Raw genomic sequence first — 288,358 nt, forward strand, 5'->3', positions numbered from 1 at the left:
ATAAACATAGAGGAAGGAGAAGAAACCCAGGGAGAAAGGCACAGAAGAGATTTTTAATGGAATCATAGAAGACAGTTTCCCCAATCTAAAAAGGAGGCACCTATCAAGGTACAGGAAGTATACAAGATACTAAATCAACAGGACTAGAAAAAACACTCCTTATGATATATAGTAATCAAAACACTTAATGGACAAAACAAAGAATGGATATTAAAAGCTACAATGGAAAAAGACCAATTGATAAAGGCAGACCCATTAGACTAATGTCTGACTTCTCAGAAGAATCTGAAAAAAAACAGAAGGAACTGGCCAGGTGTTCTACATACTCTGACAGACCTCAGATGCTAGATTACTATACCCAGCAAAACATTCAGTCACAATAGATAAAGACAGAAAGACATTCCACAATAAAACCAATTTAAGCACTATATCTATAAATCCCTAACTTCAGAAGCCACTAGCAGGAAAACTCCAGTCTGAAGAGGTGAACCACACCCGAGATAACTCAAAGACTAAGTAATCTCACAGTAGCGCATCAAAGGAGAGGAGAAAAACAATCGGCACCACCACAACAAACTATCCATAGTCAACACTGCTCATAACTCTCAATATCAATGGTCTCCATTCCCCAGTAAAAAGACACAGAGTAACAGAATGGAAAAGAAATCAGGATCCATCCTTCTGCTGCATTCAAGAAACACAACTTAACATCAAGGGTAGACATCACCTGATGAGGAAAAAAAAAACCATATATTCCAAACAGATGGACCCAAGAAGCAAGCCAGTGTACCTGTTTTTAATATCTGATAATGTAGACTTCAAACCAAAACTAACCAGAAGAGACAGAGAAGGACACTCGATACTATCAAAGGACAAATTCACCAAGAGGATATTGCAATTTTAAATATCTATGCACCCTACATAAGGATACTCAAGTTCATAAAAGAAACACCACTACAGCTTAATTCACATATTGACTTCAATACCCAACTCTTACCATAGACAGGTCATCCAGACAAAAACCAAACAGAAAAGTGCTGAAATTAAATCATATCACAAGCCAAGTGGACCTAGCAGATATCTACAGAACATTCTGCCCAAAACATCGGAGAATATACTTTCTTCTGAGAAGTTCATGGAACTTTCTCCAAAACTGGACACAAAGCAAGTCTGAACAGACACAAGGAAACTAAAAATAACCTTTATAACCTGCATCCAACTGATCACTAGAGATTAAAGCTGAACAACAATAGAAACAACAGAAAGTATACAAACTCATGGAACTTGAACAACACACTGCTGAATGAAAAATCGAACAAGACAGAAATGAAGAATTAAAAACTGTTTAGGATTGAATGATAATGAAAACACAACATACCCAAACCTGTGGGACACAAGGAAAGCAGTTCTGAGAGGCAAGTTGACAGCACTAAGTGCTTACATTAAAGACTTGGAGAGATTCCATAGCTTTATCAACATACCTGAAAGCTTTAGAACAACAACAACATAGCACATGCCCAGAGAGAGATGGCAAGAGAGAATCAAACTCAGGGCTGAAATCAATGAAATAGAAACATCAACAGCAAAAGCAATACAAAGACTCGATGAAACAAAGAGTTGGTCCTTTGGAAAAAAAAATCAGTAAGATTAATAAAGCCCTAGCCAAATTAACTAAAAGAAGGAAAGAGAAGGACACAATTAATAAGACTAGAGATGAAAACGGGGACACTACAAGAGGCACCAAGGAAATCCAGAGAACCATGAGGACGTAACTTTAAAAATCTGCATTCCACCAAACTGGAACACCAAAAGGAAGTAGATGGATTTCTTCATATAGATGATCTATCAAAGTTAATCAAGGTAAAAAGCAATTTAAACAGACCTGTAACCTCTAGTTAAATATAAATAGTAATTAAAAGTCTACAACCAACAAAACCCAGGGCCAGATTGAGTCAGTGAAGAACTCTACCAGATCTTCAAAGAAGAATTAATGCTGATATACCTCAAATTATTCTGCAAAATAGAAGCTGAACGAAAGTGTCCTATTCTTTTTATAAAACCATTCTTGCCCTAATCCCAAAACCACACAAAGACCCAGCAAAAAAGGAAATTACAGACCAATATCTTTCATGGTTATAGGTGCAAAAAAAAATCTTAACAAAAATACTTATAAGTTGAATACAAAAACATATCAAAAAGATCATCCACCATGGTCAAGTAAGCTTCATCCCAGAGGCACAAAAGTTGTTTAACATACTAAGTCAGTAAATATAGCCCACCACACAGAGAGGCTGAGAGACAAAGCCACGTGATCGGCTCCTTAAGATGCAGAACACATCAGGGCTGGTGATACCTCCAGAAGTTCTTTTACTGTCCAGGATTGTTTTGGCTACCCTGGTGTACTGGCTGGTTTTGTGTGTCAACTTGACACAAGCTGGAGTTATCACAGAGAAAGGAGCCTCCCTTGAGGAAATACCTCCATGAGATTCAGCTGTAAGGCATTTTCTCAATTAGTGATCAAGGGTGGGGGGAGGGCCTACCCCATGGTGGGTGGTGCCATCCTAGGCTGGTTGTCCTGGGTTCTATAAGAAAGTAATCTGAGCAAACCAGGAGGAGCAAGCCAGTAAGCAGCATCCCTCCATGGCCTTCTGCATCAGCTCCTGCCTCCAAGTTCTGCCTCCAAGGACAATTTTTAGCCCTGTGTGAGTTCCTGTTCTGACTTCTTTGGTGATGAACAGCAATGTGGAAATGTAAGCTGAATAAGCCCTTTCCTCCCTAACTTGCTTCTTGGTCATGTTTGTGCAGGAATAGAAATCCTGACTAATACACCTGTCTTTTTCCATATAAAGTTGAGAATTGTTTTTTTCAAGATCTGTGAAGAATTGTGTTGGAATTTAGATGGGGATTGCGTTGAATCAGTAGATTTCTTTTGGTAAGATGGACATTTTCACTATGTTAATCCTACCGATCCATGAGCAAGGGGAATCTTTCCATTTTTTGATAATCTTTTTCAATTTCTTTCTTCAGGGACTTGAAGTCCTTGCCATACAGATCTTTCACTTGCTTGCTTAGAGGTACACCAAAGTATTTTATATTATTGTGGCTATTGTGAAGGATACGGTTTCTCTAACTTCTTTCTCAGCCCATTCATTGCTTGTGTAGAGGAGGGCTACAGTAGGTTTTGTTTTTGTTTTGTTTTGTTTTTTTGAGTTAATTTTGTATACAGCCACTTTGCTAAAGGCAGAGACTAAGCTACCAACCCAAGAGCACACACAAGCCCTTGGCACATATGCAGCAGAGGGCTGCCTTGTTTGGCCTCAGTGGGAGAGGGTGTGCCTAATCCTGCAGAGACTTGATGTATCAGGGTTGGGGGATACCCCTGGTGGTTCTGCTTTTTCAGAGGAGAAGGGGTTAATGGGGGAGGAACTCTCTGAGGGAGGACTGAGAGGGGGACAGCATTTGGGATGTAAATAAAGAATGCAGAAAAGACCTTTGACACAACCTGACACCTCTTCATAATAACGTCCTAGAGAGACTAGAGACACAAGAGACATACTTTAATATATTGAAGACAATTTACGGTAACCCCACAGCCAACATCAGCTTAGATGGAGAGATACTCAAAGCGTTTCCACTAAATTCAGGAACATAATAAGGTTGTCTTCTCTATGTATACCTGTTCAATATAATACTAAGAGTCATAGCTACAGCAGTAAGACAACTGAAGGAGATTAAGGGATACAGGCAGAAAAGAAAGAAGTCAAAGTATTTGTATTTAGATAAGATTTGTTACATAAAAGACCTTAAAAACTCTACCAGGAAACTTCTACATTTGGTAAACACTTTCACCAAAGTAACAGGATACAAAAATAACACACAAAAAGCAGTCATTTTTCTATCTATAGATGAGATATATAGATTGAGAAAGAAAGCAGAGAAACAACACCTTTCACAAGAGCTTCAAAAATTAAGATGTTTTGAGGTAACTTTAACCAAGACAGTGAAAGATTTGCATGATTAAAAACATTTAGACACTGAAGAAAGAAATTGAAGAAAATATCAGAAGATGGAAAATTTTCCCATGCTCATAGATCAGAGGATTAAAATAGTAAAAATGGCCATCCTATCAAAATCAATGTACAGATTCAATACAAGCTCCGTCAAAATTCCAAGTCAATTCTTTATAGATCTTTAAAGGACGATTTTTAGCTTTATATGGAAACATTAAAAACAAAAAAAAAAACCAAAAAAACCCAAAAACCCAAGCAACAAGATAGCTCAAACAACCCTGAATAATAAAAGAGCTGCTGGAGGCATCACCACCAGCTCTCCATTGTAGCACAGAGCTATAGTAGTACAGACAGACAGCCTGGCATGGGTGTAAGAACAGACGCACTGATCAATGGAATGAACCTGAAGGCCCAGAATCCACATACGTATGACCACCTGATTTTTGATGGTGAATCCCAAAAATAAACACTGGAGAAAAAGACAGCATCTTCAGCAAATGGTGCTGGTCACCCTGGATGGCTGGATGCAGAAGAATCCAAGTAGATCCACATTTATCATCCTGCACGGAACTCAACCATAGATTGATCAAGAACCTCAACAGAAGACCAGACACCCCGAATCTGATTGAAGAAAAAGTGGAGGGGAGATAAACTTGAACTTACTGGCACAGGAAATGACTTTCTGAACAGGGCACAGGCACTGATAGTTCATGCACTCGGGGACCTCGTGAAGCTGAAAAGCTTCTGCATGGCCAAGGACACCACCGTTCAGGCACAGTGATCACCTACAGCATGGGAAAAGATCCTTATCCAACTGATAGAGGGCTAGTCTATACTGTAACCTCCCCCAAGCCTGAAGCAGGCTGAGCCAGACCTCCACTTTGCTGCCACTAAGGAGATTACCTAGGGTGGAGCCTGCCTTCCTAGATCACTCTATTGTTCAGCCTCTGTGCTGTTCCTCTTCAAGATACTGCTACCTGCTGGGAGGCCGCTGAGCTATGCCTGAGACTACACCCTATCCTGCACGTGGTCACCTGCAGCTGGACTCCAAGAATGAGTTGGCGGGAATGGGCCTCCCCCCTCCTTTATAAGTGCATTCGCCATTAAACATTTGAGCCTTGATCAGAACCTTGTCTTGGCTCCATTTCTCTCTTGTCCGCCTAGTTCCCCTCTCTTTTCAGCCCCGGTTTGCCTCCCAGGTGAAACCCAGTTCATGTGAGTTGCAGGTTGGTTTCCAACAATATATAGTATGTGATGAACTAAAAAGCTAAGCTTCAAACCAATTAAAAATGGGATATAGATCTAAACAGAGAGTTTTCAAAAGATGTAACACAAGTGGCTGAGAAACAAAGAAATGTTTCCATTAAATTAATGCTACTCTAAGATTTAATCTTACACCACACAGAATAACCAAGATCAGTCACACAAATGACAGTACATCTTGTGAGGATGTGGAAAAAGGGAACACTTATTCGTTATTAGGGGAGCGCAAACTTGCACAACCACTATGGAAGTTGGAAATCGATGACCCTCAAGATCCAGCTATAGCACTCATGGGCATGTACCCACAGGACTCTATCTCTCACTACAGAGACACTTGCTTAACCATGGTCATTGCATTTCTAGTCACGATAGCCAGAAACTGGAAACAACCTACATTCCCCTCAACGGCTGAATGAATAGGGAAAATGTGTGGCATACTTCCTCAACTGAATATTGTTCAGCTCTCAGGGCAAATGAAATCAGGAAATTTATGTCACATGGATAGAGTTAGAAAAAAAGCATCCCAAATGAGTTAAGCCAGACCCCCAAAGACAAATATTGTTTGTTTTCTCTTATATGTGGATGTTAGTTCTCAGGCCTTCAATATGTGTGCTACAGTCTGAATAAGCTCAGAGGTTAGGTGCTTAGTAAGGGAGTAGGGGAGGGATGTATGCATAAGAGGAGGTGGGGAGATTATGAGAGTCAGAGGTGATGGACACTTTTAAGGAAGCAACATGATGCTCACAGAGACTGTGGCAGCACAACTCACAGAGACGGTGGCAGCATAGGCTCCAGCCAGATGGGGTCTTAACACTGAAAGGGGTAAGTTTCTATGGGGTAACACTCCTCTGCCCAAAGAGCTCTTTACAGTTGATACCCACTAGCAGAGGAAAAACTAGTTTTCTCCAGTGGAGTCCCACTGGGTAAATCAACCATACCTCAGAGCAGGCCCGGATACCCAGGAGTACTTGGTTAATACAAAATGAACTCAATAATATTTTTGTAGATTTTTTGGGTCTCATTTTGCTTTGTTTAGTCATTTTGTCGTTGATGTTTTGCTTATTTATTTTATTTTATTTTTGGTGTGTCTCCTGTTTTTGTTTTTGTTGTTGTTGTTGTGTGAAGTATCTAGGCCAAAGTGCAGAGAGAACAGCGAGCGGACCGAGTAAGGTGCTGCTCTGCCCTGATGGACTCTCCCCGCTCGTGATAACGAGAAGACCTGTCTTGATAGACATGACAAGAGAGATGAAGCAGAAACTAGGAGATAGGTAAAGGGGGGCAGTCAGACACAAGACCATCACATGATGCTGGGAGCCAAACCTCTCAGTATTTATTGGCCTATTTAAATTGTCTACCACTGAGTCTCAAGCCTTAAACTCAGATGAAAGTATTCTGGCTCTCAGTGTCCGGCAGAAGCAGACACTCTCTGAAGTGAGATACTGTCCTGGGCCTAAAATCACTGTAGAAATGAAGTTCCCCTACAAAGTTGATAACATAAACAAGGAAACCAACTCCATCAAACAAACAATGACCCCAAAAGACAGGAGAGACAGAGCCATGAGGACTCCAGCTATTGTGCACAACAGCTTAAGAATAAGATAATAAAATAGGAAACAAGGTTGCTCAGCTGCAGAAGGAAGGGGCCATTCAAGCCTGGTCATCAGAATTCTGTCCTGGAACCCATGGAAAGTAAAGATGGAGGGAGGGAGCGACCAGAATCTACAAAGTTGTCTTCTTTCTTCCACACACATGCTGTGGTGTGTGTGCCTCCTTCTCTCTCTGTCTCTCCGTCTCTCTCTGTCTCTGTCTCTCTCTCACACACACAAAGAAATAGATAATAAAGTTTTAAAAATTTAAAAGATAAGGAAATAATAATGAGCATTATGTTACCTTTCTATTTTTAGGCAGTACTGGGGATTGAACCAAGGTTTCATGCATCCAAGGCATGTGCTCACCACTGAACTCCAGCTCCAGCATGAGTTTGTTAAAAAACCAGGGCCAGTGCAAAGACTCAGGGTAAAAATACGTGCTGCCAAACCTGAAGGGCTGAGTTCCGTTCCCAGAACCCACCTGATAGGCGAGAACTGACTCCCCAAGTTGTCCTCTGACCCCTTCATGTCTACTGTGGCATAGATGATGCATGTGTGAATACACATGTGCGCGCGCGCACACACACACACACACACACGTGCGTAATCATAAAATGAAAAATAGAAAATACATGAAAGACCAGCTTTGGTTACACCTACATAAACATGAAGCTTTGAAAAGAAAGCAAGAAAGGAAGAAAAGCAACTGCCGGTTCAGACAGACATCACACAAGCCAACAGCAAGGCCCAGCATCTCTTGGCTCGCCATCGAATGCTCCTCCCCACCCCGGTGACTGTCTTGAAGAAAGCCTGTGCTATTTGTCCTGTCTTACCGAATGCTGAACTGAACCACATGTGACTGCAAGTGGCTGGATGAGCAAGCAGAATCACACTGTGCAAACAGTTAATAAAAACACTCTGGATAATTCATAGCACCAAACTGTGGGGCTCTTGGTTGTTATGAGTCAGGATCTTGTGTTTCCCAAGCTGGCCTCAAAGTTGATTTGTAGACAGGGGTGACCTCTACCTGCTAAGTGCCAGGGTGTGTGTCAATATGCCTAGCTTTAAACTATGCAGTCTTTAGAGAACCTGTTGTGATTGCTAAAACTGTCACTCTAAGATTTATTTTAAGACTGATATTGTCAAATTAAGATTTAAGAAGTGCTTCAACATGTACTAATGGTGATTTGAAGTGCTGTAAGATTCATTATCTGATCTAAAATGAGAGGGATTATTTAACAGTCAGATTTAAACCTGTCTGTGTCAATGTACCAAGTGGGATTTTTTTTTTTTTTTGCGTGATTTCTATGGACTCAAATGTCAACACCTATTATTTGGTTAAATAGCACATCTTACAACAGCATAATTCAGCTCTTGCTCACACAGTGTGTCAGCCATTAACTGCATGCAGTGCTGGTTCACCCCAGGCAGATGCCGGGGGCGCCTCGTGATTGGAGCCTAGTCTTGGAGATCAGTCCCTTGCGCATCTGTTGTATGCTTACAGCAAGGCTTATCATTGTGATCGTTCCATGTCACCCACGTGACATCTTACAAAGGTAGATAGAACAGAAGGGAGTGGGCAGCAAAGCAGTGAACAAGGGCCTGCCACAGTGGGCTCTGACTGCAGCGTGTGTGGTGCTACACAGGGCTGACTGTGGGCACTGGTACTGCTGCTGCTGCTGCGGAGTAACTTGGTGAAGCCAAGGAGGAAAGGGTTGTGACAAAAAGTGCGAATCGGTCCCCAAAGATGGAAAACTCCACATTAAAGGATAAGTCATGAATACAGAAATATTTTACAACACTGATAAAAGAGGAAAAAAAAACCCATCAAACAATCGGAGCGGATCTAAATTTAAAAGGAGTGGAACGGGTCACGTTGACACAGGAAAGATGCGTTGGGGCAAATGCTACTTCGAGGGCAAAGCACTGCTCACACACACCACTGTTTTCATTTTCAGTGTATTCGTGGTTTGCGTGTGTGTGTGTGTGTGTGTGTGTGTGTGTGTGTGAGTGTGCGCGTGTGCGCGCGCGTGCGTGAGCGCGTGCATGTTCTTCTGCAGACCTGAGGTAGATATCACGAATCACCCTGGATCACTCATTGAATCCGGTTCTCTCTGTCAAACCCAGAACTTGCTCTGTGGATTATGGGCTGGAATTACAGGCAGGCCATGAAGGCCAGCAGGCATGCAGCTAGGTTCTGGGGATCTGAGCTCCAGTCGAACACTTAAGCCATGGAGCTACCTACTCAGCCGCTCAAGCTGCTCTTGACAGTAAAATAAAAATCACAGTTTTTAGTGTTTGCACTTCCATCCTCCTGTGTGCTTACAACGGACAGTTGGAATTCCACTTAGAGTATTTTAACAGGATTTTAAAGGTCACAGAAGAAACCTGATTTCCCTCACAACCCAATATTAAAAACAGCTAGGATAAAGGCATATTACTTTCAGAAGAGCAGTAGCTACCACGCTTGCCTTTTCTCTGAAATAAGCAGTGCAGTGCTAGTATCATATGCTAAAGAAAACACCCAGAAGACACGCTCAGTGGGTAAGCGCACATGCTGCTATTGTAGAGGCCCCATTTTTATTTCCAGCACCCAGGAACTGCCTGTAACTCTAGCTCCAAGGGATCAAAAATCCTCTTCTAGCCTCTGTGGGTCTGCACTCCCATGTACATACCTCAGACAACACACCTACATGTAATTAAAAACAAAATAAACCTTAAGCTAGATAATCACAGCCAACCACTGAGCCCAGGGACCCCCGATGAAAGAGTTAGGGGAAGGACTGAGAATTGAAGGACTGAAGGATTGAAGGACTGAAGGATTGAAGGACTGAAGGATTGAAGGACTGAAGGAGAGTGCAACCCCATGGGAACAGCAGCAGTAGCAGCTAACTAGATCCTTAGAGCTTCCAGAGACTAAACCACCAACCAAAGAGTACACATGGGCCAGTCCCTGGCTCCTGCTACATATGTAGCAGAGGACAGCCTTATCTGACTCGAGTGGGAGGTGGGGTGGGGGGTGGGGGGAGGCATTTGGTCCTGTGGAGACTTGATGCCCCAGAGAAGGGGGATGCTAGAGGGGTGAGGCGGGAGTGGGTAGATGGGTGGGTGGAGGAGCACCCTCTTAGAGGCAAAGGGGAGGGGCATGGGGTGGGGGACTTGTGGAGGGGAGACCTGGAAGGGGGTAACATTTGAAATTTAAAAAAATAAAATGATTAATAAATAAAAACAAAACAAAATTTATAATAGATAAGACATTTCATGGCCAGTGAGTTGGCTCCGTGGGTCAGCTTGATCCTGGGGAGCTACATGGCGGAGGGAGAGAACAGACTCTCACAAATTGTCTTCTGGCCGCCACACATACACAAATCAAGCAAATAATGTAAAAGCTGGTTGTTAAAAATAAAAATAAAATCAAATTTACTACAGTTGATGTACACATGTAAATATATATAAATAAATTAAACCTGTTTTGCTTTGTCAATAGTCCAAAGCTGGCCTTGAACCTGATGTACAGCTGAGGGGGGCCTTGTGCTTTTTTGTTTTAAAGATTTATTTTTTGTAAATGTAATTCTGGGGGCTTTTCTCTGTCCTCTTTGTTACCCAATAAAGACATGGAGACCTGGTATTTTTATGAATAAGCTGCTAGCACTAAGAGCTAGGCAGACCCTGTGCTAGGCTGACTGTGCTGGCTCGGCCTACTCTCCCAGCCACTTCCTAGCCCCACGGCATTGCCGCCATCTTGGTCTTGCCCTGGCTGTTCCTGCTCCACCTGTCGTCTCCTTACAGAGACCTCACGGTGAATCCCTCTCTCTCTGGTCTCCACCAGAACCCCTCACTGGGATCAGAAGTCCTGTCTTATTCTCTCCTACCCAGTTACTGGTTGATCAGCATTTTATTAACCAATCAGAGGCGATGGAAAACAATCTTTATACATCATTGAGACAGGAGATGCCTGACAATGCCTATGTCCCGTCTGCAACCAGATGTCTGGGCACTGCAGTCAGCATCTGAATACACAGTGCACAAAGCCATCCCCCAACAATTTTTTATTATTTTTAATTATGTGTCTGTGTGAACATGAGTGCAGGTGCCCATGGGAAGCCAGAGGTTATTGGCTGTCCTGGAGTTGGCTCTAGGCAATGAGCTACCTGATGTGGGTGCTGGGAACTGAAGCCAGGCCTTCTGCAAGAACAGCCAGCTCGTATCCACTGAACCATGTCCTAAGCTCATGTAGTAGACTTTTAAAAATACAATATTAAAGCATACAGCTTCAGGAGCATGAGTCAAGAAAGAGTGAGTAGAATTCAGGTGTCTGATGTCCTTTTATTATTAAAGAAGAATTTTGCTTGATTAAAATGTTACATAGTTCTAAGAACAAGAAAGTCACATAAGTGTAGGGCTAAACTTGTTAAGAGGCACTGATATATTAGAACCAGACACCACTCTTAACAAGGAACAAAAGAGGAGAGAAAAGAGATGTAATTGATCAAATGCAAAGGCTTTAAGAGAGATGGCAGATTTCATTTCAAATATAATAGCAATTAGACACAGGAAAGGGGCTGACCATTCAGTTACGCTAAAACCATCATTAGCTAATAAATAGAGACTGCTATTAGTAGGACTCATTGAAGACATAATCAAAAGTGTGAAAAATGAAGATATATACCTTGGAGACAACAACCAAAAAAATGGTGATGTGGCTCCCAAATGAACCAACCAACCAACCAACCAACCAGCCAGCCAACCAGCCAACCAGCCAGCCAACCAGCCAACCAACCAACCAATGCACTTTATGGCAGAAATCCTTCTTGCAGCTAATGGGACTTGATGGTTGGGGAAGGTTCAGTTAGCTAAAAAGATGTGGCTTTAATTGATGTGAATCTTGAAATTGTGAGTCTCAAGCTTATATACAGTAGAAGTTGAGAGAACAAACAGAAAAATCTATAACTTGCCATGTGGAGGGAGCATACAGATACATATATCTAGTCTTAGCATGTTCAGTTGCAAAATGCATATTCTTTTTAAGCACTTGTATTGGATATTAAGTCTAATATACATATGTAAGTAAAGACTGGCTATTCTTCCAGCCAGGCAGTGCTTTCATAGGGGTCCAAGAAACTTGTTTGGAGCAAGTGCACACACATAAAGAGTGGGCTGGATCGTCTCCACCCAGGTGAACTTATGGATGGAGACAAGTGTGAGTATAAGGGCCAACACTGCAGAGGATTCTAGTTATCTTATCGAATTCACATTCATATTCAACATATTGCTACACTTAATTGAGAGCCAAGGGAAAACACACTTTTAAGTTTTCCAGTAAATGACAGTGAAGGATTCAAACCTGCATTTGTATTTTTTCTTCTGTGCTGTGAATCCATTTCAGAAAGTACTTATTCCTTTGAGACTGGAAGGAAGGAGGGAAGTGTGCTTACAGGATGCTCTGAAATGATATTTGGGAGCTGTCTTTCTACAACGCTGACAAAGGCTTAAGTATCTGTGATGTAGGAGTGCTACACACTGGGCTCAGTAAGCGTGTGAGCTGTCTTGGGAGGGAGGACTGTGCTCTGGAGTGTGAGGATGGCCGAGGAGTTGACCCAGCATGGACCCTGCCCACTGGCAACTAAAATCCCTCTCCTACATGGCATGCCACTGGAAACCCTTTCCTTTGAGTCCAGGCTCACTGTTCTCATGATATGTAGCTCTCTAAATGAATCCCAGTTTCAAAAGCAGTCAGCTGTTCATGGCCAAGGTAGTACATTTTCTCTAATCTCCAGTTTTTAGAATGTGTGCATCTATTTTACTACTTAACACAGGGAGAACACTCAGATAAATATAATTACATAGTTGCCAATCAATTATTTAAACATCATCTAGCATTTCAATGATTAAACTCACATTACCTTTTATCATGTACTGTAATATTTTCTGGCTTGGGCTACCTGCCTCACAGTTCTTCTTCCTTTCCATGTGTCCACATCATTTCCTCAGGCCACAGCTTTGCTCTGACACAACCACCAGACTTACCTTCTCAAATGAAGATTTGTGGAATGGAAGCGAGGCAGCAAGAGGAGTTAGGGGGATGAGGAGGGTGTGACAGGATAAAAATGAAGTGTCATGATATATCTGCGTGAAAACATTGCTATAAAACCCATTCTCCGTATACTAAGTTAAAAGAGTAGCTCCTGGGGGCTTGGGAGATTGCTCAGAGCACCACAGAGTTGGAATCACCAGCACCTACATAAAAGCTGGGTGGCTGGGTGGCTGGGTGGCTGGGTGGCTGGGTGGCTGGGTGGCTGGGTGGCTGGCTGGTGGGTGGCTGGCTGGCTGGCTGGGTGGGTGGCTGGGTGGGTGGGTGGGTGGCTGACTGGCTGGGTGGCTGGCTGGGTGGCTGGTGGTTGGGTGGCTGGCTGGCTGGGTGGCTGGGTGGCTGGGTGGCTGGGTGGCTGGGTGGCTGCGTGGCTGGGTGGGTAGCTGGCTGGCTGGGTGGCTGGCTGGCTGGGTGGCTGGCTGCCTGGCTGGCTGGGTGGGTGGCTGGGTGGGTGACTTGCCTGTAATCCCAGCTCTCTAGAAGCAGAGACAGGATCTCAGGAGCAAGATGGCTCGCCAGACTAGACAAGCTGGGAAGCTCTGTACCGAGTCAGAGCCTGCTTCAGGAATAAGGTGAAAAGCAACTTAGGAAGACAACCTCTGACCTCCATACGCATGTACAGCCCCCCGTACGCATGCACACACATGCATACCATCTCTCCAAGCTCAGAGAATCACCAGTTTAGCTAGGGCTGTCAGGAAAGGTATGAGGTGGCATTCTTTGAGTATAGACCATTGCTTTGATAAATACCATGGCCAAATGAAACCCAGGGAGGAAGTGGTGTGTTTAGTCTTACAGGCTATAGAGTATCATGGAGGGAAGTGGGGCCTGGGTGCAGAAACTAAAGCAGAGGACATAGACGAATGCTTGGTGGCTTGGTCCCTTCAGCTTCGTCAGTTTGCTTTCTTGTACAGCTCAGGCCCTTCCTGGGAAGGGCACTACCCATAGAGCCTGGGTGCCTCTACATCCATCATTAATCAAGAAATGCCCCCGAAGAGATGTCCATAGGCCTATGTGAAAAAAGTTTCCTCTTTCCCAGATGTGGTGGTTTGAATAGGCATGGCCCCTATAGAGTTACGTGTTTGAATGCTTGGCTTATGGGAGTGGCACTATTAGGAGATGTGGCCTTGCTGGAGAAGGTGTGGTCTTGTTGGAGGAAGCATGCCACTCTGGGGGCGGGCTTTGAGGTCTCCTATGCTCAAGTTCTATCCTGTGTAGGAGACAGTCCCCTTCTGCTGCCTGCAGATCAAGATGTAGGGCTCCCAGCTCCATCTCCAGCACCATGTCTGCCTGGACACTGCCATGCTTCCTGCCATGATGATAATAGACCGACCCTCTGAACCTGTAAGCCAGCCCCAATTAAATGTTGTCCTTCATAAGAGTTGCCTTGGTCATGGTGTCTCTTCATAAACAACAGAACCTTACCTAAGACGCCAGGTGACTTTAGTTTGTGTCAAACTGATGAAAACTACCCAGTACAGAGAGTGGATATTTGGTTTATACCCTCTCTTGTTCCTCCCGTTATCCCCAGTAGCCTCCTTTCTATTGTCATGGCCCCCTTTTCCTTCAAATTATCTAAATTTAAATCAATTTCATCCCACAACAAGAAAATTAAATCTTGAGAGATGATTCAGCATTCATGAATTTTTGCCGAAGTGTAACAGCAGAGAGGGAACATGTCCCCACTGTCAAGAGAAAGGGGGTGGGTGACACCAAGATCTCACATACTCTCTAGGCCTCATTTCTATCGAGTGTCTTTTTTTTTTTTTAAAGATTTATTTATTTATTACATGTAAGCACACCAGACACACCAGAAGAGGGCATCAGATCCCATTACAGATGGTTGTGAGCCACCATGTGGTTGCTGGGATTTGAACTCAGGACCTTTGGAAGAGCAGTCAGTGCTCTTAACTGCTGAGCCATCTCTCCAGCCCTATTGTGTGTCTTAGTGAGAGAACAGAAAGGATTGCTGGCACTCTGAAGAATCTTTTAGGATAGCCCATGGAAGGTTCGCACCGAGTCCTATGTTACCAGAATTTTAAAGTCTTTATTTTTTAACTGAAGGAGTGACTTTCAGCTGGCAGGGTCAGGTCTCCTTGGCAAGGATCTGGGGAATGTCCACAACCGCACAAGTCTATCCTAGGGAAAGCTGCCACATTTAACCTTAGCCTTGTGTGTGTGTGTGTGATATTCTTTTTATTTTTATTTCTAATCACCAGAGTCATGTATACTTTTTGCAGGGCACTTAAAAGATCTAAACACTGAAGTCAGTAAAAACTATTAAAATTCTTACTAAGTGGATGAGCATCACGTTTCCATCCCATGTGCTTCCGGTGTCGCATGCATTTCATTCCTTCCTCACTGAGCTCTGCAGTGCACATGCACCTTCACATCCCGGTGCCTAGTGTCATGATGTACTCGTCTGAGTTACGTCTGATGCTGATGGCTAACTCATCATCTGCAGTAGAGGTGCGTTCCTCGACGGAATCTCAGCGTATTTACAATCAATCACCAATAATACCGTGACAAAGAGTTTTCTTTATCCATATTTTCTAGAAAGTTGTTAATTAAGAATGAAAAAAAATCCAGATGTACTCTGTGGTATCGTTTTCCAGGAAAGTTGTCATTGAAGAGGGTGGGGGAGCAGCACTGGAGCTGGTGGAAAACACGAGCCAATATGCTTTGCTTCAGGGAAAAAGCCTCGTGGGCAAGGGGTAGGATGAGATGAATTTGAGTGAGAAGTCAGCCCCGAGGTCACTGACATGTTGGAAACGACCAGCTCGGGAAACCAAGCTTATCAACCTACTTAGCACTTATCCTATTCGGGATAGGAATTTTGATTGTAAAATCTCACACTTAATGCACGCCGCTCGCTCCACACTGTTTAATGGAAAGCATCATAACTGCTGGGCTTAATCCAGTCCCTAAAGTACAGCAGGACAGAACAGAAAACCAGAGGATCCAGCGTATTTGGTTAAGTATTATATTGTGAAACTTTGTGTGTGTGCACGTGCGCATGCCTGCTTAAGCATAACCTGATGGATAGCCAGAGATAAATAGACCTTCATGTCTCTTTCCTTAAATACTGTCCTCCATGTAAAATTACTTCACTGATGATGGGACTCAGCCTGCATCCCACTTTAACTGGGTCTGCTTTCAGTTCTGTTTATCGAGGAGCTCCGAGCACGGTTCTTTCCCTTTCCTCTTCTTACATTGCGTGGGTTTTGTTATAAAGGCTGATATGGTACCTCTGTCGAATAGGGCTAATTATTTCACCGTTCAGTCAGTACTACAAACCTACAAATCTCTTCAGGTTCTTAACTACAACAACGAAGTGCCCGGCTGGTGGCAAGGGGCCCAGAGGACAATCTGTTGAGTTGGTGTACTGCACATCTTTTGCAGAGTGTCTCTTGTCATGTAGAGGGAAGCAGGTGTAATGCCGATTCCACCAGCATTTCTCACTCAATCTCCTCCATGCTAAACAGGCCAGTTAGGCATTAAGTCATGTCTCTGGGTAGCTTAAGTGGAAAGTGTGAACAGAGAAACCACTTTATGTGAGGACAGTCGAAAATTAGATCCCTTCCCCTCCCTACTCCTCTTCCCCAAGGGAGGGGACACTTATCAGCCAAGAGCTCGGCGCCCGAACCGTGCAGCGTCCTGAGCTCCAGAGGTTTGCCAGCACGCACGATCTGCGGCGCCGAGAGCTCTTCTCCCCAGATGAATTCTCATAGTATCACAGAAGCGCGCAGTCCCGATCGATACTGGATGGCAGACGTGCTCCCGCCGTCAAGTGTAGGCACAGGGTGGTGGATTTAGCCTGCAGTTCGCTCGCAGCTTCTCATCAGCTCAGTACTGGCGGAGGGACGTTAACCCGTTCCCCCGCGGATTCCCGCCCTATCGCGGCGGCCGTCCCTCCTCTGTCCTCCCGAGGCGGCCGAGCCTTTCAGAGCGACGCCCAGGCGCGGGCCTGGTCAGTTCTCGGCGCGTGGCGGGCTGGTGGCTCCTGGCTCCCCAGCGCGAGGTCCCCGGAGGCTGCACTGGGCGCCCCAAGCCCCTTCGTGCCCGCTCGTCTTCCCGCGTCTCTGTCGGGGCGCCCGGCCGGGTGGAAGCCCCGCCCCGGGACCCGCTCCCACTCCTGATTGGCCGGCACAGCCCGAGGCCCGGCCCGACCCGGCCCGGCGTCTCAGCTATAAAGCGGGCGGCCGCATGCCCGGCTCGGTCCAGCCCTCCTAGCTCCGGGGCTCGCCCGGGCACCCGACCCATCATGCCGAGGGGCTTCCTGGTGAAGCGAACCAAGCGCTCGGGCTGCTCCTACCGCGCGCGCCCGGTGGAGCCGCTTTTCCCTCCTCCGGATCCCCTCGCAGCGCAACCCTCACCGAAGGAGCCCGGTCGGGGGCTTTTGGGGTCCCCCTGCCTCGCACCCCCGCAGGACGGCGCCGAGTGGGGCGCGGGTGGCGGCGACGGCCCCGGCCCCAGCCCCGCGAGGCCGGCGGGCCCCGAGCTGCGTCGCGCGTTCCTGGAGCGCTGCCTGCGCTCGCCGGTCTCTGCGGAGTCCTTCCCCAGCGCCACCGCCTTCTGCTCCGCGGCGCCCGCGGCCGTGACCTCGGGGGAGCAGTTGGTACCGCCGCGGGTCCCTGTATCCGTCCCAATCCCAATCCCCGTGTCCGCCCCGCATGGCCTCCAGCGCCGCGGTAAGGGTGCCCCAGGCTGCGCCTCAGCGCCCGCAGCCGTCAGGAAACCTAAGGCGGTGAGGAGGCTGAGCTTCGCAGATGAGGTGACCACGTCCCCGGTGCTGGGTCTGAAGATCAAAGAGGAGGAGCCCGGGGCTCCGGCACGGGCTCTGGGCGGCGTCCGCACCCCGCTGGGGGAGTTCATCTGCCAGCTGTGCAAGCACCAGTACGCGGACCCCTTCGCTCTGGCTCAGCACCGCTGCTCCCGCATCGTGCGCGTCGAGTACCGCTGTCCCGAGTGCGACAAGGTCTTCAGCTGCCCCGCGAACCTCGCCTCCCACCGCCGCTGGCACAAGCCACGTCCCACGCCTGCCTGCGCCGCGAGTAAACCTCCCCACGCGCCTCTGACCCCTCCGGACCCTTCCCTGGCGGCGGGCAAGGAGAACGGCCGCGTGCCGCGGACCGACGATCAGCACCCGCAGGCTCCGGACAGCTCCGGGGACGGTCAGCACCGGGACAGCGCCGCGCGCCCGGGCCTACAGGCTCTAGTGTACCCGGAGGCCGCACGACCCCAGGCTCCCTACCCCGAGGTGATTCTAGGGCGCCACGGGCCGGGGTCGAGCGGTGCCAGCGCAGGAGCGACATCCGAGGTCTTCGTGTGCCCGTACTGTCACAAAAAGTTCCGTCGCCAAGCCTATCTGCGTAAGCACCTGGGCACCCATGAGACGGGCTCCGCCCGTGCACCAACTCCGGGTTTTGGCTCGGAGCGCACGGCCCCACTCACCTTTGCGTGCCCGCTTTGCGGGGCGCACTTCCCATCCGCGGACATTCGAGAGAAGCACCGGCTATGGCACGCTGTCCGCGAGGAGCTGCTACTGCCCGCCTTGGTCGGGGCACCTTCGGAAGCAGGCCCCGGAGGGGCATCCGATGGAAGCGCTCAGCAGATTTTCTCCTGCAAGTACTGCCCGTCCACTTTTTTTAGCTCCCCCGGCTTGACCCGGCACATCAATAAGTGCCACCCCTCCGAAAGCCGGCAAGTGCTGCTGCTGCAGATGCCACTGAGGCCTGGCTGTTGAGGACCTAGGCCTGTCGAGATTTCGAGAATGGCTTGGAGAAAATAATACGGGAACTCCTGTGGGGCTCTCTTCATCTTGCAATTTCCAGTTTCCTTCCCATACCTTCCCTCTTAAAACTCTTTCAGTCATGATCTGCCTGAGGAGAGGGCAACAAGATGTAAAACCCCCTCTCTAGAGCAGGTATGTATTTGGCATAAAAATTCACAGTCAACGCTGACAGCTTCAAGTCCTCATTCCCACTATCATGGGATTTCCCCTTCCTTAAAACGCTGGAGACCCCAATGGATTCCCTTGGGTTTGTAGTTCCTATGGAAAATCACAGTGAACGCCTGCAAGTCTGTCTACACAAGATTCTACCTAATTTGGTAGTCACCAACGTTTTTTTTTTTTTCCTTTTGCCACCACAGGCACTTAAGTCGTTTCTGTCTCAATAGGGTCAGATTTTTTTTTTTTTTTTTTTTTTTTTTTTTTTTTTGTCTTGTATATTCTGTGACTCAAGCTTTGTGACTGATGTCAAACCTGAAGGGAGGGAAGACTCAGACCGGCGTAAATGGACAGGGAATCTGAGGCTGTTGCTGTCTGGTGTGATAATGTCCCTGGGACTTTATTTCCTTAATTGAATGTATTAGTCCCTTCTTTTAAGTTAGGCTTTGGAGGCCGGGAAGGTGTTGCTTACTGAGAAGGAGTTGTTGTGCCCTCCAAGTTTACTATTTCACGTGCTGTGTTAGGAGGAGCTAAACATTTTCTCTACATAACTTTAAAAAAACACAATACTCGTTCCTCAAGTGTGAATGTTTTTATAGCAAGATTTCACTTAAGTTATGTAATGATTATGCTGTAAATCTGCTGCATATTACATCATAAACTGTTCAACCTAAGGGGGATGTTAACACCTGCAATCCACCATGAACTGAATGGCAATTCACTCAATATTTTATATTTTCTTTTCAGGAGCAACTTTTGAATTTCTTTTTGTAAATCATATCCAGTGTGTATTCTGTAACTATTCCATCAATGGCCAGAGTCTGGGACACTGGCAGAGTGCTCTTTGACAAATGGATTTGTAAGAATGGTTCTGCCAAATAAATGTATGTAGACTGTGCCTGTTTTATTCTGTCTTAGGAAATGGTTGAATACAGGGTATTTTTAAGGACACATTTCTTACCTCCCCAGTATTTTCCTTTAGATTCCGAGGGACCTATTCTGACAGAATACAAAGGCAGGAGACACTATATCTTGCAAATGAATATATTGGTGCTGAAATGCAGCAGGCATTCCTCCTTTGAAGTCTAGCTGCAGACTGCAGCAGTGCCGTGCACGAGAGCAGCGACTACTTTAAAACTCTGCAGAGCGCCCGCCCCACCGTGGATGCAGCAGACAACAGAACAAGCTTTGTTTGTTTTTGTTTGTTTTTTGTTACCTGGAGATGACAGGAATTAAATAAGTGGTGCTAATTAGTTTCACTGTTTCTAGTCAGCATTTTCTCCCCATCTTGTTACCAGTTATCAATCCAACAGAAATATGGAAGGAGTTAAATTTGATTTTTCCTTTGAAAACTTCTTTCTGTTGGCTGCAGGGAAACTCTCTACAGTGCTTAATCACATTCCTACAGGCTGTCTTTTCTCATTTGATTGTTTTTATTTATAAGATTAATTTCCATAAAAAAGTACACAGGAACTCTAAATATTTGCTTAGAAAAAATTGGCAGAAAATTCTATTCCTGAAAATATATTTAAAACCACTGAAAATGTAAAAAGTCAAATTCCAAGAGACGGCCACATTGATTTCGGTCCTTAGTGAGTGCTCGCATGGACGGGGGGCGGGAGGGGCTGAGAACCACGGTCCTGCTGCTGAGAATGGACTCACTCCTTGACTTTTCATGCTTAGCTAAGATACCACAGGGGGATGGCTCAGCTCCCAGTGTCTGAAAACATACACAATAGAATACGATCACGGACAGGAAGTGTGAAGAATATTTTTTTATTTTGTTTTATTAAATACCATGTCATCTTTTTGTCCCATTACAAATCTGTAGACACTACATGAATGATACATAATTTATACTCTGTGGTTTGTCAGAATGATATATTTACACATGCAGTTGGTATCAGTCATGCTACATTTCCTTAGGAGATGCCCATGTTAAACAAAAGGAGACTGCTTATTTACTACAGGAAATACTTCTGGAGGTGGGGTGCATACCAACCTGCACCTGCAGCCAAGTTTAGTACTAAAATATTATATTTAACTTAGACTTGTGGGCCATGTTCCATTGCTTTTTAACAATACACATAATTTGAGCAAAAACAAGTTTTTCCCCCTTTTCTCCATCACCTTTTTTGGTACTTAAGACAGTACACAGAGACACACCAGGATAAACTGGTCAATAATAAAAGACCACAGCCTCAAAACACAAACAGCATTTAGCAGTGATGCCATCTAAAAAGGCAGAACAAAGTTGTCTGGAAGCTAAACGGAAATCAAAGGTCAGTGGTGGGTTTCCTGGGTACTGAGTATGTTGTGCTATCCCCTGCACTGCCCAGAAATGAGACACCGACTTGGGAAGAAAATGTTACCACATGTAAGTAATTTCAGTTGGAATCTGAGCTGCTGCACTGCCATTACGAGTGTTTCTCTCTGTAACACAGACACTCTGTGTGCAGCCTGTGTGACAAACACATGTGCAGCTTTGCTCTAGCTCTCTAAATGCTTCCATTAATTTAAATGTGTAGCACTGGGCTGTGAAGGACAGTGCGCTTGCCTAGCATGCTTGGGATACTGGCTTCTATTCCCAGCACCGCCAAAAAAATTAGTAAAAACTATGTAGTTATTGAATCATAAAGTTGTAATGAGGCACAATAAACAACCACAAGACTATCTGTCCAATTATATCTTGTCTCAACATTCATCATGAACTTGAAGGTAACACCACTTAGACATGATTATCTAGGAACGTGAAGTATGGAATAAAACTCAACCCTCAAAATATGGCAGCTTGGAGTGTGGAAAAACCCTGAATTAAATAAATAGTCCAAATTTAAAATAGTAAGTTGAAAACTACTTGAAGTCCAGTGTTTTTTCAAATAAACGCACAGGAAGGAGCATGAGTGTTACGGCAAACACGTGAGGCCTGAAAGAGTTAACACTACTGCTGATCAGTGCGGCTACTGCTGCTCACTGCCAGGCTGGTTGTCTCCTTAGGATTTATTGGCTGAGCCAGAGGACCGACGCAGCTTCATGGACATGCGGCTTTTGCTAGTTCGAGGAGACATGGGAGAGGCCAGGTCAGCCCCGTCTACCTGTGCTGCTGGGGGAGCGTCACTGGGTGGAATCTCTGGGTAGGATCCTGCAGGAAAGAGGGAGCACATTAGGATTCTTCCGCTTCTCACACCAGAACAACCTTTCTGCTGCTAATCTGAAGCAGGATTCCAACCCTTTGTAAGGACTTTAGAGGTAAAAAAAAATTAAGTCCTAGCCTTGCTGTTCCCCAAAGCTTACTAAAACCCTGTGATCTGGTGACTCATGCCATCATATTAAAGAAAGCACCAGTCATCGGGCCTGGAAAAGGCAACTGGAAATACAATCTCTGGGCCTGGAAGAACAGGAATCCAAAGCAGCACTGGCATGCAGGGAAGGCAAAGGGAAGTGAGAAGAAGAGCAGCCTCATCACTGACAGCCGGCGAGCATCTGACACTAGCACACGCAGGCGCAAACAGGACGGCCCTTAGGAGACCATGCTCTGCACTTAAGTAGGCTACAGAAGGAGGCAAATTCTTGGGAGAGGGAAAAATATAGGAATTTTCATTTGAAAGCTAAAAGGAAAAGACAAACTGACTTCAGAAAATGTCTTTAGGCATCTGTTTTTGTGTTCATTAGCTTAGACGTTTATAGCTAGCAGTAGAACTAGTAGATATAGAATTTTAAAATAGGCAAAACACATTCAAGGAAAATCCTGTTTCACTTAGAGGGCAGTTCTTCCAGAGCATCACTGATACTTTGGGCTTAGGAATAACTATGCTAGTATTTCTATGTAATGAAATACTTATGCTTAAACTGAAGGTATACGTATTTGTAAAAGAAAAAATGTACTCCTTATCAGATCCTACTGAGGTATCTTAAGAATGTATACCACCCAAGGGATTCTCCAAAGTACTTTAAAGACTAAATGGGACAATTATACTTAGGGACAAATACACATATTTAGTGGAAACTAACTTGTCACTCTGGCCCGCCCAAAGTATCTTCTCTAACACCTTTCTAACTGAGACAAAGCTGGACTATTAAATAAATAAAGCAGCAAGTATTTTGTTTATGTTTACTCTTGCCAATGATCTGAGTTGGGTCCCAGCAATGCAGACTAGACTATTCAGAGACTATATGTCCACAATTCACCTAGGGAAACCTGGCACAAGGGTTGAAAAAGCCAACAAGGAGAGGTAGCTGGGCTTCCTGGTGCAGAATAGGTGCTGCTCTGTGGAGAGGTCTTCCCTCCCAGGGCTGTTACCTTGAGGGCAGCGTCTCTAGCAGAGGTTTGGAGGAACAGAACTAGCAGTGCATGCCTTTCTGCTGTGAAGGAAGAAATGGCCTAGCGAGCAGAGTGGAGAACAAAAGAGCAAACGGAGGCAGATGTGAGGGAAACTGCAGGCACGAGTTACCCGAGCAACCGAACATCCAGGTTTCTATTATGAACACAACTGGCATGCAATGGGTTAAGGTGCTGATGCTCCACAATGGCCAGTGCCCCAAGGTCAGATGCCATACTTACCAACTAACAAGACAAGTTCAAATAGGAAAGAGAACAGGAAAAGAGTCCGTGAGAGAGCCGAGAAACATCCACTGCCTAATGTGTTCACTGCACTGAGACTGGCTTACAACTCAGTCATGAGATCTTTAGATAGACAGTGTAATAGGATAATAGCCATATTAAAATGTTTAAATTTCATGTAATTAAAATTAAGAATTTAAATTCCTTGCCACACTCGATATTCAAGTGCTGAGTTTGTTGCTCTCATCTTGGATAGAGCAGAGACCTGACAGGCATCACCACAGGGGTTGTACTGAGAACACTGCTTTCAAGCCGCCCAATAAGGAATCTTTACTCCTGTAATTCTTACTCCTCAAACGGAGTATAAAGAACCTCTGGAGCTGCTCCCACCGGCTGAAACTCTTTCCGTCTTGCAGGCAGTTTGACAGTGAGAAGCACTGTTCTTTCGCTACTTTTAAACAACAGAAAAGAAAGGATCTTTGGCTGGTGCTTGCACACCCTGCTTCTCTAGGTAGAAAATACTTCCTTCAAAACCAGCAGCTTTGCTATGTCTTTATTATTGTCTCACAATTTGGTCATAAGACCTCAAGATAGGCACTGTGTAATGAGAGAGCTATAGCCACATTAAAATGACTAAATTTCATGTAATTAAGATGAAATGAACGGAGGCACAGCCGGGTAGGTCTCATGCTTACACTCTTACAAATGAAACATGGACTATATTCAGCACACAGTCCGTCGCAGCTCCCAGGAGGCAGGCCTCAGTTTTGGATTTGTAAAGGATACACTCACCCTTGCCATCTCCTACTATACCCTACTTTTTCTAATTATTGATTCACATCATGTGAGTCATAAAGATATTACTGAGTTATTTCTATCATTCTGCATCTTCCAGGGTAGCTTAAAAAGTACCCAGGGCTCCTATTTCTATGCACTAACCCTCTCACTCCACGGTACTTCACAGGTTGTGTCTACATTTGACTGTACAAGGTGGTATATACTGCATGCTGATTACAATAAACTATCATAGATGATATAATGGATATGACTTTGGGAGGCACCACAGACATTTCAAATGGAAACATAAATGTTTTCTTAAAATTTAATTTGGTTTGGTCTGTATTATCTGCTGACAAACATGACCGCTTTAAAAGTTCCTAAAGTTATTGGCTAATAAAGTCTTTAAAATATTGTAAATTTGAAAGTACCTTCAATTAGACAAACCACAATGGGAATGTGTTAGAGTGGGGTCCTAGGCTTCTGGTCTCTTGCTTTATTACAATAATAATTATATATTTACATCTATTATCTGTCTCCTTCCCTCCCTCCCTCCTACCTACCTATCCTCTCTCTCTGCACAGGTAGATGTCATGATGCATGTGTGGAAGTCAGAAGGTAGCTTGTGAGCGTCAGTTCTTTACCTCTACCATGTGGTCCCTGGGGAATCCAACTCGGGCTTGTCTGGCTTGGTGGCAAGCACCTTATCTGCTGGTCCATGTCTTGCTTTATTAGTTATTTACTTGGGCAAGCTGACTGGAGTAATTTTCTTGTTTGTGAAATGGAGACAACAATAACTGCCTTGTTAAGGTGTGCAGATTAATGAGGTGCAGCAGAGTCTGGTGTGTAACAGGGACAAAGTAAGGATGGCCACATAAAAGCTCACAGAGTAAATGGGAGACTTTGAATCAGAACAGATGAGGATTTGGAAGGAAGGGTAGAAACTAGAAATATTTTTTGGAGAAAATGATCACCTATGAAATATATTCATTCCAACGTGGAGAATATCTGTAATATACATTTAGGTTTAACTTCTAGAAATCAAAGGGGTTATCTTCTCTTATGTTGACAGTGCTATAAAATACAGCCTTAAGGTCAGATTACCCCAATAAGCCTACTGTTTTCTAATGTTGTTTACAGATTCAATGATTAAGATTACATAGACTCAGCCCCAAACTGTCATAAAGGAAGCAACACATTATTCAAAACAAACTGAACAGAAATACAGACAAACAAGTGGTTTCATTTTAAGCCATTCAAAGACTATTACTGTAGATCTGAATAAACCAGGCCAGGCGTCTTGCATTTCACCTCTTGACAAATGAGAAAACTGGTAGAGCACAGCCTGATTTGACTTCATGTGGTATAAATGTCAGGACTACAATTTAAATCCAGATCAATTTGATTTCAAAACATACGTTTTCCTTGGCAACCCTAGAACTCTTTTTAAAAGGACTTTTCAAGAGAAAAAGTAGAGCCCCACAAACAGTTTCTGAGCTGTAAACATGGTGGGTATTGAATAATCTCCCTCCACCCTCCCTCTCCCTCCCTCTGTCCCTTGCTCCCCTTCTCCCCATAGCAACAGCAAGGGGCGGGGGTGGGGGGGCTGAAAGCAGCCTCCCTTGCTGGCCAGCTTGGTGCTGAGAGCATGAGCTCTGAAGGCAGGCAGGGTCAGGACGGTGCTGACCTCACCACCTGTGTGTGGGGTGGTGGTGGTGGGGGGGAGTGGGGTGTGTGTGGGGGAACGGGCCATTTCTTTCTTCTTGCAAAATTGCACAGACATGCTGTTAGGACTGAATGAAAGGGTCCACAGACTGCAGTAGGCAGTGTCCCACACTCAATCATTCCTTTATTATTTTTACTACAAAAGCTTTACATCCAAATGAATGTTCTATATGAAAGGTGAGCCCAGCAATTATCCCACAAACTATGTTACTTAAGTCAGTTCTATCTACTGGTCAATAACGTAAAAGCCAAACTTCCAAGGTCAAGATACGGACCAGAAGATATTCAGACTAATAACTACTGAATAGATTTGAGCAGGAATCTGACCTTTACAAGTATCACATTTATAGATTGTGATAATATCCTCAAGAAAACTCATTTTCATATTGACACTTATAAGTAATGTTTAGGTTTTTTATAATAAGTATCTTCTGAAGGAGCGGAAACATTTTAGTTTAGATTATTTCAATGTCTTGGAGGAAAGTTTAAAATAGCATTAAAAAGACATTGAGCTTAATGTACCTAAGCCATTGTCTAATTCTGCTGGCGTGTCCTCCTCAAAGATTCAGAAAGGCTGACGGAGAGCCACACAGCCTAGCCTATTTACACATGTGTCTCCTAGCATGGGATTAACAGCAAGACTGAAGTTAGAATGAGGGGAGCTGGGTGCCACTCTATGTCTTCACAGATACCCTAAGTATTTTTTTTCTGATTTTGATGACATAATTTATTTGAATAATTATATTTTAACATTTATTATTTTTATAATGAAATAATTTTTATAATTTTTCTCTAGATAAAAATCTGAATCATAGATTTTTCTAAAAGTAATTATAAAAAGTGGTATATGTGAATAGATGTATCTATATCTACATATTATACATGTAGGTAATAAAGTTATCAGTCAACTCTTTAACTGTTAAAGAATTCAATAGCTAAGATGTTGAAAAACAACCTAAAAGAAGGTAGTAATAGAGGCTTACAAATAATTTAAGATATACTACCCAATCTTTATGGTTGATATAATAAAAATACATAGTACTAGAATAATTATGGGTATATTTTTAATGGAGAAATTGAGAAATACAAACTAAGTATTTATTGTGTACACAGCAAAAGTAGAATTATGTTCCTTAATAGCACTTTATAATTTCTATTATAAAAAAACCCCAGGACAGTATTGAAAAAAGAAGGTAACATTAGGGAAAATATGAATATTTTAAAATTATCACTGTAATCTGGCCAGGGTCAAGAATGATTTTTGTTTTCAAGTTTACAGCTAGAAGAAATGTATGATATATCTATATCTATATGTATGTGTGTATATATATGTGTATATATATACATATATATTTGATATTTTTTACAATATCGTTGATATTTTTCACATTCATGCCTGACAAAGATAAAACAATTTTTTCCTGTAACTTTTTTTAAAAAAATGAAAGGTCAAGAAAAATGTAATAACATTTTAATGTCGTTATGGAAGAGCAACACAGAGTGACATCACAGTATTTCCCTCAATGACCTTAGGGATGAAAATAAGTTCCCTTAAGTTATCAGTCTAGTGCACAGACAGTACATTTTGAGAAAATAGAGTTAAAAAATTTATGGATCAATTATGGTGCACTGAAATCTTTCATATCTATTTAAATAAAGTTACAAGAAAAATCTTTTTAGATTTAAATGTCATCACTATTAGCAGATACTGTTAACCAGGAAGTTTTACATGAACAGAATTATGTAAACACACACACACACACACACACACACACACACACACACACAGTTCTTCCCCATTTAGGGCATGAGCTCAGCCAAGGCTCTGGGTCTGGTAAACATACATTCTACCACTGGGCTACTCTTGCAGTCCCTGATGAATACAGTTTTCAGTACTACTCTACTGAGTCTAGATAAAGTATATTACTGGGTTGGCGACAGGACTATAATCTGTGGACTACCATTTTTTAAAAACTTAATTTCAAGGTTATTACTATTGACTAGCATTGTTTATATACAAAGGATATCTAAAGTTGACTTTCAACTGCAACAATCCACTTCCTGAACGGAACAAACTTCATTATGATTAAAAATGAATTTGCTCATGGGTGCTGGCTGGTGCAAGTCTATAATCCTAGTGCTCAGAGGAGTTCAAAGCTAACCTGGGCTACACAGTAAGACTGTCTAAAATGACAACAACAACAACAACAACAACAAAAACAACAACAACACTCTATTTCGGTTCTGCAAAGTAGCAGTCAGGTTCAAATTGCTATGTGGCTTGTTTCACAGTTTCTCATTTTGACTAAAAGTTTAAAAGATAGTTTTCTATGTAAGAGGTGAAATATGACAGGAAAATGAAGAGAAATAAATGGAAGAAAAAATTATTCTTCAGATATTATGTTTTGTGGCTATAGTTTTTAATTGTGTTAAACTGAACACTATTCTGATAAAAATTTGTCGTAACTATTAAAGTCTGCAAAAATATACTCAGCAATACGGCTATATGTCATTCAGAGGTAGAACACCTTTTATAAAAACAGAGTGCATGTTTCTGATGGTCCTAAAGGCAGAGACAATTTTAAAAGTTAACTAAAAAAATTGTAACACATTATTAGGTCCATGTTGAAATTCACATTTTTATTTCTGTTTAGATAATAGTCACATCAAGTATCTTGTTGAGTAAATTCATAATAAGATTGATACATTAAAAATGAGGTCAACAGAGCTTTGAATGGCTGTGGTAACAACATCCTGTGCTAATGTCTCCGAAGCTCACAATACTTCTTATTTCCTATGTGTGTATCTGCTACATGTGCAGGAAAGTACATAGAATGAGAAGAAGACTTTAAGATGATAAGCACTAAGGATTTTTGCTGGTGAATAACAACAGAAATGGAATAAGATTTGTACACAGAAGCAGAGAGCCAGCCCAGTGTGGTCTACCAGTATTTTCTGGTCATGAAACATGTGGCTACAAATGTATCATCCCTATCTCTTTAATAAGGTGTTCTCTGTGACTGACAATGACAGAGCCCAGTAGACAGAAGTATTTTCATCTTGCTGCTCACTAATCTACCTTGGATAACCTTCCTTCCCCTTTTTATCCTACTGCAAAATTGATTTAATAGTTGTATATAGTGTTTTGTCTGTGAAAGCGAATCTTACACTTTTTTCTTATTTTCAAAGGATTTAACCCAGCATGACATGTTTTCTCTTTGCTAGGGCTTTTATATTATTTGGAAGGTTTCTAAGTTCTTTGGTAAAATTATTTTTCTGATGGAAAATTAATTATTACTGGAAGGAAAGTTTTAATTTAATTAATGAAACCTCAAATGAGAATTATATTTCATTTAAAAATAGACTAGGTTAAAATGTGCTATGAATTTAAATTTATTGGATATAAAACTGTGTTTGATGTAAGAAGAGTCAGAAGTAGTTTACTGTGGCCAAGTCCCTGGTGTGCTCTTTATGCTGCCCTTGTGTACCACATCTCAGCGCTTAGTGCAGTGCAAGGCACACAGACAAAACCCAAAGGATGAGTTCAGCTATCGGTAACAATAGAATGCATTGCAAAAGTACAAAGACACATGATGTCAGTTCCATAGAGCTACTTTTTCATGCTGAGAAACAAACAAACAGAAAGTCAATACAACCAGGGGGACTCACTCTACTCAAGGAGCCTATCATGAGTTACTTTATCCCCAAACCGGGTTAGTGTTTCATGCAGACCTGGGTTAGTTAGCAGAGTTCTCGGGAACAATTTAGTGATAAATTTTGAAATGTTTAGTATGAACCAGGCCAGTGTTAAGTTTTCTTACTGCTGAGTTACAAGCACAGCGCTTGCTAACTCTGGAATAGGAGATGGAGAAGGACAGAAGTTTTGGTTGACACTTTGTCTTACCTTCAGATAAACAGAACTGACACTTAATGATCTAAAGAGGGAAAATAAAATAAATAAAACAATCATAAGAAGTGCACGATATTACAGAAAGGAAGGCCATGAGTCATTTTTATTGCTGATTTCTTTAAAATTAGTTAAATGTATTAATGCAGTACCCTCTTAAAATCTTCAAATATTATAACATAATTTGCTGTACTAAGTGCTTTTAATCTAGACTGGTTTAGCTTTACTTGTAAAGTTACTAGAGATGGTACACTGTATTCTTGGCCATAAAATTTGATCCTCTGCAGTTGAGAGTTCCCTCTACAGATACTTCAGATTCTCAGGAAAAGCAAGAGCCAGTGGCTATGGTAAGATATGGATCATGTACTTTGATGAAGATTACTGGATATTTAAGGAACCACATTTAGATGAAAGAAAACAAATTAAATTTACAGGCCAAACTCAAACAGTCATGGATAATATATTTCTATGATCAGAATTTTATTCAACCAAGATTGAGAAGAAAAGGGTATTGCATTTTGGGTTTGTGACGAGTGACCAGCACTTTCTTTTACTCTTACCTGCGTCAGCAGGGAAATGATGGTAGGGAGCTGGAGAGAAAACCTGTGCTGCAAAGTCTTCAAATGTTGTTGGCTCTAAATGGTGCTGGACAATTGTTTGCAGGTAGCGTGCTCTCTCCTCATAGCTGATTCCCTCTGTTAAGGATGGACTGAGATGCTCTGGACATTATCAACAAGCACATTTTGAGAGGACCACAATAGTGCATCATTAGTGTACTGTTCTCTGTGCTTATACATGACCACAAGTGCCACCTTTTAAAGTATAAAGATGTATTTCTAAATGGAAGTTTATTTCTCTTGACTCCATGACAAATGGTAGTTTAACAGAAAGTTTACTAGAGAATAATTATAATACCGATTTATTATTAGAATAGTTTGAGAAAAGATTCAACTGTTAGCTGGTCAGGCTGGCCCATCTTATCTTGTTAATCAACTTTTATCTGCAGGTTTACTCACAAAAGCCATTCAATAAAATTACACTCCTGCCTAAAATACCATGTCCCAAATTTCCCTTTTATTATTTGTAAAGGCTTACTGTGAAATTCCTGCATATCTTCCTCAGTTAAAAAAAAAATCCCTGTATTTTCTCAACAATTGTTCTCATTTTGAATGGAAGACTACTGTTGCTATAATCCTCAAATAACTCCATGCAGTTAAGATAAATGCATAGCTGAATCTGTGTGTCAGGAAAAAAAATACCCCATCAATTACAACACTGAAACGAGCTCGAATATTTGCAAAGAGTCCACGGGACTCCTCAGTACTGTCCAACAAAGCATCTACAGGATCCTGACACTGACAGAGAGAGACTGGACTTCTCTCTCAGCACACATTATTCCCTGATACTATTGACAAGCAACCAGTACCTGGAAGTGTTGTTGCTTTTGAACAACCCACTCCAGGCTTCCTGTTTCTGCAGGTCTGATTGTGCTGTTAGCATAGAAAGGGCAAGAAAGGGAGAGAATATTTCTGTTGTTCATGAAAGCAACTATGGAAATGGCTGTCAAAATGCAGAGCAGCAGGTAGCAGCAGACAATTATCAGGAGAAAGCACATGCCGACTTCGTGTCGTATAGTTCCTGAACTGAGAAATCACCTAACGTTTCTTCTCGAGGCTTTAAGTTTTCCTGCTGTCCTTGGTGTGCAATGTTGACATTTAAACAAAGACAATGGAAAGACATTTAAATAGGACAGTAAAAATTCACCCATTGTTTTTGCTTTTTCCATTGATTCCCCCCCCCCCCGCCAAGAGCCATTTTCCAGTCTTTCCATCTTAAAATTTGTTGTTTTCTTTTAAAAATTACAATTCAGTATTTCAGTTCTATAATTCTAGGAATTACAACTCCAACTAGGAAAAAATCATTTGGGAGATAATTTAAACTGATAATTCAGTGGACGATATCATGGACAGGTACATTCACAAAAGTTTACTAAGAGGTGGCAAAAAGCTTGCTAGTCAAGAGGCAAGATGGAGTACCCCTGCGACTTGACTTTGAAGGATCGTTGCCCTTTTAATGGCTTGTATACTATTTTCTTGGATTACAATTTATGTTTTTGCATCACATATTGAAATAACCTGGGTTCTACTTCTTTATAATTTATTATTCTCAATTCTGCACATTGTGGTTGAACTCCAAAAGAATTTTCTTTCTGAAATACACAGCAACAGGATAAGATGTTGTATTAAAATGACTGATGGTGAAGAAGGATTTTATGGAAGGGTAGCAGACATTTCTGAGGCAAATTTAACATAAAGACCTAACATTGCACATTTAAAGAGAAGATCTATGGTTCCAAGGGGAAGAGGATGAAGCTGACGGCTCAATCTAAATAATACCACATATCTCACAACTTGTTGGAAAGTACTTTTTTCATTGGGGGAGATTCACAGCTGCCGAATTTTCTGCAGTTAATAGAGTCCTTTGATTCACAGCAGTGCCCCTTGTACAAAAAATACTGGCCTTTGTGTATTACCAGAAACTAATTTTCTATTTGGCTGAAAAGGGAAAAATGGGGTTATTGCTTCTCCCTCCTACAGAGCTTTTCATTATGCCTGATGCACTCAACTTCTAAGCTCTTCTGAGAAAAAAAATAACTGAAGAGGCAAGAGGTAGAAAAGTGAGCTTGTTAGCACATTAGAAGTGAAGTATCTTGGTGGGCCCTAGAAATTCCCAGTGGTGTGTTAACTTATCACTCTATGCATGCTGGCACTGATAGTCTCCCAATTGATCACTCTCTTTTCGCACCAAAGGTGCTGCCAGGAAGCAAAGGCTGAAGGCCCACAGGAGAACAGTCTGCTATCAAAACAAGCTGTTTTTAAAAGTCTGCTTGAATGGGTAAAATGCTTCATGAAAAGTAGGGTGGAGACACCTACCTGCTTTGAAAATGCTCTACTTTCAGAGGGCCTATAAATGAAATATTTTACTTTATCTTATTATATTTAGAGTTTACATTTAAAAACTAGGCAGAAAAAAGCAGTTGTTAATATTTTTAAAACAAGGAGGATAGTTCCAATGTGCCAAATTCATCAAGGTAAAAAAAAAAAATTAGGTGACTAATGTTGAAGGGTGCCCTACTGTGCTATATAAAAGGTTTGTAAACTGAAGAAACACTAATCCATAGCACACAGTCTTGTAAAAGGAAGGTTTTCCAGATATGCAACATTTCAGTTTTATATAAAATATACAATGCAGCTAATAAAATGCCAATAACTCTTCATTAATGAAACCAGTCATCTTAATTTTGAGATGTGTAAACCTACGTGAAAGAGTGAGTTCTTAAACGGGCAGCTGTGGCTACATTAGCACAGGCTAGCCCCTCAAATTTCTTTTTTGTGGGTTAGCTTCAGAAAGTACTGTTAGCTTGGTGAGTTCTTACAGCCTAGAGTAACCCATCCTCTAAAAGTAAATGTTCTTTATAGTTTCAGGTTGACTGTAGCCAAATTAAATAATATAAAGATGAACCAACTCAATCTACAGTACATACCACACACCTTCACAATTTTTGGTTCAGAAAACATAATTACGAGATGTGATAAACTTCACCAGTCCTGGATTCATAGCAAAGGCACTTTCACAACTGTAATGATTTTTAGAGCTCTAGAGAGTAGCCTCAGCATCTGCAGTTATAGCTAAAGCCTGTGCCTCTTCCTAGAAGGTCAGACTCTTAGAGAGGCAGCTCTCTAGGGAAGAGTTACTGGTACCTTAAAATTGGGCAGCACACATGAACTCAATGGGTAGCAAAAAGAGAACAACTCAAGCTATATTCCTACTATGAGTGAGTGCTGTCAATAGCATTAAAATTAAAATGCTGAACTGGGTAAGATGATAAACTTACACAGAACTAACACAAATATTCAGAACTAAAATTTAAAGTGCAGATCTCAGTTGAATTCATAGAAGTGTTTGTTGTAAATTTTAAAACATTTCAAGGTAAAATTAGCTTAAAAATTTTAGCTGGTAGGAATTATAGAAATGGCTTGTCAAACACACATTTACTTCCACCCCTCCCCCATTCACACATCCCCACACCCCCTCACAAAGACACACATACACACACACACACACACACACACACACACACACACACACATCTACCCTCCCCACCCACACAGGTGCTGTAATCATAGCAATATAATTATCCACTAATCCTCTGTCCTTGTATTTTCTGCAAAGCAGGAAAGGGGAAGGGATATTACAATTCTGAAAATAATGAAGGGCACTACACATGCTCTGTCACAAAGAAATAGTTTAAAGCTAAGCTGAACTTCATTAGGCTTACATTAGTAGACCTTTGAGTAATTGCTTTTAATTTTAAATTTCAAGACAGGCTGTTAAGAAAATGAGCCCAGTTTTACCTTGGCCCTAGAAAGATAAGTTTGAATTCTCCTTTCTACAGTTTTTAGAGATATCACCATCTGCTTCTCTTCACTTTATTAGGGCGTTAAAGACTACAAACACACGGTTAACTCAAAGGTCCCCTATACATGTGCTGAGAATTATCTATTTTCATTGCTACAGAGATACAAATGCTGTTACACATTTCTTGAACTAAAACTTTATTTAAAAGTACGCCCGATACTTTTATGAAGGAGAATGGCCTTTGCAATGTACCCAAATGTAAGGACTGTAACTGCACAAATGGCTTTAGTGAGGTTACTCTTCACCTACTCTGCTGGACAAATCCGCTCCCCTGCAGCAATGCGACCAATACAGCCAATGTATTATTTTTGTCTAGTTTAAGGTTTGGTGCACGTCTTTGTAAATAGTAGGTGCTATTTTTATATTTCCCCCTCCTTTCTTTCCCTCTCTGTTTTTATCCTGCCCAAGCTGACACTGAGCACAGGGATTGATCTGGAACTACAGGTATTCTCCACCATGCTCTGGTCTGAGGCAAGTTTTCAGTGCTGAGGTAGGAAATATAACTTTGTTGCCAGACATGCTTGCACATACCTGCAATCTCAGCACTTAGGAAGTTGAGGTAAGAGGTCTTAAAGTCTAGGCTAGTTTAGGCTACAAAGTGAGCATCCACCCACCAAAAATATACCAATATTCATGTGTCAGGACTCTGTAATAATGCTTCTTAGTGTGCTCGATACAGAGGGCTTTTTGATTTAGTCTGACATAAGAAAATTCAACATGAAAAATGGTTAAGCAGTAAATCTTTGCATTTTATTAAACTGCAAGGAGACTAGACAAAAAGGGAGACTGGTCTTAAAGAAGTTACAACCTTAGGTCTCGACAAATTTTCTTAAAACTATAATTTTAAACTGCCTGTACCATGAGAAACAAACATCCTTTCCCTTTTTTTTTTTTTTTTTCTGAGACAGGGTTTCTCTATTACATATCTCTGGCTGTCCTAGAACTTGCTGTGTAGGTCAGGCTGGCCCCCAACCCCGAGAGATCCACCTATTTCGACCTCTCAAGTGTCTGGATTAAAGGTGTGCACCACCCTGCCCAGCCTCATTTTTAGTTTTGTAATCACTGATCCCAAGGCATGATTCAGTCGGTTGTACATTTATGATTGGACTAAAAGAAATGGAAAGTTTCCATGCATATACACTTTAAGTATATAATAAAGTGTAATTAATAAGTGTTGTGAACATTGTAATTGTAAACAAGTATTAAAGATTTTTACAATTACTTATTTTTCTCTTAAGTTTAATGTATTTAGGAGATAAGCTTATTGACTTATCTCCTAAAAACAGGGGGGAAAAGCCCTCACCCTAAAGATAGTTTCTTTTAAAGTATTCCTGAAGCTTTGAAATTTGTTGTCAATGGCAGTTTTAGGGAGGGCAGAAAGCCTACTCAGGAAATGCCCGCTCCCTTATGAAGCATATGTTCTCCACTCAGCCTGTGACTTTCTATAGCTTTGGGGATTAGAAGTTTCTTGTCTCTGCTTTGTATTCAAGATTCCAAGAATACTATCACAGGGAGAATTCTGACAGAAACCATTAGTTTTAAATTTTGACTATTGAATGAACATTTGTATTGGAGAGTGTTAAATTGTACTCTGAGTTGTAATTTAAGTGGTTGTAAATTGAGTACTACTTAAATTATTAGAACTAACTGGCCACTGCTATTTGTAGTTAGCTTTGCAAGTTGTGCTAGGTACTGAAACTACAACGATAACAATGCATGGCCTCTGCCTCTGCTCCTATGACATCAGTCTCTCCACCTGTTTAATCAGCAAATGAACAAGTGGAACAGAGCATAAACATCCACAGAGCCTCTAGTCTACCGAGTGCCGCAGCGACACTGCCGTGCCATCGGGGTCGGGGACAGGGCTTTAAGTAGTCCAGAGGGGCCTAAAACTCACTGTGCAGCCAAAGATGATCATGAACTCCCCATTTCCCCATTTACCAACCCTGCTAGAGACTATTTAAGAGAGCACAGTTTCAAAGAATTAGCACCAGCAAAGAGATTCTATAGGCACAGGGATGGGAAAAGTACCAACACCATTTTAATACTCTCCTCTCTCTCTCCTTCCCTCTCCCCTTCTCCTCTGTCTCTCTCTGAGGGGGAAAAAAACCATGAAAACCGTTTAGATAAAGATGATCTTCAACCTCCCAATAACATGACTGCATGTAAAAATAAGTTTAAAATATTATTTAGTACAGCAGACGTATTGACTATCCCAGTTAGAATATGGTTGTCTGCCTCTGTTCTCACGTGGATGGGTGGAAGGAGCAAACTGGAGCACTAATAGATGATCAGAAACGCAAATGCAGCTTTCATCAGATCTGCTGGTTCCCACACAAGGAAACCAGAGGAAGTTGAACCAAAGTAAACTCAGGAGCTACCTATTTTTGTTGTTGCTTTGGTTTTTTGTTTTGTTTAATGTTTTTGGAGACAGAATCTTGGTTCGGAGCCCAGGCTAACCTGAAACTCACCATCACCCTGCCTCAGCCTGCAAGTGCTTGGGATTCAGGTGAGTCTCACGCACATGCCTGCCTATGTCCCCTCGCCAACCCCAGCCAGAAAAACATTTATTCAGCAATAAGTCTCACCTGGAGGAGGAGTATTGCAATTTGTACAAAATCAAAGTTGCTGCTGAGTCAATCTGGGACTAGAAACTTGGTCTTTTAGTTAATACCCCAGTATCTTATATATCTAACTTTATTGATCTGAGTGCTTTGTGGAGAATTTAAAAAAAAAAAGGCTATGAGGAGGCATGTTATTCCAGAGCTGGTCAAGACAACCAACATTAGAGCCGGGTGTGGTGGCGCATGCCTTTAATCCCAGCTCTTGGGAGGCAGAGGCAGGCGAATTTCTGAGTTTGAGGCCAGCCTGGTCTATAGAGTGAGTTCCAGGCCAGCCACAGCCAGGGCTATACAGAGAAACCCTGTCTCAACCCCCTCGCCCCCCCAAAAAAGACAACCAACATTAGTCCAAATTCTAAGGCTGGAAAGTTTTGAAAAATACGTTTATATCACTACACCATAGTTATTGTATTTTTAATATATATGCCATCGTTTTTAAAAGTCCTTGTTTATCATAAAAATGAGAAAAGAATTCAAATGATATTTAACATTTTAGTTTTAGAAATCCAGGAAATACCTTTATATATTGCAAGGCAAAAATCATTGAGTAGCATTGATAAATTTTATTGGGATATGCATAGATAGATATACTTTACAAATACATGTCAAGGATCTCATGCTACTCTTAGTAGTAAAGTATCATGTAAGACTGAAATATACAGGGGAACGAAAGTATCCTATGAACTTTATGAAATGAATGTAAACTCTTGTTTACATTACAAAGCAGTGTCTGGTAAACGAATGCTTTTCAGGGGAAGGTCTATTCTATTTCTTTTCTACTGTAGCTAAATCCTTCAAGAAGCTTGCAGGCTAGTTCACTTGCAGCAAAGACAAAGTCTCCTAAAGATCATTTTGTTTAACTGTATCTGACCAGCAGAAGGCCTTCTCAAAAAGTCTGCAACAGGTTATCATCAACTGTCTGTTTTTATGATGTCTTAAATTAATGAAATTCTTTAGTAGCTGACACTATCTACACCATTTAGGAAAAGCTGCGATTTGTCAGAGCAGACAAAGCTGGGCTTTAATCCATCCTTTTAACCATATTGCCAAGTCTGTATTGTTTTCACTGCATCTCAATTAGAGATAGGCAGGACACCTGGTACTTCTTTATCGGAGTCCCATGGCTGCCAGATGACTCAAAATCCATAGCAGGTGCTAAGGCAGTGTGAGGATAGCTCTATTACTGAAAGCTGAAGTGGAACAAATTTTTACCATATATAATTGCTCATAAATCAGTCAACTATTAAATGAAAACATCAGAAGAGTTGATAAGCCCATTTTTTTTAACCAATGTTCATGTAAATACATTAAGAAAAATTAGCTTCAAATAAACAGGCTTAAAAATTCAAACTCATCCAAAGTCTCTGAAAATACCCTCTGATTTAATAATCCAATCATCATTGGTGATTTCCAAAGTCACTAGCATGACTATCAAATACATATATATATATATATATATATATATATATATATATATATATATATATATCTCCTACCTTCACAAAAGATGTATGAAACAAAATATTTAAAAGAAAAACTAAGCTATCTGAACTTCAATTTTAATGAAATAAAAACTTTGTACCTATTCTTGTTAACATCTACTTAAGAGTATTATCATTAATCTTTAATAATGAAATCTTCCTATTGAGTAAAGAACTGTTCCAAAATTACTAGTACTGGAGTGAGCCTAAAGCTACTGGGAGGTACTAGAAACATGGTCTCTTTGTGTTGTTTCTTTTGGGAACAAAATTTCCAGTACACCAAAATAGAGGAAATTGATGTAGGAGTTTCAGTTAAATACTAAGCTCATATCTTGTCAGATCATTGCAAAAAGGAAAAAATAACTAACACACAAACACAGACACATATACACAGACACACAAAGAAAACAAAAGTGAAAAACACCCCCAAACCAAAAATCTCCCCAAACTCTAAAACGAGATTTTACAGTATACAATTACTTAAGTTTTATCTCTACTTAAATGTGTACTAATATAATTAAGATTTTAAATGCTGTAATTATTGGGCATACACTAAAGTGATTTTATTATCATAGCAAGTATTAACAAAGCACAGCAAATTGCCATTTCAAATATGGTCATAGAATCTATGATAAGCAGTATATTGGCTTAAACTAATGCACTATGTGCCCCCAGGGAATGACAGCCTGGGACACTGGGCTTTAACATCCAAATCTGCCCATTAATCTTGACTTTAAATATAATCTATTCTGCAGTAGAAGGAAGAATGGGTATTCAATGACTTACTGTTTTTGAAATACTGCACTAATGCCATTTACTAAATCACTTAAGGGGATACAAGGAGAGGGAATTCTAGTAAATTTTACAGATTTACTAATTTTATAAAACATGCACTCGACTTTCTCCAACTTTAGCAGGAACATCTCAATTACATAAGAAATTACAGTAAAAAGTTGTCCTAAAATATCTCTTCCTGCTCTTATACAAGGACAGCTACATAAATTGTAACATCAACTATAACTTGGTCAATTTAATTTCAGTTGAAAAAATAATCATCTGTGGAAATATACCATGGGGCCAGAATCCCTGGAGCTTAAAATAAGCTTAAACTTAAAAAAGAAAAAAAAAGTAGATCATTGTTTGTTTGTTTCATAATGATCAATGGCTTGTGGAAAGAATTGCAGAAGAAAACAGAAAAGCTCAAGGAGTGCTTATACAAACAACAGGATATAGACTTCATAAAAAGGACACAACTTCCCATTATTAAAGACAATCACACTGGACAGAGCTCACAGAGGCAAGGGCATGTGATTAAAACACTCATTAGCTATTTATTAAATTGTAAATTAGGAATTAACCTTAAGGTGTGCTGTATCACTTATTTTAGCAACTGTGACTGTAACGCAGTTGATTTACAATTCTATAATAATATATCATATATATGCTACGTTATACACTCAGATATCTGGAAATTCCAAAAAAGGCAAAGTGAAAAGTAAACAAAGCCAGATTTATTATTTTATCTGATAGGTGAATTGTGGTGGTTTAAAGCCATTTCTCATTAAAATTTTATGGATATAAGACTGCATTATTTTCATCTAAACATAGAAATATAATGAAATTAAAGTGTCATTGCTATAGTGTAAGCTGGTGGGCTGAAAACAGATATGGCATGTTAACAAGGGAGTACTACAGGTGGCGGCTTAAATATATTCATTTGCTTTCTCTTTGCTAGCAGCTATGTGCTACAGGAAAGTCAACACTCCTATCAAGAGCGTAAGTAAATGTGGAACATCAGTTCTGCAACAGCTATTTTTGTTCCTTCTCTTTTCTGAGCAGCAATTAGTAAAGCAACCCCTTCCCCTCCTCCCTGGCTGTCAAGCTGTTCAGAGCAGTTTGCAACTTGACAATAGTACCATTGTGAATGCTCTCTGGGCTTCCTTCCCACAGAGAGTTAAATGGGCAGTTCCTGCTGCCCATGATTGGTGTCCAGTGAAATAATACTCAAGAGCCAGGTTTTATCAGCTTCACGCCAAAGAAGTGAAGCCAGGGAACCCAAGCCTTCATATCATACTGGACCATATGCCAACCCTGATGGCCTCAAAGGTTTATCACTAAGAATCAGGATCCATCATGTCCCTTGTGAAATTTCACTTCACATACCTTATGTGAAATGCAAAGCTTCACTAAAAGCTGGACCTTCTTTACTCTGGCATGGACAGATGGATGGCAACAGTGGTTTGGCAAGCAAAAGTTATGGTCTAAATAGGCTAGAGTGTAGTGTTTGAGAGCACGGATTTAGCAGAAAATGGGGAGAGTTCTGACCCATGCTTTCAATTTTTATTTCATTGTAGTTATTAAAAGTTCACTATTAAAAGCTCTTTAGTAAAGGATTAAAAGCACTTTAGTTTCTATGTCAAACAGGCTAACGAGTTAGGCTGATTTCTGCTTTATAGCCTATTTGCTCTCTGAATCTAAGGTTGTTTTTATATTTAGATGAAGACTAGAGTGCAGTTTGAGCGTAAGTGTGATAAATAATAATATGACTATATCAGTTTATCCTTATCACCTGCAGGCACGGCCAGCACTGGTGAGAAGGGCAGGGTAAAGGCAGAACCATGAGGCCAACATCAGCTTGGGTGTCCCAGGAACAGTTTGTCCAGGTCCTATTGCAGCTTCCTGTCTCCCCTGTGCACAGCACCCTGGAATATGACCCAACTGTCTAGATTGGCATTTGTGGACCATACTGTCACACTAGATTTGACAAAAACATGTGTTTTTTTTTTGTCATGAAGCCAACATATAATAAGAATAGGAACCCCTCCCCCCACCAAAAATAGGCTATAAACTCTTAACTTGCCAGTAATGTATAAATGCATAATATATAAAAACAGCAAGATTGTTGTGTAAGAATGTAGTGTAAACCAGGTGTTGGGGCACAAACTGTAATCCCAAAAATATGGGAGACAGAAGCAGACTTTGAGTTCAAGACCAGCCTACAGTACACAGTAAACCATTGATAAAACCCTGTCTCACACACAAAAGTGCTGAGGGACAGCTTGCTCAGCTCAGAAGTGGAGCGTGTGTATAGCAAGCATACAGAGTCTGATTCTCAGCCCTACAAAGTCTACCATAGGAAATATAAAATCTGAAATGCTCTTTAAAAATGACCAACATATATAAATGTTGCCAAACATTTACAGATACTTTTTCAGTCTCACGAAGAAAATACACAAGCTATGACTGTTACTAGTCTGACAATAACTGCTTGATAAATTATACAAAAATTGAAATTTATGAAAATGATAGTTAATAAAACACGCATTGGAAAGGCTTTTCCAAGATATGATAAATGATTAATTTAAAGTATAATTCCTCAATTAATCACTGGACAAAAGGCATACAACAGTGGAAGGGATTGTCACTGGCTGCCACAATGGCAAAACAAACAAACAAAACAAAAAACCAAAAATCAAGTTCACTTTGCTTTTCTTTCTTTTCAGCTGCACTGTCTTGTTTAGATACATTCCTCCATCCTCACCTGCTCCCGTTCTCCCCTTTGCACTGTATCACCCAACAGTGTGAACTGCTTGCACTGAAACTCGGACTTCTGTCCTTAGAGGGCAGAGGGAGAATGGACACCTTGTAAGTCAGTACTCCAGGAAGTCAGAGAACAGCTTTGGGGGAGTTGATTCTTCCACTTTGTTCTGAGGTAGAGTCTTTCATTTCAGGAACTCAACTGCTGAAGCCAGCTTCTGGGCAGTGTTCTAGTCTCCACCTTTTATCAGGAGAAGGGCTGGGAATACAGACGCACGCACTGCGTCTGGCTTCTTCTGTGGGTTCAGAGGGATGGATTCAGGTTGCTTTTACCCACTGATCCCTGGTCCTAACTTGCACTGTTTGAAAACATTACACTTCATATGTTAACCATGTCCCTTTCCTACCCTGAACCACTTTAGTCTTCTCTGTCTCATGAAGTCCTGGGTATCTGATGTAACCTGTAGAACAGAGTTCTTTGGGAAAGCCAATCCTAATGCCCTCCACCCCAACACTATCTTTTCTCATTCACAATCGCCATTACTATCTTACTTTGTGCATATCCTTTCTGCTGGGTTCTCAGTGTGCAGTTTACTAATCTAGTTCATAGGATCTCCTCTTCCACATCACTGTTTGCCCTCAAACGTGTGTGTGACAAAGTCTTACTATAGCTCTGGCTGTACTAGAATTCCATATGTAGATCAGACTGGCCTTGAACTCAGAGAATTTGCCTCTCCCTTCTTAGTGCTGGAATTAAAGATGTACACCACCATAGCCACACCTGGAGAAAGGAGTGACTTTTAAAATTCTAGCTTTGCTTGGACAGTGTCTCCTAGATTGAATGGAGTCAACAAATATGTGAGTAAGCGAATGACCTGAAATTCCTTACTAATATGGTTAATGTCAGATCTTGGTAGAGGAGAAAACCAGATTAAAACAACAAAGTTGATCATGTAACTAAAGCCATTTTTGTGAGTTCCTACAGTGTAAATATAGTAAAATTATTAACATCAAGTGAAACCCTAGTAAAAGATTACCTCAAGAAAACATTAAGAGACAGTGTTACCACCAGATGTAGTGATCCACACCTTTAACTCCAGCACACGGGTGGCTGAGGCTGAGAGGAGAGACAGGAGGATCTCTGAGAGTTCAAGCTCAGTGTGGTTTATATAGTGAGTCTCAGCCTAGCCAGAGCTAAATCCTTGCCTCGACTGATCGACAGGCAGACAGGCAGGCAGACAGATAGACAGAAGCACGCATGCGTGCACGCAAACACACACACACACACACACACACACACACACACACACACGGACAGAGAGACAGAGTGAGTCAGAGAAAGAGACAGAGAGAAGCCGAGGCAGGGAGGAGGGGAGAGAGAAAGTATTTGAGAGTGAGAATTTGGCACTTTTAGATTATTGGTTCAATTCCACAGAACTTTCTCTATTTTCATCACATATTTATTATATACCATAGAGTTTCACATTTATTTCCTTACTTTGTATTTTTGGGCTCCCCTTTCCTCTTCTTTCTCCCTCAACCTCTTTTCATTATCAGAGAATTATATATGCTAGGCAAGTGTTCTTCCATCAAGTTACAGACCCCTTAAAGAAAAGTTCTGGTTTTTAAACTTGGATACATAGTGAACTTATTATGTATTCTAGTCTGATCTAAAACTTGGAATTGTCCTGCCTCAGCTCTTCAAGTAGTTGCTTCTATAGGTGTTTGCCACCATATTATTATTTTTTTTGTTGTTGAAAGCATAAGTCGAATATGTTATTTCCAAACCAACAATAATAATGAAAAAGTGTGCTAAAAGATTACTACAATGACTGGAAGGAATCTACTAGATAATTAACCATATCACTGACAAGGTTTCCACCCAATGAAAGAAAGAGCTAAAAAAGTAAAAGAAAAAACCAACCAAACAAATAAACCACCCACACAGTAGAGTAGGGAATATATTAGCATCACTATAAAAGTACAATGCACATCCAGTGGCCCTATTTAAAGAACTGTTTTGTTTGCAGAGACACTATTAGGGTTGTCAACAAAATCCAGGTCAATGGGATACACACGAATACAGGAAAATATCCAAGTCTTTAACACAGAAGAAGATGTAAATACTCCAATTAGCTACAGGCAGGCCAGTAAGGTATTTTAACTCTTGGAGAAATCCTAACACAACAATTATTATCAAACAGTAGCTGCAAGGACACAGCAGACGTTCTTTTCATACTTGTGAATATTTTCCGTTAACCAACTCTCCATTAGGTTCCAAACAGTGATTTAGAAAGTGGGAAGTGTGCCACTAGATAGGAGACTCCCTGTGGAATTGTTAGTGGCATGAACATACGGGTGCAAATGCTGCAGCACTCAGCTGAAGGTCTGGCTCCCTCCGCTGCTCACCTGTGGCTCTGACCTTTCCTGCCTTTAGTGAGGACCTGTGAGCACGTGGAACTAACTGTACAAAATCATCTTGGAGGGGATACCAACATCTGCCACCAAGTCAGACATGTCTTGGCTCACTTTTCTCTCTAAAAAATACTCTTTGCCCCTTATCTTTTATCATTCATCTGTGAAAATATATGATCCTCACTAACTATAATGTTCATTAATAAAAAATACACTAACAATCAAAATTAACTCCTGGGACATGGTGGTGTGCGACTTTAACCCTAGTACTCAGGAGGCAGAGGCAAGCAGATCTCTGTAAATGCAAGGCCTGCCTGGTCAACACAGTAAATACTAGGCCAGTCAGGGCTACATAGCAAGTTTCTTTCTCAAAAAACAAAAACCAAACAAACAAAATTGACCTTCTCCAAGTGTATACTGTTGTTTTATCTGTGTGCCAAAGCAATTTCTTCTGGTTCTAGAATGCCTCATTTCACCCATCCAGTACACTCTACAAAGTGGCAGCCAAGTTATAACATTTTTAAAGATTTATTTTCTTTTGTATGTGTGAGTATTCTTCTTGCATGAATGTATACAGACCATGCATGCGCCTTGTGTCAGTGGAGTTCAGAAGAAGGTCCTGGGTCCTGTGAAACTGGCCTTACAGATAGTTATGATCTCCTCATGGGTGCTGGAGACTGAACTCAGCTGCTTTTCAAGGGCTTGACTTCTGAGCCATGTTTCCTAGCCCCATGTGGCCTAGTTTAATATAAATTTAAAACTATAAGCAAGTTATAAATAAAAAAGTTTTTAAAAACTTTTCAAAAAATAAGCTGTTAATAAACTCAAAATATAGATAATAGGCCGGAGAGATGGTTTAATAGTTAAGAACAGTGACCCTCTTGTAGAGGATCTTCCCAGCATCTATGGTGGAAGCTCACGTGAACTTTTAAAGTATAATGAGTAAAATTTTTCTGCTGAAACAAAAAGTTAGGAATCCACCCACTATTGCTATCCTTGTTCTAGTATGGTGTGTTCCTGCCCATTTACCATAGGCTAGACATTGTGCTAAGTCAGTTGAAATCAGGAGGAAAGTAAGACTCACACATATGTGCACAAATATGTAAGTACTATAGCAAAATGTTTTCAGGCAGTGTGAGAAATAAGTTTGCTTAATGGAGAAATTATTTTAATTTTAATTTTTTGCCTCCTGAAGATGTATCATTTAAGTCATAATGAAAGAGTATATTAGGTAGAAAATAGCAGAGGTTCATATTCTAGGAGCTTTAAAAAATGAGCATTTATAGAAGATGAATTTGGCTTAGCTGAAGAAATATGGGGTTGAAGTATGAGGCATGTTTGACAAAGCTACAGTAAGGCCTATGCGGCTGGGAGGGCAAGATAAAAAGAACAGTTTACAGGTAATCAACCAAATGTCCATCTGCTGCAGTGGGCAGAGACGCGCTGGGAGCCTTCTCCATGCCCAAGGTCTGCGCTTCAGACAGTAATAACGTCATTAGCTCCCACACAGCTACAGTTTCCTGAGCTGCTGCTAGAGATGACAGGCAGGGTGCCTAGTGGGTCACTGGACAGTTTTATTTAATCCTTACACTAATCTTGGGTTTGGTACTATAATTATCTCCTTCTTAGAGATTAAATTAAGGATAGTCCATATTTATTGATGTTATCTTCTAAGAAAATGCCTTACAAAGGACAGTAAATACATAAAATTAGGTAGCTTTTCAAGAAACTCATTTTCTTTTAACAGGAAATGGCAGCAATATTGATGGGACCCCCCTAAGGAGCTTTACAATGTCCTATCATAATGAAGAGACCTGCATTAGTGGAGCCAATCAATTACCATTCATTTAGCTTTGGCTCTCACACTTGTGCAACAGGTCCTTTACATCTGAACAGTAGAACTGCAGGGCTAACAAACTGCGACTAATTGAAGAATTATCATTGAATTTAGTAATCTGTCTGATAAAGATAAACAAAGCCAATTCTGGCATTTAAGAAAAGTCAATTTAAACAGATTGAGAAAAACCAAATAATATTGGTTGTGATAGGAAAGTGTATTAAGCCTAGGTGAAAAGTATTCTTTAAATATGCCATTTAACTATATAGTATTCTTTATACTGTGTATCTTAGAATATCACATATATTATATACAGACACATACAAAGCCCTGGCTATAAATCACAAGAACTGTAGTACAGGCTGGGCCTGGTGGCACATGCCTTTAATCTTAGCACTTGAGAGACAGAGGCAGATGAATTTCTGTGCGTTCAAGACTAGGCCTTGTCTACCCAGCGAGTTCCAGGGAAGTCAGGGCTACACAGAGAGACCCTGTCTCAAAAACCAAAACCAACAATAACAAAAAAGAATTACAGCATACATGTCACATTCCATCTACTTAAATCCTATCCATTGAGACCCAGATTTTCTACATATTCTTTCCTGATTTTATTCCACGGAACGTCCATATGAATTTGTTTGTAACCCCACTTGCATTATAATTATTACTATCTGTGTATTCTTTCTTATTACCTTTATAAGGGTAAGTACCACCTGAATGTTTGCATCAGTTCAAAATCTTTGCTAATATTGTGTAAATGATGTGTGTATATACACATATGGGCACAGCTTGATGTGTGTATATACATATATACACAAACATACACATACTCACATATATCATTTTTCTTTTGAGATAGAGTCTTGCTATTATTGCCCAGGTGGCTTCACACTCACACTCCTCCTGTCTCAGTTACCATCATGTTGGAACTTATAGGTATGTGCTACTAGCCCTGGCTTTCAATAAATATACTTGAGTCTGGTACAAAGACTTAGCCATCTTGACATCCTAGTAAATGTATCTTAAAGAAGAAAAGAAAAACTACAGATATATTTTTTAACATCTTAATAAGTATAGTACTTCATCATATATCAACATTTATGGTTTATGTACTTTTATCAAAATTATATAAGAGAAATAATTAAGATGTAAAGCAAGTTAGAATAAGTCTATGAATATTATATGTCAACTTAGCTGGGTCAAGGACACACTGTTTGGTCGAACACCAGTCTACATGTTCTTATTTTTGTCTAGATGTGATTACTACTTAAATTAGTATACCTGAGTAAAGTCCATTATCCACATTATGCAGGGAGGACTCATCCAGTCAAAACCTGAAGGTCACTTGAGAAAGAAAGGATTTTACTGTAGTTGCCTTAAGACTGACAGCAACAGCAACTCTTCTTAGGTCTACAGATTTGGTATTTACCAATCACGACAGCTGGGGAAGCCAATCCCTACATCTTCCTTGTTATTTACTTAACATTGACATTGTATTAGATATCATAAGCAACCTAAGGATGATTAACATCTGAAGGAATTTGTGGGAGTTAGCAGAAAGGACTACTTTAACCACTTGTAGATGTTGTATCCTCAGTAACTAATCCCCCACGGATACAGAGGATGACTTACATAATTTTACACATTGTGTTTCTCTGGATTTATTAATATGATTATATACTATAAATTCTTAAAATCCCTGCATGTAAATCTCACACTAAAACAGAAAGATCACAAGCAATGACAGATTATACTTAAACATATGTGCCTTTCAAGGCATAGTGAAACTTTCTTAAGGATCAAACAAATTTTTACTTAAAGAATAGAGTTAAAACTGGCAAGATGGTGAAATAAAAGCTTTTACTACCATTGTAAAACCCCAAACTAAGCAAGCCAACAGACTGGAACTCTTTCTCAGTATCTCGGCATAAAACGATGGCCTAAGATCAAACCCGAAACACTGCTCGGGCTCAATGGCTAACCAGAGTCTGCCTGGTCTGCCTCCCGAGTGTGGCAATTCAATTCTAATTGCATGATCAAACCAACAAATTGAGCTTAAGAGACAAAAGTACCTAGCGACAAAATCAGAGGTTGCATGAAAATGCTTTTCAAGTACAAGTAATGTCAGAAACAACAAGTGAAGTGAGGGAGAGGTTTCAAAGCTTGAAAGACAGTCATCAATACTGACAGATTACTGTAATTCTGGTTGCTAGCATGATCGATTTGGGCAGCATATGACAATCAATACTGTCCTCATTTTCTGAACAACATTAGATTCATAGTTACAGAAGATGCTCCTAGGATAAAATTTAAACTCCATTTAATGATCATAAATAGCACAATTTATGCTGTGGAATCTTAGTAGGCACTATTATGGTGCATAAGATAACTGACCCAGCAGTATAATTATATAAATACAATTGAGTTTATCATATTTCACCTTTTCATTTCTTTGATGAGGATTAAAGTATTAACTCAGGAGGTTTTCAAAACCAACTTCTATTTCAATTTCTACTATTATTCATGTTAAGCATATTGATTTATTTTAGAATACACAATTTTTCTCCTCTCTGAAAATCTGATGTCAAAAACATACATTTTAAAATTTGACACATTTCTGAAATCAGTATGTTATTTAAAATTAAAACATATATTCTTATACTTTAATACCTCTAAATACAAGTATCCAGCTGTAATTTATTATATAAACTTTCATGATAAAAATCAAGTAAAGCAGTCATTCCCCATAGCATTCCTTCCTACCTCTACTCACTCATTAGTACTTCTGAGATAGGGTCTGCTGCTGCAGCTTGTCTTGACTTCTTGATCTGAGTGACCCACTCTCTTTGCCTTTACAGCTCTGGATGTAGGAGCACCTACTGCACGTGGCTCCTCTTCAACAATAGAATATAGAATAGTCTATAGAATACAGATTGTCTTCTGCAGTTTGCAAAACATATATATTCTTCAGATTAACGAGGGATAGGAATATCTACTATTGCTTCTCTTACCATAGACGGAGATTTCTCGGGAACCCCAGGGATCTGAGCACCCTTTGTATAATGGTGAAGTATTTTCATACAGTCAACCTCAACATTGCTGCTTGAGTTTTTCAAATGTGGAACCCTGGATATGGAGGGCTGAGTGAGTACTCTTAAATGGTATGAAAAACAATTTCCTACAGTGTGGAGAGGTTTGTTTGGTCTATGTAATAGTTTCACTCTATTTTTTTTATTTTAAAATGTTAAGTGGGTCTGTGTACACATGGGCTCAGCCCAGGCACATGAGTACAGGCTCCTGAAGAGGCAGCAGCATCATGGAGCTCAAGTATGACGCAGAACCCAGCTCAGGTCCTCTGCAAGAGCAGGACATGATCGTAACTGCTGAGCCATCTCTCCAGCTCCTTAGTCTATGTGTTCTACAAGAAATTCTGTTGGTAAGAACTGTTCAGATTTGCTGTTTTAAAAACAGTGTTCATTTCTACTATTTTCATTGAAATTATTTCTTTTCATCCTACAATATTCTCTAATGTGGCAACCATTATCTCAATATGATTAAATATTAAAAATATCATAAAGTAGGCCTGAGAATTCACCTCAAACAGCTAATCAGCCCAATATAAAAACTCAATTAAGCAATTCCTTAGTCTTGGGTGGAGATGTTTTATATCAATTGTAACAATTCTAAGTAATTATATAAAATCTCATTTAGTACTCACATTAATGCCTAGGCAATATTAGAATGTTTTTACAGATTAAAAAAAATGAGATTCAAATATTCTATGACTTGGGCTAAGATTATGCTTGGTGGTAGAGTGATTGTGTAGCATGATCAAGGTCTGGGTTTAATTCTAGAAACTGAAGGGAAGGAAAGAGCTAGTTATCATGACTAAGTTCAGTTCTTAGGGAAGCACAATGAGCTCATGAAGTTCAGGGCTATGCAGAGGGCAGCGCAGCTCCAGAGGAGCAGCTCCAGCCAGAGAGGCTCACTCCAGAAGCCATGTTCCTAAACATCCCACACCAGCCAGAGAGACTCACTCCGGAAGCCATGTTCCTAAGCATCCCACACCAGCCAGAGAGGCTCACTCCAGAAGCCATGTTCCTAAGCATCCCACACCTTCACATACTTTCATGACTCTCGTTACACTGCTCCACGTTTACAAGGTTTTTAATCTCATCCATCTCATTATTTACCAATTAAGACTGGTTCAAATTCCTTTTTCTCACGAATGTTTCTGGACACCAACTTCCAGCTGACTGGTTGACTCCTTATTAGTAGACACCCTGCACACCCCTCTTTTAAAACAATGTAGTAAAAACAGTATGTTTTTCCATGGAGACTGAATTATTTTCAGTGATTGTTTGGATTAGTTCTACACTGCCAGAGTAGCACAGAGTTCGGCATATAATGGCATCCTAATTAACTAAGGCAAAGACTAATATCTATTAAAAGTGTCTAAGGAAACACACCACTGAAGTACCACAAGTGTCAATCATGAGGGAGGAACTCTGCCATCTGCTTACCAACAGAAACTCTAGTCTTAATACATAAGAAACATTTACCCTTTTGTAAAGTAGATGTAACTAGTATACTAACCACACAGTAAAAAAGGATACAAATTTTGATACAATGGAATCAGTGATTTCAGAGCACGGCTAGCATTTATTGCTGTGGATCGAACCATAATGGGCAGAACTTTTCCATTCACAATAGCACCATCAAAAAGTGGACCAAAGAAGGGAACCTGATAGAGAGATCAGAACATAATTTTAAAGTCAAACTGTAGAAAGACTATAATAAAAACAATCAAGATCCTCTATACACAAATGTGTTCTTGCTTCCTCTTTGGTTTATTTCCAGTAAAAATATTCAAATTCAATTTTTTACATGATGAAGCACTCATACTAGAACAACAAACAGAAACGCCCAAGGTCAACAGGGTGTCCATTCAAAGGACTATGTGCTTTGTATAACTAAGTAATTTATATCCTCTGCCAATTCCCAAAGTTTTGTAGTTTCAACTGTATACAAACACAAAATCAATTCTTCTATTAAGTAAACAGGAAAAGATAAGCATTTTATAGGTAGGCAGTCAGATGGTCATTTTTGTGAATTACCAGTTTTATTCTTATAGTTTGGACATGAAACTCATGTTGAATGCTCAACTCCCCGGACCATGTTTGGAAGGGTGGCTCTAGAGAAGGTACTGGGTGACAAGATCTTTGATCCACAGGCCCTGAATCATGGAGGTCAAATGACCATGGACTGAAATCATGAGACAAAGACATCTTTCCTCTTAAGATATTTTTCCTAGGACTTTGTCACAGTGACAAAAAGCAAACAACACAAACACAGAACCTAAAATGTATTTGGCTAGCTAATTATAAAACAAAATCTATGCTTTGATAATTAACTGTCACCCTATCAGTTGACATTAGAGCTGTGAATATATAGGTCAGTGGTAGAGTGTTAACCCAGCTATGTACAAGAACCAATACTGGAAAAACAAAACAAAGCCAAAACAAAACAAAACAAAACCAACCAACCAAACAAAAAGTCACCAACAAAACAGACCTGTTTAAAAATCGTAGACACAAATGGTGCTTCAAGGCAAGAAAACTACTCAAGGATGATAGTATTTTAGGTTTTGTGGTCAGATTATACTTCAATTCTGTTTTTTAATCAAAAGCTTTAAAAATATAAAAATATAAGAAAGCACTCAGTTTGTAGGCTGCACACAAAACTATGCTGCACCCTGTTATATGTGGACTTCTGGTTTACTAAACAAACCAAAAAACCCAACACAGTTTTGAAATAGTTGTTGAAATCCTGTGGTACATCTAAGCTATCCAACCATAGGAGAGGTAACATCTTAACAGCTAAAAATTATTTGTAGGCATTTCATTTAAAAAATGAAAAAAATTTAAATTATTTAAAAAATAGTTTTAGTGTTCTAAGACAGGATCTCATTAAGTAGCACTGGCTGGCCTGGGATTTGCTAAATCGAGCAGGTTGGTCTTGTACCTGTGGAAGAAATCATCTTTCTTCAGCCCTGCTGAGAATACAACTGTTTTGCTAATACCTGCCTGCTTCTTACTGGGTCTTTTAGAAAACTGTAATTGTTTTCTACTTTAATAAAAGCGGAGCTAAGTACAAGGAACTTTCACTCAGGCACTGCCTAGCTGTCTCCCTAGGTGGTGGGTTAGTTTCTTCCACACGATGTTTAAGACAATCTACACAGCTACAGTTGGTTGCATTTACCCCATTGCATTTCCCACAACTGCAAATCTATTACAAAGATAGAAGCTAAGAAGTTCTCACCTCTGGTTTTTTCATGATCTGGATACTGAACATGTGGTTTTTCATTGGATATATTACAATGAGGACATCACCAAACTCAGTAGGAATAATTCCTCTCCTGTAGTCTCTAGTATGTTCTGACCAAACAATGTGCACTTCATCATTTCCTAGATGTCTCAACTGGAAAATCAAGGAAATAGATTATAGCATTTTATAAAAGCCATGTGAGCATAGCTATACGACTAGTGACATCAACCTAGAAGGGAAGTGGCTGATCATTTTGGTGACAACAGAAGATAAAATAACAACACTCAAAGTCATCAAGGGACAACAGAAGACCAGGCATTTTTTAACTCCCACAGTCAGAGACAGGAAGAACTTAGACGAGTCACGGCACAACTCTTAAACTGGCAACGGTAGCAGCGCAATTCCATTCTCAAAGGTTACTTTAAAAGGGACTGCTTTCTGAGTCTTCTCCTCTTAGTTTATTTACTTTCTGCAGTGCTAATGAGTAGTAAGGTGGCCTGGAGAAGGCAGCAAGAAACAGACAGACAGACAAACAAACAGGACACTCGTACATTTTATAACCACTTATTGAGCAAGGGAGAGTTGGTCATTTTTGGTCTAACAAGTTAATTTTTAGGTACCTCCCACAATGAAACCTAAAATCCTCCAAATAGATGTTTTGATATTTATTGGGCCCTAAAAAAATGTTACTTAGATATTTGTGCTGTTTACAAAGGTGCTTCTGGCAATCTTGAGAGAGTTCTGTTATGATAATTAAAACTGTAAGAAAGGATTTAAAAGTTGTTTCTAATAACTTGCTTAAAATGAATTTACTGTATGCTATTGAGTTTTCTTCATGTGGAGTATGGTATAAACCTCAATTTTATTACACAATTTCCTCATCTAGTTTATCTATAGACTCTGCTACTTGGAACATGTGGGTGCATGCCTGGCAGATGCTTTACACTGGCTCTCCATCCCTCCCAGGTAACTGGGCGTTCACCCTGGCTGTGAAAGTTTAGACACGAGAGAAGGATAACGTAGTTCTGAGCGAGGTATGGGAAATTTCTATTTATTACATATGTAATTTCTGGGTTAAATATATAAGGTAGATAAAAAACCGTAATGTCTGCCTAAAACAAAAAGAGAAGCTAAGTTCCATTTTTTCAAAGGATCTTAGTACTCACTCCTTAGCCCTGGAATTGACTCCTTACACCTGTGTATAACACAGGAATGACATAAATGCAGACTTGAACTTCATGCCATTTTTAAAAAGCAAAAAAGGGTTACACAACCTAGAAAAGCCATGGCCCTATAATTTCATTTTTTAATCAAAATACTTTAAAAATATCCTTCCTATACAGCCATCCCCATGTGTCAGCTTCCCTAATAGGTTTATGTTAACTGAATACAAAAGAAATGTGAAATAAATTTAACCAGGAGGGATGATCCAATCTAATTTTGATACATTAATGTCATATGCTGTACATGTTACAATAGCAGCCAGATCTAATACTAAGCTCCAGGCTATACTGAGATTTCCAAATGGCAGATTGTTCTAAGTGATATCAAGTATAATTGAAGTAATAAATGATAGTAAAAGCTGAGCACACTGTCAGGAAGAATTTAAGTATTTACTTTTTAAAATTAAATGAGTTAGGTTAGGAAAGACAAGACAACTGAAATAATGCAGGTCTCAATTTACAGAAAATTCCTTTTATTTATCTGCTACATTAACCCTTGAACTCTTGCCAAAATTATCTATAATTTCTAGTGCCACTTATCTAAAGAAACGAGAACAAGACAACTATATTATTATCTTTTATCCAAAGTTGTCTTCAAATATCTTCCATATAATATTTAAGGTCTGTTAGAAGTTTAAAAGAACACATTTTTTGGGTCAAGATATTATAATATATTTTGTATAGAAATGTGAATCAGCAAATCATTCTATATGTGTTTGATATTTAAAGGAAAAATTTTCATGAAAATCCTTTATTATTTAGATTCAATGCTAAAAATATAGTTGTTTAGGCTATCATATGACATTTTTATAATTTTAAAACCTGAAGTATAATGATTAAATAGAAATTGAGATGTTGTTAATCATTGCTGTGTATTTTGAAACAATTTGAAAGACCAGTGGAAGATGATTTTCTAGTGATCAAAAGGTAACAAAAGTCATAATGCCAGCAATAAAAGCAAGTCAGTAAACAGATTTGCTATCTCTAAATTTGGTACAGATACTTTATGTACTATTTTATATTTATTTCTTACCTCTTAAGGGCTTAAAAGATCAGTCTTATGCATATTCAGCTAAGTTTTTCTGTACTCTAAATTTCTCAAAGGAGTGCCTTTCTTTTCTCTTCTTTTCTTGTCCGTCTTCCTCCCTCCTTTTGTTTCTTTTCTTTTTCCTTTCCTTTTTTCTTTTTTCTTTTTTCCTTGTTCCTTTTTTTCCTTTTTCCTTTCCTTTCCTTTTTTTCCTTTTTCCTTTCCTTTCCTTTCCTTTCCTTTCCTTTCCTTTCCTTTCCTTTCCTTTCCTTTCCTTTCCTTTCCTTTCCTTTCCTTTTCATTCGTTTGTTTTGAGACAGGGTTTCTCTGTATAGCTTTGACTGTCCTGAAACTTAATGTAGACTAGAGTGGCCTCAAACACAGAGATTCTGCCTTTGCTGCCTAAGTGCTTGTACTAAAGCATGCATGCTTTTGAACCCATGTGCAAGCCAGCTTTTGAGAGTACTTGAGACTGCTGTGACTGGTAACCAAAGTACTCTTCTAAAGTCACTTCTCAACTGCTACTGATGTCACTCTGGAATCTAAACTGTATAATATAGGATACAGATGACCAGTATTAGTTTGTGAAGAAAATAAAATGAAATTCAGCATGCGAAAACTCTAATTCTTCTTTTTTATTGTTTTGGTTTTTTCGAGACAGGGTTTCTCTGTGTAGCCCTGGCTGTCCTGGAACTCACTCTGTAGACCAGGCTGGCCTTGAACTCAGAAATCTGCCTGCCTCTGCCTCCTGAGTGCGAGTGCTGGGATTAAAGGCGTGTGCCACCACACCTGGCACAAACTCTAGTTCTTTATCCATTAAAGAATGTTAATATTGAAAGATATTCTAAAGGAGGAATTTCACACCCAATATAGTAGCTCCACTGTGATATCCTGAGGGATAGATAACTGGTCTCCGCTCAAAATTTTTAAAAGTTATGGAGTGTAAGTGCTCACAATTTGACTATTCTATCTTTAATGAACCCAAATCATCATAACATTCTTTACATGAAGCAAAACCTGCCTTCCTGACACTAGTTCTTGCAAATTAGCCTTACCAAAAGAATCGAACATGTACCTAGAAGAAAGAATGGACCATGTACCTAGAAGTTATCTTCTGAAGAATTTGAAGATAGTTTAATAGCTTCTTCACTTTTCTTTTTCAGGTTAAAGTGCCATTTTCCTGGATTATTTTCTCAGTTTACTGATATTTCTATTAAACCACAATGTCTGGAAATAGAACATCAATATATGCTCTAATACAGCAAACTCATTAATGGGACTATTTCTTCTTTTGTTACTAAATTATTTTCTGAAACTTTATGGTAACATAAATAGCTAGTCAACTCAAACTTTTCCTTGCTAAGTTCTTTTTAACAATCTTTAAAATTTCCAGATTAAAAAAATTATTTAGTTTGTGTTGTGTTTATGTGTATGTTTGTGGTGTGTGCGTGTACGTGCACTCGCACATGTAGATTTCTAGGAGATTGAATTTACGTTGCCAGGCTTGGCAGCAAGTTCCTCTAGCCACTCAGCCACTTGCAAAGTTCTTCTAATCAGGTAAAATCAATTGCTCAATTTAAAGAGAGGATTTCTTACTTATTAAGTTTTATATTGCCAAGTCTAGGATATCTTAGGTTTATTGTTAGCTGAATTCTGCTATTCAGTTTGCTGCCTCATTCTTTTCAAAATTAGGGTTATCATTACATTAAAATTCTTACAACTTCATTTAAGTTCTGAACAAAAATGTCAAATGGTTTAAGCTTACATAAACCATGTAATTACTCTCTTAAGAGTAATTACAAATTTTCATTCTGCTTAAAAAGATACCTTTCATTTATTAAGGTTATTTATTATATACTATTTATTAAGGGCATACTATTCTATATGTTCTGTGAGAATTCACTTAATAGTCATAATATTTATAAGGCAAGTGCAATCAGTATTACTATTTTTCTCAATAAACAATTGAAACTTAAAACAAAACAAACCTTTAAGTGACAGAAACAATATTCAAATCCAGGCAATCAGGTCCCAGAACCCAAAGTTAAACCACTTTGCAATACTGCCTTTCCTATATGTGTTTGTGTTCTGAATATGATTATGCAATTATTCATCATCATACATACCTGACTAATAAGACCACATTGCTTCAAGTTACACACACACACACACACACACACACACACACACACACACACACACACTCACAGTCTATGGTTGGTTCTCATCTGGTATTCCTATCAACACAAATTCATTCTGATGTATTTGTTGTGCTGAACTTACTGCAGTGGCTTCTAGTGATCACTGCCTCATTAACTAAGTGCTCACAGCCATTTGCTTAACAATCCTATTTTGCTGGAGTTCATGAATATTGGTATTTTCAGAGGGATGGCCTGCTCTCCACCCCTCTGCCACTGTTACAGACCAGATGCATCCTCCTAAAGCTTACATGCTGAGAGCCTAGCCCCGGCTGTGACGGTATTGAGAATGTAAGTCCTACTGAGTAGGGACTTTGGGAGGTGATTAGATAATTTTTTAAGGGGGCAATATCTATCTATCTATCTATCTATCTATCTATCTATCTATCTATCTATCTATCTATCTATAAAAGAGACCCCAGAGTGCTTGCTTGTCATTTTTATCAAATGGGTTATTGTGAGAAGCTCAGTCCTCTATGAACAGGTTAGTGGCTTTCCAACAGACACTGGATCTGCTAGTCTCTTGATCTCACCAGCCCCTATACATTTCTAGTCTCTGGCATTCGTTACAGGAGTTTAAAAGAATGAAGACACCCACTTTATAGTATCACAACACATTCATCTTATCAATAAGGAATCTAGAATTAATGTTTTACTTCCTTAGTGTCATAAAATATAAATCATCTAAAGTATTTTTGTCTCATAAGTTAGCTTGAGTGGAGCAGAGACAGGAAGGAAAGGCCATCCAGAGACTGTCCTACCTGGGGATCCATCCCATAAACAACCACCAAACCCAGACATCATTGCTGATGTCAAGAAGTGCTTGCTGACAGGAGCCTGATATAGCTGTCTCCTGAGAGGCTCTGCCAGAACCTAACCAATACAGATGTGGATGCTTGCAGCCAACCATTGGACTGAGCATGGGATTCCCAATGAAGGAGTTACAGAAAGGACTGAAGGAGCTGATGGGGGTTGCAACCCCACAGGAAGAACCAACCAGACCCCCTCAGATCTCCCAGGGACTAAACCACCAACCAAAGAGTACACATGGAGGGACCCATGATTCCAGTTGCATATGTAGCAGAGAATGGCCTTGTCTGGCATCAATGGGAGGCTCAATGCCCCAGTGTAGAGGATTGCTAGGGTGGTGAGGTGGGAGTGGGTGGGTGGGGGAACACCCTCATAGAATCAGGGGGAGGGGAGTGGGGTAGGGAGTTTACGGAAGAGAAACAGGGAAAGGAGGTAACTAAAAAAAAGGAAAAAAAAAAGCTTGTCTCTGACTTAAAAAGCAGGTATCAACTGATTATACTCTCTTGATCAAAGTTAGAGTACTCTCTGATTCTACTACTGGCTTCCTCACTGCACCTCTAACAGACACTTCATTTTAAAAAGGTGTTATTTTTGTTTGTACTTTTCATCTCTACAGCTGCACTAGGTTAGATATTACATTGAGTATTTAAACTAGTTCATGAATTCTATTTTAATCCCCCCTTCCGTTCCATCTACCGGCTTTCTTTATTACACACTGAGAGCTGTCTGGATGCACTGCACTAGCTTTAGCAGATGCGCCTAGGAGATTGATAGATATGACCTCTGACCTCAAAGCTTTGGGTTCTGTGAAAAAGACACAGTAAAATAACCAAGCAGACTGTAAATAAGATACATACAAGGTTCCAAACACTTCTCTGAATCCAAATAGCAAAGGATACAACCTATAACGGCACTTGCACTAAAAGCTGAAGTCACATACAAGTTAATATCTAAACTAAAAGTGGAAGCAGAAACAGTACCTATGAAGAAATTCCAACAGGATTCTGACTGTTGCAAGTCTGAGTGTTGCATTTCACTTGCCTATAGAGATCCGGTTTCACTATAGCCCATGCTGGCCTCAAAATGAACACATTGCAGGCAATCTTCCTCGCTCAGTATCCTGAGTATGATATATAATTTTATAGTCCACATTTTCATACCCTCATTTGCAACTTGGGTCATTATTATTAATTAAGAAAAGTTTCTTCTACCCCAGTGTGATGGCACATGTCTTTAATCCCAGCACTTGGGAGGCAGAGTTTAAGGTCAGCCTGGTCTACAGAGTGAGTTCCAGGACAGCAAGGGCTACACAGAGAAACCCTGTCTCAACCAAACCAAAACAACAAAACAACCAACGGCCAAAGAAGGTTTCTTTTTCTTAAGATTAACTTTTTATTATTTTAAATCACATGTATGAGTTCATGAAGCCAGGGGCACTAGAGCTGGAACAGTAGTGGGCCACCTGACATGGGTACTTGGAACCAAATTCCAGTCCTTTGGAAGAGCATCAAGTGCTCTTATCCACAGAGCCATCTTTCTGGCCCCAAGAAGAAAAAAAATTCTTAAAAGCAATGGGAACAGAGTACATAGTTCTATGCTTTAGTATAAGTAATATAGTAATATTGTAATATAGTAATATTGCTGGCTATTATAAAATTGACAGAATGAATATAATGGAAATTATATTCTAACATTACACAAATACATACTATAGAAGCATAAGTAATTATGACATTTATCTAAATATGCTATACCAATCATTATAATAATATATATTGGTAGTTCTTTCAGTTTGAGGCTATGATAGCTTTAGTAACTTTTTCATTCATTAAATGCAAATAGGCTTAGTTCTAGGTTCTAGAAATACAATAGCAAACACAGTCTTTGTCCTCGTGACCTTGATATTCTAATGTGTGTATGTGGGGAGCTGGCACAGTCATATCCACTGGTAGGGAGTCAAATAAATATATAAAGAACAAGCAAATTGTGGCATTGATCCTTCTGAGAAAAGGAAAGCCAGTTTTCTCCAATGGAGTGATACTGGGTATATCAACCACACTTCAGGATACACTCCACTGCCATGAATAGTTGGCTACATAGAATGAACTCCATGGCTCTTCTGTTTATGTGTGTGTGTTTATTTTGTTTTGTTTGTTTTTGTTTTATTGTTCTTTAATTTTTGGTTGGTTTTTTTTTTTGACATTGAAAGAACATGAAGCTGGGTAGATAGGGAGGTGGGAAGGATCTGAGGAGTTAGAGAAGGAAGAACAGTATTAACATATATGAAGAAATTTACATAATAAAAATAAGCAGACATAACTTTGCACAGTGATAAGTGCTATAAAGAAAAGACTACTGGGGTAAGGAGATGACTTGGTGAGTAGTGTTTGACATATGAGCAAGAGGTCATGAGTCTAGATCCCCAGAACCTAGGAATGGCAGGTGCTGGCCAGCCAGCTAGCCAGGTATACACGGCAGCAAACTGAGAGACCCTGTCTTTTCTTTTTTTTAATTAATTAATAAATTAATTAATTCTCCAGATTTTATTCCCCTCCTGGTCCACCCTCCTACTGTTCCACATCCCATACCTCCTCCCTGCCCCACTGTCTCCATGAGGATGTGCCCACTCGCCACCCCACCCCCAGACCTCTAAACTCCCTGGGGCCTCCAGTCTCTTGAGGGTTAGGTGCATCTTCTCTGACTGAACACAGACCCTGCAGTCCTCTGCTGTATGAGGAAGGAGGTGAGGACTGATAGTCTGAGGTTGTTTTCTGATGTCTATGTGCATGTGCTAGGCACTGCCAGTGTGCACACACATATGTGTGCATACACCACACAGATTTAAAAAGGCAGTTTAGGGCAAAGTGATAGTGTCCTTGAGTATAGGGGGTTCTTTAGCTACAATGATTTGGAAAGATCTTACTGTGAAAATGTCACAGAAGTGTGAGAATAAAGAAGCTTGAAGAAAAAAATGCAGCCTAATTAAACACTTCAGTATCCAGAGTCTCGGATATGTGATTAACCTTAATTTGGTAAGGTTAAGATAGTGGAGGCAGGTTAGTAAGTCAGTAAGAAATGACAGCGGCAGTGATCTAGGATAAGTAGAAAGGGGAGCAAAGCACACAGGAACACTGGGGTTACATCTTACTCTGTGTACAAAGAGAAGCTACAGCTATCCCGTCCACATCAACTTGTGCATGGTGGTGAGACAAGCTGGCATGCAACCACTGACAGTATTTCCATCCTCTATCTTTGCCACCAGGAATACACTTTAAAAAGTTGGGGCTGTGGGTAGATTGTGACATTAAATAGAATTTGTAACATTAGTTATTATATTTTGATCTGAAACTACAAGTAGAATTTTTGTGTTTGTTAGTTTTTGACAATGTGACATAAGCTTGGGTCATCTGAAAGAGGGAACAGCAGCTGAGAAAATGCGGCCATCTGACTGCTTGTAGGCATGCATGCCTGTGGGGCACTGTCTTGAGTAATAATTGATATGGGAGAGCCCAGCCCACTATGGATACTGTCACCCTTGGGCAGGCTGGTCTTGAGTTGTGTGTGTGTGTGTAAAAGCAAGCCAAGGAAGCCATGAGGAGCAAGTCACTAAGTAGAATTCCAACATGGTTCCTGCCTCTGCTTCTGCTTGAGTTCTTGGCCTGGCTTCTCTCAATGATGGGCTGTAATTGGGTCATATAAGCCAAATAAACCCTACCCTCCATATTGCTTTTAATAATGGACAGTGACAGAAAGCAAACTATGACAATTCCATAAAATCCATTAATTAATTATATTATAAAACCCACTTTTAATAAAATAATAAAACCTTTTTGTTATTATCCCATATAGTTTTAAAATTAATTTTTCAGATTATATTTAGCTTATAGTTCTTTGGGAAGTCTCTCACATGCTAATTTTGTTTTAAAATTAAGATAAAAATAGATTTGATGTAAAAATTGGACCAAGTAGAGTCTTTACAACCCATTTATTTCAGAAACTATTGTGATCAAGTTTTAAGACATGACCTGCTGTCCATTACACTAATAGTATTTCAAAGGAAAAGGACTTAAACAGCAGAGTACTTCTTCTTCCTCTTTTGGGGGTTCAGGAAATGAAAGATAGCCTAGAGAGTCCAACTAAGTCTTTTACAATTATCTCAACTTGATCTTCATCAAACTCCTAAAAGGATGATTCAGCTACCTTGGAAGCAGAGTATCCGCAAGTGGCCGCAACAAGGAGACGGAGAAGATGAGAGAGGCTGCTCTCAACACTTTACACCAATGCTTGCAGCACTTTTGATTTTTAGGGGTGAATACAGTCAGTTAAGTGGAAATTATTTTTAACCATTTTCCATCAATCTTTCTCAGGGAGAAATAATTTATAGAATAGAAGGCTTCGACAGGGTTATATCATAATTTTTGATACAGTGGCATAATATTTCTAAGAGAGACTTTACTAGAATGAATAGCTAATTTGTTCAAAATATATAGTCCATGTTACAAAAATTCTGCTGCTATTATCTGGAGCTTTGAGAAACTTTCACTTCATGAAACAATGCTACACTTCAATAGACCCAGAAATATTAACTTCTCATTCTGAGGAAATAAAAGGAAAAGAATTTTAAAAACCACCACATATTTAAAATAAAAAGCCAGAATGTTTTAGTTTTTATAAAATATATATAAGTGACTTTTCCCCTACCAAGTTTAAAACATAGAACCAGGATCATAAATAATTCTAGCTTGCCAGAGGCATGGCTATTTCTTTATACTGACTGCCACTATCTAATTTAATTAGAGGGATTAAACTCCATGTTGAGGTCAACGAGCTTTACTTTCTCCAATATTACACTGCAGCCAGTGCTCATTAATGTGTCTACTGAATGGATTAACACACCTGAAGATATATGTACAAAGGACAGGGGGGACAACCTAATGAAATCCGATTGTTCATTTGTAATAGGACATGTTCGAGGCCTCAACTTATTACCACTAATGTGGAATTTATTAAATTCAGGAGAAAAAATACCAATACAGAAAGTGATTTTTTATTACGAAGAACTGGTGTAAGACAACTGGCTTCTATGATTAAGTTTAAACATTTAACCTGCTAGAAAGAAAGAGATATTACAATAAAACTAACATGTCTGGCTACACGAGGGAATACAATAAAACTAACATGAGGGAAAATGAGTCTATGGCAAGGTGAGGAAGTTTTGTTTTTGATTTCTATGAAAAGGAGGTTTAAAGTAGCAATACTGATTCATGAGATCATATACCTTCTTTCTGTTGGATTTTATGACAGACAAACTAAAATTGCTTTAACTAAAAAAGCTAATTTAGGCTGGGCATTTCTCTAACAATATTTATTTTAACAGCAAGGCAAATGCATGTATTATAAAAGTTTTAAAACTATAACCATATACCTGTTGCTAAGACTGGCCACTTGACAACCTGAGTTCAACATCAAGAATCCATATGGTGGAAGGAAAAAACTGACTCCAAGTTGTCCACCAACCTGCATATGTACCGCGACATACATGCAAGCATGTGCACATTTCCCACTCCCACCAACCAACCAAACAAACATAAAACATCACTTTAATAAAAACCAAAACAGGCTAGAAAGACAGCTCAGTGGGTAAGAGCCCTGTTGCTGAGCCTGACAGCCTGAGCCGCACCCCTGGAAGCATATGATGGAAAGGTAAGAGCTGGTTCTCAATGACCCCACATGTGTGCCATGACAAGTGCACAGCCCACACACATACAAAATACATTCTGAAATGCAATAAAACCCCCAAAGGCACAATGTTAATTCTACCTGACACTATCTACAGATTCAATATATTCCCATCAAAATCCTAGCAATGTAACAGAGGGAGTGAAGATGACCAAAATACATTTTATAAGTATAAAAACATCATAAGTAAGCTCTTTGTATTTGATAATTTAAAAAGATAGAAGAACAATGCCGCCGGGCGTGGTGGCACACGCCTTTAATCCCAGCACTTGGGAGGCAGAGGCAGGAGGATTTCTGAGTTCGAGGCCAGCCTGGTCTACAGAGTGAGTTCCAGGACAGCCAGGGCTACACAGAGAAACCCTGTCTCGAAAAACGAAAAAAAAAAAAAAAAAAAAAAAAAAGAAGAAGAACAATGCCAGTAGATTTGGCAAAAATAGAAAACCCATTCTAAAGCTTTTATATGGAGTCTTTAAGAGATGTTCAAAGCCAAAGCAATTTTAAACAAAAGCTGGAGAATTTATATTTCCTGAGTCAAAATGTAATACAATAGCCATCAAAACAGTATGCAACTGGTATAAGGACAGACTTAGACTAGTGAACTAGAAGATAGCAGTGTCTCTAGAAAGAGTGATGAAAAGACTGGGCACTTATGTGCAATTCTGTATCACACTCCATACACTACAAGTAGCTCAGTGTGAAGAGAAAACGTAAATGCTATAGGTAAAGCTCTCACAACAAAATAGAGACATGTATCTTCATGACAGTGAATTTGGCAATGGGTTCTTGGATTGATATTAAAAGCAGAGGTAGCAAAAACAATTAAATTTGAGTCAATATTGATTAATCATATACTAGACAAGGGATTAATATCTACAATGTATAAATTCTATAACAACACAAGAAAAATAACAAACAAAGGAGTAAAGGACTTGGATAGACATTTCTCCAAAGTGGATAAACAAGTGGTCAGTGTATGCATGAGAAGAAGATGTTCACTATTACCTGCTATTAGAGAAAAAGCCACTTTGGGACAGGCATGGTGGTGAGAAGGGAGAGGCAGGGGGACTATGAGTGTGTGCTGCACAGTAAATTCAAGAAAAAGTCTGGAATAGACAGCTAAATTATGCCTCAAAAAATCCAAGCAAAATAACCACTTTGTACCTATTAGAATGTCTGTAGGTTTTTTTTCCCCCTAACAAGTGTTGATGGTGGTGTGGAAAGGCTGAGACCACTGTGCGTGCTTGACATGGATGGAAAGTGGTACAACTGATACCGCACATCTTCAGACAGTTCTACATACAGTGTGTACAGAACCCAACAATATATGTATATAGCCAAATGAATTAAAAACCAGCATCTAAACAGAATGCCAATGTTCACTGCAGTATTATTCAAATAACAAGAGGTGGAAGCAATCCAAATGTCTACTAACAGATATGCAGATTAAATGTCGTACATACAATTAGATATCTGGTCATATAAAAGAATGAAATTCTAATACGTGCTATGACATGACATGCATAAAACCTTAAAATATCTGGCTAAACAAGACAGTACAAAACGATAAATATTATATGCCTCTACTTATTCTAGAATTGGTAAATTTTAGAGGCAGAAAGTAACTTGGGAGGAGAGGGGAGGACATGTGTGAGAGAAAATGAACTGAGGAATAAGTTCATCTGCTCACTGGACAAAGCTGTGTGTTCAGGAACAGCCAGCACATATGAAGAAACCAAGGGATGAACAAATAGAAAGATACATTGTGTTCATTGATTCACAGAACTGATATGGTTAAAATAGCAATATTACTCAAAACAATACTGATTTTGCTAATCCTTACCAAAATTACTATAGCTTTCTTGAGAAATGTCAAAATGAATCCTGTAATTCATACAGAACTACAAACAACCTTAATGTCCAAAGCAGAGAATGAAAAACAGTTGTGTCACACTCTCTGACCTGAAATTATATTACAAAACTACAAGTATGTCTGAAAACATAATCCTGAATGAGGTCTTCCTATCCTCTCACTCAGTAACGGGTTCTGACACGAGGGGTGAGTGGTGCCTATGCAAGCAATTCTCAATCACCAGAGAACAGCTGGGTGTCCTCCAGTCAGTTCTATCTGGAGATAGTATTAAATAACCAAGTTCCAAGCCTGCTAGTCTTCAAAAGCCAACCACAAGCCTGTTGTCTTATTTGTGCTTCTGACACTAACTATAAATTGAAGTTCTCAAAACCTTATTCTTTGGGGGTCAACAAATGTGCTTAACTGATCACAAAATCCAGAATATAGTCACTGGTTTATCATAGAGAATACAGAATAAGAGATATTATGTTACAGTGTTCTCAACCTGTGGGTATTGATTCCTTTGGGGTTATATATCAGATATCCTGTATATCAGATATTTATATTATGATTCATAATAATAGAAAAATTACAGTTGTGAAGTAGCAATATAATAATTGTATGTTTGGGTGTCACCACATGAGGAACTGTATGAAAGGGTAGCAGCATTAGGAAGGTAGAGAACCACTGCTGTACTAGTTACTTTCATTTGACCAAATACTTGAGAGAGAGCAGCTTATGGGAAGGTTCCATTTGGTTTCTAGTTCAGAAAAATACAGTCTATTACAACAGGAAAGAAACAGTGGTGGGAGAGATTTGATCCTCAGCGCTGATCAGAAAGCAGAGAGAAAGAAACACCAGCACTTAATTGGCTTCCTGTTTTGTTTTGTTTTTTTTTTCCAGTCAGAAACTGCAGCTTAGAGAATGATCCACATCTGGGGAGGGGTCAAGTCTTCCTTCCATAGTTAAATGCCTCTCTAAATCAAATGAAGCTGACCATCGAGATTAGACACTACAAATGTACGGGGTAAGAGATGAAGAAGGGGTGTGGAGCTTCCATGCTGTTTCTGGCACTGCCATTCTCTGGGAACCCCTGTGTGTCTGGCTAATCAGACACTCTCTGAACATAGTCCTTTGGGTTCATATGGAGACATCATGGAACAGCCATAAAGCACTGCAGAAATGTCACTGGACTAAGAATAAGACTAATGTTAATGGGTGAAGTGGGGGGAACTCAGCAAAACCTGAAGCTTGTCTGCTGATTCTTCTTGTTCTCTGTGTGACACATTCCTTTCCCATGGGCACGGGGTGAGAGCTCTTCTGAAATGGGGGTCTTATGATTTACTTGCAGTCTAGACTATTGACTGACTGCTAGTTCCAAGACAGAAGGCGAGAGCTGATTAGTATCTATGGCCTGCCGTGGGTAAAAATGAGGCAGTCACCCCAAAACCACCTGCCTAGGAGAGTGCTGCCCAGACTGGGCTGGGCCCTCCTGAATCAGTTAATAATAAGGACTGTCTCTTCCAAGGACATGTTCACAGGGTAATCTGATCTAGCCAATTCCTCAATAGATGCTTTCTTTTCAAATGACTGTACGGTATGTGACAAAGTGAACTAGGCTAAGATATCATAAAGGAATATTCATAACTAGTAAATGGAAACATTCTATAATCTGTGATAGCTAGTTTTAATTATCAACTTGACACAATCTATAATTATCTGGGAAAAGAGTCTCAGTAAAGGATTTTCTGCATTGGGTTGACCTGTGGGCATGTCTGTGTGAAATTTTTCTTAATTAAATAAATTCATGTGGGAAGGTCTAGCCTACTTTGGGAGGCTTCATTCCCTAAGAATGAAGAACCCTTGTCTAAGTCTGGAGAAATTAAGCTAAGCAGAAACTAGCCAGTGGGTGAGCAAGTGTGTATTCACTGATCTCTGTTCTTTATTGTGGATAATATTTGAAGTTCCTGCCTTGCCTTCCCACAATGATGGACTGTAACTTGGAATTGTGAACTAAAATAGACTCTTCCCTAAGTCTTATCACAACAGAAATGAAACCAGGACAATATCCATTCATGACAATGGATAAAGGAAATGTGATATATGTGTATGTGATGAAATATTGATTAGTTTTAAAAACGAAAGTTCTAACCTTTGCTACAACATGGAAGAACCGGAAGGAAATTATACTAAGTAAAACAATCCAAACAGTGAAAACACGAATTCACTTATATGCAGACTTTTAAAAAATCCAATACATAAACTATAATAAAAGCCAGGTTTGTTTTGATATACACCTATAATCCCACTACTCAAGAGACGGGGCAATAGGAACATGAATTCAGGGACAGTTTGAGCTGCACAGCAAAACTATGCCTACAAATAAACAAACAGAAAACAAGTGACATGTAACAAATGAACAACAACAACAACAACAAACTATACCAAAAATAATAATTCAGTTGATGAAGTCAGGGAGAAAGGCCTAAAGATACAAAATAGCAGGTTTATAGGTTAACAAATCTAGGAATTTAATGTTAAAAAGGGTTGGTTCAATAGTGAGACTGTAACCTACAATATCGTATCATTGTTGTTTATTAAAGAAAAACCCAACTTACTACACAACAATCCTGGTTTTGAAGATGGCATTGGTTAAAGCAACAAACTCTTCACCTACCAGCAGGGCTCCACCAACTGGATGCTAGTATTTTACACACTGATTTCCTTAACTAATAGGCTTTAATTAAACATTTTTCCCCTCAGCACTTACTTTTTTGGTCAGAGAGTCATCAGAGTCAGAAGGCATTCTTGTAGATACATGAAATATTACTTCTACTGTCGAGGTAGCAAAATACGGAGTGGTCAGTCCAGTGCTTCTGTTCTTCTGAAGTCCTCCCATGAAGCCACAATGGTTTGTAAGGTTTACCTACAATCAGTGAAGAACTACATAAACATCATCACCACCATCATCAACACCACCACCTTAGAAACACTGTTGAAAGAGAACAAGATTCACTTTAGAAAACCATGAGGAGTAAAGTTTTCATTCTGTTATATTCTAAGATCAGTGCCTTGCTCAGGTACCATTAGAGAAGCTTCCTCCTGCAGCACATGGGAACAAATAGAGATCCACTGTCGGACTACGTGCAGAGAGTGAGAGACATCCGAACACTCAGACCTAAGTAGGTTGTCTCCATCACATCTCTCCCCTCAAGCCTCAGTGAACCCCACAGAAGAGAAGGGAGAAAGAGTGTAAGAGCCAGTGGACACCAAGAAAACAAGGTCTTCTAAATCAGTAAGACTGACCCACATATCAACTCACAGAGACCGAGGCAGCATGCACAGGGCCTGAACTAGATGGGGTCCTAGAGCTAAAAGAAATGGACACGTACCCCCATCCCTAACTCAGAATCAATCTCCAATTGATAACCACTTACAAATTAAAATGTAGTTTTCTCCAAGAAAAGTCTCACTGGGAAACAAGCTACTCTTAAGGATAGATTGCATGCCCAGAAGTAGATGGCTACGGGAAAACAAACTCAAAGACATCTGTGGTCATTCCTTGCCTCAGGATGTCACATCAGGACATTTTCATTTTTTCCATTTAAAAAAAAATTAAAAATGTTATTGCATTTATATTATATTATATTCCTGTTTTACCCTACAGGTCCTTTGCATATATATATTATAGCTTCTAGTTTTGTATTTTTATGGTATTCCTGAGTGTGTGAATGAGTAGGTCTGTTCTGTTTCTTGTGCCCTCTCTTAGGCTCTTTTCCTTCTGTTTAGTCTTATTCTGAGGTGATAGTTTTGTTTTATTGTATTTCATTGTGTTATTATCCTCTAGACACCAGTTTTTTAGTGAAAGATGGAAAGGGGTGATCCGAATGGGCGGGGATGTGGGAAAGAAGTCGAGAGAAGGGAAACCATAAGCAGAGTATATTATGTGAAAACAAAATAAATTTTCAATAAAGCGGAGAAAAGGAGTGAGTCTTTTATATACTATCAGCCAATATTAAATCTAGCATTACAGCTGGCTCTCTGTATCTATGGAACCCACACGCACAGATTCTACCAACTTTAAATTGAAAGGATTCACAAAAAAATATAAGCTTTTACTAAACAGGTATAAACTTTTATGTCTTGCTATTAATATTTTCTAAGTAATAGAGCATGACAACTGTTTCATTTTGTTTGATACTGGGTCTCACCTAGCCTAGGGTGGACTCTAATCCCTGATCTCCTGTCTCCACTTCCCACGTGCTGGGATCAGAGGCATGTGCCACTATCCATGGCCTGAGAGAAAACTATTTACATTTTATTGGGTATTATAAAGAGATAACTTTATTAGGGTGATTTGCTCACCCCAATATGTTTTTAAAATAGTATTTAAGGGTCTCTAATTAGTAGGAGCTAATTAATTAAGAAAGAAATCAACTACTGTTTGCTGTGAACCTTGTGTTAGGTAACTAGGTATTAACAGTAAACTATAAAGGCTTGGGACACTAAGGTCAGAGGAAAAAAATCAAATCTGAAAGGACTTGGGGTAAAGTTAAAACAACATCAACTCACAGAACAATCAAGTAGATACTTCGTATTTATTCACAAAACTGTCTTCCTGCAAGCACCTGCACTTACTCACCAGGCCAAGGTCACCTGATATGGCCCACTGCAGAACTAACCAGGCTGCAGGCAGAGAGGGGCCATAGCAAGACCGAGGCTGTGGCAATTCTTACTGAAAGCAATCAGACTTTTTATACCCTTATCAGGAACAATATATTGGCAATTGCCAGGATCAATACAATTGCAGTTGCCAGGATACAATGATGCTTGCAAATTATGCAGGGCACACAAAACTAATGTTTGAGACCAATTGTCTTGTGAAGCTTCCACGGTCCCTTGACTTCTAAGGAAACACACAGAGAATACACTGCAGCCTCAACCCTTCACTGCCTGGGGGAGTGCCTAGGTTTCTAGGGAAGTGAAGGCATACTGTGTCCCACGAGCCATGGACTCTAACCTGAGAAACCTATGATGCATGCCTCTCAAGGCAGCTAGGCCAGGTCCACTTCACGGCTCTGCAGCTTCCTAGTCAAGTACCCATTACAGCCTAGAATAAAAAATGTGGGGAAAAAAAAAATCACAAAATTTAACTGCACTTAAGTACATTTAAAAAAAAATATCAATTGATCTGTATGAAGATCTGGAAACATTTTAGGCCATGATACAATACACAATATACATTAGTCTCAGGGTTGTGGGACGAGAAGATTCCCTGGACCTATCCGATGCACAGAAGCTAAGGTGTTGTTCTAGTAAGAGCTGAAAAGCATTGGCTTTCTTGGCCTTCTCTCACACTGTCTGATATTACCTCAGTGTGGAGAGCTTCGCACTGCTGCCTTGGGAGTGCTGATGAAAGGCTAGGTTTCCTATTTGACCTCTGACAGAGAGATGCAGTTTTTTAGGGGCTCGTCTCCTGGTTCTTTGGGTTTATAAGAACTGTTGTTTACCTATATAGTTTTAGGTTACTGGCTTCCTCGGTTGAGGCACATCTGCATCTGCAGTCAGGAAGACTGCAATCTTCTGCAGACAGCAATGAATGCTGCACTCAGTTGTTTTCTCTTCTTACTCAGTCTGAGATCCCCAACCCTTAGAATGACACCACCCAAATTTAGGGTGGAGTTTTCCACCTCAATTAATCTAATTGAAAAGGTTCCAAATGGCCGGGGATTTTTTTTCCCCATGGTGATTCTAATTCCCTCAGGTTGACAAACAAAATTAAGCACTACAGTATTTTTTATGGCTAATATTTGCTTGTATGGCCATATTACACTTATTTATCCATTCGTTCACATATGGACATACATATGGGTTGTTTTGCCTTTTGTTATTATGCAGCAATGAACACAGCTGTGTAAGATTTTATAAGAACTTAAGTTTTTATTTCTCCTTGGCAATCGTACAGCAGAACTATTTTGTTACATGGTGTCTAGTTTTATGTCAACCCAACACCAGCTAAAGTAATCTGAAAGGAAGAAACTTTAATTGAGAAAATGCCACCATAAGATCTGGCTGCAGGGTATTTTCTTAATTAGTGATTAATGGGGGAGAGCTCAGCCCATTTTGGGTGGTGCCATCCTTGGACTGATAGTCCTTGGTTCTATAAGAAAGCAGGCAGAGCAAACCAGTAAGGAACATATCCCCTATCCCCGGCCATGGCCTCTGCATCAGCTCGTGCCTCCATGTTCATGCCCTGTTTGAGTTTCTGTCCTGATTTTCTTCATTGATGAACAGTGACATGGCAGTGTAAACCAAATAAACTCTTTCTTTCCCAAGTTGCGTTGGTCACCGTGTTTCATCATAGCAGTAGTAATCCAAACTTGGATATATAATATCTCTCTCGATGTTTAACTGTCCAAACTTTGTCTCCTCTAGGAGAATATGAGCATTCAGATTCCTCTAAATCCTAGCCAAATTCACCATCTGACTTTTTTTTTTTTTAAAAAAAACCTTGCTGGGTGTGAAGAGATACTCACTGCGGTTTTCTTTAGTTCCCTGATGCTAATGATGTCAAGAGTCTTTTCATGTGTCCACTAGGCATTTGCCTATCTTTAGGCTAATATATTATGGTCCTGCGGCCATTTTTTTTATTTGAAGGATTTCACGCATGAGTACATTTCCATTATTTCATACAGTGGTATCCGTATGATTTTTACCTCCCTCCCCCTCCAATTCTTCATATCCCCTCAATAATGTCCTCTCAAATCCATCCCTGCTTCTTCTGTGTTTATTTTTGTTATACTGAGTCCAATTGGTGTTGTCCTTGTTTGCATGTGTTTAGGAATGGGACCACTTAAGATTGTGGTTATGTTCTTGAAAAAAACCAAAACCAAAACCAAAACCGTTTCTTTTTTTTCTTTTATCAATAGCCACTGACTGCCTAGAGAAACACACACTCACTCACTCACTCTCTCTCTCTCAGTATGTAGACTGTTCATCTAGAGAAATTTTGTGAAATTCCATGTATGTCTACACATGCTTTAAAGTAGGCTTTAAAAAAATGAATCGTATTCTACTTTTTACTTTGTATAAGTTCTTCAAATATTCTAAGTACAAATTTCTTCTCAAATATATGATTTGCAAGTATTCTCCCCGATCTGTGGAGCTTTTTACTTTGCTGATGGTGTTCTTTAAAGTATAACAGGCTGGGCGTGGTGGTGTAAGCCTTTAATCCCAGCACTCGGGAGGCAGAGGCAGAGGCAGGTAGATTTCTGAGTTCGAGGCTAGCCTGGTTGGTCTACAAAGTGAGTTCCAGGACAGCCAGGGCTACACAGAGAAACCCTGTCTCAAAAAAAGAAAAGAAAAGAAAAGAAAGAAAAGAAAAGAAAAGGAAAGAAAAGGAAAAAGAAAAGAAAAAAGAAAAGAAAAAGAACATTAAAGCACAACAGGGTTAATTTTGATGAGTACTATTTTCCTTCTTGCTCATGCTTTTTGTGCCAAATCTATAAAAAATCTTTGCCAAATCCAAGGTCATTAATATCTGCACCTATATTATCTAAGTGTTTTATAATTTTAAGGTTTTGAGTCATTTGGAGTTAAGTTTTTTATACAATATAGTCTGATTTCATTTAAAAATTACTTTTGATTATGTGTGTATGCCTGTGTTGTCAGAGGTGGGGAGAGAGGGAGGGAGAGGGAGAGGGAGGAAGGGAGGGAGGGAGGGAAGGAGAGGGGGGAGAGAGAGAGAGAGAGAGAGTGAGTGTGTGTGTGTGTCTCTCTGGGGGTGGGGGATGGTATGTGTATATCAAAGTAGAAGAGGATTGTTGGATACTCTGGAACTTGAGTTACAGGCAGTTGTGAGACTCTCAGCATGGGTGCTGGGAACTCTCAACCTCTGAATCATCTCTCCAGGCCCTGACTGCTACTCTCCTCTCCTTCCTCTTCCTCTCACTCCTCCTATTTCTCCTCTTCTTGCTCCTCCTCCTACTCTTCCTCTTCTTCTTTCTTCCTTCTCCTCCTCTTCTTCCTCTTCCTCCTTCCACCTCCTTCATCTTCCTTCTTCTCTGGCAGGCATATGGCTATTTGGTTATGTCAGCAATATTTGTTGAAAAGATTCTCCCTTCTGTAGTGTATGGTATAGGCCAAAATTCAGTTAACTATAGACTTGTGGGCTTATTTCTGTACTCTATTGTATTCCACTGATCTATGTAGGTCGATTAGTATTGTTTAGTAGTAAAATTTGAAATTAGAAGGTATATATGGGTCCTTCCAACTTGCTCTTCTTTTCATGTAGCCCTTACTTTTAGTAAACTGTCTCTATGGTTCTTCTATACAGAAAAATCCATGTTTTGTTTTAAAAATATTTTCAAGGCATTTTTAAATACATGCTTGTAACTGAAAGTTTTGTCATCTTTGCTGCATAACGAAGTATAGTATCTGTGATAAATAAACATAGAGGCCAAGAAAGTTTGCACAGTTCACACAAGGTAACCTAGCTAGTAACCCACGGAATACATACCAGGTGGGAAAAGCTTATGTTAGACACTGGAAAACGCGGGCATTAAACACGTAAGTAGGTAAGAAGTGCCAGCCCTCTGTAAGTTTATAGTCTAGTGCAATGGTCTTCAACAACTTTACCAGATACCCTCAGTACAAATTCTGTGCAATAACTGTCAACTATAAGAAAAAAAATCATTGTAACTTTAAATGGCTACCAAGGATATTATTTCAACTATGCTACATTAAATATATACTCATCAAAATCAAAATCACTTGTTGAATCTAGAGTTTGTGGAGTTGGCAAGCAGATAGTCAGTAAGCACTCAGAATTTGTTTGTCTCTACTCCCCCAGTGCTGGGGAGTTTCTGCCACTGTGCCTGGCTCTTACACGGATGTTAGGGATCCAAACTCAGGTCTTCAGGCTCACAAGGTAAGCAATGAACTAGCAGATCCATCTTCCCAGTCCTTCTTGTGACTGGTTCTTAAACAGTATAGCTCAGCAGTGCAATATAGAGTATTTAGACTACTAGGATAAGTAACTTTAAATTACTTTAAATTATACGGGCAGATATACATTGTTTTATATAAGTATTCCAATATTTTATATGAGGGATTGATTGGTTTCTGATATTTACAGATTGATATTGTGATTGAGGGCTAAATATAAAACAATGACTGGTATAACAATACCTCCCAACCAAGGCCAGCTACAAAATCTTCATATGCTTGGCTTCCTCCTGTATTGGTGAGAATGGAGTATTTATCTTCTTGTCCTTCTGCAACGTAAAATACTGCAATCTTGTGTGTCTCTCGGCTACAAAACAAAAAAATTATACCATTCATTTTTGTTTGCTCATTAAATTTTATGTACAGAGTCTATAGGAGTAAGAATATGAAAAAGCCTCAGATGCTACAATCTACAAAAGGAGACACATAATTGCAATAGAAATAAAAAAGTCATAAAAATGACAAAATTGCATGGCTACTGCTGATGGGAGAATTAAAGAGCACCTAAAGCAATACTGAATTAGGTAAAGGTCTGAGTATGGGCGGGATAGATAAACGAGAAGGACAAATCACTAAGGAGTTACCACTGTGCAGTGTGGCTGAATCTCAGGGCTAAAGCAACTGTTTTAGAACTAAGTAACCATCAGTAAAGAGTGTATTTCCCCAAACTGCATCCAACAACAGAAGAAACACACAGAACTGCATGGGTTAGTTCCCAAATTCTTGGACAATCAACTTTTAGTTCTTTCTAAATTAAAAAGTGTTTATAATAGCAAACTTACAAGAAGTCTGGCAACCCAAGCTGACTAGTCCATTTGTCTTTGGTGAATATAGGCAAACTTTAGGACCAAAAAAACAAAAAGGAAGGATTCATACATATTTCCTCATTTCAGAATTGGACCAGATGTAAAGTTTTTGTTGTTGTTGTTATTGTTGTCAAATTATTGAAGTAGCAGCAACAACAGCATTAGAAAAACAAGAAGAAGAAGAAGAAGAAGAAGAACAACAACAACAACAACAACAACAACAACAACAACAACAAGGTTCATAGCTAACAACAAACAGATATAAACTAGGATTTCAAGCTGGTGTCTGGTAGCCAGATTTTTAAAGTATTTTGAAGTTAAGTCATGACTACAGATTTCCATGTCAGCAACGAAGCTTCAGCAAGTTTCTGTCACTTGCTGAAGAAGGAGGATTTCCAGAATTATAGAGTATGAATCGGATGGCCTCAAAAAAGTAAAGTAAAACCCAATTTAACTGGTGAAAACAATTATTTTTAAAAAACCTAGCACTTTAAAAGTGCTATGTCCTAAAGGCATATAGAAACAGAAAATCTTCATTCACGAGAATCTACTAAATTTTGGTAAAAACAGTCACTGTTGTTGGCTGCTTTCCCCTACACTACAGCTCACAGCTCCGTTCTATGGCTCCTACATTTTGCCTTGAGCATTCTCCTCAGGCTGAGCAGAGAGGTTCCTTTCTCCCAAGCTTTCAGTCTGGAGTAAAGGTTACTGGTAGGAGTTACTATTGTTGCATAACTTCATGTTACAGAGGCACTGGGCTAGACCTTCTTCTGTGTCTAAGCTCCCCATCTTTAGCACAGAAGCTCTAGATGAGTATCTACACCTAAAGCTTGAAATGGGACTTGGAGTGCAAGTTCTGCTAGGAGTAGTAAGTTAGGAAGACCAGGGATTTCCAACTCTTCAGCAACTGCAAAGTATGATTATCATTCTAGGTAAAGCTAGGCCTAACCCTAGCTTAGGTATAGGGGTACACAAGTGATGTCCAGGATAAAAGCAGGTTTCAAGGACAATGAACTTAGCTTAGTTCTGGACAGGAATTTGGAGTAAAGCACGAAGGAGAAGCTGGCAGCTCTATGACACATGTGAACAGCAAAGCAGCCAGAAGTTAACAAGAACCAGAAAAAAATAGACTGCTAAGAATTTCCTAGGATCAAAAATTTTGAGATCAGTGGGTATTGTGGATAGCCCTGGGGCTAATTATATTTGACATTAATTCAGTTCTCTTGTGAGTGGATGCAAACAAGGAATGACTCAGCACTCAGGTGATTTCCAGTAAACCTGCTTCCCACCTTAATTTGTAAAATAAAGGAGACCTGAGGATTGGGCAGATAAAAGGGAAGGTGGAGGAAGGTGGAGAGAGAATGCAGAGGGAGAGGAGGAGGAAGAGGAGAAGGAGGAGGAGGAGAAGAAGAGGAGAAGAGGAGGAGGAGGAGGAGGAGGAGGAGGAGGAGGAGGAGGAGGAGAAGGAGAAGGAGAAGGAGAAGGAGAAGGAGAAGGAGAAGGAGAAGGAGAAGGAGAAGGAGAAGGAGAAGGAGAAGAAGAAGAAGAAGAAGAAGAAGAAGAAGAAGAAGAAGAAGAAGAAGAAGAAGAAGAAGAAGAAGAAGAAGAAGAAGAAGAGCAGAACAGAAGCACATGGCCTGGAGAAACCACACGTTCTAAGGGGTCTCATAGATGTGGAAGATGGTAGTGTAGCGGTAGATCTGCCCAATCTAGGCACACAGCATGTATTCATATTAACTGTGTTGTGTTTTCATTGCTGGGGCATACTTGGGATGGAGTTTTACTGCAACAGGTGGGTGGCCCCATCCCTCAATGTAGGGACCACTGGATATGGTCTCTACAGATTCTATCTCCCCTCTGTTGGGTATTTTGGCTAATGTCCTCTTTGCTGGGTCCTGGGAACCTCTTGCTTCCCTGGCATCTGGGACTTTCTGGTGGCTATCCCCAGTTCTCCATTCCCTACTTCTATATAACTCTGTTCAATTTCCTGACCCTCTGTGCACCTCCCCCGTCTTCTCCCACACCCGATCCTGCACCCCCCACCCCAACCCAGAATTGTTCCTGTGTAAAGGAAATGCATGGACAAAGAGTGGAGCAGAAGCTGAAGGAAAGGCCATCTAGAGACTGCCCCACCTAGGAATCCATCCCATCTGCAGACACCAAATCCAGACACTATTGCTGATGCCAAGAAGCGCTTGCTGACAGGAGCCTGGTATAGCTGTCCCCTGAGAGGCTCTTCCAGTGTCTGACTAATACAGATGCGGATGCTCACAGTCGACCATCTGATTGAGCAGAGGGACCCCAATGGAAGAATTAGGGGAAGGACTGAAGGAGCTGAAGGGGTTTGCAACCCCATAGGAAGAACAATATCAATTAATCAGACACCCTCAGAGTTCCCAAGGACTAAACCACCAATCAAAGAGTACACATGGAGGGACCTATGGCACCAGCTGCATATGTAGCAGAGGACTGCCTTAGTTAGCAACAATGGGAAGGGAGGCCCTTGGGTCTGTGGAGGCTCAATGACCCAATGTAGGGAGATGCTAGGGCCATGAGGCTGGAGTGGGTGGTTGGGTAGGGAGCACCATCATAGAAGCAGGGGAGGGAGGATGGAATAGGGGGTTTGTAGAGGGGAAACCAGGAAGGGGGACAATATTTGAAATGTAAATAAATAAGATAACCAATAAAATAATAATAATAATAGTAATAATAACAATAATAATAAAAGCCACAGAAGAGCAACTAGAGCACTGGATCTTACCTATGAGTCACAACCTTTTGAGGTTGACCAACTCTTTTACAGGGTTGCCTAAGATCATCAGAAAACACAGGTATTTACATTATGGTTCATATAACTGTAGCAAAACTATAGTTATGAAGTAGTAACAAAATAATCTTATGATTGGGGGCTCACCACAACATGAGAAACTATTATTTAAAGGATTGTTGTAGCCATTAGGAAGGATGACAACTACTGAACTAGAATACAATGACCAGAGAGTCTCACAGGCACTGCATAATATTCATAACTCTGGGCCAACTCCAAAGAATCTAAGAGTTAAAAATAACATCCAACCAATGCTTGCATATCTGGATATCTGTGTTGTACCCTGAAGGCTCTACACATTTGGAATGGTCAGAGAGTAAACCTTTAAGCTACTGGTCTCTGGATGAAGGAGAAACAAAAAATAGAAAAATTTGAGTCTTAAGTGATGTAAACCCAGGAAAGATACCCAACCCCAGTGAATAAGGTTTAGCTAGACAAGAAAAAAAAAACTTTAAACAATCTGAATAAAAGATTAAAGAGGCTCACATTGTTTCAAAATAAAGCTGCTAAGGATTAAATGACCAAGGTCTACCACTTACATACTTTAAACATCTATTTTTATTTGTGTGGCTATTTTTGCATGCATGTTTGCGTGTACACTACATGCATACAGTGACTGAGAATGCCAGAAGAGGGTGCTGAATCCCTGGAACGAGAGTTTCAGATGCTGTGTGAATGATGGTAACAAACCTGGCCTTTCTGCAAGAGCAACAAGTGTTTTTAACTACTAAATCATCTCTCCAGCTTCCACTAATGTACTTTTGATTCAAATCACAGAAAAAAACTGAGAACAAAATGGGAAGGCACCATGTAAACTGTGATCAAGAGAGCTGAAATGATTCTACCAATGGCATCACTACCATAGTAACTTCAAACAATTAAAAAAAAAATCTGCGAAAGGCTGTTTCTTTAAGCTAGCTAAGCAACTTGATCACTGTTACCTAGATCAAGAAAAAAAGAATATAAACAAGCAGGATGGCTTGGTGGGTAAGGTACCAGTCATGCAAGTCACATCTCCTGAATATAATCCCTGGAAACCACATAAAGGAGGGGAGAAGTGGTGACTTCCACAAAGTTGTCCTTCTATTTCATGCCCCCATCTCTATCTCTCCCTCTTCCTTACACAATAAAAAACTAAAACAAGAAAAAGTAATACTGCTACTAAAATCATACGTTACACAAAAAGGTGAGAATACTATACTGGCTGGTTTTGTGTGTCAACCTGACACAAGCTGAAGTTATCACAGAGAACAAAGCCTCCCTTGAGGAAATGCCTCCATGAGATCCAGCTATAAGGCATTTTCTCAATTAGTGGTCAAGGATGAGAGGGCCCATTGTGGGTGGTGCCATCCTTGGGCTGGTAGTCCTGCGCTCTATAAGAGAGCAAGCTGAGCAAGCCAGTAAGCACCATCCCTGCATGGCCTCTGCATCAGCTCCTGCTTCCTGACCTGCTTGAGTTCCAGTCCTGACTTCCTTTGATGATGAACAACAGTATGGAAGTATAAGCCGAATAAACCCTTTCCTCCCCAACTTGCTACTTGGTCAAGATGTTTTGTGCAAGAATAGAAACCCTGACTAATACAAGTTAGAAACCCTGACTAATACAAGTACTATTAACAAATGCATGTCAACAAATAGGTAAATTAGACTAAAAGTACAGTTCAAAATATAAACTGCTAAAACTAAACTGAATATCTGAAAAAATTTTAACTGTACAGAAATCTTACCAGAAAGGAGACTGTCACATCACTTCTACTTCTACTCACAGATGACATGAGTTTATACAGAGAAGGTATGGAGCCAGTGAGAGCACTCAGTGAGTAAAACTGTTTGCTGAACACACGTGCGCGCGCGCTATTGCATCGACTACCTGAGCACACAAGGGTGAAGCCACATAACTTCATACATGGACTTCAGTGTGTTCCTAAACATGTTAGCAAGGAAGAGTCAAAACAAAGAAAATCTACCCTGATACTGGAAGAATAAAATACTTAGGTATAAATCCAGTAAGTATAGATATATACTTTGAAAGCTATAAAACCTTGTGAAGGAAACTAAAACCCTACACAAAAGACCCCTTTTAGTTCACAGGCTGAAAGACTTCACATTGTTAAGATGACAGTTCTCTCCCCACACCTACAATGCACAATGCAATCACCATCAGAATCTAAGCTTTCCATCATATGCTTGTCAGACTGACCCTAAAATTCATAGGAAAATGCAACAGGCTCAAGAGACAAAACAGCCCGAGAAACAGTAGAGCTGGAGGACTCATACTTGTGGGTTTTTTTTTGTTTGTTTGTTTGTTTGTTTTGTTTTTTTGAGACAGGGTTTCTCTGTGTAGCCCTGGCTGTTCTGGAACTCACTCTGTAGACAAGACTGGCCTTAACCTCAAGAATTTTCCTGCCTCTGCCTCCTAAGTGCTGGGATTAAAGATGTGCGCACCACACCCCACTGAAGGACTCACACTTTATAGTCTTAAGACTTGTGGCAAAATAAATCAAGGCATATGACAACAATCAAATGCCTAGAAATATGGTAATTGCTTTTTTTCTGTCTGTTCTTGAGACAAGTTCTCACTATGTAGCTGAGTCTTGCCTAGAACTTACTGTATAGCACAGGCAAGCCTTAAACTTATGATTCTCCTGCCTCAATTTCCCCAGTGCTTGCATTATACATGTGCCAAGTCTAGTTGCTCAGTTTCTTTTTTTATAATAGTAACATGGAAATTCAGTGAGAAAAAAACCATTAAGAAGTGGTATGGGGGAGCTCTTGTCTCTAGCTGCATATGTATCGAAAGATGACCTAGTCGGCCATCAATGGAAAGAGAGGCCCATTGGACTTGCAAACTTTATATGCCCCAATATAGGGGAATGCCAGGGCCAAAAGAATGGGAATGGGTGGGTAGGGAAGTGGGGGGCGCTATGGGGGACTTTTGGGATAGCATTGGAAATGTAATTGAGGAAAATATGTAATAAAAATATTAAAAATTAAAATAATAATAATAATAAAAAAAGTGGTATGGGAACACTTAGATAGACATATGCAACATATGTAGGCTTGGTGCCTGCAGGAGGATGTTAGATGCCCTGGAACTGGACTTAGAAGTGGCTATAAGCCTCCATGTAGGTGCTGGAATAGCTTGGGTCTTCTGCAAGAGAAACAGGTTCCTTTAACTGCTGAGCCAGCTCTCCAGCCCCATCTTTGCTAGCCTTTTGTGTTATCTTTTTAGTATTGAGTTATAAGTTTTCTATACATTTCTAGATCTGCAATAGGAAAGTTTGTTTATTCCAAAAAACTAAGCTGAGAAAGGGAATAGCATAGAGAATTATGGCATGTTGAAAGTTCCTGTCAGTGTAATACATGTGAAATAGGCAAAGACTCTATTCTTATCCTTTTGATAATAAATATCTCAATAAATCGCAACAAAATAAATTTTTATAAAACAAGCTAATAAAATTGACCCAAAACCTGAAAAACTCTGAAAAAGACAATCAAATGAATCTGAAATTTCAAGTAACAGATATTTTTATGAGGCTCACTTATAACCTTCATTCTAAAAACCTACAGTGAACACAACAAAAAAGTCTATAGAACCTGATAATAAATGGACTGATAGCTTGAATTTACAAAATGAAATTTTAGTAAACTGAACAACTAAGCAGAGATTTTTTAGATTTATTTATAATTATCTTATGTGTGAGGGTATTTCGCCTGCATCCTACATGTGTATATGTGTACCAAGTGTGTGTCTGGTGCTCACAACGGTCAGAAAAGGGCTTTGGCTTCCCCAGGACAGGAGTTATAGACAGTTGTAAGCCAGCATGTGAATGCTGGGAATCAGACACAGGTCCTCTACAAGAGCAACAACTGTTCTTGAAACTGCTGAGCCAACTCTCCAGGTCTATACACAGTTTTTATACTAAAATACACCAATCAGTTAAGAAATTGAAACTTCAGGAGCACCTGAATAGGTGCTAAAAAGAATTCTGAACAGAAAAGGGGAGAAATGTTGCAATTATGATATTCAAAAATAATGATTTTGATAACATACATAACCACTTATGCTTGCTATGCAAAATCATCTCTTTTAAATGATCAATACCTTTGCAATGAATGAGGAAAAAGAAGAGTTACTCTCATTACAATCAGGAAAGGCAAGGATACCCATCTATTTACACTGCATTCCTTACCACCCACCTGAAAGTGTAAAATAAAAAGAGATTGTTTGAAGATAATGGTTTTATACCTAAACAAATCTTAAGAGAAAGAAACAACTATGAGATGCTTAAAAGCAGTATAAAAGTTCACTAAGGTATTGGGTCCAAGATAAATATTAATAATGGAAAAAACCAAAAAATATAATATCAGGGTCTGGAGAGATGACTTATCAATTATAGGCTAGGCTCAAAACCAAATTGTCAAAAATATTAACATTGAGTATCCTCTTTCTAAATAACAATAAAATAAAATAACAAAATATCCAAGAAGTACCCATATAAGTAAGGTTTGGGTCTAAGAATAAGTAAAATAAGCATAGTTATTCATGGAAAATATATTATGTACCTTTAAAATATTGAACATACATACAAAACAACAGAAATACATATAGCTTTGACGCACAAAGCTTAATGTTTGATAAAGGCAATACTAAATCAATAGGAAAGACTGGAGTTAATTTAACAAATTATAAAAACAGATCATTTTCCAACATCTAACCTAGTTCTAATTCTCTTTATAAAATTTTGTTTTTTAAACATTTATGTATTTATTTTTATCATTGTTGTTTATGTGCATGTGAATGTCTGTATAGAGGTATGTGCATAGCAGTGTGCCAGGCCTGCTGGAGTCTGAGTTACAAGGCAACAGTGAACCGCCTGACGGGGTGCTTGGAACTGACCTCAGTTCCTCTGCAAGCATAGTGCATACTTTAACCACCGAGTCATCTCTTATTTATCACTATTACTATTATTGTTGTTATTATTATTTTTATTATTGTATGTATGCACGCACACATACATGTGGGTTGGTCAGAGGACATATTTTGGGGGTTAGTTCTCTTCTTCTATCATGTGGGTCACAGGGATAGAACAGTGAATGAGTTATAATTAAGTATGGCACAACCTAAGGATATTTTACACATTCAATTGGCTTTCTCCAATTCAAACGAGGATTGTGAAATACACACAAAGAATACAAATATTTCAATATATTGACCATCTTTTTTTTTTTTTGGTTTTTCAAGACAGGGTTTCTCTGTATAGCTCTGGCTGTGTCGGAACTCACTTTGTAGACCAGGCTGGCCTCAAATATATTGACCATCTTAATGCAGTTCTAAATTTTTCTTAAAAAATAACTTATTCTGAGTTTTGCAGGCAAATGGATGGGACTAGAAAATATCCTGAGTGAGGTAACTCAGACCCAAAAGGACATGCATGGTATGTACTCGCTAATAAGTAGGTATTAGCCAAAAACAAAAGAAAAGTACCGAATACCCAAGATACAGTCCATAGAACTCAAAAAGGTCAACAAGCTGAAGGGCCCAAGTGAGGACACTGCAGTCCCACTTTGGAGGGAGAAGAAAGCAATCATGACTGCCCTCCAAAAGATCCAACAAGCAACTGAAAGAGTCATCCAACCAATGGACAGAAGTTGCTGACCCCTGTGGCTGAATTAGGGAAAAGCTGGAAGAAGCTGAGGAGAAGGACGATCCTGTAGAAGGACCAGCAGTCTCAATCAACCTAGACCCCTGAGATCTCTCAGATACTGGACCACCAACCAGGCAGCATACACCAGCTGATACGAGGTCCCCAACACATGTACAGCAGAGGACTGCTGGGTATAGGTTCAGTCAGAGATGATGCACCTAACCCTCAAGAGACTGGAGGCCCCAGGGAGTTTAGAGGTCAGGTGGGGTGAGGGGTGGGGACATCCACGTGGAGACCAGGGCTGGGATTGGGGGCGAGGTGTGGGGTAGGAGGGCAGGGAGGAGTCATGGAATGTGGATCAGTCCGAGGGTGGACTGGGATGGGGGGAACAAATTCTGGAGTGTAAAACAAACAAACAAACAAACAAACAATTGAAAAATAATTTATCTACAGTATAATGACAGTTTTTACTCAAAAGCTGTAACCTAACAGTACAGTATACAGTTTACACTGCTATTAACAGTATTACTATCAACAGAAATAGCTAAGACTTTCCAGTTGTAAATATGAAGATTTCCCAACAACTCACCATTGCCTTGAATCCAAGTTCCTAAGTTCCCTGAGCAGCTTTTCATTTTTCTTCAGGAGATGAAAGCTCCTCCTAAACAGAGAGATCGATAAACATTTCATCACCTTTGCACGGAAGGACTCGACAGTCTAGAGACACTTCCCACTCTACTCATGCAACTCCTTACACTTGAAACACAGAGGAGAACCAGGCCCTCAAACAGGGAAGAATATGTGTCAGTATTTCTTTCTTCCAGGCCTTCATTCATTTCTGATAGCATACCTTATCAAGGCCAGATTAATCTTTCTTTGCAGATGTTGTGAGCACCCAAACTTATATCCAAAGAAATGGGTTCAAGGACTTGTAAAAAAAATCAGCTTTTTTCCTGTTTTATATTACATGTATTAAAATACATTTTGCTGCTAGTGTGTATGTCTGTATATGTATGTATTTATGTATTATATATGTACATATATACACATGCACCCTCAGTCCTATTATTACATATATATGTGTGTATACATATATAACGTCAGTCCTATATTTTAAAAATATTAATAAACATAAATTTTATTTTATATGTGCTAAACATGTACAGAAAATCAATACAAAGTACAAAATGTACTTAAGACAGAAGTACAAAAACTTACTGTCATGAATACAACTTTCCATCTTTAACTTTTCTTAGGAGACAGTATATACACCATTCCATAACAAGAAACTAGAATGTATTTCTATAATAACTAAGTGACAATTATATGTGGTCAGACACAAACATAAGGCAACCAATGCTCTATACAGAATGGCTTAGGGGACTGAGAGGTGGCTCAGCAGGTAATACTGCCTTTTGTTGAATAAGCCTGACAATCTGAGTATACTCCCTTGCACTCTCATGGTAGAAAGACAGAAACAATTCCTGTGAATTGATCTTTGACTTCCACATATGTGCTACAACATGTATGTACCCTCATAACTCAGATATAAATGAAAAAGTAATGTAAAATGGCTTAGGCAAGAAAATTGATTAATAAATGGAAGGTTTTAAATCAGAGAAAATATACATACTAAGCAAGAAAGAGAAAAGGCTCTTCTTAATGCTTCACATGCACCTGGAGTATTGCAGATTTATTAATCCAGTAATTTCTGAGCTTTCCCCTCTTTCCTACTATAAGCTAAATGAAAATGACATATTTCTATTATTTAATGATAAAATAAATAACGCGTCATCTTCTACTCTCCTACATCTTTTCATGGTACAAAAATTAAAAACCATGTAATGTGTTCGATTCCTGTTAAAAACAACAACAAAATCTAAATGTAGCCAGGTATGTTGGCATATACCTATAGTCTCAACACTTGAAAGGTGGAGGCAGAAGCATCAAAAGGTTCAAGGGTCTGAACCAGCCTGGATTACATGTGACCCTGTCTGAAAGACCAGAACAAATAAAAGACCTAAATATCTGAGTAATGCTTTATATAAAGTAAATCTTACATATTTTTGTAATTATTTCTTTCTATGGAGGTAAAAATTATTCTTAGACGCTATAGGCCAAAGTTCAAAGACAAAGGATCTCTAACCAGTTCTGATTTAAGTTCTTTTCATTTAATTTCTAAGTTGATTATTGTAAGATGTTTGGTTCTAGTATCTTCTGTACTGGAGGTTAAAGACAAAGCCTGGCAAATGATAACTGTACCCTATTACTGTACTACACTCCTAGCATATCTTAAGGTTATTATTATTTTTATTTTAGAGATAAGGTCTCTTGTAGCCCAGGCTGGCCTTCCCTCCATCTTCAAAATGCTTAATTACAGGAATACCATTATGCCCTGTACTCTAAGCTTTTAAGAAGATTTTATAATACATATATAAAAACAAAATAGGAGAAAAAAAATCCATCTATTTTTTTCTTCTTTCTTTCTTTCCTTCCTTCCTTCCTTTCCTTTTTTGTTTTTGTTTTTTCAAGACAGGGTTTCTCTGTATAGCCCTGGCTGTCTGGAACTCACTCTGTAGACCAGGCTGGCCTCGAACTCAGAAATCCACCTGCCTCTGCATCCCAAGTGCTGGGATTAAAGGCGTGCGCCACCACTGCCTGCATTATTTTCTTGATTTGATCCTGAATTTTGAGTTACTTCCTTAAGTCAAAGTTGACAAAAAAAATATTGTGACTGATCTAAAAAAACGAACAGGCTTAAATGAAGGTTTAAAAGTTTGATTTTCTTTCAATTATATGATTATAATTTCTAAGTTAAGAAACTATAATCATGAAATTTATAACTATAAAAATGTTAGTAATGTACTGAATTAAATTATCTTTTTATTCGCCTGAATTTTAATATAAATCAATGGTTAAAAAAAAAAATCAACCAACCAACCAACCAAACACTAACAATTTGTCTATTGGCCAAAAAACTAATTGGTAGAATTTATAGGTTTTATTTTCTTTTCAGAGTTTTTTTTTAAGATTTATTTTATGTGTAAGAGTGTTTTGCTGCACGTATTATATATACATGCGGCACCTGATTGCCCAGAGTAGAGGTTAAGAGAGGATGTTGGATCCTCTAGAACTGGAGTTACAGTTAGTTGCTAGCTACCACGTAGGGGCTAGGACTAGAACTCGGATCCTCTGAAAGCACAAATACTCTAAACCACGCAGTCAACTTTTTAGCTCCTATCTTTGTGAATTCTTAATTGTGTTTGTTTATGTGTGTAGGTGTGTACAGGTGAGTACAATGCCCAAGGAGGCCATAACATTCACTAGAGCTGGGGTTACAGTTAGGAGGTCCTCACGAGGGATGCTAGGACCTAAACTTGGATCCTCTGAAAGACCAGCATACACTCTTACCTGTTGAGCCATCTCTCCAGCGTGGTGGATGGAATTTAATAATAAAAAGAATAGACACTACAATTCCTGATCAGAAGGACTAAAATTTAAAAACCAAAAGAAAAGGAAAACCTTTCTTTCCTTCTTACCGTTTGTCCCAGGAATTCATTCCCAATATACTAAGAAGCAATCTGCAGTAATAAAAAGCTGACTGAGGTTTCTGAGGTGTCGGCTCATCTTGTTCCGAGGCTTTCATGTTTAAGTCATTAAAGTGCTTCTCTACGAACTCCTTTTCTTCTGTGTATTGCTTAAGGATAGCATTGATGACGTCATTCTCCTGTTTTTCAGAGATGCACAGAGGTTGTGGAGCAGGAACGTTGAGGGAGATTCCAGTTCTCTGTAAACACTCAGGACTCGTCGTGCCTAAATACTGCAGGAGCTCATCAAGGACATCTTCTTCCTCTCTTATTGTAGACCAAGTAGGTACAGTTTCTCTAAATCTTCTAAGCTGCAGAGAAAGCCCATCTTTTACAGCTATGTCTTCTAAGCATTCGTTAGAGGTAGGAGGCTCTTCCGGTTTCTCTTGGTAAGACATTGAAAGTATGAAAGATGTAGGTTCAGGCAAACCACTTACAATGGGTGGTCCATACAGTATGGCAGAATCCCAGGAGTACTTTCCAGAGAGATCACGGACTATGATTCTAACATTTGAGTTGGCTGACACAAGGCCAGCGGCTAACCCTCCTCCAGGCAGACTCTCTTCCGATCTTATCTGGATACAAGACACTAAGGTTGTATTGTTCAGCACAAAGAACTGAATGTTTGGACTTTCAAAGAGCTCAGGAGACAGTTCAGTACTTTCACTGTAATGATTGTCATGATTTTCACACACCTGACTTGTTAGCATAGCAGGACCACCACTCATTGGATAATGGCCCAAGTGATTCACCAGATGGGTAATAACAGTACGGGCTGCTATAGAGATTAATCCTTGTTGCATCTGAGTTTTCACTAAAAAAAAACCCAAAAAACAAAAATCACAAATGAGCAGGAATAACACTGTTTCCTAGGAGTCATAAAAGCTATTAGTAAGGAGAGGAGAACTTCATTGCACTGCTAATGCCACAGTCAAATACTTGGATAAATATTATTAACACACGCAATTTATCTTCTGCTTTATTTATTTATTTATTTTTGAGACAGGGTTTCTCTGTGTAGCCCTGGCTATTCTAGAACTCCCTCTGTAGACCAGGCTGCCTTGAACTTAGAGATCTGCTTGTCTGTCTCCTGAGTGTTGGAATCAAAGGCTGGCACCAATGCCCAGCTAGTTTTCTTATTATACTGGCAAATAGTAGGGAAAACTTTTTTAATGAAATAGCTTTGTTTATTTAATAAGAAAGCCCTTTTGAAACTGTTGCTACTGATCTACAATTTAAATGAAAGCTTTTAAATGTAGATCACCTTTGAAGATCAAGTATCAGAAATCAATTTCCTGAAATACACTAAATACACAGATTAAAAAGCCAATAAAATCTATCCAATTGATATGTTTATCTCATGAAGATACTCCAGATTTAGAGGCATAGTATACAGCATCTTTAAATGCCATTTCATTCTTGCTTTTATTACTGATAAAATATGTCTGAAAAAATGATATCTGAATTAAATTTCAATTATGAGAATAAATTTAAATAGTAAGTCAGCATACCCTTATATGACAAGGAAACTTTAAAGGCCAAGCTCCAAATATGAACTGTGTAGGCTGGAGAGATGACTCAGTGGTTAAAAGCACTTGCTGCTCTTCCAGAGGACCCAGGTTTGGTTCCCAGCACCCACACCAGGAAGCTCACAACTGCTGCACTCCATCTCAAAGGGACAGAAATGCCTCCTGCTTCCTTGGGCACTGTATGCATGTGCATATACACCCACTGACAGACAGACACATACACACAAATTTAAAAATAATAAAAATGAAACTAAGAATATAGGCTGAGGATATAGTTTGGTTGTAGAACATTTGCCTAGCAAATGCAAGTCCCTAAGATTGATCGCCAGTGCTTCACAAAAAAATTAAACAAAAACAAAATAAAACATTGAAAGTTGCTGTTGGGCCTATTCATTTAGGCATTATATTTTTCTAAGTAAATTTTGTGGATCAATATGGTTTAGTCTGAAATTATGTGGAAAGCGTTTTTCCCTTCCCTATCCATCATATTAAGGAAACTAGGTAAGCATATTCACATAAGTATGAATATGAAAGAATATATAAAAGAGTAAAATAAGAAAACTGAGACAATACTGTAGTTTGAGAGGTCTACAAAGGCAAGCTAGCTTATATTAGGATCTAAGAAAGGGAGATGCAGTGGTTTGAATGAGATGTTCCCGGCAAGACTTGGACATTTGAATATCTGGTACCCAGCTGGAAGCTGTTTAGGGAGGATTAGGAGGTGTGGCCCTGCTAGAGACAATATGTCACTGGAGATGGCTTCCAAATGCCATTTGAAGTGAGCTCTTAGCTCTAGAATTCTGCTGTCTGCCTCCAGGTTCCCTGCCATGACAGTCATGGAGTCCAATCCTGAAACCTTTTGTACATTCATTGGTCATGACATTTTATCACAGCAATAGAAAAGTAACTAAGAGAGGAGAGGAAGAGAAAAGCAACAGGAAGAGGGAAGGAGAAAAGCTAGACGATCACTTGGCAAAGTCAGCTGCTAAAATGTTGGGCTGTGGGGTGCACAGGCGTGCGCTTTACCATTTTCAGAGGGAAACATGGAGATGTGTCTAAGTAAATGCATTCATAGATTTATTTGGGTCCACGCTCACGTGAAGCTCCCCAGATGGGGAGTGAGTGGGGTGGGTAGCTCCTAGAAGGCAGGTGGCCTTGTGTAGTCACCACTTTCCAGCTGTGCCAATGGAGTAATTAACATGATACTGGGGTAACTATATAAAAACAATCCAAAACAATCAATCAAACAACAATGAAAGCCTAATAACTGCTGCTGTAATTCTAAGGAGGGCTACTGTAGAGGTCAGTTTTGGATGGAATGGTGTTAGGAAGATAACTTAATTGTTTTCTTGATATTTTCAATTTAAAGAGTAGAAGGAGAGCTGTCGCTGGTAAGAATGTATTTATTACTGTCACTGGTAAGGATGTAATTCATGCCAGAAGAGGATGCTTTGTTATAAGAAGGGTGAGGAGGAGTCAGTGTTCTTGCCTTTACTCAGATTTAGACATAGTTACAGAATGACCATATTTCCCTATTATTCTACTATTGTCAGGAAATAATCTTGTCTTTGTGAGATATATATATATTATATGTGTGTGTGTACATATATATGTTCATATATATACAAACATAAATACACATATATACATTATATACAATGTATATGAAATACAATATATAACATATATTATACATTATACATTGTTCATTATTATACATATTATATACTATATACGATATATACATTATGCATATATATGTGTGTGTGTGTATAACATATGTAACAAAATTATATATGTATTACATTATATAATTTTTTTTCTGAAAGCTAACCAGTTGGGAAAACTAGGACCTACCTATCAAAACAAATGTAAAATGTTCAGAACAGAGATTTTTAAAAGTTCTGATTTACATACTATTAAACTTTCTTTTTGGGCATAGGGGATAGTACTGGGATTGAACTCAGGGCTTCATAGCAGAAGGCCTCACCACACTAGACAAGTATTTCACTACTGACGTATAGCCTCACCAAAGTCTCCAATTTTAAGTGTTTAGCCTGTTGACTTTTGGTAGATGTATATAATTTTGTTACTACCTAAACACTGAATATATAGGAAACTCCCTTATTTTGTGTAAAAAAGCATTTATTTTCATGTAAATTGTATTTCAACAAATTTAAAAAGACTGGCTTGTGCACTGCTGGCATAATTTATTAAAGAGGAAAGAGTCTAGTGTGTTACGATTTTAAGGTTCCAGCCCTGGATATTGAGAACTACGCCATGGGTATGGATAGAAAGATGAGCTAGCAAGCAGGGTCTCTGCTCACTGTATGATCGCTAAATCTCAACATGGGACAGCTGTCATTAGTATTCTTTTGATTTTTAAAATGTTAATGTATAAAGCTAATCTTCCGTAGTTGGTCAGTTTATGTGTGCATATATACATAAACAGGAAGATGGTTTGGCATATTGAGCTGTGCCTATGCTAGTTCTGAAAACCAGACATAATACCAAATTATAACATCAAATAGCTCATTTTAATTTACTCTTTTATTTGTAAAACTGTGTAACTAGATGATGAGAAATGGAACTGGCCCCAGTTGCTGTCCATTCCCGAATGGTTACTGAGTAGGTATGGAAGTTCATCTTATCCATGAGGATAAATGGTTCAGAAAGCTAAGTGATTTACCAGCTGGCTTTTGCCTTATACATCAGTATTTAATTTCTACAATTTACTTTTTCTTAAGGTGCCCTTTTCTTTGTGACAAATGAAAACAATGAATTTAAAACTTAAAATTTCTGTGCACAGGATCTTCAAAATGGGCATTACTTTGGGTAGCTTACTGATCAACCAGCTGGAGCACGCAGGAAAGTTCACCTAAATATGAGTAAGTTATGTTTTAAGTGGCAATGAAAAAACTAAAAAACACCTTTGTTTGTTTGAGACAAGGTTTCTTTGTGTAGTCTTGGTAGCCCTGGAACTCACTCTGTAGACCAGGCTAGCCTTTAACTTATAATAGATCCATTTGCCTCTGTCTCCTGAGTTCTGGGATTAAACCATGTGCCATCATGCCCAGTGAAACTGACTTTTTTTTTTTTTATGCAGTAAAAACTTTCTATTCTTTTCCTGGTAAGTGATATGTTTAAAGAGGTGACTTATTTCTAAACAATAAATCTTCTATACAGAACATAAAAATTTACAATATGAGGAAAGAAGAGAGCATAGTTTAACAGATGTAATCACAAAAAGAGATTCACAGAAACACTTAGGTTTGGCTTGCTCAAACAAACAAACAAACAAAACAAAAGAAAACAAACAAACAAAAAAAACCCCTCTCCTTAAATCCAGTTATTCTGTAAGAACAGCCTAGACTTACATGTAGAAATGAATTAAAAGCTCTTTTGTATAATGCTCAGAATAATAAATATAAACTATTCAATTTTAATAGCATTACAAGGAATACATCTTTTAGAAATTCCCCCTGTGAGCTTTCTTATAAAGAACCCAAGAATGCCATAGCTCATTCTGTACAACATAACCCCCAAGCCCAGGCTTTAGTCTTCCCTCATGTCCTCTTCCCAAAGGATGGGACAGGGGGATTCAGTTTTAAAGAGTGCGTGGAGATACACTTATGTAATTCTGTACTTGGGTAGGTTGAGGCAGGAGCAACAGGAGCTCAAGGCTGGCCTGAATATACAGTAAGGCCCAGCTCAACACCACAACGTCCAAAGAGTCTTCCCCACTTAAACACCTGCCACCTGCCTTAGACAGCGTACAAAAATAGCAAGCCGTAAAAAGCTGCTGCAATCTGATATAATTATTAACACTGAAAAAAACTTATACAATAAATTACAAATTTAGATATGAGCAAAATCATTTTTTTCTAAGTTGCTTCTCTAAAATCAGGATATATGAATATATACGAAAGGATCAAAATTTCTTAACCTGTTAATTGGATGATTAGATTTATCTAGATTTTTGAGCAGTAGACTAAAGAAAATATTTCTTTCATACTTACCTCCTAAGATAGAAAAAAGACAAAGATTCTCTAATTTAAAAATTAAAATGAAATTCTAAAATAATGAGTCTGGTGACGAAATGCAAAGTGAAGCCTTTGGCCAATGCTTCTAAGGCATTTATAACTAGCATTCATTAAACAGATCTAGCTAGCCAGGTTAGCTCCTCAGATTGTCACACTAAACAAATCCTACATCATTTGTTGAAAACCCATAATTACAGATTATTACAGCATACAAAAGCTGCAGGCCATAAAAAGCCCACAATTCACTGTGCTGTAAAAGACACCCAGAGGAAGTTAATTTTGGCAAATACTTTAAATATTAGCTTTGCATAATATGTATAGGTGAAACTATAATTACTACAGAATGAATCTTTGATGCCTCTTTTCACTCTTGCCCAGAAAATGAAGATTTTTTTGCTAATAAAACTACTGCTGTTTGACAAAAAGCCAACTTCACTACCTTCCCTTGTTCTGCAGTAAATTTAATAATTATAGCCATTCCTGCCAATAGTTTTCAATTCACTTTTCAATCCAATACTGAGCTGATTATGGGCACTCTATGTTTAGAATTCATTGGAAAAAGAAGTACTTGAAAACAATGAAGCATGACTTAGACAAGGACACAATGATCAGTCATTTCTGCCTTATTAAAAAAAAAAAACCAATGAAAAAGACCTCAACAAACTCCTCTATGAAACACCCCTCCCCAAGTCCAGGCAAAGCCCACAGCACGTAGTCACTACAGACCAGAGTAAAGTAATATCACCTGTGGAACATCATCTGCTCCTAACCAATTCTGAGTTTATGTGGTCCTCACTATCTTAGAGGAAGCCCAAAAGGAACAACGTGACACAGGCAACAGACAGAGTACAGAGTATTTGGTATTTAAAAGCTTATCTTTTTATATCTTTTCTTTTACTTACTGTACTCTATAATAAAGTTTATGTAACAGACAGTGAAACTTGAGGAGGGGTAGGTTCAGCAGGGAAAGACTATTGCTACCAAGTCTGGTGACTTGAGTGCTACACTCAGAACCTCACAGTGAAAGCACCGAGCTGGTTCCGGTGACTTGTTCTGTAACTTCCAAACACAGGTTGTGCCCATACACAGTCTACATATTTTAAACAGTAGTAAAAAATTTTATATATAAGTAAACCTTACTATTCTGTTTTAAAAAATATACTGTCTTAGAATGTTACCTTTGAATGAAAGGAACACCATCTTTTTATATAACACAGTAAAATAAACACCCTGACCTCTGTAGCCAATCAATTTCCTTGACTTTTAATTTCATAACTTCAGTTTTGCATATGTTATCAATCCATTATTAGTGTAAAGTCTTAATTCTTTTAATCATTTGTAACTATACTTTCTATGTTGGAAAATCAAGCTTTCTTCATAGCCTACTCTTTAACCACAACCTCCTAAGCTGATGGTTCTCCAATTGTGTTTTTAAGGGGTCCTTGGAGAAGCCTCTGGAAAGGGTAGATCTCTAGGATCAACTCTACTGCAGCTTTATTTTAAAGTTTTACATATTGGACTTCATGTAAAACGTATCTGAAGAAATCCTACTCCTTAAACACCACTGTAAGAGCCGCTGGCACAAGTACCAACGCTCAGTTCTCAACGATGGCTGCTGACTGTTCACATACAGAGCCTTGGAAATGCCAGCAATCTTAGAAGACAGTCCAACAAAATCTTCTGATAAAACTCCAGTATTCATATTCTTATTTTATTGGTTATTTTTATTTATTTATACTTCAAACTTCCAGGTTTCCCCTCTGCAAACCCCCTCTCCCACCCCCTCCGTCTGCTTTTGTGTGGGTGCTCTCCCACCCTACTTCTGCCTCACTGCCCTAGCAAACCTTTACAGGACCAAGGGCCTCCCCTCCCATTAATGCCAGATAAGGCCATCCTCTGCTACATATGCAGCTGGAGCCATGGGTTGCTCAATGTGTACTCTTTTGTTGGTGGTTTACTCCCTGGGAGTTCTGGGGGTCTGGTTGGTTGAGGAAATACAGGGACAAAGAGTGGAGCAGAGATTGAAGGAAAGGCCATCCAAAGACTGCTCTAACTGGGGATCCATCCCGTCTGCAGTCACCAAACCTAGTCACAATTGCTGATACCAAGAAGTGCTTGCTGACAGGCGCCTGATAGTTGTTTTCTGCCAGAGCCTGACCAAGACAGATGTGGTTGCAGCCAACCACTGGACTGAGCACAGGGACTCCAATGGAGGAGTTAGGGGAAGGACTTAAGGAGCTGAAGGGGTTTGCAATCCCACAGGAGTATCCATATTCTACTGTGAGCTAAATTGTGAACTAGTGCCCTACTTTCTTATTTCTACCAACATCTACTCCCTACCTCTTAAGAGCACTCTATTTTCTCCCTAGGTATTAGTCACTCCTGGGAGCAGTTCTTTATCAAAGTTGGGTTCCACAACTTTGTGTAAACCACAAACCAATATTCAGATATTCATAGTTCCTTTGAATTTCTGTCACACTCACCCTACTAAATAATGATTGGTATAACCAAAAGTTTTTGATAGTTTACTTTTCACTTTCATTTTCATTCCCCTCCTCATTCCAAATGAAGGGCGATTGCTAGTACCTATGAGTTCAGTATATTCCTTCAGGGTCTTAAATTCTTTAAATAATACCTAACTCCCTTCCTTCCTTCTCAGTTTTTAAGTAAATTCAGTTCAGTTCACACTTGAAATCCCCTTAAACCCGAATGAGCCTTTAGTTTACCTACTTTAAGAAACATAATGGCTCAGTGGTTAAGAGCACTGACTGCTCTTCCAGAGGTCCTGAGTTCAATTCCCAGCAACCACATGGTGACTTACAACCATCTGTAATGGGATCTGAGCCCTCTTCTGGTGTGTCTGAAGAGAGCAACAGTGAACTCACCTAAATAAAATAAATAAATATTTTTTAAAAAAGAAAGAAACATTACATTTTCTTTTTCCTTCCTTTCTTTTTTTCTTTCTTTAAATACTCAAGCTTCTTTAAGAGTACTTTCAGAAGGAAACAGTGAGATGGCTCAGATGGGAAAGGCACTTGCTGCAAGCCTGATAACTTGAGTTTTACCTGGACACACGACGAAAGGAGAGTGTTGACTCCTATCGTCTTCTGTGCATACACACCACATACACAAATCAAATACAAAACTTTTTACAAAATATTGAAGGCTGAACTCACTATGCACTAAGAGTTGTGCAAAGGGTTTACATATGTAATCTTAGTCAGTACTCAAAATAATCCATGCTGAAACTAATCTGTATTTTATAAAAGGGGAAGTAGAAAGTCACTACCAAGTCTGTCAGACTTCAAAATTCTCTTAATCTACAAAAAGACTATGAAATATACAATAAAATGATTTTAAAGGTAATTCAGCCATAGTATAAAGGGAATAGTGAAATATAAAAAATTAGTAATTGTACATATGAAGTTATTTCTTAAGCTGAAAACTTATGATAGGTAAATACATGGTTAGGTAAACTACTATAGCCAGAGCCTGTTTTCATGCATGGCCTTAGATCACACTTTGGCAAAAGCATTGTCTTGAGGAAACTCACATTACCTTCTGTCACAGGCTGTAGTTTAGAAGACCGCTCTGAATCTGGAGAGTGTAAGGGTTCAGGTTCTTTCAGACTTTCCAAATGCATAAAAGGATCATAATCTACAGATGCCAAATCAGAAAGGCTTATTGGAAAGTACTTGGGATTGCTAAAACTTTGCGCTCCATAGACACACCCATGTAATACCTAGGGGGGAAAAGGAAATATGCAAATAATACAAAGTCACTGGTAACATCAAAGCTTGATAGAAACTTAAATACTTTAAAACTTAGCTCTTCAATGAAGGTAATATTTATTATCTCACAAAAAGATGAGTGAAATGTAACCAATAGTTTTCATATTCCCCAAAATCTAACCTCTCTCAAACTTCTGTAATGGAACAAAAAGTTTGTCTTGTAAGAAGTACTTATAAATTACTTCTAGGTCCTTTAAACAAAGTCTATGTATTTTAGAAAATATCTTGTTCTAAACAATGAAAATGTTGTACTCAGAAATGTTATCAGATACTGAACCTTACTTCAGTAGTTTTAAAAACACTTGGTGGGTTACAAAATAAACAATAAATTAAGCAAGAAGATATACCTTATAAATGCAGTTGAGAACAGATTTTTCGGTCTTATCATTTTCTGCTCCTGTAGCATGGACTGGTTGGAGCAGTGTCTTTAAAGGTAAGGCCATGATCCAGTCCAGAAGGCAAAGAAGTAATGAGACAACCAACTATAACAAATAGCAATAAAGCGATTATGAATGTGCACTTATAAAAGAAGGGTTTCCCCCACCCACTGAAAGGTTCTCAAGTAGCCAAGGATGTAGCAGCTATGATGGTCTAATATTATCAACGTGATAGGACCTTGAATCACCTAGGAGACAAGGTGCTCTATGTCTGTGAGAGTTTCTAAACTGGATTGGGAGATTCTGTCTCAAAATACTAAGGTGGAAAGCAATGGAGAAAGACACGAAACATGAACCCCTGGCCTCTATATAAACATGCACATATGTGTGCATGCATGTACACACCCATACGTACATATATGCAGAAAAATTGAGGAGATGAGATAGATGGCACTACCTTAAATGTGAGTAGTACTTTTACATGCACTGGGATGCAAAACTGAATTAACAAAATGAAAGCAAGCAGGGATTCAGCATTCCTTACTCTTGGCTCCCTAACTATGCACACAGTGTGACTAGCTGTCTCACACTTTCTTTAAATTACATTTATGAAGTATTTTATTAAAAACAAAAGAAAAATATCTAATACATTAGCCATATATAACCTCCACTTCCTGATCTTCCTGCTTTCACTTCCCAAGTACTGAGACGACAAACCTGTAGCAACATGCCAGGTTTAGTCAGTGCTGGGGATTGAGTCCAGGGCTTTGTCAATGATAAGCAAGCATGTTATCCATTGATGCATCTTCAGACCTCCAATAAGGGATTATTAATAGTCAATAAATCAATTTCTTATTCTTGGGTTCTAGATTTATTATAGAAACCATAAATCCTAACTTCAACTATAAACACCGATATAGGTACACAATTCATTAATTATAAAAGTAATATACATTGAGGTTGAAAGTACAGCCCAGAGGAAGAGAATACAAAGCCTGGTACCCTAAGCATTAGACAAAAAAAGAAAAAGGTAACATAGCTACACTCAAGTAATGGTACAAAGCTATAACATAAGATTTTAGCTCACATAGTAGCATCATACCTGCTTTCCATTTTTCTATTCATTTATTATTTTGTGTATATATGTGGGGAATGGATGTACCATGAAGCTTGTGGAGGTCTGAGGACAACTTGTGGGAGTCTGTTTTCTCCTTCCACCATGTAGATTCCAGAGATTCAGCTTAGGTTGTTAGCCTTGGTAACAAATACTTATACCTATGGATCCATCTCATATCTCCAACTCTCCTGCGTGTGTGTCTGTGTGTGCATGTTTAGTGTCTTTCTTAGTTGCTCTCCATCTTACTATGAGACAGAATCTCTCACTGCACCTAGTGTTCACTGATTCAGCTAGCCTGGCTAGACAGCAAGCCCAAGCATCCTCCTGCTTCTGTTTCTCCAGCCCTGGGATTACTGGTGTGTACACTCAGTCTGGCTTCTTATGTTGTGTTGGGTCTTCAAGCTTGCACATAAAGCACTTTACAGTCTGAGCCATCTCCTTGGCTACCTCCATTTTCCTCTTCTAATCTGTAACACCTCACTGAGTATGCTGTCAGAAAACATTTATTCATTTTATTAAATAAAAGCTTTCATTAAATTTTAAGATATCACAGATACAATACTTTACCCTAAGATAAAATTATCTTATGTATTAGATTTAAAAATCATAATTAATGTTACGTAATAATTAGTGACATGAAAGTGGCAATCAGGCAGCAATCTTTAAAGATAATCTTTAAAGATAATCTGCTAATCTTTAAAGATAAAATTCTCCAAGTCAAAGTTTAATCTTATTCTAACCAATGGACCCTCACAAAACCAAAACTCTCCAAGTAAGAGAGAAAGTATCTGTGGTGGTTTGAATGAAAATGCCCTCCAAAGGCTTTTATGAATACCAACAATGATTAGAAAAAACAGCCCTGAAAAAGCTTAAAATGTAACACTATGTTTATACACGGGACACAAGGTTTGGGTCATTCTTTTGCTATAGAGCATTACTGAGTTAGCTGGTGAAATCTAACTAAGATTTATACATTACATTACAATGAACAGATCAATGTTATCACCCAAATGTTGACAGCTGCACTATGGTTACAAAGAAGAACTGCTCTGAGTTCCATCTGCAGCATCATAATAAACAAACCCCAATAAACCCCTGAGATTAAATGTTCCAACTTATAACTGAAATCAAAATTCTGAATTGATGTCAATAGAAAGAATAAAATCTATCTGCCAATGGTAGGTTCCTTTCTTCAGTTTCACATGTAGTAACAATTATACGAATGGGGGTGATTTAACCTAAATCTTTTCTCTGTCAGTTGGGGATAAAAGTTTAGTTTTTTGTTGTTGTTGTTGTTTTGTTTTTGTTTTTTTTAAAGTTGCAATAATTCCTCTGAAGTGTACAGTGACAGGGTTGTTTCTTCCTTTTCTTTTTAAATAACCACTATTTAAATGATCTTTGCTCCTTTTTCTTTTTCTGGCAGTGATGAGGATCAAACACAAGACTTCTTGCTAGGCAATTGCTCTGGAAGTCAGCTCTAGCTCCAGCTCCTTTTAACCTCTACCTGTATGTTTAAAATTACGTTATAGTCACCAATAACAATAAATTCTTTCAGAAATCTAAAATTCCTTGCTCATACAGAGCTTACTCATATTCTTACAAGCCCATGGCTAAGTAAGGTATATAGACCCCCTGTAAGCAATTTGACTGTCATCCGTAAGAAATGTGTTTTTATACTGTGCCTTGCTTAATAGTATTTATGGTTCCTAGATAAAATAAGACAATTCAGTAGGTGCTTATGTAAGTGTAATATGTAAGCTTCACACAAAATTTTGATGGAAGAAAAATCAAAGGTATAAGGATGTAAAACAGTGGAGAAAAAGCAGTCGATTTGGGTAATACTCTGATGCTAATTCTCCCGAGAGGCAAGCCAGACGTTCTAAAGATGCCTAGGACAACAACAACAACAAGCGGAACTTGAAAACTACAGAGGAAGATGAAGTAAGCCGAGTGCTCACTCCCTGTTGATAAGTGCATCCAGGTAAAAAGGGGAATCTGGATAAACTTTGGAAAAACATTTTTTCCCCGCAGGCAAGTGCCTGGGTTATGACAGTGCCCATACAAGCTTAAACCTGCTCTTCTTATTGCTGGTTAGTGGAAGAGTGAATGATAAAATTTAAAACCTGAAAAGCTTTCAGGGGATTAATTCTGTATCTTCTGATTCTGTCTTCCTGTCTCTTCCATTAGCTCCTCTCGTCACTCTTACTTGACCTCCCCTCTGCCTGTTCATTATTCTCTGTACTCAATCTTAATTGTCTCTCTGTAAGTGAACACATACATTCCTACAATTTTAATACTACTCTTGTGTTGACAATGGCAATAGTTTTATTCTCAGCCTTGAGTTCTCTAAACAGGCAAATCAGAGTAGCTTTGCTGGTGGTGTCTGCCTGCCCTTACTCTTGGTTCCCCGTATTTCTCCTTGGCTGCAGATTCCACTTTCTCAATACCTATTTACATTCCTTTAGATCAGCATTGTACAGACCTTTTTTTTTTTTTTGGTTTTAACAACTTTTGTTCCATTTAAGTAACTCATTTTTGTTTCTAAAGTGACTTTTCACTATATATTAAATATTTCATTATACATTAAACCTTTCAAGAAAAGTGATTTCAAAGAAAGACTTTTCCACAAAAGTCCAAGGTTCTTCTTACTATATTCAAAGGCCTTTAAAACCCAGCCATTTCTCATTTCTGCAATTCCATGTTTCTTACTTATCGACACATTATTATACAACACATTATATGATATGGAACTGCTTCATATTTCACCAAAACGCATTATTCTGTTTTCCATCTCCATGACTACATGTTATCTCTTCTATTTAGAATCATTCCAGGTCTTGTCTTATATAGGAAGTCCTGTTCATCATTGAGAAAATCCCTCCTCCTTAATAATTACTTCTTCCTATAAGCTATGATATCTTGTATTGAAGAAACCTTTATTTATATTTTATTTAGAGGTGTGTGTGTGTGTCTGGATGTGAGTATTAGTAGGTCAAGGGACAATTTGCAGGAATCAGTCCTTTCCTTTCTGAACACAGGTCCTAGGGATTGAATGCATCAAGACAAATAGCAGCACCTTTAATTGGTGACCCATTTTGTTGGCTCTCTTCTACTTTTTATAGTAGACATTTAACTCACTTGTGCCTCTAATATTTAAATTCCACTAGAGTAGAAAATATCATTTTTAACTTTGTTTAATGTGTCAACAGAACACTATTCATATATTTTGTGAAAAAGGATTAAGTAAGCAGAGGAAAATTTAGAATAGAATTTTCATAATATCTATGACTCCATAAAAAAAGATGACATAAAAGGAAAATAAGTTATTCACAAATTATTTACAAACTGGACTTGGAATTTATACTACTGCTATACATATGAAAATGAAAGACTCTTGACTAAAAGTAGATTTTAAGTTAAACATCCTTAATACAAAATTTCTAATCTAAAATCCTCAAAAATTCAAAACTTTGTGAGTACTAACACACTGCTATAAGTAGAAAAGTCAGACCTCATATCATATGACAGGATGTAGGCCAAATTTAGGTGTACTAAATTATTGCACAAATTATCCTCAGATAGAAAATGTACAGAAAATATAATGGATTTTTTGTTTAGACTTTAGTTCCAACCCCAATGCAAGATAAATAAATATTAAATGTCAAAATTTTAAAATTTACCCTCTTGTCCAATTCATATGATGAAGCTTCTGTACTTGGCAAAAGGTGGGTGATAGTTGCTATAAGGATCTGCAGGCAAAAGATGAATGAACAAGTAAATGAGTTTAAAATACATTCAATTCACTGTATTCCTTAAACTGTAATTACTAATGCTTAAGTAACACAAAATCTTTTGCTGCAAGCTTAACATCAATATAATATCTAAACATAGCATCTAACCCATATACTGTTACTTTAATTTGTACCATGTAAGCTTTTAAAGTACATTTAACTATTATTCATTTATAATCCTTATGCAGAGAACCACAGTTACATACATATGTCTTGCCAATGATAAATCATTTTATACTATTTCGATTCATAATGGTCAACTGATGTTTATAAACACAGATATTTATTTCCATTAGAGGAAATCTAAAGACAGAGGTAAAGGATTTATAGAAATCATTATAACCCTACCACCTCAAGAACCACAGTCCACTGCCTTTCCAGATCCCACTATCTGTGTGGACTGAGAAGCCTGGATCCAAATGCTTCAAAATTGAAAAATCTGATAGTGTATTCCAAAAGTTTTTGTGATCGGGGATATTCCTCAATTGGTATAGTTCTTGCCTAGGATGCAGGACTCCCCAAGTCACATTCATAGAATCACATAAAATGAGCTTAATGGAGTAGGCCAGTAATCCCAGCAACTGGGAGAGACAAGCAGGAGGGTCAGGAAGACCAGAAGTTTAAGGTATCCTCAGATATACAGGAAGTTACAGTCCAGCCTGGGCAATATGAGACTCTGTCTCTAAACTTAGAAGATTTGGGTTTTAGAGAATTACCTGACAGAGTCTATGGAAAGTATTCCAAGACAGGAAAAACAAAAAACAAAAAACAAAAACCCCACTAGTTCTTGCCAGGCGGTGGTGGCACACGCCTTTAATCCCAACACTTGGGAGGCAGAGGCAGGCGGATTTCTGAGTTCAAGGCCAGCCTGGTCTACAAAGTGAGTTCCAGGACAGCCAGGGCTACACAGAGAAACCCTGTCTTGAAAAACAAAAACAAAAACAAAAACACCCCTGAACTTTTACAATACTTCTGGTAAACAAGAATTTTAGAAAACGAATATTCAAGATCTGTATCTGTAACATACTTAAATATACTCTTTCATAAAAGAGTGCTTTAAATTAATATATATTAAAAGCACCAAAAGTTACATAAACACATGCAATAAAGAACATGACAAACACTCCTGTGTACAAGTTGCCTGCCTATCTAGGCCTCCTGAGGGGACAGGGTTGCAAGTATGTGCATCATTCGCAGGTCCTTTTGTTTTAAAGGGGTATTTAGTCCACATGAGTATTTTGTCTGCATGTTTGATTGTGCACCATGTTCACTACTGCCCGGGGTGTCAGAAGGGGCAGATGGCTGTGAGCTATAATGTGAAATCAAACTTAGGGCTTCTGGAAGAGCAAGAAACATTGTTAGCCACTGAGTCATCTCTCCACCCTATCCCTTAATTTCTTCTCCTCCTTCTCTTCTTGCTCTTCTTCTTCCTTTTTACTTATATGTCCATTTAAATATTTGTAGGTTTACATGCTGTCTGTGTGTATGAGTGCCCAAGGAAACCAGAGAGTGGTACCCATTCCACGGAGCTGGGGCTACGGAAGTTGGGGGCTGGCTGCCTGACGTGAGTCCTGGGATTGAGCTCAGGGTCTCCAGAAGGCTAGTGTAATTGCCAAGCCACCTCACCAGCCCCAGTCCCAGCTTTTTTAAAAAAGAATTTATGTGCATATATGTTTGTCTGTGTGTGGGTATGTACACGTAAGTGCAGGCTGTGTGGAGGTCAGAGCCATTGGATCTTCCTTTAGCTGCAGACTTAGGCAGCTGTAAACCACTTAATGTGGGTCTGGGAACTGACATCTAGTCCTATGTAAGAACAATAGATGCTCTTAACTGCTGAGGCAGATCTTTAGTGCCTCCCCCTCTCATTCTTATCTTTTATTCAATTTCTTTTGTAGAAATTGGGTTTGAACCTAAGCCTTTGTGTATGTTAAGCAAGTATTCTACCATCATGCTACATCTCCAACTCATTAAAAATCATTATTTTGAAACAGGGCCTCACTAAGTAGTTTAGGGTGTCTCAGAATGTTATTCTCCACCTTAGCATTCCGAGTAGCTGGTATGATAGATAGCAATCTCTACAATGCAGCCTCTTCAGCTTTGTTTGCATGGTACAAATGTAGTAGAGAGACTGGAACAAATGTGTGTGTGCCTGTGAGGGTGCATGTGTGCATGTGTGGAGGCACAGATATACTATGGCAATATATAAATGTTACAATACATATAGTGTAGGGTATATAAATCCTACACTACAAAGTGAGCTCTGATTTAAGATACAATGGACACATACACCAAAGACTCAAACTGTTTCAGCCCAAACCTAAAATTTACATAAATAAATAATATATGCAGAAAATGGATTTATTTAGTTCTTTTCTCTTAAATAAGGTAAATGAATGAAGGGACTAATTTCTAATATTAAAATATGCTTAAGATTAGATAGTGGGGAACTGCAGAAAGGGCTCTGCAGTGAAGAGAATGGCTGCTTTTCTAGAGGACATTCAATTTTTAGCACTAGGTAGCTCAGAACCTTCTGAAACTCCAATTCCAAGGATCTGTTACACTCTTTATCCTCTGTATGCCCAAGCACACAAGTGGTGCACACACATACATGCAGGCAAAAAAACACTTTCACACATAACATAAATGTGTCTTAAAAACCAACCAGGAACATACATACATGGGCCAGTCTGAGGCCCCTGGCACAAATATAGCAGAGGTTTGCCTGGTCAGGCCTTATAAGAGAAGATGTGCTTAATCCTTGAGAGACTTGAGGCCCCAGGGAAGGGAAGGCCTGGTGGGAGCTGAGTACTCTCTCGGAGGCAAGAGGGAGGAGGAAAGGGATGAGGAACTGGGGGTGGGGGTGGGGGCAACGACTGGAATGTTAATAAATAAAATTAAAAATATACAAAGAAATTATCAGGTAAAATAAACAACAAGTATTTACCTATGGGAAAATTAGTACCTATTAAAGTAACCTCATATTTCAAGGTATCCATATTTAAGGAAAAATTTTACAAGCTTACAATAAAAATAATGAAAATGTATTTACCTGAATAATTTTCAGGGGAGACTCCGGCTGGTAAGTCTGAAGTCTAGGGACATAGTGAACCAGCATGTGAAGCATGTTACAGGCAACGTGGGCAACTGTTTTATTAGTAAACTGCAACAACAAAAATCATTGTTATCAAAATGTATTCATGCATAGTCATCAATATTAGCTTCTGATAATTTAAATTTTGTTTCCCCAAAGCTTGTATGTGCAGTTTTTATTCTGTTCTTCACTTTGCTTAACAAAGTGACTTAAACATAGCATACAATCCAAAATATCTGTCAATTAACTGGTGTTATTCAAAAGTGCTTACTATGTAAATTATATATTTAGTCTTAAACAGATGGTATTAAAAGTTTGAAGACAAAAATAATAAACATTCTTTCATAACCAAAAATAAGCAGGACATGATGGGGCATATTTGAAATTCTAGCACTCATAATAAAGTAGAAAAATAGTAAGTTTACTGACAGTCTGAGTGTTCTACTGAATTGGGTTTAGCCTAGGCTAAATAGTGAGACTTTGTCTCAAACAATAACAGAAAAACAAACAAACAAATCCAAAACCAATCAACCAGCCAACCAACCAGCCAAAAACCCCAAAATAATACCAAAACAGAATAAAAAATTTAAAATTAAATTCAGACTTTCCAAATGACTATATTATTACTATTTTTTTTAATGAGTAGATGTGTTCTGACTGCATATTCACCATGTGTGTGCCTGGTGCCCTAGGAGACCAGAAGACAACACTGGGCACCTTGGAACTAGAGTTACAGAGAGTCCTGAGTTGCCATGTGCATGCAGTGGAATTGAACTCAGGGTCCTCTGAAATAGTAGTAAGTACAAAAAACCATTGCGCCACAGTTTCAGCCCCCAGATTACTACTTCTGAACTAACTCTATTCTTACTCTAAAGAGGATTTATATTATTAATCGTAAAACCAAAAGCCAAAAAATCTCAATAATTTAGGAAGACCAGAGAGTAAGTTAGAAAAATTTAGTTAAAAAACCAAGAGGTAGCCCCTGAACCACCCCTGCTGCTGCCTGGGCAGGGGAAAGGGGGTGGGGCACGGTGCCTGTAATTATAAAACATGAATTCAATTTAAAAAACAAAACAAAACAAAACCAAGAAGGCTGGGAAGGTGGTTCTGCTTGTGCCTACAGCCCGTGACTGTGACTCTGCCCCCAACATACAAATAGACCCATACACCCTCTCCCTCCCTACTTCTCCATTCTCCTTCTCTACCCTACTACTTTCTCCTTCTCTCCTTCCCTTCCTCTCCCTCTCCTCCACTCTCTCTTTCTCTCTCTCTCTCACACACACACACACACAAACACACACACAATCTCTCTCACTTCCCTCCTATATATGTTGTTTTCTTTCTTTTTTAAAAGGCTGGTTTCTTTTTAAAATGACACTCACATGTTTTTGGGGGAAGAAATCAAATACAGAAAAGTTCAGAACAATGAACTCATTACACAAATATCTTAGACTTGTAAATGAAGAAAATATCAAATAAAAAAACCCCACTTACTACTTTGAAAAAAAAAAAGTGAGACCATTCTTAAGGTGAGTCAGAATCACGACGTTAATGTACTAGTAGATGATGAAAATGATCATTCAATCTCTGGGAAAAATCATGAGTTCTAAACAATTTTAATATATTCCATTATAGTTTTCTTACCTTTAATGAAACACAAATTACATTCAGTGCTTCTTTAATTTGAGGATGATGAGATTCGTGGACTAATTCTTCACAAATCCAAATGCCTAAACTGCAAAGTGCTACACATCTGGAGGAGGGGGGGAAAAGGCAGCAGTGACACAGGGGACAAACATTTAAATAAAACACAATAGTACATTCACTGTTTAAGAGAATAAAAGACTTTGTAACTCTATGAGTTGGTTGATGGTGAACTTACTCTATAAGCTAGCTTAAGAAAAGAAAGCGTATTCATAGAAGGAATTAGGTAGTGTCCCATCCTTTTTTATTTAATGGAATAGTTGGAAGAATACTGGTATTAGGTCTTCTTTGAAGGTCGGGTAGATTTCTATTTCTGCATTGAAGCCATCTGACCCTGGGCTATTTTGGTTAGGATGTTCTTAATGACTTCTATTTCCTTAGGAAATATGGGCCTGTTTAGATAGTTTATCTGCTCTTGATTTAACTTTGGTACATGGTATGTGTCTAGAAAAATCATCCATTTCATCTAGATTTTCCAGTTTTGTTGAGTATAGACTTTGCGGTAGGATCTGATGATTTTTTTTTTTAATTTCCTCAGTTTCTGTTATGTCTTCCTTTTCATTTCTGATCTTGTTAATTTGGATACTGTCTCTGTGCCCTTTAGTTAGTTTGGCTAAGAGACCAGTGAGAGACCCTATGTATTAATGAAATAAAGTGGAGAGAACCAGAGGACACTTGACGTTGTCCTTTGGCCTATGCATATGCATGCAGGAGACATGTGAACACATTCATGCACACATACACACAGGAAAAGAAAGGGAAAGCATGAATCTTCTGATAGTCTACTAAAAATCAAGATCAAATAGGTGGCTATTAAAATATACTGTTTCCTTAGATGTATACAATTTCCATAATATAAATATTATAATGACCACTGATGTCAACTGCTGTAATTCAAAGTACTCCATAAGGAATAAAATATGATGATTAAGTAAACATACTTAAATAAGATTAAAACAAGTTATTTTAGTTATGGAGGATAAAGACTTTTAGAAGTCTGGAATAATTTGAAATGTGGTAATCAATTTTTACAAAATGCCAAGAACAGTAGTTATATTAATTGTCAGATTTAAGAATAACTAACTTGAGCTAAACAAAGAATTTTCAACTGAGGAATACCGAATGGCTGGGAAACACCTAAAAAACTGTTCAATATCCTTAATCATCAGGGAAATGTAAATCAAAACAACCCTGAGATTCCACCTCACACCAATCAGATTGGCTAAGATCAAAAACTCAGGTGACTGCAGATGCTGGCAAAGATGTGGAGAAAGAGGAACACTCCTCCATTGCTGGTGGGATTGCAAGCTGGTACAACCACTCTGGAAATCAGTTTGGCGATTCCTCAGAAAATTGGACATAGTACTACCAGAAGATCCAGCAATACCACTCCTGGGCATGTACCCAGAAGCTGCTCCAACTTGTAATAAGGACACATGTTCATAGCAGCTTTATTTATAATAGCCAGAAGCTGGAAAGAACCCAGATGCCCCTCAACAGAGGAATGGATACAGAAAGAAAATGTGGTACATTTACACAATGGAGTACTACTCAGCTATAAAAAACAATGAATTCGCTGGGTAGTGGTGGCACATGCCTTTAATCCCAGCACTTGGGAAGCAGTGGATTTCTGAATTCAAGGTAGGCTGGTCTACAAAATGAGTTCCAGGACAGCCAGAGCTATACAGAGAAACCCTGTCTTGAAAAACCAAAAAAAAAAAAAAAAAAAAAAAAACCAAAAAAACCAAAAAAAAAAAAACCCCAAAAAACTCAACAAACAAACAAACAAAAACCCAACCCCCCAAAACAAACAAACAAACAAACAAACAAAAAATCCCAAACAAAAACAACCCCCCCAAAAAAAACCCCAATGAATTCATGAAATTCTTAGACAAATGGATGGATCTGGAGGATATCATCCTGAGTGAAGAAGCCCAATCACAAAAGAACACACATGATATGCACTCACTGATAAGTGGATATTAGCCCAGAAGCTCAGAATACCCAAGATACAATTTGCAGAACACATGAAACTCAAGAAGAAGGAAGACCAAAGTGTGGATACTTGGATCTTTTTAGAAGGGGGAACAAAATACCCATGGAAGGAGCTACAGAGACAAAGTTTGGAGCAGAGACTGAAGGAATGATCATCCAGAAACTGGCCCACCTGGGAATCCATCCCATAAACAACCATCAAACCCAGACACTATTGCAGATGCCAACAAGAGCTTTCTGACAGGAGACTGATATAGCTGTCTCCTAAGAGGCTCTGCCAGAGCCTGACTAATACAGAAGTGGATTCTCACAGTTATCCATTAGACAGAGCACAGAATCCCCAATGGAGGAGCTAGAGAAAGTACTCAAGGAGCTGAAGGGGTCTGCAGCCCCATAGGAGGAACAACAATATAACTAACCAGTACCCCCAGGGCTCCCTGGGACTATACCAACAATCAAAGAAAACACACTGAGGGACTTGTGGCTCTAGCTGCATATGCAGCAGAAGATGGCCTAGTTGGTCATCAATGGGAGGAGAGGTCCTTGGTCCTGTGAAGGTTCTATGCTCCAGTATAGGGGAATGCCTGTGCCAGGAAGTGGGAGTGGGGACAGGATAGGGGATTTTCGGAGTGGAAACCAGGAAAGGGGATAACATTTGAAATATAAATAAAGAAAATATGTAAAAAAAATAAAGAAAGAATAAACTGACTTACCGTGCAGGACCAGAGGGCTCATCTCTTGCCGAGCTTAATACAGTTTTAATTATAAGTTCCTAGAACAAGAAACAAAAGAATTAATGGAAGGGGAAAGAAAAAAAAAGGGAAAGAGAAAAGAAACATAAGAAATGACAAGATCTAATGTCCTAATTCAACAATTATTAGTTTGCCATTCTGGGTCAGATAATGCTCTGGGCAGTAGAAATAGAGTCGGTAAGTAAACAGTTTGTTCTTTAATAAAATCTTAGCATTATTCTAAAAAGTAACCAACACATCATGAATTTGTAACTGTGACGTAGTCACAGAGTTTGTCACCATGGCTCACACTAACTGGGCCCAGAGCCTTGACAACAGCACTTTTCATGGCACTCCCTTCTACCTTGCTCCATGAGGTATTGAGTGTGTAGGACTAAACGTGATCATGTCCTATTTCATCTTTAAACAGAGGCTGACTTCTGCAGAGGCTCCAAACAACATGTTACTTGTTTTCTAAGCAGGGTTCGCTGCCATGCCTGCTCCTAATGACTGTGCAGGCCCTTTAATGCTGTAGGTATAGGAGACTGCCAATCCTAAGAGCAGAAAACTTCTATCATTTTGATAGAATTTATCAAGAAACACAAAGTGGAAGTCAAAACCTTTAGCTCTAGCTTGGCATCTCAATCTTAGAAGTCTGTATTAGCAGCACAGGTGTTGGGCACAGGCTATTTGAATACATGTTCAGTGAGTGACAGAATGACTCTTAAGGGACAGACATGTGAGTAGGCTCCATAGTGTGAAAGGGTTCAAAGCTTTTAAACTTGAAAAGGCTTTGCTCATAGTAGACATTCTAGTTTGATGCCTGGAACATTAACATTCTTTAATAACTAGATATCAAAAAGAAAAGGAAGAAGACAAATTACATCTTATTATACTGTGTCTTATTTCTTACCTTAACATCTGTAAATTGAGACACAGCAACGTCAGGGATGTTGGGATGGAGAGCAGGCAATTCACAATATAAGTTGGGAAAACAAACTAAAGATCCCAGAAGAACTTGTGCTTCCACTCTTGGTGCCTATATATCAGATTTAAACAATCTTTAAAATGCTATTTAATTTTGTCCTTAAACCACCATTAAAATATTCTGTCATATGATTATATTCCTCATGGCAGTGAGATCATGAAAAGACTCAAAAAGGAAGGAGCAGCCACAGTCAGGTTCCATCCAGAATTTCTAAAGAAAGTATGACTAGTCTCCATAAGCAGAAATCATCTGCAGGAAATGAATTTTAGCTAGGAATATAAGCCGGTATATGTTCAAGCTAATGAAAGGAAAAATGAATATGTTATTTACTTATTGAGAGACAGTGTATTGCTATATAGGCCATGCTGGTCCCAAACTAACTTTGTAGCCCAGCCTCCCAAGTGCTGGGCTTAATAGGCATGTGCAACCATGCCCAGCTAAATTATTTTAAATGTAATTCATGCTTCATTATCTATTGTTCAAACAAGTTTATGGCTTAGTGTCACTACTTTCAGATAAATAAAAAGGGATTAAAATGTTAATTCTATCTTCAAGAAACAGGTACCAGGCTAGCTGGCTTTTAACTTTTTATGGATATGAAAAAAAAAAAACCACTGTCCTTAGTATTTACTAACATTATAATTTTTGTTAATATATTAGTCACTATAGTAAAAAGTGACTTCATGTTGTCTTTCATTTTATTAAGTCAATTCTTTCAACACTAAACATTTCCTCTTCTGTCCTCTTAGATGCCCATTAAACAGAAACCAATGCATTATTTTGTTTACTTACAATACTTAAAATTGGCTTACAGGTTTAAGAATATGTAATAAAAATATGAAATGCCGGTATATTAACAATACAATACTTCCATTCACATAAATCAAGACTCAATCTCGAAACAGACTAGCAGTTTATTAAGATTTAAGCTTACTCTACTCTCAGCAGAACAGAAGAGATAATTTTCATTGGACCTGTTAGAGTATACCTAAAATCCTCACCCTAAAGAGGCTGAGGAAGGACATTTGTAACTTAAAGGTCTGCCAGTACTACCAGCAATACATTGTTTCAAACAAAGCAACAAAAGATAAAATACATATCCACATTTAAAAACCTAGATTTACACAGATATGAAAGGGCAGGGTAAACTCACATCAACCGTCCTGGTTTAAAACTATCATATACAAATAGAGTCGATTTTTAAAAATATCAATATTTGGTTGAAGAGCTTAGTTGAGTTTTTCTGCTAAGTTGGGTCAGGTAGCTGATAATATCTGAATGTGAGGCTATAAGAGGAACAGACTTTCAAGTGTCTATAATAGTTCTGTAATAGTTAAGGACAAAATTCTATCAATTATTATGTAATCTGCAAAAGGAGAGAGGGAACCATTAACAATGAAAGGTAATACAGATGGGATTGAACATGAGAACCAGAAGACCAACACTTGGAATTGGTGTTTTGAACGCCATTCAGAGGAAGATTAAGGGGACATGCCTGTGTCTAGCTTGTATCCTACAATGATTGGTTTCTATGTACTTTCTCAGTAATAGGTATTATATGAATTAGAGAGCACAGAAAGAGACTATATGTTCTGCAATATTCAAAGGAAGTGATTACATAACCCATATCCAGATGTAGGGGAGGAAAGTTGGTCACAGCAAAAGCATAGAGGCTTAATTCAGCAGAACTTTGAGAAGAGTTACAGAATACACAAGTAGTCATCTGGTATAAGTGGCCCACTGATGAGCAAAAGTTTTTACAGTAAATTAATAAGAAGTGACAGTTTAAATATTAATCTCCTTTGAGTTCTATCAACTTTTGCTAGTCTCTAAGAAGCTGATTATCTGGGTACCCTGAAAATACCATCATGAACTTGTATCTTGTGTATCAAGAGTTTGTCTTTCATGTAATTTAATCTAAGAGTAATATAGTCATTTAATATTCTCAAGGCACAGGTTTAACTATCTCTTACCATATTTTAAAGTATTTGTTTAAGCCAGTATTACACCATAACTTGGTCCACAGTATTCAAAACCTTCTAAGATATATCCCAAAACAATGCTTCTTGATTTTTAACCAATAGAGTCATTCATCATTTATGATCTAATCACAAAGTTGTGACTCAGTACTTAGGATAAGATCTGAGAGTCCAAACTGCTAATGAGCAACCAGATCACAGTATGTTGTGCAGATCATGCTTCAGCTGATAAGGAACATTTTTTGTTCTTCTGTTGACTATACTCCTGCACATTAAACTCCAAACAAAATGGATTGTCATTCTTTGAGCATACTTCAATTGAGTCTATTTACTATAACCTGAATACTTTCCTTTCATCTCCTCTATACAATATTACTAACCTTTTTTTTTTTTAATTTTAAGACCTATTTTATATTATTCATTGTATGTCTGCAGGCCAGAAGAGGGCACCAGATCTCATTATGGATGGTTGTGAGCCACCACGTGGTTGCTGGGAATTGAACTCAGGACCTCAGGAAGAGCAGCCAGTGCAACCAAAGGGTTAAGTGCAATGTTGAGCATATACTAGGAACTGTTTAGTAGGTGTTCAGTCAATAAGTATCTATTAAGTACTGCCCTATGCTGGAGTCTGGAGATAGCACGGTGCAAGCCACAGCTGCTCTCCAGGAGCTGTAGAGACAAAACTGGCTAGAAGTAGTCTTTTCTTCTTCATCTGCACATCTCCTGCAGGCGTTCAACTGTATCTAATTCAGATCTTTAAAAATACTACTAAAACAGCCGGGTGTGGTGGCGCACGCCTTTGATCCCAGCACTTGGGAGGCAGAGGCAGGTAAATCTCTTGAGTTCGAGGCCAGCCTGGTCTACAGAGTGAGTTCCAGGACAGCCAGGGATATACAGAGAAACCCTGTCTCGAAAAACAAAACAAAAACAAACAAAAATACTACTAAAACATCTCTCTTGACCTCCTGACTTATACATTTAATTACTTGATTGCCCTCTCATCAGTATCCTATACACACCTTATGCAATGCCACAAACAGTTCTTTTCTCCTTCCCTGTTGGTCTTTTGCAACATAGAAATAAAATAGTCTGTTCAAAGGTATACGTGTTTTAATGGTACGTAAGTCCTTTTCTCTTCCTTAGGCTCTAAATCTTTTTCTAACAGGACATTTAGAAAGCGATCTGTCTAAAATACACATTGGTCATGTTCCCAACTTGTTTCCTTAAATGATTAGTCTTTCTTTTAGCACTCTAGAGCTACTACCTTCCTAGTTAGTTCAACTCTGCTACTTACAGAAAAATTATATCTACCCTGGTTTCTGTGACATTATAGACTTTTTATTCCTTCTTTTTAACATGTAAGATTTATTCTGAGGGCATATTTTTGGGTTATGTCATAAATGTTGGTTCTTTATCCCACTCAAATATTTAACTGTCAAGTAAGAATTCTCGGTGAATACTACACTTCATGCACACACAGAGTGAAGACTGGTTCTTGTCCACTGTTTCATGCACACACAGAGTGAAGACTGGTTCTTGTCCACTGTTTCTTACTTTAGCAGTAACTTGAAACTCTTTCTTCACTTCCTTCCCTATTTTATTACATTCCCAAATTTGAAGTCTTTTTTGCCATTTTTGACAACATTGAGCCAGCTCATCAACTGATTTTATTGATTTCTTACACATCAGAATGTCTGTCTTTTTACTGTGGGGAAGCCATGAGGTCCAATTACGTGGTAGACTTTCTGGACATGAGTTTTGTTATAATTTAGAGCAATAGCTCTCTCCTTCTCTTTGGAGGCTGGATAAATTGTTTATTAATATATAAGAACTAGAAATAAAGACTTACATTAAGAAAAGCTGAAGAAGCCACTCTCCCAGCTGCTATAATAAAATCCATAATAAGCATCGTGGCCCCAGGCAAACCAAGTGAAAAAAACTGAGGTGAGCAGTGCTTGATGATCGTATTGACAATGTCCTGAGAGGAAGGAAAGGGGGGAGAAAGAAGACACATATGTAATTGTGGGTACCAGCTAACTAATATCATTAACATAGCTAAGCTACAGTTCTGCTGCACCAAGGAATGAATTATAGGCATGATTTTTGGATACAGATTTCCTGCCATGGTCAAAGCTAATTGACTCGAGTGATTGTCTTCATTCTCAGCCCACCAGGATCAGGTTACACTCGTTTAATGTGTGTGAGTATTGAGACCAGTCTATCCATGAAGTCATTCATCAACTGTTTCAATGAACAATGGTTCTGCTTGGAGGGTGCACAGACGTTAGATGAGGGTAAGATTCTGGTTCCTTGGCTGTGATGATTTTGAGAAGCATTCATCTCAGAATAAGAGTAACTTATAAAGTCCTCTTCTTCAAAATTGATACAGTAATTATAAATATCAAGCAAAGCTTTCAGTCTCACTCTTTGCTGTTCTCTTACAAGCTACCTCACAAATTAATTGTCTACATTTCTTTTGGCTGTGTAAATAATTTTGAAATAAGTAAGTGTTGTATGCCGGCCTGCAGCTTACAAGGACCGGGTACACCAGGGAGGCAGGCTGGGGCTGAAAGAGACTTAGATGGCGAGAGATTAATGGAGCCAAGACATGATTCTGTTCAAGGCCCTCCGTTTACTAAGAGAGTGCTTATAAAAGGGGGGAAGGCCCATCCCCTGCCAGTCCATTCTTGGTGTCTGGAGGCAGCCTGTAGGTGATGTGCAGAATAGGATGTTCCTCTGGAATGTATAAGGTGCTTCTCACCAGGTAGCAGTGTCTTGGAGAGAGCAGTGTCAGGTGGCAGAACAAAACAGTCATCTAGGTCAGAAGGCTCCACCTTAGGTAATTTCCTTCTCAGTGGCCACAAGGTCAAAGACTGGATCAGCCTACTTCAGGGCTGAGGGAGGCTACAAGTAAGCTGTTCTGAAAACCACAGTATAGTGTAAAAACATCAAATAAACAATCCTACTAATAGAGAGGCTAAGATAGGAGAAGCATGATTTCAAGACCAGTATGTGGCACACAGCAAGACCCTGTCATGTGCAAACAAACCGAAAGTGTATTTGGATTGTACAATATTGGACCTATTTCTCCAATTACCAAATTAGAGAGACTACTGGATGGCAGTCAACAAATATCTAATTCCTTACATTTTTGAATTTCAATCGATTAGGATATAATGGGTATTATTAATTTTCATATTAAGAGATTGAGGAAAAGTGATTGATACTTCCTGTTATTTTTGTTGTTAGAGGCAGAATTATGTTTGTGTGGGTTTGTTGAAAGATTACTTTCTTGCTTCTTCTAGGGTGTAGATTCACTCCTTGTGTTGGTGTTTTCCATCTATTATCCTTTGTAGGGCTGGATTTGTGGAATCATACTGTGTAAATTTGGTTTTGTCATGGAATATCTTGTTTTCTCCATTAATGGTAAGAGTTTTGCTGGGTATAGTAGCCTGGGCTGGGTTTTCTCTTAGGGTCTGAATGACACCTGCCCAGGATCTTCTAGCTTTCATAATCTCTGGTGAGAAGTCTGGTGTAATTCTGATAGGTCTGCCTTTGTATGTTACTTGACCTTTTTCCTTTACTGCTTTTAAAATTCTTTCTTTGTTTAGTGCATTTGGTATTTTGACTATTATGTGACAGGAGGAATTTCTTTTCTGGTCCAGTCTATTTGGAGTTCTGTAGACTTCTTGTATGTTCATGGGCATCTGATTCTTTAGCTTAGGGAAGTTTTCTTCTATAATTTTGGTGAAGAAATTTACTGTCCCTTTAAGGTGAGAATCTTCGCTCTCTTCTATACCTATTATCCTTAGGTTTGGTCTTCTCATTGTATCCTGGATTTCCTGGATGTTTTGGGTTAGGAGCTTCTAGCTTTTTGCATTTTCTTTCACTGTTGTGCCAGTGTTTTCTATGGTATCTTTTGCACCTGAGATTCTCTCTTCTATTTCTTGGGTTCTGTTGGTGATGCTTGCATCTATGACTCCTCACCTCTTTCCTAGGTTTTCTAACTCCAGGGTTGTCTCCCTTTCTGATTTCTTTATTGTTTCTAGTTCCAATTTTAGATCCCAGATGGTTTTGTTCCTTTCCTTTGCCTGTTTGATTGTGTTTTCCTGTAATTCTTTAAGGGATTTTTATGTTTCCTCTTTAAGGGCTTCTAGCTGTTTACTTGTGTTCTCCTGTATATCTTTAAGGGAGTTATTTATATCCTTCTTAAAGTCCTCTATCATTATTATGAGAAGTGATTTTAGATCTGACTCTTGCTTTTCCAGTGTGTTGTGGTATCCAGGACTTGCTATGTTGGGAGAATTGGGTTCTGATGATGCCAAGTAACCTTGGTTTCTATTGCTTATGTTCTTATGCTTGCCTCCTGCCATCTGGTTATCTCTAGTGCTACCTGCCCTGGCTATGTCTGACTGGAGCCTGTCCTTCCTGTGATCTTGGTTGTGTCAGAACTCCTCAGAGTCAGGCTGTCTCTGTGATCCTGTGATTTTGTGATCCTATGATCCTGGGCGTGTTAAACCACCTGGGAGTGGAGCTGCCTCTGGGTATTGTGGAACTGGCTGCAGAGTTTTCGCCCAAGGTCTGCTCAGGGCACTGGCCCAGACAGCTCGGAAGGAACCCAAGCCACTGGTCTTGCAGAGTTCCTGAGTGCCTGGGTCCCACTAATCCCAGTTACTCTCAGAGTTGGGACAGGGTTCCGGAAGGAACCTGAGCCCTTAAATGAATATTCTTATATGGCATTATGGTTTGAAATTTACTAGGAAAGATGCAGTGCATTTGGCTGTATTATTCAGTGACTATTTAAAAGCGTTTTTACTATCCTGTATTAATTATAAGTAATGATAGGTTTAATTATGACATTTAATATGTGCATATAAGACACTTTGACCATATTTCCCCTTGTGATTCTCTCTTGTCATTGCCTACTCCATGGCAGCTCTTCTCCTTGCCCACCAGTCTTCCTACCACTGAATGTGACTCATCTTAGGAAGAAACTCGAGTTTTGTAGTAATAAGGATGTAATTGTATCTGAGATATGCTTATAGGGTTAGGACATTATAATTATTTTTAAATTAATGAAGTTTTCTCATTGCTCAGAAAGAAATATGACTATTAACTTTGAATATTAGTGCTTTCCAACTAACTCATTAGTGACACTTAACCAAATTATAATGAGACTGAAATCTTCCACTTTTTAGTTTTCTAACTAAGATCAAACCCCTGAAATATGTGTCCTAGACTCATTTTTGTGATTACTCATTATATATGATACAGCTGCCAAATTAATGGAATTATGATTATGGCAATGTAACTTAGTACTAAGAAAATATGAGATAAACTTTAGAGCAGAATAAACCTAACCATGGCGGCATGAAAAGGTGAGCAAATTCATATGCCTCAAGTAAGAGTCCATTATAAAATAGACACATTGGAATATTAAGAGAAAACCAACCTAAGCAAAGGATGGTTTAATTCCTTCAAAAAGTAAAAAGTAAAGTGGTTAGTATAATGTGGAAGCTGAGAGTCTATGTCTTTTTATTGGGGAATTGAGTCCATTGACATTAAGAGGTATTAAGGAACAATGACTGTTGCTTCCTGTTATTTTTGTTGTTGGAGGTGGAATTATGTTTGTGTGGCTATCTTCTTTTGGGTTTGTTGCAAGATTAATTTCTTGCTTTTTCTTGGGTGCAGTTTCTCTCCTTGTGTTGGAGTTTTCCATCTATTATCCTTTGTAGAGCTGGATTTGTGGAAATATATTGTGTAAATTTGGTTTTGTCATGGAATTTCTTGGTTTCTCCATCTATGGTGATTGAGAGTTTGGCTGGGTATAGTAGCCTGGGCTGGCATTTGTGTTCTCTTAGGGTCTGTATGGCATCTGCCCAGGGTCTTCTGGCTTTTAGAGTCTCTGGTGAGAAGTCTGGTGTAATTCTGATAGATCTGTCTTTATGTTTTTGAGCTTTTTCCCTTACTGCTTTTAATATTCTTGTTCTGTGCATTTAAAAGAACACTGCAATCAGTCCCTTAAGTAGTGTGTTTTCAATTACCTTTCAAGAATAAAAAAGATCATAAAGTGAAAGTGAACGATATATATAACTCACTACATATGAAGAACAGTTTTAATTCTAAATCTTAAAAAGTATAAATTAAACAGAATTGAAAACTGATATCTTAGATTCCTTTCATGTTGTTATGATAAAATACGTTATCCAAAACAACTTTAACTCATGGCTTCAGGCTATAGTCTATCACTGCAGGGGATCAGCTCCAGGTTATAGTCTATCACTGAAGGGAAGTCATAAAGAGAAGAACTTGAAGAAGTTGGTCACATTATATGCACAGACAGAAGAGAGCAATGAATGTATTCAGGGAGTTCTCATCTTGCTGTCTCTACTCTTACACAGTCCAGGACCTTCTGCATAGGAAATGGAGCCCACTTACACTGTGCAGGTCTTCCTACCTCAATCAAGACAATTCTTCAGACATGCTCAAAGGCCAATCTCCTAGGTGATTCTAATTTTTGTAAAGTTGAAAACTGACACTGTCACAACTGATAAAACAACATTTTTAGAAGGCATATATATTTACCTGGTCAATATGAAGCAATCCACAATGCATTATATTGTAGAAATGTGTTAAAAAATCTCTATTTGGAGATACATCTTGTCTTCTCTTCATTGTATTACAAATAAGTTTATATGCATGTAATTTACCTTGTTTATACTTATCAGTCAACATGGTTGCCTAAAATTAAGAAATCAATTTTAATACTAAAGCCAAATAATGTAAATATTTAAACAATTGAATAAGTAAGCAATAGCTGTTTTCATATATTTCTGTGTTGGTCCAATTTCACTAATGAACTAGAAGTCAGTACTAGGGAAGCTACTATTATCTGAAATGATTGAATATACATATGATTAATCACGAATGTTTCACTTTAAAAAATAGACCAAACATCAAATAATAGTTAAAAAGAAATCTCTAAAAGTATAGTTCTCACTTTATTTTTTATTTAAAATAATATATATATACATACTATGAATATTACATATGAATATATAATATGAATATATTTATGAATGAAGATAGACTATTCTAGAAAGGTGGGTATGGCTCAGTGCTATAGCACTTGTTCAGCATAGGCAGTCCATGGGTTAGCTCTCTAGTAGGGGGAAAATGAATAAAAATAAGTAAATATATTTAAAAACATTTAAGACATACTTTTTACATTTATTTTTGCTTAATTAAATAAATAATTCTGCTATGCCTAACTCTCCTCTTTATGTAATACCTAACCATTTCTTAAAGATACTAGTTAGAAACTAAGTGTGCTTGAAGACCAAATAATTGTTAAGTTATTGTTAAATTTCTTTTTTCTTTTCTTTTTTTTTTTTTTTGAGACAGGGTTTGTCGGTGTAGCCCTGGCTGTCCTGGAACTCACTCTGTAGACCAGGCTGGCCTCAAACTCAGAAATCTGCCTGCCTCTGCCTCCCAAGTGCTGGGATAAAGGCATGCGTCACCACTGCCTAGTTTATTGTTAAATTTCTATCAATGTTGAAAACTAACTTATTAAAGAAAAATATATTACTGTTTTATATATCAAGCTTACCTTAAAAAGCCAAGGTGTAAGAATTCTTAGTGGAGGAATCAGGACGGGTGGAGAAGGGGAAGTCAGGTTGTCAGCTGAAATGCCAAGGTTATCTCTGATCTATAATTTTCAAATAAAAGGTAACACACATGGAATGAAACTATTTTCTCTTCCAGTTGTTTTACCTTAAACAGAAGTTGAATCCTGTCTCCACCATAATGACATATTTCATTATGGCTAATTATAGCCAAATGCTGAACACTCTTTTAATTCAAAGCATGATCAAACTGTAACAGTGTTCTCAAAGGCCTGTTCTTCCTTTGTGTGGTGGGGTGAGGAGCAGGGGAAGTGCTTACTGTTGTTTCTTCAGACAGGATAGACCAGGCTGGCCTGGAACCTGCTATGTAACTCAATATGGCATCTACCTCCCGATTCCCCTGCCTCAGTGTTCCAATTATAGGTGTTAAACCACCACATCTGGCCTACTACTTACTAATACTTTATTTCTCCCCTTTCAGAGCTTTTATTTTCTTTCTTACCTTGGCTAGATTCTGCCAAAGTTCACAGAGGTAATCAAAAACTTGAGCATGTATTTCAGGATCCATAATAGCATTGACATCTCCCAAAATGCCCAGCATTCTGCGCCACATAACAGTAGCAACATCAGCATGCCACCCAGTGAGAGTACCTCCTGCCATCACGCTACAACATTCAGATGGAAATTCACTGATTTCTATGGAAAAAAATAACACAATAGTGTCAGTACCTAAAAGAGCCAATGTAAGTGAATCATTTTTAATATCTAAAAGAGTAGATATAAGAAATGTAAATGTAGGTTTTTTGATAATATCCAACAACTTACCAATTCATAATTTTCTATGTTGATAATGATTTCTTATTGATAGGGTTTTATTAAGATTTACTGAAGAAAAAATATTATGCAGCTACCACTTACTGTGAAGCTGTCAAAACCAGAAACTAATTAATCAGTTCATGTGTATGTGTGTGTGGGTCCTGGGATTGAATGCAGGTGCTGGGGCTTGTGCTACAAGTACTTTTATCAGCTGGGCCACCTTGCTAGCCTGTGACAGAAAAATGCATGTTGGACATAAATATCAATTTTATAAGCGCAAAGATAAAAACCAGTAAAATGGTAATAGCCTGATAAAACTTACATGTGGATTTTAAAAAAACGAGTCCTGTTAACTGCTTTGTTATTTAAAATTTTCTTCCAAAGAGAGGAAAAACTGAATACAAAAAAAAAAAAAATCTTAAAGGTCCCAATAATTCACAAAGCAGAAACTTAGAGTTATATAACTGCACATTAAGGAATGAGCCCTTTAATGTAGGTAGTATGCACGCACCTCCCTGAGAAGGAGATTTAAAATAGATTTTGCAGGTGGATTGGGGCAAGAAGGGATCAGGCGGTAGTGGTGGTGGTGGTGGTGGTGGTGGTGGTGGTGGTGGTGGTGGTGGACTGGGGTGGGTGGAAGGAGAGACAGCTAGAGTCAGGGGATATGGGAGGCAGTGTGCAAACCTAGTGCAGTGCAAACTTTTGAGGGTAAATCTAGTGAAGACTCCTGGAAATGAAGGATATGGATTAAGAACTGGCCATCTTTTGTAGCCAGGCAAGGCTTTCTTCCAGTGGTGGGACTGGGTTACATTCAGTTGAGTTGCTGGCCAAGGGAGGTCCTATGGAGATCCCTAAATAACCTAGGCTGATGCTAGGACAGACAGTCACTCTGAAAACTGACAGCAGGACCCAGGAATGAGGATAGCATTCATTTAACTCATTGAATGCAGAGCGGTTGAACTGGTGCCTCCAAGGAGCTTGGATCTTGATGCTTTCGCACAAGAAGGTACTCTGCAGGCGACAGAAAGACAAACCTTGACACCAACCAGCCACAAAACACTCAACCTGCAATCTGTCCTGCCTGCAATACGTACTGGGGCAATGGTGGCACACAACTTATGGGAATGGCCAACCAATGTTTGTTTTAACTTGAGGACTCTTGGAGGCCTGTTCTTTTCTGAAGAGGGAGTAGATGTGGGGGAAAGGGATGAAGGGAGGAGAGCTGGGGGGAATGGAGGGAGGGAAAATTGTAGTTCAGATGTATTTTATGAAAGAACAATCTATTTTCAACAACAACAAAACAATAATAAAAAGAATACCAACAAAATATGGAAAAATAAAATAATTATGATGCATAGAGAGGGGGAAAAAGTACCCCAGGAGTTATACAGCTTTCATTTCTTCCTTTGGTAAATGTGACATGTGACACAAATATCTTCTCAACTATGACCTCGACAGATTTTAGAAACTGTGCCAAGTATTTATTTGACACGTTTTATACCATTCAGCATTTCTTGTTACATGCATTGAAAACAAAGAATAGATAAAATTACTAATGTAACAAGATTGTTTTACTGAAAGCTTGACTGAGAAACAGTAATGATGCTACTTCCTCCTGTGAGTGAGCAAAATACTCAAGTACAATATTAAGAGACTTGAAGCATGGTGAGTACACACAGAATCCCAGCACTGAGGAAACTGAGGCAGGAGAAGTAGGGGCCAATCTACAAGTCAAACACCCGGTCTTTTACTCCCAACAATTGTGAGGAAGAGGCAGCAGATCTCTGAGTTCTGGGCCAGGCCAGCCAGGGCTACATAGTGAGCCCCTGACTAATAAATAAATAAATAAATAAATAAATAAATAAAGAGGGAGTGAAGAAGGGGGTGGGGAGGGAGAAGGAAAGGAAGAGAATAAATATCAGATCGATAAATAAAAATAAAATACAAAATAGTATAATCATTAATGATACAGCTATTAAAAATAAGAAAAAATATTTAAAAAACAGTTATTTTAGTAATAGCCGTTTCAAGGGCAAGAAAAACAACAGAAGACTTAGAAAAGTCAAAGACTTAAGATAAGTATACATAACAGTAAACATTTTAATTATTTAAGTTCTTCTGACACTAGTACTCTCAAAACCCAGAAATATCAAGCATTGCCTAGGTCATCCGGCGTCTGAAGAACAGAGTGGTGGAGCTTCTCATCGAGCTGGAGGTCCTTCTGTTCTATGTGAGCTCTGCTCAGTGTAGACGGGGAGGGGGTCTGCGACCTGGATCCCAGAGCTGAATGAACTGGGGAAGCACTTTCTGAACCTGGAAAGATAATTTCATACAGTCACTGTGAAGACTGTATTCAGTATCTTACCTAAGACACAATACTTCAAATACTAATAAGACATAATTTTAAAACATCAGAAGATAAAACAGGTTATAATGTCCAAAGGTGTCAACAAAATCACAATATTTGTCTAGCACTGGACTAACCTAGGTCCAGAAACCATGAGTGACACTGACAACTGGTATTCTTGGCCTCGCTATAGAAACTCTCATAATCACTGCTGTTGTTTTACTCTCACTGGAAACTGGGAAAAGTCAATAGCAAAGGGAATATTCTTCATCTCTACTCTTTCCTACCAATGCACTCTCATAAAACATCAAAAACTCATAAAAATGCAGTCGGATTACCCCCTCAGTTAAAATCCTTTAAAGGCACACACACAACACGTATGCCTATAAGTCCAGCACTGAGGTGTCAAGAAGGTCGGGAGTTCAAGGCTGTCATCGTTAGCTTCATAACCAGTCTGAGGTTGAGCTGGTCTTCATGAAACCTCGTCTTTAAAATATGCACACAAATAGGGCCAGCAAGATGGCTGAGTCAGCTAAGCTTAGCAAGGCTGAGCACCCGGGATCCTAGAAGCTCCACGGTAGGAAGGAGGCAAGTGACTCTGGTAAATCACCCTCTGACCCTGATATGCCCCACGGCTCACACATGCACACACATTTACAGCATAAACAAGTAAGTGTGAAAAAATATATCCACCAAGAAAAACTGCCACAGAGAACGACCAATCAAAAACCTTGCAAACTGCTAGGTATGGTGGCTTCTGTTGTAATCCTGTCCGTGGATTTCTAAGGCAGGATGAGCATAAACTCAAGGTTATCCTGGTCTACAGCCTAAGACTCTGTCCCACAAACAAACATCATCCAAGTCTGCTCACTGACCTGATCAAACTTTCCAGTTTCTTAGTGCTCAGGTGTCCTTGTTACTCTATTACAACTCTATAATCTGAATACAATTTTTGTATTCTAGCCAAATAATTATATTTATACATAAATTATGATTTATAAACAGATCATCATAATCTAGGCTTTTTTTTCTACTTTGCACAGAATCCTGATTAAATTTTTGTTTTAATTGGTGGTTCTTAATTTGTGAGTCATGAGCCTTTTGGTGGCTGAACTAGCTTTTCACAAGGGTCACATATCAGATATCCTGCATATCAGATATTTACATTATGACTCGTAACAGCAGAAAAATTACAGTTATAAAACAGCAACAAAATAATGTTATGGTTGAGGGCCACCACACCATGAAGAACCTTACTAAAGGGTTGCAGCATTAGGAAGGTTGAGAACCACTGGCTTAGACACTGTTTCCTATTGAAGCCTATGTCTGACCTTACTAACTGTAAGTCCCCATTATATGAACTGGTTGACTTTAATATCTTCACATTATACCATTATCATACTGACTTGAACATACCTGTTCAGTCTGAAATACCCCTCTGTAGAGTACAAGCACAGGCTTGCCACTCCTCATGTATCGCTGCACTGGTAGCTACAGACCAGCACCCAGTGGTACTAAACACAAGTTATATATAACAGCAGTTCATCTTCTCAGGGTCAACTTCTTCCCAGCTCAGAAATAACAATGTTCTATACCTAATAACTATAAGCCCCTCCCCCTTTTACTGCTTTCTATACAGTAAAGCAAAATCCAATTCAAGTTACACATTTGTATTTATTTTCCAAAAGTGGGATTTCACATATCATGAGTAATTTTTAAAGTAGCACAATAAATGCATAAAAAGATATACTTCAAACATGACAAGAGACATCAATATTTTCATCAAATATTTTAAAAAACAAACCTATTTCCTTTATCTCCATGTATTATGTTATTTCATAAAAACACATTGTACGTTTCAGATTTACTGTGTGTGTGTGTCCAGTGACCACAGGACATGTGTGGTAGTTAGAGGACAACTTGCAGGTGTTGGTCTCTTCCTCTACCATGTCTATTTCTGGGATCCAACTCAGGCTGTCAGGCTTGGCGGCGAGCATTTGTTCCCAATAAGTCATCTTAACCATCACGTAATTTCCTTTTAAGATGTCAGATTTTAAAATCACTTTATATAGAGATGCATGACCACAGAGTATTACCTTTAATTGTATTAACATGATTGATTCAATAATGGTTGGCTGAAAGTTTTTCCCTGTTAAAAGAACCTTTTAATGTAAAAAAACAACAACAAAGCAAAAACCAAACAAACAAAAAAAACACCAACCTTTTTATACTGACAGCCATATTCCAAACATGCATAAAGCTTATATCTACTGTATGGAGTAAACTTATATAGTTCAATACTTCTCACTAGGTTTTTTAGAGGTATCTCAAAACTTCCATATTAAACAAAAGGAAAGATTTCAGGCCAACTAACATCTCTCTGATAAAACAGTTATCAGTGTGATAATGCAAGCAAATTTGAAAATTAGAAAATATTATATTCAACAGTTTTGCTTATTGAGCATATGGAGCTATACTCTCTGATGAATTTTATATTTGGGAACAAAAACATAGCTCTCTTTAAGTACTCCTGTACTGCTGATAGTGTTGGTGATTAAAATCAGTATTCCTAATAAAACCTCCCAATAGAGTAACAGGATCAGTCATTCAACGCGGGACATATAGGTTGCATACTTAGAGGTTAAGTCACCATAAAAAAGATGGCATAAATAAACATAAAACCTATTTCTGTAATAGTTTTATATAAATGTTTTAGTTTTTAGATTTTTTGTGTATTACATGTGTGTGCTGGTACACTCATTACCGTGGGAGCGTGGAAGGCCAGACTGTTGATATGAGGGTGTCTTTTTCTGCTGTCCAGCTTTTAACTTGAGATAGTAACTCTCGCTCAACTTGGAGCTTCCTGTTTTGGCTAGCAAGCTGGATCCCTTGTCTCACTACTGCTGCAGTTGGGATTGTAAGAATACACTGCCAAGTCTGGCTTTTACTAGGGTTCTGTTATCTAAACTCAGATCCAAACGCAGATCCAACTCAACTAAGACTTTAACAATGGAATTATCTCCCTAACTCTTGGAACTTTATTTTTGATAAATACAGAAACATAAAAAAAAAAAAAGTACGGTGACATTTTCTTTCACATTGGGATAACCTTTGAAAAACACAGTAGCTTTCCTAATGTTTTGAATGAACTAGAATTAGAGTCAAGTTTTCACAGGAGAAACGGCTCCCTTTTACAAGAGATTATGATCTTAGAATCAGTGGCTATGCCTCATGACTGTTAACTAGAATGGCTAACCACTGAGTGAGCTTCATCAGAGTGCAGCTGGAACTGGTAGGCTAAGTTTACAACACACACAGTACAACCCCCGGCTCATTTTAATTTCTACACTACCCCTGCAATACACAATTCTGCGTTTAATGTGACTCAGATTCCAGGACTCCACTTGCTATATTAAAGTTGGGTTTGGCCACATTTAAAAAAAAAATAAAAAAATAAAAAATTATCTGAAAAGGATAATTTTCTGTTTAACTACAAAATTCTAGTATATTAACAAAAACGTCTTATTGGCAGAGTGCTTTATATTTCCTGTAATAAATGTAAAACAGCTACCTTAACTATGAGTGTCAATGAAAAAGATATAGTGAGGTAATTTTTTTCTTCTTTTAGATTATCTATTTAATAACTGCTTCTGATCTATGTATGGCATATGCATAGGGTGCACCAATGCTTACCTCTGTGTACTTCACACTGTCAAGAAACTAACTTGTTTTGTTTTGTCCACTGTTCATATAAAAAAAAAAAAAAAACCAACAATACAAAAAACAAACAAAACCACCAAAACAGCAGTAGGCCATACAAGCTGTAGAAATTTCACCAGGTTCTTTGGAAGTTTAGAAGCCAAGCTTAAGTACTATTCCCTTGAATTACTTTACCAGTAACGGTTGCAACTTCCGCAGAGAAGGCTTGCTGATTAAGGCTGCTTGTTTCTGAATCTAAATGAAGTGTAGTTAGGCTGGCCACTTCCTGCTCCTCAGTGCTTTGATGATGGCCAGAACCTAAATCCACATCAGCAGAGGATGGGATCCCAATGTCAGTCCCGAAGCCAAAGTCTGTAGGAAGAAGAAATGCTAGTTCTACAACAACTCTAACCACACATTCATTCTCCCTAAGCTGCTCTCTGCACTACATTCTCGCAAGTGCAAGAAGCAGTACAATGTTGAAGACCTCAACTACAAACATTTCTAAGATTGTCACAGCTTATTACTAACAATAATTATTTTAAAATGGCAATGATATTCCATCACCACTACACTTACTACTTTTAAAGTATTTTATAAATCTCTCTGTCTCTCTTCTCATACACACACACACACATTTTCATCTTCTCTTCCTCCTCCTCTATTTCCTCTTCTTCTTCCACCTTCCCACCTTTTCCTCCTCCTTCTTTTCTCTTAAAATCTTATCTGTCTGAGCTTTGGGTTAGTATGCCACTACCCCATAAATCAAGTAAAAATACAATGATCCATGAAGAACAATGCCCTTGCTCTTCACAAACTTGATTTCCAAATTTCTGTTTGTAGTTTATTCTCTGAATATTAAAAGTAGAGAGAACTTCAGCAGCATAATGATATAGTGACATATGGTACAAAGTAATAATTGCTGATAACTGAACATGGAGGAACGGTCAAGGAACAGTCTGGGTAGACAATGGATGTCAAATCCAAGTCCATTAAGTAACAGCATCTCATACTTATGCTGGCCCTTTAATATTATGACCATTCTAAATCATTTTTATTTTCACACTTTGTCTTAAAAATGTAATTTATCTTATGATGGACAGTAGTTCTGGTTCCTTTAAATACCCTTTCTTTAGCAAAATAAAATGGTCTTAACCTGAGATGATTCCCTAAAACTTTCGTCAGTGTTTTACCAAAAAGTGAAATTAAAATATACAGTAACAACTACCTAACAAAGGAGAACTAAGCGAAAGCTACGCAATCCACAAGTCAGGAAGCAGTCAACAGAAAACATATACTCAAACAGTAAGAGATACTTGCTGTCAAATTTTCGTCCCTCACACTGGAAGGCACTGAAGGAATCCGAGTGACTATCTGAGCTCATGAGATCACTGCTCCCTGCACTGGCTGGAGACGTCCATTCGGAGGGTACACCAGGGTCATCAACAGGCCGCATCTGGTTCTGCTTGTTTAGAATGTCAGGGAGGTCTTTCGGGATTTCAAGGCTGCCTGGACTACTGCCCCTTCTTGTCATAGTCTAAAACAAGAAACATTTTACATTTAAAATATTTTTAAATTAAGCACCTGAAATCTTTAGCTTTCAAGATAATCCTCAGAATAAATTCTGATAGTTAGGACCACAGTTGGAAAGGAAAAAAACATGCTTACTGAAGTATCTAAATAGCATGTAATGACACGGCTCTGACGCCTAAGCTATTGAAGTTCTATTTAAAGTAAAAACCCACATATCAGGTGAGGCAGTGCTGGGCCTAAAGCTCGTGATCAGAAGAAAAATAGAGTTTGCAATGGAGCAATGAAGCAAACAGACGAGAAAATAAATACAAAGACAGCAAAGATGTCATTTTATGATTTTACAATAATTGTTCCTCAAAGAAAAGGAAATAAAAGGAAAAGTAATAGTGGTAGACAAGTTAAAACCCAAATGGGGAATGACAGCCTCTAATCGGCAATTCTGCACCTAAGGATTAGAGGTACATTAGCCTCTATTTTCATCTGATATTTACTATTTAAGGTAAAAGGCACAGTTTAACACTGATTCCAGAGTTATCTGAATTGATTAAACTTTCAAACTATGGGGGCTGGGCCAAGTGCTCCCATTGTTCTTTCCTACTGACAGTTAGCAAGTGGTACCAACCTAGGAAAGAGAGTAAGGGAACTTCACTAGGAAGGTGATGGCTTACAGCTTTTAATAGATATTACAGTATCTCTTCAGTTAAAGCTACAAGTCTCAATGTTTTATACCTTTTAATAAAAAAAATGTTTTAAAATTTTTACTCACACACACACACACACACACACACACACACACACACACACACACACACTGGGGATTTGACCTAAGGACTTGTAAACAGGCAAGTGCTCTATCACTGAGATATAGTCAGCTTGCTTTCTACTTTTTGTAAGACTGGGTCACACTAAGTTATACAGGTTGGCTTGAAATTACACTGCACCTCAGGCAAGGCCTTGAACTAGCTATCCTCCTGCCTTGGCCTACTGAGCAGCTAGGTAGAAGTGTGTACCACTAAGTCCAGCTTTAAAATGTTTTAAGAGCTAACAATAGTTAGGGGAAGGTGCTGATTGTGAAGGCTGACGGACAGGTAAAGGCAGAGAACTCACTTCCTTAATGTGGCCTCCACACATGCACCTTCACATACACACATACAGAATAAGCAATGTTAAAATGTTTTAAGAGCCGGGCGTGGTGGCGCACGCCTTTAATCCCAGCACTCGGGAGGCAGAGGCAGGCGGATTTCTGAGTTCGAGGCCAGCCTGGTCTACAGAGTGAGTTCCAGGACAGCCAGGGCTATACAGAGAAACCCTGTCTCGAAAAACCAAAAAAAAAAAAAAAAAAAAAATGTTTTAAGAACTTTACAAATCAGAGTTAAGTTTCAGGAAAAAATGAAGTTTGGAATAAAAATCTCCACATAAACATCAGACTCATCCTTTAGTTTCCTACATTTTAAGTTTGAGCTCACCGAGGCATTGCCACTTCGAAGTCGCTCTGCGATAAACTCATCCATCAGGTCAGGAACATTGGCGCTGCTGCCACCAGTCTCACTATTAAGAGGAGGCAGTTTGGGGCTCGTGTCCTCTTTATTTACTGGAAGCAAATAAAGAACTACATATAGTGGGCAACAACTTAATTGTACTTTCTAAATTTGAAACAAAAGTAATCCAAAATAAAGTACCTCTGCCATATCAAGTATTTGCCAAACATGCACTAATGAATAATTTCCCTCCTTTCAGATTTAATTTTTAAGAATTAGTAAATTGTATTTACTTTATTTAACTAAGCAGATGTTAGTCAATCTTCAGTATGACCTTAAACAGCAAGAAAGCTAGAGGTAAGCACTAGCTGAAGTCAGGTTAATATTGCCTATAAAGAAGCTGGTATGCTTTTCTTCCTATTCTGCTGCTTTAGAGTCTTAAGAATTCACAACCTCCCTCTTTCTCAAGAGAGTAATTGCAAGGAATATATCCTTTCAATTCATGTAAATCTCAGTACGACATAAACACACTTCAGTATGGATATAAATAAAAATCTCATGATTTGACATAATTTTTTTTTTTTTAGAGTTAGTCTAAAATCTAACCTCAATGCTTGGAGAAAAAAAGGTTCAATTTTCACGAGAATTAAGAACAAATAAAACCAAAATAGTTGTTTGATTTGTCTAACATTCCCACTGAAATGTAATTTTATAGTAACAAGATTGCTTTCACTTGGTAAACTACCTTGTGGACCATACATTTATGTCACCATTATACTGCTGAAAAAAATTGTTTCTCTGTAGAATAAAACTAGCGCTGTTTCTCTTTCTACTGGATCACCAAGTATTTCAGACTGTTAAATACCATTATCTTTATATCACTGGCCAGGCTTTGCTAAGCTGTAATATACTGCCCTCAAGTGGCATTAATGGCTCAATGCAAGATGCATTATACAGCGTTGTTAATCATGCTAACAAAACCATGTTAAAACAAAATCAAAACCTACCTTACTGCTGAAAATTCTGTTTCTGTATCAGTCAAGTTGTTTCAATTTTTGAACAAGATCAAATGGTTACTACACTCTTGCTTCCTTTTGCTAACATGTACATTTAGGTTTCATACTGAAATAATAAGTAAATCATGAGACCTTAATGCACATTTAAGATCTCACAATAAAAATTTAAATCTCTCAGATTAAAAACTAAAAGCCTACAGCTTTTTTTCAGAAGTGCCTTAAATGGAAAGTGGCTAAATCATCTTTGCAATTAAATAAAGAATGTCTTCTTCAATCATAGTTAAGTATCATGTTGGTGCTGGTTGTAGGAGTCTGATTTCTGTTAATATCTGATGTCAAAGTAACTGTCTACCAAGGAAACCAACAGAGTTAGCAGTAAGAATTTGCAAATTAAATTAGATAAAGACAATGCCCTTAGAGACATAAAGTAGTGGGGCAAGAAAAAGTACGGCCAACTCCTTAGTGAACTTCAAGACTCGTGGTACATACTCAGAAAAACACCTGACCTTTGAAAGGCCATTACATTGTTCCCTCTTAACTTCCCCTGTCTATTTTATTGTTCAGCAGCAAAGAGGTTTAACTAAATGCCTCAAAAGGAAAATTAGTAATTTAAATAAATATGTATGCTGGGAAAAATACAGCTGGGGAAAGGCGCATGCATAACCAAACAGAGAGAAAGCAGTGACCATCCCAAAGCTTTTTTGATTGCTTATAGCTTGCTTCAGTTGCATTAAGCCAAACTGGTGCTGTCTTTCTCCTTTTGCGCTCTGCACAGTTAGTGCTCACCTGCAGCTTTCCTTCCAAAATAGCCCATTACATGACTGTACAGATCCCTCAGTGGAGCCTCGGGTGGCATTCTGTTCTGCCTCTGTGGGGAAACATTTGCCTTCGGCTTCGAAAGAGCATGGACAACAGTTTTATAAACGCCACCCAGGGAGCCCTGCTGTGGTCCTGTCTCCTGACTCGATGACCTCAGAGTACTGCGAGTACCTGCCTGGTTACTCGCCATTCCTTCTTTCTGTGATGTGGCTGTAGGGATCTCTGTGGATTCCCTCACTGCTCTGCTAACTGATGCTGCACTGATTGTATCTAGAGGTCTGTACACACCAGGCTTTACAAGGTCTGTACCACTAGTTGAGCTGGTCTGTGTGTTGCTGGTGGTGCTACTGCTATTACTGCTAAAGCCACTGAGCTTCCGTAGTCTCATCTTCCATGGAGCCTCTTTGTTTTCCAGAGGATTATAAAATTGGACAGACTCAGTAGATGGTCTAAAAGTAACATGAACACTATTTCGTTTCTTAGTGGCAATTTTCATGATTTTGGCCCTATGAGTTACTGTTTCAGACAAGCTCCTCTTAGTTGGAGAAAGCTTGCTAGTGTTTGAAACATGAGGCATTCTGCGGCTTACCGGTGTTTTTAATGCAGTTTTCTTTGCATGCATTAAGTATGGCGTGATTTTTTCATTAACCTGTACACTCTTAAGCTTTTCGGCTACTGTCATATCTACACAGGCATCTACTTCTGTGGCTGTTTGTCTATACAGATGTTTCTTTTTTTCTTTATCACATGGGCTATCTGAGCTAGGATCCGATGAGTGTTCATCAAGACTTAGTTGCTTAGCCTTTGCAGCAGTTTGTGATCTTGGATAGCTATCTGAATGGTTAGGTGCAAGAGCACTTGTGAAGACAGCTGAGCTTGGTTCTTTTTGAAATGGTGTATTTTCAGGAGTCCCAACAAAAGACATGAGAGTTTCTGGTTTTATTTCCTGACCTGTGTACTCTACTTTATGGAAAGATGGTATTTCCTCTCTAGTTACATCAATAAGCACTTCCTGGGAAGCTGTATCTTTCCCTAGCTCACTTTTACTACAACTTTCCTGGTTTTCCTTAAAGTATTCTTTCAGAGAAGAAAGAAGGTCATCGTCTGCTTCCAGGTCAATGTACTGGATCTGATCCAAAGCTGCATCTGCAAGTTCTACTGGACCTATCAAATGGCAAAGATGGTCATATATGCTATCACCAACTTCCAGAGAAGGCTCTCTACTATGAGTATCAGTGATGGAGCTCTCAGTGGATCTAGTTATTGACGAAGCCTCTGTGGAACTCTGCAAGCTTGGAGCATGACGGGATGAACTGTCAACGACAGGAACTGCACCTTTGGCTCGCTCAACAGTGAATGGTTCCAAGATGTCAGAAGTGCTGCTACTTCGAGGCAGTGGCTGTTCCTCATGCAAAGCACCAAAAACTTCATTTCCAGTGTCTTCACTCTGTGAAAAATGTCTGACTCTGGTTGAGCGGGGAAGGATTTGAGCATCATCAATATCTATAAGAAAACAAAAATTATACAGAGTGGAAACTATATAAATACAATAAACTTTCACCCACAGCCTAAGCATATGCTTTCCAATAAAAAATTCAGGAAGTTTTTGCAAGTTCAATTAAAGAAAACCAATTAAAATATATATATAACTGACTTTAAAAAAAAAAAAAGATGGACCCAAGGCATGTGGTGTCAATGAATTAGAAAATGGCCAAAAATACATTTAAGATGTTAACATGCATACAAACAGTGAGATGATGAAACATTTGGAAGTGCAGTTTAAGGTAGAGCTGTGCCAATAAATCAAGCAATTCAAACTTGTTAGTTTTTCCTATTCAAATAGGTTATAAGCAGGCAAGAAAATAGATCTTAACACAGAAAGCTGATCTAAGCATCTACTGCAGATATCTTAAGAGAGTCTCCTCTACTAGGCAGGAACAAGACATAACCTTTTCTTCAACCATTACTATTGGGCTGATGACATATTACAATGGAAATCTCCCCTCTCTTCCTTAAAATTATCACCAGGACACTACGTTCTCTTCTGTTTTACTTTATTTACTATAATCTTACTTTTTTTAAGATTTACTTATTTTATTTATATGAATACACTGTAGTTATCTTCAGCAAAACCAGAAGAGGGCATCAGATCCCATTACAGGTAGTTGCTGGGAATTGAACTCAGGACCTATGGAAGATCTAACCGCTGAGCCATTTCTCCAGCCCTTTGCTAAAATATTAAATTTTATTTTTTATCATCAAGCATAATCAGTAAAATAAAGCAAAATCAGTATGCAATAAAATATTTTTGTTTTTGGCAAAAATATTTAAATCTTCTAAGTACATAGAGAAATCTTATGTACCTACAAAGGGCCTACTCATAAACAACCACTGTCCTGACAAGTTTTATGTCAACTTAGCACAAGCTAGAGTCACTTGGGAAGAGGGAAGCTTAAGTGAGAAAATACCCTCACCAGACTGGCCAGTGGGCAAGCCTGGTGGTGAATTTTCTTGATTAATGATTGATGTGGGAGAGCCCAGCCCAATGCTGGCAGTGCCACTGCTGAGCAGGTGGTTCTGGATGCCGTAAGAATGCAGGCTGAGCAAACCACAGGGGAACAAGTTACTAAGTGGCACTCCTCCACAGCCTCTGCAAAGCTCCTGTCTTTAGTCTGTTGTCCTCACTTCCTTGGATGATGGGAACTGTAAACTGAAACTGCCCATTTCTTTCATAAGCTGCCTTTGGTCATGGTGTTTTATCACAGCAACAGAAACCATAACTAGATTCTAGAAACTATGACTTCTTATATGTCTTTTTAAGAACTATAGATTCTGGAGTCAAAATAGATTTAGAGATTACCTAATTTAATTCTCTTACAGATGGGAAAGTTGAAACTCACAGGGACTAAGTTTATTTTTCAAGTTTCAGAAGAACTTTATAAAGTGCTAAGTATGTAAGTCCTCAAAAATATTTATGAAACCATAAATCACAAAATAAATACTTATATATTTTTATTATATGTGTATATTATATGCTTATATATGTGTATATATGTATAGATATTATATGTACATATATGTATACACATATATAAATATATAGTTCTGAAAAGTATAATTGTGGAAGTTAACACAATACTGATAAACTCATTATAAAGTCTATAGGAAGGAAAAATAACATATCTCCCAACAAAATAAAAGTAGAAAGAATTTTATGAGATTATCATTGCTAAATATTACACTTGTAATGCAAATGCCAGAAATAATAGGACTAATCCTGGCATGGTGGCTGGCACAGAGACGTAATCGTAGCACTTGGGAGGCAGAGGGATGAAGATCTGAATTTGAATCTAGCCTATGCTACAAAAGTGAGACCCTGTCTCAAAAAAACAAAAGCAACAGAATTATCACTGAAGCATTATAACGAAGCATTTAGATAGGAGTAAACCTACCATTTATCCAAGAACACAAAGTAATTTATATGTAAATCCTCCACAAGGTGAAGGAAGCTTCCTTCTTTACAAAAGGTAAATTGTTATCCAATGCAATTCCAGGATTCATGACACAGCTAAAATGGTAGTCTTTCTGCTAACTAAAATAAACAAGAAAAAAAAAAAATCCTAACCACTGAGTCAACATTTCATGGAAGCCTAAAATTTTATTCAAGTCTTATTTTTCTGGATTTCCTTGGTAATGTTGAGCATTAAAGGATTGCAAATTATTTTCTGTATTAGAAGGCAAAATTTTCTGGATATTATGTTTCAAAGAAAGGTTACTGGAAGGTAAATTTGTGCACTGATGTATTACTGTTAGCTTATAGCATACTAGGAAAAAACCCTTCCATAAAATTTAGGTTTCTTGAAGATTTAAAAGTTATTCATATAACTATTGTGATTGCTTTTAAGAGCTTTCTCATACAGAATGTATGTAACACGGTAGGAGGAAAGCGTCAGTTACATAAAATGCTGCTCACTGGGAGTGGCGGTGACTACAGGCTGAGGGGCAGGCAATGCTGCTCCTCTAAAGGACCCAGGCTGTGTAGCCCCACAGCAGCCCACAGCCCACAGGAGCTGTGTTCAGTTCTAGCTCCAGGAGATCTGATTCCTTCTTCAGGCTTCTTTGAACAAGCTTACAAAGAAATGCATTAAGTAAACAAAAATTAGAAAACAAACAAAAAACCCTACTGTTTATTGGTAAAAATAATTCCCCAAGAACAGAAACTCTTAAATTAGAATACTAATATTCAACTTGATTTCTAAAAAGCTAAATCTCTAAATTCTCTTTTAATGAAATTTAATTATTTTCTTAGTCAAGCACAAATAGCATTTTATGGCTCTTGAATTTCAAAATGACTGATGTTAATTTATACAGAAATCAATGTCATTATGAAACTTAAGTTTTTTTCTTGATAATTACTAGATAGTTTCATAACTTTTTGCCTCTTTTGGCAACAATATCAATGTACCTTCATGGCAAGATGTTCTATGTAGATATAGTATACCTATTTTAGCAAAACCACTATATCTTATAAAACATGAGATGTTTCAGTGAGCAAAGTAGTTTTATATTATAGAATATGAAGACTTCTTTGCTTTTTTAAGACTCTAATAGTCACATATACATGTTTTATGTTTATGTGTGTTCAAGCTCGTGTATGCATGTTCAGATTTGTGTGTGTAGGTATGTTTACATGTTTGTTTAGATTTATATTAGACTACAGTGTTTTGTTTACAAGCAGGCTACATATGGGTTGCTTCTTTTATTTTTTCCTTTTCTGAAACAGGCTCTCACTTTTTAGTCCAGGCTGACTCACTACATTGCCCAAATGGTCTTCAAACTTGCAAGCTTGAGATGATCTTCCTGCCTAGGCTTCTAATTGTTGGGATTAGAGGCATAAGCTAATATGCCCACATCTACCAACTGCCCCTTGAAATTATCATCAAATTTTACTTGAAATCATTAAGACAAATTAAATAAGAGATTTTGGAGGCCAAGACTCCGGCACATGCCTATAATCCCAGTATTCTCTAAGTAGAGCAGGAAGATGAGGAATCCAAAGTTATCCTCTCTTCTACAAGTGAGTGCGGGCCAAGACCTGAAGATAGAATTCGGAATTATGCTATAACCACCATATTATAGGTGCAAAGAGCTATCAAAGATGCATATTTTAGTACATACCTATGACAGAAAAAAGGAAGGTTTTTCATTGCTAAAGAGGGACATACTTGTTTAATTAGAAAATTTTCATTCTTATTTGACAAAGTTTCAACAAAGAGGAGGGAAGAGAGACCATCTTTCTTCTGACAGAAAACAAAATTACAAATAATAAATTGCCTCTATTGTTAAAAGATTTTAGATCCCTTCTTTCATAAAGGGTTTTTTTTTTTGTCAACAACAAATATGATTGAGAAATGATGTCACAGGGAAGTAAGTGCTGCTCGTCATAGCAGCACACATCTACAATGTCAGCAACTGGGAGGGAGAGGCACAGGAAACCAGGGAAACACTGTTCTTCTTTATCTAGTTCTCGTTTATTCTTGTGTGGGTTTGTAGGGTTTTTTAGTTTACTTATTTTTTTAAACAGAGCTTGGCATGCAGCCCATGTTAGCCTCATACTCACAACTCCCTACATCAACTTCCCAAATGCTTCGACTAAGAACATGTGGGCCACTATGCCCAGTTTATCCAGGTCACTTAAAAAAAAACCATTGTATTTGTTTACATTTCGATCATTATCCCTCTTCCCGGTCTCCCCTCCACCCCATCCACCCCCACTTGTCTTTAAAGAGGGTGCTCCCACACCCACCCACCCGCCTCTAGCATCATCCTTCTATGGGGCATCAGGTCTCCACAGGACCAAGTGCCTCCCCCCACCCCCTGCCACTGATGCCTGATAAGGGCAGACCTCTGCTATACATGTAGTGGGAGCCATGGACCAGTCCATGTATACTATTTGGTTGGTGGTTTAGTCCCTGGGAGCTCTGAGGGGTCCAGTTAATTGATACTGTTGTTCTTCCTATGGGGTTGCAATCCCTTTCAGCTCCTTCAGTCCTTCCCCTAACTCTTCCATTGGGGTCCCCAGGCTCAGTCCAATAGTTGGCTTTGAGTATCTGAATCTACCTTAGTCAGGTACTGGCTGAGCTCTCAGCGGACAGCTGTACCAGACTCGTGTCTGTAAGCACATCTTAGCACATAGATTGGGATTTAGTGTCTGCAGATAGAATGGATTGCATGGTAAAGCAGTCTCTGGATGACCTTTCCTTCAGCCTCTGCTCCCTTTCTGTCCCTGCAACTCCTTTAGAAAGGGACAAATCCAGATTAAAATTTTTTAGATGAGTTGGTGGCCCTACTCCTCAACTGGAGGCCATGTCTATCTACTAGAGATGATCTCTTCAGATTCTATTTCCCTGCTGTTTTGACAAATGTCAACTCCATGAGTCCTGATCTTTCCAAGATTTTTAACATGAAGGAGTGTTGTATTTTGTCAAAGGCTTTTTCAGCATCTAATGAGATGATCACGTGTGATTGTTTATATAGTAGATTTGAGTTTGTTCATATAGTGATTTTATTGATGGATTTCCGTATATTGAACCATCCCTGCATCCCTGGGATGAAGCCTACTTGATCGTGGTGAATGATCATTTTGATGTGTTCTTGAATTGAGTTTGTGTGAATTTTATTGAGTACTTTTGCATTGATATTCAAAAGCAAAATTGGTCTGAAGTTCTCTTTCTTTGTTAGGTCTTTGTGTAGCTTAGGTATCAGTGTAACAGTGGCTTCGTAGAATGAATAATTTCCTCTGAATTATTATGATTAAAGACATGTCTTTAACCCCCCAATCTTCTACTCCCATCTCCGTTTCCCTGGTGCTAGAATTATAGACCTGGACCTGCATCACTACTGCTGGCTTAATTATGACTTGACTGTACATCAAAGGTGTTTTTTTTTTTTTTTGAAGACATCAAACTATTCTAAAATGAAATTTACTCAAACTTTAGAAGAAACAAAAATAATTAACAAAGTGGACTGGTTGAAAATTCAAGCCATGATTTCTGCTTATTAGCTTGGCACTAATTTTTCATAACTCTATCATATAACTATCTCTTCTTTGTCATCCACATACCTCCATGCCTTCAATCTGCTTCCATGAATCGCAGATGCAAAAATCAACAATAACTCAAATTCCTACAAATATAAACTGATAAAATCATCTCATTTCATAGGGTTATGTTTTTACTTAATTTAAAGATTAATTCAATGTCTTCTAAATGTGTGTTCTATGGACCGTAATTCTATTATATATTAAACTGTCAAAAAGTTAGACAAAGTGTTTATGCTGAAATAAACATGAAAAGTACTGGATTATGAAGTTTTTATTTGTTAAGAGACTTCTACAGTCCTTCAATAGGTCAGCAATTATTATGAGTCTTTAATTACTTCCTTTTTATTTCTTAGAAAGTATTCTAAGCCTTGACTGGGGACTTGCAAATGGGGACTTCATCTTAAGTCAGTTTTCAGGAAAATGAGGATTTGCTTGCCTCTTCAATGAGTTCTACAAGAAAAATAATTTCTAACTGAAAGTAACTTTAATTATGCTTTGACATTGTGTATGTGCATTTGCATAAAAAATGGCGGCAAAGTTATCTTTCGAACAAATTGGTTTTAGAGAATTATGTGTGTTTTTTAAATGCACTGAGATAATTCACACTGTCTAAAATGACATTGGACACAAGGAGCTCATGTCTGTAATCCTAATACTCAGGATGCTAGAGCAATAGTCACGAGTTTGAGGACAGAATGAGCTACAGACTAAGACCACGCCCAAAAACAATAAATATAAATAAACATAATTCTGATAGTAAGATATATCGTGTTTGTTCTAATATGTTCTAGTATGACAATATTATCAAAATATTTAAATGTTATAGAAGTCATTTTATCTCAAATGAGGAAAATGAAGGCAAAAACCATAGCACTTGAGAAATCTTTTAAATACTATCTATAAATATTAAAAAAGGTCTTTTAAAAAGATAATCTTTATGACTTATTTATAACAAAACAAGAATTTTGACATAGAAGCTTAAAGCAATACTTGGAAATTTTTGAAAGAAACAACCGAGCCTGGGTCCAGTATGTGGCAGGCAGAGGCAGGAGATCAAGGTCACCCTTCAGTGCACTCAGTCCAAGCCAGCCTGGGCTACAGGAAACTGTCTCACACAACAGGGTGGAGTGGAGAGCAAGGAGGAACACTTCATTTTTCTTTTAGCTTTCACAGACATACTACACTGCTGCTTCTGGTGCTGTCTGTGAGCTCCTTCAGTATGGACCTGGTGCCTCTTTTGTGGAATGACAGCACTTACTAGGGCCAACGAGAAACCCAACCCAATGAAACAGTCCAGGCTGAGAACAAGGATCATATTAATTTGAAAGTAGCAGCAAATGGTGGAGTTTAAGAAGTAAACACCTCTTAGTAAGCCAATGAAAGCCAATTGCAAATGGCAGGGTTTGATGTTCAAGTAAAACAACTTGTGACTTGATGGGACACATCTGCACAGGTGGCAGTGGAGGGAAAAGCTATAACTGGTGTGTTCTAGCAGCAGACAGAAGGTGACTACAAACAGGGGCCCACTACTTTACTCACGAGTTGTGTTACAGACCAAGACTAGATTCTCAATTAGAAAGCAGAAATTTGGTTCCAACACATCCAGCCTATTCCAGTACAGATGTCTTTGTTCTTTTGTTTCTGCATCCCACTTCTTTACTGTACAGAAATAACTGCTGTAGATACTACAGAGTTCTCCCTTCAAGTCAAGCATCTTCTTATTTAAATAAAACTCTTGTGGTTTTAAATTAACACTAAGATAACTATTTGTCAAATTCTAAAGTTTCAGACAGGAAATTTTAGAAGTCCCAAAAGTTCTAAAAAAGAAAAAAAAAAAAAAAGAATCTTTCTGACAGTTTTTAAAACAAGAAACTTACCTGATTCAATCCAATATTTAAGAATTAATGGCTAAATTTTTCTCAATTTTTTTAAATAAGTAAAAAATAATTTATATTACATGTGTTAAGTATGCATGCTCTTGAAAGCCTGAATCAAAAGAATTTATCTGGTTACAATAACCTAGTTTTTCAATTGTACCTAATTCAGTTATCAGTCAAGCTTTGCTTTGCCAATGTAAATAAAGTCTAGTTAGACATATGAAGATAAAATTGGTGCTATTTGTCTAGGAAGGAACAGTGTTTGAAAGGAGCAATGAAAATACAAAATATTTACTTAGAGCTAAGGACAAAATACTTATTCATTTATTTATTTAGAATAAAGGGCCATATTTAAGAAAATTATGTACCAATTTTTTCTCATCCATTAAAGTGTGTATTATTCCATCTCTATATCATCTAATTGTCCTACAGTTTTGCACTGGTAGCCTTAAAATTTACTCACTTATTATTCACCAAATACTTAAGGATCAGATGGACATGGTGGCACATATCTTTAATCCCAGTACTCCCCAGGGCAAAAATAGGTGATCTCTGAGTTCAAGGCCAACCTGATCTCCAAGAGTGAGTAAACCCTCTCTCAAAAACAAAATAATCAAGATAAAACAAACAAACAAAATCTTATGGCTCAGACAAGGTTTGCATTAAGGCCAAATTTCCTATTTTACTTTTGACATTTAACTGCAAAATCAAATACCAATTTAATTATAAACTATTTGATATCTCCCAAATATATCATAATATGAGGATGGCTCGCCTGCTCTCCCAGTACATTGGGGGCTGAGGTGAGAGATTCACTGTGAATTTCAGGCCAGGTTAAACTACGTACTTTTGGATTTGTCTGAGCTATAAAGTAAGGCCCTGACTCATAACAAGAACAACAGTATGGAATACTATCCAGAAGTAATTCTTACTCATTCCACCTAGAAAATGCATATATTCAATAACTGAATGCTTTGTTGTTCCATTTTGAGAAATAGATGTTCTGTCATGTATAATTCTTAAAATACTATCAAACATAAAATATATTTAAATGTATTTTTATACTTACATGTAAGTAATTCTTAATTATTGTCACCCTGCTGCTAATTTAGATATCTGGTCTTAATGGGATTACAGATGACAGAGGGATATTCACTGAAATTAACATTAACACAAATGCATGTTCTCTCACAGATCTTTCAGTCCACTGGAAACTACAGATATGCTTTAAAAGGAAAAAATGCAAAACAAAAACCCACTAGTCCCTCTCAGACCCAGTAATGTCACAGATACACCCAGGCAAACTGCTAAGGAGATACCTAACAATGTCCGAGTAAACCCAACTATCACAGTTTGCACAACAACTATACTCAACTAAAGCTTGCTTCTGTGATAAAGACGAGATACTACTTAATGTTATAGATACACAAAATTACTGAAAGGCAATACTAACTGCATTGTTGGAGTAAAAAGTGATTTGTGAAGGTGGGGAATGAGTGGTTGCTGGCATAGGACAATGGAAATGCTCTGTATTTTATATGGGTGATGTTGTATGTATAATCCTTAGATCTCACTATACTGAGTCATGCAAGCCATCTTGTACTGGATCTAATCAAGCAGGAAAGTTGAGCAGGTTTCTAAGTTCTCTGGGAATTGAGGCTACATGGAATGGCTTTAAAAGGAGTTCATCCTTTGAATTATAGATAGCGTTTTAGCTAATATAAATCCCAAAGTAATTATTAGGTTATATGTGTTCTCTAATAACTATATACCCTTACTTAGTTCCATAAATATAGAAGATGGGGAGGAAATGATATTTAAGATTTACCATATTGTTAATTAAAACAATATAACATCAAAAGTCAACATGTCTCTTGTGAGACATTTGTGATACAAATATTTTTAATCACCTGAAAAAAAATCAAACATAACAACTTGGTCATTCACTGTAAAAAATGTAAGACATTGGCACAGCACTAACTTAGCACTTCCAGAATGAACTGCAAGAATAGCATAAGAGTTCAAATAACTCAAAATGTTGATTTCTCAATTATTTTCCAATTTCCCACCCTCCTCCCAAAAGAAATTAACTTTGAAGAGTTTATTTGATTTAGCAATTTTGAAAGCAGAGGATTACAAAGTGAAAAGGGCGGTGCAGAAATTAGCAGAGGTGGCACTACCTGAAAGCTCATCAGAAAGGGGAGTGAGAACAATATCAGGCAAGAAGGGTTTGGAAGTATGGATCAGAACAGGAGCACTTTTAGCACTGCGAATATAGGCCGATGGCAGAGCACATTCACCAATGGATCGGCTTCTCATGGCTTTAAAGGAAAAGAAAGAAGTGGGGAAGGAAAAAAGAAGAGTGACTATAATGAAAGGCTGTGTCACAGAAAAAGCAGCAACAGAGAAAACTAAAAGACTCAAAGGAAGGAAACTTTAAATTAAAACATTTCAGCACAGCAAATACTGGCAAGCTGTAAGAAAAGAAACCACAACACACATTTTGAATGTAATTCTTTTGGTGTAAAGCAGGAAATGCCTATTATTAGCAATTATAATGGAACAGCATTAAAAAAAAAACAGCAGACACTTTAGCACATTTTCAAAAACAAAAAAACCAAGAAATGAGAAATTTATCAAGTGGAAACCTTGAGAAATACTCAATATCATTAGTCCAAAGCAATTCCAGTACCATATTTGGTCACTTCTCTGAGCAATTCTTCTTAAGGAAGCTGAATGTGACTAATAAATCATTTCTATTTTCATAGAAATTCTATTCTATTTTATTTTAATAAATCATTTCAAATAAAACGTCCTAATTACTAATAGGTCCTTTTATGAAACTTTGCCTGTTTACTCTTGTGATTGGTAGTTGTTCCAGGTGAGAGAAAACTTAAACAAGTAGCTCGCATTTATGCTGAAGTATAATAGTGCAATTGTAAGGTTTTAATTAGCAATATTTACAGAAAACAGAATTTACAATGAACAAGCATTAAGAATCATGTTCATGAGTCGGGCATGGTTACACACCTGTAATCTCAGCAGTAGGATGATCAAAGCAGGAGGATTACAAGTTCAAGGTCATTTTCAACTACACAATGGGTTCTAGGCTAGCCTGGTCTACATGACATCCTGTCTTTAAAAACAAAAACAAGTATACAACACTAACAACAACAACAAACACGAAATTAGGTTCTTAAGAAAAATATATAATCTGAGTTCATTCAAATCATAAACATAAAAATTTCAAAGTATCTTTTTAAATACAAAACTGTGGGCTTCTTTCTAAAACCTGTATATTCTGCTACATTCCATAATTTCATAAAAGCATTACTAGATGACAAACAAATTTTTGTATTTTACGTAGCAATAAATAGTGACTTAAACTTCCTAATAATTTTAGCTTCAGTTTAGAGGCTACTGATTAAATGAATTCATAGGTACTGTTATGTAAGGACACATATAGTTTATGCTTAAACTATATTGCATAATACTCTATGCAAATAATAAAGGCAAAAGGAAGGAAGGAAGGAAGGAAGAAAGAAAGAAAGGAAAAGAGAAGAGAAGAGAAGAGAAGAGAAGAGAAGAGAAGAGAAGAGAAGAGAAGAGAAGAGAAGAGAAGAGAAGAGAAGAGGAAAGAAAAGGAAAGGAAAAAGAGAAAAAGAAAGACAGACACCTCCCTCCTTCTCCCTGACCCTCCTCTCCCTCCCTTTTGGCTTCAGGGCTTTTACACTTTCCTGTAACCAGACTGTATTACCTATAGATCCTTGCCATGTTCTCTTGCTTGCTCAAAGCTATGTTCTTAAATCATATGATAAAGAAGCCTGTCTTGATCTAAAAGTCTTATTCTCTGCTTCTGCTGTTCATTAATCCATTATCTTGCCTTAATTTTCTTTATAATGTACTAGCACCTGTTAATGTTTACTGGATCTGTAAGCTCAACATTAAAACTGTAAGTGCCAGTGACCATTTTTAAAATTTGATTTGCTTTATCATTTCCCAATCTTTTCACCAAGATCATCTATGCATCAACTATATCTTTAATGTTTAGAACAGTGCTCCAATATTGAATATTTAACTTTTTTCCATTCAAATATATAAACTCAGCTGTGGCTAATCCACATTCAGTTAAGCACAGTACATAGGCAATGTGCTCTAGGCCTCTATGTGTATAAGATGTATAAGAAACTGCTAAGAGCGTCTGCCTCTAGTGCAGTAAGCTGAGAGGAGGAGATGGAGGAAGAGGAGGCGGGGAAGGTTTAACGGAATGTAGGTTTTGTGTTTATTTTTTTTTTTCTAGACTCAAATTTTAAGCATATTCATTCACCTTGGCTATAAAAAAGTAATTTTAAAAATTAAGAAATTAACCAGTCATGGTAGTTCACATCAGTAATCCTAGTACTCAAGAAGCGATGACAAAATACTTTCAAATTCAAGGGCAGTGAGTTTTAAGGCAGCCCAGGGTCCACTCTAATAATACCCTGCCTCAGAGAGCAAGGCACAACCTAACAAGCAAGATCTAACAATATCTTAATTTGAATTTTCAAAGAATTTTCCAACTTTTCACAAGTATCTTTCTCAGCAAAACTTTTAATGCTTTAGCTTTTGTTTGGTGGACATAAAATCTGAAAGGCTATCAAGCAACTGTTTCAGGCGGAACAAGTCTTAGCACTGCCACTACACAGATGAAGCACTTAGAACCTAGAGAGCAGACACAGGGAGATGCTCAAGCTTCACAACCTGAGTTCAATCCTGGGCCCTACCTGGTGCAAACAGAGACCAGCTCAAACAAGTGGTCCTCCGACCTCTCTACGCCTCTATGGGAACAGGCATATGTGCACATACACCCTAACTATGAAATTACAGTAGACTGTCCAAGGTTACATACAGATTTAGTGGAAAAAAAAAGTAAGAAAGAACTTAGAGCATAAGTCCTCTTTATATTTTTTCCAGTACTACTCTCTCTACTATAGTTCAGCCAAATTACATGGCTTTGAGAGGAAAATAAGACAGTTGCCAGTTCTTTAGTATGTTGTGTTGGCTTAGCCTACAAGTGCTTCCCAAGTGTTGCTACATTCCTTTTTACATTAGAGAAATTGCTTTTCTTTCCCCCCAGAGCTGAGGACCAAACCCAGGGCCTTGTGCTTGTTAGGCAAGCGCTCTACCACTAAGCTAAATCCCCAACGCCCCCCTCTTTAAAAAGAAAAAGCATAGATTTCTTCTTGACCTCAGTTGCCTGCCAGTAAGTTCCTAGGGCCAATAAGACTATGTAATTGTAATACTGAAAGTTTGCTACCATCTCCATATTTGTGAATATAGTTACTTAATAAAATGTATACCATGCTTGAGTTCTGCATTTTGAATCCAAGTTCTACTTTTTGAATTCTATAAGAAGACAATTTGGAAATAAAGAAACCTGTAATAAGCTACGTAAGCACAGAGTACATACATTAAAAGCACAACGGCATGTAATTGGGCCTCAAGGATTACTGAGGAAGGGGAGGAAGCTGCCTTTGAAGATCCTCATCTCCCAAAAGAAAGCAAAATGTACACTGGCAGCATCTATCCGTATTGCTCTACCTAATTCCCACCGTTTTAAACTACATACCAACAGTTTTTTGCCGTACTATACTCCTGGCCTTTTCAGTTCCTGGGGAGCCAGTGGTCGTTGCACTTCTCTGTCTCATAGGTGCCTGGCCAGGCTGATCGCGACTCCATCCTCTAGAAAATGACTTGTCAACTGAAACTTTCTGAAATTCGTGTCCAACTCCTAGAAATGCAATATTAGCATGTAGTATATTGATAACCTGATGGTTGCCTTCAAATTATCATGTCATTGTGGGCTCTAAGGCTTCCTCAGAGTGCATTATAAAGTAACTACAAGGGTTGTTTGAGGTTTATGTAAAAATCATATTCAAAACTTAAGAAGACCTAAAATTACATTATATCACTAAGGCTAACCCATTATAACTCTCTACTATCAAGAGGTAAGAAATGAGGTGGATGGAAGTCATCTTGCAGTAACAGTTTCTAATCCCTAACCACCAATAATAGCCACTTGAGAAATAAATGATGCAGAAAACGTAGTGTAGGCATAAACTTAAGTATCATGGACAAATAGCTAAGTATGAAATAGGAATTAAATATAATTCCTAGCTAACAACCTATTCTTAGAATGCAAAATACTACATAAAGCACATGATAGTGATATTATAATTATGCTACTACTGCTTCACCTCAATTTAACATTATACAAATATTACTTAACACTTAGGGGATGTTTACTTGAAGTTTAAACTAATAAAATGCTTTCAAGAGAATTTTTCAAGTAATTCTTTATCATGTATTTAAAGATAGATTAAAATTAAGTCATCCTTTCAGTTATACCTAAAACCTATTTATACAAAAAGTAAATAAATTTTATAAATTCTGACTTGGGTTAATTATTTAAAGTAAGTTAAGATTCTATATTGTTTAATTAAATATAAGAATGACCATAATATATACAGAGAACATTCTTTATCTTACCAAAATTATAACTGATCTTAAAATAACAGTGTATTTCTGTATTTCATGGTTGGAAGTTTTAAACCTCCAGGATAAATGAAAGGACATTAGAAAAGATGTCTTGCCCCAGCACTCTTCCTGGCCTGGTTTTCCCAACTCAATTATTTAAACAAATTCCTATGGAGAATCTTTGAACAAGTCTTACCTTTCCCTTTGTGCTTTTTTTGTTTCTGTTCACTGAGCTTATCCAATGGCAAATCACTGAGATCCAAACTATATAAATTTCTAGCCAAAACTTTAGTCAGTGTCTCCATAGTCAGTGACCACTCAGTGGCCAATTCTTCCCAATAGGTCAATGATGACAAAACTGAAAGTAAGTCATCCCAAAGTTCTCGAGAAATGTATACATTTAGATTTGCTTTGATCCAGGCAACAATGAGAGTCTACAAAGACAAATATTCAGAAATAATAATTAGATTTATTTGGTGTGTGACTTCAAAATCAACTGTTCAATTATTTTTATCTCAAAAGTAGAAAAAATTTAAATCATGTAATACCCATTACTACATGTTGTAACAGTAACTCATGCAATTATTGCTACCTGATAAAAATTTCAGCTAAGTTCCTAGTACTCAAGGAATACAGACTGAACAGGAACCCTAATGCACAACTTTCACACTGCATTGCATTACTGCTAAGTAAAAGCTATGTAAAGAGATGTTTCCACATTACTGCACGGTGAAATTGAGTTCTTAAGTGAAAAACTTCACAATACATTGCAAAATGAAAGATGGAAATGACTACACACTTTGGAAGTTTGTATCACCACTACAAAGGGAGGAGGCAGTCCTAGAGAGGAACTTAACTATAGTGTATTCATGTAAGTCAAATAAATAAATCATTTCAAAGATACAACAGCAATTAAGAGCAGTTTGTAATAAATCCAATAGCAATATCAAAAGCTTACTTGTAAGAGGGCAGAAACTACTGAATACCCAGCACTCTCTGAGGTTTTGTGGGCTGCTACTAAACGCATACCGTTGTTGAAGAAATAAGTCAAAAATAAGTTTTCAAAACTTTTAACTTCATGAATTTTACTAAGGAATTATAAATGCACACATGAAATGTAAAAATAAAATTGAAGTGACTAGTAATCTTTCCTTCTCTCTCCAAATATTCAAACTACAAAAAAGTTATTTTGCATAACAAGCTAAATTTTATCTTTTCTGTAGCTCCAATCATTGGGTTAGCCATGAAAACTGGGAATTTTCTGAAAGTTTAGATAATACATGCTTCTGTTTTAAAAGTTAATTTAGCATCAGCAGAGATATTTAGATGAGAGATTAAGAGCTGTAAAGGCCAATGTAAACAGTTACTCTTAGAGCAGAGGATCTGAAATAGCCTTTACCTCTGACATTAAGAATCATCCAAAGTGGGGGCTGGAGAGATGGCTCAGTGGTTAAGAGCACTGACTGCTCTTCCAGAGGTCCTGAGTTCAAATCCCAACAACCACTTATGTGGCTCACAACCATCTGTAATGGGATGGAATGCCCTCTGAGGACAGCTACAGTGTCCTCATTATGAGTATTATGTACTCATATACATAAAATAAATAATAATTTTTTATTTAATTTTTTTTTTGGTTTTTCGAGACAGGGTTTCTCTGTATAGCCCTGGCTGTCCTGGAACTCATTCTGCCTCCCGAGTGCTAGGATTAAAGGTGTGCGCTACCACGCCTGGCATAAATAATAAGTTTTTAAAAATCATTAAAAAAAAAGAATCATCCTAACTACGTAATTTCATTTAATGTGTCATCATAAAAATAATTCCTATTTCAGGGTTTATAATAAGTTTAAAGTCAGCACATAACTTCATGTTGAAATAATATGTAATTTCTGTATGATCAAAAATATCACTGACACTTAAATTCTAGAAGGGAGATCAATAAAGCCTGTAAGGCAGCTTGGTTATGTACTACATTTTAATTACTATGGAAAAACTGAAATATTTTTCCTAATAACCCAGAGATTCAGAAGCTGATAAAACACCCCGGCACTATTCCTAGAGCTCTCTGTCAGCTTTCGGATCCATAAGCATGCCACACTAGAGGTAAAATAAGCACCCTTACTGTCCATTACATTTCTCTCCCATTAGGTTGTGAATCTGTATGTAAGGGTATTTAGATGAGTGACTTTTATTAATTTAGTTCTGCTAAAACATCCTTTAACATGAACTGGCTTGTAATTTAAAGCATTTTCTCCTACTTTAACAAGCTCAACTTTAGTGAATCTTTAAAAATCAAACACATCTATCCATCTATTTATGTTTATTGCCTGAAAAAGTGGTCCTGCAAGTCGACCTGCCAAGGTCATGTTTTTTTTCCCCTGGAACTGCAGAAAAGCTTGTGACGACATCTTCAGTACAGACTCCGTGACTCTGAGCAGCACGAGTAGCATCTGTTCCCTTAAAGGAAGAAGAGCTGTTAATGTTTCCTTCTTGCTTTGGATTAATGATCAATTTTCATATTAATTTGTTGTAAAAATAACATTATTGTTGGGATAACTCGAATATTCAATCTTTGAAAGACTATTAAGTGTTTAGAACTCTTTAAATATTAAAATTAATAACTGAAGTTTCTAAGCACAATCAATACCTTCAGGTACAAACTGTTTTATGTTTTTAATAATGGACACTCAGGAAAAGAGAAAAAGTACTGCTTCTCTTTCTCCCACCCTCCTTTTTGTTTCTTGAGACAGGGTCTCATGATGCTCAGCTGGCCTTCCTACACAGCCAAGAATGACCTTCAACTCCTGATCCCCAATTCCATCTACCTAGCACTGGGATTACAAGACGCCTGCCACCATGTCCTTTCCTCCCTTTTAGTTTCAGTGATTAAACAATTACTTATCTGTAATATATGTAAATATGCATTTACATATAAATATATGTATATGTGCATATTGTGTATCTGTGTGAGTATATGCCATGTGTGTGCAGGTACCTGAAGAAGTCGGAATAGGGCATCAGATCCCCTGGAGCTGGAATTACCAGCAGTTGTAGGCTGCCCAATATGGGTGCTGAGAACTGAACTCAGATCCTCCGGGAGGACATAAAGTGTTCTTTTAATTGCTGAGCCATCTTTCTAGCCCCATTTGAAAATGTTAAAATCTTTTGTTCTATACCTGTATCAGAACCAGAACCAATTCTAACATTGTCCTTACCTTAACTTTCTCCTAGATGTTTCCTACTAACAGAATAAAACCACACCTGATACTTGAAGAACAAATTTACCAACAAACCAATAAATGAGTCTAATAGCTAGGCATACTGGAATACACCTGCAGTCTTTGGGTGACTGAGGCAGGAGGGTGGTACATTTGGGACCAGCCTGGGATATCCAGTAAGACCTTGTCTCCCACCCCACCCCACCAAAAAAAAGAAAGAAAGAAAACAAGAAAGGAAATAAAAGAAGAAGGGAAAAGGAACCTGACAAGAGAACTTTAGTTAGTACAGAGGCAAGTTAGAGCTCAAGTGTGTATCAGTCTCCTCCTTAAAGGCCATTCTGCAGTCCCTGTCTGGTGCAGCTTTAAGGATGGTCACTGGAAGAAATATGGATAAAGCAGTAATATGTCCCAGATCTAGACGCCACTTGGGTGAAGACGTGAACACAAAATCAAATAAAGATTATCACTCAGATTTTTTAAAAAAAAATCTTGAGGGGTAGAGAGATAGTTCAGCAGTTAAGAGTACTGGTTGCTCTTCTAGAGACTCTAGATTCAATTCCCAGTGAGCACATGGCAGCTCACAACTGTCTATAACTCCAGTTCTAGGTGATCTGACACCCTCACACATAAAATGGTAGGCAGAATACCAATGTAAATATAATAAAAATAAATAAATCATTTAAATAATATACCCTGAAGCTCAGTAGCAGAGCACTTGCCTATAGTGGGTGAAGTACAATTAACAAATAAATAGAAAGAAAGAAAGAAAGAAAGAAAGAAAGAAAGAAAGAAAGAAAGAAAGAAAGAACAAAAGACTTAATTGTCGAATGGGACCAGAGAGAGATGGCTCAGCAGCTAAGCAGTTAAGCGCACTTTATGCCCTTCCAGAGGATCTGAGTTCATTTCCCAGTACATATTATTATTCACAGAATAAAAGCCTTAAGTATCATACTTCTTAGCTTGAGCTTCTAGCTTAGCTGTATGAAATGAAAGTATATCTACATAACACAGTTTATAAATAAACTTCATCTTACTAGAGTCTGACTTTAACTCACTCATATATCAGGTGACTCTTATAATTTGTAATATAAAAACAATAACTTTAATCAATACAGAAAAAAATCTCATAAAGTCATTGTAAATATGTGGATGATTGCCTTGGGTATAATGACTTCAGCTTTAAAGGAACTTAAAAGAATTATGAGGGCCAAAGAGATAACTCAGCAGTTAAAAGCGTGGGCTGCTCTTCCAGAGGACCCAGACTCAGTACCCAGTACCCAGGGGGCAACTCCCACCTGCCTGCAACTCCAGTCCAAGGAGATCCGATGTCTTCTTCTGGCCTCTGCCAGCACCAGGCATGCGTGTGGCATACAGACATACATGCAGGTAAAATATTCATATACACAAGAATAAAATTTATATGTTTCAATTAAAAATATGGAATAAACTCTAAAAATATGTTTCATGGCAAGACTCCTAGCTCATCATTGATATAAAACTTATAAAAAAAAAAAAAGAACTCACAAAAAAAAAGAGAGAGAGAATACTTGAGTTTCATATGATTTTCTGTTTTTGTTTTCTGAGAGAGTACATCTGTATGTAGCCAAGGTGAGCCTCAAATTTGCAATCATCCTGCGCCTGCTTCCCCAGTGCTGCATTCCTAATGTATACCTTTTTAACATGAGCAAGCCTATAATTCAAAATCTGCTTACCATTTATCAAAGGTTGTATAAACAAAGACCAGGCACTTAATATCCTTGTGATTAATTCAAGGAGACACACATTATTAATGAATAATGTGATTAGTATGCATGTGAAATTTTAGAAATGTCCTCAGTACCATATGTTCCAAATATGTTAATAGATGTTTCTCTATATAATTTATATATACTTCTAGTAAAGGACTTTTTTTTTGTTTTAAAGCTAGAGGGCTAAGAGCTGGTCCAGGGGTTAAGAGCACTTACTGCTCTTGCAAAGGAACCAGGTTCAATTCCCAGTACCAACATAAATGCTCATAACCCACTGTAACTCCAATTCCAGGGATCTTGAGAGGGAGGTCCTCTTCTGACTTCCAAAGAAACTAGGCATGCACATAGTATAGTTATAGACATGGAAGCAAAACGCTCACACACATAGAAACCTTTAAAGCCATTTCCTCCTAAGTAGCAAACATAAATTAAGCACATCCTTTAACCAAATAGTCCCGCTTTTGTTGTTCTTTTTTATTTTGGGTTTTTTTTGTTTGTTTGTGTTTTGCTGTTGTTTTGGGTTTCTCTCTCTCTCTCTCTCTCTCTCTCTCTCTCTCTCTCTCTCTCTCTCTCTCTCTCTCTTTCTTTCTTTTTTGTTTTTTTGTGAGGGTTTTAGTGTGGAGCTCCGGCTGCCCTGCAACTGACACTCACTCTGTAGACCAGGCTGGCCTCAAACTCAGAGATCCATCTGCCTCTGCCTCTCTGCCTCTCTCTCTGCCTCTCTGACTCTCTCTCTGCCTCTCTGCCTCTCTCTGCCTCTCTCTGCCTCTCTGCCTCTTGAGAGCTGGGATTAAAGGCGTGTGCTACCACTGCTCATCTGTGTTCCCACTTTTAAAAATAACTCAAAAGAAAAAATTAATATATAAGAATATTCATTGTCCTCTACTTCATCAACCCTAAAATTATATATATATGTATATATGTGTGTGTGTGTATATATATACATATATACATATATACATATATACATATATACATATATAATATACACATATATATTAGATGTTAGTTAGTTTAGTTCTAGGCTTGAATTCCCAGCTACTAAGGAGACTGAGGCAGGAAAACAATAAATTTAAGGCCCCTCTGAGCTACAGAGCGAGGTCAAGGCCAGGATGGACAACTTAAAGAGACCTTGTCTCAAAATCAATAAGTTGTGGTAGCTTACAATTGTAATTCCAGCACTCAGGAGGCTACAATAGGAGAGTTAAGAGTTCCAAGCCACAGCCTGGAGAGATGGCTCAGAGAGGTTCTAGCATTGCATGGTAGCTCAAGCCTATTTATAATGAGATCTGGTGGTGCCCTCTTCCGGCCTGCAGGCATACATATGGTACAGCACGCCATATACATACATACATACATACATACATACATACATACATACACACACAGATAGACATACATGTGGTACAGAACACTGTATAACTAGTTAAGTCTTCAAAAAAAAAGTTCCAGGCCAGCTTGGGCTACACTAATAGATAGCAAGACCATTTCTGAAAAAACAAACAAACAAAAAAACCAACCAAACAAACAAACAAACACCAAAGTGAACAAAAACTAAAACCTAAAAGGACCCAAGGAGCATATAGCTATTGTTGAGGTTTGGTCTTTTGCTATGTATTGTAATGCAAAGTGTGGGCCCCCAACACCAGTTTGCCCCAGAGATCAGAGTACCTGTAGACCCAAGTGATGTGTGTGACCTTGCCTCCAAAGTTATTTCTGATTAGTGAATAATGCCGACAGCCAATAGTTGAGGAGAAAAGACATGGGGCGGGGGCGGGGGGGGGGAGTTTAGTGTTCCAGGGCTTAGTATGGAGGAGAACCACAAAGGAGAAAAGAAAGTGACTAGAGGAAGAAGCCACCATGGGTTAGGTTAGTCATGGAATAATGGCCATGTGGGTTGGCTAATAGGAGTTAAGAGCAGCCCATATGAAACATGGCAAATTATATAATGGGATTATTGGCTGAGAAATACACAGAATAATAGCATAAAGAATAGATATCTACCCAGCTTGTGCGCTGATTAATGCTTACTGTAAATAATAAAAGTTGTGTGTCTTATATCCAGGAACTGAATAAGCAAAGGAGAGGTAGAAACCCTGAGTTGGGATCAGACATTTCTACAACAGCTATTATTAACTGTGTGTCAGAGAACTTCTTAGTACATGCAAGGCCATGATTAGATGCTTAATACTGAAAAAAACACAATAAAATTATTCCTCAGATTCTATATTATTATGCAATCATGTGTGATTAATCAGTCAAATATTTACAAAAGGACAAACATCTCAAGAGAATAGGCTATACTTACACTTTATTTTTTATTTTTTAATTTGATTATAACCATGTATAATTCTAACATAAGCTATAGGACTGCTCTCCCTCAAAGGTCTACTTTTCAATTTAGTTTACCAAGTGTATAAAGTGTATCTACCAAGTAAAGTAAGCAATACAGAACTAAGACAACTTTTATTATTCTTGGTGGTTCAGTTATTCAGTTATTATTTAGGTTCCAATTCAAAGCCATTAATAAAAATAATTTAGGAATAGAGACGGTTTTGAGAAGAACCATACAGGAATGAATACCCATTCCATACAAAAGGAAATAAAGAAAAATATATAGAAAGGAAATATTGAAAGAGTAAGGTAAAGTTTAACCTTCTACTCAAAGGAATACTAGTAGCTTGTGTTAGAATAATACATGGTTATAATCAAATTAAAAAACAGAAAAATATAAGTTATAAGAATAGCCCATTCTCTTGTGCTGTTTGTCCTTTTGTAACATCTGACTTATTAAATCACACATGCAATGTCATAGTAATGTAGCTTTGGTGACCACAGAAAAGGATGGCAGATATTCTAAAGCAAAATACAGAATATACTCAGGAAAAGGCAAGCTGACGATGCTGGGAAACACTGCTGCAGGGTAAAGGTTAGATTTAAGAGGCAAAAGTGGACAGGGAAGTAGGAATGGGCCTGCTAGCTGGGCTTTGGTGGCCAAAGGAGGGAAACAGGCTTTAAAAGTTCAGGCAGTCATTTAGTAACATCGCCAATCATCCACACAAGCAAATGTATGTATTCATTACTGGGAGAAAAGGTGACAATTATGTACACTTTAGACAGTCTGAGGGGTCTTATAGAAGCTTGATCAAGGATGTTTGAAATAAAATGAGACAGTCTACTATAAGCATGATTACTATATAAAATATCTCTATTCATTCAATAATAGCAACACTCTAATACTGTAACACACCCTATCTACAGACACTATTCCTTGAAAATTACTATACTTATGCAGAAAACAATAACCAAAAAGATATAGAATTGTTACCAGGTCTTTTTGTCCATTGATACTTGCACAACCATGTATCGATAAATGTTAAGAATGCGTTTACACATATCTGTGTGCTCATCCAGAAGATTCTTTATTTCATTTGCAGGTTCAAGAAGAAATATGTTTGATGAGTTTATAATAAACACCTATAAGAGGAGAAATCATTAATTATTCATAACAAAATCTCAATGGTAAATTCCTTTTTTTTTTTTTTTCCTAGAGACAGGATCTCATTCTATAGCCCTGGCTGGCCTGAAATCCACTACGTAGACCAGGAGGATAAGCTGGATTCTGTTGAAATTCTGTTGTTGTTGCCTCTCAAGTGCTAGGACTGTAAGCATGAGTATTAGGCTCAATGGTAAATTTCTTATTTAATGGAAACAAAACAAAACAAAACAGTCTGCCATGTTGATGCCTGTAATCCCAGCACTCAGAAGGCTAACAAAGGGGAGGCTCCAAGTGTGAGGCCACCCTAGAATAAAGAGTGAGTCAGTCTCTCTCTCTCTCTCTCTCTCTCTCTCTCTCTCTCTCTCTCTCTCCTCTCTCTCTCTCTCTCTCTCACACACACACACACACACACACACACACATACACAGAGTGAGACAGAGGCAGAGGAAGAAAACAGAAACTTGATCACTGGGTGATCAAGTGTAAATTTAAAATCACCATGGATTAATACTCATATTTCTACTACTATTTTATCATCTTCTATTTAAACTCATTAACACTCAAACACTTTATATATGGTTTTTATATATAAAAACAGCATTTCTAAGATAAGAACTTTCTAAGTATAACCATGAACAACAGAAAGTACAAAATACAGTAAGAGATAACTAAATCGGGAAATATTTCTGTAAGTTGTAGACCTTATTTATTTCCATCTGTGTCCATCTGTTCTTGTAACAACAGCTTACATAGATGTAATTTACGACAATCCATGAGTGTTTATCATTAAACTTTATCATGTACTCAGTGTAAGCTGTTGATTCCCTTCTGAATGATGCTATAAAGACAAATCTATTGTAACAGCTATATACAGAGAATATCAGCAACACTTTGTTTTGCTTCATTTCTGTTATGTTTTGTTTTACTTTTTAGATGGGATCTTATGAAAATAAGGCTGGCCTCTAATTTGCCATGTACCGAGGGCTAATCTCAGGCAAACTAGAAGATCTGAACATTCCACCTATAAATTCTGTCCATCTATCCTTCCTATTCACATCTGCTTTCTTCTGGGAGTACTATGTTGCCACATGAATTGTACAGTCAATTGGGAAAAAAAATTAGGCACATATTTAAGGGTGAAAACAGCAGGTTCTGGAAACCTGGCCTAGCAGGCATAAACCAACAAAAGGGTAATTCTGTGAATTACTACATGACAATAAAGTTAAACAGAAAAGGAATGTGGTAGTTTGAATTAAAATGGCCTCTTTAGGTTCACAGGGAGTGCTACTAATAGGAGGGGTAGCCTTGTGGGAGGAAGTGCGTCGCTCTCTTTCCCCAAAGCCTGCAGATCCAGATGTAGAACTCCCAGCTCCTTCTCCAGCACCATGTCTGGCTGCACACTACCATGTTTCCCGCCATGATGAGAACTAAGCCTCTGAAACTATAAACCAGCCCCAATTAAAAGTCTTCCTTTATAAGAGATGCTGTGGTCATGGTGTCTCTTCACAGTAGTAGAAACCCCAACTAAGACAAAAGTTGGTTCCAGGGGATGGGGTGAAAGGAAATAAAACTTGAGACCTGTGATTCATGTAATGTATGTCAAATAGCCCAAAGAGTTGTTTGTGAGCTTTGAAACCTGGGGCTGAGAACATAGCAGAACAGACCAGGACATGCCCAGGCAGGCCTGTTGTTACATGTCCTGACTGGCCTGGTGCCTCCCTATCTCCCGCCCCTCTGACAGTCTGTTGATGTTTAAATGGACCAATCATGTGAAACGGCGCCAATTCCTCCCCCAGCCCCACCCCTTTTCTATAAAAGTCCCTAGCATCCAAGCCTCGGGGTCGAAACCACTGTCTCCTGCATGAGATACTTTTCGACCCGGAGCTCCGCCATTATGGCTCCACCATGTGGTTGACACTTCTGTCTCCTGCCGGAGATATGTGTTGGCCCGTCATTAAACTACCTCATGCTTTTACATCAAGATGACCGTCTGTTTGTGATTCTTGGGTGCGCGCCAAACGGAAATTGAGTGGGGGTTTCCCCACTAGGTTCTTTCAGGGGTACTACTGTGATAGACCTGATCATGATTGTGTTTGAAGGAATGTGGACTTTGGGACTTTGGATGGGAAAAGCAATTGAATGCTTTAAGCACAGTTTAATAGGCTATACTAGTAGGATCACAGAAAACAGTGGTATTGCAGGTAATTTGAACTATTGGGGGCCAGCTCAAGAGGTTTCAGAAGAGGAAGGATGCTAGTGTGTGGCCTAGAGATTGCTCTTCTGATATTTTGGTGAAGAATGTAGGTGCTTTCTGCCTTTGTCCAGAAAAAATCTGCCTGGTACTAAATTGAAGAGTTTTGGATTAGCTGCATTGGCAGAGAAAATTTCAAAACATCTTAGTATTGACTCTGTTATACAGTTATTAGTGTTTATTCTTATGAAGACCTATAATAAAAAGGAGCAAACTGAGCAAGAAAAAATACAAAATGTACATTTCAATGAGAAAAGGGGCACCAGAAAGAAGAATGGAGCTAAATCCCAGGTTTAAGGAGATAAACAGATAAAAGAAAGGCTTGATGTTAAATGGAATAAAGAGAGTGGTGACCTCAGGGCAATATCCCCAGCCAGATAAACTTCCAACTTGTGAAAAGGAATTTTAAAAGAGCTTAGAGCTTGTATAGTGGTGTAGGCTTTTAATTCTAGTCTTACAGAGGCCGGCAGATCTCTGAGTTGGAGGCCAGCCTGGTCTACAGAGCAAGTTACAAGACAGCCAAGCTTCGGCAATGAAGGAAATTATCAAAACCAGAAAGGTGGTGAATACATAACTGAATGAGACGGCCGGGCCTTATTCTAGCCCCAGCACACAATAGAATTTAGCAGCTTTGGCCCCGTGGTGTTGGTTTTAGAGTCAGGGATAGAAGAAAGGGATTATGGGATCTCCCTTCACAGCTAAGAATCACTGCAGATGCCAAGCATGTGTCAGGGTGTCCCTGAGTGGAGCTCCAGCGAAGCCACTGTGTGAAGCTGGGAAGGTGAGACTTTGGATTCCCTTGTAGACCCCAAGATGTTAGGCAATGCCAGAGCCCTGAGATTCCTGCCAAGGAAAGCTGTTAACAGGGAGTGGAATTAGCCAAAGAGAAAGAAGTGTGTTGCAGTCAACAAAGCTGAAAGTAGTTGGAGATCTGAAAAGTGCTTTGACATCAGACATGGAGATTCAGAATTTGAAATTTGCCCAGCTGGTTTTGGATTTGGTTTGGTCCAGTATTTTCTCACTATGTTCCTTTTCTACCCTTTTGGAATGATACTGTATATCCTGGGCAATTATATGTTGGAAGTATGTGATCTGATTTTTGATTTTGATTTTTAAACGAGATTGCAGTTAAGAGATTGCATGAGGGACTTTGAACTTTGCACTTTTAAAAGGTGTTGATACTCTGTAGTGGGACATCTAGGTTGTTTTCAGCTTCTGGCTATCACAAATTAAGCTGCTATGAACATAGTGGAACACGTGCCCCTGTGGCATGGTGGGGCATCTTTTGGGTATATTGCCAAGAGTGGTATAGTTGAGTCTTCCAATTTTTTGAGGAACCTTCAGGTTGATTTCCAGAGGGGTTGTACCAGTTTGCAATCCCTCCAGCAATGGAGGAGTGTTCCTCTTTCTCCACATCCTCTCCAACATGTGTTGTCACCTGAGGTTTTGATTTTAGTCATTCTGACAAGTGTAAGGGAGAATCTCAGGGTCGTTTTGATTTGCATTTTTCTGATCATTAAGGACTTTGAACATTTCTTTAGGTGCTTATCAGCCATTTGAGATTCCTCAGGGGTGAATTCTTGGATTAGTTCTGTACCTCATTTTTTTTGATTGGGTTGGGTTTTTTTGTTGTTGTTGTTGGTTTTTTTTTGTGGTGATTAATGTCTTGAGTTCTTTACATATTTTGGATATTAGCCCTCTATAGGATGTGGGGTTAGTGAAGATTTTTTTCCCAATCTGTAGGTTGCTGATTTTTCTTACTGACTATGTCTTTTGCCTTCCAGAAGCTCTCCAGTTTTATGAGGTCCAATTATCAATTCTTGATCTTAGAGCATGAGCCATTGGAGTTCTGTTTAGGAAACGTCCCCCTGTGCCAATGAGTTCAAGGCTCTTTCCCACTTTCTCTTCTGTTAGGTTCAGTGTATCTGGTTTTATGTTGAGGTCCTTGATCCACTTGGACTTGAGCTTTGTACAAGGTGACAAATATAGGTCTATTTTTATTCTTCTACATACAGACAACCAGTCAGATCAGCACCATTTATTGAAGATGCTTTCTTTTTTCCATTGTATATTTTTGGCGCCTTTGTCAAAAATCAAGTAATGGTAAGTGTCTGGTTTTATTTGGGGGTTTTCAATTCTATTCCATTGATCAACATGTCTGTCTCTGTACCAATTCCATGAAGTTTTTAATCACTATTGCTCTGTAGTAAAGACTGAGGTCAGGGATGGTGATTCTGGTTCATTTACACAATGGAATACTACTCAGCTATTAAGAACGAAGACATCCAGACTTCTGTAGGCAAATGGATGGAACTAGAAAATATCATCCTGAGTGAGGTAACTCAGACGAATGAAATGTGGTGGATTAAATAAAATGGTCCTATAGGTCCACAGGAAATAGCATTAGGAGGTGTGGCATTGTTGGAGTAGGTGTGGTGTTGTTGAAGGAAGTGTATCTCTTCTTTTCTACTGCCTACAGATCAAGATGTAGTGCTCTCAGCCCCTTCTTCAGCACCACGCCTGTCTTCATGCTGCTATGCTTCCTGTCATGATGATAATGAAACTGCCTCTGAAACTGCAAGCTAGCCCCAATTAAATGCTTTCTTTTATAACAGTTACCATGGTCATGGTGTCTCTTCACAGTAATAGAAACCCTAACTAAGACATAGACTATTTTAGAAACAAAACAAAACAAAACAAAAAACCCAACACGTTGCCAAAACTGACTTAAGAAAATTGAAAGGATGCATATATGAAGAGCATGAAAGAAACTGAGGGGGGGGGGTAACTGGGTCCAGCGGGACCCAAGAACTCCACCTGGCCAGTGGCACCAGTTCCTTCTGGTTTGTGCCAGTGCCCTAAGCAGACCTCGGTGCTAATTCAGCAGCCAGTCCCACAACACCCAGAGGAAGTTTCACTCCCATGCCCTATAAGAACCCAGGATCCCAGGTGATCACATCAGGATCTCAGGGTTCCAGGAGCTTGGTCACACCAGGATCTCAGGGTCCCAGAGGCAGCTTGACTTCCAGGAGCTCTGACCAACCCAGGATCTCAGGATCCCAGGATTTCAGAATCACAGGATCACAGACACAGCTGAACTCTGAGGAGATCTGACACAACCAGGATCACGGGAAGGACAGGCTCCAGTCAGATAAAGAGATGGCAGATAGCACTAGAGATAATCAGATGGCAGTAGGCAAGTGCAAGAACATAAGCAACAGAAACCAAGGTTACTTGACATCATCAGAACCCAATTCTCCCAACATAGCAAGTCCTGGATATACCATCACACCAGAAAAGCAAGATTCAGATCTAAAAATCACTTCATGATGGTGATAGAGGACTTTAAGAAGGACATAACTCCCTTAAAGAAATACAGGAGAACACAGATAAAGAGCTACAAGCCCTTAAAGAGGAAACACAAAAATCCCTTAAAGAGTTACAAGAAAACACAATCAAACAGGCAAAGGAAATGAACAAAACCATCCAATATCTAAAAATGGAGCTAGAAACAATAAAGAAATCACAAAGGAAGACAACCCTGGAATTAGAAAACCTAGGAAAGAGACCAGGAGTCATAGATGTAAGCATTACCAAGAGAATACAAGAGATAGAAGAGAGAATCTCAGGTGCAGAAGATACCACAGAAAACACTGACACAACAGTGAAAGAAAATGCAAAAAACTAGAAGCTCCTAACCCAAAACATCCAGGAAATCCAGGACACAATGAGAAGACCAAACCTAAGGATAATAGGTATAGAAGAGAGCGAAGATTCTCACCTTAAAGGGACAGTAAATTTCTTCACCAAAATTATAGAAGAAAACTTCCCTAAGCTAAAGAATCAGATGCCCATGAACATACAAGAAGTCTACAGAACTCCAAATAGACTGGACCAGAAAATAATTTCCTCCTGTCACATAATAATCAAGACATAAAATACACAAAAAAAGAAATAATATTAAAAGCAGTAAGGGAAAAAAGTCAAGTAACATATAAAGGCAGACCTATAAATATTACACCAGACTTCTCACCAGAGACTACGAAAGCCAGAAGATCCTGAGCAGATATTATATACACCCTAAGAGAACACAAATGCCAGCCCAGGCTACTATACTCAGCAAAACTCTCAAAACCAAATTTACACAGTATCTTTCCACAAATCCAGCCCTACAAAGGATAATAGGTGGAAAACACCAACATAGGGAGGGAAGCTACACCCCAGAGAGAGCAACAAAGTAATCTTTCAACAAACCCAAAAGAAGATATCCACACAAACATAATTCCACCTCTACCAACAAAAATAACAGCAAGTAACAACCACTTTTCCTTAATATCTCTTAACATCAATGGACTCAATTCCCCAAAAAAGACATAGACTAACAGACTGGATACATAAGCAGGACCCAGCATTTTGCATTCAGGAAATGCACCTCAGTGACAAAGACAGACACTATCTCAGAATAAAGGGCTGGAAAACCATTTTCCACGCAAATGGTCCCAAGAAACAAGCTGGAGTAGCCATTCTAATATCTAATAAAGTCGACTTTCAACCAAAAGTTATCAAAAGTATAAGGAAGGACAATGCATTCTCATCAAAGGAAAAATATCTAGAAGACCTCTCAATTCTGAACATCTATGCTCCAAATGTAAGGGTACTCACATTCATAAAAGAAACTTTACTAAAGCTCAAAGCACACATTGCACCCCACACAATAATTGTGGGAGACTTCAACACCCCACTCTCAGCAATGGACAGATCACGGAAACAGAAACTAAATAGAGGCATGGTGAAACTAACAGAAGTTATGTACCAAATGGATCTAACAGATATTTATAGAACACTTCATCACAAAGCAAAAGAATATACCTTCTCAGGACCTCATGGTACCTTCTGCAAAATTGACCATATAATTGGTCACAAAATAGGCCTTAACAGATACAAAGATTGAATTAACCCCATACACCCTACCAGATCACCACAGACTAAAGCTGGTCTTAAATACCAACAAATACAACAGGAAGCACACATACACATGGAAGCTGAACAACGCTCTACTCAATGATAATTTGGTCAAGGAAGAAATAAAGAAAGAAATTAAAGGCTTCTTAGAATTTAATGATCATCTCCTTAGATGCGGAAAAAGCATTCGACAAGATCCAACACCCATTCATGATAAAAGTCTTGGAAAGATCAGGAATTCAAGGCCCATACCTAAACATGATAAAAGCAATCTACAGCAAACCAGCAGCCAACATCAAAGTAAATGGAGAGAAGCTTGAAGCAATCCCACTAAAATCAGGGACTAGACAAGGCTGCCCACTTTCTCCCTACCTATTCAACATAGTACTTGAAGTCCTAGCCAGAGCAATTCGACAACAAAAGGAGATCAAGGGGATACAAATGGGTAGAGATGAAGTCAAAATATCACTTTTTGCAGATGATATGACTGTATATATAAGTGACCCTAAAAATTCCACCAGAGAACTCCTAAACCTGATAAACAGCTTCGGTGAAGTAGCTGGATATAAAATTAACTCAAACAAGTCAATGGTCTTTCTCTACACAAAGAATAAACAGGCTGAGAAAGAAATTAGGGAAACAACACCCTTCTCAATAGTCACAAATAATATAAAATATCTTGGCGTGACTCTAACTAAGGAAGTGAAAGATCTGTATGATAAAAACGTCAAGTCTCTGAAGAAAGAAATTAAAGAAGATCTCAGGAGATGGAAAGATCTCCCATGCTCATGGATTGGCAGGATCAACATTGTAAAGATGGCTATCTTGCCAAAAGCAATCTAGAGATTCAATGCAATCCCCATCAAAATTCCAACTCAATTTTTCAACGAATTAGAAAGAGCAATCTCCAAATTCATCTGGAATAACAAAAAACCTAGGATAGCAAAAACTCTTCTCAAGGATAAAAGTACCTCTGGTGGAATCACCATGCCTGACCTAAAGCTCTACTACAGAGCAATTGTGAAAAAAAAACTGCATGGTACTGGTATAGTGACAGACAAGTAGACCAATGGAATAGAATTGAAGATCCAGAAATGAACCCACACACCTATGGTCACTTGATCTTCGACAAGGGAGCTAAAACTATCCAGTGGAAGAAAGACAGCATTTTCAACAAATGGTGCTGGCACAACTGGTTGTTATCATGTAGAAGAATGTGAATTGATCCATTCCTATCTCCTTGTACTAAGGTCAAATCTAAGTGGATCAAGGAACTTCACATAAAACCAGAGACACTGAAACTTATAGAGGAGAAAGTGGGGAAAAGCCTCGAAGATATGTGCACAGGGGGAAAATTCCTGAATAGAACAGCAATGGCTTGTGCTGTAAGATCGAGGATTGACAAATGGGACCTCATGAAACTGCAAAGCTTCTGCAAGGCAAAAGACACCGTCAATAAGACAAAAAGGCCACCAACAGATTGGGAAAGGATCTTTACCTATCTTAAATCAGATAGGGGACTAATATCCAATATATATAAAGAACTCAAGAAGGTGGACTCCAGAAAATCAAATAACCTCATTGAAAAATGGGGCTCAGAGCTAAACAAAGAATTCTCACCTGAGGAATACCGAATGGCTGAGAAAACCTGAAAAAATGTTCAACATCCTTAATCATCAGAGAAATGCAAATCAAAACAACCCTGAGATTCCACCTCACACCAGTCAGAATGGCTAAGATCGAAAATTCAGGTGACAGCAGATGCTGGCGAGGATGTGGAGAAAGAGGAACACTCCTCCATTGTTGGTGGGATCGCAAGCTTGTACAACTACTCTGGAAATCAGTCTGGCGGTTCCTCAGAAAATTGGACATAGTACTACCGGAGGATCCAGCAATACCTCTCCTGGGCATATATCCAGAAGATGTCCCAACCGGTAAGAAGGACACATGCTCCACTATGTTCATAGCAGCCTTATTTATAATAGCCAGAAGCTGGAAAGAACCCAGATGCTCCTCAACAGAGGAATGGATACAAAAAATGTGGTACATTTACACAATGGAGTACTACTCAGCTATTAAAAAGAATGAATTTATGAAATTCCTAGGCAAATGGTTGGACCTGGAGGGCATCATCCTGAGTGAGGTAACACAATCACAAAAGAACTCAAATGATATGTACTCACTAATAAGTGGATATTAGCCCAGAAACTTAGTATACCCGAGATATAAGAGACAATTTGTAAAACACATGAAACTCAAGAAGAACGAAGACCAAAGTGTGGACACTTTGCCCCTTCTTAGAACTGGAAACAATCACCCATGGAAGGAGTTACAGAGACAAAGTTTGGAGCTGAGACAAAAGGATGGAACATCTAGAGACTGCCATATCCAGAGATCCGTCCCATAATTAGCCTCCAAACGATGACACCATTGCATACACTAGCAAGATTTTGCTGAAAGGACCCTGATATAGCTGTCTCTTGTGAGACTAGGCCGGGGCCTAGCAAACACAGAAGTGGATGCTCACAGTCAGCTAGTGGATGGAGCACAGGGCCCCCCAATGGAGGAGCTAGAGAAAGTATCCAAGGAGCTATAGAGACCTGCAACCCTGTAGGTGCAACAACATTATGAACTAACCAGTACCCCGGAGCTCTTGACTCTAGCTGCATATGTATCAAAAGATGGCCTAGTAGGCCATCACTGGAAAGAGAGGTCCATTGGACATGCAAACTTTATATGCCCCAGTACAGGGGAATGCCAGGGTCAAAAAGTGGGAATGGGTGGGTAGGGAAGTGGGGTGGGGGGGAGGATATGGGGGACTTTTGGGATAGCATTGGAAATGTAATTGAGGAAAATACTCAATAAAAAAAAATTAAAAAAAAAAAAGAATTTCATGAAAATGAAGCCACAACATACCAAAACTTATGTGACACAGTGAAAGCAGTGGTAAGAGGAAAACTCATAGCTCTAAATGTCTCCAAAAAGAAACAGAAGAGAGCTTACACAAGTAGCTTGACAGCACACCTGAAAACTCTAGAACAAAAAGAAGCAAATACACCCAAGAGGAGTAGACTGCAGGAAATAATCAAAAGTAGGGCTGAAATCAACCAAATAGAAACAAACAAACAAAAAAACTACACAAAGAATCAACAAAACCAGGTACTGGTTTTTTGAGAAAATCAACAAGATAGATAAACCCTTAGCCAGACTAACCAGAAGCCCAGAGACAGTATCTAAATTAATAAGATCAAAAATGAAAATAGAGACTTAACAACAAAATATATCTTTAAGTAAGTATTCTGTTTGCTGAATATTAACAGTTGAAAATATTAAAATCATGTTCTACAAACATCATGGAAATATTATTGATAATTTTCCTCATTGTGCTTGAAATTAGCATTTTCTTAATGTTTAACTTCAAAGAGTTTTTGCTACTTTGAAATTTTTAAAATATACTAACTGGTAAAATAATTTCTCTCCTAGAAACACTGATACTTTTTTAAGTAAACTGATTGTTAGACAGTGTACACAGATATATAATGTGTTTTTAATATTCTCTCACTATGTCAGGTGGTATCATATAAGGGCTTTTGAAAATATTTCTTAATGACTCATTTTTAATATTTTATGCTCTTTTACTATGCTTAACTCCCAAAGAATATTTTGTATGTTTTGAAACAATTAACTATTCAACATTAGATATAGGATCCTCAGTTATGGATCCTATATTAATGTTAAATATTCATTAATGATATTTTTAGAGTATGAAAGAATATGAATATAAAAGTTGAACAAATTTTTATGTATTATTTGATTCTCAAAATACTCAATATTATTAATATGTTTGATATATAAAATGCATTTAAATAATAAAAAATTAAGAAAAGAAAGAAAAAGAAAGAAAGAAAGAAAGAAAGAAAGAAAGAAAGAAAGAAAGAAAGGAACGAACTGAGCTAAGTCAGGCCTCTCTGATCCAACTCCAACTGCAAACTGGTCTAGAAAACTAGCTCTGAGCGGCCTTGCTTCACCTTCATGGGAGATGATCCTTATGTTTGTTCAGAGGCAAGAAGGAACAAACCACCCAATTTACTAAATAAAAACATAATGTTGTTAGTAAGAACTACATTTTAAAGAACTAAATAAAAAGCTAATGTCTTTGTGGACATAAAAAATTAAAATCTTAACAAATCAAACAGAACAAAATACTGTATTTTATCATGAAGTAAAGTTTACTCCAGAAATGTAAGGATGCCTTAGCATAGAAAAATCTAGTACTATACCCTCTATCAATAAATTATGATAGAAAATAAATATGTTTGTTTCAATTTATTTAGGAGAAGAATTCGGCATTTAATTCATTACTTTAAAAGAGTTAAAACTAAGAAAAAACAAAAAATACCAAAATCTAAAAACAAGCATTTACAAAAAGTCCTAACAATTGTATACACACAGGAAGAGCGCTTGAGAAGCACCAACAAAAGACAGGAATAAATGGTGTGCTCTTTCCTGAAAGAAGAGGCATGAATCTGAAAGAGCCACAATGAGAGTAAGGGAAGGTCTGGAGGAGAAGAGGGAAATGGGAAATGATGTAACTATATTATAATCTCAAACAACAACAAAACCCCACTTTTTTAAAGATAAGAACAAAGGTGCTTCCTGTCACCTCAAAGTCCTGGGAGTCGAATAAGCACAAAAGGAGGGGGAATAAAAGCCGAGTTATGTAGCAGTCTCAGAAAAAGATTCAGACAAGTAAAAGCAAGTTCAAACATCATAAGGTGAGAGCTTGCCTTGTATTCTTGAGGAATAATAACAAGTAATGAAGTGAGTCAGAGGGAAAGCAACAGGAGATTTTGTTTAAAAGAAGAGAAAGACAGAAAGACAGAAAGGAAGGAAGGAAGGAAGGAAGGAAGGAAGGAAGGAAGGAAGGAAGGAAGGAAGGAAGGAAAAAAGAAAGAAAGAAAGAAAGAAAGAAAGAAAGAAAGAAAGAAAGAAAGAAAGAAAGAAAGAAAGAAAGAGAGAGAGAAAACCAAGAAGAACAGAATTCTTCCCATCATCAACAGAGAGAGAACAGGTGCTCCTTTACCTTTTATAGATCAACCCCACCAGAAAGCAGTTTTTAAAAAAGAATAGGAAAAAAAGGATGAAAAAATATATATATCTCAAATCCAAACTTTTTAAGAGAATTAAGAGGTGTTAAATGGCTTAACTTTAACATCCTTGTTTTTGCAATTACCGGGTGGGCCAGGGTGTGACACACTCTCGAGAGCAATGGTGCAAAGCTTGTAGACTGTAACAGAGAACTGATCATGAAAAGCCACAGGAAGGCGTTCAACAGAGAAGCATATGATCTGACTTATGTGTACAGATCCCTGCTGCCCAGCATTGAGAACATATTAGGGGTTAAGAGAAGAAACCGACTAGGCCTATGCTCTGAAGGTTTCGTGTGAAGGCGAGCTGTAGGAGTCTACAGATTCTCAAGATAGAGTGAAGGAACTCACAATATACATGAAAGACAAGAAACAATATACCCGAGAATTTAGAAAACAGAGAAGCCATGAAATGATACAAAGAATCCTAGTATATACAAAGACTCTGCTTTCAAAAACCAAAACCAAGCAAACAAAGGAAAGACTTGAGTTTAGATTTAACAAGATAGGGGTTAAAGGTAACTGACAAGGAAACAGAATGGAAAGAGCAGATCTCATGGCAGGAGGCTGAATTAGAGTGTCTGGGGCCTGGGGTTCTGTCTCAAGCACCATCAACAGAAAAGCAGAACAGGAAGGGGAAGGAAAAGGAAGAAAGAAACCTGGAAACTCTTGCAAATCCTTTCAAAGGACAGGCAGTCACAGAGTGGTAGATAGGCATACTACAGCACACAGCAATTCGGAGGAGACATACAGATGGAGACTCAGGAGTGTTTCTGAAGTCCTTCTTCTGTACATCTCCCCAGTACATGAGTTATAAGATCGTAATTTTTCACTGTCTACAAGAGATGTGAAATGTTTTTAAAACTTTTGAGGCCAGTGCCATGGATTAGACAGTAAAGGCCCTTGACATCAAGCCTGATGACTCAAGTAGGAGAGAATATACTTCGACAAGTTGTCTTCTAGCCTCCACATGACAAGCATACACCTGTTACCCCATATAAACACTAAATGTAAAAACAAAATCAAGTATATTTTCCTAATTCATTTTTCCTTTACCAGTCTTGAATTTTCTCATCTGAACTGCAATGTTTCAGTATATAATTTATGAAAATAAATATGGTTTAATTGCAACTCATAGATGTGTGAATATATATATATATATATATGAATTTATTATGTTTAAATTTGAGCATCACTTTTCATGTATAAACTAACTGCAATGTTTGTCATGGCAGTTTCATAAAATGTATTTTATGAAAAACAAATGGTATGGTGACAACTTATAGATATAAGTAGTAAACATATTACACACACACACACACACACGTATTTAGTATATATGGAATCCCAAAGTATGGGCATTTGAACTATTTGATGACTTTTTTTGTTTTCTCTTGAAAGGTGGCACACTGGTAGAGAACTTGCCTTGCATGCCACTGGGCCCTGGGTTCAATCCGGGAACTATAAACACACACACACAGAAGTATAAAGCCACCCACCTGCAAAACGGCCTGAGTGCCAGCTTGAATATTCTGCTCTGTGGCTTCTTCACAGACATGAAAAGCTTCTTGGTAGGAACCATTTTTTGTCCAGCTAGAATTGCGAACATGTTCAGAAGTACTGGTCCCATTTTCCTGAAGCAAAATATCAAGCTTTTACTATTTCATCAATGAGAATGCTGCAACGAGTCAGTAAACATAAAGAGTCTCTAAGATTATGAGACCACACTACTAAACTGTTTCTTTCCCTCAAGAGCTTGTTTTAGGAGCCTGGAAAGATGACTCAGTCGTGAAGTCTGTAAGTCCAGCTCCACAGGACTCCAGTGCCTCCGAGAGCACCTACACTCATGTGCAGACACTGCCTGCAGATACAAAGACCTACAGACAACTAAAGATAATAAAGGTAAATCTTAAAATTAAATCGAGATAAAGATTTTAACTCTTTACACAAGTAAAAAAAAAATATATATATATATATTCACTGTAAAAGTTCTTACTAACAAAAGCAAAGTAAAAAATTATGACAAGCCAATTAAAAATCAATTCATATATATAGTCAATTTTCTGTGTATAGTCTCGTATATTCTACAATCATTTTATACTATTCACAACTTTGTAAAAGATGAATTCCATTCTATATTAAATGTCAGAATTTACATAACTTGGACACAGATTCTTAACAGTAAAATTCTTACAACAATAATTTAAAAATAAAGCTGGGCGTGGTGGCGCACGCCTTTGATCCCAGCACTCGGGAGGCAGAGGCAGGCAGATTTCTGAGTTCGAGGCCAGCATGGTCTACAAAGTGAGTTAGTTCCAGGACAGCCAGGGCTACACAGAGAAACCCTGTCTCGAAAAACCAAAAATAAATAAATAAATAATAATAATAATAATTTAAAAATAACAAAAACACTACTTCAAACAATTACTACTGAAGCTTTCTGACTGAGTCTTGATGCTGTTTGGTATTACAGACTACAAGTTACGTCACATAAAAGCCTGTTTGGTTGTGTTGTAGGCTGTGCGCACATGTTGTATGCATGTGTGTAAACAAGTGTATACAGGTATTTATACCCATGTGTGGCTGTATGAATACTTGATCCACTGAGCCATCTCCCAGCAACTGCTGCTTTTGAACATTCATTAATAATATCTTCCTTTCTCCTTCCCTCCCAGACAGGTTCTCATTCTATAGCCCAAATTGGCCTTGAACTATCAACCATCTACCTCTCTGCTTCAGCCTCCCAATGGCTAGAATTATAGGTGTGAGCCATTATGCCTGCTCCTGCCCCTTTGTGATTCTAGTGAGCCAACTCAGGGCCCTGCATATGCTATGCAAGCAGTCTACCACAAGCAGTCTACCACAGTGACAGTCCCAGCCCTCTGTCACCAATATTTTCAAAGAGCTGTCGTTTTATAGCTTATACAGAGTTATACCTACAACATACAGGTAGTATTGTTCAATGATCTATCATAACTAGAAACAGGACCAGGAACTGAGCTCTGTGAGGAGCCAGCACAACACTCTATGTTCTAGCCCAGACTTTTTCTAAGGCTATCTCTACAATATGTCTTCTAAAGTTTTCCTAAGTGATATATAAACTATATAAACTATAAAGATATATAAACTATAAAGATAAGATTCTTATCCACAAACTCCACTTTCTCCCCTCTCTAGCCACATTTTCACCATCAACAAATCTGCACTTCTCAGTTTCCATCTTTCCATGAGTAGCTAATGCTAATGATTAATACTGATGTGAGTAGCTGATATAAGACTAACCCATCAAGACATCTGCATCAGCAACTCATCTTCCCCACGCCAGTCACTGCTTCTTTCTATATCTGTTTTTGTTTGTGTGTTAGTTTTGTTTGTGGTGTTGGTTTGTTTTGTTGTTGTTGAGACAGTCTCCCTATGTAGCTTAATTCCCTGGAAACTATGTAGACCACACTGGTCTCAAACTCAGAGATCCATCTGCCTCTACCTCCTGAGGGCTGGAATTAAAGGCATACACCACCATGTCTGGCCCCTGTTTGTAATTCTGTATATAGTTTATTCTATTTCTAAATAAATGATGCAGGGTAGGGTGAGTGTGCACAGGAACAGTATGTGTGTCTATCCTGATTGAACTCCTCTTGATGAGGTTAAATTAACCACTAAAATAAACAAATACTACCCAAATGTTCCACTCCTGGTTCAAAGGACATTGTACGGTAGAAAATCAAATCAGATAAATACAGACAGTCTTTTATACTCCTAGTCGCATCTCAGTTTCTAGTTCCTGTGGAATCTGACATATGACAGGAGTTGAACAATGAAAGGATGAAAACTCGCTCAGATCGAAGAATAAAGCAGATGGGTCAGTCACCCAGTGCTGTCTCTGTACCCTTTTCTTTCTTCTCTGGGAATAAATTCCAGGCATTCTTATCACCAGCAACACATTTTATCATGTCAGCAAAGTTTGACTTCTGCAGTTAGCTTTAATGTAAAAGAGTCTAGGGAAGAATTCAAAACATTCTGGTTTGCAGGGGAGCAGCCATTCCTAGCAGAAGCAGTCAATATTCCAAGAAAAGAAGGAACAATAATTTGACAATCACACACAAAATATGTCCTCTAATACCAACTTTGATTTAAAATACCTTTAAGATATGATAGCACCTCCCTCTGATATACACCCCAATTTCTTAAGCATGAATTGCATAAATGACTGTGGAATAAGTGAACAATTTAGCAACACTGAAAATGAAAAGTTTCTGAATGCACAACAGAAAATGATAATCAAACACATACTGAATCCAAGCTGTTTCTGGCACTCTGGCCTGTGCTGCATTTTATGACCGGACTAGTCCTGGCTGAATACACAATATACACATTCTGTACTGAGCAGGTCTTCATACCACAAAACATCAACAAGTGCTGGTAAGATGCAGGACTGCAGTATTTAAGGCTGCACTGCTTTTACTATACAGGGAAAGATTCCTGATCTTAGAAAATATAGTAGCTTAGTTATTAAACACAAAGACAGTATTTTCATATTGCCTTTCCCCAGCATGCAAGTATCAAATTAGTATTTCTTTAGATTGGAGTGTCAGAATGTTTGATTTTTTAAAAATTATTATTAAGCTTCTGACTTAAGTAGCATTTTTTTAAAAAAATGCATTTTAGTTTGACATTAAGACAGAATTTCCAACAATTTTCTAAATGATCCTAAAGATCCTTCCAACAGTTTACACTACATATTTACCCAAAGTAGCACCATTAGCACTGATGAGTATAAAATAAAAATATCAATTAACATAAAAAACGCTCAACATGCTCATGTCCTCCAGGATTAAATACCCATCAAAGTTTTATTTCTTTATGTAAAAATCAGTTTTTATATCCATTTCATTAGTGCTTTTGTCTTTACTAAATAATAACATTATATATATATATATGTATCAAAAATTGTTTGAAACTATTTTTTATGATTTATTATTAATGAATGATTCAGATTGTTTTAGAGACTATGTAGAATTGGCTGGCCTGGAACTAGCTATGTAGACAAGACTGGCTCAAACTCACAGAGATTTGCCTTCTGAGTACTGGGTTTAAACATGTGAGCCACCTTACTTAAACTTGAGACCTTTTTTAAAATTGATAGACAAAGTAGTTGTATAAAAATTTACTGGTTAAAAAAGTCACTGGTTTCAGAAGGCAGAGGCAGGCAGATTTCTGAGTTCGAGGCCAGCCTGGTCTACAGAGTGAGTTCCAGAATAGCCAGGGCTATACAGAGAAACCCTGTCTCAAAAAAACAAAAAAAAAAACAAAACAAAAAGTCACTGGTGAGAAAAGCTTACAATGCCCTGGTCTATCTATACAATATAACCTCAATATTGTTGTTATTATTTGCTTTTAAATTATGAAATAAAAATAAAAATAAAATAAAATAAAATTGTGACATCACAAAGCTTTGCAAAAGAGTACTGAGGTAAATACTATAATATAAAATGTAAAACATACTGAAAGGTATCTAACTTTTTAAATGTATTCATATTAACACATTATTAAAATTTTGAAAAATGATATACTGAACTTACATTACAACATATATATCGACAATTCCACCTGTACAATCTCTCTCTTATAAATGTGAACAGTCTCTTTCTCTTTCACATACCAAACACACAAACAAACAAACACAAAATAAAATAAAAATCTTTAAAGACAGATAAGCAAAGAACACATGTATCTGGCGGCTTTACCTCTTCTCTTTTCTCTCCATCTTCTATTGCACTGTCATGGTCTGTGACAGTTTCGCTGCAGGGTATATCTGAACAAGTGATCGCAGTGTCCTCTGGCTCTTGCATAAACAAAGGCTTTTCCTCTTGTTGAATCCATTCCTGATACACTTTCACCACTTTTCTCATAGCTGCTGCTTCACAAATTGGTAATAAAAATGCCTAGTAAATTAGAAAAAAGAGAAAAATAATACGTTCTCTTTTGCCACAAATATATGAATATATTTTCATTTCACACAATAGGAGATAAAAACAAGTTCACAAACTTAACTCATTAACTATTCATCAATTCAGAGAAAGCCTTTTATTGCCAAATATTTTGTAAATACCTTAGAAGAAAAAAACAGCAGATAGACACTGAAGCAGAAGGAGCAGAGATTTGTTTTATTTGTATTACTCTGATAGTGACAGTCTTTGTTTCATGAAACTTTACTCTTAGAAAATTAAATATAACTTCTTATAATAAGCCACATTTATAACTTACATTATTGCTGTTTTGAGAATAATTGCTATTAAAATGCTTCCAAAAAAAAAAAAAAAAACTTAACTACAGATGCAAAATAGAGACCGCTGACTAAACAAGAAAGGTGATGTGGGGCATGAGAGAAGAATCCAACAAGATGGCCCTCAAGAGAAGTCTAGAAATGAAAAACAGTACATCACATTAAAAGTTCTGTGCAAAGTCTCACCAACAGAATGGATGAGGGACAGAAAAAAAACTATCTAACTAAAGACAAAATGGAGGAACTGGGACAACCCAGCAAACGCAAAATTAAGGCAGAGAATTCCAAAACACATGTGACATTATGAAAAGACCAAGTGTAAAGGCCACAAACATAGGAGGAATAAAATTGATTTTAAAGACACAGAAAACATTTGAAAAGAATGATAACAGAAAATTTCCGAGTTAGGAAAGAGATGCCTGTCCATAGAAAGGAGGGATGTTTGGCTCAGGACACCAAACAATAAGGCGAGAAAGAACATCCCCTTGAATTTTAACTGAAACACTAAATATACAGAATGAAAATGCATACTGATAATGGCAGAGAGAAACATCAAGTCACACATAAAAGCAGGCCTATCATAACAAAAGCAGATCTGTACTTTGAAACTTTATGCAGTAGGAGATCCCATAAAGATAGATTGCAAGTTCTGGAAGCCAACTGCTAACCCACAAATACAGTCATGGCCATGAGCTGTCCTGTCACAGGAGGAGGAAAAGTAAAAATCCCATGAATAAAACAGGCTCACAGACTTCATGACCACTAAGCCATCTCTTTATAGAAAATACCTTAAAGGACTGTCTTAAACCAAAAAGAAAAAATTCCATCCACAGTCCATAGGAAATAAGTCATACCAGAATAATAGTTAACCACGAAAGGGAAAAAAAAAAACCCTACAAGAATCAACAAAATGACAGAAATCAGTACACAGCATTCAATAAACACTCTAAATAGTTATGGTTTCAACTTCCCAAGAAAAGATATAGACTGGAACAAAAGTAGGAACCACCTCTTTGTTCTAAGGAACATACTTTACCACAAGAAAACAGACACTACCTTAGGATAACAGGAGCTGAGGAAATGAACCATCAAAAGAATAGTAAAAGTCTTAACATACATGCCAAGCACAGGCACACCCATTTCATAAAGCAAATAAATACTAAAAGGCCACACAGCAACCCCAGAACCACAACAGTGGGTGACTTCAATACCCTACTCTTATTTAATGACAAATCTTCTAGATAAAAACAATCAGAATTAATTAATTAATTAATGAGTTATTAATTTAATTTCCATCAAATAATATCATATATCAAATGAATTTAACAGACATATACAGACTTCCATCCAAACACTGGAAAATATAAATTTTTCTCAGAAGCCCCAGGAACACACAAAGCAAGTCTCACAAACAGGAAAACTGGCCTATTTTCTTGGATACTATAGGATCACAATGGAGTAAAACTATAATCAACAATAAAATCAACTCCAGGACATACACTCATGGAGACTAAACAACACTATTAGGTGATGAATGGGACCTTGAAGAAATTAAGAAATTTCCAGAATTGAATGAAAACAAAAACACCTACAGACCTATTGAGAGGCATTAAAAGCTGTCCTAAAGAGGAGTTTAGAGCTCTATCTTCCTACATTGAAAAATCAGAGATCTAAGTAAATAACTTAGGGTTCTGAGGAAGGAACGAGCCAACTCCCAAAGCTACTAGAGGAAAACTCGGTAAGAAATGAAACAAGGAGCTCTTTTCTTTGAAAAGATAAACCAAATTGGTAAAACTTTAGCCGAAGAAAAAGACCCCAATTAATAAAATTTGGGATGAAAAGGGAGTCATAACAACAGATACCACTGAGATTCAAAAAATAATTAGGTTTTACCTTAAAATCATATTCTACTTAGTTGGAAAAGCTAAAAGAAATGGATGAATTTCTAAGTGCTTATAATTTACCAAAATTAAACCAAGATGTAATTAAACAATTAAAAGGGATCTATAAGCTAAATTAAAACTAGAAAGCATAAAAAAATAAAATTACACACTAGTCACCCTGATAAACATATATGCAGAAATTTCCAAGAAAATGCTTTAAAAAACAAATTTAAAATCGCATCAGAAAGATCATTAATCATGATCAAATTGGCTTTATTCTTAGATATGCTATATATCTAAGTCAATAAATGCTATAGATTTCAAAAATGGGTAGAAATCACATAATCCTCTTGATAGACATACTTTTGAAAAAATTTAATATCCACTCATGATAGAAGTGCAGAAAAAATTAGGAGTTGAAGGAATATATCTCAACATAATAAAGGCTATATATTACAAACCTATAGTCAACAAAATACTAAATTGTGGAGAGCTTAGATAACATTTCTAAGACAAGAAATAAGAATGTCTGATGCTCTCTAGCCATAACTATTCAATACAGTATTTGAAGATTAGTTAGATTATTAAGACAAAAGAAAATAAAAGGGATAGAAAAGGATGATGTGAAGTCAATGTATCCTTATTTGTATTTGATATGTATTTGTATGATTTGTATTTTGATTCTATATGTAACAGGGCCCCAGACCGTAGTATGCCCCTAGACTTTAGCACAACTGACTCCATGATGGAGATATCATTCAGGCTATAAAACTCAGCACAGCACCTCCAGCCAAAATGAAAATACAGACTGATCCATCAAAATCCATAGTTCCGGGAAAGTCTCTAAATATACTATTCTTACTTTTTGGCTTCTGTGGTTCCTCTTCAGGCTAACTATTCTCATTAACTGAAGTATGTCAATCCAGAACATGTTTTTGTGCTGGAAGGCTGACCCTGAGAAAGGCTCAGTGATATGCTGGGATCTTGAACACTCAATGTAGTTGCTGACCAGCTAATAAAGACTTTCTAGTGACTTAAACCATGTCTGAGCACTCTTCTCTGGTGGATACCTCACTACACATAAGACATGAAAGACTCCACCACAAAAACTCTTCAGAGCTAATGAACATTTTAAACAACATGCAAAGACTCAAATTTAACACACAAAAAATCAGTAGCTTCCCTATATACCAATGATAAAGACACTGATAATGAATCCGAAAAATACCACCATTCACAATAGCTTCAAAACACAGACACACACACACACACACACACACGAATGGATAAATCTAACCAAGAAAAGGATAGGTCTTTTATAGTTGGTTTTTATTGCACAAATGCTTAGTATACATGCACCACGTGCACACGTGAAGATCAGAGGCTAACTTTTGGGAGTCTGTTCTCTCTTTCCACCATGTGGGGTCCCAGAGATCAAACTCAAGTCATTAGGCTTAGTGACAAGAACCTTCATCCACTGATCTATCTCACCAGACCATGGAATCTTTTCAATAAAAATTTTAAAATACTGAAGAAGGAAACGGAGGAAGTCACTAAAATGGAAAGATCTTCCATGCTCACAGATTAAAAGAATTAAAATGTGAAAATGATCATCCTACCAAAAGCAATCTAGATTTCTATATTCCCTATCAAAATTCTACAGTCATCCTTTACAGAAATAGAAAACTTTAAAATTCATATAGAAGCACAAAAGACCACAGATAGCTAAAGCAATCCTGAGCTAAAGAATAATGCTAAAGGTATCATCATGCATAATTACTAACATATACTATATGTCATATACTACAGTCATAAAAACAGCTTGGAACTGGTGGGAAAACAAAGTAGCAGCTAGAGTGGGAGAAAACAGTGGGACTCATATATTAGCTCACACAGCGGCTGTCATGTTGCTTTTGAGGAAGATATCAAAAACAAACATTAAAGACATCTTTCTTCTACAAGTGGTGTTAGGATGTCCACATCTGAATGAAAGTAAAACATTATATGTCATCTTGCACAAAAATCAACTCAAGAGGGATCCTCATGAATGTTTATTTAAAAAAAAAAAAGCACTTCTTTATTGCAAAGGAAATATGGAAATATTGAGTGAAGACACAGCTTACAGTATGAAAGAAAATTACTACCAGCTATATATCTGACAGAGGATTAATATTCTGAATATAGAAAGTGCTTTTATGAACTAAACTAAATAAAAACCTGCCAGATAACTCCGGTGGAGTAGGCTTGTGTAGGCAGTAATGCCAAAAAGCTGCTCATGAGAAATGAATTCCTAGAACTCTTCTCCTGGAGGTCTGACGAAAGTCTACCCTCCAGTTTTGGATCAGTTTGGCAGGCGTAAAGCCTGGAAGCTGTTCTTGAGGATCAGAGTTCCATGGTAATTCTCCTCCCGGAGGTTTGGCATTTTCTCCTGAACCCATAATAATCAAATTCCCACCGCATTAGTCTAACGTATAGACTCACGCACACTCTATTAAGCATTACCTTATAGTAAATGCCTTTTAAGATTGTATTCTAACATTAGCTAAAGCCTTTTCCCAGTGTTCTTAAGATTCCAGATAGTAACAAGGAGTTTAACCTATTCAATAACCAATTAAGTACTAGTCATTAAATCAGCTATCTACAGAAAGAGACTGGAATTCTCACTGAGATAGAAATTCTTATTACAGACTATATTCCGTGCCAACAGCAAATTAAGTTACTATACTGATAAATGGGAATTCTCCAGACATAGATAAGTATTAACAAGGCCTAAAAGTCCTTGACACTACTTTATTCCTGAGGCCAGGCAAGAGTTAATACCCCTCTAGCCCAATTAACTCTAAAGTGTGAAACTCAGTGCTGACCCTGAGCAGGTGCTAATCTCTAAGATAAACATGGTCCTTTTGAAGTCACTCCTCTTACATCTGGAGGGATGCTGATCCCTAGCATAAACTTTGCAGTCACTCCCTTTGCACCTGGGAAACTTCAATGTACCGTATCTGTTATGTTTTACAATTTATGATATTCGCTGTAATATAATTAGTCCAAGCTCAACCAGACGATTACATTCAGATTCAACACCTCTCTTGTGTGTTTGTCTGTCTGTCACATCCTAATCTTTGCCCATCTACTCTAGAGAACCGTTTTACGCAGGCACGGGACCCAGAGGATCTGCGGCAAAAACCTAAACTATAAAGAAAGAAACAAACCAACCAGAAAGTATAAATACTTTTAATAGTACTCAACATCCTTGGTCACCAAGGAAACACAAATTAAAAGTACTCTGAGGTTACCTCTCATCCCAGTTAGAATGGCTACTGTCAAGAAAACATAAGAGGTGCTAGAGAGGGCTCAGCACTTAAGAACACTTGTTCTTGCAGAAGACATGGGCTCAATTCCCAGCACCCATATGATGGCTCAAAATGTCCATAATTCCAGTTCCAGAGATCTGATACGCTCTTCTGAACACTGTGGGCACCTGGCATGCATATGATGCATAGAAATACATGCGAAAAATGCCTCATATACATAAAATAAAATAAATCTTTTTTAAAAAACAAAGAAAAAACAAAAACAACAGTGCTAGCAAGGATGTGAAGGAGAAGACAAGCTTCACTCGTAGTGGGCATGGAAACTGGTCTAGCTACTATGGAAATCAGTAAAAGTTCTCAAAATGCTACAGTAATACCACATCTAGGCATTTTCCCAGAGAACTCTATATATAGCACAAAGATAACTGCACATTCATGGCCATGGCTGCTCTACTTACAAGAGCAAGGGAATGAAATCAGCCTACATGTCCATCAGATGAAGAAATACAAATGTGGCATATACACAATGGATTTTATTTGGCCATAAAGAAAAATTAAAAATAAGTAGAGTAACTCAGGCTAAGGCAAAAATTATGTGTTCGCCGGGCAGTGGTGACACATGCCTTTAATCCCAGCACTTGGGAGGCAGAAGCAGGAGCATTTCTGAGTTCAAGGCCAGCCTGGTCTACAGAGTGAGTTCCAGGACAGCCAGGTATACACAGAGAAACCCTGTCTCAAAAAAACAAAAAACAAACAAACAAAACAAAACAAAACCAAAAAAAAAAAAAAACCCAAAACAACCTATGTGTTCTCTCTCACATACAGTTATAGTGCTAGCTTGCACTTTCATATGTAGGCATGTACATATGTAGCCTCAGAAAGTAGAAAGGAGCTCATGAGATGGATAAAAGAATGTTAAAGGGGTGGTGAGGGGACCTGGGGTAGTAGGACGCTTATGATGTTAAAATGAAAGGAAGAATATTGAGAACTGGGTAACGAGATGGGGGCGAGAAGGAGGTGTATACTAACAATGTATAGAAAAGACACGAGAAAATCTGATACTTAATAGGCTAACTAAAAGCCAGCCAGGCAGGACTGGAGAGTTGGTTCAGTGGTTAAGAGCACTGACTACTCTTCCAGAGGTCCTAAGTTCAGTTCCCAGCAACCACGTGGTAGCTCATAGTCATCTGTTATATCTGTAATGTAACCAGGAACAAAAGTGAAAACAAAAACTACCCAGACATGCAAGATAAACCCACTGATGCAGTAGTGGAGAGTCTATTGTGGTTAAATACTGATTTCTAACTAAAGCTGATGGTTGCTCCACAAGAGACAATTTGCACCTGGCATGGTAATCCATTCAAATGCCTATGTTAGGAACATCACCAGCGGGAAAGCTATGGCTGTCATTTTGCTAAGTAGATGTGTCTAGCAAACTATATTTTGTTTCTTCACCCCCCAAACCCTGGTTTTGAGACAAGGTCTCACTAGCCCAGGCTGGTGTCCAACTCAGAGTGATCCCCCTGCTGCTGGGTTTCCAGTCAGCCTCTACCTTCTGGGTTCTTGATTAAGGCATAAACCACCACAACTGGTCCCTAAATTATTCTTTAAATAACTGTGCTTATACCTATAGATTAATGCTATTGTATGGGTTAGTCAAAAACACTTCTTAGTGCAGAGGTCAGCAAAGATTCATAACTAGCACAGAGACTAAGATGATTGACAAGGTACAATGGGAATGCGTAACATCCCTTTCAAAACCGCCCAGGAAGAGGGCAGGAATGTAGGAGGGAAGCAGGTGGCAGAGAGCTGTGGAACCCTGACTTGCCATGATGTCAGACTCCTGAACTCTCAGCAGCTCTGATTACCTGTTCAAGATCTAAACAAGATTGGGCTGGTCAAAGTCCTGACATGGAACAGGGAAAGGTACACGGGCCCTAACCACACTCTGAAGATTTATACACAATAAAGGGTTAATGGGGGAGAGAGAGAGATTTTCCTCAGTGGTCTAGCCACTGGTAAGGTACCCACACTCCTTTAAACAAATAAGCCCCGTGAAACTCATTCAGACATGGGGAGGAGGAGAGCTAGGTGGGAAGAGTTAGAGCGGTTAGCAGAGGTGAATATGACTGAAATGTCTATGTCATATCTTTTATTTTAGCTTAACACTCCAGGTTATAATCCATTATTGTTAAGAAAGTCACAAGAGCAGTGAGCCACATCATATCCACAGACGGGGCAGAGAGAACAGAACGCATGCACCACCCTTCCAGTACTTAGTTCACTTTCTGCACTTGTATCTGGTTCAGTATAGGAAGCCCAAAGAATCATGCTGTCCATGTTGGGCTGGTTGCTCCCATATCATTTAATTATAAACAAAACAATTTCCCATGTCCACAGACCAGCCTGATCTAGACTGTTCCTCAAAAGTCCAGGTTGTGTCATATTGACACTTAAACTAACTGTCACAGTGTGCTGACCAGTTTTGTGCTGACACACACCAAAGTCATTTGGGAAGAAGGAACATCAATTGAGAAAATATCTGTACAAAATCAGCCTGTGAATAAAGACTGTGTTGCATTATTTGGTTGATAATTGATGTGGGAGGGCACAGCTCAAGTGGGCAGTGCCACCCGTGGGTGTTATAAGCAAGCAGGTTGAGCACAGCGAGGAGGAGCAAGCCAGTCAGCAGCACCTCTCCAGAGACTCCAGTCACAGTCCTGCTTTGAGCTTCAGCCCTGACTTATCTGGATGATGAGTCCAACAAGCTATAAATAAACCCTTCCAGGTTAACCCAGGGTAACTTTGGTGTCATGGTGTTTTAGCACAGCAACAGAAGCCCTAACTAAGAAACACAGTGAACAAGTATAAACTGTTTTGATAACATAAGGAATATGAAGGGAGAAAAAGGAAAGAAAGAGGGTGTAAGTCCAGTAGAGCATGTGTTTAGCATGCACAAAGCTTTGTTTGGAAAGAAAAACACCAGCCAGGAAACAGGAGGAAGCATGGAAAATGTAAAGGGTTTTTATATAAGTTTACAAAACTTAAAATTAACTTAGAAGTCTTCATAAGGAATTAATTTTAAATGGCTAAAAATCAATATATACAATAATTTCATTATAATCTAAAAATGTTGACAGTATTTTACCTGACGAAATATCTCTGTGACAAAGTTTACATTGCTTCTCTTAGATGAAAACACTCTGCGAACAATTTCGATGTCTGTGAGGTGTTCTTCGTCGATGCTGCAGAGGCTGGAAGAGCTGGGCTCCCGCTCCGTGAGCGTGCTTGTGTTGGAGTGAGACTGCTCAGGCTCTGCAGATTTGTCTGCTTTATCAACAGGATCAGTTTTGCTTTCTTCTCTGGAAACCAAACTAGCAGCTGCTCTCTAAAATGAAAATAAAAGTCAAAGAATATCATTTATCACTCAAATTAATATTTTGTTTTTAGTGAATATTAGCAGACCCCAAGGCCACTTCAACACTGCCTGAAAGCCAGATAAGCAGCTACACTCCGAAGCCGTTCTGAGTCATTAAGCAGGATGCAAACAACACCTGAGTAAGACAGAGAGCCTCACTCACTGTGTAGTGCCGAGCCATCGACTCAGTTGTAATGAAACTGAAGCAATTCAGTAGTTACCTAGTGAGCCTATATGAGAGACCCCCAACACACAGGCCAGAGGCAGCTCAGGTTTTCAAGAATGAGTAATACACAAGGAAACAGCAGCAGGCTGTTTACTTCATAATGCTAAAGACTTAAAGCTTTCTCAAGCAGAACAGAGGAGAAGCAGAGAAAGGAGGAGGAGCAGAAGGAATCACAATTCAAGACAGCAAACAAAGATAAAACTAAGAGAAAGCCTTAGGATTTCTGAGGAAATGCTATACACTGTAATAACAGAATATTTGTCAAGACTGAAGACCAAGCCTCTATGTGACCAAATCAGCCTCTTCCGAGGGACACAAAAATAGTTCTATATATGCAAATAAACAAACATAATTCAATACAAAAGTAGACTAAAAAACAAAACCATGTGATTGTCCTATCAAAAAAGGCCTGTTACAAAATCCAATATTACTTCATAATTGAAGTCTTGGAGAGGCTAAGGAATACAGGGGGCATACCTCAACATAAAAAAGGCAATTTACAGCAAGCTCACAGCCAACATCAACCTAAATGGGAGAAACCCAAAGCATTTCCACTAAAATCAGGAACAAGATGTTTACTCCCTCCATGCCTATTTGATAGCTAGAGCGTTAAAACAACTGAAGGAGACCAAGGGGAGACAAACAGAAAAAGGGAAAGACCAACTGTCTTTATATGCAGATGATAGGGCTTTCATACATACAAGGCCCTAAGAATTTTACCAGGAAACTTCTACAGCTAAACACTTTCAGCAAAGCAGCAGGATCCAACATTAACACACACACACACTTAGTCTCACCATACATAAATTGGAAATACACTGAACAAGAAATAAGGGAAATAGTATCTTTTACAGCAGTCTCAAAAATATACACTGGAATAACTAACCAAGCAAGTGAAAGACTTCTATACTAAAGATGCTAAGACAATGAAGAAACTGAAGATGCCAAAGATGGAAATGTATTCCATGTCCATGGAGCCATGGGATTGATAATGTGAAAAATGACCATCCTACCAAAAGCAACTTATAGATGCAATGGAATCTTCATCAAAATTCAACACAATTCTTCACAGAAATTAAAACTGCGCAAGGAAACACACACACATACAGGACAGGTAAAACAATTATGCAAACAAAAGAACTGGTAGAAGTAGCACTATCTCAAATTTCAAGTTGTACTGCATGGCTACAGTAATAGACCCAGCAAGGTACTGGCATAAAAACATACACATTGACCATTGAAATCAAACTGAAGGCTCAGACAAACCAACACATCTATGGACACCTGATTTTGACAAAGCCAAAAATACACAATGCTTGGCTAAATGCTAAACTTAATTCAACCAGATCCCTATCTATCAACCTGCACATAACTCAACTCCAGATGGATCAAGGAATCCACATAAGACCAGATACCCTGAATCTCAGAGAGACAAAGTGCGGAATATGCTCACTGTCACAAGAAAGGACTTTCTCAGCAAGATACTGATAGCATTAAGATCAAGAAGTAAAGAACAGGACCTCAGCTGAAAAGCTCGTGTATGGCAAAACACACCATCATTTCAGCAAAATGGCAGCTAGAGAACAGGAAAATATCTGAGGATTAGTATCTAAATATACATAAAGAACTTGAAAAACTAAACATAAAAAACAAATAACAATTTAAAATGAGCTACAGAACTGAGGAGAGTTCTTAAAAGATGAAACACAAATGGCTGAGAAACACTTAAAGAAATTATCAACACCCTTAGCCATCAGAGAAATGCAAATTAGAACTGCTTTAAGATTTCACCTTTCATCAGTAAGAATGGCCAAGATAAATAAAATAAATCAGATCACATGCTGGTGCAGATGGGGGGAAAGGGAAACACTTATTCATTGTTAGTGAGAGTGCAAACTGGTACAAGCACTACTGAAATCAGTGTGACAGTCTTCAGAAAGCTGTAAATCTATCTATATCAAGATCCACCTATACCAGTCTTAGGTATAAGTCTTTTGGGTACAAAGAGTTCTATATCCTACTATAGAGATACTTGTTCAACCATGCCCATAGCTGCTTTATGCATAAGAGCCAGAAAATTAGAAAAAGTCTAAATGTATATCAACTAATAAATGGACAATGAAAACATAGTACATTTTACACAATGGGATTCAGCTGTTAGAAAGAAAGGAAGGAAGGAAGGAAGGTAGGAAGGAAGGAAGGAAGGAAGGAAGGAAGGAAGGAAGGAAGGAAGAAAGGAAGGAAGGAAGGAAGGAAGGAAGGAAGGAAGGAAGGAAGGAAGGAAGGAAGGAAGAAAGTCAGTCAAAGGTGAATTGATGGAATTAAAAATAAAATCATCCTGAGTGAGGTAACTCAGACCAAAAAAGAAAAATATTGCATGTCTTCTCTTAGATGTGGCTGCTTGTTTTCAAAGCTTTGATATCTGTGCTACAATCCCCACAGAGGTTAAGTACTTAATACGGTGAGATAACATTACGGAGCAATAAGGAAAAACTAGAATAGGAAGATTATACAGGGAGAGGGAAAAAAGGATAAAGGAGAGGAACAACAAACTCTAAAGGCCATTTGAAAAACCATATGGAAATCTACTACTGCAGAAGCTTCCTACAATCTGTACATACATGATGGAATCTAAATGAAGTTCCCAAATAGTAAGAGACAAAGCCCTAACCAAGCATCTTATGCCACTAAGTAAAACCTCCAGTGCCAGAATGGATTGGATCTTGTTTACTTGTTGGCCAAAGAGACCCAGTGGAAACCCAAACATCACAGGCAATAGTCACTCTCCCTCTCCACCTGATGATAAGACCCTGCTGCTGAAGACAATCATGTCAGCAAACACGAAGAAACCAAACTGGTTAATTAGAAGCTTCAACCCTACTAGTCATCAGAATCATTCAGCTACAATTCCTGTTACCTACAACAGCCTGTACATGTCATGGGAGTAACCATTTTCTGACTGGATTTAAGGCCCACTTCATGAGATGGCACCCGTATCTGGCACTGCTCAAGTGGCCAAGAACTTGAGACTAGAGATTTCATGCTTCTTGGGGAAAACCTGATATTATGGTGCTGCTAAGGGAGCATAGCAATAAAATGGGCTCTAACGACAGTGACACAGTACTCTACCCACATGTCAGTACCGCATTCAGCCCTCATCAGAGGACTTCCTCTTTCAGTAAACAGGAACGAACGTGACCCACAACTGAACAATGCATAGAGAATGAGAGACTTTGGGAGTACTCCATCTAAATAGGATTTCTTCATAAAAATCTTTCCTCTCAAGGCTCAGGGATCTATTTGGAAGAGGAGGCAGAAAAATTGTAAGAGCTGGAGAGAACAGATGATAGCAAAGAAACCATATCTTCGATAAATAACAGGACTGATGTGTATATAAACTCAGCTACTGTGAAAGTGCGCACAGTACTTGACACAGAGTCAAGACAGATAGGATCCCAGCACTTCGCAGTGGGTGTGGACATGGGATTCCCACCTGTAACCAAGATGCTATCAGCAACTGATACCCACTGGCAAAGGGAAAAAGTCATTTTTCTCTAATGGAATCTCACTGGCTATATTAAGCACACCTCAGGGAAGGCTCTACGGCTAGGACTAGATAGCCAACACAAGATAAACTCAATGGAGCTTTCGCAGACTCTTTGTCACATTTTGCTTTGTCTGGACATTTTATTTTTTATTATTTTCTTACTGGTTTTCTGCTTGTTTTTTATTTTCCATTGTGTATGTGTGTATGTCTCTTGTTTTTGGCTTTTCTGTTTTAAAGAGAGAGGAAAAGAACATAAAGTTGGGTGAATAGAGAGGTGGAAAGGACCTGAGGGGAAAATCAAAATATATTAATTTTCAATAAAAAAGTATTTTTAATTCATAGAAAATAAAGACTTGATATTTTAAGTATGTGTCAACTCAGATAATTGGCATCACTCAGTAAAACAAACAAACAAACACATACACACATGTGTATGTAGAGAAAACACATTACAAAGGGAAAAGAGAACCAGAAAAAAAGTATGAAGATGAGATAAAATGTCCAATTTAAAACAAACATGTAATTTAAAATACTGTTTCTCCGCTTTATAGCTATAACAACCTATTTTATTTTTAGACTCAGTATCTATTGATAATTGGAGGGATTTGGGCTAGACTTCATATCTATATTCTGTGAATGTTTAGAAATGAAAAAAGATGAGGTCAGAGGATAAGGTAGTAGGGAAATGAACTGATTGTCATGCAAGCATGAGAACCACAGTTACACTAAAAGTATCATACACTAAAGTAGGGGAAACAGCATACAAAGGTCCATACTATCTGCAGTTTCAGTAACCTCCAAAGGACACTATTATTCCATTAATACTGAGATAAACTAGAACCTAAGACTAATATATGGCTAAAATCATCGTCTGCATCTCTTAAGCTTTCTTTAAAAATATATATTATTATACAAATTTTATTTCCTAGTAAGAAAATACATACTACTTCTACAAGAACAGTTAAGGTTTGAGTTTTGAGATAGATTTATTCAAATAAACCATCACTAGCATCCATTCTAAATATGGAACTCTGGAAGCCACTTAACCTTGCTTCATTTATTAAACATTACCTGAATATTCTTTGGCAAGACTTCACCTTCCATCCCAGGAATATTAGGTCCTGAATGTGGTTTTGGCTCCAGCCAGAAAGAAACCAGCCAACGAATAACAATAACCCGAGCCTGGATGAAAGGCTCTTTTGTACAATATATTGTTTCATTGGTTTCAGCATCCTTCTTTATCATCACATAATGAGGCTTTGGTCTGATCTGTGGGATATCTATATAAAAACGGAAAACAAAACATAAAGTGAAAAGCACATTACCCATAGCTAAGCCTTCATCTTAAAAGTCTTCAGAAGATATTGTGACACTTCACTGATTTTATAAGTGTTAATAAAAAATAAATAATTCTATAATGATAGATGCTACCTAAGAACCTAAAAGGGGAGTGTATTGGGGACTTTTTGGATAGCATTGGAAATGTAATTGAGGAAATTACCTAATTTAAAAAAAAAAAAAAAAGAACCTAAAAGAACCATATATTAGGCTAATATAAAAAAACCAAACCAAAACAAAAACATGTCCTTTCCAAAATTCAATCAACCTAGCATTCAGGAGGTAGAGGCAGGAGGATCTTTGAGTTTGAGGCCAGCCTGGTCCACATAGTGAGCTCCAGGACAGCCAGGGCTACCCAGAGAAACCCTGTCTTGAAACAAAAGCAAAAACAAAAACAAACAAGCAAACAAAAACACTCAATGAGATGGCCATTAAGGCACTACCCAAGCCTGCTAGTTGCCTGAAGATGTTCTATGAGGAACGTCTCTCTTCAGAATAGATTTCCTACATACAGATTTATCTCTCCCCTTTGTATAAGACCCAGGTCTGCCTCTAAACCAGATTTGTACAAAAGGCTCTAATGTCAAGGTCATTTTGCAAAACCACTAAAATTTAGACAAGAAATGACAAAAAGATAAAACAATTTAACTATTTATACAATTTAACAGTTAAGAGAATCCTTGAGAAATCATAGGGGGAAAAATCCATAATACATAATAAGGTCAGGCATGGTGGTGCATACCTGCAACCCCAGCACTTAGTGGGTGAGACAGAAAAATCACATGTTTGAGACCAGTTGGGTTATGTACCAAGATCCAGGCCATCCTAGGTGACTTACCAACTCTGTGTCTCAAAATTTAAAAAAATAAATATACACACATACACTAATGATCATAGAAACATTAGAATTCAAGTTAAACTATTATTAACTATTGGGTAAGATCCAAAGAACAACTTTTTGTGAAACTTTTCCATTCTCAGTGAAAATGTATTACTATAAATGTACTTTTGTTATAAATCTGGGTATAGCATCAATACAAATAGTAGATGTGGTCAGTGTTCTGTAAGTAACAAATGCCACTGACATTTTACTCTTAAGTGTAAATTGTAAAATTCTAAATTATACTTACCAAGTACAGGATGATACAAACTATTCTCCTTGCAGATGTTTGGGAAAATATAAGGCAAGTAAAACTTCTTAAAATGTGAAAACAAAAATGAAAATCCCCTTTCTTGGTTTTCTTTGTTCTTCCATTCTAAACTTTTTACCTAAAAATAAACAGTATTATTGCAATCATCCCAGGAAAACAGAGTCTTTTAAATATAGTTTAGCTGCTATTAACAAGCTTATGAAAGTTATAATATACTGAACCTTTAGGCTGTGAAGATCATGATAAATAGGAAAAGTCCCATTCTTTATTAGCATATATAATGTACAAATGGATTTCACTACACATTTTTACACAAACTCATATAACGTACTTTGATTATATAGTCCATTCTTTAAAACTGGTCTAATATACAAACTATTACATATATTTTTAAAAATCTTATACTAAGTTGTGAAATTATGAAAATGATTCGTCTGTATTAATGATAAATATACTAATTCTCTTTCCTATCCCTACCTGAATAATTGCGATCAAAAGCTTATGTGTATGTGGCTAGGAATGTGTGTGTATTCACAGCCGTGAGTAGGCAAGTGAAACACCAAAGTCCAAGAACAGGAAGCAGGGTATACATTAAAGATAGCAGAACAGTACAATGTATGAGTCTATTTTAGCTTCACTAAATGACTTCATTTATTTGAATGTTCAGTTTGGCATATATAGATTAGTTTCCCCAGGGCAGCAGATGGAGTGATTCTAGACTGAAAAGACTCTTAATGGAACTTAGATTTCCTATGAGAGGAAACTAAACTATTTCAAAAATTATCTGTACTGAGAGCAGCACAGCCCTTAAAAACATCTACTAAGCTACATTCTATGTGACAGCCAGACTGCATGTACATACCAGCTCAATAAAGCTGTCTGTCAACAATCATTGGTTGGCAACATCACAGTAAAAATTCAGGAAGAAGTCTTCAATAAAATATTTAAGTAAAATTTTGAAGATGAGGTTACACAATGCATTTTCTCCAAATATTTATTGATTTTAAAAAGAAAAATATTACTACCACATTGAAAAGGCCTGGCAGACATCACTTTAATCAGAGCATAAAGATATACACTATAGTTTTATAAAAATTCCCTCTCAATCATTGTCAAAAAAGCTTTTGCTTACAGTGAGTCATGGCTAATACAGAAACTCCTGATCAGAAACTAATCAGAATGCTGATAAGTGACTGTGAATGCTTAGCCAGAGATGGGTCAAAATATATCCCATCCAAGGTTTGTAGAGCATCACAGAAGAGGGGATAGAAAGAATGTAAAAGCCAATGGATGGGGAAGGACAGTTGTGAAGTGCTGTTTTCAGGACATTACATGGGCTGCTGCACAAGTCAACTCACAGCAGCTGTGGCTGCCTGCATAAGATCAAGGCAGTCAAAGTCCAGGGTGGATGGGAAGAACTGTCAAGAACTGTCTGTCAAGAACTAGTCCTGGCAAATGAGCTATAGGGAGTTGAGCAGCTGAGGAAAGTGTAATCACTTTCTCTGGGAATGTAGCTGCACAGGTTGCCCCAGCAGGCGGCCCCATACCCATGCAAGCCTGCTCAACACTTAACTAGATTCCGGGGGGGGGGGGGGGGGGGATAATGATGAAGAAAGAGAAGAAAAATCAGAATGGAGACAGGCAGGGTGTCCTGAGGAAAGCTGGAAGGAGGTGCTAATGATAAAAATACAATGCATACATACATGAAAAATTTCAAAGAATAAATTTCTAAAAAAATTAAAGCAAAATATTGATCCATACAGGAGTATGGATGATTCTCAAAATAATTATAAGAAAGATGCCAGAATAAAAATGAATATATATGACTCAATGTATAAGAAATATGATAAAAATCACATTAATAGTTGCTTGGGAGGGGATGCAAAGGATACATTATAAAGAGATCAACAATTAAAAAAAACTTCAAAGGCTGAATTATGGTGTCACATAACAAGATGGGCATGAAATGGATGACTAGCCTGCAGCCTCAGCATTTCAGAGGCTGAGTGGGGAGGATTATGACCTGATGCCAGCCTGGGCTGGGCTATACACATAGTTCTAAGCTAGCACAAGCTACAAAAGGAAGGAAGGGAGGGAGGGAGGGTGAAAAAGAATGGACAAAAAGGAAGACTCAGCAAGTGATAAAACTTAACGTCAAAATTAATTATATAACAATTACATCTCAACTAACCTATGAGAGATTTTAAAAGGTATATGAGGCATAAACTTTTCGGGTGGTTTTTTTGTTTGTTTTTTGTTCGGTTATTTCGAGACAGGGTTTCTCTGTGTAGCCCTTGGCTGTCCTGGAACTCACTCTGTAGACCAGGCTGGCCTCGAACTCAGAAATCCGCCTGCCTCTGCCTCCCGAGTGCTGGGATTAAAGGCGAGCACCACCTTAGTGTGGATCTGGCTCAGGATCCACATTAATAGGATAGTGTTTGTTTCTCAGGTAAAAGAACTTTTGTATTTGGAATAACTATAAATAGCATTACAAATGTAAAAAGGTGTTTTCATCAACCAAAACACCCATATTTCACATACAGAGATAACAGCTTATTATTTAAGTGTTAACCTGTAAATTACTTTTCCTGATTCCTTTCCTGTCAGTCACCCTCCTGATACATCTTGAGAGACTGACCCTAAATCAAACAGCTATTCACATTTCACTGAGTAACAGAGCTGCTGGTTATAATGAAAGGATTAGAAAAAAAAAAGAAAGAAAACAAGACCAACTGGCTCATATAAGTTTACACATAACAAGAGTCTATTTCACAGCCGGGCGTGGTGGCACACGCCTTTAATCCCAGCACTCAGGAGGCAGAGGCAGGCGGATTTCTGAGTTCGAGGCCAGCCTGGTCTACAGAGTGAGTTCCAGGACAACCAGGTCTATACAGAGAAACCCTGTCTCGAAAAACCAAAAAAAAAAAAAAAAAAAAAAGAGTCTATTTCACAACAGGGGGATGGTATACACACCGGTAATCCCAGCACTCAGGAGGCAGAGGCAAGCAGATCTCTGTGAGTGCTGGATCAGCCAGAGCTACATAGTAAGACTGTGTGTCAAAACATAGTACAAAAAGATCTACTCCGTGGGTCTGGGGAGACGGCTCAGGAGGTAACGGGCCTGCTGTGTAAGCAGGAGGACCTGAATCTGGGTCCCAGGGACCCAAGTAAAAGCCATGCACTGTGGCTTGCACCTAGGAAGGCATAGAGAGGAGCAGGTAAGGACACCCCAAGCTCAGTGACCAGCCAGCTTGGCTGATCTGATGGGGTTCAGGGACGGACCAACAGACGCCCCCCCCCAAAAAAAAAACAAAGTGAAGAAACTGAAGGATACAACTGATGGTAATCTCTGGACTCCATACAGATTTGCATGTGTACACACACACACACACACACACACACACACACACACACACACACACACACACGAGTCTACTTCAGCTCTATGGCAGTTTATAAGAATGACCCCAATAGGCTTATGCATTTGACATGTAGTCCCTACTTGATAGTGGTGTTTGGGGAGGTTTCAGAGTGACCTTGTTGGACCAACACTTCAGACAGACACTGAGAATTTAAAGACTTGTGTCATTTTCAATTCCTTCTCTCTGCTCCTGTTCAAGGTAAATTATGTGAGCCCTCAACTTCCTGCCTCTGCTGCCATGCTTCCCCACCTCATACATTCATTTGTAAGTTGCCTTGGTCATGAAGTTTTATCACAGCAACAGAAAGGTAACAAACATAGTTTCTCTGAGACCTTCATAATCTTCTAGTGATTTTTAACAAAATAATAGTAATATATTTTCAAGTAAAAATGTGTTGCTCTTCTAGAAAATAAGCAAGTATCTACTATAACAAAGTAATGGAGGGATCTGCAACCCTATAGATGGAACAACAATATGAACTAACCAGTACCCCAGAGCTCTTGTCTCTAGCTGCATATGTATCAAAAGATGGCCTAGTCAGCCATCACTGGAAAGAGAGGCCCAATGGACTTGCAAACTTTATATGCCCCAGTACAGGGGAATGCCAGGGCCAAAAAGGGGGAGTGGATGGGTAGGGGGTGGGGGGGAGGGTATGGGGGACTTTTGGGATAGCATTGGAAATGTAAATGAGGAAAATACGTAATAAAAAATATCTCACTAAAATTTTATCAAAACTCTGAAGACACTTTAAAACAATAAAACAAAACTATGACCACAGAAAATTTACGTATTTTTAAAATAAAAATCAAAAAATAGTGTAAACAAAAATGTAACAGCTGGATAAGTTCAATATAAATTGTAATTGCGTGGTTGAAAACATAGTAGAAGTGGCCTCCCTTATCTCAGCGTGGTAGGAGGTTTGTTCAAGAAAAACGTCTGTCAAGGCATCTTTTCCTAAGTCTGAACAAAGCATGGCTGTCCTCTGGGAGGCTCACCAGCAGCTGACTGAGACACATGGACATACTGACAACCAACCATTGGACTGAGGGACCGGGAACCCAATGCAAGAGTTACAGGAAGGACTGAAGGAGCTGAAGAGAACTGCAACCCCATAGGAAGAACAACAGTGTCAACTACCCTGGACCCCTCAGATTTCCCAGAGACCAAATCAAATACCAAGGAGCATACATGGGCTGCTTTGTGTGTCCCGCACATGTGTAACAGAGGGTTACACTGTATGGCCTGAGTTGGAGGGGATGTGCTTAATTCTGTGTAAACTTGATTCCCCAGGGAAGAGGGATGATTGGGGAGGGGGTGTCAGGGAGGGTATAAGTGGGTAGGTAGAGGAGCACCCTCTCAGAGGCAGGGATTAGAGGCGATGGGGTGAAGAACTCAGAAAGGGGGAACTAGGAAAAGGGAAACTTTTGGAATGTAAATAAATAAAAATAATTTAATAAAAAGGGAAAAAAACCAAAGTAATGGTAAGAGTCAGGACAGCAATGGAGAGTATCTTTTCATAAGAAGAAAAAAAGAAAAGGCACCAGAGGTTCTAGGCCTGCGTACAATAAGCATAGAGAAAAAGCCACATGCCCATGCAGTGGGAAGATGGTAACATACCTGAATTACTATGTACTTTAAAAGTGCTTCAAGAAAATAGCTTGTGAGGTCTTCTTGTCCTTTATCTCCTGACTGCGGGGGAACAAGAGGAGTGACTTCCTCTATAGTTACTTGAGCTAGCCAAAGACAAGAAAATCGTATGATCAAAAGATAAATTCTATTATACAAAATATGACTACATAAAATTTAGCAAAATAGATATGCAATAAAAACTGCTTTTAAATTTTTCTAAAAATTACATGTTGAAATTAATCTGAGATAATTCTGATAGTCCATAATTATCATAAACTTGAAAACTGGCTGTTTTGTGAATCCCTGATTGAGAGGAAATGGAAGAGGGATGAGCAGGTTGCAGTAAGAGACCGAGGGTGCAGAGACCTCCCAAGAGTGATTCACACTGAGAATGTCAAATTATAAGATGCCAAAATACCATGAAAAACAGTAGTGCAAGGTGCTTATCATCAAATTAGCATTCTGATGTACCTGAGAAATGTTATTTACTTTTCAGGTATTAATTCACTGTAACAAATGGTGATGCAAAAAAAAAAAAAAATCAACCCCCAGTTAGCTAAATGCTCTCCAATTTCCTAAGCAGCACAACCAGTAACTGGTTATACCTGTGAGGTAAGTTAGTATTCTTCAATTCTAAAATAATATTCAGTATGTTATTTCTAACACCCACTTTACAAACTTACTCTATAAAAGCCAGCCTTTATCATCTGCATCCTGTTCTTACAGAGCAGTGCCAGTGCTTTCTTTTGCAAAGCTATAAACTCCCATTTCAGATCCAAAGACTTCTTAGTAGCTAGAGTACCACAGATAAGTTTGTATTTTCTGTCTCTTGTAAAGTAAATAGCAAAACTTCTATTCTTGGGGCTGGGGAGAGGGTATGCACTTAAGGATGTGTACTGCTCTGGTCTGTCCCAGGTTCAGTTTCCTGTACCCACACCATGTGGCTCACAAACTACTGGAAACTCCAATCCAGGAAATCTGAAACCTTTTTCTGGCCTCTGTGAAAATATGCAAGCATGGTGTACACAGACAAGTAGGCACACAAATATACACATAAACACATAAAAAATTTATAGGAAAGTTTAAATTTTGTTCTCAGAGAGAGAATGCAAGAGTTGGTCAAAGGGCATTTGAAACTAATCAAAAAAGAAAGCCAATTCTAAAAATAGAGACAAAAGGAAATCTACAGAAACAGGGTGTCAGGGATCCAAAAGAATACGTGTTCATGAAACACTAGTAACTCTTCCAGGTGACATGTAAACAAGCAGACATGAGTGCTTAACTGGCACATTTAAAGATTTTAGGCAAGCTTGTTTGGTATTTATACTTTATGCTACAAGTATAGTTTGCTTTGCTACAAAAATCTGTAATTTCTAGAAATATGTATTACAGTAAGATGAAACACCCATTACAGTACAGGTATGGACTGAATATGGACTCCTAAAATTCATATGCTGGGACACAACTCCTCAATATGACTGTATATAAACAGAGAGCATGTGAGGTTGCAATGGTGTTATTAGGGTTCAGCCCTAAGAGTTCAGAACTGTCTATAAACAGAGAAGAAACATCAGAGGGCCTGTGAGCACATGCACACACGTGCACAAAAGAAAACAAATCATGTGAGCACACAATGAGAAGGTGCTGTCTGCAAGCTGAGAAAAGGCTCCTCAGAAACTGGACCTGACAGCATCTGATTATGCACTCTGAAGAGTACACTGTGCACTGTAAGAAATCTGCCATGGAGCCATTTAAGTCTGTGGTATTTTGTTACAGAAGCCCTAGTTAACTAAGACAGCACTATAGATCACAAATGCTTACTAGTAAAAGAAGAATATATTTAACCAAAAGAAAAATCACTTTGTTATTTAAACAGAATAATACAAGGATAAAACTAAAAAGTAAACTATCATTAGAAAATCTGAGGGCTAAAAAGCACAAAGATTCACTAGTTTAAAATAAAATTAAATAACATTTCTAAAATTACAAATTAAATTTAAAATAAAAATACAATTTTAGATGTATAAAATTTTATATTCATTTTATATAGTTATTGCAGAAAGAAAAACACTTCTATTTCTGTGTACATTTAAATTAATTCAAGCATAAAATGAAGTAGAAATCAAAGATCAATTAAAACCAGGACCTCCCAGCAAGAGGCTCTCATGTTCCAGGTCATCCTTTACTATACAATAATAAATGTAAGGCCAACCTGAGATATATAAGACCCTGTCTCAAAAAACCCCACAAAAGTGGGGAAAACAACCCTGCTGTGAAATGATCTATAGCAATCCTAGTATGGTTTAGATGCTCTGACATTTGGGACTTGACTAGCCAGAGATTATGTCCTGACCAGGGCTGGCCAATTCTTAGAGGTAATAATTGACTAACCTGCTAATAGTGATGCTAATAGACAAACCACTCCATCTAGAGTCCACACCCCAGGGGGTCCTCTTATACTCAGATTCAAGGCTACTATTTTGCTGTCCAGGTCCAAGGACTAGACAAGGTGGAACGATCTTTTTGTACTGTGGTCAACTGAATTACACTAGCTGATTTTTTACTTGCTCTGAGTTGCCACTTCCTTCCCATGAAACCACAATAAAGGCTCTTGCCTATAATAACTCACACACTTCCCTTTCCTCTGTCTTCTAACTAACCCTGATCACTAACACAAAGACAGCAAGACACACACATTGTCTACACAGGCCTGTAGCATGGGGTATGCTTCCTCTTGGGATGTAAGTAGCAAAGAACCGTTTCCAGCAGTTATCTTAATCTGTTGTCCTCACCAAGCCAAAGTTAATACTAAAACCTACCTTTATAAACACTGCCTCAGAATCATGGAATAACTGTATAAAGAGCTGACATTAAACACAAGCAAACAAACAAACAAAGAAAATTCACAGAAGGCTGCAAAGAGTAGGTAAAGTGCCTACTAAACAAATACGAAAACCTGAGATCAATTACCAGCACCCATATAAAAACTATGGGTATGGTCCTGAAAGCCTGTAACCCCAGTGCTACGGGGCAATGGCAAGCAGATCTGGTGGGGGGGGGGGGTTGCTTGCTATCTAGTGCAGTTAGAACAGTGAACTTAAGGGACTCTACCTCAAAAATAACAATAATATGGTGAGACAACTGAAGAAGGTACCCTGGTGTCAATGTCCGGCCTCCATAAGGTGAGCATGGGCAAGCACATCTGGACACACGTGCATACACTACAAACATGTTTGTGTACACACAAAGTGTATATAAAAACAATCATTTCTCATTTTTAAAATAAACTCTATAGAAAACAAACATATTGATACACAACATCCCATCTGTCTTACTTTCTTGAAGGTTGAGTGGAGGATTAATAAGATTATCTAAAGTTCGAGGTCCATATTCGGATTGTGGTGCTGAGAATCCAGGGATCAAGCATGAAAACATCCAGAGCTGCTCTTTGCTACAGTTATCCTGAAGAGCTTGCAACCACAACAAGAAGAGACGAACACCTTCCCGTCTGATCTAAAAGAAAAGAAAATGGAGAATTCCTTCACGGACAGAATGATATTTTGTAGAAGAAAGAGAAAGACAAGATGGAGAGTAAAGACAGACATGCCCAGAGCGTCTATACAACTCCCATTATTTTGAAATCTAAGTTTGTATTGTAAGAATAAACTTGGGCTAAGGCTATGACTCGGTGGTAGCATATGCAAGGCCCTGAGTTCAATCCACAGCACTGGGGAGTAAACTCAGCCATGCCTGATGAAATCCTAAGAATAAACTACTTAATATAATAATTTCTATTTTTAAAAAAACTCAAAAGCAATTTCTTCCCCCTCTGCTTTGCTAGCATCCATCCCTACCAATGTAACCCAGACAGAGAAGTGACAGGACAGTGACAGTCCCTGCCTAGAGTGGGTCTAATAAGCAGGAACATTATAGAGATGATGCTGAACAACTGCTTGTCCCTTAAGAGTTCTAGAGTTACTCAAATTATAAAAGTGAATTTATTTAAACAACTATTGAAAAATTTACTTAAAGACTCTCTGAAATTATCTCATTTACTACATTTTTTGTGCCCTAGCTACAAGTCTGGAAGGAACTCTGGCCTAATTACTGTGCCCAATGACCTAAAACAATCCCCATATATGAAAAATGAAAACCACATGAATCAGTGAATGGATGCTCTCCCAGAAAGAGAATAGAAAAGCGATAGTTCACTGACAAGCACTGAGTTCTTCTCAGTGACTTTTCCAAATGAATTGAAGACAATTAATTCAACAAACTTAAGAAAAAAATCAAGGTGGGAGAGGTGTAAGTGGTAGGTATGTATGCTTTATTGCTTTGTTGATCTGTTTTGTGTATCTCATGGAAGACTAGGCTGGCTTCAACTATGTAGTTGAAGATGACCTTGAAGACGATCCTCCTGCTTCCATCTCCTCAGTGCTGGGATTCCAAGTGTGCGTCATCACCCCCAGCACGTGCACTCTGGGGGCTGAATTCACAGCCCTGAACATGTTTAATGAGCATTCTGGACCACCCCACCCCTATACTTAGTTTGCTTTTAAGTCATAGAAAATAAATAAATTATATACCTTTAAGGAGTTTCCTGTGTGCAGTAGTTTCTTTAAAATCAACCCTGAAAAGACAAACATGATTTTAAATACCCGAATCTTCTTATCTGTGTATAAATGTCAGAGTTCTCGGTCAGACTTGAAAACACTTTTGCACAAGTCCTTGGCAATCTCTAAATTGTTCTTGGTGACCTTGATAACCCTTTGATCAAAACTGAGGTCAGAGGGACAGATAAAAAAGTCACCTTTCACACAGTTAAACATCATTTACTTTACTGATAAAACTTGATCCTAAAATTGTGTTTAATACAACAGCCTATTATAACTGTTATTTACACTGAAAATATAAATAAAATATTTTACCACAAATACAAAGACTATTGTAAAAGATTTGAATTAACCAAAAGAACATTCATTAAGTTCAATATTTCTTAATAATTATTTTCATTACCATAACATCCAGAGGTGTTTCATTCACTGTTGAACAAATCTAAACACAACATTATATTTGCTATGATTTACAAACATTGTTTTACTTAATTAACCATACAATGGCATGTTGAGATTCAAATCATTTTCTTCCTTTCTTCTCTGAAGAAAAACATTATATACATTTTGGAGATATCACTTATAAAACCATTTTTATATTACTGCTTCCCCATAAATCCATAAATTATTTAGAATCAGTTGCTGAAAATCTTATATAGATAGTATCATTCATAGGAACTCATTTATAAGTTGCTGCTTTTCATATCTAATATTAGCATTTTAAATTCATCTACACTGGTAGCTCTAGATAATTCATTTTTAACTACTTTATGAGTATACCTAAATGTACCTTCTTTTGTCTTATTTCCAAATTTTTGTCACAATCAAAAATAGTATATAAATGTTTTTATTCATGACTGCCTATTACATTTCTTAGGGTATATAATTATAGTGAAATCACTCACTTTCAGCCTTATCAGATATTAATAAAATCTAAAATCATAGTAACTAACAATACCAAGCAATGCAACAGTGCTCTGGTGTGCGATGTAGCAGGACACAATGATAAACTCTAAAATTTGATAATGTTTTAATGTTTCCATTTGATGGTTTCTAGTGACAATCAATGGTTTTTTGTTTGCCCGTTCAAACTTTATTTAATTGCTTTTGTATTCTTTTATAATTTTCAAGTGGCTGGCCTTTTTAAATGTAGAGATCTGTATTATTTTTATTTACATGCATGTGTTTATATGAGGAAAGGCCATGTGTGCAGGTGCTGTTAGCAGCCAGAAGACATCAGATTCCTTAAGAGTTGGGGGGTCTCCAAAGAAAATCTGTGAGCTACTGCTGTGAGCTGTTTACTGTGGGTGCTAGGAATTGAACTCAAGTCTCTAGTGTAGCAGCACATACTCTCAAACCACTAAGCCATCTCTCCAGCACTCAAGCTTTTGTTATTTCTTAAATTAAAAGTTCTTTATGAAGGCTTATGCCTAGTCTTGCTATGCCATGTTTGGTTGGCATCACTGGGAGGCCTGCTCCTTTCTGAAGGGAAATGGAGGAGCATTGGCTCTGGGATGGGGGAGAGAGGGGAAGGCGGTGCTGGGAGGAGGGAAGGGAAGGGAGGCTATGGCCAGGATTTACTGTACGAGAGAAGAATAAAGGAAAAGAAATTCTTTATATATTGCCTACTAATTCTTTGTCAGCTCTATAAACTAGATAAGTTGTAAAAAGATAAGTTATGTTTTCGTTGGGGGAGGAGCATTGTCTCATGAGCAACAAACGTCTAGACCAGGTGTGATGGTTTATGTCTTTATTCCCAACACTGGACAGGTAGAGGTCAGAAAAATAGGAGTTCAAGGCCAGTCTCAGCTATACAGCAGATAAGAGAGCAGCCTACTTTATAAACCTATCTCAAAAACAGCAAAAGCATGTGGTATGTCTATATATTTGTGTGCACATGTGTGCATAAATTTCAATATTTTGAAATTCATAAAATTTAAAAATTTATTTTTATGTGTACTTTCTTATATAAATAAATCCTTGACTTTGGTATTACAAAGTTAAACCAAATACTTCTTTCAAGAACTTGTGAGATCTTTCTTTCTTTCTTTCTTTCTTTCTTTCTTTCTTTCTTTCTTTCTTTCTTTCTTTCTTTCTTCCTTCCTTCCTTCCTGTCTTCCTTCCTTCCTTCTTTTTCCTTTCCTCCCTTCTTCCCTCCCTCCCTTCTTCCCTCCCTCCCTCCGGCTCTCTCTCTCTCTCTTTCTTTCCTTTCTTCCTTCCTTTTTTAAATTTTGGATTTTTAGCCAGTCTGGCATGAAATTCACAACATAGTCAAGACTGTCATTACAACAACAAATGGCTTCAAAGACTATGGAAGGAGGATAGAAGTACTGTAAAACTGGACTATGACGACTTTTCTAAAATACATTGAATTTTACTTCAAAAAATAATTTATCTATGCAAATTATATCTCAATAAAGTTTTTTTTACATCAACTACAGTCACCTTTTCCTTCATTAACACTTCATTAAAGCCAACAAGTTGTAGGCCCCACCCCAACACTGCACTGGTTACTGGTATGGCTTTGCCTGGGTACTGGAGATCAAAACTCAGGGTGCTGAGTCAAAGCCAACACGTCACCTACTAAACCATCTCCTGAGCCTCATAAACTATGAACTCATTACCAATAACTGCTAAGCCATTGTAAATTTACTTCAGGTGTGTAATATATATTTATATCACTTACCAATACTATGGAATTGCCATCGCTGATGAATTCTTTCTGGAAGAAGTTGTAAAATTTTCTAAACATCAACATAAACAAGATAAAGAGTTAAAAATCAAATAATGACCTAGTATATTATGAAATATGAAATGTTAGAGGGCCAAATTAAGAGCCTCTTATGTTAAGGTATATCAAATACAAACTTAGTAAAATATGTAAACTTTCCCAGTGAAAAAGTAATAATCAATACTAAAGAAATTTTGGAAGAGAAAAGTAATGAAATTTATCTTTAATAGTGTTATAAAAAGTAAGTCTATTCTCCTTTTGATGGTTAATCTTAGGCTCTCAACTTGACTAGATGTAGAACCCAAGCCTCTGGGCACTCCTGTAAGAGAGTCACTTGAAGTAGGAAGACCTGCCCTAAATGGAAATGGCACCTTTTGGTGGCAGAACAGACAGACCAAAGTAACATGAGAAGGGAAGAGAAAAAGAAGAGGAGGAAAAGAAAAGGAAGAAGGGGAGGAGGAAAGAGAAGGGAGAAGTAGGAAAGGTTAGGAAGGAGAAGAGGAGAAAGGGGATAAAAAGATAGGGCATTGCATTAATTAATCATGTGAGCCCAGAGGTACTTGGATGCCATGTCGGACATAGGTAGCAAAGCAAAAAAATAAATAAATTTAGAAACTTCATAGGCACGCTAAAATACTTTCTACATATAATACCTCAAATTTTCTTTTTATCCATTTTCTACTGTATTATATAGATTATTCCAGAATAACAGCTAAATTACTACTAAAGTATAATCAGTCATTATCCACTTGCTGAATGATATGTTATTATTGCTATTATAAATATTACTTAGCCACATCATTAAAAGATGCTCATAAGCTCAAACTAGACACTTTATATAACAGTGTCTCATTATCCTGGCAATCAACCCAAACATCTCTTTTGACCAATGAAGAAATGGGTTGAGTGGTGTGCTTAGGGTAGAAATCTAGCACCTGAGATGCAGAGGCAGGAAGATCTGTGCAAGCTCAAGGCCAGCCTGCTCAACATAGCAAGTTTCAGACCATTCAGGGCTACAAATTGAGACCCTGTCTTGAAAAGAACAAAAGCAAAACAAACAACTAAAAAAAAAATGATATATCCCATAGGCATATGTAATAGTCACAGTTCTAGAGGCTAAAAAACAATGTGTAAACTACATAAATTAAAATTTTCACTTTACAAAAATGCTATCAAATTAATTTTATATTGTCAGATGCATAATTTTGTTGCTAAAAAAAATACATTATACTTCAAAAATACACAAGTTCAGCCAGATACATTTTTAAGTTAATTAAGTTCTTAAAAACGCTGGCAGATTAACTATGTTTCACTATATGTCTAATAATTTTAATATATTTCTTTATATTCCCAGAATAATTTTTTGAAAAAGTTTAAACAGTATGATTCATAGCACTTACCTCAAAAATAAAAAGTATAGCATCTAATTCCTCTCTTTGAGACTTGTGGCCTGAAATATTTTGAACAGAAAAATACTTTAAATACATTCACTATTAACAACTACTTAATGAACTTTCAACCGCTGGCTATTGTTTTCTTCAATGATTCTTTTAGACAAATGCTAAATCATGGTCTATTTATTATATAGACAATATTATAATCCTTCTCACTACTCCTTAGCATAATTATTCTAAATTCAGGTCCTAGGTCTGGGAATTGGGAGTAGCTTAATGAGAAAACCCACACTTAGCATGTACTAGGCCTTGGATTCAATCCCCAGGATAAAAAGAAAAATTTAGCTTATACTTATATCTAATAACAAGTAATCATATATCATGAATTTTGAATAAGCTTTGATTATGAAGAACACTATTTCTATTGCTATTCAAACATTCCTAGGGCAGAACAAAGAAGGTAGGTTGAGGAAACCTGATCAGGAAAATGCAAATGTTCTAAGCCTTCTCAAAACAATAGCCGCCTTTAATCCCAGCACTCGGGAGGCAGAGGCAGGTGGATTTCTGAGTTCGAGGCCAGCCTGGTCTACAAAGTGAGTTCCAGGACAGCCAAGGCTACACAGAGAAACCCTGTCTCGAAAAACCAAAAAAAAAAAAAAAAGATCAAAACAATAGCCATATGAGTCTGTTAGTTTCCTTTCAAACACATCTAAAAGGTATCAAAATAAAACAATACTAAAATTCTAATGCCCAGGTCCTCTTTTTAAGTTAATGCTTATGACTACTAAAAACATAAACATCGCCGGGCTTGGTGGCGCACGCCTTTAGTCCCAGCACTTGGGAGGCAGAGGCAGGCGGATTTCTGAGTTTGAGGCCAGCCTGGTCTACAAAGTGAGTTCCAGGACAGCCAGGGGTACACAGAGAAACCCTGCCTCGAAAAACCAATAAATAAATAAATAAATAAATAAATAAATAAATAAATAAACATAAGCAAGAATACATGTTAATATCTTACCTTTCTGTTTAAGACTAGCTTCAATAGTCACAAAATTTTCAAAAAACACATAGTATATATGTGAAAAATGTTGGTCAAAAAACTGTTTAAGGTCAATAGATTCTGCATTCTCTGAAAAAAACAACAACAACAAACAGTTCTTAGTAACTAGTCTATCAAGGTTAAATCGTTATTAGCAAACATTTATAGTGCCAAATTTCCTTCAAGGACAAATATCTGCACCTGAAATTCTATCATATTCAAATATATGGGACAAATATTTACATATCTGTTTCTTTGTTTTTACAATTTTAACCTTTACATATTTCAGTTTTAGTTTTAGTTGTTTTTTTTTTTAAATCGGTCTAGTTACCATAGTGTGTGTGTGTGTTTGTTTGTTTGTCTGTCTGTCTGTTTTTTAAAAACAATCCTGTCAAAACTGGGTGCGATGGTACACAACTGTAAACCTAGGTACTCCAAAGGCTGAAGCAGAAGGATCAGGAGATCAAGGCTAGCCTAAGAGGTACAGTGAGACCCTGTTGTGTAAGACAGAGACAGAGACAGAGACAGACAGACTCAAAATCAGTATCTCAAAGGTCTGTTTTTCAGGGCTGGAGAGATGGCTCAGCAATTAAGAGCACTAGCTAGCTGCTCTTCTAGAGGTCCTGAGTTCAATTCCCAGCATCTACAGGGCAGTTCACAACCACCTTTAATGCCCTTTTCTGCTGTGCAAATATATATGTAAACAAAATAAAGTATTAAAAACATAAATAAATAAAATTTAAAAACATAAATAAATATGTTTTTAAAAAAGATATATTTAGCTGGGCAGTGGTGGTGCACGCCTTTGATCCCAGCACTTGGGAGGCAAAGGCAGGCGGATTTCTGAGTTCGAGGCCAGCCTGGTCTACAGAGTGAGTTCCAGGACAGTCAGGGCTATACAAAGAAACCCTGTCTCAAAAAAACAAAAAAAACAAACAAACAAACAAAAAATCTATTTTCAAATCATGGCGTCAGCTTTCCTAACATCTCCTCTAACAGTTTTAAGAACTATTTGTAAGAATAGTTCTGGTAATTCAGTAAATAGATAACAATAGGCTTTATAAATGGTCATTTGAGGATTATAAATTCTTGAGACTGTTCTCAAGAATTTCTCAGTATAGCATGCAAACAAAACATACAATTATGTGCACAATAGAAAGTTAGATTATGAAAGTGAAATGAGACACACCGTCTACAGGAATTCAGAACACAGGATTACTTTCAAAGTTTAAAGGATGTCATCTACTGTCCATGTTCTGAATAGCTACCCTGTATAGCCTCCATAATACAAGCCACCTATTACCCGAGGGCAACAGAAGAGTGGCAGTCACAGAATAAAAATATATTTTATGGAATATAAAAATAAAAACCTTTAAACTACTGTGATAGATAGGAAAAACATTTTCCTTTTGAATCCATTGAAGAACTTTAAAATGAGAAGGAAATAGGTTACAGTTACATCTATATTTTCTGAAATGCTTAAAAATACAAGTAATGTCCCAAGAGAAACAAGAAAATGAGACTAACAAAATAAAACAAAAGCAAACGTGACTCAACCCAAGACTTCCCAACATATTAGGAGCCAAGACATTGTCCTTCAGTTTCCTTCCCACATGGCTGTTAACAAAGCCGGGAAGCTGCACACTTGACTGATGCTAGTAAACAAGTACTAGAGGCCAGGCTCAGTGACATATTCCCGACAGTTTTGGTGGAGCTTCAGATGGAAGAGTACAAATTTGAGCCCCTGGGACTATATAGATCTAGACCTTGACTAAGTGGGAGAGGTAGGCCTATCAAAAGTAAGCTAATTTGTTCTTTTACTTTAAGATTTATTTGTACCTCAAATAATACATATGCCTGTGTATCTGTGCATGGGTATATGCATATGAGTGCTGTTGTCTATGGCCGCCAGAAGAGGGCATTGGATTCTTTGGTTCTGGAGTTACCTGATGTGGGTGCTGGGCACTGAACTCTGGCCCTCTGCAAGGGTACTATTTTCTCATGACCACTGAACTCTCTCTCCATCCCCTCTATATTTATTTTTAAAAACACAAAAGCAAACAAAAACTCTGATAAGATGTTCAACAGTAAATTCATGACATGTACATGGCAGAGTAAAAGACAAGGACAAACTAGGTAAAATATCAGAGGCCTTCCCTTATATAGATCCTAAGGATAGTTCAGCATTAAGGGCACGCGGTGCAGCTGCAGAGGACCCAAGTCCCTAGTTCCCACATGATGGCTTACAAACATCTGGAACTCCAGCTCCAGGAGAGCCAATACCCTCCTCTAGCCTCCACAAGCACTAGGCATACACAGGAGAAACAGACAGGTGTACAGGCAAACCATCCATACATGTAGAATATGTAAATCTAAGAAGAATTCTGTAAGAAACTCTCTGGAATAATTCAAGAGAAAGGAGACTGAAAGGGGAGCCGAGTTAATAGAGAGGCTACAGAAACACTCCATCAACTCTGAGCCACAATACCAAGCTTCACCCTTTCCAAACGCCCCACTAACTTCCCTGCTCCACTACTTTAGCACACTGAGTATTAGTCATGCCACAGTGGCCAGTGCCGAACTTGCTACAGCAAACCTTTACCACTTTCATCTAGCAGAAGTGTTCTGCAGGGTGATAAACCTACCCACCCACACACACACACACAAAAAAAAAAGGTAATCAAAATATTACCTGTCTTCACAGACACTTCTGTTTGGAAGTGCTTGTGAGCTAGTATTTTCCTAAAGAAACAAAATACACATTTCACCTGAAATCCAGGCTAAGGTTTATGAACTTTAAAAATGATTCAGGCTTTGTAGACCTTTGGGAATATTAAAGTAGCAAGGTAATTCTAGACTTTAGTTTCCATCCGTTAGATTTCTCAGATGTTTCTTTTGGGCTTTAAGAAAAATGGATAACTTTTTAAAAACCTGATTATAACATATTTACTCTCTTTCATACATTTTTTTAAATATTTAAATACTATAGCATGTATGTAAACAAAAATTTTAAAGGTCAAAAGTCAACTTTCCTTTTAAAGCCCCGATATTAAATGTGTCTCTGGAAATTTACTAAATGAACCAGGTTGAGAAACCTAGCTGCGGATACAACTCAGTTGATAGAGTGCGTGTCTGGCGTCACACAACTGAAGATAAGCAGCTCAAGGACTTCCTTTACTATACAGAGAGCTTAAGGCCAGTGTGCCACACATTAGTCATGCCTTTAAAAAAATTTAGGAATACAAAGTATTTCCTAAAACACATAACAATCTAAAATGATTAAAATGATCACACACACACACAAAATATCTCATTGATGTTGGAGTTCTTAGTCCAGAAAGAGCTGCACAACAAGTATATTTAATAAGTCTGTTGTTATTGTTGTTTGTAACTAGGAAGCTTTCCATTTTGAACAACTATTCCAAAATAAAAAAAACAAACAAACAAAGAATTTTAAGGAGGAAAAAAATGTATACTAGTGTGATGGGTTTTCAACGCTTGTGTCTACAAGCTCAGGTTCCAGTCCAATTTGAAGCCCAACAAGGGAAAGACTTGCAAATATACAGCAAACTGGTACAACAGAGTTAAATTTACCTTTAAAATCAAAAGATATTTTAAAAATCTAAGTAATAACAGAAGTTAGATAAAGTACCAAAAAGAGCACGGACATCAAAGGCACATACTGCTCTTGCAGAGGACCCAAGTTTGATTCCTGGCACCCACATGGCAGCTCACAACTGTCTGTAACAGTTTCAGGAGATCTGACACCCACTTCTGGCCTCCACACGTACCAAGCATACATGTAGTATACATATGTAGAGAAAGACAGACATATGCATAAAATAAAAATAGATCTTTAAAATCAATAATGTTGGACTGAAAAATGGCAGACTATACTTAGGCATGGATGGCCACCATCTCCAGCAAATTATCTCAGCAAAATTGATAAACAGCCATCAGAAAAGCAACAGAAACTATAAACAGCAGGAGAGAAAAGCCACACCCGGAGCAGCAGGGAAGCCTGGAAAACCCCTTTTCCCCTAGCACAGGGTGCTCAGCACTGGCAACCAACAAGGCAGAAGCAAGATGCCATCTCAAAGAATGCTGCTACCGCCGCCGCAGCTGCTGCTGCCACCGCTGCTGCTGCTTCTGCTCCTGCCTCTAAATCACACTCTAGAACACTCAGACCAAGTAGCCCTGAACTAACTATATGCTATAACCTGACAAAGAGAACACTGTGAGATTGAAGAAAAGAAATCTCAAATCAGATCTGAACAGCATTTAGTGCGCTGAAAACCTGTGAGAACCACAGTTACACTGGAATGTTCACAGAATCCAAGCAGTCAGCAGGACACTGGCAAGAGTGAGCTCTACAGGGCCAAGACAAGCATTCACAACTGGAACCCCGAAGGAACTCAGAGGTATGACCACACCTTTGCATCTACCTATGCAGCACTGTCCTTGGCCGCAGACAGGATTAGTAATCCAAAACCTAACGTAAAACTCAGCCAGGCGACAGGACTGTCCGTCGCAGGGGCCCTCCCAGCAGCAGACAAGAATCTCATGAGTCCAGACAGGAGTCAGGCCAGTCAGTTTCCATAGCCTTTGTCTCAGCTCGCTCTTCTAGAGTTATCCCCTCTGGTTTTAGTTCTCATGATGATAGTAACGACTATGGTGATAAGTAAGAAAGTTCTAAATGAAGACCAAAACAAATGTTAAGAATTCATATTGTGAAGACAGTAAAAGTCCCCATATACATCTAGAATCAATACAACCCCTAACCAAATCCACACTACTCTTTTACCGAAATTAACAAGTTGATTCATAATTTGTAGGAAGTCACAGAGATTATAAAATACTTATAACAAATCTTAAGAACAAAGCAGAAGAACAGTAATCAAAACTGGTTTGAGTGAAGACATACAGAGTAATGAACCAGAAACAAACCCTTAAACTGGCCAATTACTTTTGACAAGGGCACCAAAATAACCATTTAAAAACGATGGTGCTCAGACAACTGGAGTCACATGTTTAACAAAATCAAGAATGACTCCTACCTCATACCATACGTAAAATAAAAACTCAAAAGGACATATGTAAATGTAACTCTTCAAAGAAAACAACCTTGGGCTAGAAATTATTTCTTATATAAAAAGCACAAGTGAGCCGGGCGTGGTGGCGCACGCCTTTAATCCCAGCACTCGGGAGGCAGAGGCAGGCGGATTTCTGAGTTCGAGGCCAGCCTGGTCTACAAAGTGAGTGCCAGGACAGCCAGGGCTATACAGAGAAACCCTGTCTCGAAAAACCAAAAAAAAAAAAAAATAAAAAAAAAAAAAATAAAAAGCACAAGTGATGAAAGAAAAAAATAGGAGAAAGAAGGTGGCACAGAGGTCCAGCCTTTGCCTTGCATGGCCTGGGTCTGACCACCAACACTACAGAAAGAAAAAGAAAAAAGAAACTGCCTTGGGTATCTATTTCTGTTTGTTTACTTGCTTCAAAGGACATTGTCAAGAATGGAGAAGAGGCTTCCTACAGAGTGGAAATACACACACACACACACACACATATACACACACACACACACACATACACACACACACATACACACACACATACATACACACACACACACATACACACACACACATACACACACACACACATACACACACACATATACACACACACACTTTATTTTTAAGAATTCTTAACAATGCTTAAAAAAAACAGATAAAATTGAGTAGGATATTTGAATAAGACATTTCTTCAAAACACATAGCCAAAAAAATATGAACATGAAAAAATGCTTGTCATCATTAGCCACCAGGGGAAATCACCAAAGCCAAAAGAAAGGGTTGGGGGTATGGCTTTATAGCAGAGCACTGTGTAGCAGGGGTGAGATCCTGGTTTCACTCTCCAGCACAAAGAGGCCCCACCATGAAGCTATAATCAAACTGGACATGAAATAAGAGTTAGCAAAAATGTGGGAAATTTGAATTGTGCATTGATGCTATGACTATAAATGATTTAGCCGTTTTAGAAAATGATTTGGAAAGATTTTTTAAAATGTTAAGAGAATTACCACATGACCCAAAAAGTTCATTACTAAAATGCAAATATTCATCATCACTCATAATTGCCAAACATGGCAAACAATTTAAATATCCGTGAATTGATGAACAGATAGACAACATGTAGTGTATTCATGCAACAAGTATCACACACTCATGAAGAAGAATGAAGTCCTGTTTAGAACATTGTGCTAGGTAAAAGAAGCCAGACAGAGGACAATCCATGTTCTATTGTTTGTATGACTCATCCAGAACCACAGAGATGGAAAGTAATTAATAGCTGCCAGGAGAACCTAGTATGGGAAGGACTGCTGACTGGTACACGTTTCTTCTGTTTCTTTCTTCTTTTGGTGGTCTCCTCTATCTCTAATATCCAATTCTTTGGCATCTCAATCTGTGAAAGTTATGACATCCTACCTGGCTAAATGAATGAGTGCTAAACTTCCTAACCAATTGAAAACAACTACTATAAAAAGAAGTGACTCTAATAAAGAACTGAAAATGTAAAGAAAAATCTCCCTAAAATTAGAAATTTCACCATATGACTGATGTTTGCTGCAAACAAGCACATGACTTTCACTTTTTTGAAGAGTACCTAACTATTTTTTATTATAAAATGCCATGTTTTCAGAGTAATCAAAGTATTATTGGTATTTTATAACCAGTTGTACATATCTCAGTTCATAAAATCATTCTTCTAGCAGTGAAAGTATTCTTTCGGATACTGAGAGATTTGGTATATGTCTTTTAGAAGTTTTAAAGTCCAAAACAGGCAATAATATATAGCCAACATACTTAATAAATGCTATTATTTTCACAATGCAAATATTTTAAATCAAAGTGTTTGTATACGTGAAATTCTGTGTATATGTTTGTACATTTAAGTATAAATAAGACTTACATAAAGTGGAAAGCACATGGACTGTTCTATGCTCTCTACCCTAGTTGAAGAGACAAGTCCAGTAACTGCACATGTGGATGTTACGGCACTGTCAGAGTGAGATGAAGCTCTCACATATCCAAGCTGTCTATGAGTACATGTGACCAGTTTACAGACTATATTTGGTGTTCCAGCAGCGTTCACTACAGAAGGAATGGTACAGTTTCAGTGTGTAGGCTGAGGAGAATTTCTTATATAAATTCACCAACAACAATGGCACCAAAGAAACAGCATCATCTCCATTTCAATCTTCATGAAATCCTTTAATCAATTTCCCACAAAGTATCTCTACACATTATAACCCACGACACCAATTCTTCTATTCATTTTGCGATTAAACTGAATATCTGAAGCTGAAGTCTGATGTTTTGTTTTAAAATCTTCAAGGAGTACTGGCCAGCTACTTTTCTGCATTTAAGTCTGTGTTCTGCTAACCAGACTGCTGTCTTAATATATATATGTACTGAACTCTACTTACCTTTCAAGACTTAGCTCAAATGTCCCTGTCCCTATGAAGGTGGTATTTTAGATAATCCTTCTCTTTCATGTGCATAGCATGTTTCACATCTGGCATATGACTCTATTACCACGCCACCACCTCTTCTAGAGTCTACAGCACGATTGCTTAGATCCATTGTTTTTGAATTTCAAAGAAATAGGTATAAACATAGATGGCTATGATTGTTAAAATATGTTTGATAAGAAACTGCATGTGTATTATTTTTTTAAAAAACTTACAGTAACAACCTAGTTGCTTCTAGATAGCTCTAAGAATACTTGATAGAAAGATGAGCAGGGGGCTGGTGAGATGGCTCAGTAGGTAAGAGCACCCGACTACTCTTCCGAAGGTCCAGAGTTCAAATCCCAGCAACCACATGGTGGCTCACAACCATTCGTAACGAGATCTGACGCCCTCTTCTGGTGAGTGTCTGAAGATAGCTACAGTGTACTTACATATAATAAATAAATAAATCTTTAAAAAAAAAAAAAAAAAAAAAGATGAGCAGGAACCTTGAGCCTGTTACCTTAAAAGAATTCAGACAAAATCAACAAATTCCAACCAACCAAACAACAAAAATAGCCTGGCTAGTCTATCTTAGGTTTGGGTGGAGGGAAGAAAACAGTTATATGTTTTCCTTACATTATCTAAAATAAAACATCAACATTCAACTTTATGTCCTTTGTATTCCAGCAGAAACTCATTGTTTCCTAGTTGCTAATTTTTACCAGACGTGTAGGGCTATTTATTCTTAAAAACAAATTCTATTACTAGACTGAGTAGAAGATAACATTTAGTTTTGTTTTTGCTTGGCCAGAACACAGGTCTTGAAAATGCTAGGTAAGTATTCTACCTTGAGGTACAAGTGATTTAATTTTATCATATTTAAGAGTCCAATTAAAGTCTGAAAAACACTTCACAGCCCCCCCCCCCAATAAGCTTTGTGGTTCAAGTGTATTTTTTATGCAGTCTCTAACTGTGTCTGAGGTGTTGTTATAATAATTTCCTGGAATGATCAACCAAAGATTGAATGTATTAGGTAATAAAGAACGTAAATCAGAACCCAGTCTTAGGTTTCTCTATCCATTTAGTCTTCACGTCTCCTCAGCAGTTAACTACTGTCTACCACATAAAGCTATTAGAGGAATTAAGGAATACATGCAAAATGCATGATCTAGAGCCTGTCAGATACTAAGTAATCAAAAATACAATTATTACCAATCTATGACAGCTGCTTTTCTATAAAAATATTTAGTCTAAAAATTTACCAAGAATATAGACAGACAGAATTACCAGACAAATTCTTTATATGAAAAGCTTACTTATTTAGTAATTATTAATGATTGGACATGTAATTTAGGGATATAACGTGTTAACATGCATGAAGTCTCAGCATGCTTCTCATCAAAAACTTTTCAACAAATCTTTAGAAACATAATATTCCAAATTCTAAAATCAGTCTGCAAATTATTGCTATTTTCTGAGCTTGCTCAAACATTTCAGGTTGTTGTGTTTGTTTCTGAGGCCCTGAGTTCTGAACCCAAGGCGTGGTACCCTGGGTCAGGGATTGTGATATACTGGCCACATCCCAGGCCCAAATACTTTTTCAGAAATACTTTCTTCTTCAACTTCATCAAAACACTTATTTCATGTACAAGCAGTTGCTGTAGGAAATGGAGCAGTCATCCCTCGGAGGGAGAATCTGATACTGTAGGGCAGGTGTGGCCTTCTACTATAGGAGTAGTCCTACCTCTACCTCCCAAATGTTCTTTTAAATAGTAACATTCTTCTGAAATGTAACTGTTTCCAGCTATGTTTTTTTTAAAAGATTATTATTTTTATTTTTTATTAGATATTTTCTTTATTTACATTTCAAATGTTATTCCCTTTCCTGGTTTCCCCTACAAAAACCCCCTATTCTCTCCCCCCTGCCACTGTTCACCAACCCACCCACTCCCGCTTCCTGGCCCTGGCATTCCCCTATACTGGGGCATAGAGCCTTCACAGGACCAAGGGCCTAAATAAATAAGAGAGCGTCAGATCTCATTACAGGTGGTTGTGAGCCAGCACGTGGTTGCTGGGATTTGAACTCAGGACCTTCGGGAGAGCAGTCAGTGCTCTTACCCACTGAGCCATCTTGTCAGCCCCTCCAGCTATGTTTTTAAAAAGTGTGCAAAAATCTCTCCTGGAAAAAAATATAATACCTTTAATTCTCAAACTTAAAAAAAAAAAAAAAAAAAAAAACCTTAAGTAAATGGAAAACTCCTTAGAACAGAGAGGACATACTGCTAATGTATTTTCTCTAAATGAAGTCTGTATATTCAGTGTAATTCAAACAAAGCCAAGTAACATCAAGCACAGTGGCACAAACTTGTGAGGCCAGCAGTGAAGCAAGAGGATTTCCCGTTCAAAATCAGCCAGAGCTACACAGTAAGCTAGACTGTTTCAAAAAGCAAACCATCCAATCAAGCTTTTCATGGAAGTTAGCCAGCCGATTCTCAAAGACATACGGTAGAGAGGGAAGGGCCAAAGCTGCCAAGAATCTTCTCCTAGCTTTCTGTGACTGTCTTCAAGAAACTACAGCCCAAAACATCAAAGGTTATTCTCTCAAAATACTGAATGCCCAGAGTCTGAAATCAATGGGCTAAAATCAAGGCACTAGCAGTACCACTGTCCTCCTGCAGAAGCTGCAGACAAGAATCCATCCTGTCGCTCCAGCTTCTAAAGCATTTGCCATGTATCCATTGGCCATGGAGCTCCAATCTTCAAGACCAGTACTCTGAAATTTCCATTTGCTCAGTCTTTGTATCAAGTCTTCTCTCTGGGTCTGTTAACTTTATTACACAGTGAGGATAAAAGTAAGGGACCAATGTATTTTAAGGCTAATATTTCTTTAGGCTCCTAAGATGAGTTTTATAAAAGCTCAATACTATAAATGAGAAAATAAAAATGTATTTCAACAGCAGAAATTATCTGTTACCCATACCATAATGTCACAAACATTTTTCAGTAGGTGTCCTGGGTGTGTGTGGGTGTGCGCGCCTGCTCACGCCTGCTCATTTTTCAGTTAATGTCCTGGGTGTATGTGCCCATGTTTGCCTGTTCTTCTATGTAATATAGCACAGACTTTAGATTCTGAATCAAAACCTTTTACAAGGGTATTTAAAACAACTCAACTTTCTTTCTGATCAAATTACTGACCTCCATGATTTTCTACCACTGCCAATTGAATATTCACAAACCAATCTTGCTCTCGTCATCCTTAATGTATCCATTCAAGAGCTGGACAGTATTTACTGAGCTCCTATCATAGTGCAAGCCAGCACACTGAAGTCAGGGATAGAAAAGATGTGTGTGATCAGGAAAAACGTGAGGCATTCCTTAGGCATGCAAATAATACTGGCACCAAAGAATCAAATGACTCGATGTGAATAAGCACAGTACATGAAGTGTCATGTCAGCTCCTAGACTGACTGGCCCAGGAAGGCTTGGCACAAACTGTGTGGACATTTCCCCTGAAAGGTGCAAAAGTTGAAGCTTTAAGGTGGCAGGAGTGATAGCAAGTCAGACTGGTACAGCATGTATTTATTAGCAAGGGACAGCACAGTGATTCTGGTTGGATGCTACACTGTGACATGCCACAGAATTTTAACTAGGGGTCAACTAGGAAGGCAATGTGGTAAAAAAAAAAAAATCATAGAACACTTAAAGGAGTTTAAGGTGTGGTGATAAGTCTTTTAAGTGCAGATACTGCTTTTGAGATTCGGAAACCAATCAGAGTTAAAACCTGGAATTTGAATGGGATCATTGACAGTAAATATATTGGCATTGGAAGCCAAGGACAATTTATTCAAGGACTATATATAGGTAGAAGAAAAGAGACTTGCAAACAGAACACTGAAAAACACTAATACTGAAGGGAAGGATTTGGCTACAGCAGAAAAGTCTATAAAAGTGTCATCAATGAAATGAAATGGACTGGTTGGTCCTGGTTGTGTCTCCCTAGTACACAGGAGGCAGAGGCAAGGGGATCCTGTGAGTTTGAAGCCAGCCTGGTCTACATAGTGAGTTCCAGGACAAACAAAGAACAACAGAAAAACCCTGTCTCAAACACACACACGCAACCAACCAGAAAGTGGAGAACGCAGAACTGAGAAAGTCTGAAGGACGATGTGAACAAGCAACATGTATCCCAAACCATGGGGTGTTCTCAGATGAACGTGTAAGTGTATCAGAAGCATAAAAAGAGTAAGCAACCCATCCAGAGTGCTGCCCACTGAGACAGGATGCAAAGAAATCTGCTATCAGGAGAGAATTGGGACTCAGATTAGTCAAATGAGTTTCAACTGAGTGAAGTTCCACTACATTCCTTTGATTTTTTAAGATGCAACTGCATCACTCAGTTAGAACACTAAGATCAGATAATTTTATTGTTTTAAACACAAGTTAAAATTTTTGAACTTCATATTCCTGACAATGGGGATCTATGAAAGATCTGAAAACAATTGTGACATGCTCTGTAATATGCTATAGAAAGACTGTGACAGCACCTTGTGAAAATTCGGAAAGGGAGAAAGATCCTCATAAGGAAACCAACCAGTGGACTCATACAAATTATTAAGCAACAATGAATAAACAGTTTAATAAAAAAATGATAGTAAGAACAGACAAGAATGAAAGGACAGGGCTGGGGAGATGGCTTAGTTGGTAAAGTGCTTGTCACACAGCATAAAGATCTAAGTTTGGATCCCCAAAACCCATGTAAAGGTTTTTATAGGCAAAAGCTGACAAGTCAGAAACAGAGGATCCCTAGGGCCTTTCAATCAGCCAGTCCAGTTGCTTAGTAAGCTCCAAGCCAAAGGAGAGCCCCTGACTCAAAAAAAGAAAAAGAAAAAAGAGAACATTTGAGATATCTTTCACTGACCTCTGACCCCCATGTGTCCACATGTGCACCCTCACCCTCATGCACACAAACAAAAAGAGCAGTATTTAGCTGAGGAGACAATGTAAAGATGTCCCACATAGAATGGGCATGGTGGAACATTCCTTTAATCTCAGAAGCAGAGGCAAAAGAATCTCTGTGACTTTAAGACCACTTTGGTCTACACAGTGAGTTCCAAGACTGCCAGGATAACTGTTTCGTGGGTGGGGGGGAAGTCCCATACATTTCAAACTCCAAGGTCTCAATAAAAATTTATCTTTTTCTACTTATCATTAAAGATAAGATTCCTGCCAAATGGAAGAAGATAGTATCACTCACAAAAAAAAAAAAAAGTAAACTCTTCTAGAATTTTCTCCAAGATCTACTTCTATAGTATGAGTACTTCAACAACACTATATAATAAATATATGAGTGCATCCACATGACATACATAAATTACAAATTAAATAAGAAAAAAGTTTCAAAGCCAGGCATGGTGCAATGCTAGTACCTGGGAGGACAAGGCAAGAACATTTAAACTTAAGTGAGTAAAAGAGTCAGAGACAGAGAAATGGAAAAAGAATTCTTTTAACCAAAAACAAAGAATTCTTTCTGTTCTAAAGACACCAAAAGCCTGTAATGTGACCTTTCTTTGTTTACCTGCGCTACCACGAAATTTAAGAACCAAATTCAGTGACTTAACAGCTGTAATCAGCTCATCTCTAAGCTCCTTTCTTCATAGGTGAAGCTGTTGTTCTTTCTCTCATTATTCACTCTACACTCTACTCATTTCTTACCTGGCTACAATACAGTCCTCAAATAATGGCATACGAGTGCAAAGATGCTTTTCTGTATTTAAAACAGCTTGTTCTGTTATTAATTAATCAGAGTTATGGTGTGAATCTTGTATGTTTCAAAAGCTTTGCATTCAGGTCGTGATGCTCTTTGCAGGAAGTTCTTGAAACTTAGAAGGTAGGACAGAGCTGAAGAAAGGAAGTCACTGCGGCAGATACAAGCACCTCCCAAGTAGATTATCCCCAAGCTGCTCCCTGTCCAGGGTGAGGTAAACAGCTGCCCTCTGCCACAGGCTACCACCTGCATCTGAGATGCTCAATGAACATCGAGAAATACGAAGATAATCTAATGGCTCACAACTAATGATGAAGGGGTAGGGAATCTTAAAAGCAGCCATAGGAAAGTATATTGTATATGGGGGAGAATTAAGATGAAAAAAGACTTACCAGAAACATTACAAGCAAGGAGATAGTGAAATAAAATATTTAAAGAACAAATGCAGGGGGTGGAGAGAAGCCCATAGACCTAAAATTCTAAGCATAGCAAAACTTTCTTCTAAAAATATTAAAAATAAAATAGAATTTCACTAGCAGACAGTTGCCGTAGAGAAAATGTTAGTTTTTTTTTAAAGGATTTATTTATTTAGTTTATGTATATGAGTACACTGTAGTTGTACAGACGCACCAGAAGAAGGAGTCAGATCACACTGAAGATGGTTGTGAGCCACCAGGTGGTTGCTGGGAATTGAACTCAGGAACTTTGGAAGAGCAGTCAGTGCTCTTAACTACTAAGTCATCTCTGCAGCCCAAAATGTTAGTTTTTTAAGCACAAATAAAATTACACAGAATAGACAAGAGTTTCTACATAAAGAAATTAATAGTACTAAAAATGGTACTAAATGGAGAAGTGTATAATAAGAACTTTTGTCACTTACAAATCTTTTGTTGTTGTTGTTGTTGTTGTTTTTGTTTTTCGAGACAGGGTTTCTCTGTGTAGCCCTGGCTGTCCTAGAACTCACTTTGTAGACCAGGCTGGCCTGGAACTCAGAAATCTGTCTGCCTCTGCCTCCGGAGTGCTGGGATTAAAGGCGTGCACCACCACACCTGGCATATCACTTACAAATCTTACAAAGGCTAAGGTGTAGCTCAGTGGCAGAACATATGCCAAGCATTTGTAAAGCCCAGGATTCTATACTCAGCCCTGAAAAACTTTAAAATCCTACAAAGATAACTATTTGCTTAGATAAAATAATATAGTGTTGTATTTACAGCATATAAGTAAAAGATGGTAACAAAAGCATAAAGGCTCAAAGTGGGGCAACGGAAGTATAGGATCTTAAATGCAAACTGGTGTAACATCACTTAGAGGTATAGACCCTGACAGGTTTATAGATATGAACTAATCAAAAGGGGGAGGAGGGAAAGGGGAAGATGGAACTAAACAGGCCAAAAAGAAAACAAAAAGCAATAATAATAACATCAATAATCATGTTAAATGCAACAATCCCAATCATCTCCATTAAAAGGCAGATTAATAGGGTCCTGTATTGAAAAGACTTCTCTCTAGGTATGATGATGGACTCCTGTCATCTTAGCATACTGGAGGCAGAATGAGTATTTCAAGTTTAAGGCCAGCACACAGTGAATGCCTGGTCAGCCAGGGTTACATAACAACACCCTGTCTCTAAAGCAAGCAAGCAACCAACCAACCAATCAGTAAAACTGGGGCTAGTGCATGTAGCTCAGTCGAGTGCTTGCCTACCCAGAATGCATCAAGCTTTGGTTTGGTCCCCAGTACCACATAAACCAGACATGCAATCACACGCCTATAATCCCAGACAACAGGAGGTGAAAGCAAGAAGATCAGAAACTCAAAAGCATTCTCAACTACACAGTAAGTTTGAGACCAGGATTCATGAGCCTGCCATGTCTTTGCACAGCATAGGTCCTGAAACTGACTAGGGGTGACAAGTGAATAAAGAAATGACAGACACACAGACAGAGAAAAGCTGGGAAATTGGTAGTCTGGATTCCCTGAAGAAGCCACAGCATCCTGAAAACTCAGTATGTTTTCTGTATACCACTGAACAGGGAGGCCTTTTACTGCATATAGCTGAACAAGGAGGCGGGGTTTATGGTGTAGAGCTAACAAGGAGACAAGCTTAGCTAGCCTCACTCTGTAGGTAAGCAGTCATCAGGCCATAAAGAGCCAGGGGAGAAGCTATGATGAAGATGTTTTGCACACTCTAACTATCATTCACACATGGACCACAAAAAGGCTTTGCCATCCCTCTAAGTATCACCTAAGGAAAAGTTTGCCACCCCTATGGATTTGAGGCATCAGGGTCCTTGACATGGCTATGCCTATGTCAACAGCACACATGCACTCAGAACCTTACTTGGTCCCCATACTGGCTCAAAATAAATAAATAAAGGGGATGGGTGAACCAAGAAATAGGAAGCCCACTTTATAAAGATATAGTAGATTTAAAAGGTGAGAAAATGTTTACTATGCAACACTAATCAGATGAAAGCAAAAGAGGCTATACTAATGGCACAGTAGGAGCATGGCACAGAGGTAAAAGTGCTTGCTACCCACACCTGATAACCAGAGTTCCATCTCCAGAGCCCATGTAAAGGTAGAAGGAGAGAACCAACTCCACAAACCATCCTCCACACAAACACTGTAGCGCATGCACACACACACAAGCACACGCAAACATGAATATACTATGTATATATACAATTTTTTTCAAAGATTTATTTATTTAACATACTTATAAATATACTGTCGCTGTCTTCAGACACACCAGAAGATGACATCTGATTCTATTAAAGATGGTTGTCAGTCACCATGTGGTTGCTGGGAATTGAACTCAGGACCTCTGGAAGAGCAGTCAGTGCTCTTAACTATTAAGCCATCTCTTCAGCCCTATACAATTTTTTTTAAAGCAATGTTTAATATAAAAGTGAAAACCAATCCTACAATTAGTATCATACTACATGGTAAAAAATCAATTGCTTTCCCCCTAAAATTGAGAACAAGGATAGATATTCATCACTTTTCTTTCTTCTTTCTTGTCCCCCCCCCCCCCACAAAAAAAGGTCTATCAAAAAGATATCCACTTCATAGTTCAAGAAGGCAAGAAAAAAGAAAAAAGGAATAAAGCACCCACATTGGAAAATGGGGGTGGGGGAGAAAACCAATGGAATCACCCTAGGGGCAAGGGGTGTGAGACAGAGAGACAGCTCAGTGAATAAAAATACTGGCTGTTTTTCCAGAGGAATGGAATTTGATTCCCAGCCCCCATACGATGGCTTACACCATCTGTAAAATCAGTTCTCGGGGCTCCAAAGACCTTTTCTGACCTCTCAGGCACCAAGAACACAAGTGGTACATAAACACACATGCAGGCAAGCACTCATACACACAAAATAAAAGTATTTTAAAGTGAGTATTTCTCTTAACTAAATACAACAAGAAATAAATACCAAGACAACATTTGGGGGGTGGTGTACATGGTGGGGGGCATGAGGGGGAAGGGGAGGCTTCTGTTTGTTTTGAGTTTGGTTTTTGGTAGGTTTGTTTGTTTGTTTGTTTGTTTGTTTGTTTTGAGATGGAATCTTATTATCTAGCCCTGGCTGGCTTGGAACTCAGAAATCTGCCTGCCTCTGCCTGCTGAGTGCTAAGATCAAAGGTGTGAGCTACCATGCCTGCCTAAGATATCATCTTATAAGAGATGAAAAGTAGAAAATATTAGGGGTTAACTCTGATCAAAGTTTCACAGCACAACACTGCTGAGAAACATAAAGTAGTCCTATGTAAGTAAGCAGAGACATCCTGGCTCCTGATGCAAACCATCAAGCTGTCTTCAGACTTTCCCAGACTGCTTGCTGTCCAGACTCAAAATAGTCCCAGTCAAAATCCCAAGGGGTTGCTGTTTTGTTTAGAAATTGAGAAACTAACTTTTCATTCTTTTAAATGTTATTTTATGTATATAGATGCTTTGCCTGCATGATTCTGTGTACCCTTTGTATGCCTGGTGCCTTCAGATTCTTGGAAGCAGATTTACAGATGGTTGTCAGCAGTCACCATGTGGGTACTGGGAACTGAATCCAGGTTCTCTGGAAGAACAGCCAGTGCTCTTAACCATGGAGCCATCTCTCCAGTACCTTTTGCTTTTTAGAGTGTCTCAACACTATGTTGCCCAGGCAAGGCTTGAAGTAGTTGCCTCAAATGATGCTTTGGCTTCAGCCTCCTGAATTGCTGGACAATGAACTAGATGGGACAACAGACACGTGCAATCATGATGCACTTGGTTGGCTTAACAAGTTAATCTTAAATTCACATGGAAACAGAAAGGGTCTGAACCTTCAAAGCAAAAGCAACAACAAAGAACACCTCTGAAAATGAGAAAACTGGAAGAAACCCAAACTACATTTTAGGATTTATTTTAGTTACAATTATCCAAACATTGTGGTATTGGCACCAGCACAGATAAAACAGATCACTGAAACAAAACAGAGTCTAGAAATAAGCCCACATATATTTAGACAGGCAGGTTTTAACAAAAGCACGGGGCAGGCAGTTCAAAAAGTAGGACTTAAACAGAAGTCTGAAAACTGGATATCTACATATAAAGATGGGTGGAGAAGCACTCCACAGCACAATTTTTATCACATTACAAAGCAAAATAAATACAAGATGAATCACACACGGCCCCAGATAAAACCTAAACTAGTATCACTTTTAGAAGCATGAAGGAAAATGAGATAGGCAAAGATTTTAGATGACACTGTCTAAAAATTAGCATAAAAGAAAAGGTTGATGTAAACTTTTAAATATAAAGTTTTGGTTTTGATGAAACTCAAGAATTTGCGAAAGGCAGGCAAACACTTTCCTGAGCTGCATCCCCAGCACATAAATATTTAATCAAAATCAAGAATCCTAAGGGATGGGCTGGAGAGATGACTCAGCAGTTAAGAGTACTGACTGCTCTTCCAGAGGTCCTGAGTTCAATTCCCAGCAACCACATGGTGGCTCACAACTATCTGTTATAGGATCCGATGCCCTCTCCTGGTGTGTCTGAAGTCAGCCACAGTGTACTAATACATATACATTAAGTAAGTAAATCTTTAAAAACAAGACTCCTAGGGGATGAAGAGTGGGCTCTTCAGTAAGAGCACTGGTTACTGACCTGACACCTTCTTCTGGCCTGTGTGGGCACCACATACACGGTACACAAACACACATGCAGACAAAATATCTATAAACATTAAATAAAAATAAATGTTTAAAGAGAATGGAAAGATGACCCACAATTGGCAGAACTGGGGGTTAGAGTTCTTGGCAAGTCATTTACTTGGTAAACATACTTGTCTTTTTTTTTTATTAGATATTTTCTTTATTTACATTTCAAATGTTATCCCCTTTCTTCAAAAATCCCCTATCCTCTCCCTCCTCTCCCTGAATTCTTCAGAGTTAGAAAGGGCAATTTGCAAATTCATCTGGAATAACAAAAAACCTGGGATAGCAAAAAACTATTCTCAACAATAAATGAACCTCTGATGGAATCACCATCCCTGACCTCAAGCTGTACTATGGAGCAATTGTGATAAAAACTGCATGGTACTGGTACAGTGACAGACAGGTAGATCAATGGAATAGAATTGAAGACCCAGAAATGAACCCACACACCTATGGTCACTTGATATTTGACAGGGGAGCTAAAACCACCCAGTGGGAAAAAGACAACATTTTCAACAAATGGAGCTGGCTCAACTGGAGGTTAGCATGAAGAAGAATGCAAACTGATCCATTCTTATCTCCTTGTACAAAGCTCAAGTCTAAGTGGATCAAGGAACTCTACATAAAACCAGAGGCACTGAAACTTACAGAGGAGAAAGTGGGGAAGAGCCTCGAAGATATGGGCACAGGGGAAATATTCCTGAACAGAACACCAATGGCTTGTGCTGTAAGATCAAGAATCAACAAATGGGACCTCATAAAATTGCAAAGCTTCTGTAAGGCAAAGGACACTGTCAATAAGACAAAAAGGCCACCAACAGATTGGAAAAAGATCTTTACCAAACGCACTTGTCTTAAGTGGCTAGGGTGCCGCTGGCAGGAGAGCACCTGGCTAAGCTTCAGGTCCTGCTTTTGATCCTGAGCACTAAGAAAACAAAACAATAACAACAACAAAACAAACCCTCAAAAACATGTGTATACTGAATACATAAAGAACTTTCAAGGGATGGCGAGATGGCTCAGCTGTTAAGAGCACCGACTGCTCTTCTGAAGGTCCTGAGTTCAAATCCCAGCAACCACATGTGGCTCACAACCATCTATAACAAAATCCGATCCCCTCTTCTGGAGTGTCTGAAGACAGCTACAGAGTACTTACATATAATAAATAAATAATAATAATTATATAAAAAAAAAGAACTTTCAAAAGTAAGGCTGAGGAGATGGCCCAGCAGATAAAGCACTTGCTATACAAACCTGAGGGCCAGCACTCAGATCCTAAGCCCAGAGCTTGGAAGGGAGGGACAGATGATTCCTGGAGCAAGCTGGCTTGCTGGACTAACTGGTATGAAGAAGCTCTGGATTCAATTTAGAGACCCTGCCCCAACAACAAGTATGATGAGAATAATGCAGATATCCTCATAACCTCCACATTCCATCCTACACACACACACACACACACACACACACACACACACACACACGAGCACACTAAAAAACTGATGAGACTTCAAGAGAAAGTTTACCAAAAAAGTTACACAATAGAAATAAGCACAGGCCGGGCATGGTGGCGCACGCCTTTAATCCCAGCACTCGGGAGGCAGAGGCAGGCAGATTTCTGAGTTCGAGTTTAGCCTGGTCTACAGAGTGAGTTCCAGGACAGCCAGGACTACACAGAGAAACCCTGTCTCAAAAAAAAGAAAAAAGAAAAAAAAGAAATAAGCACAGACTGTCAGACATGACCAGCACACACACTACAGAGGCTGAAACAAAGAGGTCTGGTCACATAGAGCAATGTCAATGCATATATGGAGGACCTGGCACTCTCGTGCTACTTCTGAAATGTTAAACAATAAAAAAGAGATTGGCAGTTTCTTTTGTTGTTTTATTGTTGAGACGAAGTCTCTCTCATTCTGTAGCCCAGGCTAGACTAACTCATTTATGTAGATTCAAACTTGAGGCAATCCTCCTGAGTCAACCTCCCAAATGCTGAGATTATAGGCATCAGCTCCCGCACCTAGCCTGGCAGTTTCTCAAATGTTAAATATACGACTACAACATGATCCAGCCATCCCATTCCCAGGTACCTAACCACTCAAAATGAAGTGCACAGCTGTTCCAGCACGCTCTGCAGCAGCTTCACTTGTAACAGTCCCAAACAACCCACGTGTTAATCAACACAGAATGGAAAACTGTGCTCTAGCAGACTACTAGTCAACCACTGACACCAGAGGACAACACAAATGGGCTTCAAAATAATGAGGCTGAGTAAAAGAAAATGCAAAACTCTATAAAGTTTTAGTTATATGTTATGTAATCCCATTTAAATAAAACTCTACAAAATACAAATTTAAAGACCAGATTGGAATTTGTGTAGTGTTGGACAGGAAGGCACTATCTGAGAAAGGAGAGAAAGGGGGGCATGAAGAAACTTTGGGAGGAAGACATACCATTCATTATCTGGCTATAGGCTTTTGTTGTGCTGCAGTATTAGGGATTGAGTCTCGGACCCTCAAGCATGCTAGGCAAGCACTCTACCACTGAGCTACAACCCAGCTCTTCTTTTCCGTTACTTGTGTTGTGGAAAAGATAGCTCCTGGGCCTTGTGCAAGCAGGGCATGCTTTCTTACTGAGCTCCATGCCCAAGCCCTAGTTATAGTTATCTTGTTTGGGTAAGTCTAATGTTGATTTCATGAGGAACCCCTTTGTTAAAATTACCGTAAAAACTTTAAATATATACAATTTTATCGGATGACAACTATATATTAATAAAGCTGTCAGAATGATCTAGCAATAACCCATTCTTAGCTAAATAAGCCCTTGTGTTTTTTAATCTAGATGACTAAACTTTGCACTCGCCACTGTAAGTAGAAGCAAGCTAACATTTCTAGAACATGCATAATATGCCCAAAGCTATTTTAGACACTTCATATGTGCTAACCTTACTACCATTATCATTATCTTTTTGTCATTTTGTCTTTTTTTTTTTTCTTCCAGAGCTGAGACTGAACCCAGGGCCTTAACATACTAGTTATAAAATAGAAGTGGGAAGTAAAAAAGATACCATAAAACTCTACAGACCAGACAAGGCCTTTTTTTTTTTTTTTTTTTTTTTGCTTAACTTTTAGTTCCTACAAACCAAATACATATGATGATCATAAGCAGCCAGCAGCTTTGAAATCTAAGTCCATCAGAGGAGAGGATAATATTTTTTTGAGACAGTCTCACTATGTAGCCCTGGTTGGTGTGGTACTCCTTATGTAGCTGTAGCCCGAGTGTCTTAACCTGTAATCCTCCGGCCTTGGCAATGGCATGCATCATTACACCTGGCTAAGGTCTATAAATTTAACTGGAATTTCCACTACAGTGGAAACACACAAGCCATCAAAAAGGTTACTACTGGATATTTAGGTTTTAAGTTTTTTGGTTTTTGGGGGTTTTTTTTGTTTTTTGTTTGTTTTTGTTTTTGTTTTTTTTTTTTTTTGGTTTTTCGAGACAGGGTTTCTCTGTATAGCCCTGGCTGTCCTGGAACTCACTTTGTAGACCAGGCTGGCCTCAAACTCAGAAATCCGCCTACCTCTGCCTCCCGAGTGCTGGGATTAAAGGCGCGCGCCACCACGCCCCCGCAAGTTTTAAGTTTTTATATAATAATTTTTAATCGAAAGAAGACACACACTCCTTGATTTGCTATTTTAATAATGTAAGGACTTAAGACAGGAAGGAAGGAAGGAAGGAAGGAAGGAAGGAAGGAAGGAAGGAAGGCAGGCTAAAGAGAGAGAGCTCAATGGTTAAGAACACTGGCTGTGGGCTGGCGAGATGGCTCAGAAGTTAAGAGCACTGACTGCTCTTCCGGAGGTCCTGAGTTCAAATCCCAGCAACCACATGATGGCTCACAACCATCTGTAATGAGAGATCTGATGCCCTCTTCTGGTGTGTCTGAAGACAACCACAGTGTACATATAATAAGTAAATAAATCTTTAAAAGAGAGAGAGAGAGAGAACGAACCCTGGCCGCTTTCCAGAGAACCTAGAGATTTAAGTCCCAGCACCCATATGGTAGCTTTACAACTATCTGCATCTCCAGTTCTAGGGGATCAAACACTCTCTTCTGGCTTCCGTGGGTACCAAAGCACACATGTAATGCACATACATACATACAAACATGAAAAATAAAAATATACATTTCTTTAAATGAAAAGCACTGAAGAAGCCATCTTTCAAATGTTGGATATTCCTTCAGACCTCTACCCAGTAAGGGCCTATATAGAAGACCATACTAAAGCAGCTGTAGATCAGTGATGCCTACAGGAGACAGATCATGTGTGGACATACTCTTTCTAAGGGAGTTGCTATTTTATGCATGTACTGACTTCTCCTATAATTACCCTAGTGCACAGTACTTTTGTTTGGTTCAATATGATTCTGTGTTATTAGCAGACTAAGTAGTTTCTTCATTGTATTTCCTTAAAACCCTACTTATTTCCAAAAGGGATTTAAAATGGCTCTTTCAACTACAAAATAGGAACCAGTGGGCAAGCCTCTAAGGGAGTTCAACTTTGTCTTTCTATTTCTCCCACTCATTTTCTTTCTTTCTTTTTCTTTTTTTTTTTTTTTTGGAGGGGGGGGGTTTGAGACAGGGTTTCTCTGTGTAGCCCTGGCTGTCCTGGAATTCACTCCATAGACCAGGCTGGCCTCAAACTCAGAAATTTGCCTGCCTCTGCCTCCCGAGTGCTGGGATCAAAGGTGTGCGCCACCACTGCCAGGCATCTTATTTTAAATGAAATAACTGTAACCATTAAATATTGAAGCTGAAATGTTGCTCAGCAGCAAAGTGCAGGCCTGCTAGCACACTTGAGTCCCCAGGTCAATTCCTAGCCCTGAGGCAGAGAGGGAGAGAACTTAAAACTAACCCTAGCATTTAGGGGTTCATCTTTTAGTATGCATTATGACCAGGCGGGCCTCGAACTCAGAAATCCGCCTGCCTCTGCCTCCCGAGTGCTGGGATTAAAGGCGTGCGCCACCACGCCCGGCCTGTATTCCATTTTCAAACTGAGGAAGCCAGGTCCTACAAAATATCCAACACGTGTGGTAGTAATACATCTGATGTTTCCCAAGTTAGGAAACACACACACACACACAACCACAAAACCCTCTATGCTGTGGCAGGTAATTTAGGAACTCTCAATATCCTGTTGTAGCTCAGCTTTATAGTTACAACTGCATTTATGCAGTCTACAGCTTGTCTCAAGTGAGAGTCAGATTGCACCAAGTGTCCAGTTGCAAACGGCCGTTATTTTGCAATGCATTTACGTGCCGATGACTTTGCGTGTCTCAGCGCATCTTTTCACACAAATCTTCAATGACTTAACTCCAAAATGGAAATGTTAAAAACCTCTACCATATTTCAATGGTTTACATAAGATGGGTTTAACTGCTTTCTCATTATACCACAGGTATAAGTACTTGTGATAACTAAGATTAGCTGTCAGACATGTAGGAAGGCTGAAAAACAAACCAGAGACAGAAAATCTAGGCTTCCGTGTGTTCATTAGTCTCGACCAGCTCCATCCATCTTCAACTTTCTCGTTTATATTTTTTAAAATGGCAAATAATATCTCTATTTCTAGACAGATGGTCAAGTTGGATTATACTAATTCATGTGAGACCCTTTGGAGACAGCAAAACACCACACAAATGTTGGGTATCATTGGTGGTATTAGTCACAACACAGTAGAGAAATCCACCCATGAAACAGGACACACCACTAATTCCAAAACAGGCAGAAATGAGGAGAACAGCTTGAGATGATAAACTCTGAATTAGAATTCAGGCATCTGAGATCTAACCTCAGCTATCCTATTGTCATTCTATATGTAAGCCCTGGTCAACTTTCCTTTTTACCTCAAAATTTCATTAAAAAAAAAAAAAAATCCAAGTTGTCTATGACCAAGTATCCAAAAATCCTCGTTTAACACTTTATCCCAAATCTAGCTTGCTTCGGTCTTCAGAGACACTGAAGTTGATGAGACGGCAGAGAGTAAGAAATTTTTAATGAAAACTTAATTCTGTATCTTTCACGAGAACCTTCTTCTCTATAATTAGTTTTCTTTCTAAAGGACAGCAAATGAAGAACAGGGTGTATAGGGCGGGGTTCTTTCCCCATGCTTCGGGAACCACCCACTTCCCAAAGAGGTGCAACTGCTTCCTCCAGGGCCCTCACCTGCCAAAAAAACTTGAAAGACTACGGGTTCCACTGGCCGAGCCAGCCAGCGCTTTGCTTTGCTTTGCTTTGCACTCGGGTGGGGATGGCAGGAGTCAGATGGCTCGCACACCCTCTAAACACCATTACCCACAACACCAAGTGTCCCTGAAGTCTCATCAAGGACTTAAGTTTCTGGCCTGACTGTCATTTTTTTTTTTTTTTTTTTTAAACAATCAGACCAGGAACTCCAACGTGGGTCTCTCCGTGCTGGTGCTGACTGGTTTGTACCAACTGCCAAGCTGTCCCCTTCCCTCGCCGCCCGCCCGCGCGTGGGCAGAGGCGCCGCCGGCCCTCACTCCCGACCGCGCCAGGTCGCGAGGGCGAAGCCCGGAGCTCGCGGGGTGACAGGCCGGGGGCAGCAAGGCCGCCGCGGCGGCGCCCCGGGGTCGCGGCTCCCCTCACCGATGACGATGCGCAGGTGCTTGAGGCGGGTCAGCGCGTCCTTCTTGGTGTCCAGCACCTTCTGGGTGGACTTCTTCACGTCCCCGTGCGGCTTCTTAGAGAACATCCTGCCGCCGCCGCCGCGGCCCCTCCCGGCCGGGTCCCGACGACCCAGCGCAGGCGGTGGGCGGGGAAGAGGCTAGCCGCGGCGGCTCATGCGTTCCCCTGCGGCCGCCGCCGCCGCCGCCGCCGCCGCGCGGGCCCCGCTGCCAGGCCCGCCTCTCGCCGCCGCCGCTGCACGGAACCTGCAGCCCCGGCTCCAATATGGCGGATCCGCCCCGCGCGCTGCAGCGACGAGGAGACGCGGAGCGGCCGCCGCCGCCCAGGCCGCGGCAGGGATCCCCAAAGCCGCGGAGAGGGAGCGCTCCGCCGCGGCGCCACTCCTCTCTCCCTGAGGCCCCCTTAAGGTTGAAGCGTCTCTAGCAGCTTCAACCCCGCGGAGGCCAAAACCGAGTCGTGTGGTGATGGAGTTTCACGACTCTGCCGTCGGTGGCGAACGGTCCCCGTGGCAACCGCCTTCTGACGTCAAGTGCTCGTGACGTCATGTTAGCGTGAGCTCATTCCTGCCTCTATAGCCTCTTGGTTTCCTGTGTCTGTAGTAATGAAGAAGGGCAAGAAAGTTAAGGAAGGTGTTGTCTACTGTGTGCTCCTTGTAAACAGCAGTTCCTAGAGTTTTTGTTGAAAAGGTCTTTCATCTCCACTCTTTAAATCGCTCTGAGTAACTTAAACATCAGAACAGATGTGCAAGGCCAGTTTGATACCTAAGCTCTGAAGCCTTGGCTCTGACGTCATTTCACTTTCTAATTTGGATATTTCCTGTGTTTTGCAAACCGTTCACTTTCTAATTTGGATTCTTCCTGCGTCTTGCAAAATAATGATTAAAAATGTACTGTACTTTAGAGATGCGTAGGAGTGTTGCATCCTTTTTCTTTAAATTAACATGCACATGGCTAGAGCTGCAGTTCGCTGGTGATCTCTAGCACCAAGAAAACAGACATAAATAAATAAAATATCTTGTACAAGTAAATGCATCCTACCATATATCAGAGAAAAAAATTTAAGAAATCTGGATGATTTTAAAGGAAGGCTGTCTTTAGAAGTGAAATACTCACCTAAATCCAAAGGACACTGTGTAAGATCCAAGTAAAACAATTAACTAAGTGTGGTAGTGCTCTGCTGTCATACTAGGATTTGGGACCACATAATTCAAGGTCAATGGCAGCTACGTTAGACCATGTCTCAAAACAAAACAAAACTACAAAACACAAGTAATAATCACAGACTCTGGCATTTTGTCTTTGCCTGTCCCTAGTGCCCAGTCCCCTGCTGATCTATCTTCCGTCACTCTGAATTAATATGTGTTAGACAATTTTGTGTGTATTTTTCTTTAGAGACTTTAAATGATTTATTTTATTTGTTTATTTATTCATTTGTTTGTTTCGTTTTGGTTTTCTGAGACAGGGTTTTTCTCTGTAGCCCTGGCTGTGAACTCACTCTGTAGACCAAGGTGGCCTAGAACTCACAGAGATCCACATGCCTCTGCCTCCAGAGTTCTGAGATTAAAGCATGTACCACCACTGTCCAGCATGTTTGTTTGTTTGTTTGTTTTGGTGTTCTGCCTACATGTATGTCTGTGAGATGGTATCAGATCCCCTGGAACTAGGGTTACAGACAGCTGCAAGTTGCCATGGAGGTGCTGGGAATTGAACCTAGGTCCTCTTAACTGCTGAGCTGATTGGTTTTTATTTTGAATCTGTGAGTGTGTGTGAGTGTGTGAGTGTGTGTGTACGCGCGCATGCACACAAGCATCTACACAAACATTAGTGTAGGTGCCCTTTGAGGCTGTACTTATAGGCAGTTGTGAGCCACCCAGCCTCAGTACTGCAAATCAAACTTGGGTCGTCTGCAAGAGCATATACTCCCCTAACCACTGAACCATCTCTCCAGCTCCCTTCCTTTAGAATTTTACATCAAATCTACAGAATACATGAAATGTACATAAAAAACAGTGATGTGTTGTTTTATCTGTAGCCTTTGTCTTCAAATAGTAATTCACCAGTGAGTGCAACAGTAGGAACTCCCACGGCCTATTAAGAATAGCAGTAATTAGTAGGAGGCTTCTGAGAAAATAGCAGGATACTTTCAAATGTTTACATAATCTCGTGGAGGTTTGAATAGATATGGTCCCCATAGATTCATGTGTTTGAATGCTTGGCCCATTAGGAGATGTAGCCTTGTTGAAGTGGGTGTGGCCTTGCTGAAGTGGGTGTGGCCTTGTTGGAGGACTTGAGTTGCTGTGGAGGTGGGCTTTAAGGTCTCTTATGCTCAAGCTCTGCCCAGTGTGGAACCCAGTCCCCTGGCTGCCTTTGGATCAAGATGTAGAACTCTCAGCTTCTCCAACACCATGTCTTCCTCCATGTTGCCATGATTCCCACCACGATGATAAAGGACTAAACTCTGAAACTGTAACCCCACCCCAATCAACTGACTTTATAAGAGTTGCCTTGGTCATGGTGTCTCTTTACAGCAATGAAACCCTAACTAAGACAAATCTGATTCAAAAGTTCCACTTTTAGAACTCTTTTAAAAAAGAGTGTCAGAAAAAAAAAAAGGTTTTGTAAAATATTAAGACATTGTTTATAACTGTATAAACTGACGACATGACTGACCACTCCATGGTGTGGTTTTAGTGTAGACATGAGAGCATGGCATTGTCCAGAGCCGAGAGAGAAAGTAATAGACTGCACATGGATGGCAGACTGGACCTAGCTAGGAGGGAAGCAGGACCAGAGCAGAGAGAGATGGGAAGGAGCATAGAGAAAGAGAGAGAAAGGGAAAGTGCTGAAGACCAGAGAGTGATGTGGAGAAATAGCAGGAGAATGAATAGCCAGGGACATAAGCCTGTGAGCTGGTGAGCTGGAGGCTGTTTAGGGGAGGGGAGGAGGTGAGAAGAGCCAGGATGTCGGCCTGCATGGACTTCGTATGTGTCCTGAGTACTTGTGATTCTGAGGTAGCCTGGAGGCCAGCGTAGACTTTGGTCTGCTAATGGACACCACAGTCAGCCATTTCTTCCTTCTGCCTTTTGGAATATGAGAAAAATAGAGTTTCATTTGATCTGACAATACATCAAAAACCTCTACCATGGACGTGCTGTGGTGGCACGTGCCTTAAATCCCAGCAGCACTCGGGGCAGAGGCAGACATCACCTGAGTTCAAGGACAGCCTGGTCTACAGAGTGAGTTTCAGAACAGACAGGGCTACACTGAGGATCTTTGTCTTGAGAAACCAAAGTAAATAAAATAAATATAAAGAGAGAGACAGAGACAGAGACAGAGACAGAGAAACAGAGAGAGACAGAGACACATAGACAGAGAGTCAGAGAGAGAGAGAGAGAAGGAAGCAGCAGCAGCAGCAGCAGCAGCAGCAGCAGCAGCAGAAGAAGAAGAAGAAGAAGAAGAAGAAGAAGAAGAAGAAGAAGAAGAAGAAGAAGAAGAAGAAGAAGCAGCAGCAGCGGATTAAATGTCATATGTTGTGCTAGTGTCAATTTGACATCATCTAGGAAGAGAGAACCTCAGCTGAGGAAATGCCTCTCTCTGTCCTAGGGTTTGGGATGATGAAACACCTTGACCAAAAGCAACTTGAAGAAGTAAGGGTTTATTTTGCTTTCACTTCCACATCGCTGTTCATAAAAGGAATTTAGGGAAGGAACCTGACCTGACGGCAGGACCTGATGCAGAAGCTATGGTGGAGTGCTGCTTACTGTTGCTCAGCCTGCTTTGATGTAGCTCCCAGGACAACCAGTCCAGGAATGGCACCACACACGGTAGAGGAGGACAGACATTTACATTATGACTCATAACAGTAGGAAAATTACAGGTATGAAGTAGCAACAAAAATAATTGTATAGTTGGGGGTCACCACAACATGAGGAACTGTATTCAAGGGTTGCAGCTTAGGGTTGAGAATCGCTGTTCTGGAGGTATTTTTTCAGTTGTGGTTCCCTCCTCTCAGATGATTCTAGTTTGTGTCAAGACATGAGCAATACCCAGCACAGCATCCAGCAGATTGGCCTGTGGGCAAATCTTAGGGGCACTTTTTTGATTGATGTTTGATGAGAGAGGGCCTAGCCCTCCGTGAGTGGTACAACTCCTGGGTAGGTGAGCCTGAATTGTTTTAAAAAGGCAAGCTGACCAAATCATGAGGAACAAGCAAGAAAGTATCATTCTGTCATGGTCCCTGCTTCAGTCCCTGCTTTCAGGGTCCTGCCTTGGGTTCCTGCCCTAAGTTCTCTTCTTAGAAGCTGAAATAAACCATTTCCTCCACAAGCTGCTTTTGGTCGTGGTGCTTATCACTAGAAACAACTAGGATATCCATAAAACGATGAAAATTGATTACTGTGAACTCTTTCTAGAATGTTCTTACTAATATATATTCATTATATAAAACGGCATTATATCATGACATTCCAGACATACACATCATGTGTTTCCATCAAGTTCACCTTCCACTCCTTCCTGCCTCCCTCTCCTTCCTTTCCTCTCACCAACTAGTCCCACTTTGACTTTCTTTTTTTTTTTAAAAAAAAAAAAAGATCTATTTACTTATTTTATGTGTATGAGTACACTGTAGCTGTACAGATGGTTGTGAGCCATCATGTGGTTGCTGGGAATTGAATTCAGGACCTCTGCTCCCTTCAGCCCAAAGGTTTATTTATTATTATATCTAAGTACACTGTAGCTGTCTTCAGATGCTCCAGAAGAGGGCGTCAGATCTCATTATGGATGGTTGTGAGCCACCATGTGGTTGCTGGGACTTGAACTCAGAACCTTCAGAAGAGCAGTCAGTGCTCTTAACCACTGAGCCATCTCTCCAGCCCCCCACTTTGACTTCCATATCTTTTTAATATGTGTGATTGTAAGAAGGACCCTCACGCTGCAAAAAAAAGAGAAAGAAAGAAAGAAAGAAAGAATTTTGCCTAGAGACTAGGGAAAGCAAATCCATTTAATATTATTTATTCATACATTTATTGTCATTTAGGATTATTTATTCATACATTTATTGTCATTTAATATTATTTATTCATACATTTATTGTCATTTAGGATTGTTTATTCATATATTTATTGTCATTTAATATTATTTATTCATACATTTATTATTACATTATGAGCATGGGCATTTTCCCAGGATGTATCTAAGTACACCTTGGACATGCAGTGCTCTAAGAGGCCAGAAGAGGGCATCAGGTCCCTGGAACTGGAGTTGCAAGCCATTGTGAGCCACTATGTGGGTGCTGGGAACTGAACCTATAAGGATTCTTAATTGCTAAGCCATCACCCCAGTCCCAGCAAAACAGTTTTTAATATGTGATTCTACAGAACAGGATGCCAGCACAGAAGGGAGGTCACATGCCATGCAGGCTGATTTGGCACAAAAGAGTGGATTTTAGAAATTCTTGATGGGAAGACATTCTTGCTCTCTTTCCCCATAGACTGGTACTCCAGAAAGATATCATCTCCATGCTCTTCCAGCGTAGCCCTCATCCCAAAGGCACCATCTTATTGCTTCAGAAGACTTCCTGCTACTTTGCACATCTTAGAGCCCCACAAGGCAGTAGATGCCAGCCTCCAGCTAGCAGGGGCCAGGAGGGAGGAGGATATAGCCCCTGCTGCTTACATGTGAGGCTGGTGACCTCCAGGATCATCACGTACAGAGATGGACCACACCATCCACCCAGTCACTGGGTTCCACTAGGGCTATCTACAGGAGTATGGGTAAGGATTTGCTTAGGAGCATGGGGGCAGCTCACAAGTGAGTATACCACTGAAGAAAATGTCTCTCTATCCCTTATCAACCAATGACTGCATATAACTTCCCAGGGAAGGTTAAGGCCCCACAAGCTACTTCCACCACTGTGGCTGTGTGTTGACAAGCCCAATCTTGTGCAGATTTTAAGTAGGTACCATGGGTGCTGTGGGGTCAAGAGTGTACCAACATGTCATAGCCCAGTTAGCATGCCACACCTCCCGGACCCTGCCAGGCTATTACAGTCTTTCCATCCCTTCTTCCGCAGTGTTCCTTGTCTCCCTTTAGTGAGCAATAAAGGTGTCCCATAATGGCTGGGTATTCAATACTTTGTATTCTTGGCACTTTGAGAAATCATGAATATCTGCAAGAACTGCTGGCCACTGCAAAAGGACCTGCTCTGACACAGTTGACTGCAGCATGATCAACGTGCAGAGATGTAGTTATTAAGAAGGAAATGTGTGGGGGGGGGAGGGGGGAGGGGGAGGCTGGAGAGATGACTCAGCAGTTAAGAGCACTGACTGTTCTTCTAGAGGTCATGAGTTCAAATCCCAGCAACTACATGGTGGCTCACAACCACCTGTAATGGGATCCGACGCCCTCTTCTGGTGTGTCTGAAGACAGCTACAGTGTACTGGTATAAAATAAACAAACAAACAAACAAATCTTAAAAAAAAAAAAGAAGCAGAAGAAGGAAATGGAAGTGTGGCAGTCACATCTTGTTTTCTCAATAAGGGCCACAACCTCTTGAGCCATAGACTTTTTTTGGGTGGGTTTACAAAATGAATTTCCTTGTGTGGGGAAGACATCAAATACAATCAGAAAGCTACTGGTTACTTGAATAATGAACTTCCCACTGTGGCATCAGTGACCTCATCTTGCCTGTCCAGTTGGTTTTGCTGCAGTGTCCAAAACTGAATAAGGCTCTTGATTACAATGCTCCCCTGGAGGACTGAGGCAGGAAGAGGATGGGCACCCCATGGGAGGACCAACAGAGTCAACTGACCTGGACCTCTGGGAGCTCTCAGAGACTAGGTCATCAACCAAAGAACACAGCTGGAATAAGGCCCCTGGGATATATGTAGCAGAAACACAGCTCAGTCTCCATGTGGTCCCCCCAACACCTGGAACAGAGGCTCTCCCTAAAGCTGTAGTCTTACTGGGGTTGCCTTGTCTGGCCTCAGTGGGAGAGGATGTGCCAAATCTGACAGAGACTTGTTACACCAGGGTGGGGGGATATCAAAAATGGGGCCTCACTCTCTCAGAGAAGGAGGTTGGGGTAGTGGGGCAGAGAGGAGGGACTGGGAGGGCAGTATTTGGGATGTAAATAAATAAATAAATTTTTAACTCCCCTTCCTAGCAGTTCTCCCTCAGAAGCCTGAATAACACCTAAGAGCTAGGCCAGAGTGGGAGTGAGGATGGCTTCCAGCCCCGTGCTAGCTGGATACCTGCAACAAATGCATGTGGCTGTCTTCAGCAGCGGGACCTTCCCATCTACTCCTGATGAGCAACCAATAGCAGCAGCAATTGCCTGTATAACTTTAGGGGGTCTTGCTTTTGAGGCAAAGTTTTACTATGTAGCCCAGGCTAGCCTTGAACTCTCAATCCCCCTGCCTCAGGCTTCTTGGTGCTGTAGTTATCGATATACAACATCGCACCCAGCTATGAAGACATTTGTTTATTTTACACGTGTTTCTGGGTGCATATGTGCATATGCATTTATATGCACCTGTGTGGAGGACAGAGCACAATTAATGGGAGTCAGTACTCACCTTCCGCCACGTGGATTCCAGGGGATGAGTTCAGCTCATCAGGCTTGTCTTGCTGATTGGCTTACCTTCTGAGTCATCTTTTTGACCCCCTACGACGCTTCCTGGCCTGGCAATGTTAGACTGAAAATGATGGACATGTGGTTCAGTCCCTAGCACTGCAAACAAAAGTGGATACAAGTGAAAATATATGCACATTATCAATTTCGAGAGAAATTATATTTGTTTACTAACTAGAAAAAAAAGGGTGAAAAAATTATTTCCAGATTGTGGTTGTGTTTACAAAGTAGAATTTCTTTGTTTCTGTTTTCTTTACAAAAGGCATATGCTGCTTTTATCAAAAAATATCAGCTTTTGTTTTTAATCAACAAAAGCTAGTGCAGTCATCTTTTGTGTATATTTCTCTGTCCGTGTTCACATGCTATGAAGACAGAAGGTTGACTGTTAAGTGCCTTCCTCAGTTACTCTCTTCATTCATTCATTCATTCATTCATTCATTCATTCATTCATTCATCTTCAGGCAGGGTCTCGTTGTTAGTCTTGGCTGGCTTTGAACTCCCAGAGATCCATCTGACTCTGCTTTGCAACTTCTGGGACTACAAGGCACTCACCACCACACCTGGCCTCTGCATTTTTTTTGTATTTACTTTTATCATTTTTAATGATATGCATGTATGTGTATCTATATGCTGGTGTGTGCACGTGAGTGCAGGTGCCCTCTAAGGCCACAGCTTGACAAATGCGGACTAAATTTTACCATCAGAAACAAAGACCTATTCTTATAATATGTAAGTTGTGCTGTTCACACAAAAGCTAGATTCTTTTTTTTTTTTTTTTTTTTTTTTTTTTTTTTGAAACAGGGTTTCTCTGTGTAGTCCTGGCTGTCCTGGAACTCACTCTGTAGACCAGACTGGCCTCGAACTCAGAAATCCACCTGCGTCTGCCTCCCGAGTGCTGGGATTAAAGGCGTGCACCACCACGCCCGGCTAAAAGCTAGATTCTTATCATGTCATACTATCTTTTGCTTAAAGTGTGTGTGTGTGGGGGGGGGGGGACGACAAACCAAAACCCTTGGTTTTCCAACACTAAGTTACATGCCCAGCCTCATATTTTTAATGTCTCATTTTCATCTGTGTCACTTGTGAGACCACTTCTATGTCATGTCTTTGACTAAGACCAGGTATAATATGAACTGTGGAAATTCGATTACTTTTAAAGCCTTAAAATACCAGAATATGACATTCAGTTGAAGTAAGAATGCAGTTCACAGAAGAGGAGAAAAAGACAATATGGAGTCTATATCTTTTAAACACTCATATGTACATTGTATTGTTCACCTGAGATGACAGAATGATAAACATTTTTTTTGAGACAGAACATTCTGTATCCCAGGCCAGCTTCAAATGTGTACGCAGCCAAGAATGACCTTGAACTTCTGACTTTCCTGCTCACACCTCACGAGAAGCAGAATCCAAGCGCCCAATGCCACACTGTCTTCTGTACTACTGGGATTGAACCCAGATCCACATGTATGAAAACTCTCTACCAACTGACCCACAGTCCCTGCTCCTCGAAATCCTTTCTAAACAAAGGTATTTAGTTAGGAAAGTATTATTGTTGAACTTACCCCCAAATTCTTTTATGCCCAAATAGAAGTCAGCTAGATTCTTATCATGTGATACAATTCTTTGCTTAAAGTGTGTGAGAGGAAAAAAAAAAAAAACCAAAAAACCCTGGTCCCTTGTCTCTATGCAGTCAGAAAGAGGGGGCTATTTTGATAACTCCTGTTAATAATCGTGACTATTGCACTAAAAAGTCCAAAAGTGGCAGTTTTGTGAAGCTGAGTTGTAATAGGGGATTTGAAAGCACACAGGCAAACATTCTGCTCTCTCCAATAAAATCCTTTAAAAACCCTTAAATATATCCTCTCTGTATTCACTCTGTAACACTGTACATTTTTCATTTGACTAAGAACTACACATTAGGGTATCTGAGGTTAAATTTCTTAAATAATATCAAACAATCATAGATCTCAGAAAATTATTTAAGTACGAGAAGCCTACAATGATAGCATGCTCATTATGGTTTTCTGAATTCCTAGTTTTCACGGGGAATTGGTATGAATTTATTTCTTTGTCTAAGGTAGGGACTGAACCTAATGACCTTGCACATGGGAGACATGCAAGGCTATCTATCCATTGCCGTACGGTTGAGCTATATCCCCACCCCTGCGAAGATTGAGTCTTATCATTGGAAACAAAGGCCTGTCCTTATAATACATCAGAAAGCTCCCCTGGGTTGGCAGAGCTGTCTAATTCCTCGTTCTGCTCCTTCCTTGAAGGTCTCTGAAGCGAAGCAGTGCCTATTTTGTTCAGGTTATCTCCTGAAATTCTCACACCTGCTACACAAAACACATTCAGTAAATGGTATGCTGATGAATACTAAAAGGAATTTTAGGGGACAGGATCTTTCTCTAGCTCAGGCTGGCCTAGAATTCACTATTTAACCCAGGATGGCCCTCAACTCTACGAAATCCTCCTGCCTCAACCTCTCAAAGAGATTATAGGTATGAGCCTCCACACCTTCCTCTCCGTCTCTCCTTCTCCCCTCCCCCCTCTGTGTGTGGGTGTGCATGCCTATGTGTAGAGTATATGCATGTGTGTGCAGATGCCCACAAAATGCATGTATGGAGTCAGAGATGGAATTGAGTATCTGCCTCTATTGCTCTCCACCTTACTATTTTAGACAGGGTCTCTTACTAACTCTGAAATCAACCAATTGGCTAGACTGACTGGACATCGAGCCACCAGGATCCTCCTTTCTCAGCTCCCTAGCTTTGGGGTTACAGGAGTACATTGCTGTGTTCAGCTCTTTTATATGGGTGCTAGGGATTTGAACTCAGGTCCTCATGCTTGCACAACATGCAGTTTACCCATTAAACTATGTATGTACTCAACCTGTCCCCAGAGAAGAAAGTCTTAAACAAAAATAGTAAGTTATGTTAGGATATCTTAATGTATTTTTCACTACTTCCATTTTAAAAATATATACAGTGTTGAGCATAGTATAGCTCATGCCTGTAATCCGAGCACATGGGAGTCTGAGGTCATAAATTTGAGGTCAGCTTGGGTTACCTAGTAAATTCCAGGTTAGCCGGACACAAAAATTAGTCTTATCTTGGCTGGGCGTGGTGGTGCACACCTTTAATCCCAGCACTCGGGAGGCAGACGCAGGCGGATTTCTGAGTTCGAGGCCAGCCTGGTCTACAAAGTGAGTTCCAGGACAGCCAGGGCTACACAGAGAAACCCTGTCTCGAAAAAACAAAAAAAAAAAAACAAAAACAAAAAAAAAATTAGTCTTATCTTAATGTAGTTCTCTGAAGCTCTGTCTTACAGTTGATATGATGAAATTTTGGTACTAGTTGATAGTCACAACTTCTGTTAGTTTTTCTTAGTTTCAAACTCTGACTTTGGTCCATTAGCAGTGACAAATTTGGAGATTGTGTGTGACTGGTGTCTCAGCTCCACCACGTGGCAGATTTGGGAATTGGACCTGCTTGCTGAGAACTGGGATACAGGCACAAACCACCACAGCCAGCTCACCCTACAACTCTCCTTTTGGTTTGGTTTTGTCTGCTTGCCTTTGGAACCTCTGCAGTGCCTTCTCCAGTGGCTGCATCGCTCTGCATTCCCACCAGCATTGCAGAAGAATTTGTCAGCCCCCTACATCTTCACTAACATTAGCTGTTTGTTTTCTGGCTGGTAGGAGGTAAAATCTCAGTGTGGTTTTGATTGGTGTTTCCTTGATGGTTAAAGATAGTTTTTTATTGGCCAGCAAATAGAAGTTGTGATGTTTCCCCCTCCCTATGACAGTCTTTGTGTTAACGTTACCCCCATCTAAGAGATTCGTGTAACAGTGTTCATTCGGGCAACCAACTTTTATCTTTAGAGGATTATAAAAGTTATATGTTGCATTCATTGTGTTCCTTTAGGGAAAAGGGGAATTGTGTATGTACCCAATATATATATATTTTATATGTATGTATATATTACTTTATACAGTATATGTAGCACATGAAAGTGGCTGGTACAATTTGGGGATTCCCTCTTCAAAGCCTTCAGTTTATCAAGTCTGTGCCATAGAAAGTAAAAACTGGAATTACAATTATGCTACTATAAGACTTAGAATATACTTTAAAAATATAATAAAGTTAAGTTTTCATTTACTCTAAAACTCAAAAATACTACAAAGTGGGGGGGGGTTATATTCTAGCATCATTGACCTGTTTGACAGATTCATACCTCATATTGGCAGGATCTTTCAAATGTGGGTGAAGAAAAAGGAAGAAAGAAAAGAAAAGACAAAAACCTTGTCTTAATTCTGATACTATGTCTGCTCTGGGTCATTTGTCAAAATGGTTACCAAACACTTTGAACAATAACAGTCCCCTTAACAAATAAGAATATTTCTAATAGTAAAAGCAATCCAAATGCCTGCTAAGAGGTGCCTGATTAATATTATTATGTTTATCAGTCATTAGGTCTGGGAAAAGGTGGGCAGTAGTGGTGTATACCTTTAGTTTCAGTGCTCAAGATGCAGAAGCAGACAGATCTCTGAGTTTGAAAACAGCCTGATCCACAGAGTCAGTTCCAGGACAGCCAGGGTTGCACAGAGAAACAAAAAACAAAAAACAAAATACAAAATACAAAAAACAAACAAAAAAATCCCCCAAACCCCAAATAGCTTATAATAGCTTACACTCACACACACACACACACACACAAACCACACACCACATACACACACACACACACACCATACACACACACACACACATATATCTAATAGTTAAAGGACACTATAACTGGAGTCCGGTGGCTGGCTCTTTCATCTCAGCACTCAGAGTGTAGGAAATAATGGCAGGCGATCTCTGTGAGTGTGAGGCCAGCCTGGTCTGCATCATGTGTTCTAGCCATCCAGAGTTATACAGAGAGACTCACTAAATAAATAAATAAATAGCAACACTCACAAAATAAATAAATTAATAGATAACATAGCAACAACAACAACAACAAAACCAACCACTGTAGGTTCTGCAGGGAAAACACAGGAAGGACAAAATCAGGGATAAACTTGAACACATAATTAAAAATAAAATCTTAAAAAATAGGAAAAATTTAAAACTTTTTTGGGGTAGTATGCATGATATTGTCTTAGGTTTTCTATGGCTGTAACAAAACACCATAACCAAAAAGCAAGTTGAGGAGGAAGGGGGTTTATTTGGCCTACACTTTTATATCCATGTTAAAGAAGTCAGGATAGGAACTCAAGCAGGACAGGGTCCTGGAGGCAGAAGCTGATTCAAAGGCCATGGAAGGGTGCAGCTTACTGGCTTGCTCCCCCTGGCTCACTCAGCCTGCTTTCTTATAGCTCCCAGGACCACCAGCTCAGGGCTGAAACCACCCACAATGGACTGGGCCCTCCCCCATTGATAACTAATTAAGGAAATGCTCTACAACCATGTCTTATGGAGGCATTTTCTCAGTTAAGGTTCTCTCCTTTTAGATACCTTTAGTTTGTGTGTCAACTTGACATAAGACCAGCCAGCACAGGTATGTATGTTCACATGTGTCTGTAGGTACTTATCGAGATCAGAAGTTGATATTGAACATCTTTCTCTATTGCTCTCCTCCATAGACATTGAGGTAGGCTCTCTCTCTCTCTCTCTCTCTCTCTCCTACCCAGAACTCACTGGTTCAGCTGGCTAGATAGCCCAGAATTCTCTGTCCATTTCCTTAGCACTGTGATCCCATGTAGGCTGTTGTGCTGGCCTGGTCTTTACATGGATTGTGGTGTGAGGACTCCAGTCGTCATACTTTTGCAGCAAGATTTTACCTGCTGAGTTATCTTACGAGCCTATGATAAGAGTCTGAGACTTTGAAAGGAATTTAAAGTTAAGATCATAGAAACTTCTTATTTCATAACTGACCAGAGATTCTTTGTTTTTTTTTTGGGGGGGGAGGGGGGTTCGAGACAGAGTTTCTCTGTGTAGCCCTGGCTGTCCTGGAACTCACTCTGTAGACCAGGCTAGCCTCGAACTCAGAAATCTGCCTGCCTCAAGCCTTCCGAGTGCTGGGATTAAAGGCATATGCCACCACGCCCGGCGAGATTCTATGTTTGGCCGAGTTTACTGCTCGGTTATTAAGAGAAGCCTGGCTTGAATCCATGCCTCTTCTCTCTTACTTCCTTATGTCTGAGGCTGGCCTCAAATTTGAGACAAATCTCTTGCCACAGCCCCTGGAGTTGCTACAATTACAGGTGTAAGCCACCAGCTTGGCTCCTTCTGCTTACCTTTGAGCAGGAGAAGCAGAAAGCACCCACTTGAGGACCACTGTATGCCAAGAGAGTGCCTGCAAGCTTTGAGGCCACACTACTTACAGTCAAATCTGAGACCGGCTATTTATTACCTGTATGACCTCGGTGAGGTAGTTTAACTGCTCTGCGCCTCAGTTGTCTCCTCTGCAAAGTTAACTCTCAGATTTGTGTGGAGATTAAACGGACTGACTTACTTAAAGTACCTAACAGTACAAGGCATAAGGGCGACCAGAAATCTCAGTACTATTTAGCACACATTCTCTGGTTACTGATAAAACAAAGATTAGCTGGAGCCAAGGACTTTTGCCAACAGCTGTTTTTATTTGATCTGCATTTAAGAAACAGAACCCAAGGCCAGGAGTGGTAGTGCAGGCCAGTATCCCAGCTCTAAGGAAGACGAGGCCATGCTATGAACTCAAGGCCAGCAAGACTCTGTCTCAACAAACATGCTCGAAACAACAACAACAAAAAACCCCCACTTCACCTGAGGCAGTGTTTGTATCTTGACATTCTGTACAGAAGTCACAGTTTTAGTTTCTCTTGCAAATTTGGAAGGCCTGATCTTGTTAGGCTAAAATTATCAGATCCTAACAACTGCCTGGTTGCAACATAATAGCTGCCCCCACAGTAACTTTGCTTTGTCTTTTATTTTCATGCTTGATTAAAACAACCCTTGTTGTTCTCAAGGAACTCGCAATCTTATAGGTGACCCACATTGGATGAATATAGACTGCTAGGAAAAGAAGAAAAAAAGGACGGAGCATAGCCATCGTCTGGTGGAACATGAGAGCATCTGAAGTGTGGAAGATGGTGGTGATGTGGCCCAGGAAGTGGCACTATTAGGAGGTGTGGCCTTGCTGCAGTAGGTGTTAGAGCAAGTGTGTCATTGTGGGCATGGGCTTTAAGACCCTCAACCTAGCTCCCTGGGAGCCAGTCTGAAGAAGATGAAGTGGGACCCTCAGCTCCTCCTGGATGTTGCCATGCTCCCACCTTGATGGTAATGGACAGAACCTCAGAACCTGTAAGAAAATGAGCAAGCTGAGAAAGGAAAAATATTTAAAGGGACACCGGGAAGTAGAACAGAGCAAAATCTTTTGTTTTAGGAGATAACAGATCCCACTCAGCTAAATTTAAGTCAATGTGTGATGGAACATACCTTTAATCCCAGGAGACAGAGCCATGCAGAGCACTAAACTCAAGGTCAGCCTCCTGAGCAAGTTCCAGGACAGCTAAGTTTCATTCTACTTCCTGATGTCCCTTTAATACTTGAACCATATATTTTGTTGATAAAATGGACATAATACTGACTCCTACCTTAGGGCTATTAAACTAAAAATTGAACTCATCAAATCCATGCAGTGAATTTACCAAGATAACCTGATAAAGAGTGAAAGTCATCGGTAAGTTACGATTATTATGGTAGTTGTGGCATCGTCCTTGTCTGTGTAATCCTGTTTTTGAAAAAAAAAATGACATCTTTTTAAGTCAAATATTTATTTTTCATTAGAACCTGAAATTAAATCAATTTAATTTGGGTAGCTTCTTCTATTAAAAAAAAAAAAAAAAGAGGCCGGGCGTGGTGGCGCACGCCTTTAATCCCAGCACTCGGGAGGCAGAGGCAGGCGGATTTCTGAGTTCGAGGCCAGCCTGGTCTACAAAGTGAGTTCCAGGACAGCCAGGGCTACACAGAGAAACCCTGTCTCGAAAAACCAAAAAAAAAAAAAAAAAAAAGTAGGAACGCAAGATTGAAATACTAAGATAAAACTTCCTTCCCCTCTGTAGTTTTGGTTGTGAAAATTTCAAGAACATTTAAATTTTCGTTGTGAAAATTATTTCTTACACATACAATTCAATTTAATAGTTTACTAGCCGTACTAAATGTACTACTAGTGTAGAAGAGACGATTCTGTAACCCTCCAGGCTCACAGAGTATGCAAAGACCCTTTCAGGCAAAGGATCTTTTTTTCACATTCTTCTCACAGTTTGAGTAGCTAGGCAGATCAGATAACCACTTGGCGGGAAAAGGATAAGTACAGACCAAATCCGCACAATGTGTTTCTGTTTAGTTTATAAACTGTGTCCCAGTATGTCAGCTTTCCTGCCTTGTGGGACTTGAAGTCCGAAGTGAGAAGAGATTAAGGCAGCTGAACCTTAGAAACCCACAGCCCCTGAAGCTCTGAGGCCTAAGGACTACAATTCCCGACAGACAGCGGAAGGCCGCGCCGTAATCACCGGCAACCAATCGTTTGCTTGCAAGGCAAGCCACGCCTCTAGCTCCGGGACAGCCTTGACCAATGGCAGAGCTCGCAGCGCACAGCCTGCGGGTTAGGTTGTGAGGCTCAGGCCGGGGGTGGGGAGGAGTCGAGGGTTTCGGATCGAGCTCGGCGGCCGGGTGGGTCGGGGCGTTCGGCTCGCCCTTCACCGAAGCGGCAGTGGCCGGGCTGGGAGCAGGGAGTGGGAAGCGACGGCGCGGCTGGAAAATGCCGGTCCATTCCCGAGGGGATAAGAAGGAGACGAATCATCACGATGAGATGGAGGTGGACTACGCGGAGAACGAGGGGAGCAGTTCCGAAGACGAGGACACCGAGAGCTCGTCGGTCTCGGAGGATGGGGACAGTTCAGGTGCGCTGCCCAGCTGGGCGGGGATGCCGGGTCCCTTGCGCCGCGCGCGCGACAGGCCGCGGTGCTCACGCCGGGCGGTGCGTCCTGCTGCGAGCGCGGGGCGGGGAGATGGGGAAGGGGCGGGGACTGGCTCGGCGTCTGGCACCGGGAGCTGCGGGTCGCCGCGGGCTCCAGCTCTGGCTCCGGCTCCGGGTGGGCTGGGCGCCCGCAGGCTTTGAGGACCCGAGGCAATTCTGTGCACAGTGGGACCCGCCCTAGGGTCACCTGGCAGTACCCTGGGGCTACCGGCTCCGGAGTGGAATGTCCGGCTGGCTGGTCTGGAAGACTGCAAATGTCGCTTAGCTCACACCACCGACCTCTTTACTAGTAGTCTCGGCAACCTTTGTGGGGGCTGAGGATTAAATTTGCCTTGGTCCTTGGCGGGCTTGCCACTCATCAGCCTTAGCTTTCAGGTCAGCCTCTCACCAGTACTGTCATCAGAGGGACTGACTTGGGAACTCTCCGGTTCATAGTAGGTCCCAAAAGTTTTCAAGATGAAGAAGGGACCAGCCTGAGGGATCATTTGGAATCTTTGTCAGTTTTTAATCTGGAAGATGTGGGCAGTGTTGACATTCCCAGAATCTTCAAGCTTTGGTTATTTTGTAACTTTGGGCTGTTTCTAACCCCTTGTAAGTCTTTTAATACTTGTCGTTCCAAAATGAATGGAACTGATTTCCTGAATCTTCCTCTAACCATATGACAGACCGAGAATGGCTTCTTTGTCTATGTAATGGGAAGCATTGATAACAGGTTAATGACCGTAATATCACCCCACACCTTTTTTTTTTTCCAGGGTTGTCTGTCAAAAAAAGTATACTTGGAAGCATGTAATGTCGATAAGTCAGCCATCCAAAAGTAAATATTTATGAAGTTTTTACTCAGCATGAGGATAAATTTATAGTTATCTCAGTTGAAGAACAGTGTTTTGCTTACTCAGCAGGACAGTTGAACTCATGAATTCATGGTAGTTGTGACAGTGTGCACAAGACCTGGGCAGACTCAATCCAGACAAAAATCCCAGTGTGGAGGGGTAGAGGTGGACATGAAGTTCCACCATTAAGCAGAGGAGCTATGGACATTTGTTAGCAAGACCCTGGTAGGCACCGACACACATCAGGGCAGGGACTTAGGGGTGGATCTGGAGGAGTTCGGGAGCGGAAGTGAGTACGTTCAAATACATTGTATAACATTTTCAAAGAACTAATAAAAATATCTAAAACAAAACAAAAAACCTGTTGTAAGTTACCACTTGATTAAGTTGCCAAATAAACAATTGAATGTAACAGAGTTAGGAACCCGAGGAAAGGCTCCAGATAAATGTGTTCAGCACATTTAGTAGAGGAAAGGGCCACTGCCTTGTTTCGTGGAGTTTAGGTTGGGATAGTTAGGGTGGAAAGTTCATATAGGAGAAAGAATGTAAGAAGAAGAGCAAAGGCCGGAGCTCAGGGCTCATTGAAGAATGAGAAAACCAGTTTGCTTGGGAGACCAAGAAGCTTGAAAAGGCAAAGAATGCTGTAGCTGTGAGAGATTTCAGAGAAGGCCAAAACCAGACTCTATCTTGCAAGTTTAGGAGTGAGGTAAGAGGAAGCCTAGACACAGGGAGAGGTGTGGGTAGCGTCAACGCTGACGGAGAAATAAAATATGGAAATGAAGAGAGAAGGTAAAGTATTTGAGCATATTGCTGTTCAGTATGTCTGCTATTTATGTAAGAATGTCCAAACTGACAGAGGAGATGTAGCATTAGGACATGCCTGGGATGAGGAAAAGAACTCTGGGGTCATCCGACTAGCCGGGGATGTGGGTGAGACTTCAAAATTAGCCAGTTAACATGAAGTAGGGAGAATCACATTTATACAGTTCTTAGCTCTGAAAAGTGTTTTGTGGTTGTTTTATTTTGTTGGTGGAGTATAGAGGGCAGGGTCTTGCTGTCAGGAGCAGAGCATTTTTATATTCAAGCATTCTTGGTTTCTTTTTTGTTTGTTTTTATTTTATTTTTTTAAGATTTTCTTTTTAATGATGTGTCTATGTATATGTCTGTGTGTAGGAATGGGCATTTGGGTGAAGGTGCCCATGGAGTGCAGAAGAGGGCACTGCATGTTCTGGAGCTGGCGTTACAGTGGTTGTGAGCTACCTGTGTGGGTGCTGGGAACCCAGCCTTCATCCTCTGCAGGAGCAGTATGCGCTCAGAAGCCCTGAGCTTTCTGCCAGCTTTCTGTCTTGGGTTTTAATGGGAGCCAGGTTCTCATCAAATCGCATGTGTTGTGAGTCTCCCCTTCTAATATTTATGTTGTGATTTTTTTTTTTTTTTTTTTTTTTTTTTTTTTTTTTTTTGGTTTTTCAAGACAGGGTTTCTCTGTATAGCCCTGGCTGTCCTGGAACTCACTCTGTAGACCAGGCTGGCCTTGAACTCAGAAATTCGCCTGCCTCTGCCTCCCAAGGGCTGGGATTAAAGGCGTGCGCCACCACGCCCGGCTGTTGTGATTTTTAACATGTTAAAAAAAAAACCAAAACCTCAGCCTAGAAAATAATAACAATAGATCATAATAGTAATTTGAACTAAAAGTCAATTTTTAAAGTGCAAGTAAATCATTTAAATGCATTTCGCAGTTTTACTCTTCCTATGATTATTTTTATTCTACCTCAGCTTGCGTATTGCACGACCCATTTTTCTTCTCTCAAACCTTGGTACTGAACAGATCCTTCGGGCACAGAAACTTAATACAGATTTTGGAAGATAAAAAAAAATTGAAGAACCCAGTGTTGTGTGTGTGCTGTGTGTGTGTGTTGGTGTGTGTGCATGAACATGTGTCATGTCCCTGTCTTGTCTCTCCTGCTCCCTGTCAAACCCTGGGCCATAAACAGCTTGGACATGTTCTCTGCCCCTGGGTAATATCTCCAGTTGAGGGACTGTTTTAAAGAGCTACAGAGTGAGCTCTTAAGAGGCATAAATATTTTAAATTTGTTTTAGAGAATTATAACCATCTACTTATCTACTTCCTTGCTATATGAAAATAACTGCATGCTGTAACTCTCATAGTTTTGCTTGTTTGTTTTTTTCTCTCTCGAGACTGTTTCTCTGTTTAGCCCTGACTCTCCTGGTTGGTCTTGTTCTGTAGACCAGGATGGCCTTGAACTTGAGATTCACCTGCCTCTGCTGGGATTAAAGACTACTGCTGCTACTGCCGCCGACACCACCTGGCTATAGTTTGACCTTTAATTCATGAAGATTAAGATGTAGCTCAGTTTGTGCCTCGGTTATTTTGATGTCTGGCATATATATGATATAAAAACAGAAGATGTAAAAATAGGACAGACCTGGTAATTAGTAGTTGCTGTTTTAAGAGTTCATTTATCTTTTTCCTCATCTGCTCCTTCTCATTGACAGTAGTCTGCCGAGGGAACGACAGCAGGGTGAGTGGCAGTCCAAGGTTCCGAAAGAGAAACGTAATGGGACTAGTTGGCTTTGTGTTGTTGTTGAGACAAGGTTTCACTGTGTGGCCTTGGCTGGCCTATGTAGACCAATCTTGCCTCCAACTCAGATCTGCCTGTCTCTGTCTCTCAAGTGCTGCAACTAAAGGCGAGTGCCACCATGCAGCCTAGCTGTTCGTTAGTTGCTTTTTTATGTGATGGGGTAATCAGCCATGTGGCTCCTCCTCCTCCATCATCATTCAAGTGTATGGTGTGTTTGGAGGCCAGAATGAGGCATCCGAATCCCTGGGACTGGAGTTACCTGTAACCATGACGTGGATTCTGAGAACTGAATTTGGGTCCTCCACAAGAGCAGTATTCACTCTTAACTAATGAGACATCTTTTCAGCTCTAGTTTGTTTTTTTTTTTTTTTCTTAAGCCCAGGCTAGGTTTGAACCCTCATCATTTTTCCTGCCTCTAATTCTCTAGTGTTGGAATTAGAGTCATTTACCACCACAGCTGCCATGTTAAAATTGTGAAGAGAATTCCAAGTGTGGTTTTTATTTTTGAATAATATTGACGTTTTATGAACGTAGTCATTTTTGGTGCTAAGTTCTCAAGAATTAGTGTAAAGTCAAAAATGAGTTAATTACTTCATTGACTTCATTACTTCATAGCTTTTAAGAAGATTGAAAAATGGGTAAACACTAGATGCTCTAGAGACTCGGAGTTTTAACTAATTTGACATTACATTAATTCTATGGTGGTAATTATTTTGGATAAAAATTGTTTAATTTCTTTTAAACTGGACCTTGGATGTCCAGTTTCATATTACAACTTTTTTTTTTCTGTCTGGACTAACATCAGAATTTTTTGAAACAGTTTTATCTTTTTTGTTTGTTTTTATTTTTTGAGATAGGGTCTTGTGTATCCCAGGCTGGCCTCAAACATGCTAAGTGGCGAATAGTCATAGCTAGTCTTAGACTCCTAATCCTGCCTGTGCCTCCCAAGGGCTGGAATCCCAAGTGTGTGCCTCCAGGCCTGCCCTGAAGTTTTATCTTTGATATTTCCCTTTTTTTTTTTTTTGTATTAACAGAAATGGATGATGAAGATTGTGAGAGGAGAAGGATGGAGTGTTTAGATGAGATGTCCAACCTGGAGAAGCAGTTTACAGACCTCAAAGATCAGTAAGTGCTAACTTCAGACGGCCCTCGTCACTGAATCTCAGTGGCAGCAGTTTTACCCGCACAAGAGCAATGACAGCGTTTCTGCTGTGCTCCCTTTTGTGTTGTATGGGAACTGGCTGATCTGGTCAGGAGGCTTCAGTTATTGTTTACCCGCTAGAGACCTCATTAGCTACAGGGTTTTGAGGCAAGTGAGGTTTTGGGGGTGGATGGAGTAGATGACTTGCATGGGCACGCTGCTGATTCAAGTGTTTCCATCGCTGCACACTTGCTTCTGTGTGTGTTATTCATTCCCTTGTTAAGCAGTTGGCTAAAGATTTCCCCCTCTGGTACTAGAGATGGAACCTAGGGCATTGTACCTGATAAGACAGTGCTCTGCCACTGAGCAATCCCCAGATCCCTCTCGAGACAGGGTCTTGCTAAGTTGCCCAGGCTGGCTGACCGTGAACTCACCTTGTAGCTCGGGTGCCTTGAGCTTGTGATCCTTCCACCCTAGCCTCCAGTGTATCTGGGTTTATAGCTCTGTGCCACCAGGCCCAGCTGAGATACTGTCTCTTAAACTTTGAGAATAAAATAAAAGTATTGCCCTCCAATTTCCTATCTGGTAACTTGATCTTCTGTCTTAACATTGCATGGTGTGTATTGACCGCTTTCACATGTGGTACTTAATCTACTCCTGTAACAGCCACGGTGTTTATTGACCGCTTTCACGTGTGCTACTTAATCTACTCCTGTAACAGCCACGGTGTGTATTGACCGCTTTCACGTGTGCTACTTAATCTACTCCTGTAACAGCCACGGTGTGTATTGACCGCTTTCACGTGTGCTACTTAATCTACTCCTGTAACAGCCACGGTGTGTATTGACCGCTTTCACATGTGGTACTTAATCTACTCCTGTAACAGCCACGGTGTTTATTGACCGCTTTCACGTGTGCTACTTAATCTACTCCTGTAACAGCAGCCCTGTGGGCTGGATGGTAGTCTTCCATTTTACTTGTGAAGAAACTGCTGCTCAGAGAAGTTTATTCTTTCCCATATTTTATCAAACAGTGGTAAGTGAAGTCGGGCCTTTTGCTGTGGTGTTAGATGTGCGTTCCACTTAGAGGCACTTTTCTCTGGAGGGATTGTGCGAGTGTGGAAGACCATGGCTCGCAATCATCTTTTCCTTTTGAGTACATTTTTAAAAGCTGTTCTCTGTGTGTGTGTGTGTGTTTTCGAGACAGGGTTTCTCTGTGTAGCCCTGGGTGTCCTGGAACTCACTCTGTAGACCAGGCTGGCCTCGAACTCAGAAATCCGCCTGCCTCTGCCTCCCAAGTGCTGGGATTAAAGGCTTGCACCACCACACCCAGCTGGTGTGTGTGATTTTACATGCATGTATATATCTACATCACATACATGTGAGGCCAACAGAGGGCATTGGATCCCCTGGGACTGAAATCACACATACTGTGAGCTGCCATGTGAGTGCTGGGAATGAAGTGAAGAGCAGCCAGTGCTCTCTGTGGATGGGCCATCTCTATGATCTCTGCGTCGGTGCCTGTCTCTAGACTGAGTCCTTGAGTTCTTGCCCTGACTTCCCTGGATGATGCTTTACAAGCTATAAGAAGAATTAAACCCTTTCCTCAAGTTGCTTTGGGTCATGGTGTTTTATCACAGTAGTAGAATTCCTGACCAAAATACCTCGAGATTGGATCTTGCTATATCTCAAAGGTGACATTCTACTGCCTCCGCTTCTTGAGTTCTGGGATTGCAAGTGCCCACCATCATGCTCATTGAAGGCCTCCAAGGTTTGAGAGGAGATAGAATAGATTTAGTAGAATTAGCAGGCAAGAAGGACAGATTTGTTTACCATATTAATCCTGTTTATGCTGCTGCTCCTCTAAACTTTCATTGGTGTTAGAGATGAACATATGAGTATTATTTCTGCTAGTACAACATTAAAAATATAAAGTTTATAACTTTGACTTTGAAACTTTTCTTTTATTCTACAGGTTTACATTATTGTAGCATATTTGGTGTCATGTTTGTAATTTCATCCCTTGAGAGGCAGAAGCAGAAGAGTTTGCTATTCCAGGTCAACCTAGACCACAGAGCAAGACCCTTAAAAAAAAAAAAAGAAAAGAAAAAAGATTTCTATTGATAATTTTTTTTAAAAAGATTTATTTATTTCATGTATGTGAGTACACTGTCACTGTCTTCAGGCACAACAGAAGAGGGCATCAGATCTCTCATTACAGATGGTTGTGAGCCACCATGTGGCTGCTGGGAATTGAACTCAGGACCTCTGGAAGAGCAGTCAGTGCTCTTCACCACTGTGCCATCTCTCCAGCCCTATTGCTAACTTTAAAACTAGTTTGAGTTCATTTGGGCAACATTGAGAGTTAGTTCATCCAGTATCATTCTGGCAAATAGGTAGCAGATTTGTGTTTTTTATGTTTTTAAATAATTTTAAATTATGTCTATGTATGAGCGGGTGTTTGACTGGGGATGAGTGTGTACACACAAGAGTGCAGGTGCCCATAGAGGTCGGAAGTTGGACTTCCTGGAGCTGGAGTTAAAGGTGGTTATTCTCACTTGTAATCTTAGCACTCAGGAGGCTGAGGCAGGACCTTCGTGAGTCGGAGACTAACCTGGACTACATAGTGAGTTTTAGACTAGATTGGATAATATAGTGAGACCTGTCTCAAAATACCGGAAACAACAAACAAGTAAAAATTAAACAGGTTAAATATGGTACTGTGTCTTTTCAGGTAAGATGGTGAACAACCAAATTATTTGAAGTGATTTTCTTGTTTCTTTTAAGCTAATATTTAAATAACTTTTTCTTTTAGAATTGATTTATTATTGTTCAATTAAATAAAAGTTGGTAGTGCCAAAGTAGTCATTTCAAGTTCTTTTTTTTTCACTTTTATTTTCTTCAGATTGTTCTTGTTGTGTCCACTCCATCTTCTTGCCTCCCTCCCCTCTGCCCAAGTAGCTTAAGACAACAGACGAAGGCCACTGGGTCTGAATTTTCATTGCATTTTTTTGCTGTGACTAAAGAGTGATGCCAGTTAAAATAACTAACAAACCCTGGACTGGTATCTGTTTAATAGTATGATGTACATAAGTGAGTTTTCTGACTGCAGTCAGGGCAAGAATCCATCTGTTAGTTTATCGGAACATGAGCTCTGTTAGGAAGCAGTGATGCACAGGAGTGGCATGTTGCTTGACTGTGTTGGAAAGTTTTAATTGACGTCTTTATTTTTGCTTTGTTGAGACTTTATAAAGAGCGGTTGAGTCAGGTGGATGCAAAACTCCAAGAAGTCATAGCTGGAAAAGCACCAGAGTATTTGGAACCACTGGCCACCTTACAAGAAAACATGCAGATTCGCACAAAGGTAGCAGGTGAGCGTGGATGACATTTTGTGTCCTTTGTGACACTTTGATTCTGTGGCATTGTATGGGTGAATATGTTATACATGGCATAGGCCCAGGTTGCTGCCACCTGCCATGACATAACAGACATCGGCTTACATCCCTAGGCTGCCTGTGGCTTGGCGTTGAGTCTACACATCTAGAGGTAACTGCTCTCCAAGTCTGTGCGGCACATGTATATGGGTGCACTCCCTATGCTACCTTGTTCCCTGTAAGATGCACTTGGGCACCTGCCTCTCGGGAGCACTCTCAATGTGATCTCTCTCGTTCTGTGAGTTTACATAGTTAGTGCTCCTTGCAAAGCTTTGGACTCTGAAGAGAATAGTTTGGATACAGTGATTTTGACTGACTAAAGTATCCACTTCTTGCTTCTATTATGTGTGAATGATGAAGCCAAGAGTTATTTCTGTCTGTCTCCCTTTCTGTTAGAAATCTGAGAAAAGGATTGTGCTGTTTATTTTGCTCGTTCTCAAGTGAACATTTAGGAGGACTCTTGGGAGTATGAGGTAGATCAAAAAGTAGCCATGGCTTCTTAGCTTATGAACTCTTAATTTTTTCTTCTTTGATACATGTTTTGGTTCTTTTTTATTTTATATTATTTTAGGATAGAGTAAGAATCATTTGTGACTTTCTTATTGAGTCATCTTATAAACTATGGTGTCGGCAGACTGTAGGGAAGTTGTGATGACTGACTGTTGCCAGTATAACCACAGAATGATTGTGCTTGGTTTCAGGAATCTATAGAGAACTCTGCTTAGAGTCTGTGAAGAACAAGTACGAATGTGAAATCCAGGCTTCTCGCCAGCATTGTGAGGTACTGTCATTCTGTTTAACTAATTGTATCTCTTCAAGTCTTTTCTGAATAGAGTGGCTTAAAAAGTAAATAAAATAAGCAATGCAAAATTCAGTAATACTTTAGCTCACATCTTGGATGAATTTAAAGTGCAGTTCTACTGGTAGCTGTACTGGAAACAGGACTCAAAGGAACACAAGAAAGTGTGATAATTTCAGAAGATTTGCAACTGTTACTTTTTAAAAATCTATTTACATTTATGGTGCTAGGAACTGATTCTCGAGTCCTGTGTATGATTGGCAGCAGGCAAGTGCGGCACCCAGTCTGAGCTGCAGCCGTTGACTGTGACTGTCTCCTTAGAGCTAGAGAGTGGCCATGCCATCAGACAACTGAGATTATAGTGTAACCACACCACATAGAACTTTAGGCTAAAATGGTGCAGCTACAACATCGGGCTATAGAGTTAAGTTCTGACTGTCTGGACTGGCTTCTACATTTTAAGGCAGTATTTTCTATGTGAAGGAAATATAAGTGTGGCTTCTTTACGTTGTGTTTATCTTGAATCTTGTCTAAGAACTTCATGCTAATTGTACAAATAACTTTTTGTAAGATTTAGATAGCTTAAAAGGCTGAGACAGGGCTAAGTAAGGGGACAAGTTCTAGAATGGCCCCTAATTTTGATTAAAAAAATATTTTATTATTTTATGTGTATGTGTGTTTTGCCTGAATGTTTTATACATATTTGAATAGGTATAAAAGCAATGGATATCTTTCTTTCTCTTCTTTCCCTCTTTCCCTCTTTCCCTCTTTCCCTCTTTCCCTCTTTCTTTCTTTCTTTCTTTCTTTCTTTCTTTCTTTCTTTCTTTCTTTCTTTCTTTCTTCCTTCCTTCCTTCCTTCCTTCCTTCCTTCCTTTCTTTCTTTCTTTCTTTCTTTCTTTCTTTCTTTCTTTCTTTCTTTCTTTCTTTCTTTCTTTCTTTCTCTCTCTCTTTCCTTTCCTTTTTCTTTTTCTTTTTCTTTTCTTTCTCTTTCTTTTTCTCTTTCTTTCCTCCCTTCTTTCTTCAGACAAGATCTCAATATATAGCCATACCTAGTCTGGAACTCTATATGTAGACTGGCTAGGAACTCTCAGAGATTTCTGCTTCTGTCTCTGGAGTGCTGGGATTAAAGATGCATGCCACCACACCCAGACTGCTATTGCTCCCCCTCACCACCACGCCTTCTTGAGGCAGGGCTTACTGTGTAGTGCAGACTGGCCTTGAACTCTCCATCCTCCTGCCTCTATTTTCCAAAGATAGTGAGAACAGGTGTGCCACCATGCCGAGCACATTGCTGATATTTTGTTTGTTTTATTTAGATGTTTCCTTTTTTAAAAGTGAAATTTGTTTTCAAATTTTATGACTATCTTTGATTTCAGAATGCTTAAGAAGAATTAGGAGTAATTGATATTTAAATAGGTATTTAAGACTTGAGCTGTCAGTTTTATGAGTGTCAGTTATGCTTGAGTTTATGATTTAAAAATGTTTATTTACTTTTGTTTTATTTGTGTGGGCTTTTGCTTGCTATGTACCAAGTATGTGCAGTGCCTGCGGAGGCCAGAAGAGGGCACTGGATTCTCTGTAACTGGCGTTACAGTGGTGGTTAGTGTTACCTGCTTGTTGGTGCTGGGTGGGTGAGTGAGTGTACTGTGTTAGTTTTCTTAGTGGAGTACTTCCTTGGACTTTCCTTGACTTCATGATCTCTATTTTTTGTGATGCTGCAGACTGAATCAAGGGCCTTGCTTGCCATTATTTAAGAGCAAGGTTTTGTAACTTTGGAAGAAAAATTATTTTATTATTATTATTTTTTTTTTTTTTTTTCCGAGACAGGGTTTCTCTGTGTAGCCCTGGCTGTCATTGGCACTCACTTTGTAGACCAGGCTGGCCTCGAACTCAGAAATCTGCCTACCTCTGTCTCCCAAGTGCTGGGATTAAAGGCGTGTGTTGCCACTGCCTGGCCTTATTTCTCTTAACAACTTTTCATTTCTATGTATTTGTATTAATATGATGTCATTGCTTCAAAAGTCATAGAGATATGCTGTCTCTCCCTCCCAAGTGCTATCATGCCTGGCTAGTTTTTACTTTTTTTATTTTTGGTCTACTACTTCCTGAGGGAAATATGTTAAAATTTTTATACATGTTAATGGACTAGCTAGCCCTGGTCTTTCTTTCATTTCCTTTTCTTTCCTCCTCTCCCCTTTCTTCCTCCTCCTCCTCTTCTTTTTTCTTCATTTTCTTCCTAAAAACACTTTTTATATTAGTCTCTTTAAAATACCACTTCATGGCTCAGGTGATCTTGCCTTAGCCTCCTGGCTGTCTGGGGCTGCCTGCGTGAGCCCCTGAGCCCAGCTGGGAACTGTCTTCTTAACAAAATTTGAGAACGGTGTGCACCATGCTCACTGACACATCTGTAGCGTCTGATCCTCTTGTGTGACTGCATGTTCATGCCAGCTGCAGCCTTCCGCCATGCTGTTTCCTGGCTTCTGGTAACCCCCATTCTATTCTCTACTTCAGTGTGTTAGATTGACTGGCATAGCCCTCATGTAAGAGCTTTGTAGTATCTTTCTACTGTGTCCTCCAGGCCACCCATGTTATCACAAATGGCAGGATTTCCCTTTTTCAGGTTCAAATGTATTTCTTTTTTTTTTTTTTTTTTTTGGTTTTTCGAGACAGGGTTTCTCTGTGTAGCCTTGGCTGTCCTGGAACTCACTTTGTAGACCAGGCTGGCCTCGAACTCAGAAATCCGCCTGCCTCTGCCTCCCGAGTGCTGGGATTAAAGGCGTGCGCCACCACGCCCGGCTCAAATGTATTTCATTTCGTGTAGACATCATATTTAATTACCCTTGCAGTTGTCTAGGAATATTCAGATTGTACAGTCACAACAACATTAGCTGCTGTAAGTAGTGCTACAACAATCTGCAAGGGAATGCAAATATCCCATGCACGTAATGATTTCAGAGTTTTTTAAACGAATAACCTAAAATTGGAATTACATGGTCTAGGGTATTTCTGTTTTCTGTCTTGTTTGGTATTTTACCACAGAGTTATATTTGTAGCCTGTGGGATTTTGGTTGATTGTTTTTGTCTTACTGTGTATTGTAAGATGGTTTTGAATTTGTGATCTCCTACCTTTGCTTTCTGAGTGCTAGATTGCTATGCCTTCTCTCTTAAAAATAAAACAATTTTTAATTTTATAATTGAAAAAGTCTATATCTTTATGCTGTATATCATGATATTCTGATAATATGCGTTGAGGGGTAATTAAAAAACCAAGTTAACTTATCTGTCTGAGTTCCTTTTCTGTTGCTGTGTCAAATCAGCATGACCAAGGTAACTTATAAAAGAAAGCATTTAATTGGGCTTATGTTTTCAGAGGGTTAAGGTTCCATGATAATGGCACATCTTGATCCTTAATCAGGAGGGTGTAAGAAAACACATGGGGAGTGGTGCCAGGCCTTTGAAACCTCAAAGTGTGCCCCAGTGACACACCTCCTTCAACGAGACCACACCCCCTAATCCTTCCCAAGCAGTTCCACCAACTGGATACAAAGTGTTTAACCCTCTGAGGTTTTGAAACCACTGCAGTATTGAAGAAGCTATTATAACAACTTCCAAGTACACAGTGTGTTACTATACCAGTAGCCACCACTGCTGTGCAGTAGATGCAGAATCTATTTCTTTTGTCTAAGCTTTGTGCTTTTGGTCAACAAGTCCCATTCCCTTCTCCTCCCCGTGCCTAGTGACTGCCAGTCTACCCTCTATTGCTCTGAGTTCCAGTTATTACTACTTTTTTTTTTCTTTTGAGTCCATATATAAGAAGGATCCTGCAGTGTTTGTTTTACTTTGAATAAGGTTCATCTATGTCACAAATAACAGGATTTTGTTCTTTGTAAAAGCTAAATTATATCCCATTGTTTTTATATGTATATTATGTTTGCATCACATTTTCTTTATTCACTCATCCATGGGTGGTCCATTAGGTTGGCTGTTGGCATAGCCATGGCTAGCTTGGGCATTGTGAATAATGCTGCAGTGATTGTGGGCATACATTCACCTCTTTGATGTATTTCACTATTATTTTCCATTTTGGCTTTTGAGACAGTTCTCAGTGTGTAGCAAAGATGCCCTTGAAATTGTTGCCTGGACTGTACCTTCCTCTGCTCTTGTGGGCTTACCAGCACACCTTGCTTCTGTTGTCGCCATCCTTGGCTGTATTGTCAGTGGATCTTCCCTCTCTTCCCCTCTCCTCCCTTCTCCTCCCTTCCCCTCTCTCCCTGTCTTTTTCTCCTTTCCTCTTGCTCTCCCTCAAAACAGTCTCACTATGTAGCCTTGGCTAGCCTGGAACTTATGTGACCTCCAACTCACAGAGATCTTCTTGCCTTTGCCTGCCAAGTGCTGAGTGGCAGGAACATGCCGTTATGCACAGCTAATAATGAGATTGAAAGACTTCCAATATCTTCTTGTATTTTTATAAGTTTCTTCTTAGCTATACTCATCTATGGTATTTTTATGTTTAATGTATAACCAACTACTGTAAAAAAATTGTAAAAATCTGAAAATGGCAGAATTCTAGGACATTTTAGAAGATGAAATAAAAAATGAAAGTGAATTTATTTTTTTAAAAAGTTATTTATTTTTGTGTGTATGTATGGGTGCTTTTGCCTGTGTGTATGTACTTGTCCCAGTGTGTGCTGTGTATGTGGAGACCAGAAGGAGGCATCAGATTCCTTGGAACTGAGTTAACAGATGGTTGGGAGCTGCTGTGGGTGCTGAAACCACACCCATGTCCTCTCCAAGAGCTGTGAGTGCCCTTAGCCTGTAAGCCACCTCTAGCCCAGTAACTTACACTGTAAATGCAATAGAAGTGTTTAATATTTCTATTGTCATTTTAATCTTTACTGTTATGAGGTAGGAATTATTTTAAGCATGTGAAACTAAGAGATCAGTTGGCTTGCTCAGGGTCACACAATTGATCAGCAGAAGCAGAACTGGAATTTTTTTGCTTTTTCTTCATGCATCTTGTCATTAATTCTGAATTTTATTTGTCAGGGGTTTTTGTCTGCTCATTTTGTAGTTCTTTTATTTGAGTTTCATAGAAGTAACTGGGAGTCAAGAGGAGAAAGATAGAAGACATTGTGCTGTTTGTCTCTGTCTGCTTGAGTAGCAGCAGATAGAGATTTGAGGCTAGACATGTGTGTATGGGTACACACAGATAAAGTACACTGCCTTACTGAGGATGGAGGCAGCAGATAGGCTGGATCAAGTTAAAGAAAGCAATGCATGTGTAGAGTACTAGTGTCACACTTGGAAAAGGCTGGGGATGCTTCTCAGGCTAGCTCTTTGGATCTTAGTACAGGGCCTGCAGTGACTAAGATTTGACAGCAGGGCTAGGTCTATGGCTCAGTTGGTAGAGCACTGCCTAGTATGCACAAAGCCCTGCACCCTATAAAACTGGGTGTGGTGGTAGCATATGCCTGTAATCCAGCACTTAAAATCCTGAAAGCATGTGAACACACATACACACACACACACACACACACACACACACACACACGGGGAGGGGAAGGAGGAAGTGGGGAGAGAGACAAGACAGACAGATAGATTGATTTAGTAATCGGTGGGAACCAGGAATCAGAGGCCTTCAGAGCAAGTCAGTCTGGCTTCTGGTTCTTGAGTTTTGTGAGAGATCTTCAGGGTTCTGATCTATTTGGTCAGCAAGAACCTGGGTATGAGATGATATGTACTCACTGATAAGTGGATATTAGCCCAGAAACTTAGTATACCCGAGATATAAGATACAATTTGCAAAACACATGAAGCTGAAGAAGAACAAAGACCAAAGTGTGGACACTTTGCCCCTTCTTTTTTTTTTTTAAGATTTTATTTATGTGTATAAGTACACTGTAGCTGTCCTCAGACACACCAGAAGAGGGTATCAGATCTCGATGGTTGTGAGCCACCATGTGGTTGCTGGGATTTGAACTCAGGACCTTCCGAAGAGCAGTCGGTACTCTTAACCACTGAGCCATCTCTCCAGTCCCACTTTGCCCCTTCTTAGAATTGGGAACAATCACCCATGAAAGGAGTTACAGAGACAAAGTTTGGAGCTGAGACAAAAGGATGGACTATCTAGAGACTGCCATATCCAGGGATCCATCCCATAATTAGCCTCCAAACAATGACACCATTCCATACACTAGCAAGCCTTTGCTGAAAGGACCCTGATATAGCTGTCTCTTGTGAGACTAGGCTGGGGCCTTGCAAACACATAAGTGGATGCTCACAGTCAGTTATTGGATGTATCATAGGGCCCCCAAATGGAGGAGCTAGAGAAAGTACCCAAGGAGCTCAAGGGATCTGCAACCCTATAGGTGGAACAACATTATGAACTAACCAGTACCCCGGAGCTCTTGACTCTAGCTGCATATGTATCAAAAGATGGCCTAGTCGGCCATCACTGGAAAGAGAGGCCCATTGGACATGCAAACTTTATATGCCCCAGTACAGGGGAACGCCAGGGCCAAAAAGTGGGAATGGGTGGGTAGGGGAGTGGGGGGAGGGTATGGGGAACTTTTGGGATAGCATTGGAAATGTAATTGAGGAAAATACGTAATAAAAAAAATATTTAAAAAAAATCTAAAAAAGAAAAAAGAACCTGGGTATGGATCCCAGAATCCATGTAGTAGCCACATATAGCTGATAGTGCGTAGCTGTGACCTTAGTATTGGGTGATAAAGACAGCCAGATCCCTGGAACTTGCTGACCATGCACTGCAGCCCCGTTGGAGCGCTCCAGGTTCTGTGAGAGGCCTAGTCTCACATGCTAAGCTGGAAGGAGACTGAAGAAGACCCCTGACTTCGGCCTCTAGCCTCCATGTGCACTGACATGCTCATGCATAACACAGGAACACACAGACGTAGACAAGCTAAAGAGAAAGTTTGCTTTTCATTTGTAAGCATAGTAAATGTCTACTGATAAAATTTGAAAAATAAGTTTAAAGAAGGAACTGAAATCATAATTTACCATGCAGAGATAATCACTGTTAATAAGTGAACATATTTGTATATATTTTACAACATAGCAGGTTGTAAAATCTGAACAACTCTTCAGTATCCTAATGTATTTTCAAGCTGGGTTTCCTGTACATGCTGTGGTTCTAAACACTCTTTGAATGTTTGTTTCCGGCAGGTTCCGTGTACACATCCCTCTGAAGGCATAGGCTTATAGTGAAGACAAGCAGCGTGCTGTCCTGTTTCTAAACTCTGTGTCTCAGTGACAGCTTTCTGTGACGTTTCGATGTTGCCTCTGGAATTCGCCCCACATCTCTATCAGTTTTAGACAAGGCTAGCTTGTTAGCAGAAGCCTGGAGTTCCATTAGCTTCTTTAATCCGTTCTTCTTATATCCTTGTCTTATAGTTTTTGTTTTTGCCCTAGTTATAAATATTGTTCGTGAGCCAGAGTTACTGTCTCCCATGGACTCTTTCTGTGGTACAAATAATACCTGTTTCTACCATATCTATATGTGCAGAGGTTGATAATAACTATATTTAAAGAAAACAGTTCTTGTAATTAAGATGTACATTTGACCAGCTGGGCAGTGAGTTATAGTCTACTTCAACTTTTCCTGTACCTTTTGTTTCCACTGTGGGAGCTAAGTGATGCCTTCACTTTCACTGGCTTTGTTTCTTGGGACTGAGATTGAACCCAGGGTTCTGCACGTGTGGGTCAGGCACCCCACCCTGAGCTGGGTCCCTGGCCCTCTTGTTTTTAGGACACTTATTTGGTCAGACTGGCCTTGAACTCACCTGGTGGTTCAGGCCGGCCTTGAATTTCTGTAAGTTGTATTATCAGGCCTGACTTATCTGCTTTCTTTCTATTTTTCTCAGAACTTCCCACAGATCTATGAGTCTCTGGAGTTGTTGCTTTAAAAACCAAACCAAACATTACAATTTCATTGACACCCCTCACCCCGAGAAAAATTTAAGTGCATGTTACTGTAATAGGGTGCTGAGGGTTGTCTAGGTAGGGAGTTTCCCCAACTTGTTCTTTTTGACAAAGAATTGAGCATCTGTGATGGACCAAGCCACAAGGAGCATAATAAAGTGTCTTCTTCATTCTTTTGGGATGGGATGGGCCCTAAGGATGGAGTCGGCTAATGGAGCTGGCTTAGGTATTTTATAGGCCTAGGACCTCCTCTTCCCCATGTTGGTCTTGTTTTACCTGCCCATGATTTCCTCTTGCTTCTTCTCACTGTTTTCTGGGACAGGAAGCCGTCATCTCAGGGAGCTTGCCTTGGCTTTCTCTGCCTGTGTTCTCCTAATCCCTCTTCCATCACCTAATAAACTCAAGGGAAGTCTAAATAAACATGAGGCCTGTGGTCCATTCTCAGTTATCCTAGCTTTAAAGTCATGTCCTGAAAAGGTCAAACCAGCTTCTTTGTTTAAAGTGAAAGTAAAAGATGGTCTTACTGTGGCTTGCGCTTGTCTTGCTTGGAAGCCCTAATGCTGTTGCAGCTTTGCATCGTTGGTTAGGTGCTGCCTCCAGAGAGCCATTCCCCTAGCTCTCTGCCCCCTCCTGCCCTCCCTCCCGCCCTCCTCCTCTGTTCTGCCTCATTCTGCCCCATCTCCTTTATCCTGCTCCATCCTTCTCCATGCTTTCTAGGACAAATGACATTTCTGTTCTTATGAAGGTTCTTTAGCTACCACTTGGAAATCCCTCTACCCTCTGTCTCTTATGCAAGATCTCATTTCCTTTTTCAGTTTGGTAGAAGGTAGTTTTTGATGGTGAGGGCTTTGTAAGGCTTGGCTGAAGGTAGAGGGTGTGTTTCACTATCAGGGTTGGTGGGTTCTTGCTGATAGTGGCATTGCTGCTTTTGCTCTCCACTTAGGCTGGGTTTACTGAATGAACAAAGAGAGTAAGATAGAAGTAACTTTTATTTGACCTAGATTTCTGACTTATTTTGCTCATTAAAAGTGTTAATAACTGCTGCCCCCATTCAAGGAGAAAAAATCCTAGTTTATATTTTTAAGTTAGTAGAGTGTCAAGGAAACTGCCTTAACCTACTGTCGTGGCTGTCTAAACACACCGGGCCTCTCACTTGAGAACAGAGGTCTGTAGATGGTGTCATGGGTCCTCAGGACACCTGCTTCACTTTCTGAGATGGAATCTTGCTGTGGATCCAGGACTGGCCTTGCACTTCTGATCATTCACCCTCAGGATCCTTATCTCCTGAATGTGTACTGGGCCTGGACCTTACCTAGTGCCTTTGAGAAGTCATTTTGATTACTGCTCCTGACCTGTAAAGTTTCTTCCTCATCCTTGGTGTTGGGAAGTAGTGAGGCCTGGGGCTCTCTTTCACTGAGTATGTTGGATATTCAGGGGGACCTTTAAGATTTTGAGGTAAGATCTTCCTATGTAGCCAGACTGGCCTTGAACCTGTAGCAGTATTTCTGATGGACTTCCAAGTACCAAGCTTAGAGGAGTCCATTACTGTACCCAGTTTCAGGGGAGCCTTTTAATCAGGAAACATGTATCCCACTCTGAGAAAAACTTGTATCTTTAATTTCTTTTAGATTTAATTTTATAAACTGAATTCTTTAGCCCATTGAGGGAGGTTCTGAAGGTGACACAAGGGACTTACTCATACCAAGTATCTCTGAGCTACACATCCAGCCCTGTAGATATAATGAAACTGTTTTTCCGTTATCATCCATAGCCTTGTATTTACAGTTGATCTGAAAGTTTACTGTTGTAATTTTCCCACAGGCAGGCCTAAGTTTTAAAGGTTTGTTCTAAGTTGTTGTTGTTGTTTTTTTTTTTTTTTTAAATTACTTTGTGTGTGTGCATTTGTGTGGGTGGTGGATGTACCACAGTAGGCATGTGGAGGTCAGAGGACATCTTTGTAGAGGCAGGTCTTTTCTTCTACTTTTCCATAGGTTCTGGGGATCAAATTAAGTCACCAGGCTTGCACCACAAGTGCCTCTAACTGCTGAGCCATCCCCCCAGCCTAAGGTATTAATTAATTACTAAGACAAATACTCGTGTAGCTAAGCTAGTCTCAAAGTTACTTATGTAGCCAGGCTGGCCTTGAACTCCTGATCCTCCTGCCTTCACCTCCTAAGTCCTAGAATTATAGGCATGCACCATCAGTCCTGGCTGCTGTGCTGTGTCATTTCTGATCCTTCAAAATCTCCAATCCTGCAGGAGGTTGAGAACCGTGAGGCACTTAAGGCAAGAAACTACCAAAGGGGGGTTCATTCTGAACACAGGTCAGTGTGAAGTTAGTACAGAAGTGGAACCTTGGAATCATTGCCTTGGGAGTCCTTAGAATTGCCCTAAGGAGACTAGCAAAGATGTCAGCCTGGAAAAGGACTAAGAAATAGGTTCAGTTAGTCTAAATGTGAGGATGGAGGGCTTGGATCCCTTGTAAGTAGTCATCCATTGAGCAGAAAAACCACTGCAGGCACCTAGAGTTTTGTGTTCTCCCTCTCCAACCCTGCAATGTCCTCTGACTGCTCAAGTATGATTTTTCCCTCTCTCTCTTCAGGAGGCTTCTGAGGGTCTGGAAGGGTTGGAGAATAAGGAGACAATCTCTTTAAAAGGAGAATGTGAAGATTAATCTTCGTTGTCAGCTTGCCTGGTTTTAGAAACATATGTTGGGCATGTTTGTAAAGCTGTTTAAATGAGGGGGAAGACCCACCCTGAGTATGGCCAACAGCATTCCATGGCCTAGGGCTCTCTATTGAATAAGGAGGAAGTGAATTGGGCACTAGCATTATTTCTCTACTTCCTGACTGGATGTTATATGCCCAGCAGCCTCAGGCTGTAAGCCAGAATAAACTGTTCTTTCCTAAACTGCTTTTGCCACATATATATTTGTCCACAGGATTGACAAAAGTAATTAATTCAGGAAGGGGCTGAAATGAGAATAGATTCAAGGTGTTTTGTTCTGTAATTTTTCTTTTTCTGAAACAGGATAGTTTCGTGTATCTAATGGTATGCTTTTGTTTTTGTTTTTGTTTTTGGTTTTTTTGGTTTTTCGAGACAGGGTTTCTCTGTGTAGCCCTGGCTGTCCTGGAACTCACTCTGTAGACCAGGCTGGCCTCAAACTCAGAAATCCGCCTGCCTCTGCCTCCCAAGTGCTGGGATTAAAGGCGTGCACCACCACTGCCTGGCTTTTTTTTTTTTTTTGTTTTTAAAGACAAAATCTTGCTATGTAGCCTTGGCTAGCCAGAAACTTACTATGTAGACCAGGCTGGCTTTGAACTCTCTAGGGCTGGGGTTTAAAGTGTGTGCCATTAAGCTTGGTTTATGAGGTGCTTAGAATATAACCCAGGGCCTTGTACATACTAGACTAGCACTTTTACCAATTGAACTACATTCCCAGCCCTTCACTCCTCTGTTGGGAAACCCTGCTACTTAAGGTTGAAGTCTGCCATGTCTGGAAAGGCAGATCTGTATCTAATATTTTTTAGAAAGGCCTTGAAAGCTTCAAACGTTTCAGTTTCTTGTTGTAGTTTTTAAAAAATTAATTAATTAATTAATTATGTATACAATGTTTGTATGTTTGTGCCTGCACACCAGTAGAAGACACCAGATCTCATTACTGATGGTTGTGAGCCACCATGTGGTTGCTGGGAATTGAACTCAGGACCTCTGGAAGAACAGTGAGTGTTCTTAACCTCTGAGCCATCTCTCTAGCTCTTTTGTAGATTTTTAAAACAAATCATAAAGAATGATTAGTCGGGGGGCTGGAGAGATGGCTCAGTAGTTAAGGGCACTGGCTGATCTCTCAGAGGACCGGGTTCAGTCCCTAGTACCCACATGGCATTTCATACCTGCCACGGGCTGACCCGCTTGGAGTCCCTCAACTTGGGGATCAGAGTTCTGGTACTCAGGTGGGCAAGGAGTCGGCAAGTGACAAACAGACACGAACACAAGAGAGTGCTGAATCTGAGTGTAATCTTTCAAAGTGAGCATCAGACTTATATAGTCATTACAGAGGAAAACAAGGAAGTTAGGTGATACATCAGCCAAGATACATTGAGTCATCCAATGCATAATGACTCTTTATGAAAAACAGAGAAATGCATACATAAAAGCTGACAGGAACCAGGCAGTGTTTACAACTGAGATAAAAGCGGCCCTATCTAAAGTCAGCCATTTTAGGAGCCAGGAGTGAGGGTTTCACACCCTAGTCACAATTTTATTCTATTGTATAACCCACCACCAGGGGTCCCTTAGTAAGCTCCTAATTGTGCTATTCCTTGTGAAAACTTGTACAAGGGAGGTTCCACTCTTGCTAACCTTTTCATGAATAATACAATACTCTAGTTCCTCCTTAAACCACAACCCACCTTTTTCCTAGACCATGGGAGTGACTCGGCTGTTATTCTAAGTATCTGTGGGGAACTTCCATTTATCAGAGGAGCCCACCAACTTTCTTCTATTATGTAATATAGTCTGCCATACACGACTAATGAGAATTCTAAGTTTACTTTGTTAAACTTGCCCTGAGATTTCTAACTCTTATCTAGTAAAACTCAATGCCTGATTTCTTTCACTATCTCTTTATCAACACTAGAGGCATTTTGTCTGAATGAGTAGCATTCCCTATAATAAAACAATACTGAAAGAAAGCACACAAAACCCTCCACCGACTATCGCACGGACAAATCTGGACCACATCTGTAACGTCTTAATTTCAGTAGCACAATTCAGATATAGTTGGAATATTTTAGAAGACTTTTCATAAGTCAGAGGAACAAGCAAAAGGGAGTATTGAGAGCAGCATGTAATGAGACAGTTATTTTCACCCCATAGATGTTTATTTTGTGAACATATGTTTGCACGTTTATGTGCGTTATGACTGCATGTGCATATGTGTTCATGCAGATGTGGGGTCCAGAGGCTGACATCTGATGTCTTCCTCAGTTACTCTCCACTTTGGTTTTGGAGCTAGGGTCTCTTACTGAGCCTGGAGTTTGCTGGGTTGGCTAGACTGCCTAGCTGGTAAGCTCTAGGAATCATCCTGTCTCCCTCCCCAGCATGGGATCACAGGAATGGGCTACTAAACAAGGCCTTTCTAGTGAGTACTAGGAAGTCTAATTGGGGTCCTTGTGCTTGGATGACAAGCACTTTACTGACTATGCCATATCCCCAGTCCTTATATTTAGTGTTTTATTAAACATTTTAGTGTACAAGCAATAGGGTTCACTAGGATATATTCATATATTTGTACTTTTCCTTCATCCATCCGACCACCCTCTGTTGCCTTTCCTACATCTGCTGGTACAATTTTTCACATGACATTTGTTCCACTATAGCTTTCACCACAGCTGAGCCTCCGTGTTCAGATTAGATATGGCAAGTCCAGCACAGCCCACCATAGACAAACGATGATGCCTCTAACTCCTGTCTTTCCTCTACCATACAGACAAGACGGGGTGAAGATGAAGCCTAGTGGGAGAGCGCTTACCTAGCATGTTAAAGGCTCTTGTTCAATCCTTAGCACCACAAAAATATAAAACTGTGAATAAAATAGACAATGAGTAAATAGGTAGGTAGGTAGGTAGATCAATCGATTGATAGATAAAACCAATGGGGGCTAGAAAGGTGGCTCAGCAATTAAGAACATTGACTCTTCTTTCAGAGAACCCAATAGCACCCATATTTCAGCTCATAACCATTTGTTTGTAACTCCCTTCCAAGGAATCCATCACCCTCTTCTTGCCTCCTCAGACTCCAGACATGCAGGCAAGACACTCTTAACATAAAAATATATATGTAGTTTTAAATAATGATAGTAAAATAAATCACTGTCTTACCAGGTCAGGTTAAAACTCAGGGCTAAAAGGTCTAATTGTTTATAATTATATACCACTGTAGCTCTTTTTATAAAAAAAAGCCATAAAATATATATAAATATAACCCAGAGGGCCTTTCATAAAAGCCTATAAGGCTGAGCATGGTAGAGAAGGTGTGTAACTCCAGTTCCATGGATGGTTGAGGCAGTCCGATCCCAGGTTAACGGGCTACCTTTTCTCCAGACTGATCTCGGGGTCAGCATGAACAATTTAGTAAGATTCCGTCACAAACTGAAAGTCAAAGCTGGCTGCTATAGGTCAGTGGTAGCCACTTGCACAGCATGTACAAGGCCCTAGGTTTAGTCGCTAACATGAAGTTAGAGAGGGGACAAGCCGCTAACAGAATCACAAGCCACTCACCACAACATTACTTCAAGTCAATACTGGAATGCTATAGATATGAGCATCTTATGAAATCTCTCGTAAGACAAGACTTCTTGTGGGGAAAGTTGGGGACGGCCACACTCTTACAGGTAGCAGGTCTGTGTGTTGATTGTGAGTTCTTCTGATACAGATTTCAAATTTAATCTGCACAAACCTGAAGGTTATATATACTGTATGTATCTTCTACTGGTTTGTTTGTTTATCTACCTCTTTATTTACTGTCTATTTTATTCACGGTTTTATATTTTTGTGGTACTTAGGATTGAACAAGAGCCTTTAACATGCTAGGTAAGCGCTCCCCGTTAGGCTTCATCCTCACCCCATCTTGTCTGTTTTAGCAAGTGAGTCTGATGTAATTAATCTATACTTTTATACTTGAGTTATCATACTACATTTTTATAAGTCAATTTATTGCTTTAGTATATTCTAACTGAAATATATTTATTGAGTTACTTTAAATGGCTCTAAAATTTGCACCTAAATATTTTTTGTGATATATTGCTGTATTTAATATGATGTAGATACAGTAAAACCCAATATGATCTATTTTACTTAATTAAAAATTTTATTTAGTTTTTTAATCCGTGTGTGTGCGCGCCTGTGCACATGTGTGCACGCGTGCGCCCATCTGTGGAGAGCATCAAATCCCCTGGAGCTGGAGTTACAGATGGCTTTGAGTTCTTAGCTGGGCGCTGAACCTGGGTCCTCTGCAAGAGCAACAAGTGACCTGAGCCATTTCTCCGGCTTCAATTTAGATATTCTTAAGCAGGATGCTATTTTACTTAGTTAAATCTGATTTTATAACTGACCCCTGGTTTTATTTCTTTTATATACTGAAAATTTTTCTTCAAAAATTTTAATTTGGGGGCTAAGATGTAGCTCAGAGGCGAGCACTTACCTAGCAGGCACGTACCCTTGCTTCAATTCTCAGAACAGGGGTGGGGATGGGGGGCAAAAATAATTTAGATAAATGAAAAAAGCAAATGCAACAACTATTTATTAAACCAAACCAAACCAAACCAAAAACCAAAACAAACCAAAGCCACCATATATTAGCATATGCTAAGTCATTTGGTATTGCTAGTTAAGATAAACTGGTGTTTCTTTCTTTTCACTTAAGTGTCATGTTTCTTTCCAGAGTGAAAAGCTTTTGTTATATGATACAGTCCAGAGTGAGCTTGAGGAGAAGATAAGAAGGCTTGAGGAGGACAGGCACAGCATCGACATTACCTCAGGTCAGGGCTGCCGTGTGGTGTGGTGTCCCCAAAAGCCTCAGTCTTCTCCAGTGGATGCTATGCAAATGCAGTGTCCCAGCCGGAGGGAACAGGGGGAGACTTCTGAAGAGCGAGATCAAGTCGAGTCTGTTCCTTGGATTCAGAGGCACACTCTAGAAAAGGGACAGCATAGGAAAAGGGACAGACCAGCAGTGTGACAGGAGCTAGCCACGGGACTTGCTGGAAGACAGCTTCCTGTGTTCTTCCAGGCGAGTGGGTAAATGTTTGAGGGCGGTGGGTGTTGCCTTGGAGAAAGGAAACCCTACTATGATGATTAGACCCAGTCCGAGTGCAGTGTGGCCATTTCAGGACGACTACAGGGAAGTTCTCTGTCGGGCACTGGCAGAGGTTTTACTAGATTGGCTCACAGTTCTTGAGTAGGTATTACTGGCTTTGTCTTTGGATTTTGCTTCTTTGCTGTAGTTGGGACAGATGTGGTGAGGTCAGTGTGGGTGCTTGGTTCATGAGTTAGGTGTCTGTGGACAGTTGACTAGTTTTTCTAAATGGGTGTCCTTGTATGGAAAACTGAAGTAAAAAGCATAGCTACACCAACCTCAGGGCACCCACTAGAAAGATGGCTCAGAGGAGAGGTGCTTGCCTCCAGGGCTGGCAACCTGAATTTGATCCCCAGCACCCATGCGGTGCAAGGAGAGAACACACCCTCCTAAGTTGCCCTCTGACCTCCATGTGTACCTTGCGGTGTGCAAGCGTGTAGGCAACACACACTATGTATAAATAAATCCGTGTGGAAAATGAAAATGAAGCACCTCTGTGTGCAGGTCCCCTGGAGATTTGTATGTAAACAAGCAGTAAATGTGAAAGTCTGTGCTGCCTGCCCTTTCTTCGTGTGGCCACTGGAAATGAGCTCCCGCTCTGATTCCCTTGCAGAACTGTGGAATGACGAGCTTCAGTCAAGGAAAAAGAGGAAGGATCCTTTCAGCCCCGACAAGAAGAAGCCGGTCGTTGTCTCAGATATCCTTTCTGCACTCTGGGAACCATTTCGGCTTTGAAATGGCTGTGCCGGGTGCACAGGGCGGAGGAGACACAGCGGCTCATGGTGCACTGTGGTCAGTTTGTACAGGTGCTTTTGAGGCAAGGTCTTGTATGTAGCCCAGGCTGGCCTTGAACCCATAGCCTTCCTGCATCAGTTCACTGGGTCTGTGATGTTCTTGCTGCAAGTTGACCTTGACGCCTCAACGTCCATATATAGTTTATATGCTGCAGGATCTCGATATTCTTGAGGACTGGACGACAATTAGGAAGGTATGGTTAGCGAATGGTGTGGCAGAAGTGCATTTTTAAAAAAAAAATTTTTATTAGATATTTTCTTCATTTACATTTCAAATGCTATCCCAAAAGTCCCCTATACCCTCCTCCTGCCCTGCTCCCCTACCCACCCACTCCCACTTCTTGGCCTTGGCGTTCCCCTGTACTGGGGCATATACAGTTTGCAAGACCAAGGGGCCTCTCTTCTCAGTGATGGCCGACTAGGCCATCTTCTGCTACTTATGCAGCTAGAGACATGAGCTCTAGGGGGTACTGGTTAGTTCATATTGTTGTTCCACCTATAGGGTTGCCCTTCAGCTCCTTGGGTGCTTTCTCTAGCTCCTCCATTTGGGGGCCCTGTGTTCTATCCTATAGATGACTGTGAGCATCCACTTCTGTATTTGCCAGGCACTGCATAGCCTTACAGGAGACAGCTATATCAGGGTCCTTTCAGCAAAATCTTGCTGGCCTATGCAATAGTGTCTGGCTTTGGTGGCTGATTATGGGATGGATCCCCTGTTGGGGTAGTCTCTGAATGGTCCATCCTTTCATCTTAGCTCCAAACTTTGTCTCTGTAACTCCTTCCATGGGTATTTTATTCTAGGGAGGAATGAAGTATCCACACGCAGAAGTACATTTTTATACTCTACCTTTTAAGAGTATATCAATATATGAAAATGAAATTGTTGTAAATATGCTTTGCTTAACATGGGCTGTAGAATATTGTAAGAATTAGAGACAATGTCAGTAATTTGTATTTGTTCCTGTAGTAGTGTATCAATTTATACAAGTGTATGGAATAGCATATGTTTAGTTTGCCTAGAGTGTTAGGGTTCAGAGCTTTTCTGTTTCTGGAGTATAGAAGGCACCTAGTAAATATTTTTTGAATAAATGCATTGAACCTATGTGTTTTATATTAATAATTATTGAGGTGTGACTCTTTGATGCTTGTTTACGAATGGAGCTGTGTATCTTGTCATCTTTTTACTTTTTATTTATTTCTATTACCATTTTTATTTTTTATTTCGCTTAGACTGCCCTAGAAGTCAATTTGTAGCCCCGGTTGTCTTTGAACTTGAAAGCCTCCTTTCTTGGCCTTCTTGGGAATTGGGTTACAAGGTTTGAGGCTTGCCTTCCTATTCAAAATTCCCATTTTGCGGCTGGAGAGATGACTCAGTGGTTAAGAGCACTCACTGCTTTCCAGAGGTCCTAAGTTCAATTCCCAGCAACCATATGGTGGCTCACAATCAACTGTAATGAAATCCGATGCCCTCTTCTGGTGTGTCTGAGGGGAGTGACAGTATATTCACATACATAAATATCTTTAAAATATAAAAAAAATTCCCATTTTTATAAATGGTCCAGAGAACATATTTCAGCTATTAATAGTGTCTATGGACGGAGGTGTTCTTTATGACTTATGATACCGTTAGCCTGGAGGTCGGGATGACTCAGTTCTGGCGTGCTTGCCTGACTTGCTTGCCTAGCATGTGTGACGCCTTGGGTTCTTCCCCTATCACCAGAAGAAAATGAGAACAGCCAATGTTTATATTTTATTCTGTTAGCGAACTAATTGAGGACACTGTATGTATTATAAATCACAAAGTCTATTTTCAGTCTGAATTCAGATTTCTTTCTCCCCTTCGCCCATCTTTTTTCTTAGGCAATGGCTACGTTGGGTCCACACCGAGTTAAGACAGAGCGTAAGTTATATGAGTTGTGACATATTCTGTGGAGAACTGTTCCGTCAGGGTGGTTAAATCCCCTGCATATTGAAGAGGAGCCCAGCAGTGGTTCCTTCCGTTAGCCGGCGATCTCTGTAACTCACATAAGGAATCAGGAGTCTCCTGCTTCCTGTAAAAGTTTGAAAGTTTCCAGTGCTGTGTATGTCTTCTTTCTTTCATTGTTTTTGTTGGTTTGTTTGTTTTTTTGTTTTGTTTTTTTGTTTTTTTGTTTTTCGAGACAGGATTTCTCTATGTAGTCCTGGCTGTTCTGGATCTCACTCTGTAGACCAGGCTGGCCTCAAACTCAGCAATCCTCCTGCCTCTGCCTCCCAAGTGCTGGGATTAAAGGCATGTACCACCACTGCCCCACGTTTTATTTTGAAATAGATCTTTTCTAAAATTATGACCTGTTTGCTGTTGACTCCTGAGTGCTAAGATTATATATGGTTGGGTTTTTTTTTAGCCTTTTTATTTTTTTACAACTAAGACAACTGCCCAAGTTGTAATGAACATTGGTCTCTAAGGGCTTTTGTTGTTGTTTATAGATTTTTTTTTTGTAATTCTTTAGTAGATTATAATGGGATTATAATGGGGTTAGATTAAAAATATCTTTTAAATATTAAGGAAAAGAATTTCTTATTCCATTTCAAAAGTTTTTTTAGTTTGTTTGGTTTTTGTTGTTGTTGTTTTGTTTTTTGTTTTTTGTTTTGGTTTTTTGAGACAGGGTTTCTCTGTGTAGTCCTGGCTGTCCTGGAACTCACTCTGTAGACCAGGCTGGCCTCGAACTCAGAAATCCGCCTGTCTCTGCCTCCCGAGTGCTGGGATTAAAGGCGTGGGCCACCATGCCCAGCTTCAAAAGTATATTTAAGAGATATTTATCTTTAAGAGTGCTCTAATTATTTTCTCTCTCTCAATGGTTCCTTTAAACTTTATTTCATATCAGGAAATCACACCTATATACTGCCCTTGACTGGAGAGTCAGATGCTTAAGTCTCTAGAATGTTTTGAGTCATTAATTTGGGGGGAGGTGTGTGTGTGTGTGTGTGTGTGTGTGTGTGTGTGTGTGTACATGTGGTTATGTGTGTGGTTGCACGAGTGTGTCTGTGGTGCTAGAGATTTGTCCTTGATGGCTTTCTACCTTACTAATGGACGCAAGTTTCCTTATTGAGTAGTGTTGCTTCTGGTAAGCCTGGCTCCTGTGAATGTCCTGGGGAGCCCTAGTTTCTGCTCCCTGTGCTGGGATTACAGGCTGCTGCTATGCCTGCCTGACTTTTATGTGCTTCTGCTCCTCAGACTATTGATTAACCGCCATTGGTTAAGAGTCCCACCACCCAGCGGAATGGCTCTGGTTTCCCGCCCGTGTTTAGCTTAACTTTGTACTGCGTTTCTTTATGATACTCACCACCATTTGTACATTTTACTTTATTTTTAGTGATGATAAATTCCACAATTCTTTTTAAAGAAAAAAGTATTGCGCTTGTGCATGTGGGGGTTTTTGGGAGGAGAGAGAGAGAGAGAGAGAGAGAGAGAGAGAGAGAGAGAGAGAATGAATGAGAGATAGATAGATCACATGCATGCCATGGCACATGTGTGAAGAACAGAGGATAGCTTTGAGAGTTGGTTCTTGGTTCTTCTCTTTCACTTGGGGTTTGACATCAGACTCAGGTTACGAGGCTTGCATGGCATGCGTGTTTACCTGCTGAGCCGTCTCACTGGCTGCTGGCTCCTGTCTCTTTACTTAGTCTTCCCTCAGCACCCAGCACAGCTCCTTGTGCATAGGATGGACTCAGACATGGAATGAATGAATGAATGAATGGCTGTAAAACAAGCACACATGTACGTATCACTACTTCCTATATACTAGAGACGTTTTTAGGGTCTTGGAGAAACAGTGGGGAAGGAGATAAACTGAGAGCCTCCTTTCAGGAGGTGAAGTCCTATGTTTGTAACTCAGTAAGTTAGTATCAGATAATGACGAGGATTATGAAGTCCTTGGGAAGTTGTGTTGGTGATTTCCTAAGAAGGGACAGTATGAATGGTGAAGGTGCTGCCGGTGTGTGGTGTGAGTGTGACAATCACATGGATGTGTTTCCATAAGGAACATGTTTTCCCTGCAGTAGTTTACCCACTCATGCCAAGCCATTCTGAGAGTCGGAAATGCTGTTCTACTTAGGATGATTGAAGTTCTGGGGACTTCTCATTAAACATTATATTCTGCTTGTTTCCAAGTATGAGATGCCTTATACGGGAGATTTGAAAAGTAATTTCAAATCTCTGGAATATAACAATTTGAATTTTTCAGGGCTGTTTAAAAATGGTGCTGGTAATCAGTCACTTATGCGCTTGCCTACCCTTGTGGCCCTGCTTCTCTGTCATTGCTGACCTTTGTTTGCATTGGATAGGAAACGATAAAAGTAAGAGGGGCTCTTGTTCTTATTACATTTTAGGTTTCAGTATGAGAATATTGCAAATGTTTTTACACACATATATGTGCATGCATTACTGTTGTCATTTACAGTTCTGACTGTCTTATTAACATACCGGTTACTTAACTCATCCCTTTAGCACCTGTGAAACTGGAGAAACATCTGCACAGTGCCAGATCGGAAGAGGGAAGACTGTATTACGATGGTGAATGGTATATACGTGGACAGACGATATGTATTGATAGAAAAGATGAGTGTCCCACAAGGTAAGAGGCTTCCTGACACTGCATTGCTGCTGAGCATTGCTGTTCCACCTGCTGTCAGTCAATCGTTGCAGCCTCTGGAGGATACTTGTGCATCATTAGTTCCTCTGGGTCCTTTTTACTTGAGTAAGATCCAATCATGGGTGCACAATCGTTAATATTTATATAGTAGACGTTGATCACAGCATTAACATAGTGGATATGCTTGGGATTATTTATCCTTAAGTGATCCTGTTTATTAATTCTTACAGTGTAATTCATTGTTGTGATCCTAATATAATGACTTTCAAACCAGACTATTAAGAATTTTTGGTGGGCCTATTAATTGTTAATTCTTCTGGTGCCACCACTTGAGTTCTGTAGATAAAGAACCCTGTCTATCAGCCAGCCGTGCCGCACAGTTGTCAGACAGAGTTCTTGGTTAGTAGACACACAGCCCCGGTTTCAGTCCGCAGCACTTCATGAACTGGGCAGGGTGGAGAGCCTGTAATCCCAGAACTAGGGAAGTGGAAACAGGAAGATCAGGAGTTCAAGGCCAGTCTTAGCTGTGGGCATCTCTGCAAGTGCCACAGGCCACAGCTTAGAATAATGACCTATATGAAGCAAGAAGAAAATCTGGTTCAGTGTGACTTAGTAGCCGGTATTGGTGCAGACTTCTAGAGACTGGTTCTAGGCTGTTTATTTTAGGCATATTTTAGTGCAATTTGGGAAAAAAAACCTTTTCCTAGTGTAACACAAATCCTGCACAAGGAGGCATAATTACATTGAACTCTTCTCAAAAAGTACATGCCACTTCTTCCATGAAGATGGGTTCTAGAGGTGGGCTATGTGTGCTATCTTAACCGCCTAGGTGAAGGTCTAGTGTTTTTTCCCAGTCATACAGACAGTGCAGAGGTCACGGAGACTATTAACCCTCTCCAGTCCTATGTGTGGGAGCCTGGGAGAACTCCTGGCCATCCAGGGAGCACAAAGATCACCCAGGCTATTAGCCACCTCCAATCCCAGACTTCTGGGTGGAGAACCTGCATGTTTAACATTCCTGGTTTCTCTCTAGGTTATCTTTGGGCACAAGGACCTCTGTGCTCCCAACACAATAGCTACAAATAGAGTTGGGGGGGGGTAACCTGGGATACAAGAGACTATAGTTCAGACAAAAATATTAATTAAGGCAACAGAGGAAAGGGAAATTAGTAAAAATGTGACGAGTATTTAGTGAGCTTGAGAGGTGGTTCCGCTGCTGAGAGCGGCTCCCCAAGAAGACCAGGTTGGTTCCCAGCACCGCATCTGTCAGGCAGCTCTAGCTCTGGTAGTCTGACTCTTCTGGTTTCTGTGGACACTGCTCTCAGTTTGTATACTATGCAGCTAAAACCTTCATACACATAAACCAAAGGCCAAAAATAAACCTCAGAAAAGGAGTACTTTGTAATTAAAATATAACTTTAAAACTAGAAATTGTGTTTTTAAGTGGTAATCTAGACTTACGGTTTATATAATTGTTTATATAGCCTATAAATTATCTTGCTGTGATCTTTTGGAAATATTAATGAGTTACTGCCTTCATCCTTTATGGTAAATTCTTAGAGTATCAGCTTTCTACAGTATTTCTAGATAACAACATTTGAGTTGCTAGCGCAGCATCTGGTAAGTAAACATGCTGAGCCTACTGTAGCTGATATGAAACCGTGTTTCTAAACTGGTAATCTGAAGATTAGTATAAACCGGGTGGAGGCAGAGGGAAGGCAAGCTCAGGGCCAACCTGGGCTAGAAGGGCATGCCTTTAAAAATATAAGGAAAAAGAAAAGAGAAATCAACCCCCAGTAATAATAAAATAAATCGAAATGAAATGAGCCACATTGTAATTCATTCTTTTTATTTTCTTTTTTAGTGCTGTAATTACAACAATTAACCATGATGAAGTTTGGTTTAAGAGGCCTGATGGAAGCAAATCTAAGCTTTACATTTCACAGCTACAGAAAGGAAAATACTCAATTAAACATTCGTAATCACGCTCTAAGTGTTCCCCACATCTACCTTGTTAGTGTTACCAAGTGTAATGTGCCATGGAAGCCAAGGGAATGCACTCAGCAGCTTAATAATTTCATCCAGTCACGAGAGAATGTGTCTTCTAGGTAGTGCTCCAAGTAGACCCCATATTAGTAAGTCATTAAGAGAAATAGTGATAAACTCTAATCATGACCGTCGCGTTTATTTGCCTCGCAGGTCCCGTGCCAACAGGTCTGTTTGGTATGTATTTCTTTCTCAGTGTTGCTTCATTCTGTGTCTTACTCATGTGAGTGTGTCTCACCTCTAATGAACTACAGTGCAGTCGTCTGCAGTTTTAAATCCCCACCGCTGCCACTCTGTGTTTGTACAGAAGACTGATGAGAGGTTTCCTATGAATGATTTGTATTAGTGCATTAGTTTCAATCAGAACTGAAATGTATACATAAGTGTGAGTGCGTCTATACAGTGTCCCCAGCCGTCTTAGAACCGATGGCCTACCTGTACAATCTCGTCTTACCCCAAATTCAACTGTTGGGTTTTCGAAGAAAAGGGAGCACTTTTCTAGACTCCTTTTCCTTCTCTTCTTCCTGGATGGCGGTGACCTCTTCTGCAGATCATATTTTGTGTTTATTAGTAGCAGTGTGTCAAGTGTGACCATGTTGCTGCCTGTGTTTCTTCTGAGCTTTTAGAGGGGCAGGTATCCTGCCTGGTGTTTATGATGCGCAGTGACAAGTGGCTGGCAGTATTGTCGTGCTTTCTGCACATCTGAACTTTTGAAGATTTTACTAAGCATTATCCAGAGGCAAAACTAGATCCTTATTCTAATTTTATTGCTAGAGTGGAATACATATAGATACTTCCCTTAACTCTATCATCCCCCAAATTAGCTTTTTTTTAAAAAAAAAAAAAAGTGTTTTTAACACTTTAAGGCCATTTGGTGCAATTTAGAAAACGTTGGCCTCCCTTCCCTTAGCCATATTCAGAATGAACTTGGAAGCCTCTGGAACTGTGCAGGAAACCGGAGCCCTCAGCCCGGCGGCACAGTTGGCTACAGCGTGTGTGCAGGGTACAGCCAAATGAAGTACTCTGCTGGTCTCAAGCACTTTAATTTCTGTTACAGTGTATTTAAGAGGATGAGGAAGACTCACTCAACACTCCTCAAAGGAGTCTGCATGATTCCGTTAGTTCCTTATGACTTTACCTCTGCAGACATTCCCTGCAGGTTACTACTCCACAGTTGCCAAATTGTAACCGTCTGACTTTTGAAGTTCAGTATCAGCAACATTGTGCTGCTCTGTTCTGTTTCTGATCACCCTTAGTGGCTGTGCAGACTGTCCCAATCCAGTAGCATTTGGCAGTGCTTATAAATATATATATATATATATGATGTTTGATAAGCATTTTTAATGAGATTTGTATTTTTAAATTTAGTATGTAATAAAAAGAAGTGTTTGAACGTCATTTGTAGTGTTGTGTGTTACTTATTCATACTCAAACTCAGTTGTTTATACCCAGTCCTCTTGCTTGTGCTGACATCAGCAGGCCCTCTGTGCTGGGGAAGGGCTTCTGCTTGTCTTCCCACACGTGCACCTCTATGAAGCATATGTAGGTGTTCAAGAAGCTAAGTTATATTTAACTAAAAACACACATGCAGTTGTGTTATACTTTAATAAGTATACTCCATTTTGAAATTTTAACCAGAAAAAAATTTATTTCTCACACTTACCATGAAAACTTTAATATCTGTATATGTGCCAGGAGCCTTGGACCAGCCCATGTGTGCTCCTGGTTGGTGGGAGCTCCCTGGAGTCTGGGTTAGTTGAGACTGCTGGTGTTCCTGTGTGGTCACTTTTTGCTTCCACTTCTTTAATTCATACCCTAATTCAACCATTGGGGTCCAACTTCAATTCAAATGGTTGGCTGTAAGTGTCTGCATCTGTCTCAGTCAGTTGCAGATAGTGCCTCTCAGAGGACAGCCATGCCAGGCTCCTGTCTGTAAGCACATCATAGCATCAGTAATGGTGTCAGGCCTTGGTGCCCTCCACCCACCCCCTGCCCATGAGATGGAGATCAATTTGGGATGGTCAATGGGCCACTTTTCCTTCAGTCTCTTCTCCATTTTTGTCTCTGCAGATCTTTTAGACTGGAACAATTCTGAGTCAGGAATTTTGACTGTGGGTTAGTAACCCAATCCCTCTACTTGAGGCCCTGTCTATCTATTGGAGGTGGGATTTGTTGAGTTCCCTCTCCCCAATGTTAGGCATTTTGGCTAAGACCTCAGAAGATGGAAAGATCTCCCATGCTCATGGATAGATAGGATTAACATAGTGAAACTGTCTGCCTTACCAAAAGCAATCTACAGGTTCAGTGCAATCCCCATCAAAGTTCCAACTCAACTCTTCAGACATGGAAAGAGCAATTCTCAACTTCATATGAAAACCCAAAAACCCAGGAGAGCAGAAAAGAACTTCTAGGGTATTCAACATCCCTGACTTCTAGTTGTACTACAAAGTAATTGTGATTAAAAACTTCATGGTATTGGTACAGAGACAGACAGGTTGATGAATGTAATAGAATCAAGGATTCACAAGGAAACACACACACGTATGGACATTTAATCTTTGACAAAGAAGCCCAAAACACAGTAGAAAAAAGAAAGCATCTTCAATAAATGGTGTTGGTCTAATTGGTGGTCTGTATGTAGAAGAATGAAAGTAGATCCATATTTATCACCTTGCACAGAGCTCAAGTCCAAGTGGATCAAGAACCTCAGTGTAAAACCAGATACACTGAATCTAATAGAAGAGAAAGTGGGGAAAAACACTCATTGGCACAGGGGGAAAGTTACTGAACAGGACACCAGTGGCTCAGGCCCAATGATAAACAATTGATAAGTGGGACGTCACGAAACTGAAAAGCTTCTGTAAGGCAAAAGACAGTCAATAGGACGAACCGGCATCCTACAGATGGGGGAAGAATCTTCAGTAACCATCTGATAGAGGGCTAATTTTTTTTTTTTTTTAGAATTAATTTTTTTATTAGGTATTTTCCTCATTTACATTTCCAATGCTATCCAAAAAGTCCCCAATACACTCCCCCCCAACTCCCCTACCCACCCACTCCCACTTTTTGGCCCTGGCATTCCCCTGTACTGGGGCATATAAAGTTTGCACGACAAATGGGCCTCTCTTTCCAGTGATGGCCGACTAGGCCATCTTCTGATACATATGCAGCTAGAGTCAAGAGCTCTAGGGTACTGGTTAGTTCATAATGTTGTTCCAACTATAGGGTTGCAGATCCCTTGAGCTCCTTGGGTACTTTCTCTAGCTCCTGCATTGGGGGCCCTGTGATCCATCCAATAGCTGACTGTGAGCATCCACTTCTGTGTTTGCTAGGTCCCGGCATTGTCTCACAAGAGACAGCTATATCTGGGTCCTTTCAGCAAAATCTTGCTAGTATATGCAATGGTGTCAGCGTTTGGAAGCTGATTATGGGATGGATCCCTGGATATGGCAGTCTTTAGATGGTCCATCCTTTCGTCACAGCTCCAAACTTTATCTCTGTAACTCTTTCCATGGCTGTTTTGTTCCCAATTCTAAGAAGGGGCACAGTGTCCACACTTTGGTCTTCGTTCTTCTTGAGTTTCATGCGTTTTAACAAATTGTATCTTATATCTTGGGTTAATATCCACTTATCAGTGAGTACATATTGTGTGAGTTCCTTTGTGATTGTGTTACCTCACTCAGGATGATGCCCTCCAGGTCCATCCATTTGCCTAGGAATTTTATAAATTCATTCCTTTTAATAGCTGAGTAGTACTCCATTGTGTAAATGTACCACATTTTCTGTATCCATTCCTCTGTTGAGGGGCATCTGGGTTCTTTCCAGCTTCTGGCTATTATAAATAAGGTTGCTATGAACATAGTGGAGCATGTGTCCTTCTTACCGGTTGGAACATCTTCTGGATATATGCCCAGGAGAGGTATTGCTGGATCCTCTGGTAGTATTATGTCCAATTTTCTGAGGAACTGCCAGACTGATTTCCAGAGTGGTTGTACAAGCTTGCAATCCCACCAACAATGGAGGAGTGTTCCTCTTTCTCCACATCCTCGCCAGCATCTGCTGTCACCTGAATTTTTGATCTTAGCCATTCTGACTGGTGTGAGGTGGAATCTAATCTTTTAGTTGTGACATTTATTTTGGAGACTCATTGGAAAGCTGCGGTGTGCTGTACCTCTGCTGCCATGGCCGTGTTTCTGATTTCTTTCTCCTGTCAGTTGCTGGGCCGTCTCTACCACAGCTCTTTATTCACAGTAGGCTCACCTTGCCTGTCATCTCACAGTTAAGAAAACAGTCCCGGGCTGGTGAGATGGCTCAGTGGGTAAGAGCACCCGACTGCTCTTCCAAAGGTCCAGAGTTCAAATCCCAGCAACCACATGGTGGCTAACAACCATCCGTAACAAGATCTGGCGCCCTCTTCTGGAGTGTCTGAAGACAGTTACAGTGTACTTAGATATAATAAATAAATAAATCTTTAAAAAAAAAAAAAGAAAACAGTCCCAACTGTCATCTAGTTCAAATCACTAGCAAACACTAGTGGAATGCACTTCATTTAGCCCCTTTGTCCTGGCTTGTATCCGAGGATTGAGCACTGAGGGGTTTCATTCTGTCTTCAACAAAAATCGTTCTTGCTGGGGGTGGAGGTATATGCCTATAAGTCACCATGCAGGAGGCAGAGCAGGAGATTGGAACTTCAGGGTCAGAGTTGGCTACAGAGTTTGAGGCTGGCCTGGGCTATTGGTTGTTTCAAACCAACAAATTAAAATAGACATGAATGAATATTTTCTGGTGTATACATTGCTAGCTAGGACTTAACTTACAGAGATGTCTGTGTGCCTTATCCCTCTTTTGTAATTATTTTAAAAGACTAGGGAAACTGGTTGATGTTTCTAAGAGTCTGCCTTTGTATTCAGTAAATCTGCTGTAAGATCGAATGAAATTGCATTTCTCTCGAGGAAAGGGGATGAGGGGTGGACATACATTAGCTAAGATCTCTATGTAGAATCACTAAACTGGAATGTACACTATTGCATATTGAAAGATGAAGAGATGCCAAGTACTAAAAAGCACAAGACAGTTCAGACTAGAGATGGAGAGGAGGCATGTCCCTTATCTGTATAGATGAGCTGCAGGGATCCATGGTTGTGTACTGTGTGTGATGGTGGGATATTCCCCCATTGCTCATTCTGGGCCAGCCTCTTGCCTTCCCAAAGCCTTCTACATTTTTGTTTTCTAAGATTTTTTTTTTTTAAATGCCCATTCATATGTATGTGCTTCTTTCTGCAAGTGCAGTGTGTGTGTGTGTGTGTGTGTGTGTGTGTGTGTGTGTGTAGGGAGCTGCTAACCATGAGAGCTGGAGTTAAAGGAGTTGTAAGCCATCAGATAAGAGCGCTGGGAACCAAGCTCAGGTCCTCTGGACGAGGAGCAAATCCTCCTATGCACCAAGTCACCTTTCCAGCCTGCTTCTAGATCCTTTCTAGACCACGTGTCCTGCCACTTGGGCTGGCTTATCGGAACAGAGTGGTCCCCGACTGATGGGTAGCCAGTGATTTAAAAAGAAGAAGTTATAGTAATTAGGGTTTTATTGCTGTGAAGAGACACCATGGCCAAGGCAATTCTTATAACGGACAGCATTTAACTGGGGTTGGCTTACAGGTTCAGAGGTTCAATCGATCGCCATCATGGCAGAAAGTGTTCAGGCAGACATGGTGCCTGCTGTGTAAAAAAAAAGTTATAATTTTTGTGGCCTGTCATGTGCCACATTTGTGTTTAATATATAAGCTGAAAGTCATGTTTTTACATGTTCAAAACAAAATGAATAAAAATGTAAAAATTCTGACTATGTATTTGTCCTATGTTGGTTTTTTTTGGAAGAGGGCCTTAATATTTTCCTAGTCTAATTATGAAAAGCAAAATACCATGAACATTTGAAACAGTCTCAATATCTTATCTTTTAGGGAAAAAAAAGTGTGTGTTATGCTATAGAAAGCCAAAATTTGTAACCAAAAGTTGAAGCTTATGTTCTCTTTCAAGACACATTCTATTAAAAGGAGGCAGAGAGCAATTAGACAGCACACCTTTTGGGTCCTCTGCTTTTCCGTCTGTGTGTTGCTGAGAGGGTGTGAGTGGGTGACCTCGAGGGGAGATTGCTGTAGTCCTCTGGTTTTAGAAGCAGGCCATATGATACCCTTTCACCACTGCTACTAACAGTTATAAATTATGTTCGACTGTGAGGAAGCAAGGTCGTTAGGCAGAAACTCAACCTTACCTTCTTTACACAGGGATATTGAGAAAAATATTCTATTTCATTTGCTACTGAAAAGGTCTGCAACTGGCGTCTGTATGGTGGAGAAAGTGAAGTGCTTGTATGTGCAGGTCAGTTTGGATTTCAGTAGGTTATGTAAGTGTGTCATTATAATTCAGTACCTTGAGCACTTTAAATTTTTTTACCCATGAACCCTAGCAGTTTTACTTGTTTTGAGACAGGGTCTTACCTTTTAGTCCTAGACTGGACTTCAACATTTAGTAGAGCAGTCTGGCCTTGAACTCACAGAGATCCATCTGCTTCTGCCTCCCAAGACTATAGTTGTTTTTCATTTTAATCATATACTCTGTGGGGTTAAATCATATCTTGTAAATATTTATGTAGACATTAGTGTACACAAGAGAGACACCTTGCTCAGGTTCCAAGCTTTTGCTGAGTCCTTGCCTTCTCTAGAGGGGGAGCCCAGGGTTACATCACTCATCCTTCCATCCTTGAGAACTTATATTTTGTTTCTTTTGCTATGCACGGTCCAAAGGAACATTTAGTTGAGGTCATGGCCTGTGTTTAAACTCCTGAGGAGGGACATTGCTTTGCTGGTCACTGCATTCTCTCTGATTCCTTCTGATTCTCTCTTTTTTTCCTCTCTTTTTTTGAAGTTCTTTCTTTCTTTCTTTCTTTCTTTCTTTCTTTCTTTCTTTCTTTCTTTCTTTCTTTCTTTCTTTCTTTCTTTCTTTCTTTCTTTCTTTCTTGTATATGAGTACACTGTAGCTGTACAAATGGTTGTGAGCTTTCATGTAGTTGTTGGGAATTGAATGTAGGACCGGTTGGCCCTGCTTGCTCCTGCCCAAAGGATTTTTGTTTGTTTGTTTGTTTGTTTGTTTGTTTGAGACAGGGTGTCTTTGTATAGCCCTGGCTGTTCTGGAACTCACTCTGTAGACCAGGCTGGCCTCGAACTCAGAAATCGGCCTGCCTCTGCCTCCCAAGTGCAGAGGCATGTGCCACCAAGCCCGGAGCCAAAGGTTTATTTATTATTATAAGTACACTGTTGCTGTCTTCAGACACACCAGAAGAGGGCATCAGATCTCATTACAGGTGGTTGTGAGACATCATGTGGTTGCTGGGATTTGAACTCAGGACCTTTGGAAGAGTAGTCGGTGCTCTTACCTGCTAAGCCATCTCGCCAGCCTCTCTCTAACTTTTCTAGTTCCATCCCAAAGCTTAGAAGATTTTATAAGAGTCTGTTCTACATTTGTCTTCCAGTTAAGGAGGAAGGGATATACAAGGCCTGTTGTTTTGTACTAAAGGAAGATAGTAGTTTACTCATCTGCATCCCTTTTCAAGCATAATATTTTTAAATATAATATGTCTTGGTATTGCTTTTGGTTTGTGTGTGTGTGCCATGTCTATTCTGAATGAAGGGCTGGCTGTACATGGAAATCTGTTTAGATTTCATCAACACTTATACCTTCCCTCCCCTTTCTTAATCAAATAAGTCTAAAGTGAACACTCGTGTATATAACCTTTTTATTCTGTGGTGGTTTGAATATGCTTGGCCCATGGGAAGTGCTACTAATAAGAGGTGTGACCTTGTTGTGTCACTGTAGTGTAGTGTACACACTGAAGTGTGCAGGGGCTTTGAGAGCTCCTAGTGCTCAAGCTCTGACCAGGGAAGAAAAGCCAGTCTCCTTCTGACTGCCTTCATGCCAAGATGCAGAACTCCCAGTTCCTTCTCCAGCACCACGTCTGCCTGGATGCTGCCATGCTTTCTGCCATGATGATAATGGACTGAACCTCTGAAACTGTAAGCTAGCCCCAATTAAATGTTGTCTTTTATGAGTTTCCTTGACCATGGTGTCTCTTCACAATAAAACCCTACGACAATCTGTGAAGATGACAGATATATCTCCTCTCTCGGGTAAAGTTGCTGGATTGAATTGTTGGGGATATTTATTTTGGCTTATATTTTACTAGATATTGTCATATTCATATAGGGTACTTCTCTATAAATAAACAGTACCCAGTTTATAATTCTACTGACGATATGTGGGGATGCCTCTTTCTTCTTATCACAGGCACACTGGGGTGATTTTCATTGTCTTCATTCTCTGACATTTTCCTGTGATGGCTGAAGTTCCTTTGCTTCAGTCAGCTGGCTAGACCTTCATTCTGCCCTCTTTAAATGACTGCCTTCATGCCTGGGCTTCCGTATCACTATCCTGACAAATCTCAAGTTGACTGCTATCTTCACCATGGCTTCACATTTCATAGTATATTTGGCTATCCCATAGCTCATGCTCTTGGTACTGTGAACATACAGAAAACCAAGAATTTTTCTCCCTCTGGTTCCATTTTTGTTTTGGTTCTCTATTCAGTCTACCACTCACATGTACACTGTGGTGAAGGCTGTGGTAGGTGACTTGACTCCTAGATTTTGGAACTACACTATTTCTGGTTGTGAGTTCTGAGGTTTACTGTCTATATGTTTGGAAACAATCTCTGAGGTCTCAGTTTCCCCATTTGAGAATTAGATGACAATTAGGATTGTAGTGAGAATTTAATGTTTATATATAGCAAGGTTATAGGGGAATGCTTGTAACATGGCATAACATAGAAAGGTTATAAGTTTATTATATATGTGTTTATTTGAATTTTTATTGAAAATAATTTTCATACAAAGTATTCTGATTCCCTTCCCCATTTCCTCCCAGATATTCTCATATCCTTACCCAACAAAACCAAACACACATACACATACAAACAAAACACAAAATTAAAAGCCATATCATATAAACAAAAGACCAGTAAACTGTAAAAAAAAAAAAAAAAGCCCAAACAAAGCAAGATAAGACAGAAAAATCTACAAAAATACCATTGAGTTGAGTTTGTTTTGTGTTGGTCATCTATTGCTGAACATGTGACCTGCATTAATGTAGTTATATACCCACTGAGACTCCTTTGGAGAAGCCTATCTTAGCCAGTGTTCTATTGCAGTGATAAGATGCCATGACCATAGCAACTCTTATAAAGGGAAGCATTTAGTTAGTGCTTGCTTACAGTTTCATACGTTTAGTCCCTTGTCAATTATCATCATGGTGGGGAGTGTAGTGCACGCAATCACACACGGTGCTGGAGAAGCAGCTGAGAATTCTGCATCTGGATTTAAAGGCAGCAGGAAGAAAGAACCGTTAGGACTGGCATGGACTTTTGAAATCCCAAAATCCACCCCTAGTGACACAACTAGACCTTCACCTCCTTCAACAAGACCACATCTCCTAATCCCTCTCAAGTAGTACCACTCTGTTGATGACCAAGCATTCCAATATATGCGCCTTTGGGGGCTGTTTTCATTTAAACCACTACAGCTATTCTTTTCTTTGAGCAGTTAACAGTTGGAGTTAGCCTCTTTGTTAAGGATGGGAGCTCATGTTCTTCCTCCTCTCAGCACTCTGGCCCTGCTGGCTCAAATCTGTACCACCCCCTCGCATGCCTCCATGGTCTCTGTGAGTTCTTGTGCTTCGACTGAACACAATGTTGTGTCTAAAAGCCCTTGGAAGAAATACAAGGAAATTGTCTTCCATCCCTTCTGGCTCCTACAATTTTTCTGCCTCCTCTTCCTCATAGTTCCCTGAGCCCTGAGGGGAGGGGTTGATGAAGACATCCCATTTAGGACTGAGTGTTTCAAAATCTCTTACTCTACACATTGGCTAGGGGCTCTCTGTATTTGTTACTACCTCCTGCAAGAGAACGCTTTTCTGATGATGGCCTAGTGAGACTCTGACCTATGGGTATAGTAGAATATCTTTAGGAACATTTGTTTCTATATTCCTTTAGTAGAACAATATTTTTTTTTCCCTAGACCTATGTAGTCTCAGGTTCTTGGCCACCCAAGCAATGTCAGGTGTGGGTTTCATCTTGTGGAGTGAAATCCAACCAGATTGTGTGGTTGGTTACTCTTGATGTTTGTGCCATTATTGTACCAGTGAATCATGCAGGCAGTCATCATTGTAGATTGCAGCTTTTGTAGCTGGGTTGATGGTTACCCTTCTTTTCTATTAATGTGCAAATTACCTCCCAGTATCATGGGTACTGGTCATTAGGGGTGAAGGCTGTAGTTAGGTGCCAGCTTAACTCCTCAGTGTTCAGGGA

At 39.3% G+C, this 288,358-nt stretch overlaps 3 protein-coding genes across 8 annotated transcripts; 2 read left to right on the forward strand and 1 right to left on the reverse strand.

Annotated features, from left to right (window-relative positions):
* Positions 1-17,217: 17,217 nt before the first annotated feature.
* Insm2 (INSM transcriptional repressor 2) lies at positions 17,218-18,699 on the forward strand. 2 transcript variants are annotated; one of them, XM_085830135.1, is made up of 2 exons: positions 17,218-18,144; positions 18,184-18,699. In XM_085830135.1, exons 1-2 carry the CDS (start codon positions 17,218-17,220, stop codon positions 18,697-18,699), a joined length of 1,443 nt encoding a protein of 480 aa, XP_085686261.1. The 2 variants fall into 2 exon arrangements, with proteins under 2 accessions (XP_085686261.1, XP_021034230.1); XM_021178571.1 differs by having other exon boundaries at positions 17,218-18,699.
* Positions 18,700-20,646: 1,947 nt separating this feature from the next.
* On the reverse strand, positions 20,647-229,691 carry Ralgapa1 (Ral GTPase activating protein catalytic subunit alpha 1). 5 transcript variants are annotated; one of them, XM_029484805.2, is made up of 42 exons: positions 229,193-229,691; positions 204,038-204,148; positions 203,029-203,078; positions 201,584-201,641; positions 198,871-198,914; positions 197,620-197,797; positions 194,273-194,388; positions 189,213-189,351; positions 187,816-188,024; positions 182,702-182,941; positions 173,821-174,018; positions 169,576-169,710; positions 155,546-155,694; positions 149,579-149,708; positions 147,451-147,688; positions 146,347-146,508; positions 142,919-143,059; positions 131,727-133,262; positions 129,913-130,037; positions 128,234-128,450; positions 127,109-127,285; positions 123,028-123,180; positions 120,554-120,747; positions 120,036-120,134; positions 119,012-119,167; positions 114,276-114,404; positions 110,373-110,498; positions 109,442-109,500; positions 106,674-106,782; positions 104,988-105,098; positions 101,828-101,896; positions 97,001-97,135; positions 96,421-96,604; positions 87,243-88,104; positions 84,293-84,364; positions 74,606-74,729; positions 68,187-68,342; positions 52,565-52,723; positions 50,860-50,987; positions 30,434-30,558; positions 29,871-29,901; positions 20,647-22,045 (listed from the first exon to the last, which is right to left on the reverse strand). In XM_029484805.2, exons 1-41 carry the CDS (start codon positions 229,296-229,298, stop codon positions 29,894-29,896), a joined length of 7,617 nt encoding a protein of 2,538 aa, XP_029340665.1. In that variant the 5' UTR covers positions 229,299-229,691; the 3' UTR covers positions 20,647-22,045; positions 29,871-29,893. The 5 variants fall into 5 exon arrangements, with proteins under 5 accessions (XP_029340665.1, XP_021035048.1, XP_085686504.1 ...); XM_021179389.3 differs by lacking the exon at positions 29,871-29,901; XM_085830379.1 differs by lacking the exon at positions 29,871-29,901 and having other exon boundaries at positions 20,648-22,045; positions 133,095-133,262; positions 229,193-229,690.
* Positions 229,692-245,527: 15,836 nt separating this feature from the next.
* Brms1l (BRMS1 like transcriptional repressor) lies at positions 245,528-279,341 on the forward strand. Its single transcript, XM_021179001.3, has 10 exons — positions 245,528-245,801; positions 250,346-250,436; positions 253,695-253,822; positions 254,587-254,666; positions 270,069-270,165; positions 271,093-271,176; positions 271,403-271,467; positions 273,134-273,173; positions 275,760-275,886; positions 277,769-279,341. The coding sequence occupies exons 1-10, from the start codon at positions 245,660-245,662 to the stop codon at positions 277,884-277,886; spliced, it is 972 nt and encodes a 323-aa protein (XP_021034660.1). The 5' UTR covers positions 245,528-245,659; the 3' UTR covers positions 277,887-279,341.
* Positions 279,342-288,358: the final 9,017 nt, after the last annotated feature.

The sequence above is a fragment of the Mus caroli genome, unplaced genomic scaffold (assembly GCF_978045245.1).
Source record: "Mus caroli unplaced genomic scaffold, Mus_caroli_1 scaffold_14, whole genome shotgun sequence".
Lineage (NCBI taxonomy): Eukaryota > Metazoa > Chordata > Mammalia > Rodentia > Muridae > Mus > Mus caroli.

Coding starts and splice junctions, on each gene's coding strand:
- Insm2 (XM_021178571.1), top strand. CDS start 17,218: ATGCCGAGGGGCTTCCTGGTGAAGCGAACCAAGCGCTCGGGCTGCTCC.
- Ralgapa1 (XM_021179389.3), bottom strand. CDS start 229,298: ATGTTCTCTAAGAAGCCGCACGGGGACGTGAAGAAGTCCACCCAGAAG. Junction 133,263..142,918: donor CCTTTCTGATGAGCTTTCAG/GTAGTGCCACCT, acceptor GTTTTCTTATAG/ATATTGATGATGCTCAAATC. Junction 114,405..119,011: donor GATTGCTTCATATTGACCAG/GTAAATATATAT, acceptor CCTTCCTCTCAG/GACATTGTCAATACGATCAT.
- Brms1l (XM_021179001.3), top strand. CDS start 245,660: ATGCCGGTCCATTCCCGAGGGGATAAGAAGGAGACGAATCATCACGAT. Junction 271,468..273,133: donor ACTGGACGACAATTAGGAAG/GTATGGTTAGCG, acceptor CTTTTTTCTTAG/GCAATGGCTACGTTGGGTCC. Junction 273,174..275,759: donor ACACCGAGTTAAGACAGAGC/GTAAGTTATATG, acceptor TCATCCCTTTAG/CACCTGTGAAACTGGAGAAA.